The 288,358-nt window shown below is 36.8% G+C and overlaps 2 protein-coding genes across 3 annotated transcripts; one reads left to right on the top strand and one right to left on the bottom strand.

Annotated features, from left to right (window-relative positions):
* Positions 1 to 83,107: 83,107 nt before the first annotated feature.
* SPATA17 (spermatogenesis associated 17) lies at positions 83,108 to 171,640 on the bottom strand. 2 transcript variants are annotated; one of them, XM_063391058.1, is made up of 10 exons: positions 171,430 to 171,503; positions 167,650 to 167,739; positions 165,263 to 165,344; positions 159,693 to 159,743; positions 154,110 to 154,213; positions 136,464 to 136,587; positions 119,173 to 119,376; positions 113,880 to 114,031; positions 105,439 to 105,577; positions 83,108 to 85,741 (listed from the first exon to the last, which is right to left on the bottom strand). In XM_063391058.1, exons 1-10 carry the CDS (start codon positions 171,495 to 171,497, stop codon positions 85,661 to 85,663), a joined length of 1,095 nt encoding a protein of 364 aa, XP_063247128.1. In that variant the 5' UTR covers positions 171,498 to 171,503; the 3' UTR covers positions 83,108 to 85,660. The 2 variants fall into 2 exon arrangements, with proteins under 2 accessions (XP_063247128.1, XP_063247126.1); XM_063391056.1 differs by lacking the exon at positions 159,693 to 159,743 and having other exon boundaries at positions 171,430 to 171,640.
* Positions 171,641 to 171,763: 123 nt separating this feature from the next.
* On the top strand, positions 171,764 to 287,908 carry GPATCH2 (G-patch domain containing 2). The gene is made up of 10 exons (XM_063391055.1): positions 171,764 to 171,981; positions 181,438 to 182,151; positions 187,464 to 187,525; positions 195,339 to 195,521; positions 196,617 to 196,696; positions 253,809 to 253,873; positions 255,585 to 255,624; positions 258,390 to 258,460; positions 272,147 to 272,229; positions 284,206 to 287,908. Exons 1-10 carry the CDS (start codon positions 171,926 to 171,928, stop codon positions 284,373 to 284,375), a joined length of 1,524 nt encoding a protein of 507 aa, XP_063247125.1. The 5' UTR covers positions 171,764 to 171,925; the 3' UTR covers positions 284,376 to 287,908.
* Positions 287,909 to 288,358: the final 450 nt, after the last annotated feature.

The following is a 288,358-nucleotide window of genomic DNA, read 5'->3' as shown; positions in this document are numbered from 1 at the left end:
TAAAATTACACTGAAAGTCAATAGACATTTTTCTACTGATTTACCTGTGTTTTGGACTTGCTCCAAGATCTGTACATCACCATTTTAGAAAGGGCAGAGGCAGTGAATTTGTCTCAGGTTTGTAAACCCAGTAATGAGTTTCCAGATGTGACTTATATCCAGCTCACCTCTTAGAGAGAGGGCAGAAATCTGTGTGAGGAATGTGTGAGAGACTATGATTCTGGTTTCAAAAGCAATAAAAATCTTTTAGTTAACAATTTACAGATGAACCTTTATTCCTCCATCAGTCAATGGTTAGAAACCTAAAAAGAATACCACCTTAACTTCCCAGTTAAAAAAGGAGATGTAAATAAATTATGTGTAAAACAGAGAAGGAAGGGGTTCCCATACTTTTGGGTGAAATTACCTGTGCACATAACCCCACACAGGCTAAGAAAGTTGATTCTGCAACAGGTTAAACAAAGACAAAATATTCATGCAAACTCTGGTGCAGAAGGGAAATAGTATTTGTGTTAATAAACTCCTAAATCCACATCACACTTTCAAAGCCTGGTACTCCCTCATGGGGACCAGACATCATCTGGGCCTCAGTTATTTGCTCAGGACCCAGTTGTCTTGGTTCAGTTTTCATCCTTATGGCTGGGAAAGTTTCCTTAGTATGAAGAGCAGCAGGGCAAGGCTATCCTCCACCAGTGCTCTCTTGGCACATGATGTACAGGCACCACCACTACATCTGGTCGTGACCAAAGACAAAAGAAGTGGATGGAAGCCCCTCACTTTGTCTCCTGAGGTAAACTACAAAATGTTGCTGCCTATCCCAGAGGATGATGTTTAGTTACACATTACCATGTGCCAAGAGAAGAAAATAACTGTTCAAAAATGTAATTTTGGAAATGCTCCATTTGAGTGCTGCACTGTCACTGACACAAATAAGAAGATTTTCACATTTTGTTGCTTATCTGAACTATGGTCTTGATCCTGCTTCTAGTTCCTTCAGTGGGAGTTTTGTCATAAACTTGACCATGGTTCTGTGCATTAGAGCACACCACTTTTTTCTCTATTTAAAGACAAGCCTGGGTCCTGGGGTTAAATTATGATTATGCTTTCATTGAAATGTCTGAAATTAATTGCTAAAATAGGGCACATGTCCCTGCACATAAGAGCTCCATTCAAAGTCTTAAATTTCAGAGTTATTGACCATACAGTAAGAGCCAATACATGCAATGTGTGTGCTCAGCTCATACCTTCTGCCTCAAGTGCAGGTTTACATTTCTTCTGTCACCAGCAAATCAAGTCCAAGCTCCTGAGAAAACTTTGAAAGATGTATCTACACCTAGAATTCAGCTCCATTTTTTGAAGCCAAGTCAGAAGATTATCATATCACAAAGCAGTGTATTTCCAGAGGTGAGTTCTTTCATACTTAATGCATCCCAGTTGTCTTTTTTTAAAAGAGTAAGTATGTATTTTTATTTTTCAGAACTGGTGCTTGTTTGTTTTGTGCTGTCGGGGAGTTCAGCATGCTTGGAGAATTTCAGTGAAGAGGAAAAGCTGATCTTTCACTGTCCAGCAGACTTAAGACCAGTCACCAGTGCCAAGGTGAGTTCTTGTCTGTGAATAATCATTCTTGCCATTGCAGTAATGTGCTTTCCTACTCTGTCATCCAAAGTACTGTGGCTTTAAGAAAAAAGACATGGCAAACAACAGATCTGTTTAACTTTACTTTGACTTTGCCAGTTGTTCAGCTATGTCATTAAATTCAACACAATTGAAGGTAACAGAGGACCCAGAACTTTTTCAGTGGTAAAAAGATTTTTTAATATTATTTTTATGATTAAAATGTTAAAATGATATAAGATTATTCCTATCCACTTAAGATTATTCTCATTAGTTTTCATAATTTTTAGAGTCCACTTAAGTAATTTATGAGCGGGCCTTTAATGCAGATGTAGCAATAATTGAATCCTCTTTGGCCTTGCTGACCATAGTGCTTTCCACCTAAATTTCATAATTGATACTGAATACACTCAGATGTCACATCTGTGAGGTGCAAGAGCCTTGAAGACATCTGGTGCTGTGTTCCATTTTATTTTGTTTATACTCTACAGAGGTGATAAGTATTTAGGGAATCCGACTTGATTATACAAAAAAGTTGTGTGGAGGAGCTTACACCAGAAAATATTTTCAGCAGAAAAAGGTCTTTTAAGGACAATGCAGAGTACTCATATGGCAAGCTACCTGGGGACAGGAAAGCACTGCTATGTGTCCAGTGGCTGTCTCTTGTTGATGGTTTCAACAGGAGCTCTGTTTTAGATTGCTGAAATATATATATATATTTATATATAATCCATCTATATATGTAAACCACCCATATCTGTTTAGCTTGACGTGTTTACACCATTTGGGATACTTTCATTCTCTGAAGGGGGTTTAAGATATGGACAGTCATAGAAATGTATCATAGCCTAAGGCCGGGGCAACCAAATAAATATTAAAAGGGAATGACTGTAGTCTCCAAGCAGAAACCAACATTTCTGTATCTCAGACCTGGGAAATTCCCCAGGCTCTGTTTTACTGTTGAAGTGGGTCCAAATTCCAAGTAATATTTCTGGCTCCCTAAGGAATCTGGTGCTGATCCTCTGTTGCTTCACACCTTGTGCTATCACCCAACCTGTACAAAATGAGTGCAAAACACCACAGGCTCCAATTTGACATTTACTTCACTTCAGATATTTCAGTTCATACCACCAGAGATAATGATCCTACTTCTGATTTGGCAGGTTTTTAATCTCACTTTGTGCTGGAGAAATATGTGTACAGTCCACAATAATGGGAAAAAGTAGTACTTCAGATGTATTTGATGGTCAAATAATTTCATTTCAGTTCCCCACCTGTCAAAACCAGTGCAATAATATTTTCCTCACAGGAGTCCTGAGGAAAGTCTTGCCTTTCAGCTCAATTTCTAACTCATTTGAGAATAGCAAACTGTCTTGTCTTTGCTAGGATTTTGTCAACTGTTTATCCCAAGATAATGAACCCAAGATAAACCCACCTTCTACATTAACATGGCAAGGGAAAAGGACAACTGATTGCATTCCACATGTCTCTGCTATCCTGGTTTCTGAAGGCAGAGCTGCCGTAATTCATACTGCTGAAGCTGTACTTCTGGAGGAGATGAGGGAAGGACAAAGTAGAAAATAGTTTAAATACTTTGAGGATTTTTCTCTTGTGGGGTATTGAGGAGTGCCAAGATCAGCTATCCATTCATTTTGGCTGATAGCTTGTGAATCTGAGGAAAGCTTTCAGCAAACGTCTAGCATGCTGTGATATCCTTGTGAGAGTCACAGAGCTCAGCCAGCGTTTTCAGAGGACTGCACAAAGCTGTGGGTGACCATCCTCACACACCACCTCTCACTGGCCCCAGGGCTAGAAGAATTTGTGACCCGTTCATTCACAGTGTTCACCTTCCTCACTTCATTGGCCTGTTTTTTGGGGGAAGGACATTCAGTGAAAGGACCTTCCTGAAAGATGACTCCTGACCTCAGAGTGGATCCCAGCCTCCAGGCCAGCAGGCAGAGTCAAGACCTCTCTTGCCATGCTGCTCTATGATTCTGTACTGCTTCACTATGCTCTTGTTTAAAAAACTCAACCTTTTTACCACATCCTTTACCACCATGTACATCCTTTGTAACCAAAGCAATCAAGAGTTGTAGTAGATATTGTGCTCTGGACCATGGTGTTCACTGGAGGTTATCTGATTTAGATGAATTTAAATTAAGGCTCTTCTCCTCAAGCATAAACATGGTCTCCTACCTCTTTGGAAATAGGAGGCAGGACAAAACCAGGAATGATAACATCAGTCATTCTGAAAGCTAAGCTGTGGGTTGTTAGGTAAAAATGATCAGGACTCTCCCAAATTATTTACTCTCTTGTGAATCAAATTAGTGACTCCATAGCCTAGGTGCACATTTGAAATCAAATCTTCATTTGTTTTGAAACAGGTACCTGATTTCTTCACGTGGTGTCATCTTATTCTGCTGTGATGTAAAACCCTGTTACAGCATTTGCCCAGCACAGCCCATGTGGGTCTCTGCTGCAGCTCCCTCAGTAACCTTCCTTCCAGCCCAAGGAGTCCTGCTTGGTTCATCCATTCCTATTGCCAAACACACCACAAACCTTGTCCAGCCTTGTTACTGTCCTTTGTGGGTTCTTGGCCTTTAAGAGCCTGTTTTTCAGTACAATGGGACTAGAAATTCGTGCAATATACAGGATGAGTGAACAACAAGTTTTCAGACTAGGAACATTAATTGCACCTCATAAAGGTTGGCAAGTGTTCCCAAAGCTCAAAGATTAGTAGCTTCCAAAAACCTAAAATGATACTGCTCACTTTTTTGCTTTTAACAGTAAAGCTTTTGTGTCTAATCAGAGTTTCTCAGATCCAAGGGAATCTCTTGCCAGCCTTCATTTCTCTCCATTAAGACCTCTATGTATGAAACAAAAATCAAAACTAAACTGGCAGTTGACAGATTGACCAGTTTATCACTTCATCACAACAAGATTATGCATGCCAGTAAGAAAATGGTTCCAATGAAGCAATTTATGATTTTAAAATCATATAAAAAAGTGTAGTCATATATAAATAATCCTGGAGGTTCTGTCAAGAAATATAATGATAATGAATTATTTTATCATGGCACATAGTCTGATGTTCACACGGACATTGGAAGATTTACATTAAAATTATGAAACAGCTGATTTCAGTTGAAGGTTGAAAACAGAGAGGATCTGAGAAGTTTTGGTGCAGATTGGCATGCCCTTTACATTCAGTATTTTACATAGATTTGTCTCTTTAACCAGGGGCAATTTCTTTGGTGAGGAAATCATCTGCACTCTCTTGAGTGAGGAAATAGATATTACATTTTCAATCAGCACTTGGGATTTAAGTTCATCTAAGAATTCTAAAATGTGAATTTGGTCATAAACTGGCTGTTTAGAATGAATCTGCCTAAATCAAACCAAATGTGTTTGGGCTGATGTGCAAAATTTTCAATATTTACTGTAAATATGTAGGTTCAGAATGTAGAACTAACACACCCATATATGTATCATGGTATTAAGACAGAAGAGAACCAAACAATGGGTCTTGGAGGCAAGAAGATCTTGCATTGACATGCAAATTTATGTCAGTCTTATGTACTGAAGCCAGCAGCCCAACAGCTCGTTTCAAGAATGAGCCATAAAGGCTGACACTGTCAGTGGACACTGAGACAGGATTTATGGTGCCCAGCAGACACTGCCTTGGAAGATGATTCAGGAAAACCTGCCTTATTACTTATGTGGCCTTTCTGTTCAGTGTGAGTTTCCATAAGTGTGGTACAAAACACAGGGCTATGAAAGGCAAATAACCAGGTCAACCAAGTAATTGATGGGTATGAGTCCTGCACCATTATATAGCCAATACACCAAATTACTGAAGGTAAGCCTTATCCAGCCATCAAAAACAAGAACCTTGTCCTATAATACCAGGAAAGAAGACAAATTTTGGTTAGATTTCTATCAGGGAAAAGCATCTCCCAATTATTTTTTCTCCCACAAAATCAAAATTACAGATGAAGGTGTTCTGAAGTAGATATACTAAGATTAGTTATAATTAAACTCTGACATATTTGAATATTGCTATAGTTCTTATTTCAAAGCCAGGCGTGAAGGAGGAAGGATATAGATCCTATGAATATCTATCAATTGCCATAATTTAGTGTCAGTAAGTGACAGACAATTTTGTCCTTCTCTTGTCCCATTTCTATAACAATATACCACTCATGCTGGAGCTGTGGCATTGATACATCTCACACATGCAATGTTTTAGTAAATTCAGACTTCCTCAGTGCAACATGCTCCACTAAAGTAAAACACAAACAAACAAACAAACAAACCCCAACTATACATGGGCTCTGCTTCAAGAAAGTATTTACTCATTTTCCACATTTTATCCCTTTTCATGACAGCAAAAGGAGTTTAAGACTCTATTTACTTTAATGATACAGAGTTAGTTTCCTAATATTACAACAGAAATATCCTGCTGACATGACCTCTGAGGGAGCCTGCACTCATTGAGTCCTGTTTTGGGGAAAGTGAACAGTTAATACTTGTGGTTGTGCTAACAGTGTGGTGGTTCTGTGATGGAGTTATTTGCCTTCTAGGCATCGGCCAGAATTCACAAACTCATTTCATATGGTTTGAAATATGTTTCTGTTTCAAGAGAGTTTACTTGTAACTCTCTTGCAAGAGAGATAGACCAGATTTCAGCAAGTTTTTTTATAAGAAATTGTTCTTTAGTCTAATAGCACCTCACAGAACTGTCAAATTGAAATTTCTTTGGAAGAGGCTAATTCATTTTATATAAGTGACAACTTATCCTACAGAGGAAGAGGTTTCTATGCTATTGTTAATTATTGTGTTCTCCTTTATTTAACATTAATACATATTTATTGCTACTTAATAATACTATTTTGCCCTCACATTTTTAGAATACACTGATTAATCTACAACTAATAGAACTCAAGTAGACATAGAAAGGGGCTGATTGGCATATAGAATTGTATGTATTTTCTGATCTTTTGCTTTTCCTTTGTGCTTATTCTTTTGCATGTCAACTAGCATTTCTAGAATCCCAAGATTTTTCTGAAACTTTAGCATTCTTGCCATAAGCAAGAAAGCCACAAGCAATGTTTTGAAGATTATATTCTGGGTCAAAGAGAATCTGCTGACAATAGGAATTCTTTGTGAGCAGACCCTGCTGAATAAGGACTTTTGCTGGACTTTTGCTTTTATTTCACTTCAGTGTGCTCACAAAATGAGCATAGTGGTGTAGGATTGCTACTAGTTTGCCCTCAGAAAAGTTTCAAAATATGGCTCTTGCTTAGGACCTTAGTTAACAATACTTAACTAAGATGAATTTGTATTTATTCATAAAAATCTACATTTTTAACAATATTTATAGCCCATGATGATAGTTTTCAGAGAGGTTCATCTGATAACAATAATTCCTGTGAACAAGACATTGAGAATATCAGCCTCTGTTCTCCAAGCTCCCCGGCTGTTACTACAAGCAATCCTGTGGAGGTCAGTGTTACCTGGCACTCCTTGGTAGATCTGAGATATCTTGTAGATTTTGGTCCTGAGCGTCACCAAACAGGATAATTTCTCTTAGGCAAGGGACTTCCTATAGAGGTGACATGGAAATTCTATTTAAAATTTGTTCTCCTTATCTTGGGTTATATAACAAACAAACAAACAAACAAACAAACAAACAAGGTATTCTATTTCATCTGTAGAAAGCAGTTGGGAGATGGTTTCTTTTTTATCTCTTGTAATGACGGGGGGAGGAGGGTGGATGCCTTCTGATAATAGACCAGCTGTTAAAAGCAGTTGGGGCAGTGTTTCTTATTTCTTTCATCTGCTTTGTCCACCCTTCGGGGAATATCTTCTGTTAATGGGCCATTAAGGCTCACCACTGACATGATACACTAAATCATTCCATTGTGAGATGCTCCACCCAGTGGGAGGAGCCAACCATTCCCACCTGGATAAAACCTGAGATTCCGAACAGCAGAGCATCCTCTTTTGCACTGGATTCTCAGAGGAAGACCGGACTCATCTCACTGCCCCTTCAGGATCATCTCTACTCCAACAGAGCCACATCTGTCACTCCAGGAGGACTTATTTGGACTGCTTCCAACACCCTGACAACAGGGTGTCAGATTGTATTCCTGACTGTCAGGGTTTTCTAGGACTTTTGTTTGTTTGCTTGCTTGTATTTTGTATTACTGCATTTGTATTTTTAATATTCCTAGTAAAGAACTGCTATTCCTATGCCCATATTTTTGCCTGAAAGTTCCTAATTGCAAAATTATAATAATTTGGAGGGAGGGGATTTTACATTCTCCATTCCAAGGGAAACTCCAGTTTTCCCTGACAGATACCTTACCTGTCTTTCCAAACCAAGACAGGGACCACAACAGATGGGGTGATAATTTTCTTAGTCTTGACAGTGCCCGTGGTTTATTGTAAGCAATGGAGGATGTGCATTTGTCAGGATTTGCTTCTGTTTCTGAAATCTCTCTTTTATGCAGGAGTTAGATTCAACAAATTATTTGTGCTTTAGTAACAAAGAGAAATAACTTCAGCTGTCTCCAGACTTAGGCTATTGTTGCTGTAGTATTGGTTTTGGACACAAGATTCTTCTCCTCTGCCCCCACCCCAGCATGTTCATAACCATTTGCTCAGGCTGGTATAACATCCTGGGGTTATTCAAGGAAAATGGACTTCAGGGACCCATCAAAAATTAATGGTTTTAAACATCAGCAGAGTTTCCCAATCCAGTTCACTGTGGGGTTTTTGTGGTGGTTTGGGGGTTTTTGTTTGTTAATGTTATTTAAAATAGGAATGATCCAATTCCTCAAAACCACAAATTCACAGAGTAGTTCTGAGGACTTATTACTGCTGCACTTGTACCATGTTTTGTAAGTGGTGAGGCCAAAATGCAGCCTTGCTGGGCTACTGCAATTTCTTGACAGGTCCAAGCTTTCAGGTTATTATTAAATGTCATTGCTTTAAGCTTGCTGTGGGCAAAAGGTGTTGGGGTAAATTAAGTACAACAATCTCCGAGCTTCCTCTTCTAGACCTCTTCCTAGGTTGTTTTCTTCAACTTCCATGAGGCTTGCAGGTGCTCAGAATAAGGTCCTATCCAGCAAATCAGTCTACACCCTGCATCTGCCAAAGATGTGTAGATATGCATTAGATTTTGGCTGACATCTCTATCTTGACATGACAAATGCTAAAAAACACTAACCCTCCCCCAAAGTAAAAATGAAAAAAAAGGCAAGGAAAACCTTAATATTGGTTAAAATGTCAGCTGAATTAAATGAGAGTGCTGTGATTTGTACCCATGAGGGGAGAAAGAAAGAACAGCAGGTATGTTAGAAGTGCAAAAAAATATTGAGTTTCACACATAGCATGTACAAGCTGACAAGTCTGCTGTCAGCTGCCTGGTCACGGGGGGCTGCAGGGATAGCAGGAAAATACAGTCAGTGCTGTGGTCCTGAGAAATAGGAGAGGAAGAGACAGAACAGGGCAACAGATACATCTCTTGGCTTGCTAAAGCCCAAGTCACTTTGGACTCTTGGCTCACAGAATTTGGAAAGACCAAAACTCAATTCCTGAGAGAGATAAAACACAGTGAGAGGCCCTCTTCTCCATAGGTATTTCCTCTGACTGATCATCTGGCCCTTCCCATCCACTGTAGTGGATCTGTATGTCTAAACATACTGGGAACTGCTGAGACAAAAGGCAAAATATAAATAAAATTTTAAACGTGTGATCTCTACTTTTTCATTATTAGTATTAAGATTGAAAAAGAAAATAAAAATATGAAGTCTACAAAAATCAGAAAATTATCTTTCTGGTAATCAGAACTGCTAATTGGAGAAATGGATTGTTCTGGTTTCCATTTATTTCTAAGAAAATAAATTACATTTTAAGGAAAATCAAGTTGAAAGAAAAAAATGTTTAAACCTGTAACAAAAAGCTTTTTCATATCTTAATGCTGAAATAGATTGTTAAGCTATACAGTCAACAGCTTCCTTGTAGTGAAGGAAAATGGACAAAGATTAATTTCAGTTTTGAATTATTGCAATATTTTCTCTTAGTTTTATAAAAAGTAATTAGTTTAACCAAATTTCTATGTTCTCTACAAAATCAACTTTAAGAGAAAATAGTCTGACAATAAGATCTTACACTATATAAAGGTTTTAAACTTTTCCAAGTTTTGTTTTGTTCCAAATTAGACACATTCTCATCATATTCAAAGGATAATACTTTCCATAATTGCTTTAGATGGATTTCTGAATTTCAGGTGTGGTTGAGGAGATGATGCGGAGTTTGTTTTTTTAATGTGTTAAAGTGCCTATAATTTGAGATGGGCACTTAAGTACTTTTTATTTAAAACAAAACAAAACCCAGTTATAGTAACACCTACAACAGTTATGATCTGGAAGCTGTGGTCACGGTGTTGTCCCTACACACTTTTTACTGCAGTTGGCACAAGGAAAGTCTGGCATTACCAGCAGCAGATCTATTTTGTGGGTAATTAGGGGCATGAAAGACTCCATCACATCACTTAAGCAAGACCTTAGATCATTACACACTCAAGTTTAATTGACTTGGAGGTTTAAGCAGAGCACAGTCTATGGATAGGGCTGCATTGAACAGAGCCATGGTTGACTGCCAATCCACACAACCAAATGGAAAGTCCTGGAACCAGACCTGTGCCCAGGTTTTCCAGTGATTCCTAAGCCAGCCAAAGGCCTGTTAGGCTTGAGTATCCATGCCACATTCCAGCTCCAGCATCAGTGGTCCTGCAGTGGAACTCAAGATAGGTGTTGTATCTGCTTGCAGGTGTCATTTTTGAAAGAAATCAGAAAAGATGGGACCTAGGTAACAGGTTAAAATAACTCTCTGGTGGTTGTGGGGAGCCAGTCTTCCTCCTGCTCTTTTCAGTGCCAATGTTTTGTAAACCTCTTAAGAGCAAACCCTTGGAAAATGCAGGGTAAAGTCAGGGGCTCAGTTTGGGCAGCCTCCCAGCCACACCTGTCTTCACACGCACGGACACAGCATTGCTGTTTCAGCTAATGACCTCATACTTTAGATCACCGTGATATCACAGATAGGGGTTTTAGCAGATTTGAATTCTGCTGAAATCTTTACACTTATTCCACCTTTATACTGAACGCCAGAGAAGCTCCAGTTAATCTTCTTTAAGGCCCTATTCGCTTAATGGAAATGCTTAGCTGCATAATTGCTTTGAGCCTATTGCTATTCCAAAAGGAAAATATAATAATCTAATGGTATTGTCTCTATAAGCGAATGAGAATTTCAGGAGTGGATGTTGGTGCCACCCATGTGATCCGGAGAGGTTAATGCAGTTAAAGTTATTTCACAGTCCATTAAGGAGCTTACGGTGACCCGCCGACCTTTGAGCCAACAACACGGAATCCATTATCATCACAACGGAGGAGCCGGGGCTCCGCCGGCTCCGCAATGGGCCCGGGAAATCCCAAGTTAGTACTTAGTTTAAAAAAATGCACTTTTCTTTCTGCTTCTTGGGTATGGCTATTAATACACCCTCCCGTAATTTGTAACATTAACATTGCTGAAGGTACAGAAAAGGACATTGAAATGAAGACATCAAAACTGCTGACTTGGTTCGGGGTATGATAATATTGGCTACATATTGAAATGGTGGATATATATAACAGGAGAGATCAAGATGAAGAAAGTCAAGGAACTAGGGAAAATTGATGATAAATTATTGAAGGTTCTGGAACTCATTTGAGCAAATAACAGCTTTACTTCACATTTTCTGATACCACAAGGCTGGTGCTTTTTTGTTTTGTTTTGTTTAAAATTATTTATACAAAGTAGATATTTGGCAGGAAAAAGAAAAGGACATTGGGGGTTTACCATATGCAGCATAGATACATTTTAGTTCTGCAGATGTACTTAATTCATACTTCTTCCTCTAAACCTTTTTTTTTTAGTTAACTATTTTATTTACACATTAGTAACACTTTGCAGAAGTATTCACTAGTATATTTAATGATGTTAAAATAAACACATAATCTTCAATTTACAAAAGAACTTTCAGAATATTATGTCAGTTACACAAAAAGTATTGATATAGGGTGCTGTGGAAGAAAAGTTTAATTTTAAAATCCTGAAATTTAGCAAGAAAGTGTCACAGATTTTACTTTTAAAGTTAATGAGAATGCAATCTTGCAAGATGCTTAAGAGCATTAATAAGAATATTGAGATGATATGTGCATGTAATTGTGTCGCATTTTATAAAAAATACTGTTAAAATTCTAACATGGAAAAAACCTCATCCCAGAGTTCAATAAACATTAAGCAATTTAATAATACAGGCAGCAAGTTATGCAGTATTTTGGTATGGTTAGAGATGAAAAGAGAATGACAAATCTTCCTAAAAGCACTACAAGTTATTAAGGATCACAGCACTGGAAAGTTGACCAGTATCTCTGATAATTCAGGACCCATTTTAAACAAATAAAAATTGAGACTGTCACATGCAAAGCCCCTCATGTCTGTGGTATGGTAGTCCTGACAGAGAAAAAACATGTATAACTTCATCAGTTTCAAGAATGAAGACAAAAACATCTTTTCATAGCTGGTAGTCAGCTCAAATAATTGGAAAAAGGGTTGTATCTTCCTGATTACTTTAAAGGAAAATAATGTTCTGATGATACTTTTTACTGACAGCACTTATGGTAAACTTTGTGTCTTTACTATGGAAAACCTTGAGAAGGTAGTCTGGGTTGCTCTGCTAGAAAACATAATTAAAACTTGCTTGAATCTTAATTTTCTATATCATGTCTTTAGAGAGATTATGAAAACAATGTGTACTGAGAGTGGGTTATGTAGAAGTGGCTGCAAGAAATAGCAGGATATTTTGTGGAATTCCAGAATGTGTGTTAAATAACTGCATAGTGTCTCTCACCACTTTACTGAAAAATAAAATCAGCTGAATGACTCTATTAAATGACAGATATAATCTCTCTCTGACTCCTTAACAAACATGAAAGGAGGGGGGGCAAATCTGTGGAGTGCTGTGAAGCTGGTAGGGTTTACATCACTGCACATGTTAAAATTGCTCTTTTAAAAATATTGGGGTTTTAGCATAGCAAAGGGGCAGAGAGGCTGGACCTTCTTTTTTAAAGATCGTTGTGGTTGCCCTGCCATTAGCTAAATAATTAAGTAGTGATAGTGAGGGGAGAATAACAATTTTAGTACTAAATGATAGCTAACCTTAAAGATATTTCATGATATACGTTACTTTAGAAAACTGGTGAAATCATCATGAATTACTGTGAGAGCAATGCCATACTGGCAATTTTCTTTCTATTTCTAGTCCTTATTTTTAATAAAGAAGTGGTCATTTTGTTAATTCCTCCACTCACTTGCCAGAGCAGTGTGCAGCTTAACTGAGCCTCAGTTCTCTCTCACACACAGAGGCACTCTCAAATACATTTACAGAGCAGCAATTATTGAGAAAGTAGCCAGGGTAAATGTAGGTTGGTATAATAATATAATACAAGTAATTAATCATGGGGTGTAGGATTCATTATGTCAACAAACTAGATGAAACCTCCTTGGGAGTGTGATATAAAACAATATGTAAGAATGATTTCTTTAAAGTGACAGGCAGAGATAATCAATCAAAACTCTATCCAAAAAAGCAACATATCCATAAACCTGGAATATTTGGGACCAGGAATTGTACATACCATTACTGCAATATAGGATACCTTTCAGATACTCTCTTCTACATAACAGAGTTCTTATGCAAATGGAATTAGTAAATGGTACACCAAAACAATAGACATATTTTATCGCATCATGTAGAGGCATAATACAGAGTATTTTTTTAATATATATAATTTTTCCCAAGGGCTTGAACACTTTCCTGAAGATTATAGGAAAAAGCATTAAAAAAGTGAGCACTTCTAAAGGCTCTACATTTTCAAGTTGCATTGACAGAAATAAATAACATTATACACAGCTAGGAAGCCCCACCACTGCACATAGGCAGGAAGCAAAAGCTGATTTTTCTATGTAGAAATCACATCTAGGTCTACAAATTTCTGGCAAAAGTTAGTAATAACTTGTTAGTGAAATAGCAAGTGAGCAGTGAAAATCTTTAGGCATAAATGGAGCTCCAAAGTGAGTCTCAGCCTTCAGTAGCCAAAAATAAACCAGTTCTTGGCTGAAAGACATAAGTGTTATTGTGAAATTGATATCCCTCCTTGGCTTATTCCCAGACAATATGTTGCCTTTCTGGGGGCTGATCAATGTGATTGATGTGATGTGTGAAATCCAGGAGGGAGCTCCCCTTTAATCAAACCCACTGTCCTCCACTGATAGGCAGCTGTGGACTAACATGCTCTTCTGCCTTGCTCTCCCTGGCTCCCCTCAGAAATTGGTACAGGCACATCAAAAAGGACGAGAGGGGAGAGGAAAACGCACTGCAGCATAGGACGTGAGAGGGCAGCAATCGAGCGGTGGATTTAGTTCTTAAAAAACCAAAAGCCCGTGACTGTCCCAGGCAGCCCCTGGGACAGAGGAAGGGTTTGCTGCCAGGACAGACCGTGCCCTGGTGCTGGGTTACCCCCACATCCCTCCCCTGGCTTCCCCTCCCTGCTAGCATCGATCGGAGCTCTTTGTACTGCTTTGGGCTAGCACGAAGGTAAAATAATCAGGGTTAAAAATACCTTAAAAGGTTTTTGGGCATTGCTTTACTCATTTAGACATGATGTAAGTAGCTGTGCAAAGAATTTTAAATACTGGCCCATTGCAATTTTGCACATCACTGGCTTACAGTTCTCCACGTTTCTCTTCTGCTTGTACAGTGAAAGATGTGTGAGTCCGAAGGTTTCTGCTTTTCGACTTCAAGCAGCACAATCTTTTTAGCTAAACAACACTTAAATTGTTACTACGTCCCTAGCATGTGAAATACAATAAATTGGCCTATCTTAACAGTTAATTTTACAGCATGATTTTTTTAATATGTTTTTAGAGGTTTGTTTTCATAATTGTAAAGATTTCAGAGGTACAAATTGCATTTGGTTAACTTTTAAAAAAAATTTCTACATTATTTTAGTACTTGCATATCTGCTCTTGATGCCAAACTGTCAAATAATTATGTCATAGGCCTCCAGCTAGGAAAGTCCATCCAGGCCTTCAATGGAAAATTTAGATGGTTTTAAAGTTGAACCAATAAAAAAGAACTTCTTTTCCTTTCAGAAATGGAGCAAATAAGAGAGTTTTGCAACCTGAAGATTTTCCTGAATCTAAAGGTAGAGTAGCCAGAGCTAATGTATTTTAAATACCCATAATAGGTGGGTAAATAAAAGTCAATCTAGCAAAGAATATAAGTGCATGTTAACTTTAAGTATGTGACCAACCTTGCAGAATCTATGCCACCAGTCATAGACCACGTTTTAATGTCTTACAAAAATGAATTTACAGAGAGACTGATTTTTCACTGAATTTGAGCACTGACATTTGACATTTATTTTTACTGAATTTGAGTACTCTGACATTGAAAGTGCAGGCTTTGTATGGTCCAGCCATCCTACAGCCAAGAGTGCTACCTGACTGTCAGGTTTTATAGGTTTACCATTGCAGACGGGAGCTGAAAGCCTGAATAAGAACCCAGCACTGCCAAACCAGAGCATTAACCTGCTTTTTGTTTTTCCTGTCCCTTTGTGAGTAGCACCACACTGCTATTGGGGGACCCATGAACATGCAGATAGGCACCCTTGCAAGATCTACCTTGCTTCCTGTACTTTTCTGAGTACCAAAAATATATTTTTATTTGCATCAGCATAGATCTTTCCCCATTAGAGCAGACAACAATCATTTATGTATAAATGCCTCATAGAGAATTGAAAACTTTATTTTCCTTTCCTTATTTGGAGTTGCATAATAAACCCATTTCTTTCAGATTCAGGTAAGGCCGCACAGCAGCCTTGAATTGAACAGGAAGCAAAATCCCTCAGCTAATGCCATGGGGTAAATGTAAATATTGAGAAGGCAAAATTTTCCAAGGTACAGCCTTTTAAGCTGAAATGTTTAATATAGTACAATCATAAATGTACTATCATCACAGACATACACTTAGAAAAATATATATAGTGAATATAAAGAGCACCTTGCTAGACCTTGTCCATTCTATTGCTGTAAAAATGCACACATTTTCCAGATGTAGTCACACAGTATTTCAAAAATTCAAAGGTACTAGTTACACCAGTATTTTTCCAAATCCAAAGTATTTCAGGGTTTTTCTCAGCTCTAGAAAATAACTATTTCACAGGGGTTTTTTATTCATTATCATTTTTTTTTAATTATTTTAAGATCTTGTTTTGCAAAGGAAAATATAGGACAGTGTTCTTGGAGTTCTCTTTCATGTAGAAAAAAATAAAGAATTGTCTGACTACCAAAATGTATCTGCCAAAGCTTAGATCCTCATCTTGATTACTAAAAATGTCCCTTTCATAGGACAGATTCAATAAAACACTAAGAGGGATTAATGAGTGTAGCCCTACTTTACTCAATTCTCAGTCCTGCTCTACCTCACCAGGTTGGTCCTTGCCTTTGGAATTTCTGTGTCAAGGCCCAGTTCTTGTGGTGATGGACACTGATTATCTCAGAGAAGGAGAAGAAGCTGAAGGTGTCAAAGGAGTCCTCAGTCACACCAGAGACAACCATCTTTAGGATGTTGTGTGAAAATTATTTAGCTTGCAGCCAGCAGTTCCCATGGAAATTAACCCAGACTGGAATACTGCTGGTCTAAAACTCAACAATCTTTTAAAGAAAATTAAAAGAGAGAAAAATATATTTGTGTCTTCATTCCAAGTGAAATCCAGCATTTGGAAGTGATCCTTTCCATGAAAGAAAAGATGCATAAATATTGCCTCCAAATCATATTTTCTGTGCAAGAAAATTTATTTTTAAATCAGTGAACTACACAGTGTTAAACCCTTTACTTTTAATAGCATGCAACACGGTGATATCAGAAAGACATGCCACATGTAGTAAACATTTCAAATGTGCACCAGCTCACTAAAGCAAGTGTTTGTTGAATGTATGTTAGTAGCAGTGCTCCAAATAAGGCTACGACACATCCTTTGGCTGTGTCTCCATAACAAATATCCCTCCAAGTACATTTTCATGGGAGTCACACTGAAAGATTGCAAGCTCTGATCTCAGCTGGGCCACTGCAGTGAGTCCTGCAGATAATGTCTAATGCACAACGACCAAAGAGTGGGTAGACTGCCAAATTCTTATTTGTCCTTCACATGAAGACCATATTGACTGTTTCAAAAACTCTTTGTATGAGCCATTATTTTCAAATTGTTTCCCAACTTATACTGCAATTGAAAATTGGACAGCTCTTCAATTGCTCCAACATTTCAATTGATTACCAATACAGGTTTTCAGAATTAAGAATATTGCTCTATTCTTTTCCACAGCATCATGTTGACTTTGTGTTGTGGTCATTTAAATATTGCTTCACAGTTTGTGCCGGACTCGGGTGTTTAGATAACAGAAGGAGAATCAATTAGATTTATTATCTCTAAACTGTACAGTAAGTGACAAGACAACCCCTTCACATAATGTAGCACCCACTTTCAAGGACTTGTGTAGTTGTAGTTTTAGTAGTTTAAGTAACAGAGCAATTTATAGTGACACATACAATGATGGAAATTACACTGCTTAAATAGAACCAAAATTATCTCAAAGCAGGAAAATGAAGAAAGTAGGTGAAAGCCCTCATTCATGAAGGAAGTGACTATGGCTGATTACCAAAGTTGAACTTACAGCTCCAAGCCAGAAGCTAAACTAGAGCAGCCTTCTTGAGCTTTCCTGGCTTCTTTTTGTCCAGAAGTCTATTATTATTTGCCCCAACAGCAGGTTTAAAACTCTCCTTAAGCTTCTTTTGCTCTTACTGTTTTTAATAGGAGCTTTTGAGTAAAATTGACCAAAAGATGTAGTAGAAATGGATTTAAATGCTTTAGTTTTGCATCCTTTAACAAATGGTCTCCTGCAATTGTTCCAAAGTCAAGTGAAGACAAATTAAGTAATTTTCTGATATCAATAAACTTTAATTCATAATCTGCATGATTGTATTTTTGGTCAAACAAATGTGACGTGAAAAACTTTTTGTTTCTCCACTGAAAAGCAGAAATAGTACTTGTTTTTTCTCTAGTCAACACTAGGGATTTCCCTTCATTTGTTCCCAATGAGATATTCAAATTGATGGGATAGCTTTAAGGAGAAGGTCACATACACAAACACTAAAGAGCTTGATCCATCCCCCCAAAATCAATGGAAAGTTTCCTGTTGGTTTCAATGAGAGCAAGATTGGGCCTTTAATCTTTGCTAATAATTCTTCAGAGTCAAGTGTTTTGCCTTCAATGACTTTGAAAAAAAAGGAAGCCCATCCCTCTGAATAAATTATTCACAATCAACCTTGGAAATACCTCCCTGTATAAAATACACCCAGTGTTCTTCTGTCTGAAGATAAGGAGTAAGTTTCACAGGAGTCATTTCCATGTCTACTAACTTCCCCACTATGTCCCTCCATTAATTTTTCCACCATGATAAAACCTCACTTATTACTGGTTTGAGGTTTTCATGACTTTTGTGACACATGCAGCTCATTCAAAAGCCGATTGACTCGTATTCTGTTTGAACTGAATTTGCCAAATTGCCTTATGCCTGGGACATATGAAGAGCCAGTAAGTATCCAGTTTGCCAAAGTTAAGGCTCCCTCTGGATGTAATAGATCTATAGTTTCCTGAGTATTAAGTTCCCCAGTGAGTGTTGATCTGCTGCCCATTCATGACATGTGTTGTCTAAATAACAAGAATTATTTTACCGCTACAGATACGAGCAGTGCAAACTGGGAAATTATGAATGATATAAATTGGGCAAATATGGCAGTTTTCTGAAGCTGTAGCATCTGTGGATATTTTATTTGATTATATTTGGCAAGTTACGAATCTGAAAAGTTTAACACTTAGACTAGACACCTCTGCAAGAGTCCTTGGCTGACCCAGAAAATGGTCCCAGAAATTCAGATGCTGCTGCTTTTCCTCCATAGCTGTTACAATGATTGAAGGGAATGGCACTGTGCAGCTGAGGACATCAGTTTTTCCATGTGTTCATCAACCAAAGTCCTGATCAGCTTTAGCTCTTGAAGGCTCCAGCCTTCCCTAGAAGTGTTTGCCTTACCTGGGTAGCTACAGAGCTCTTCTTCAAGTCTGTTTATTATGTTCTTATTAATATTCTTATTATTCTGCACTATAATCAGATTGTAGTCTTTTTAATTTTCATTGTCTCTGCTGTTCTTCTGCGTTCTAAATGGGGACTTCCATTGATATTTCACTAATACAGAAATTTCTGATCATATACCATCCCACAGAGCACCCTTTAATAGCCCCAGAATCCACGGACAGGCCTATTGCAATACAAACAGAAAGTGAAACCTTTCTAAAATCTTACATTCTGATCAGTTTTCCTATTTACAACAAAAGGAAGTGTTCTCCATTTTTCATATATGGTTGTTCAGGTCCTACAGGCACAGTCCTGTAACCACCATCTAGTTGGATACACATTTACCAAGGTTCAGGATTTTCATCACTTTTGCTAAATTATAAACTTAAAGGTGCTACAATCCACCGTTTCTGCAATAGAGGGTAATTCACTATAAAATGTTGTGATGACAATGTTTATTTGAAGTATTTTCAGTTGAAAAGAGACTAGAAAAACTAGAATTATGGAAATAGATTATTCAGTGTGGTTTATATCACAGCAAAATCTAGTATCAACTCAGAGCTAAAAAAACTTCCCTCTTTAAAATATTCTGGCATATTGTAGAAATGTTATATTTCAAAAATCTGTTGTTTGCACTTTAAAAAATGGAAAAGAAGTAAAATGCATGAGTTCATTTAGAAGTCATTCTATTCTGGGAAATATCAGAGGCAGATTCATATTGAATATTTCCATTGATAATTATTGAATTTTATAATATTTATATAGTCTTAGAACATGGCAAGCCACCATACTTTCAGAACAGTCTGTGCTCAGAAAAGTGATTTGCTGTTCTTTTCGCCTGTTCACAAATCAGGCTCCAACTTTAAAAGACAGAAGAGCTGTGCTGCCTGGCAACCCCAGCTTTTCCTCCAGGGAGATGGCACTGTCACCTCGCACAGCGCGTGGGGAGGAGCTGTCCCTGAAAGGTAAGGCAGGCCTCAGAGAACAGGCAAGGGACAGGGATGGATGTGGAGGCAAAGAGCACAAAGTAACCTCAGCTAAAGTAGCTGCCAGGGAGTGCAAGATCTGCCAGAGCTATAGAAAGAAATCTCCCTCTTTAGCAGCTGGTATCACACCCACTCTCACCTAGTCCTGGGACTCCAGGCACAACTGCTGCAAGCAAAAATACAGCTTAACATTGAAACAGGAAAATCAAATCCAAGAACCTCTAGGACCGTAGCATGCGGACAGATATTTTGGAAAACTAAGTTTCAGATTTAGGTGCATAACATGGCAATAATGAAGTGGCACACCAGAGTTATATCCTTTTCCAGTTTAACATTGTCAATCCCGTTGGCTGTAGGCAGTCACACGGCAACATGATGCTGAACTCTTGGAGGTTAGTTCTTGATGGCCAATAGTAGTAATATTTAACATAACAAACTGAGTTAATTTGGAACTCATCAAGCACTGTGCTTTAAAAATATGTTTCTCAAAAGATTTTCAAACACTCCTTCAGAAATGTTGTACAGTGACACGTTGCACTGCTGCTCTTATCCCTCTAGATTTTAATAGCCTGAACAGTAAACTGTGTTTGCAGTTGTTGAAAGTCAGTTGGATCAAGACAGTTCTCAAATGATGAGATGTATCCAGATTTATACCACAGTTGATCTGATTAGTCCATAAAAGAAGCAGCAGCTCTAATAAAAGCCTCACTGGGAAAAGGTAGTGTACCTACTCATTGCTAACTTTAATATTTTGTGAAAACAAGAATGAGTTGAAGGTAAGCAGCTTTAATGAGCCATTGATTTCCTTTTTCAAAAATATTAATGAACTGGCTAAAATAAGTGATTTTTTTTAAAAAAAAATCAGATTTAAACAACATGCGTGATGTTTTCTACATGATCCCAAGTGTTTATATATTAAAAACCAAATTAAAACTGATTAGTTGATAATGACTGCAGATGCTGACCTTTGGAAAGATTTATTAGTCCTGCAAACTGTGAACTGGGCTACCTGCTCATTCTGACCTTGATACAAGAACAGAAACAGCAAATGGTAGATTTAACCCTTACTGATTCTAAAATAAATTCCTGATAAAAGAAACATCAGTTGTGTTTAAACAGCAGAACTTCAGCCTGTGAATATTAATACAAGTACTTTTTTTTTTTTTTAGTGAGACTATTAATGGGAAATAATTTAATGTCCTCTATCTCCCTGGTTGTTTACTAATAAATATCCTTTTAGGCCATACAGAAGACTTAGTGGAACATTTAATTATATAATCTGTACAGTCACACTTACTTTTCATTCACCAGCAAAGCAGGTTGAATGTGTATCATACAAAAAGATTGTTATTGCCTCCCTTTGGTCTCATGATTGGTCTCATTCAATGTCCACTGCAGACAGCACAAATATTCCCCTTCACTTTGTTCAAGTACAGGCACAGATACAGAGAAAACTGTAACTTAAAAGCAGACATTTATCAAGGTAAAACATCAATAAGTCTCGTAAATATCTGAGAAAATGATTTAATTGAAATTTGGGGTTAAATAATGATGATAACTGGAACTGCTTTAGCTTACTTTTTATTTATTTATTGTAACTTTTTTTCAGGAACCTGTTAATGACTCTTTTAAGCTCACAATTCATGTCTATTGACTTTAATACAATCCTTTGCAATCCTGATAGATCCTGCCTTCAGCAGCTGCTTTATACCTTATTAAATTAAAAGCTAAACATCAGTTCTTACTCCTGTAAGAACTGACTCCTTACTCCTGCTTTTAAGCACAAAGAAGACAAGTCTGGACTGCCTGGTAAATAGACTGTGATCAGGAACAACTAGTTACATGAGTTAATATTAAAAAAAATTGGGTGAGAAATAGGGAAAGGGGTAGAGGAGATGGGAATTTGGGGTTGGTATTTTGTAGGCTTTTTCTTTTCTTTTTTTTCTTTTCTTTTTTTTTTCTTTTCTTTTTTTCTTTTCTTTCCTTTTTTTTTTTTTTTTTTTTTTTTTTTGCCACCCCGTGATCTACACTGCAATCTGTTTTGTCTGTTGCTTCTGACAGTATCACGGGGAACCTCGCTTGGTGAGATTGATTGGTACCTCCAACTTAGCCATTTCCTTGCAGAATGGCTGCCTTTTTTTGCCTAATGATGTTACATTTGTCCTGCAGATGATGTAGAGCATGCTGCAGAGGATGAACAGCTCTGCTCTGATCACTCCTTACTTGGCAAGTACTCACGCTTCACACCAACACTCCTCAGCACCATTAATATTATATATAGATACCCTTGTCACAGATTTACATTCGGTGATCCGAAATCAGGACAGGAAGGGTGAAGTGTGCGGGGGGTGTGTGGGTGAGGAGGTGATCTGATTTATTGTGAGGAATGTTGGTGAATAAAAAGGAAGTGATCAAATTTATATTAATGTCTTGACCTATATTCTCAGTGCTGCTTTTTTCACTGCTCAACCCCGAAGTGTCTTTCCTTCTGCAACAGATTTCAAAAAGTCTTTAAAAACATGATGGTTCAGTGTCTTGATACACATTTACTGGCAATAAATTCTTTGAAATCACAATGTTGTGCATCAGTGACAGCCCCTGGGGAGATTAATTAGTCATGAAGTAGAGGCCAGGTTCCCAGTCTCTAAAATGGTTCATGCGTGATCTGCACATCCACAACTGGATGCACACAGAAAACCCAAGCACTGAACACAGTAAAACAGAGAGAATGTTGCAGAGTTACATTGAAATTACATACTCACCTGCAGATCCTGTGTGTAAGAATTGCTTGGAAGTTCATTAGAGAAAAAGAAGAGCTTTAGCATACGCCTTACACAGGAAGTGCAACACCAAGCCATACAGAAATGTAGCACGAAGCTGGTGAATCAAAGAACTCAGAAAATCAGAAATAAGATTTCTTGCAACCTAACTTTACTTGTCTTTTATTTAGGTGTTCTAATAATAAATTCTTTAGTGCAAAAAAGTTTTCATCCAATTCCTTTCATGGGGAATCTGCTCTGGGGATAAATCAGAGTGTCATTAAGTAAAACCTTTCCTGTAAGAGTGCCAGCTTTGTTTTTCAGAGGAGATAGACCACTGAAGGTTTCCTGAGGTTTCTTGTGTGGCATTTGCTAAGTTGCCTACATTTATATACTGATTTCCAACTAACTCCATTGAGGTTTGGAGGTCAGAGTGTTTTAGAGAGTGAAAAACCACAACTTTTTGAATGTTGGTGCCTCTCCTCTGCTGAGCATAGTGGAGATAATAAAACCACCTTAGGAGTTATGTGACATATAGTGGAAAAGCTCTTGTTTTCTGCATATCTTAATCCGAGAGTTAGGACTGTGTAAATAATCGTTTTGTGTTGTTTGCATAAATTGTCTCCCAAAAATAACAACTGTGAATCAAAAAGTGGGAAACTGTCATTTTATGATGAATAGACCACTTTATTTCTGACTGGTTTACTTTTTTTTTTCAAAGGAGGTTCAAGTTTGTTCCTATATGAAGCATTGGTTCAAACTGAATAGCTTCATATAGAAAGCATGGAAATAAAATTATGTGTTTTGAAACATCTGTGTCTGATATTGAAATGGACTATTTTGACCATTTTAAAGAGACTTTTTTATTCATCTTTAGTTTTTAGCAGTAGCAATGGTCAGAAATTGATAAAAATTGACTAAATGTTCCTAGAACCAAGAAGAGATGTTTTTCAGTATAGCAAATGTTCTGATTGTTGCTCTGCTTTATGTGAGCTTCCTTGGACCATGACAATCCTTGAGGAAAGGGTATTTCCACAGAAGCAAACCAAGTGGCTCTTCTTGTTCTCCAGCAGAAAAGACATGACTCAAGCACTATAGTGGAACATGAACCTGCAGTCAATGCAATATTGCAAAGAAGCACTAGGGCAAAAAACATCATTATGAGAACTGCCCAGTGACCCAGCAAGTCAAGATCTCTCTCCTACTCACCTCAGGTGGCTGGTCAGCAGTAAGTTAATGATATCTTTATACTTCTGAAAAGTATATGCAAATAGGTCATTTCCAGCCCATTAAATATGTGCTCTTGGTACTGGAAATGCACAGCTTTGTAATGACTTGAGATATACAATCTAAAATCAAATGTGTACAAAACTTTGTTCCACTTTTCTGCTTCTGCCAAATTGTGACTCCTCTGAAAGGCTTTGGCAGTAATGTCACCATGTTTTCTCAGTTTCAGTCAGTGAAGCCATGGTACTTAGCCAGTGACCTTGATTGGTTTGCTGCTGTCCTCTTCTGTCTGATTTCTAGCTCAGAAGGCCTATCAGTATTGCAAAATTTAATTTTTCAGATTTTTGGTACATAGGAAGAAAAGAATATTTATGCCTTAAATATGATTTTTGTGTGCATTCATTCACATTTAGATTTATTGGTGATATTCAGCCAACACATTAAGCATAAACTAATACCATAGCTGATTACCATCAATGCAACAAGGCATGAACTAATGCACCATAATGCCTCATTGCAGTTATAAAGTTTTCTTATAAAATGCTTTAAAATTACTTATGTTAATTTAGTTACAAGGCTAACATGTACTGAGCAGGAAATTATGTTGTATTAATTTCAACGTTCACCTCTCTTATTAGCCAATCATATCACTCTTCTTCTTTCCATTTTATAATTATCATTAATTACCAGTTTATAATAAGTTTATTCAGTTAATTCAGTGCTGTTCATGCCCTGAAGCATAAACCAATACTGATATCATTTGAACTTGCAACTAATTAGAAAATTGTGCTACCATTAGGTAACTTGTTCTGTAAATTATTTCATCCTTTCAGGTAACCTAAGCTTTTTTTTTTTTTTTTTTAATTATGAACAGAAAAGACAGGCATTCATGATTAATTCCTTTGAAGTTTGACACATCAAGGTTTTTCTTGGGCTTGTTTTGTAACCAAATTTTTACCAGCAATAGGAAAATAGATTCAGCTAGAATCTTTGAATCATAGAATTGGTTAGGTTGGAAAAGACCTTTACGATCATCAGGTCCAACCATTAACCTAACTCTGTCAAGTCCACCACTAAACCCTGTCCCAAATGCCCCTTCAAGATGTCTTTTAAATGCCTCTAAATGATGGTGACTGCCACTTCTCTAGGCAGCCTGTTCAAATGCTTGACAACCCTTTTGGTGAAGATATCTTTCTTAATATCCAATCTACACCTTCCACTGTGAAACTTGAGGCTTTTTCTTCTTGTCCTGTACTTACTACTTGAAAGAAGAGACTGATTCCCCACTTGCCTGCAACCTCCTGTCAGGCAGTTGTAGAGAGCAATAAGGTCACTCCTGAACCTCCTTTCTCCAGGCTGAACTACTCCAACTCTCCCAGACACTTTTCAAGAGACTTGTGCTCCAGACCCTTCACCATCTCCACTGTTCTTCTCCAGACACGCTCCAGAGCCTTAATCTAAAAAAACTACAAGTAGAAAGTAAGACCCAAATGTGGTAGCTACAAATTTGTATTGTCTGCTTCCATAGCAGAAAAACCCAAAGACACAGACACCTGCAGGTAAAATTTGGGAGTAGAACTTTCAGGTGACTAAACAGAGTGTTTTATTGAAAAATCTTTTCTTGTACACTTTTAAATGGGACTAGACAATGTCATTGATCAAGTACCATACAGGGTCATCTTGTACTGTACAGAAAAGATAGACTCTCTTCTGCCTGCAATTTCTTTATGGAATTTTTTAAGAGATTCCTTAAGAATGATTTACAGTAATTCTGCAATTTGAGCTGGAATTTTGATTATGATTTAACAGCTCAACCCTATGAAAGGATATTAACACAGTAATGCTACTAAATAATATCCCTTTCTGCAGGAACAATGGTTTAAATCCAGTGCACTTTAGATACAGTTACAGGTTTTCGTATAGATTAATTATACAGTACCTAACTAAAGAAGCAAGACCTGCAGTAGCAGTACATATACATTTTTCAGGTGATGGAGTGAAATATATTTTCCCTTTTATAAGGAATACTTGAGATTAATTGCCATCGGCTTAGTTAATTCCACAACCCTTCCTCACCAAGTTCACCCAAACATTGCACTTTTAACACTTCAGTTGCAAGCAGACCTTTTCCCAATGCTTGAATCCAAGACAGGTTTTTGCACTGACTATCCCCAGTCTCAAAGCACCCTTGTGGCACCACGTCTTAGCCAGGAGGCAGCAGGTCATTGAGTCACTTTCACTGTGACACTCACAAGAGGTGCACAGGGGATATTTAGATATCCCAGACAGTCCCTTGCAGTGTGACTCTTGATAATGTTATCAAAATGTATCTAGTGGGCTTCCAAAGAGTCATTGCTGCTTTGCAAGTAGACATGGCACAGGTAGGAACACTGGGAGTAACAAGATGAGGTGCTTGAAATGAGGTGCCTGAAATCACTAAGCTAGTCTTGCAGGACCTGTGGTTTAAATCTGGACCGACTCTTTTGCCATTTCTTATGAAGCCAGCTTGTGCCAGCTCTGCTGCTGCTTAATCACACTGCTGCTGGGAAAATTCCCTGGCAGAAAAACTACATAAGGAATGACAGACATCATCTTGGGCCTCATCATCTTTAGGTGGCATTCCACTATGTTCATACCCTGAACAGAATGCATACAGAAGTGTATTTTAATCGCAGCTTGAGTAACTGCAAATGACTTTCAAAGTGTCATTTGATGACCATGATGCCAGAGTCCTGAACTGTATCTAAGTTCACAGAATACCTGTGATCTCTGAGATTTAACCTGATTCTCTCAACCTTTCTGTTGTGTCCAGTTCCTCCTTTCATAGCTCCAGCTGTGACAGGATGATCACTCTCTATGTGCTCTTGACATCATAGAAACAGCCACACTCATTAGGAGCAGTAGTAATTTTAAGCCAATTTTCTGTGTTGCTAAGAAAAGACTTCAAAGAGAGTAGCAAAAAAGCTTCAGGTGTGCAATTATGGAGCAACTGATACTTCACAGTGATTCTGAGATTTAGATTTTATTTGTTAAATATTTCTTATGAAATAGATTTTTCAATCTTGTTCTTCATATTGCTACAACCCGTGCAGAGTGATTAAAAATTCTGATCTCACACGGATGGTTACAAAGCCCAGTTTTGATTAACTAGAAAATTGTTTTAATCATTTGTTGCTTGGAATAATAAATGAATGCAGATGAATTCCATACTGTTGTCTGTTGAAGTGTGAGTCTGATATCACAGACATTTCTGAAAATTCAGAGGAACTACTTATGTAAGTAAGAATATTCAGCTGTATGCTTGGTCTTTAAGTCCTTGCTGTTCTGTTTATAGTATTTGAGATGGTTTTCAGTTATAACTAACATTTAATTTCTTTTTGTATTAACAGACAGTAAGCAAATATTAGGAACTAATGTGGCGAGGCATATTAATATTATTAGCTGGCATTTTGAATAATGGAGCCATGATAAAATTCTACAGTGGAGTGGGACTCTGGACAAAGATAATCAATCGTCTACAAACTTTATTCCAATATATTATGACTTTCTTACCTAGATAATAACTCTGAAATCAGTGCTTTATTAATTATTTGAGAATTATATATTGGATGTCATCATGGCTAGGTTAGGCTGTGCTACTTCAAATACAAATATCAACAGAAAGCAGGATTGCACTGATGTTGCACTTTTTTAGAAGTATCATTATGCTCATATGCTTACAAGACCATAAAACACAGAACCTTTATTTACTGCATACCTAATAAAGCAGAAGACAGGCTGAAAAAATAAACACACACAGAGAGTACTCTGTCATGAGGGAAGGCTTTCAGGGATGAAGAGGCTTTTGCAGGCAGCAGTAATGGTGGTGCTTGGTAAGTCCTGAGGCCTTAATTTGGTGTGATTTGAAGAGTGTCCAACCGTTAATTAGATTTTGTGTGTGTCAAACATTTATTTTCTACAAATAGGAGAACTGGGAAGTGAAGCTGAAGTTGTGACAGATTGTGAATTGCACTGAAGATTCTCTTAGGGTCACTTTACTTTTCAGATCAAACTGATCACTGGCAGATCACACCTATAACCTATAGCCAGGTGAGCAGATCCTCCTCACTGCAGTGGTCCTGTAGCTTCATGTGAATACAAATGGCAAGCTTAGACTTACTCTTTAGATGTGTGTGCACTCTCACTTTTAATTAATGAGCCGTTATTTCAGTAACACAAGTACCACTGGGTTCTTTCTTATTTAAAACCAATAGGTTTACACACAGACATAAATACACAAGGTCCCTTTCAAACAGAAAACAGGTTTCTCAGTCTCAGCACAGTTCTCTGCAGACGGACTTCAGTTCTTCGGAAAATGAGGTATATTGAAGAAAGGAAACAACACACACAGCTCTTACCTAGATAAGAGTCAACTGTCAATATATGAGTACTGGTCTCAGAAAACTAATACCAGCTGTAGTCATATGTCATGTACCTTTATTCAGAGCTCTGCACTTCCTGTGATGGGTCAGCTCTGTAGAAAAAATAGTCAGAAAATCAATAAGTAGAGTAAGAAATGAAATAAAAAGTAGACCTTTTTTAGGCAGGGTGTTTTCTGTCTTCATCACTGACATATGTAAGCATTTTGTGACTTATACCTTTCTGCCTGCTGCTGAATATGTTTTCTGCATACAGTGTGAAGGCTTTTGATCCAAGAAGAGGAAGCAAAACACAGAATTCACTGCAAGGTTATTCTGAACCAAAATACTTCATAGAGGTTTTGTGTGCTTTTACATGTAAGATCTGTCACAACACGAGAATGATCTGAGCAAAACTTGCATTTACACATTACAGAGACTTGAGGGGTAACATGGTTCATGAATCTTCTATTAGTTTGTGACACAAACACTCTCTGATTTACTCACTTGAACTCTTTTTTTTAAGAGTTCTGTGCATCAACAGTGTTCAGCTGAAATCCCCCCAAAGCAGAGACAGAAAATCCACTGCCACAATTATCTCTGAAACTGTTACATGTATTCCTCCCTTCTATTAGTTGTCTCTTATATATACTGCATCCCAGCTGTCCTAATCCAAGTGATGATAACCAGGGTTATCCTTCAACTACTTGGAGTCACTGGTCCAGCACAGTAGTTTGCCAGTCCAGCTGAACTGAGCTCTCATCTCTCCCCTACAAACATGGATCTTCAACCCACACATCATCACATGCTTATCTGCAGCCCTGCTCCTTCAGTCTGTGCCTTTCTGTGGGCCCTCATACCTAAGAGATGTGTTGTGTGGAGGGAGTTGTGTGGAGTAGTCTAAGAACCACACAGGATTTAAACTTCATCTAACATTGAAGCAGTTATTCCCTTTGGGAAGATAACTCCCTCAACAGCAGTAGTATCTTTTAAAGTTCAAACACAAGACTGTTCACATCTGAAAAACGTGCATGTATACAAATAGTACTTTAGGAGAGTGTGGATACAGTTTATTGTGTGATTTAATTATTCTGGATTGATTGATAAACACAGTTTAGATTTTTATGGGGAATTTTGTTGCAATTTCTCAAAGTCCTTTACAAATAACAATGAGATAGAAAAATGTTATTTGTAAAGAAAAAAATATAAAGGATGAAAGTCAAATATAGGCTTAATTACTTAATTGAACTGAAATTCCCAGCAGAGTCAAGACTTGATGCTACATCACTACACCTCTTTTCTGATTATAATGACGTTAGTGCTCCTCGATTTCACTTGAACATTTATTCTATTCTGGCAAATTTGTCACTTTAACTTCTCTCTGTTTCTGGAACCTGAGCTTCTTTCTGCATCTGAAGTTTGTCAGTGTGGCTGAGAAATTCAGACATCTTGATGTATTCAGCAGCAGTTCATGGGTCTCATAAACTTTTTCAGTTTTCCAAACCAAGGAATAAGTGGTGCTAAAAACCCTATCAATGCTTAATGCCAAAAGGAAGAGATTTTACCATTCTTATACATTTTTTTTTCATCTGTCAGTGGTAGTGTGAACTTTTATGTTGTGGATTAAATAAAAAAAAAATTAGCTAAACTAGAGATTTTGTTTCATGGCCCAAGATTTTACAAAGTGTGCCAACTTCAGTGTGTCAGAGAGATGTGTTCCATCACATCCATTTGAAAATCAGTACTATAAAATTTGACAGGCACGAAAGTAATTAATTTCAGATTGTGGAAAATGGAGAAACATGAAGTGTCTTAGAATAAGCAGCAGGACAGTGATATCAATTTAATTTTTGTAGATAAAGAGAGAAGTGAGCTCAAATCCTAAGCAATGTGTCAAGAACTGAGACACTAGGGATAATTTATGAGAGTACAATCAAGCAAAAATAGCTAAATATTTTGATCTTCGATATCCTTCTATTAAAGAATGTTCATTTCCATGCACTATTTAGTTTACAAGTATTGATGCACTGATTGAGTTTTAAGAAACAGCAGGGGATTTATGGCCTTCTGATTTGTTATCTGGGTCATGAATATAAGAATTTCATTCTAATGTCCTGGAGCCATATCATGCCATTGATTTTTTTTAAGCAGATTTTACCATTGATTTAAATGGGGAGTTCTGCTTAAAAATCAATGGCACAATATGGCCCTGAGACATTAACACATTCAGAATATTGACAGAAAAGGAAAATAAAACCTTTTGTCAAAAGCTCTTTCTCTCAAAATATTATCCTTTCCCTTAAAGGTTTAGGCATTCTACTGGATGTTCTAAAATTGGGCATAAATGCTGTTGAATGCAAGTTAACAATTAGATTTTTTTCTTAAAAAAACATATGACTAGCATCCAACCTTTTAATCAAATAATTGACTAATCACTCGCTATGGTACAGCTTTACAATCAACCCTTCCAACTAAACTCCTCTCCCCTGACCCACTCCTCACCACTTTCCTCCACACTTCACTTCAGAAAATGTTCAGTACAGCCCATTAAGGAACACTTTAATTCAAGAGGGTCTGGCTGATCAAGAAAAATTAAGCTCCTAATAACAGCAAAATCGAAAGAAATTTGGACAAAATGACTCTCCGCATCACAGATTTTGTTTACTAGTGGGTAATTAATTCTCCACATATGTTGGGAACATCTGTCGCAGTGACCTGCCATCGTATCTGTGAAATGACTGCTGTGCAGCTCCTCTGCAGATCATTAGCAACGCTCGGAAAGGAATCCTCCTCTTCCTGCCCCAAACGGGCACTGCTCTCTGGGGTGTCCACACCCCAGGAGCGGCCCAGGTCTCTGCGACCCTGCTCCTCCCCTGCTTCCAGCACCTATGTCTGCTTCTGAATAGTGTCAGGGGAAGACCTGGTGCCTGGTAGAAGGATGCGCGAGAGAGGCATTACAAGAAAAATCAGATGGATTTTGTCGTCTGCTGCATCGCTTGAATTTTGTCACAGTTGCATGGTTAGCCACCTTCTCAGCTCAGAAATCATCCTAATTCAGTGTTCTAGGAGCAAAACCGCCTATTCTGTTTCTACTTGGCCAAAGGGCTTTGATGAATGGAGAAGAGAAAAGGAGCTTTTTTCTTTTTCTGTGCAAAATTTCCTTTTCTGTCTGCACAGGAACATCAAGACTGAATGAGGATGTGCCAAAGGAAGTAAAACAGAGGCCAAGTTTCCAGGCTTCATCTTCTACGTCTGTATTAAATTATTCTGTAATATCTAAGGGATGAGCTGGTATCAGAAACCCCCCTGATAAGAGAACGGAGATATCAGTGAATACTGACACATGCGCAAATCCCTTTTTTACCATAAGTAGAGCAAAAAGCATAAAAAATAAACACAAACACTAAAGGAAAAGTGCACTGTCTGCACTTGAAAACCACATTTAGGTCATATATTGGCCAAGTACTGCTCACATGCCAAGGCATAATCACATGCTTCAGAGCTTTACACATTATTTTCAAGGTCATGCAGAAAATATTTTTCTGGTGAGGCAAGTTCCCCTCCCACCCTCCCCCATACCCATAGGGACTAGAATAAGCTGAGGAGGGAGAACACCTGCAGCTCTCCCAAGACACCTGTGTTTACATTGAATGCCACAAACCCAACAAATCTTCTTTCACATGAGACAAAAAAAGATGCAGACATCAAAGAAAATTAATTTGAGATATCATTATACACAAAACAAAACACCTACTGTAAGAATCATGTATCTCTCTCCCTCATATTTTATTATATACAGGGATTTCAGATCCTGTCATTCTCAGATTTCCTTTAATTTTTAAATACCTTTTCTAACTTTCTCCAAATGTGCATTGTATCCCAAATCTAGGATTAACTGATGCCTTTAATTTCCTAATTTTATTTTTTCAAGGGACATTGCCACATTAAAATTCTGGGTAGGTCTGAACCAATGGTGTAGTTCCACTGGTATATGAGCAACAACATTGATTTACAGTGACTGAGATTGCCAAACTTCTCTATTTATTAAAAAACAACAACAAATCCTTCTCATTGTTTCAGATTATAACAGAAAGGAGAAATCCAAGTTTAAATATTTCTTCTGAAATTAAGAAGTAATTTCTATCTTCAATTTAAAGTTTGATCATGTGTAGGCTGAAATAAAGTATGAAGAAGTCAGTCTGTAAATCATAATACATATCTATAAATATAAAATAAATGTCTTGCTATTGAACACAATTGGTTGTACTCATTTTTCAAGATGCACAGTTTGTTCTGTGAATGCACAGTTTGTTGGGGTGTACAAATCACTCCAAAGAAATTGTAGCTAGAGCACAGGGCTGGGAATTGGGAAATGGGAACTACTCCTGACTCGGCTGAAAACTACCTGTGTGACCTTGGCAAACATCTTAGGACTCATAGGACTGATGGCTGCTTAATGAGATAATCTGCTCTTAAAAATGGGGGGTAGGAGTATCAGGTAAGAACATACATGTGCTCATGAGAAGAACAGGGGGCTTCTGAGGCAATTAATTTTTAATCGGGTCGGTGTTTTCAAAGGTTTTGAGACATCTTACATACAAAGCCTGAAATTACCAAGACTGCAGGAACAAGAGCAAATGGAAGAAGTGAGTCACTAGACTTGCCTTATGGAAAGTGACAGGGTCAGGAGACAGTTTGGGATGAAACCACATTTAATGCTGGATTTGGTCTTGCACAAGTGAAGAGAGCAGGCTGCCCGGGCAGCACAGAAGTGGCTTTGACAGCAGGGGAGAAAGCAAAGTTCAGACATTGATCCTTTACAATATCAGAAATACTGAAACAATTTTACGAAGAGATGCAAACTTATTGCTTTGGTTTTACCATGGGGATTCATTAGAGAGGAAATGTTCTTTGTTGCATTTCTAGCAGGAATAAGATAATGTGCCTGGGCTCCCCACAGGCCTCTGGGGCTCAAGAAGAGAAGTCAGAGAAACACTGAGAAACAGAAAATCTATTAGCAATGCAGGGTCTCTGACAAGCAATCTCAGAAATTGCAAGGCCTCCAAGAGACGGCATGCACATGTATTCATGTATATTCATATCCATTCAATTCTTATCTCATGTGGTTCTAGTGAGAGTTATATCAGACAGGTTATTGCAACATGGCAAGGCTCAGAGTTGTGTAAAGGACTACCTGCACTGCATATCCAGAATATTTCCAGTAATGAGTGTTCAGCAAATGCTTCAAATTTGATCTTCTCCTTGTGGATCACAAAAATAGCAATGAGAGGAAATTGCCTACCAGAATCAGCATGAGCAATTTTCGACCACTAATACAGGTGAGCATCATCCCCATCTCCTTCTGTCAGTCCAGTTCCATAAATTCAAGAGAATCAGGGCGGAAGGGAGAAAGTATAATCTCAATCTATATCTTTGAAGTTCACAACAAATCTACACACATCACTGCACACTGTACTGCCTTTAGTCCTCCTGTAACCCCTGACAGTGTAGATTCTTCAGCATTTTTCAACCTAAAGAGAAAGTCTAGAGAAAGTTGTCTGTGACAAGTCAGAACAGCTTTGGAAAGTAACAGTGCTCCAAAGATGCAGAGATGTCAAAATGGCTGTGGTCACCCATAGACAATGTCTCCAGACACCTTTTCAAATGTATTCCAGAACACCCATCAATTCTGCAAGAAATCTTGCCAGTTAGATTTTTGTGCAGAGACCTTCTTCATTCTTGCATTGCCCTCCTTTTCACTTCTCACCATGCACACTTCCCCCTTCCTTCAAGCTGCAAGAAGTTGGAAGGAATTCTTCCACAGGAGATTTTAAAGGGTTTTCTTCCCACAAATTCCTCACATGTAGCATTCCCTCACCCACTCCATGGCAGACCCTGCTCTCACCCAGTATGATTCACTGCTCCTTCTGCAGGCTGTAATCTTCAGGGGAGATTCCCAGGGGAGCAAAACCAGCAGCCAAATATCAACTTGCTTTGCATGTGTAAATCCATAACAACTTCATTGAAATCACCGGAATTAGTTTGGCTTGACACCAGTAAGAAGAAGAGCTGGATTTGACTCATTAGCACAATAACAGAGAAATTAGTTAGATTACACTAAGGATTTCTTTGATAAAAAACATTTAGTTTTCATTTAACCAGTGCAAAGGTAACAGCATAATTCCCCTAAGGAATGTTCAGAAACAGTGGCCTATATACAAAGAAGGAAAACCCTTAAAGAGGAGTATGCTGTCAGGGAGAGTGATACTGATGCCCAGGAGAGCTGTATATAATTAGCTGTCATCATTTACATGGTTAGTTTCTTCACCACATACAAAATATACATAATTACAGTTCACTTACAAAGGATTCATTTGCTGTTTTCCATATCTTATGAATTTTTATGGCATGTAAGTCAGTTACCATTAAGTTAAAATCTAGGCCAAATTTTGTAGAAAACTTCCAAGGACCAATCTGTCATAGACTGCAGGAGAATCAGCTATGACTGCTTGGTATTACAGTTGCTAATCCTTCTAAAACTCAGTGTTTAGTTATTTATAACTACATCAAATATTGAGATTGTTGCTCATTTGAGTTAGTTACAAACAACTAAAATTTGACACTTTGATAGATGCTAAAAGCTCAGAAAAGGCTTCAGAAAACCTTAGTCAAAATAATTCAGCTATTTCAATTCAAATTAATAGGGAAAAATATCTTTTATATCTTGGAAATTATTTAAAATCATGCCACTGAGAAACTGTACTGAACTGGAATTTTTAGGGTCAATCTTCTTGTCAGGAATGGGAATGTATCCACCTTTAAGAGAGCTATGAACTTCGGTCAAATTTTGATTCTTCTGTAATCTGCAGAGACTCTAGCAGGTAAATGGTCTGAGGACCAGAGCACAGTAAAAACCTTCTCAGGAATCAGATATGGAGAAAAAAAGTAAGAAAATATTCCCAGGTGTTACAACAGACCAAAATATTTCTGAGTCTGACCATGTCTTTGCTGCTAAAAAATTCATGTAATATTCACTGGTCATTTGGAATTTTCCTCTCCCCTCTTTCTATGGATTTGGAGTTGCTAACAACTTAATATGAGTATGAGGCAGTTTGATTTTTTAAAAATAAAGCAGCAAATGAAGGACCTGAACTAATTTCTATCTGTAACCTCTGTGAGAAAGGAGAAGTACATTATTTTTGTAAATAATATTAATCAAGGTCCTTGACTGTAGGGAGAAAACACTTCCTTGTTGGCCTATGTATCTCTACACTAATGAACATGAATTTGTAAATGAAATTCTGTAAAATAAGACTGACTCTAGAATGATTGACTAGAAATCAAACCCTCATTGTTAGCATGGCATAAAGTGCTGCCCTTGTAGAAGTATTCCCTGTTGGCTCAAATTTGTTTTAACAGCACTTTAGAGGGCTAATACTTTCTTATCAAAAGCTATACTGATTGTATATACTCTCTTATCTCACTGCCAGCACAAAAATAATTGTGCTTTATGAGTAATAGTGTTCTTTCTTCCTGAGTTTTTCAGATTCTTGAGCTACAAAATTCTCTCCTTCCTCAAAACTTAGGTTATTGGAGAAGTTGATCTTAAATGAAGGTTGAGAAGGTCCCAATACTACAGTATATCTTTGAAGAGAGGAGAAGGTGAAACCTGGGCAAAAGGTACAAGAAAATAGAAGTAGGAGCATGTTATTATTATGTCTAGAGTAAACAATGCAAATTTATGAAATATATACACATGCATCTATTTGTGGACAAAGTACTTTCTGGAGCTTGATCTGAAGTCCATTAAAAATGGCAGCTTAGAAACAGGAGTCAAGAAGCAGTGAACAATGAACGTGGAACTTTCCTGGGGAGCCCAGGCACATTATGTTATTCCTTCTAGAAATGCAACAAAGTACATTTCCTCTTTAATGAATCCCCATGGTAAAACCAAAACAATAAGTTTGCATCTCTTCATAAAATTGTTTCAATATTTCTGATATTGTAAAGGATCAATGACTGAACTTTGCTTTCTCCCCTGCTGTCAAAAAAATGTTTCCCAGCAATTTCCAGACAAAGGGAAAGGAAATAGTGCAAAACACACCAACCGTCTCTGGAAATAATGTTTAGGCTCAGCTTATAGTGGGTAAATGCCTCCAGGAAATGATTGAAGCTTCCAACATGTGTATGATGCAAAGGAAATGGTCTAGAATATTCAATTGGAGCTTCCTTTAAAGGAATTAACAAATATAAAACCCTCTGTGTACTCATGCAGAAGAATAAGACTGCAGACTGCTTGTTTGCCCCAGAATTTGACACTGGCCTGAGGGCAATATTCAAATACCACCCACTGTCATTTCTATGCTCAATGTCCTTCAGATTTCTCAAATCTCTTTCAGCTTTGCCCTACACAGTGACTGTGAGTGCCATTTCTGTAGATGTCTGTATGTGAACCACAATATTACTGTTATTAGGAAGCAAGTATCACTAATTAATATAGATGGATGATTTTTTTAAGTTCTGCTTGTATCTCCATTGGACTGGCATTTGGATACTGCTAACTGTGGTCTACCCAGTGAGCAACAGTGCTTTAACTAAGCTGGCTTTCTGCACCTTGGTTTGCTAAGCACCCCTGGAACATCTGGAGGCAGGTCTCTGCCTTGGGAAAGACAGGAAAATAGAGGAACTGGAACTGTGAGTTAATTATTTTAAAATCACAGTTAAATACTGGATTATTTTCTGAGACTTGTAACATCTTTGAAAGGTTTGATCACAGATTGCTACTACATTTCCCCATGTGGTCAAACACTGAAGCTTTAGCAGAGCTCCAACTTCTTCAAGCAAATGTTGTGAGAAACTAACATCTGCTCAAAAAACGTGACTCACATGGCACTTTAATAATGCATTGAAATTGCTGAGGGACGTGGTTGTGAAGACTTGCATGTACCACACCTTCCCACACACTGCGTGCAAGACTGCATTTAAAAATTTGCGAAGTCTAAGCAGATGCTGTTACCATGACAAATGACTTTTTAATCAGTCATAATTTTGCACTAAGTGCTGTATAAGTGCCCTTTGTTTCACTACTTAAACTGTCAATGCCTAACAATGGAAGTCACAGACTAGTGGCTGTCATTAAAAGCAATGGAAAAAATCAATACAATTTTTAATTAAAGCTGCCCAATGACTTGAGCTTTTAAGAAAGGAATTCTCCTTATCGTACATCTTGCCTTCAAGCCCTTTCTGGCACTTCAGAGGTTAACACACAGACAAATTATGATATTTCCAACATGCTCCTGGAAACAAGAAGTGACGGGAGGATGAAAGGAATTCAGGGAAAATATTTCTGTTTGATTGGTATTGGTAGGGTAAGGATAAAGTACATGATGCCTGTGGAAACCCTAAAGCATGCTTTTTATTAGACCTTTGAAAATATGGAATAATATAAAAAGAGATACTCCTGACAGTAAAAGTTGCAATATAGATTTTTCTGTATAGACTTGTGAAAAAGCAGCTTGAAAAAAACTTCCTATTGCTGTCATTATCATTGGAGTATTTGTGTTATTGACTGCCTCAAGCAACTTGTCTTTGTTTAGTCTTTTCTTACCCCCGAGTGCTGAGGTTTTTTTCTTGTTGCATTTTTTCTAATACCTTCTGTTTCTCTGTCACCTGCAAATGTGTTTCTGAAGAAGCAGATGTATTTTTCACTCATGGTAATGAAATCTTTCCTGGTGTACCTTTAATGGTAATAACAGACCACTGTAGAACTGAACTCTTAATTTCTCCATAGAAGAGGAATTTGACAGGAATAAGTAAAAGGGCTGGAACGAACAGATTATTTTTGGGGTACTTGCTGGATGGATAAAACTTCTAAATAAAATATTTATTTTGAAATTAAGAAAAAAATTTTTGGACTAGGTAGAATTATATTGAAAGGCATAGAATATGAGGCAAGAGGGCAGTTGGGTACTATAGTATATGTTCACTTGTGTTACTAAATTATCGAGCAATTTTGCAGCATGTGTGAACTTGGCACGACCAATGAAAACTTGTATTCCTTTTGCATTCTAGAGTAAGTTATAGTCTCAGTAAATAGAAATTATAAAGAGCATGACCACTTTATTCATGTAAACAGTACTTCTAGATTTTTATAGATTTAGACTGTGATCCTTTTGTTTGCAAACTGGAGACTGATAGATTATGAACCACAAAATGGAGTACTAAAAATTGTCTATTTCAGGGACAAATGGCTAGATGTTTTTGAATTTGATATTTGATTAAATATTGAAGCAATAATAAGAATAGAATTCAGGACTTCTGTAACATTTCACCAAGTGTATGGCAGTATGAGTAAGCTGATCCTGTCAGCATTGTGCAGTTGATAGTGCTTTTACTTCCTTACAAGATGTTTTCATAAGCAATACCTAGTTTCTAACATAAGTTGTATTTCCACTTTATATTCCTGATTTAATCACCTGTGTCTCTACTTCCTTTTGCCCTTTTATTTCCCTTATATGTAGAGGGTAGACTTTTTGTCATAGGAGTAGCATTTAGCATTCAGTATTTATTTTTCTTGCTTAAATTACAGAACTTCCATAAGGAGTAATGAAGAAGAAAATGGCAGTGGAAGAAAAAAACCACCAACTGTGTATAAGATATATGCACAATGCTAGCAAATGAAAAAGAATAAAAGTAATGCTTTGGGATTTGACAGTGCATCCAACATTATTGGATACAACCAGCATGGCCTACCTGCCCTGACTGAGCTCCAGGGACTTTACTCTGCTTTCGTCCAAGTCAGTCTTTCAAATTTGCTCTCTGATCAAGATTCAGATGTCTGGACTTTTTTAAAGGGAAGTTAGAGATGCAGAGTAGAAGTTGCTGAACATCACCTTCCCTGTTTTCTGCTGACAACAGCAACAACCCACAGTGGCTGTTCCCTCAGTGCAGCTCAGGAGCATGTTAAATTGTTTTACTGAGCACCTGGCCTTTCTTGTGCCAGGAGGTCCTACCCAGCCCACTTTCCACTGCCAGGCAAGGTGTGATATGAGTGAGATGGGAGTCTGGGCTTCACTCTCATGACTGAAGGAACAATGTCACACCTTGATTGTGTGGACTGAAGTAACTGAGGGCAGATGTAAGCTGCCTCTGTGGTCACTGTGTCCCCCAGTTCTGACTGGTAAAGGAAGACTGCTCCTGGAGGGTGTTGGACTGGACTAGGCTGTTACTGTTTTATGAGGCAAGTGACACATACTCCCTTGTGTTCCTTTCTCAGGTTATCCCTGCTGAAGCAGAGAACTCAGCTGAGCTATTGCCTCCTAGCTGAAAGGTGTCCAGAAAAAAACTGCCTATGGAAAAGATAATTGTGACTGAAGCATTAGAGCTCTGCAGGTAGGACCTGTCTGGTACTTAGAATACCGTGTCCCTCATGACTCTTTGGGTGTCCACTTGCTTACACTTGAACAAGTTGCTTAGTTTCCATCATGTCTCTGTTGGAATCTAGACTGGCCTTGTGAACAGCAAAAGCTCAATAGGCAAAGTTCAAAGAAAAAAATTACTGCCCTTCCAAAATGTGTGTGGTATCTACCGTGGGTCTGTGTCCTCCAATGGTGCACTTTTCCCATTGGTGTCTCAGACAACGAGCAGCAGAATTTCTGGGGAGTTTTTGCCTTTTGATCTCCTCTCTGATCTAATGCAATTGTCCACTGGCAGAAGCGCTGTGAGGTGCAGAATAAAGTAATGAAGCTAATCTGATTTCCAACCCCCAACCCCAGTATCTACATGCCCTTATTATATTAGATTCCTAATGAGATTCTCTGTCTGCACTCCAGAAACCAGGCTGGAAATGTATGTATATGTGGGGAGGGGGGGATGCTGTGGAAGGTTGCCTCCATTTACATCCCATCTTTAATGGATAAAATCTGCCCGTCCTTGAGTTGCAAGGAATCTGTCTCCAAGATTTCTTGAGGGAGAAGCTCCTAAATTTGCCAAGAAAAAAAAATTATATATTTAACACTGATATGTCTTTGGTATAGCAACAAAGGTAAGCATGGGAGAAATGCAAGGAGGAATCTTCTTGTGAAGGTCTTGTGCACATGACGGATGAAGATGGAAAATTTCCTGAAGTGAGAGGAGAGAGAGTTGGAGGAATGCCCCTGAGCTGAAATTGCCAGGAAGAACTTAATAAACTCTGGAAAGAACTCCGAACAAACTAATTTTGTGTTGTTGAGCAGCAGTCATAATTACTTCCTTGTGAGTAACGAACCTGTACACTTTTAAAGGTCCCATGAAGTATGGCCATGCAAGTCATGCCATAGTTAATCCTCTCTAAAAACCACAGTTCTTATCTTTCTCAGCTGTTCAGAGCCATTTCCAAGCAGTTTTTAATAAAGAAGGAGACAGCTGCTGAATGCTGCAGAGCTGGTCACTTATGAGGCCATCCCAGGCTAAAATTCACACACCAGAACCATGTTTCTTCAGCTTGGTCAAAATAAACCTCTCCTGCTGCACTGGATTCAATGCATCCTAGAAAACAAAGATTTGTGATCACCATACACTCTCTGAGTATTGCTTAGAGAGTATATGGTGATCATATGAGATTTTTACTTTCCTTAGAGGCCAAGTTGTAGCTTCAGTTATGTCACTGAAATGTACCTTCTGTAATGCAGTACACAGAATAACCATCACCTAACAGAGAAAAACCTCTGGCCTCCCCTCAGTTCTGTGGAAAGCACTGCCAGCAAGGCTGGAATCGAGCTTCATGCTTGCTGGGCCCAAACTTGGTCACTTCAAAACTGAGTTTGCCACTTTGTCTTGAGGCAGGAATTTTTTGTTAAAAAGGACCCTCATGACTGCCGTGTGTTTATGGATAAAATGCCTTTAAAAGCAGTTTAACAGCCTCATCTGGTTCCTTCATGGACAAAGGTCCATATCACAGAAGCACTATACATAATTCACCACAAGAGAGCCCCAGAACTAAGCAAGAAAGCTAAATTACCTGTCACTTCCAGAAGAAGTGTTCCCTTTGGGTCAAGGTTGAAATCATTGGTAAACCGATGTGAAGAAGATCACATTGGTCTCCGTATGGATTCCTTCCCTGTGTCAGGACTGCAGAGAAATAAGGGAGGCAGAATGAACGCCAGCTAAAATGTCCAAGTTATTCTCAATTCTTATTCACAAACCAGTGAGCCTGTCCCTGATCAAAGTTTGAGGGATGAAGCAGCATTGATTCTTCCACTAAAATAAAACAACACACGTGGCAGAGCCGTATTCTGCTCACAGGGGCGTCCTGTCAGAGGTGTGGGGCACTGTGTCTGTATCTGAATACAAAAAGCTCCTCATTATTACCCGGGATGGGAACTGCTGCTAGTTACAGGCAGCGAGTATGACTTCAGGAGTACAGTTCATGAGAAGTAGATGCCATCTGGCTGTCATTAAGTGGCTGATTGTGGCTTTCTGTGATTGACTGGTGATTGATTGACAGGTGGTAGAGAGGAAAGGGATATAGCGTGGCAGCCAGACCTGCCAGCCTTTTGTTTCAGTCCTCTAATTTTTGTGGTGTGTGTAGCTATCAGGGGGGCAATTTTTCCTTCAGCCCTACTCACATTGCAGCCTCCATGTCAAGTAGACCTGAAGCCTGTAGGAAGAGCAGGAGAGTGGGGAGAGTATTCCACCAAACACTCAGGCTCCTGCAAACTTTCACAGTTTCATTCTATGAAAAAGGAGTGATTTAAAGAAGATATTTGGTCCTATCTTCCCTTTCCCACATGCTCACATTTCCAAAGCCTGTAAGAAATAAATTTATGCTATGTCACATTAAGTTTATAACAACTTTAAACATTTCAACAGTTTAATAACACCTTTTCTATATGTTAATTTGAAAAACTGAAGCTTAACTGATCGGATACAGAAAAATATGGTCAAATTAAGCTTGCGGTAGTCCACAACCAAATATTTGGGACTGAAGTAATTGTTTCTCCCTGAAAATTAAAGCGACTTAGGCCTATGTTGTTCTGAGCAAGGTGGCATCCAGCTGACTGTTCCTCAATTTTCAGATATTAGCAATGTGTCTTTTCCTCTGCAAGGGGCTAAGTTCTGCCTCAGTGAAGGTTTTGGGCATGGGGCAGTCCATGCTTGCAAAGGGACTTGCCCATGCCCAAGTTAGGCCTTATCAGGTCTGCTTCATTACAGTTTGCACATTAGTCTGATGTGGTTCCTTGGCCAAAATCTTCTTTGCTTTCTGCACTAGGACTGTTGCTTCCAAATAAAGAATGAAAATAACTTGTAAAACCTCAACAAAGATACTGGACCAGAAAAGCTGATTGATATTAATGTTGATATGTCACTGTTGATACTAACGGGGATTTCTTCTTAAAACCTGGAGCTGCACCTCCTCATATTTATATACAGAGATTTTACTGAAATCCAGATTTCTTATATAGGTGAAAGAGCTTTCAGATGAAACATCATTTTTTAAGGAAGTTTTAAAATATGCTTAGTAATTTTGAGAAAGTGAGCAAAAGAAATAACTCCCTCTGTTCTGATTATCTGGAGTAGAAAAAAAAAGTAATATTATTTAGTCTGGAATAGATTTTCATCTAAAGCTCATTTCTTGGGAAATATGTGAAACAAAATAATAATTACAAATACAGTGCTTTTCAGGTGCAAAAACATCTATAATACATGCATAGTATCTTTATATATTTAATAAGCAACTGACTACATACATGGGAAATAACTAAATCCACACAAACAAGTTTTACTAGTTCCCATGGTAACTATTTAATGTATAAGAATCACCTAAATAGATAAAAAAATGAATTCATATTTAGAAGCCTTGATTCCTAAAGACCTGTTACTTTACTAATACAACTAAATAGGCTGAATTTTTTCAAAGGAAAGAAAAACATAAAATCCTTATTAGATTAAGTCTGAGTTAAAATTACTGTTTTGTGGGGTTTTTTTGCACTTGTTTTGCTTGTGCACTGATAGAGCAGCTCTAGAACACAGTGCAATCCTTTCAGCCAAAAAAACAAGCTTGCATTCCAGCACAGACCACCAAGAGTGTGCTCTTACAAGAAGGAAAAATGAAGTAGGCAGGATTTTGCAAGTTCACACACGCAACTCGGTATTTTATTCTGGGAGTCAACCAAGACTACTGCTGCTTTAAGAAAAGATGGGCTCCAAACGCTTTATGAAGTGATAGATCATATATAAATAGGTTGTTTGCTCTCAGTACAGATGCCATCATTACTAACTACTTTCAGGCTCTTTGAGAGCTAAATAATTTCGTAATGCATCATTGAACATTTAGTTGCTTCGATAGCAGATGGTTTCAGGGGTCCATCTGCTCACAGCAATGTTTTCAACAAGCCCCCTTCACCTTCACCAAAAGGTTCAGAAACATTAGAATATTCATTCCTCACCACAGGTGCCTTTCCCAGAGCCTCCCCATCCACAGGCATAGTGGGTCGCTCACTTGGAAAGACAGAGGTGCTTACTGAAATATGTGACTTAATCTGCTGTGTGTACATTACTTCTGTCAGCAAACGGAGACAGCAACAATATTGGGAAATACGAAGCATCAGGTTACCTGGAACAGAGCTTTCGTTTGTCAGGAGTAGGTTTTTAATAGGCTTGCATCTAAATATAAGGAGTTGAATAAATTTTAATAGTATTAATAATTTTAACTGTGCAAACACAGTTAACTGTAACTGTAGCAGCGTGTTCACAGAGTTATGAATGTTATTAAAATATATCTAACTCCTTACATTTAGATGCACTCACAGTTAAAAAAAGTGCACAGCATAAATATCCAGGTACCAGCTGCTGAAGAGAGAAATTTGATGTAGTGTAATACAAATATGTCAAGCATGTATTGCCTTGTATGCTTACAAGTGTCATAGCAAGAGAATAAGTTATAGTAATCTTTTTTGTAAATTGTCTATCTTGTATTAACTCTTAAACAAGAAGTGCAGTGGAGAAACTCAAGATTGATGTGTTAGCTCTGTTGCAAACAAAGAAAAATATTACAGGCCTCATAGGCTTATTTTGGCAGAGGAAATAAACGTATTTGATCTGTTGATTAACAGGAGATGCATTTCTCTAATATCTGTTTTTACAGTGGTTTACTCAAGCCAGACAAGAGGGCTCTCTGAGAAGGAGAGCACTTCACTCAGGCTGATCTGTTGAACACCACTGGGACACAGGAATTAGAAGAGCCTTTGTATCTGAATTACTCCTCTGTAATTCCCAGGAGAGCTATCCAGAGTTCTTGATTTTATCCTCTCCAAAGGCATATATTTCTACATAGATTTCCAATTTCATAATGTGTTTAGAAATAGAAATGACCCCTGAATTACCTGAAAATAGCTTTGAGCATTAAGCATCCTCCTAAGGGGAGCTAAAAGATGGGTTTTATACAAGTGACAGAGTTTATTAATGATCTGTAAGTAAGAAATAACACTTCCCAACTACATGGTGTACATTGGGATGGGGAATGGTTCAACTTCTGCACTTATATCAGGTTGCTAAATTTTTATGGGTATAATTTGGGGTACAAATATACAGTAGCCAAACAGTTGTTCCCTGCCTCAAAAACATGTAGTATGTTAGGTATATAAAGAATCTAGCACAGCAGTGTGCTCAGTAGCTTGAAGCTGTTTTGATATCTGCTCAGGAGTTCCTTTACCTGTATAAACCTAAAGAAATTCTCATTTCAAACCAATATGATAGGTTTGACATACCAAAGCAGAGAGTAAGGGTTAAATTACTGTTTTGGTGTGTCTGCCTCCTGCAGTTCTAAAGCTTCTGAAAATGTGCATTGCTAGGTTATCTCTGACCCCTGAAGAGTTGTTTCATGATTTTATTTTGGCCCATGGCACAGACTCCTAATCCAGAATATGTATGTTGGTGGAAGTGGCTACAAGCAAAGCACCTGAGCTGAAAACTTCAATTGTCATTTAGCCTCACTAACATCATTCTGTGATGGAGAGTTGAACAGACACTCCCATCAGTATTTAAGACACCCATTGCCTTCTGAGCATAAGCAGCAGACCACCCCTGGAATCTAAACAAGGTAAAATCTAAATAAAGTCAGGTCAGCTGTGCCTCCTTGGTTGAACACAGACCCAAAGTTCACTCTCCTGAAAGATTAACTCTGCATTTTGGAAGTAGTGGGATCATCTTGATGACCTCATCCTGGTCAGCCCCCAGAGAGGTCTTTCCTCCACTTTAAGTCAGTGAACCAATATAACAGGCCTTTTAATGTTTATAGTGAGTGGGTTCCAGATAAATCTAGGATGGGTTCCTCTTTCTTTCTCACCAAAACTTTCTTATTTACACAGAAAACTTTCCTATTTACCAGACAGGAAGCACAAGGGCTTGGTCTGGGAGTCAGAGAGTTCAGTCAAGGGGATGGGCTTCTGCAGCAATCTGGGGAAGAGAAGGTAACTGTGATTTTCTACTAATTACAGGACCAGTGAGCTGTACATCACCACTACCTTTCAACATTTGTCAGTGGCCCAAGTGGTTCTCTTATTTATCTGAACTCCTTCCATCCCTGCTGCTAAAACTCTGCTGAGTGAGCTGTTCCAACAAGACGTATTCATTTTGCCTATCCAGAGTTAGAATACAGAGCTGGATAAAATTAGATTTGAGGGGAATTGCTTATTTTGGTTAGCTGGACAATAAAGCTTTGGTCTCCCTATAACCAGCTTTCTGGCAAAAGGACCCATATTACATGCATGCAGATACATCAGTATTCAAATACCAGTTGAATCCCAACTGCATTTTGAGATAAAAATGCCTTTTTTCTGCATAAATATACAGTTGCTTTTTTTATTATTATTTTTAGCATGTACAATAAATCACAGTTGTAAACAGCACTTCTGATAAAATATCTGTCATGTAAAATTATTTTATGAAAGTACAGGTTTTATTACATTGTAGTTAGGACTTAACATGTCAATAAAAAATTACTTCTCCTTAACTATAGCTAACAGACTGCATGTGCCAGAGTAGGTGTCACACCCAAACTGGAATTTGTGGGTAGATATTTGTAAAAGTAAAAGTTCCAAACATTGAAAAAGCATTCAAATTGAAAAAGTAATACTTTAAAAATATAAAAGATCCTTCCATAGTGCTTATTAGCAAAGGTACTGTACACAGTACCTGCATATACATCCACAAAATAATAAAAGCAAACATTGATGCGTTCAAAAGGAAGATCAGTGAGAAAGTCAGTTTTATTCTCAGGAGTAAGGGATTGGATTTATACTGTGGCTGTCATTCCCATCTATACTGTCTACTTTGTTTTGTTATAGCATCACATTATTGCTTTAGATGGCTGTGTAAGGTTGTGATGCTGCAATCTTTCTCCAGTGAGTAGCATCACTGACATTTTATGGGACTGCTCATTTCATGAGACTGCTCTTTTTTGCAGCTGCAGAACCTCAGGCTTGATAGCAGATGATTATTTTTTGTCAGTTATCACATGTTCATCACAACAGGATTTCATGCTACGGTGGGTAAAAATCTGACAGTTACCAAATAATTAGTTCTAACTTCTCTATGCCCATTAAAAGTAAGAGGGTCAGGAGACCACAATCTAATCAAATATTTGCCCTTTACACCCTTAAAAGATCATGTCAAAAATCTGATTCAAAAGTGCTCATTGTACTTTTCCAAAACCATGGGGAGTTGTCAGCTCTCTCAAGTGTTTGTTCTGGTGCACAGTCCAAGCAAATTCAAAAGACTCTAAGAAAAGCAAAGCCTACAGACACCTTCTCTTATCTGTCACTGCATGTTACCAACTACTCTAAATTCAAATTTCATTCTCTGTTCTGGAGTCCTTGAGATGCCTTACATATATATTATCTAAATTACGTGGTTCTCACAAAAAAACCCCAATATAACTCATGTAAATTTTTGACACTGCAAGCCCAGAGGAACCCCTCTCTTTCCTCTTCTGCAGTCTCTTCCAGGATTAAGCCTCTCTCAGGCCCTGACTCATCAATGTAAAACATCACTGGTCTCATCCTATTGACACCTTTCAAGCAGTAGCCATGAACACCAACCAAAGCAGGAGAAAAAGTGGTTAAAGCCCAATAGTGTGATAAATTTGGTCTAAATATCACAAGGAACAATTAAGAAGCAGAAAGTTGAAAAAGTAGTCTAAATATGTAAAATTGAAGTGGTGGAAATAATATAATAGGTCTTTTAAAACCGTTCTGGAGAAAATGTTTTTAAGTTTGGTATTGTGACGGCAAAAGGATGGATTCAATAGTTTTTTTATAGCTCTTGAGTATCTCTTCACTTCTATGTATTGAACTTAGTGATTTATAACTCTATCACACTCGACTGGGTTGCTGCTGGATGGGTCACAAGATGTAACTTGCTTTAGGAAGGAGCTTAGAAGCTTGCAGTGTGAGTAGGGAAGGGCTCTGAAAGAGCAAAGGTGTCAATATGTGAACCTGGCATTTCCTTGGAATTAGGAGTCATTTACACTGAGGATCAGGTCAGATCAGATTGGTTAGTATTGGCTTCATAAGAATCTTTCATGCAGCGTAGGATGAAATAGTACCAAGTATACTCACATTACTGTATTTTCTGAGATTTACCAGTAATTTTCCTCTGGGCTGGAATTTTATAACACCACTGAAACAATCTGGCTGCTTTTAGATCAGGAGAGAATAAATAGGGGTTTTTTCCTCTCTCTAGAGAAGGAATGATGGCCAAAGCATTGATGTGATTCCAGATGCTGTTCTGCAAGCTCAGCTGCACTAAGTACTCCTAAATTTTCATCTTGCAATGTAGAACACTAAGAGGGTCATGGAAACCACAATTAAAAATAAAATCAACAGAGATTTTTCAATTTTGACCCAAAACTGACTTGGCCTGTAGTTTGGATGATAGCACAACTCCTAATCACCCCCGGATTAATGTGGTGTCAGGTTTAGTTAATCTTAATACCCATTCAAAAATGGGACAGCAAGTGCTATATTTCTAATTCTCTTTTAATTACATTTCTTGTTTTAAGGCTGGTACAAACCAATTGCAATTTAAAATACAATCATCAAAGGAAAAATTTTTTGGTGTTTTATAAAGACACTGCAGCTACTGACCAGCTGACCCCTGGTTTTAAAGTGTATAAATTCTAACGATTAAATCTAAGACGAAGCATTTCTTTAAGCATGATGGTCCATTCTGTTATCCACATGTGTTTTCTATCCACAGCTAGCTGAGCTTTCTTGCTTTCCTACTACCAGTCACAGTAGTCATAATTTCCCTAGGTTAGACTTCCATAAGCACTTTTTTAGTCAACACTAAAATATCTCACATTACTAAATTACGTTGAGAAGTGTATTTTCTTGTAGGAGATCTTTTAGCTATATTGCTAAAATTTAAACCAGAAATATAATTGGGTAAGAGTGTGATATTAAAAAATAGTATCAAGTAACTGAAATCATCAAATCTGAACAGGTAAAAGAGAAAGAGTGCTGAAGAATAGAAGGGAAATGCAGTTATTTATATAAACAGTGATTTATTTATATGCACATGCACATACATACCTCCATATATTCGTAGATATCCATACTTTTTTTAATAATTAGGCACCAAATTGATACATCTTCATTACAGAAACCTTACCACGAGGCTCTCCCCTATGCTTCAAATACAGAGTAAGATCTGTGTAATCACTTCTGAAACTTTACACCTGCTGTACTTGTTTCCTTTTAGTGGATGTCCAATAAGCCTTGACTGATAGCTTTTCCCTTCTGTTGCCTTCGTAACACTTCTAACATTATTTCACAAGGAATTTGAGCCGTTTCCCTTCCTCACTGCTATGCCTCTCCTGCTATCCCTGCTTGTGCATCTAACAGAGCGCAGCATTCTTCCTCTCTTTCTGGCCCCTGGGCTTTTCTTATAAAGAAAAAGCTAACAAACATGCCAAGTTGTATAAAAAAGTGGGATGTCAGTGCTCTGGTGAAATAATGACATTCCATGTCTGCAACCCCAATTTTTGAGGCAGTGTACAAGTTGGAAAACCACCAGTGGCAAGAGCAGTTGCCATTTTGAATTTCACTCTGACTCTCCCAGTAACGCTGTGGAAGAGACTATCAAGCTTTTAATTTCTGTTCACAAATGCAGGTAGACAGTGGCCTGTGTTGGAATGATACAAAGTATGCCAAATCAATTACTATGTTAAGTTTGGGGCTGCACATCTTTTATCTATATAATGAAGGCTATAAGCCAACCAGATATCTTCTTTAAAAAATGTTGTAAATAAAACCAGAAAAGATAGCAAATGACTAGAGGAAAAATTTAGCCTTTTATCAGTTAGTCAAGTTTTGTATTACAAGTGCTTAATTGAAAGTGTACATCAAGTGTGTGTTTTGTGAAATAGATTCTTGATGATGCAGTATTTAAATTCAGTCTTCAGTTTATCAATATGCAGCTGCTTTTTTACTAAAGAACAGTAAATAATAATAAGTAAATAATAGAAAACTAAACTCCTCCATTACTTGAAGTACAAAGATTTTTCTTATATTGTTGTGTGGATGAACACTCTTCACAACATCAGACTAGTAGGTATTTAGTTTGTTTCATAAGACTGGGAATGCTGATATCATATTTTAAACTAATTTATCTTCATGCTTTTATTCATGCGTGGGGCAAACCAGTTGTACATATTTATCTAGCTAAAGTACAAGTCCATTTTGGCACATTCATCTGCTCTGGCACATTAATGTCTTCAGTCTCTATCCTGAATTTTAAAATTAAAATTAAAATACTAAATCTAAAGTGACTTCTAAATGTAGTTACAAATCTGTATACAATTCTAAAAATAGAATGTTAATGTTAAAATGAAGGTTCAATTATGGGTCTGTAGATACAGAATTAGAGGATAATACCATTATTTCATTAGTAGGTCACTTATGATTAAAAGATAGTGAAACAGTCCATAAAAATAATTCATATAAATAGAGTAAGTTTTATTATTCTTACAGGAAATTTGTGGTGGCAATAACTTCCAATTATGTTCCTTTTGGTTTGTTCGGGTGTTGAAATTCTGTTCTCATTGACCATGGATTTATATTTGTGTGGTGGAATATATATCAACATTTAAAACCAAACAAGCAAACAAGCAAAACCCAAAGCCAACAATAGATAATTATTTTAACTTGATTAATCTATAATTTCAACTTATAGTTAGATTATGGCAGACTTATTTATTCAGGTCACCCCTGCAGTAAATGAATCTTTATAAATGTTTTCATCTGAAGATTTAGCCACGTTACATAATGTTTATTTTCTGGATAAGATTGATGAGATTCTTTGCATAGAACTAGGCACAAGGAGTGGGGATTTGTTGTGTTTTGGTTTTTTTTTGTTGTTTGTTTGGTGGTTTTTGTTTGGTGGTTTTTTGGTTGGTTGGGATTGTTTGTGGTTTTGTTTGTTTGTTCCTTTTTTTTTTTTTTTTTTTTGTAATATCAGCAGGTTTTTCTGAATAATCATTCAAGAAAATGTGTGACTTCTAAAATACAAGTTTACAGTGCAGTATTTGAGAGTATTCACTCTTCCCGTTGTTAGGAAAGCTGATATTCTGGGAAATAGTTTCCCTCCCTCTGATGTTTTTAAAACTTTTGTGCACATAAAATGGCTCTGGAGAGGAAAATATTATAGGGTGAAAAAAATGCACCTTGCAGAATGGTGCAGTACACTTAAATCCCTGATAAAGATTTTAGACTGACCATATCCAGGTAATTTTTTATAAGGACTATTCTTCGTGAAATCCTAAATGTGTCTTCCAGAGGTGTACACATTAATTTGATTTTTCATCTTTTCAATATAAGCTTGCCTGGAGATTTTTAGTTTACAGACAGCATTTTTGTCCAGTTCAGAACACAAATTGTAAAGTTTACATTTTTCCAGAAGAAATGTAGACTTTGTTTCTTTCCTTCTTACCTGGGAAAGCCATCTCACCTTTGAGAAAGATCATGGCATGCTGGAAATGTTACAGCAACCCTGCAAGCTCCATCTTTAATTGATGCAGTTTTCCTCATTTACATGCCCAATTATTTTCATCTTTTGGAGCTGAAATAATTCCTAGTGTTGGCCATGTGAGAGCAAGTTTAGTGCTATGTTTTAAGGAAAGATGCTCAATTTCACCTAAAATCTCTAAAATAATTTCATGTTATTCTAAGGAAGAGGAAGAAGGTGGCTGTTCAACAATTTAAACAAGTGTCCTGTGCTCATTTTGGAAAAAGACAGGGGCTCCCTGTACCCATTTCTGCTCCAATTTAATGAAGTTGTTAAAGTAGCAAGACTGACAGGTTAATTATCCTTTATAAAAGGGGGACAAATTGAACTGTGTCTTTCCATCATTTTTTGATATATCAAGAAGCTCCTGAGGTGCTCAGGTGCCACTCTGGTGAATAGAACAACTAATCCACTCTGCTATTCTTTGCTGACCCTGGTCCCCCCATCGGGGCCTTGCAGTATATTGCAGTTGCTTTTTGTTTCACATTCAACAGATTCCACTTTATTATAAATTCAGAAGGATTTTTTTCCTCCATATGTTGGCTGACAGCTCCCCTGAAATAACTGATGGCTAAATTTAAACTCTGATGAAAATTAACCCGAGTGTTAAATGCAAACAGGAGCTGCTTGGAAAGAAAAGAGTTATCATGGTAAATGCCAAACAGTGGAAAATGTGTGTAAATTAATGGAGTCTCACTGGTGACAAGCTGTCAGGCAGTTTGATGGCTCTCGCTAGTGCTTCAATCCCACTGAAGTTGGCCAGAGGGCAACATGGACAAGTCCTGCTTTTCAAAAAGACCGCGGGATGCTTGACAGTAACGCTAACTAGATCATCTAAAGTTCATGGTCAAATAAGATATTTTTTTTTTCCTTTTTGCAAAGCTTTGCACTAAACAGAGTTCCTGCACAGCTGGGCTATGAATGAGATATCAAATCACAGTTTCTGTGCAGCGGTCAAAACAGAATGAAGATTTTTAGAGACCACAGTTGTAGTGAAAGGAATTCAGAGAAATTTAATTAAAAATAAATATCCATATTGCTTTGTGACTGTATCTGCTGAACACAGAGTAGTGCTTGAGGGGGTTCTGGATGAAATCTTGTATTTCTAGATGTATTTTAAATGGTTTTAAAAATTGATATTAATTTTAGTCTTTTATTGAATCCTTCAACAGAATCATCCTTGATCTCTAAAGAAAAATTTGATACATCTGGTAAGATACACCTTATCTCCTATTCTTTATTTTTCTCTGTTATTTTATTTTTCAGCATTCGTATGCTGTACATTTGAGAAATTAATTAATGGTCTGCTGCTTTCAGGAGAAGAATAGTCTTGTTATTTACTTGTATAGAAGTAATGTCTAATCCTTACAGTGCCTAAATAGTCTCTTACAGTATATTCTGGCAAAATTTTACCATGCGATAAAGTAATTTAGTGGAAATTAAACTGAAACCACTGTAATGTATCTGAGTGTTTACTAAGCTCTGCAGACATGAAGGAGTCTGTTTCTGGCTATGTTTTTGTCAAAAATGGGAAAGCACAATCTTGCTTAAAGGAGCATCTTTAATATTCTAAAATTAATATTTTGAAGATACAGTCTTAGTCCAGTTAGAAAAATCATTATTTAAATCATCTGTATATTTGGCATAAAGTGTAAAATACAATAAAAAGTCACTCTAGTGGATAATTCACAATTGCCACTATTTACATGAGATTAGAATAACAATATGCCTTATGGAAATGCCTGTCCATATTGATCAGGATAATTTCATAATTTCTCCTAGGCTCATGCTCAAAAGGTAGACTCTTAAAATCTTAGCAAATGCCACACAATGTACAGAGGAATTATATTTGAATAATACCTTGGAGAGAACAAAGGACAAAGTGCAGATCTACTCTCCATGATCCATCTAACTCAAGTGACCTCACCATTTCACCTCCTGTGACTGATGTCACCCATCCATTCTCTCTTTTTCAGCATTTCAATGCCATTATCAGTTCAAACAGCACCAGGTTCTCAAAGTTCCTTCCCCTCTGCAGACCGTTGGCTTCTCTGCAAAAATGATCTCTGACGGGGGAGACAAAATTATGTCCAGAGTCAGTAACCTCTTTCCTCTGTAGGAAAGCATCCCTGTCTTGACTCTTGATGTGCTATGACTCTGGGCAGGTGCATGAATTCAGTGTGTATGCCTCGATACACAAAGTTTGCATCCAACATTGGGAATTCTTAGTTGCTTTAGGTGATAACCAACTAGTTTAACTTGTAAATTAAGATACTTGTCTTTCATTGTATTTTCCTTTCCTTGAGCCCCATGTGTGAGGAAGGGTAATAACTGATGTCTCATTATAACCAGGTATTAGAATATGGCTTAATGATCAGTATACCAGTGGTTTAATCACATTCTGTGGGGTTGCTCATATAGCTAAATTATCCACTCTTTGCTAGATGGTGTGTGCACTGCAGTGCACAGTTAGAGATGAAGGAGATTGTTCAAATAGTTTGAATTCTCTGCTGCCTTCACTGGGTTACTTGTACAAGTACGTGAGGAGCACACAGGAGCCTTGTGTAGGTAAGTCAATACCACACTGCATAAACCATTGCTCAGTATCACACCCTCTGTACAAAGCAGCTCAAAAGAAGTAATTAAAATAGAAATTAATATGCAATCTCTGCCCTAAATAAAAATATAAATGTCATGAAACTGAGAGCCAATGTAGCATTGTTTACTTTTTAGATTTCTCTCATGTGCGTGCAGTATATACACTCTAAACGGAGAAGATTTTCTTCTCTTTAGCTGGAAGCAATATCAGAACCTATTCTTCTAGCTGCTATTTAATAGCTAAGTACTTAAAGACCTTTTTCTCTGTTTTTCATAGATATCCTGTGACAGATAACACTGTGTGGTGCTGCTTTACACTTTTATCATTCAGTTTCAAAATTTAAATTATTATATAGAACATAACACTCTGGTCATGTTCATAACTTGAGCACTTTAACTAGAAATCTTTTTCTGTGATCTATACAATTTAATCTGTGGACTTCATCAGTTTCAATACGTCTTTTGATTACACACTACTATATCAGAGCCTGGAGTAATACTGCTTTCAATCAAGAGTATAGTGTTTTTATTTCTACTTCACTGACTAGAGGATTTCATCTGCAAAGTTTCCCAGTGTTTGGAGGCCAGAACTTTGAGCTAGACCTCACAGCGAACATGTGGCTACAACAATACAGTGTTTACTCTCCTGGTGTGCTTTCCCTGCTCCTCATATACCACTGGGCAGGCTGAGAACAGCCTTACCCACCTTTGAATACCCAACAAAGAGCAGAGTAATATGTGATGCATTAAATCCATTTCTTCCAGTTTCTGTCCAAGGGGCTGTGGCAATGACTGTATGGTGTATTTCCTTTCTTGTGCATCCCTTTCTTGTGCTGACATGAGTAAACTGCCATTTGGGCATTTCTGCTGCATATAGGGTTTGCAGACTCTTCTCTGAAGGTAGAGCTTATTGACAAAATAAATTATATTTAGAAATCATTATGCTATCCTGATCTTTGAAGGTTCAGGTGATATTCAAGTCCATGAATTTGCTAACAACGATTCTTGCCAACTGGAGTTGAGCCCAGGCTCAAGCAGGACTGACTGCTGCTGCTAAGAAACACCAGCAGATAGACAATCAGCCCGTCCCCTTTTCTAATTTTATGGCATGTGCTCCTGCTCCAAAACAGCAAGGCTGCCAGGCTTCGACCTTTGGGGACTTTGGCTACATATAGTGTCAAAGAAACTGAACCTTGGATTTGCTTGAAAGAGGAGAATCAGCTTTCCAGAGCCTGTGATTTCTACTGAGGCTCCAAGGAGACAGAAGAGCTGATCTGTGTATTAGTGCCTCTTTTCCCCTCTGTCTTCAAGCCAAAAGGCTCTTTGTATGGCAAACAGCATGTTTAGCACTGCCTTTGTCATATGTTGTAGGTTGCATGGAGCAGACATAGAGGGAAGGGACTGCAAGAAACATGATTTGAAACCAATTGTCAACAGCTCTGTGATTCAAGAGAAGGGCTGTTTTCTATTTCACAGATGGCACCCTTTATCAAAGACTCTGCCAGGATAGTTTGTTTCCTGACGTAAATTCAGGTCTGTGAAATCAGAAGGTGAAATGATGCACAGTGCTGGAGAAACTGGAGGAGCCAGCTCAGGGCTGGGTGAACATTTCAAGCCAGCCAAACAAGCTGGCTGTGCGGGCAGTGTGGGATTCAAGTGAATCAGGGCTTAGGCAGAGAGTTTTCCTAGAAGGGCCCGAAGCAGGGGGTCCAGCAGCAGCGATGTGGAGCTGCTGGCCCTGCAGGTGTGCCTCTTCAGGGTGTTAAACTGGCAGCAGGTGAATATAAATAAGGTGCACAGACGGTGTGTGGAGGAAAAGGGGAAATTAATGAAGGGTCTAACTGCTGAGCTCGGGAACACAGAATGAAAACATGTTGAACTTGACATGGCTGCGCTGCTGTTTTTGTAAATGCTGATGGCTAAACAGAGCGTCTCTGTGACTAAAAATAAAAACAAAACAAAAAAAAAAGCTTCTGTGTATCCTAGGAATGTTAATAGATAATATTTTTACTCAATCAATAAAATCCTGGTTGATTATCAAGTGTGACTTTGACCCTATTCCTGAACAAGGGCACTTAAAGAAAAAATATTTTGTAGCTATGGATTCTTTTGTTGGAAAAAAAATAAAAAATTCACAACTCCTTAGGGAGCTGTAATCTTCAGTGTCCAATATTATGCTACATCTTGCAATGCAGGGCTGTGCAGAGTCACAGCCAGTCTGTTAAGCTATCTCCAGAACAAGAAGCAGTGGAAATCTGTCAGCATGCTCCTGTGTGAGTGTTATTTGCACAGCTGGAAGTGTAGAGCAGATCAGATTAAAAAACTTTTAGTCCTCAGCTAACATCTCTTGCACAGGGCTTGGCTGTGCTATGCCCCAGCCTCACTGGGAGCTGGAAGAGAGATTGCTAATGCAGCTCCTTTCTGACATTCCCCTGGGTCTACGAGTAGAGTTCCTGCAGTATTTAACGCTCTGTTGATGGTCCTGCCCAAAACTCCTTCCAGTCTGGCAAGATTTAAACCCGTCAGTAACTATGAAATAACTTAGTTCTGTGAGATATAATCCTTAGACTGTTTGCTGGTCAGTCTCCCTCTTTTTTTAGTGACTGTGGAACTGAAATTCATAATTGCTCCTGGAAAGGGGACTCAAAGACGACCTTTATCTTTGAGATGGAGAATCCCACTCCTTTTCTCAGGCAGACTTTTAGTTGTTTCACGTTAAGGATTTGTCAGTAGGATGGTGGAGGGCGACCCACCCAGAAGACAAGGCTGATTCTGACATTTTACACACTTTCCTTCTATCAACAAGCAGATGCATGAGCAAAATTGCTTATTTCTGAATTCACCTTTTGGTGTTGATTTTTACATTAGCATAGCTTGTATGAGATGGTTTTACTTAGGAGCTGTGAATCCATTAATCCATGAAAGCATGGATTAAAACAGTCTTCTCCCAATTCTTGCACGTCAATCTCAATATAGGAAGCAGAGACAAAATGTGGATACAAAGAAAAATGGAAATACAGCCTGATAAAGAATGCATTTTTAACCCATAGGAGAGCTTATGGTGTACATACATCCAAAATCCATTCATTGTGTTTCTGTTCTTGCTGCAAATGAGAAATATATACACAGTGAAATATGAGTATGTAAGGAAAGATAGGAGTTCAGATCAGATGTGGGAATCAGCTTTCCACTTATCAGGAGATGATGGATAATTTATGGAGAGATTCTGGAAGTGAGCATAAGTGATAAATCTGGCACAACAGAGAAAATAATGTTGCAACAATCAGGATATGAAGTGTGCAGATATCATCCAAGATGGTATCTTTATATAGATTGATATGAAAATCTATATCATGGAGATGTTATGCAATAAATATCTCGCAGGCTTAGACACAGTCTTCCATTGATGCTGTGTAGAAGATAATGCCAAAGATATGCACTACAGCAACTGATAATAGCAAATGGGAGAAAGCAAGGAAGCCTGAGTAGGAGGTTATATGTCAGAAAACTTAGCAAAACTTGGGGGTTTTCTGTTATACTGGGCTAAGGGCCTGTGCGACAAACCACCTGCAAATATGAAAGGCAGACAGAAAATTTCTGTGGTGACTGAGAATCAACCTACATTTCTGCAAAGGTTAGGCAAGGATAAAGAGAACTCCCAAGTTCCCCTCCCAAGTCCCACTCTACGCTGGGGGAGGTGAGAGGAGAATACACGTGCAAATGAGAGGTGTTAAGACAGGGAAACACAGCTGCTGTTCAGCTGATCCTTCACCATGGATGCTGCAGTGTGAGCAGAAGAAAGATGGCAGGAGAAGAGAGAAGGGGCTGTCAGTCAGAATCAGAGAGCTAAGGGGAGGAACTGAATGGAACAACTGGGGACAGCAGACTTGGAGACTGAGGAGAGAAAGGTTTATTGCAGCCTTTTATGGAAAAAGAAAGGACTCAGTGGAAAGGTTGGAGAGGAATAGGAAAAGTCTTTTACATTCATGGGACACAGCAACTAAGAGGAAAAGAGTGTAGGCAGGGTCCTGGGGAGAAGCCCTTGTGTCTGTCAGCATGGTTGACCAAAAGGAAGGAAAGCTGGAAAAGTATGGGATAACCTTGTGTAGAAAGAGACAGAATAAGAAACTTGGAGGAGTGGAGGAGACACAAAACTCACAAAAATATTCACATGGGAGAGATGGACAAGTAATACAAATTAGGTGAGTGGAAAGCTGGCTGGCTTTGTATGGATGTCAGTGAGGGGTGGGGAACAGGGAAGAAGGGAGTTGCTCCACAGCAGCAGTCCCCAACAGCCTTTTGCACCCTGCACAGAATAGGATCTAAAACTTGTGTTCATCTGGATATCCCTGAACTGAGAGCCACAAGATTTACAGCAACAGTTTAACTTCAGATCTATATCTTAAAAGTATTGGGAATCAAGTCTCTTGAATCCTGTGTTATTAGTTGTGTTGGCAGACACCAGTTATTAGGTTTGTGAGGAGAGCATCAGTCATCTTCTCTGAAGTCTGCTTCAGTGATCACACTGACCCTCTGCTTACTCACCTAATGAAACAGTGACTCGCTTTTATAATCAACTGGTATTTTACTACAATTTCTAGCCAGATCTGAGTAATTATTGAACAGAGGAATCTGAGAGAACTCTGTTACAGATGTAGAGGTGGTTTGTAGTTGGGGAGGTTTATGACATAGGACACATTCCTAATGTCTTGGGATTTAATTTGTTTAAAAGTTTCAGAGGAAAGGAAAGAAAATATATGTTTAAGAAATTAGTTTTCTTGTCTGTTCTAGCTCCTTCATAATGCTTGAAAGTGCTGCTCATTCAACTTAACCTTTTCAAATCTATTTTTTCCTTTTATTCTTTTGTTGAAGAGATCTACCCATACCACTCAGAGAGAGAAAGGGAGAGGGAGAGATCTGCTCCCTGTAAAGCACTTACCTCTCCAATTAATGTATTAAAAATTTCTACACTTGCTATTTGCCTGCAGGTATGTCAAATGAAAGATTTCAGACCTCTCCAGAAACAACTTCACTAAGAATAAGAATAATAAAATAGCAATATAAAAACTCTTAGCAACTAAGATGCCCCTGGTGTCGTTACCTTTTTAGGTGTCAGGGAACATTTCTGTGGAATGAGTTGGTACAAGCTGGGCTGAACTGCTGAGAAACGCTGAGCTGCATTACTCTTGCAGGCCTCTTGTATAGGTGCTTTATCAGACAATGTTCTGATAGATTTTTTTACAGTCATGATTTTGTTTTCCCTTCCTTCTTCCATGAATAATTGGAGGAATTGATTTAAATTCTCTCTTTCTTGTGTATGGGGGAATATATCCTTTCTCTAAGTCTTTGCCTACTCTTGAAAAGAGATTTAAAAATCACCCTCTGAACCTGCTGGCTTTAGAGTGACGTGTTTTCAGGAGGAGTTAGCAGTCCATCGGCCAGGGTTAGGAGCAGGCTGAGTCCTTACTGGTTTAAAGCAGACCCTGAAACATCCTGAATCCAAGGCTGCTGTGCAACACCTGACCGGCGGCCACCTTTCATATCCCCACCGAATCACAAAGCACTCTGCCAGGCAGGGGAGGCTGCGAGCTGCCGAGCTGTCCTGAGAGGCTGCCCCAGCCCACAGGTGACTGACACTGCCTCTTCCTCCGCACGGCTCTGGCCCCTCTCGCTTCTCCATCTTCCCACCTTCCCTGCCATCTGTTCCCGCTGCTCCCGCAGCCTCCCCGCCCTCCTCCCGCCAGGGCCTGTCTGAGCAGACGGGTAGGAGAGCCTCTGATGAGGTAGGCCTCAGGCCCCTCCATCACTCCTCGCCACGAGGAAAGCACCAGCTGTCTGGCTTCATTTGCATTTTCTCTCCAAAATAATGAAATTAGCCACGAGTATCCTGAGGTGATGCGAGACGCAAATTTAGGCTGGATGTGTCAGCGTGTGCTGGGAAGGGAGAGGGAAGGTCACGGAGGATGCTCAGCATTGAAACGGAGGGCACTGCATCTCCTGCCGGCCGCCGGGGCCCCGCCACCCGGCGAGAGATGGGTCTGACGGCTCTGCCGGGCCCCCAGCCCACACCGCCACCGCCTCAGCGGCCGAGACGGCCGGCCTGTGTCCCTGCAGACACCCCGAGAGGACACGGGGGCGGCTCGGCTCCCCAGGGCCAGCAGCCAGCCCGGGGGGCAGCCAGGCGCTGCCGCAGGGCGCGGGAGCTGTGCCATGGCCGCGCCAGGCCTGGCCGCCCATTCGCCCTTGCCGCAGCGCGACTGGTCCTAATTATTCTGGAGTTTGCTCCGTCCTGGCTCGTCGCAGGTGCTGCTCAGCAATCCTCACCTCTGCTTCGCTGAGGATTCCTCATATTCTGTTTCAGAGTATTTGTTGAAGTGTTTCCCACAGTACAGAGAACGCACCTGAACAGGCTTCAGTTCCAGCCTCACAAGCTCTTGTTCCTCTGAGGCCAGTCACTGCTTCTTCTGTTTTTACTGTTGTTCATTCAGGTAAACAAATATTTACTGCATCTATGTTTATATAGAACACAATTATTTCTAAAGCATACAGGGAAGCTGGCTTTTCACACTCTACTGTTTTTTGTCTTAATTATTCTCCAGTGATAAAGGGTCTTTGGATCTTTAAGACAGCTCTTTAAGACAACTTAAATAGTTGCAAATAGAATAGCACTGCCTAGATGAAGAGTTAAAATATTTAGGAAAGAAAGGCATTTTGAAAAAAATTTGAAAGAGATTTACTTTATTCATGCACATATTTTCTAGGTTAAGATTAAGAATGAGCTTGTGTATGTGATATACAATTTGTGTATTTGTAAATACACAATTTATGAAGATGTAAACACCTTCTTTTGAGAGAATAGTGTGGAATATTCTTGGAAAGTAGAAATTTTTTTTCTAAAAATTTAGTGTTGTCATAACTGGACTCTATAACAGACTTACACCAAAACTAATCAGTGCACTCTGACTTTGCTATCATATGCTCTCATTAAACTCTTCAAGAAAACAATGGATAAGCTATGCAAAAAAAAAAAAAAAAAAAAAAAAGGAAGTCCCAGCTTCCAGAACAGACCTACTGGGACCTATAGACACCTATAAGACACAGATTTTTTAGCAGCCACCTGTTATGTGCTATCAGGTTGCATGCTCACAGTGTCCAAGAGACAGTGGGAAGGTCTGGTCACCCAAAGGACCAGCTGGAATAAGGGGGTACATTTCAGGAACTGGCAGGTTTGAGGCATTTTTCTAGGTTATTGAGGATGAAGGTGCTTCTGTCACTTTGTTCATCTGTAAATCTTACTTGTACTCTGTAGGCAATGGAGAAATCTATTAGAGTGGGGAGAAGATACTAATTTAGAATTTAAACATAGAAACATACTATGTGGTTTGAGTATAATTTCACTTGTTTTGCACTAATTACCAGGTTTTGGTGATATCTTCAGCTTTAACTAATTCCTTGCTTTCATCTTCAAGCATCTTGTACTATGTTATCTGTTCTGTCTTATCACTTTTCTCCACCTGTACTTAAAGAGTAAAACAAAGGCAGAATGAGCCAAAATGGTCTTGTCTAGATTTTTGTTGTCTTCCCTTTACTCTGAAGTCAAAACTGAGTTCAGACTGCCATAAGACTGGAACATGCCATAAAACTGGGACAAGATATTTTCAAGTTCATAGGAGTTTCCAGTGGTTAGCGCAAAGCAGATTTTGCTTTTGAAGTGCACCATAACTCTTGCCAAGAATTCATCTACAGTGGTTCTCAGACACACTCAAGACACAATTTTTTAATTTATTCATTAGACTGAATGTTTTATGAGGCTGGTAAACAGACAATGAGAAATCTCCATTAGGTCAGTCTTGTCCAAATCCAAGTAAAATTATCCTCCTTGATTTCTTATTTTATTGCAGTCTGGTTCTCACCTCTTCTTTCTCCCACTAGCTATTTTACCAAACACAGCAGTGGCTCAGATCTCTTCAGTGCTTGCTCACCACTTGGAATGATGTACCTTGCTGACAGCTCTTCATGTCAGTCAAAAGTCTGGGTCAGTCACTTATCAATTGACCCTGTGTTAAAGGCAGGCCCTCATTTCAGCACCCGTCAATAGCAGCTTTTGATGCATTTTCAGACGAGGCTGTTTCAGTGGAGCTATTTGTAAGTTAGCATGTATGGACTTCAAAGAAAGGAAAACATTGATAAAACTCTGAAAGCAGTTTGGTGTCAGGTTTGTTGGTATTTAATGCATAGATCTTCTTTTTGTCTTTGTCTGGAGGACAATTCTCGTTACACCAATACCGCTTGGAGATGTGCTGATAGTGAGAAATGCAGCAAGTCCTACCAATGTACACAGCTAAAGCCCTTGCTAATCTCACATCCCTTTCCTAATACAAATGAACACAAATAAAAGGCTGGTCTCTTGTACTTTGCTAATGTGGAAGGAGAACCTTTTGATTATTAGCTGCAGTTACCATGAGCTCCCAACCTGGGATGGTGTCTACGCTTCTCCTTCTGAGGTGTTAATCACAAATCTGCCAGTCCTGTCCCACTTACAAGACAAGGAAAGAAATGTGAACATGTAAAAATTCACAGAGGGGCCCAGGAAAATTTCCCTGACACACTCCTGCTGTGACACCACAGCAATTGAAGAAGGCCTGTCATTTGGTTGTCAACCTTTGACCTCAGCCAGACATATTTTGAAATGATGTGAAAAGAATTGCTGTGCTGTACGGCTGGCTCCTTACAGCTTTGCATGTCTGTCCTTGATGTCAGTCAAAAGTAGTTAACTGGCACCCATGGAGTCTAAAAAAAAAGCTCCTTTAAAATATCAGTAATGACTTCTGTTAGCAAGACTAGCTCTTGTCAAGTAATGACTTTATGACATAAGGTATTGTTTATCTAGGCATCGTTCTCTTACTTGCATTTTAATGAGCCTAATTAATAATAAGTTAGAAGTCCTCAGCTATTTCTTCACAGCTGGACCATATGCACTAATTACACTGAGTGTGCAAACTTAGGCTAATCCCTTCGTCAAAAGAAATATTTTAATTTAAAAAACCTCAATGTACTTTTTTTTCACCTGATTGCTATAGATGTAATCTTTTCATTCTGGCAAATTTGCACAGAATCAAAGTAAACCTGGGAGTGGGAGAATTCTATAATTTATAATTTTTCTGGTGGTAGACTTCATTCTTAAAATAATTGAGAAAGATCATTCAAGAGCAGAGAGGTGTCAGGTTCATTTCGGATGTGCGTTAGGTTCCATAAAAGTAAGGGATAATAATTTTTAAGTTGAAGGATAATCACCAGTCTCTATGAAGAGATCCTTCCTGAACAGCAGTATAAAGGATAAATATACTTTGGTGCAAACAATTTGGGAATGTATCTATTCTCAGAGTGCAACAGAATACATAATACCAGTCATTACAATTCCCCAAAAGTGACGAGACACTATTAGTTCCAGTCTAATAATATAATATCAGATCAAGTATTACTGTTTGAAAATAAGCAGGGTGGTTTTGCCATAAATGTGTACATTTGCAAACTAATGAAATACTTTTTTTTTTAGTAATAATAATAATTACTAGGTTTTTTTCTTATATGGTAACTTGCTTGACTGATATAGTATTGTTTGATTCTTTTTTCAACCAAAGAAAGACCATACAACACTTTTACAAACCTTGGATTACAAATATAACTATACAGCTGTCCACAGATCATCAGGGCAGATAAGGAGCCAGAATCAGAAATTATAGTTAACTTCAGACTGATTCAATCATTATGTCAGATCATAAAGTACCCTGATATCAAATTAGTAGTGGTATTAGGGATCCAGTTATTAAGATAGGGGTATTAAATAAAAAATTTAGTATTAAAATCCTGTTGGCAGATATGAAAATGGCCAGCGATCAGATATCTATGTTTCCCAGCTCCATACCAGTTCAAAGTCACATTTGTTTGTCTCCACAGGGAAGCAGAAATAAAAGAACCACCTTGGATGGTAGCACTGTTGCTCCCTTTTGACTTTTTTTGGGGTTTTTTTTCCAGTTCCAGGCTGTTGTTCGAATGGGGTTGGCCTGCTGACTGAAGAAAAATGCTGGTGACTCCTCTGCCTCATCTGCATTTTGCCTGTAAGGCTTCTTCTTGAGTAGGGCAGTGACAAGTTTTCCTTAGCAGCTTCCATAGCTGTGTGTGTAGATATGTGCCTTGGGAACATGTCCTTAGTATTAGATTCTGCTGATGGAACCAACAACTCTTAACCCAAAGAAAGCATTTCCCTCTTTGCCAAAGGAATAAAATGCTTCTGCACGTGATCATGCATGAAGCCACCACAGAGCTGAAAAATCATCCCTTAGGGTGTCACCCTTCCCTCTTCACATCTTCAGCTCTTATCACCGTGACAGGCCCAAACCAGTTTCAGTTCCTTCAATCAGCTCCCCAAAAACTGGAACCTCAGCATGCAGCTGAGTTCTTTCTTAGCAGCTATTCCGTGTGCCTGAGCCCAAATATCTGTTCTTAAAAGGTTGCACTGATATGCATGGCTGGCAGCACTATTAGCTGAGGTATTCACAGGTATCCCATTTATTGGCATACGGTTTTCAGTGGCAGAACTCCAGTGAGTAAATTGAAATGAGCAAATGTTGCTAGCAGAAGGAAAAATCTTTGGTCATAAAGTAAACTTACTATATACACACAATGAAGAGGTCTTTTCTAAAGTTTGGTTACAAAGGAATCCTACATTGACAAGACCTTTTTCCCACCAAATATGACATGAGGCTGTTCCCTCAGCCTGGGTGCACATAAAGAACGTGAGGCCTTTCAGGAAAGGAAAAATTGACCCGATGTCATGAAATTTGGTTTGCCAGACAGAGACCCAGTTTCAGCCCAGAAACTCACTGATGTGGAACTAAAAGCAGTTGTTTGTGGAATTTCTGCCCCCATGGGGTGGTCAGGGGCCCCATTTGTATAATGCACATATTGTTCAGAGGTCTATGAAGGCATTTCAATTTCGGGGCACAAAATACAGGCACAAAAACCTTATAAATTTGGAATTTTTTTTCTTTCATCTTCTCACTCTGTTCCTCCCACCTACATTTTGGGGCTTTCACTGCAGTGTCAGGACAATGCAGTGAAGTGATGTAAGCAGGTGACTGTAGGTTGACACCCTTTCCTCAGCACCAATCCTGACATTGTTCTTGCCACCATGGTCTGTTCTATTGTATGAAGGTTCATTTTAGCTATTTCAGAGAATTTCACCACTTCCAGTGTATCTCTTGGGAGGCTGTTTCATGTAACAGATTTTTCCAGGAAGAATTTTTTCCTGATGTGCTCAGTCTAAATTTTCCATTTCTTATTTTCATTACAGTAGTCCTTGCAGCACTTTATTGTACTTTTCTATAAATCTTTATTCCTTCTGGTTTATCTACCCCACAGACCACTGTAAACTGTTAGCTCGTCCTACCTTACTTGTTGTTTAGCCAAGCTTTCACTTTGTATCTTCGGACCTTTCCACCTTTGTTTCAGTGAAGTGCTGCTAACCTTTCAAATATTGACTTTGCAAATATAATAGTTCTTTCATAATGAGTTACTCCATGCATAGCAGTTTGCATAAAAATTTAATAATGATGCTTTATCTTCTATTTAGAAAAACAGTCACAGTCAAATAATATTTTTTACCAAACTATACAAGCTATTTTGTAATTTGGAACGGAGTGAAACTTTCCAGGAATACAATTAAATGAGTTTGAGGTTTTTATTCCTTGTTGTTCTCTTGGAAATCTGAATGCTATTGATTACTTGTCTGATTTGTAGTATTTCCTGGTTCTTAGCAGACAAACAGGGTTAGTACTGCAGACAATCTCCCCTCTTACAGTCTAATCCTTTGAGTCTGTCTCTCCATGCTCAGAAAACCCCTCTATGCAGCTGCTCTATGCAGCACCTTCCTCCATGAACAGACCCCACTGCCCTAAAAGGCAATGTGCTGCTGGTATAGACATTTTCAGAAAAGACAGTTCTCCCTTCCTGTGGGTATTGGCCTGTGTTCACCTTCTTTCTTGTGGAGATGCACATTTTGGAATATCTACAATACATCTAAGAGAAGTCCTTGGTGTCAGGGTGAGCTCCGGAGCCAGATGCTGTCAGCTCCACTGAACCAAATGAAACCTAGGGCTGAGCAGAGAGAAGAAGACAGAAATGACTCTGAGCTGAAGCTGAAGCTCAAGTGAAGTTCTTTCCTAAAGAACCTACGGTGTTCAGGGCCTGACTCAAAGCTTCTGGAAACCAGCCTGCTTTTCTTTTTGATGCTGTTATTATCTGTGGCAGCACAGGAACTCCAGCCCTGAACCAAGGCACAGGCAGAGAGACTAACTGTACCTAAATTACTTTCTCTGTACTTAATTTATGCTGATGCTAAAGTTTGTTCTCTCAGGACCTTCCAAATATAGACACGAACCCCTGTTTCCATTGAAAAGCTGAGAATGTCTCCCATCCAGAAGGTTAGTGCTCCAGTTTATAACCTTGATATATTGTCTGATCCTAACCTTGTTATTTAATTAAGTCTGGGCTCTGGAGCGGTGCAATTCCGAGGTGCTAATACCATGTTCAGTGAAGATGAGGACATTGCTGTTCTTTTTCAAGGGAAAGGAGCAGCATAAGGATGAGTGTTTGCACACAATGCTAATTATCAGCCACAGGAATTACTTTTAGTGTTATAAAGCCTTTTATTCTTCTTTGCTTCCCATAAAAAAAGATTCAGCTAATTTAGGTACCTACACAATTATTTTTAGCAGTGATTAATGGATTAATCTAACCATATGGAATTAGCGTATTAGTCTCAATATTGCATCAGATGTCAGATTATTTTTCTGGTTTAGGGCTTGAAGAGTTCGCAGAACTGTTCTGGGGAGCAGGGAGGGTATTTTTACCCTTTTTTTTCCCTATTTTTTTGTTGTTATTATTTTTGTTTAGGCTTTGGATTTTCTTTTTTGGTACAGAGTACTATTTTTGGCTCATGCTGCAAACCTTACCTCTAGTCTCAGTCCCATCACACAGATTTTTCCAGGAACAATAAGACCCCTGTAAAGAGCTATGGGATACATTTCTCATGTATTTTCCCACTCTTTTTTGCCATTTATGGCCCTTTAAAATGACACGAAATAGGTTAGCTGAAGGTTGCTGACATATCCAGCATTTACTATGGTTAGATAAACCTGCTTTATGTGTAGTGGCAAGTTGTTTTGTTTTTTTTTTTAAGGGAGCTATTTGATGTTGCTCAGATCTTTTAAATGATAGAAGCGGTCTCGATGGAGGTGGATTAGCAAGCAGAGAGTAGATGAGGCAGTCAAAAGCGCAAACTGCAATTTACCACATGGTCTGTGTAATTTATCACACAAACGTCTCTGACACATATGTGTGTATCCTACGAGTTTGATTGCGTTGTGCTTATCTACTTACTTAAGATGTTAGCCAGCCTTCTCCCAGTCCTGGAAAAAAGACTAAGTTGCACTGGAAGTTTGCTACTATTTGGTCTAAAAAGCACGGTGTATGAAAGTATTATAATATGTACTATATAATGAAAATATTTAAAGCAGAAATTCTTTGTGCTGAGGATCACCACAAAATTTATATTAAGACAGATGCTGAAAATAAGGCTGACCCTCAGGTTAGATACGAAGGCACAAGAAAGAAAAATATAACCTTAAGAACCTGACACAGGTTAATTTAATCAGAAAATACTCTGTGTATGTCTACACAACCTAAAGGCAGTACTGCATAGAGGTATCTGTGCTAGCTAATGCATAGAGATGTATTTTTCGTGGTCTGCAGATAACTGCATGGATATTAATGAGATTCAGTCATTTGTGCTAGAGGCAACGTTTCTCCTAGATCATTTTATTTGTTCCATATTGTTATCTAGTGCTGCATCAAAAGGGTTTAGTTTGCTGGAGTTTCTTCAAAAATTACATCGTGAAAACAGTGCAGGCATCACGCTGTGTGCACCTGATAATGTTCTGCACCATCAGTAATTCCTACAACACTATGTCCTATTATGAAAACACTGAACCAGAATCAATTCTCTCATAGAAAGAGCCAATTGTTTAAAAAAATAACATATATATGGGGGTTTTTTCTACTGGGACTATAGATCCCATATAGCTCCTTCAACAATGAGACTATTACCATTAAATTGTGAATAGTGACTGCTTCTTGCTTCCATTTTAAATGAAAAGTAAATTCTATATGTGTTAAGACAACAGTGTTTACATGAAGAAAAACATGAGAATAAGATACAAGTTAAAAAATATATTTTTAGTGATGACATAACTTAGAAAAGGATTAATAGTATTTTGATATTTGTTAACATTGCCCAATTATTGATTGTAAATGTTTTTCTGAGCAGCAAGGAGGAAATCCAAGTTCTAGGATGAAAAATATAAAAGACTTTTATTGTCTGAGGTTTGACTAAAGGGATAATATCCAAGATAGATCAAAATGAAATAGCTTGAAAAATGCATGAATTATTATAATTCTTCAAATACTTAAAAGTACAGTAGTCAAACAGAGGATGACTCCCAAAACTTCAATGGAGGTAGACAACAGGATTTGTTACTCCTACCTGTGTGTATGTGAGCAATAAGTTATTTATCATCTCAACAAAACTGCTGGTGAAAAATGTGTTAAACACTGCGCCTTGTTCTATTTTGAAGGAAGTACATTTCACATAATCCTCATATCAATGCTGCAAATCATGGGAAATTTGGATTTGAAGATGAATTTCAGAATTCAGATGAGTTTTGCTTTGTAGAGTGTCACAAAAACAATATATATCAGTAACCTTAACTGGATTCACCTCGAGGTCTCTGCATAAGCCAAAAGATAGATTCCTTTACAAAAGTGCTTTTTGTTAATATGGTACAGCTTGAGTTGAGTGCTTCTCCAGAGGGACCCTGAGAAAATAACACCCTGAGCAATTCAACCTTTACAATCCAAGTTCCTTGCCTCTCATGCAATAATTTGGATGAATGGTAACATTAAGGTCTGGCTGTATATTTCTTTCCTGTTTCGTCACTAAGCCGTTCTGGCTGGTTCTGTAGTTACCTATTCAGTTGCAGTATGGTTGCTGATGAACTGGTACTTAAGAAACCTACTAGAGTTGCCAGAGGAAGCTTGTGACATGCTGTAAGTTTAATTATGTTCAATTCATTAACACAATTAGAGCTGTGAACAAATCTATCGACACAGCCAGAATCACTTAGAAACAGCTAGTAAGTCATAGATTACAGGGACTTGTTCTCCATCCCTACATGTCGAGCATGATTCCCTGGCAAAATACATCAGTCAGTCATTTGGGAACATAGATTTGATGCCAGGGGTTTCCTCTTTTCCCTGCATTAAATTAGTCATGTTTCAGCAGAAGGGCCTAATAACAAAAAACTACCTGAAAGCAACGTCCTTAATGTGCACTGACATCGTGTAGTTGTGAAAGATTTCTCTGCTGGATTTACCTAATGATCTGTTTGTTGGTAAGGGGGAAATGCATTTCAGGTATAGAACTTGACCAAAATCAGAATTCATGCATATTTTGGAGGAGCTCCTCAGAGAGCTTTGGTTTTCTTCTCAGGATACATTTGTTACAAAGTCAGTGAAGTGACTGATAGGGGATTCAAGAAGAAATGTTTAGGAGAGGTCTAAGGAGGAAAAAAAAGCTTCCTGACATTTCTGTCCTGTATGTTTGCCACAGTACCAATCCACTTCCAAAACTCCTGAAAATTTCTGCAAGGTCAGAATACTCTTTGTGAAAGTCTTTTGATGCCATTGAAACTTCAGCTACTTCCCAGCAACCTGACTGCGCTTGGGCAGGAGTGCTTTTAAATCCCCTGGTTGTTTTCCCAGGCCCACTGAGATAAATGAATCAAGCAGATGGAAGGAACTTACATGAAGTATTTTTGGGCTGTCTTCCTCAATCTGTAACTTCGTTTCTCTGCTTTTCCTCCACTTCACAGATTAGGAAATTTAAGAAAGTGAGCTACAGTAAGTGTATCTTCACTTTTGACTGTGAGAAGGTTGTGTGAAGGGTCCCTTCTAATCACATGTTTGGGAAATATGTTCAGATCAAGTCTGTGTAGTGCCAAGTTATTCCTACAGATTGTTAAATGGTCCCAGTTTCGTGATTTACAGATGATGAAAGAATTGTGTGCTTATCGGTCTTTTTATTTTATTTTCTTTAATATAGTTTTAAAAGCTCTTCCACTTGAGCTTCAGTGCCTGGAATAGTCCAAGATAAAATAGTAAGTTTCACACAGGTTTGTTTTTATCAAGTAGCTAGAAACAGCCTAAAATTCATTGCCACTGGGAAGTCTACCTACAGAGGTGTGTAGTGAGGCATTGCAGGTGTAAAAATCTTATAAACCTTTTGTAGGCACTTACAATATGCTAATTGCAGAGATATATATAATAATATAGTAGAACTGCCTGATCTACCTTAATTGCACTATTAAAAAACATATATACTGTACATACACTATTTCACCAGCAATCTACGGAGCATCTAAGGGCTTTTAATAGCTATCATAAAAATAATAATAAAATATGTAAAGGATAAGCTACCATGAAAATTGCAGAGGAAAATGATGACCTGTGTATTTTGAGATGAACTATCTTACACGTATGTTATGGTGTTACATTCACTGAACAGGATGCATTCAAGGGCTGGGTAACCTAGTGGGTTAATGCACAGGCTTTCACACCAGAAGACTGAAGCCAAATTTCATTTTGGCTGTAAGTGATTTGGGTTTTGGTAGGTTCCACTTCTTAATGAATCTTTCAAGCAGCAAAACTATGGTGGAGTTTGGTATAATTCATCAGAATTAATCTTTCCTGCACAGGAGGAATCCAGGGTAAGTAGAGCTGAGGCCATGAAAGAGGTGGCAATGGAAAAGCTGAACTGCAATCTGACCAATTACGCCTATAATGTTATTAAGCAAATAAAAAATAATTCACTGAATTGCTGCTATGAGCACTATTCCAGAGCCAGTAATGGCCTGGTGATAACAGGCAGCCCTTTTTTTGCATTAACTGAGAGACTGGAGAGTGTGATTATCTGTAATTACACACACAGCTCACTGTGCAGCACCAGGAAGAGCTCCCAAGCCAACGCCAGGCTAGTTAGACCCAGCACTTTCAGGTACACGTACTCCAGTGTATGTTCACATGTCCAATCTGGGAAGCAAAGCCATATGCTGTCCAGGCCATCTCTGTTTGGCACTGCACTGGGCTTTGTTGGACACACATGCCTGATCTGTTCATCTTCAGGAATTTCTTCTACAGCGCTGAAATGCACCAGTGTAAATCAGTGGTGACTCCAGAAACTGATCTACCTGCTTTCTTTAAAGACCAGAAAGCTAAAAATGTGTCACATTTGTAAACAAACCAAAGCTTTCAATCTGAAACTATGCTTTTCAGTGTCTTTAGTCTAATATTTTTCTTCCTATTAGCTTTGTGCTTCAATCTGTCAGTGCATAGCAGCAGAAAGTCACTGTGGATCTCCCATTGCCTTAGCTGTGGTATGAAAGTTCCCTCTCATGATCAGGGATGCAGCTCTGCCCCTACTGCCCAAATTCAGCTAACCAGGCTCTTGCCTACAGCACAAGAGCTGTGTCCGCTTGGAGTTTGCATCAGCAGAGTGGCTGAGACCAACTCGCATGCACAGAAGCTGATTGATGAAGCATGATGCATCCCTTAATTAAGCAGAAGCTACTAATAAAAATGAACTTACTGGATGATTTGTGTGATTCTTGCAAGGCAGCCATATGTGCTGCACACTGGTAGTGGGAAAGGGTGGTATGCAGCTGATGCTGGGAAACTACAAAAGAGGAAACTTGTTAAGGGAGGCAGTTTGGGTGCTGTCACTACTCAGGGCAGTCCATAATTAATGCCCTCCTCTCTTATCCTTGTTTCTGTGATAAGTTGTCCTTTCCTCTCTCTCTGCACCCTCTCAGCATTAGTCCTTGCCATCACTGCTGCTCCCACAACTGCATCTATTTTTACTTCTTCTTTAGCTGTGACTGCAGCATTTGGGGGGATAAAATTCCTTGAATCTGCACATCTGTTCCCCTTCCTGTGAGCCATAAGCATGTGTGTGTTTGTCTCAGCAAACCTTCACAACAGTCGGGGTCCAGATGCCTCTCCCTGTGCTTCTCTACAATACTTCTCTACAGCATTTTCCAAGGGAGCTGCAACGGGAGCGCACTTGATGCGCAGGATCAGGAGGAGGTTCCTGGAAGTCCTTCTCTGTGCCATTGGCCACCTGCAGCTGCTTTTCCTGAGTATGCTGTTCACCTCTAAGATCCAGAATGGTTTCAGTAAGATGGTACAACTTTGTAGGATTGTACTGCCAACTAATCAACTAAGTAACAGCCTAGAGGTCAGGATGTTATAAAAACATGGCAACATTTTCTTGGTTACTGTCCACGATCCGCAAGAATTCCTGCTGCGCACCAGAGATACGAGCACAGAATTTAAAGGGAGAAGTGATGTGTGACGCTCATATCCTCAAGCTCCCCACTCCATATGTCTGAGAATTAAAACATTCCTTCCAGATGTGCGTTCCTTTAACAGGCTGAAGAAAACTGACTCTTTCACCTCATTTGCTTGGGGGACATGATAACATCTTGATGCGAATAAAAACTCTTTTTCTGCAAATGTCTGCAGTAAAAAACAGCAAAGAAATACCTTCTTCAGTATAGTCAATCAATTTTTATTAAGAGCAAGCTGGAAATTAGTGGCAAGAGCTGTGTAGGAAAAGAATCTGAATTTAGCACAAAATGAGAAATGTTGTCCTTAACATATGTGATAGCAGGCCTTTCATTCTCGCAGGGCACAGCTAAGAGTGCAGCTGCAATGTTAGTTTCCAATGCCATGTTTGAGAGAGATGTGGTCCTAACAAAGGGAAACCAAATGGTCAGAAGTCTCATGGCAACAAAATGAAACAACTGGGGTTCTTTTGTCTAAAAAAAAAAATAAAAATAAAAATAGCAGGGATACACAGGAGTCATCTTTCCATTTGTAAAAAGCACCTGACTAAAAAAAAAAAAAAAAAAAAAAAAAAAAAAAAAAAAAAAGTAGGAATAGACTTTACTCCATGTCCTTGGTCCATAGAACAAAAAAATAGCAAGATGACACTGGAGCAGTGTTGATTCAGAGTTAAGCATTAGGAAAAACTTTCAAACAACAAGGATAGTTAAATACCAGAATAGATTGCCTAGGGATGTTTTGGAATCTCTGTGATTGGAGCTTTATAAGAACAGGTTAGACAAACATCTGTCAGGAATGATTTAGGTATAGTTGATCTTGCCTTGGGGTAGGGGGATGAACTAGACGACCTCTAAAGGTTCCTTTCAGCCCTCTTATGATTCTATAAAAAAATACAGGAAATGATTGCATGTAGAATTGAGTTTGGCACCTTTTAGTAAATCTCATTGTTTCTGCTTTTCTGTTGTTCTCTTTGCAGCTCAGCCATGCTGAGGACTCCAGGTTCCAACAAGAATCTTAAAAGGCTGTTTGATGCCAAATAGTGCTCTGGTTCTTTTACACTGTTACATTTAATTAGGGTTTCTAATTAATCTTCTCTGTGTATTACACTATATCCAGCCATCAATGTTAATAAAATCTTTGCTTAGTTTAAAGATTTTCTGAAAGTTTTCATTTGGAAAGTGAGACCATCTGGCCTCTCTACCTCACTAGGATTAGATTCTGGGTAAGGCATACTCCATCTGTTTCTGAGATTCATGTGCATATTACACAGGAATGGGGAATGGGTGTTGGGGTGAGGCTAAGGAGGGATTTCATTGCAAAGATAACTGAGATACAATCAGATCTGTCTGGAGAATCTCTTTGATATTCTTGATGCAAAAAATAAGCAAACTTCCTTTTCAAAATGTTCTCAACATCTCTTCAGAGAAGGGTTATTTATTGTTTCCCATTGTGTGAGGTGAAGTTCTCCATTGAGGATATACTTCAGTCCTGAACATATGTAGCACAAAATATTGAAATGGTAAAGCTGTTTGGTAGTCACTGGGGGTCCCAGAAAAGCCTACCTGGCGTCTTTGAGGATTCCCTGGTATACTGGGAGCTCCTGGCCAACAGTACAGCGGTGCAGAACAAGCCCATATATTTAAACACAATTTGTGAGCTAGGATGAGCCTGACCCCACCTTCTTCTTCATTCCTTCAGATCCTCTGAACAACCACATATAGTGTCTGGAATTTTTAAATAGGCAAATCAAATGCCTCAGTTTACTAAACTAATTTTATATCTGGTTGGGTATTGAATCACAGACCACATTGAAGCACACTGATATGTAACAGGAGTATCACTTTTCCAGGTCTTTGTTATTCAAATTGATCTGCCACAGTCTATAGCCCATATTGTCAGAAAAAAAAAGCCACATCTGGTTGGATTCTCATCCTTCTTGACTGAAATGCACTGAGAGAAGAACTTTTCAAAATAAAACCACTTTGTTAAAAATTGCTGTGATTGTGTGGAATTTCTTCATCTTTTTTAGCATGTCCTGGCTTTCTTCATGTGCAGTTTAATAAAAAAACCACAGCCAAACAAGCAAACAAAAACTAACCAAGAAGCAGAAGAGTTTTGAAAGGGGAAAGTATGACAACTGAGCTCCTGGATGCAAAGAACCATTAGCTATGGCTCAGCTTCCTTAGCACGGCCATTTAGAACCTCAGTAGATAACAGTGACTTTCATTGATACTGGCAGATTTATGGGGCCATCATTAAAAAAGAGCAAAGTGGCCTTGATCAATGTTTTCAATGGATGAGGTACATACTTGCTTTCCATCAATATCAGACATGCATCACTACTTTTCCTGCCTGGTTTTTTTTTGAGAAAAGATATAAATTGTGGCCAAGGGAAGACGAGATCTTTTCTTGAGGCTCCCTGCTATAGTTTTTCAATGGAACAGACAGAGATCCACACAAAAATTTGCTCTGCTCTGCACATAACTCTTTTCTGATACGTTCCACTTCAGGTCCCCAAGTAAAGATTCAGATTATTTGGTCATCGTTACAGGTATTTTATATTTTGGAAAAAATCAACATGATTATTATCTTGCATGCATAAAAACAGAGAGGGTATCTGTCTTAGAATCCATCACTGACTAACAAATACAAGCAAGCTTCATTGTCAAAAGGGGTATCACTGGGATCTCAAGGATGAATAAAGTATTTTCATCTTCTGATTACAGGTGACATAGAAGCAACTTTTCCCTTTCTATAATGTTGGATTTTAGGTTTACTTTTTTAAAAGTCAGCTCTGTCAAAATTGCAAAGTGTTAAGAATATCCAATTTTGCAAACACTTTCATCATCCCATGATGGAGAGCCATAAAACACACACCTGCTCCCTCTGAGGTCAGAGAAATGATTCATGGCAAGGGGTGGCAAACAGTGTCTGAATAGCCCAGTAAACCAAGGCAACCACTGCACTGGGCCCACAGGCAGGACCCTGACCAGGGTTACCCCATCACCCTGACATCCTTTCTCACCTGGATTTTAAATCTCTCTTGTAAAGATATTTTTTTCTACTTACAAAATTTTAAGTAGAAAAAAAAAATAAATTTGGAGCAAAATCCTTTTGCCATCTTTAACTAATTTCTCTTGTTAGAGAATATTACTCAGTTGTTTCTAAGAATATTCATTTAAAAATTCTGCATAGCAAGTGCCAAGACTGATCCCTCTAGTCCTTGCTTCTAACTCCTAGATAGCAATAAAATACTTAATATTTGAATTGATTTGCTAATTCTATGTGACAATCTGAGTAACAGATGTATCAGCTAAATGTGTTCTTGCTGTGAAGAGACAGTTTATCAACATATTTTGAGAAAACAGCATGGCCAGACTCCTTTTATCAGTGTAAAAACTGGAGCAGCCTACTAGTTCTGAAGCTCAGCAGAAGGTTAGTAGTGACTTGTTCAAGGTGAATCTTCACTCCATCTATCTTTATGTACATATAATGAGGAGAAAATCTGAGTCTTCCAAATTTCAGCTGTTTATATGAGCTCTTCATATTTATAATAGAATTTGAGATTCCCCAGAAGAAAGGATTCTCAAGAATCATTGGCACAGACATTATTTTCTTCCCAAGTAGACATAAACCTACAATTATATAAAAAAAGTAAATTATTATTTCTGCCGAGCAGCTGGACTTTGAGAAAAATTTATGAATAACAAAACTATATCAAACATTCACAAGACTGAAACACAAATTTCACTTTTTCCTAATTTCTTAAATTATCAGAATAATTTTTTCACCCATTAATACAATCGGCTTTGTAAATAAATACTTGTACTTTCTTTACCAGTTCTGTATCTGCTCTCAAAAAAACCCCTATGATGTAAGAACACATTTTTACAGCTTAAATGCCCTCAGCAAGAAAAGCTGTGAAAATCTTTTACATATGTAGACCTTTACAAATTTGTCTATATCAGTCAGATCTCTGCAGAGCAGAAGGAAAGATGAGTGAGAGGTGAGCAGGTACGGTCAAAATTTTTTGGTATTTGAAGCTATCATTATTGAAGCAGAACCAAGCAAATGAAAGAAAATTACAGGGGTCAGAAATAGAGGTACTCAAAAGAGCCAGATTTCATATTTGTCATTTGTGGGGATCCCAAGATAGTATCATGGGAGAGATTTTAAAAAATTGTAATACTGTCTGAATTCGAGCAAATTGTTAATATTCAAACCCTCACATACACCTGCCCTTACTCGGAGCTTCTAAAACCTCCCACAAAAGGGCTATGCTTGCACAATGTTCTTCTTTATATTTTAGTTAATAGATAGGTAGGTAAGTAAACCTGCCAGTGGGGATACTCTCCCAGTCCAGACGTGGTCAACTACCGGGCTGCTACTGAACATCAAATGAACTTCTACATGCTATCCCTAACAAAGCTATGAATTTTTAAGTCCATGCATGTGGAACTACTGCAGCACAGCTAGTTCCCAGTTGGCCACAGATTTATAAATTTTCCTTTGTTATCATGACAAAGATTTAAATATGTTAAATTTTGATGCAGCAAAAGCATCTTGTCTCTTTTGGTACAATTATACTGGAGAAGGAATCATGCAGTTTCCACTGTAAAAATAAAATGTTGAACAAGAATACGCACAATTGGAAATCTTTCAAACATCTCAAAGATAATTATTAGATTGATTATTATTAGGAGGTTTCATCTCAACACATAGGAGCTGTGAGAAATTAAATGAGCATACTGATAGCTTTTATGAGAAATTAAATACACCATCACTGTTTTAACATTTCTAAAATGTGCTGGTAGATAAACAGAAATAAAAACTTCAGAGCAACAGGAGGAAGCTTTTTTTTTTTTTTAACAAGAATCATAACTTGTTATTGTAAATGATCAAATCTCACCGTTTGATGATGCATTTGTATAGAGTCATCAAAACCCTTTCCCGATTCTTGGTGTTCAGCAACAGCTGTGAGATATATGACCATGAATAGGAGTGAATGAGAGCTAAATCATGTGTTAATCATTGCCAGAAGTAGGTCAGACACGAGCTCTCTCTCGATGCTGACAGACACAGCTGTCTGTCACGGTCATCCTCCTCACCTGTCACTAGACTGCAAGTGACGAACTAACAAGTTGCAGGAGCTGTGGTACCAGGCAATGGAACGCGGTCTCAGTCACAATTCCTGCCTTCTCATGGGCAGCATGACAGTGAATTCCCGACCACAGAGACCTGGCTTTGAGTCACTGTGCATAGATAAGGAACTACTGCCATTATTGCCTTGCACCAAGCACTCAGTGACTCATACCATTGCCCAAAACAGTCCTTTCTCTTCCATTTTCCTGTTTAAAGCCTGGATAAAGTGTTCCCAATATTTCAAATAAATGTTATTAGCTGGTCTATGTAAGCAACATAGTTTCTACTGTTCTTCCAGTCACTACTTTCTTTGCTCCTTTGCAACAGCTCTCAAATTTCTACTCTCTTTTCCCTCTGAACTATTTCCCTTCTTCTTTTAACATCACAAACAGGAGCAGCAAACAAGAGGCTCTATTCTGAATAAGACACATGAACGTTTGTGAAACTGTAGCAATATCTATCCCTATAACAGACCCCTGCACAAATGTAACGGGCAGACAGCTGGACAAGTGTGTATGGATATAAATATATATACACACATACATGTAACACTAAACCAAACCACAACCTAAGCCCTAACTCCCAGCATTTCCCAGGTTTCTCTCAGCGTCCTCATTCCCAATCATCCCAATTGCCCCAGCATGATTCCTGTTGCCCCCAGTATGATCTCTTTCAGTCCCAGTATATCCCAGTTGCCTCCAATGCACATCTGCTATTCCCGGTTGCTCCCAGTAGCCCCCAGTATGGTCCCAGCATTACAAACAAGAGTTTGAGTTCAATTAAAGAATCACCAGCAAGGGGATCTGTAAAAAGCTGGTTCAATATTAAGTGAGAGCATGACAGAGTTCATTGGCAAAGGTTTGCTCTGCCACTTATGAGCTGGCTTAGGCACTCCAAGGGAAAAAAGCAACAAAAAAAAAAATTGAGTCAATCAAAACAGAAATAAACTAAGAACTCTGTGTGTGGGTGTGGTGGGGGGGGTGTGGTGGGTGCTCAGGTACATGTGACAAAAAAGCAAGGACAAAAAGGAATCTCTAAAGGCTTAAAGGCACTAAAAAGTACTTAAACTTGACTTTTAAATTTAACAGTTTAGCAAAGGAACAACACTAAACAGCATTTAACTTAATTTATAACTTAAATTTAACTTACAGGCCTAAGTTACTTAGATAACTAAGGTACTTGAAAAATGAAAGTAATCATCTGGACTAAGTAGGATTTGGTATTATTCTAAATTTTAGAAAATATAACGTGTTGATATATTCTGAGTGGGATTAAGATATAAACTTAGTCAGACTAAGAGCTCCATAATGATTATGTTTATGGCACTGTCAAAGGTTTTTTCAGGAGACTGGGGAAGTCAGAAAGCCCCTTCTGTTTCAAATAAATGTCCAGGTTTTGTTTAAGAGCCACACAGACTGTTTCAGAATACCCCATTTGCTCTGCTGTCTAGAGCAAAAGATTGATGGGAAACCAATTCTTCTCTCATCTGCAGATGGCAACACTTGGTGGTGGAGGAGATACAGGATCTTAAGAGGGAGAGAAATATTGCAAACACAAAATGTTTTAAAGATTTGAGCTTTTTACCCCCAACTGATCTTTAAGCAATTTCCACAGAACATTTTTTATGCCACTATTAGCATAGAGTAGAAGTAGCCTATGATGCAGGGGAAATGGATCCAGTGGAAGGATAAAAGCAAAGCTCAAACAAAGAAAGAAAACCATGGGGGTGAATGACTCCTAGCAGGTACCTATCTGACATGGATTTAAAAAATAGGAAAAATGAAGCCAGCAAATGCCTTCTGAAATAAAGAGAAACCCATGCTGGCGACTGTGTGGTCAGTGCCAAAACACAGGTGACTACTAGGCATGAGTGAAATTGCTATTGCTGCAAAAATATAAAGTATGAGTAGCCCATTTCATTTTTTTTTAACATGTTATGCCTATTTCCTTCTCTTACCAGTGATTCATTGGACCAGATTTTGGTGAAAATACAATGAGAAAAACCAAGAACAATCCTACTCAAGCACGAGAAACTACATTAAGGGCACATTCAAAGAAAATTTAGCACCTGTTTTGATAATGTATGAGTGATCACAGCTTCTTTCCTTCCTTCCTTCCTTCCTTCCTTCCTTCCTTCCTTCCTTCCTTCCTTCCTTCCTTCCTTCCTTCCTTCCTTCCTTCCTTCCTTCCTTCCTTCCTTCCTTCCTTCCTTCCTTCCTTCCTTCCTTCCTTCCTTCCTTCCTTCCTTCCTTCCTTCCTTCCTTCCTTCCTTCCTTCCTTCCTTCCTTCCTTCCTTCCTTCCTTCCTTCCTTCCTTCCTTCCTTCCTTCCTTCCTTCCTTCCTTTCTTTCCTTTCCTTTCCTTTCCTTTCCTTTCCTTTCCTTTCCTTTCCTTTCCTTTCCTTTCCTTTCCTTTCCTTTCCTTTCCTTTCCTTTCCTTTCCTTTCCTTTCCTTTCCTTTCCTTTCCTTTCCTTTCCTTTCCTTTCCTTTCCTTTCCTTTCCTTTCCTTTCCTTTCCTTTCCTTTCCTTTCCTTTCCTTTCCTTTCCTTTCCTTTCCTTTCCTTTCCTTTCCTTTCCTTTCCTTTCCTTTCCTTTCCTTTCCTTTCCTTTCCTTTCCTTTCCTTTCCTTTCCTTTCCTTTCCTTTCCTTTCCTTTCCTTTCCTTTCCTTTCCTTTCCTTTCCTTTCCTTTCCTTTCCTTTCCTTTCCTTTCCTTTCCTTTCCTTTCCTTTCCTTTCCTTTCCTTTCCTTTCCTTTCCTTTCTTTCCTTTCTTTCTCTCTCTTTCTTACCACTGAGAAGCTCAGACTATAAAGCTGAAAAAAGTCAATAAAAGTTGACAGTAGAAAATGATCTGATAGAATCAAGCGAAGCCTGTGGATGAGGAATCTCCACTACACCATGCTACAAACTTTGAATAAGTGAGGAGGTGGCTAAACGTGGCCTCACCTTCTCACAACAGTACACAAGATGTATGTATCTAAAATTTATGAGCACTGTCCCATCCTAAAAAGTGAGTAATTGAGAATGTCCAGACTGTAAGTGCCCCTTATTTGTACCATGACATACACCATGTAAAAGGCTGGGGTTTTGAGATTGTTGAGTGTCTCCAGCCAAAACAAGAACAACCTTAGCTTTCATTACACAGCAAAAATAAATTAAGAGTAAGAAAGAGTAAAAAAAAGGGTTCAGTTTGGGATAATTCTGTTCTAGTTTGTGCATGTTATTAGCTGCTAAAATAATTTAAACTTGCATTTGAGGATGAGACCATGTCACATGTACAATAGCACCAGTAAATGGATTTTTTTAAACTAAGTGTTATGTACATGAAATCTCAACATTTTTCTTGAAGTGACTGAGTGATTTATCTCAACAGATTTCTGCACTTGCGATTTTCTTCACTCAAAGGAAGCAGTTTAATGCAAACTCTCAATATGTCACATTTTGGCAGTGATTGCTTAATGCAGCAGTGCACAAATGAATTGCTCCACTGCATCCTCTGATCATGAATATGAATCGGAGTACTATAAACTGAACTCAATGTACTGATAAGTGACTGCATCTGATTGTGCCAGCAGCCAGATGATTTTCTCATTAATGAGCTGAACTATTAAAAGATGGAAGAATATGAAGCCAAGCCAGCATTGCCTGAGCCTCTTTGCTGACATTTTCCCAGGCCTACCAGAAAGCTTTGTCAACCAGTGAAAGAAAATTCATCCCAAAAAATATTTTATGAATGAAGACAAATAAAAGCTTCAAGGCTCAAACTCTGTTTTGGATTATATGGATGTGACTCCTTTATAGCTGTAGTGTTTCTGTTTCAGTATGGGACAACCCAGATTTTGATATTAAGGAATTATGCTCCTCTGCTTTTCAGTCTCTGCTATTCTGTGTATAGGAGAACATGGATTCCAGGAAAAGACAGAGAAACCCATTTAACTAAGCAGAACTTCTAAATTCACTAAACTGAGAGCCACGGATTTATGGAAGCCATGTGGCGAACACATCATCTGCAACAACAATAAGCTGTTAGAAATATTTTGAATTTGGATATTTTCAGTGTTATTAAAAGCCAAGCATTGGTGTGTCAAACTCCATTCTTGTTTTCAAGCATCACCACATTGCTTTGCAGTTTAAGTATGACCCCACCTCAGTTGGAAGCACCTGCAGTACAAGCCCAGAATGAGGCATGTGGATCAGTTGCAGAGCCCATAAAGGTTCTAGATCTCTGCTCCTACAGAAATGTGACATGTGGCTAAATTAAAAAAAAAAAAAAAAAAAAAAGAAAAGAAAAAACCTCCAAACCTATTTCTTGAAAGCTCCAGACCACACCACAAAAGTGAAGAGCTTATCTGCAGACACCACCACTACTATGGCAAATCTGCCTCTAGAGGGCATTGCAAGCTAAATGTTTTCCCTGACAACATTGAGAACATCTTGGATCAGCCCAGAAGGCAGTTCTTAAATTACCTAAATTAAGAGATTTTGCTGTATTTACAACATCAGCTATGTAGCAGTTAAACAAACTACTGGGCAGCAATACTGAAGGATCTTTAATGCTGAGTAATAGCAGATATTTTTGGTTACCAGACACTTTCTAATACACCTGAAGCATCTCAGGATGAGACAGGTTGTGAGCCAATTTTTGCTCATAGCTGTTCCTTTTTCATGCGTTTGCCTGCATTTTTCTACAAGCCCTGCCATCCCCACAGGTGGTTGAATCCAAGGATCATTGGTCATTAGCAAGGAGGTGCAAAGAGGCTTTGAATGCTTAGCACCTGGCATGTAGGCCAGTGCATCCCACACAAATCAAATAACATTTTGATTTGATTCTCTCAAGATCTATGATCTATAAAAATTGCTCAGATATAAGTGCCATCAAAGTATTGTGTTCCAGGATTTTGTATGTAAGACAAAATATCTAAGTGACACATCATGAGATGCTCTCAGAGTAAGCTGGTAGGACAGGCTCTTCCCAGTTTTCTGAAGGTCTTTTAAGCCTCTGCAGACATGCAGTAGGAAAAATCCAAACAGTTTTTTTTTCTCCTTTGTAGATGTGAACTAAATCAGTTCAAATTACAAAAACTACTTTTCTGCTGCTGAAATCAAGAAACATTCTTGTCTTGGTGCATGCTGAAGGCCATATTTTGTTACTGCAGAAAACAGCAATCACATCCTTTACTAGAGTTTGGCTATGGATGTTTTACTATGCACATTTATTCAACTACAAATAACTAAAATACATCCTTCTTTTTCCAAAGATTGATATTTATCTATTTCCTATCATCACAGTGATTGTTTTTGATTTTACTGCTGGGAGAGTTGTGGTAAATGTCATAGCCAACTACATTTCTAAGAGGCTACAAGTCTTACAGACTCTTTGAGGTCCAGGAGTCCCTTACAAATTTTCAGAGTGCTCAGGTCATTTCTTGGTGCCTTATTTCCCTGTGCCATTCTGTGTGTTAAGATTTTTGTACTGTGAGAATAGATTTTATTGTCTCCTACAAGACAGAAATGTCTTTTCTGAAGTACATAGCACAGTATAAAGCAACGATTTTATTAATGAGGAAAACCCAGAGTATATAAAATGTTAAAAATACAATAGTCAAATATACCAGAAAATGAAATCTGATAATTAAAGCAGAAGGATAAACTATATCAGGAAGAAAGTTATACAAGAGTAAAGTAAAACTACTTACACAATCAGTATTCATATTGACAGTTGGTTACACAATGATATAATCGAAATTCTTCCTGTCTTGTTCATTATATTACTGCAGTGAATAGAAATATCAAAGCTTTAGATTTAACTGGCTTTAGTTAAAATTGTAAGTTTGCCACATGCAAACATTTTCATTTAAGCAAGACAGAAAAACAAAATTGTCCTGCTAGAATAATTATCAAATGGTTTGTGTAAATGTAAATGAGTAAGTGCTGAATGTATTGAATGAGAAATAAAAGGATTTTGGGATTATACTGTGGCCACACAAAATAATTTGGATGCTATATGCCCATGAATGACATAAATTCTGTTTGAACTCCAGATAAAGAAAATTGGATTCCCTGTGAAATATAATTTGCAAAAGATGCCCAAAATCCAAACCTCACAGGTAATATGTTTGCTGCTTTATTAATTTTGTGGATATTTATTTATCTAATATAATAAACAGACCTGATTTTGTGTAAGAATGTTTCTGGTTATCCACTGAGAAACAGAAAAGTTTTGGGGGTTTTTTGGTAAGAGGAGGGAAGGTGTGTGTGTATGAAACAATTCCAGCTGGAAGTGTTGGGTTTAACCTCCCTCTGTTCTCTGGCCCCTCAGCCAGAGCACTCCCACCCTGCAGTACAGGCTGTGGGGGAGGCTTTGCTTTGTCCTGGGGTCAGAGATGCTGAAAGGAAGAAAGAGAAAGAAAGATTAATCTGATAAAGGCATTGCCGTTTCTAATCGGACTGATGGGAAACTGTGGTATGAAGTTAAAGAGGTAACACAGGGTGAATTACTGTGATGAACTACCTGAAAGATGAAGCAATCAAATAGATAGCTCCCACATATAAAAATTACTGTCCCATCTTTATTCATCAACAGTTTTGCAAAAATGTCTCATGTTCAATCCCTTCCAGGAACAACTAAAGCACTCTCATACATTGGATAATATTAAATCTTACCTGGGAAACTCAGCCACTAGCTGCGTCCTGCTTCCCAGACTTAATTTCTCCTAACAGAAATAAACTTTTTAAAGCTTGAAAATAACAAACTCCAAAAAGTAATACCAGTACAGCCCAGGGCCTGCTCTTGCAACCTGCTGGAATGGAGTTGGAAAGGTTTTCACTCTGGTGTGTGGTAGCAGTAAAATTTTTCACATGGCCTATCAGGTGAAAACCTACAGAAGGGAAATTTCTGACTGCTAGTTTATAGAATCAGAAAATGGCTAGGGTTGCAAGGGACCTTAAAAACTGTCCAGATCCAATGTCCATGCAATGAGCAGGCACACCTTCCACTAGACCAGGTACAGAAAGTATTCATACAAACTGACATTGAGGTTTTCTTCACATTTATAGGGGCCAGAAGAATCACATTAAAAAAAGCTAGTAATATAAAAGCCTACCACTGATTAACAGATAAGCAGATATATTTGATTCAAATATAGTCAAACAATAGGAAAAGCAAATACGGTATCATGGGAAATGCAGCATAAAACTCATGTAAAGATTCTCTCACATGATGTTAAGAACTAGCTTATAATCTGATCTTTAGATATGCTGAGATCTTCCCATAATGCTGAATTCTTTGAGCCTTTTGAAGTGGATGGGTTCTGAGGATAGTCAATATTTTGCAGGACTGCTTGCTAATGAACAGCATCAGTTCAGAGGAAACAAGCATCAGTTTTATGTCATCAAATATGTTCTTCTGACCAAGCATGACACAATTTTGTACTCACAGCACACGGGATAGGAATAAATGCACAGGTACTGATAAAGAAAATGAAATGGAAATAGAAAAACTGACCTAATAATAAGGTATATATGTTTTCAGAACTCTATTTTATTCACAACTGAAGTTCTTTCACCCACAGAAATGCAAACAGGATTTTAAATGCCTGTCCTGTACTTCTGAAGTCATGGGTCAATCAAGGATATCTAACACTGAAGATGATGAACAATAGTGAGGAACCAGATACATTTATAGTTTTGAGGGAAAAAAAGAGATATAAATTTTACACTTTTTTTCTTTTTTAGTGTTAATGTCACTTACAAAAGTGTAATAAATAAATGTGATTCTGAGGATTTTACTCGATGACTCTGGTTTTGTAACCTAAATTATTTGTACTAAATAAAATACAGCATTTCCAGAAATAACTTCCATAAGATAATACTTTTTTTAAAAATAATTAATTTTGATAAATCTTGGAAGTCATACTGCCTAAAGTTCAAGTGAAATCAATTAAAATTACTTCAGACACAGTATACATCAAAAAAAAGAGTATTTTATGGGACATTCAGTCAACATGCTGCTGTGTATTTGCTGAAATACACTTATTGACTACTTTTTATGTGTCTTATGGTTTGTAGTTTCCAGGACAATTACACCATTTGACCAGTGCTGGAATAAGTTTTTCCAAACTTTTCAAAGAGAACAATCGATGAAAACAGTGTTTCAAAGTCCTAAAGAAAAGAGAGACAAAAAAATTATGTTAGGCTTAAATGGGCTTGCCTTTTTTAATACTTTAGAGTTCTAAATATTGTCTTCTAGTTACATTTTATTATATAAGATAAAATTCAAATCTTGCAAAATAGTGAATATTAAATATACATTTTTATATTATATGAATATTACCTTGAAGACAAGCAAAAGAATACATTTAATTGAAAACAAACATGTATTTCAAACTGTCAGCAACTATAAGAACTGCAAAAATTTCCTGCTCTAGAAACTACATTTTATAGTCTTTGGCAAATCATGGTATACAGAAATTTATTTTCCTCCCTGGCAACCAGGCAGGTTAAAGAAAGCGCAATAGCCTTGCTATATTTCAACTTTTCTACCCTGGTTAACATTGAAATATAGGCACTGAAAAACCTCCATAAGAAATGATAAAAAAAAATTAATACATATTAAATAAGTACTACTGGCAAGAAATTGATTAAGAGAAGCAGGGTGATTCCTGAACATGTTTTTTTCCCTGGTTATAAGCAGTATCTTACTCATTATATTCAATTTTTTAAATGCAAATGCTTAAAAATCTAAATTGAATAAGAGAAACACAAGTGAAGCTGTGCCTTAAAAGTACAATGTTAATTCAGTCAACAAACAAGAAAGTAAAACAAACTAAGTGTTCTAAACCATATTTTGATTTGTCTACTTGTTACTAAATACTCATGATAAATGATTAGCAGGTCCATAATATTTAAGATCAAGGTTTTAAACCTTTCTTAATAATTTTTTTTAACCTGAAGTACTGAGGCTAGTATTACAATAGGAAATACTTAGTTTGCATTGAAATGGTTTTTGCTTTTAGACAGTAAAAAGCTTTCTAGGATCTGATGATTTTATTTTTAAGAAGTTGGTCTGAATACTTTGTACTGTTTTCTATTGCTAACAAGTAGCTCTGTGGAAGTGGACGAAACTGAAACATCTTCATGGAATGTGTAAGGCCATGACTGAATGAAAGCGAAAAGTTTTATCTTTTCAATGCATTTTCCAATTTGAAAGGTTTCATTTTCTCTTTAAAAGAGAATAAAAAACCTTTTTTTTTTTTTTTTAATGACATGAAAGAGAATTATCATTCCCTGGACAATTTGGATTTAGCTACTTCACAGACCACAGTTCACCTGTATCTTTATCAACAGAGCACCTCTGACTTCTAGTAAGCTTCATGCAAACACTCACTGGGTCCATCTGCATTTCATCTGCACTGCATGTTGCCAAACTGAGACCATAACATTTCTTATGTCTCAAACTTAAAATTGTTTACTAAGGTTCCTCCAAAACTGTGGTCCATAAATCTTAAAATTGTGAGGTAGGCATACATTCAAAATTAAATAATCCATGTATGATGTCAAAGTGAGCACTATCCCATTCCTAAATGATTCACAAGATTTACTTTTTAATGTTTTTCTATGCCTTGTAAGGGCCAATTTCTTATTCAACCGAAACAGCCTATTTGCATATTTTCATATTAAACTTTTAGAATGGCACAATATTCTAATTTTCAGTGTCTGTTCAGTATCACAAGCACCTTGTTACCATAGGAAAAGTTGTCCAAATAATTATTATAATAAATATTATAGTCTCTCCAACACAACTGCAAATGGTTTCTTTCTAAAGTGAAGCTAGTTATATTTAATTCAGTAAATTACCCAGACTGATTCCGTTCACGGGAACAGAAAAATCAACAAATGAGCTCTATTTGCTGAGAGAGCAAGCAGATAATCCAGGAGTAATTTGGGATTATGCAGTAATTCAGAGTAGAACCTGTTATCCATTATTTTTAAACAGAAAGTATGTTATTAATGAACATTCAGGACAGTTACGTACGGCTTAACAAACGTGAACAGTTTAACAAGGGGTAAATTTGGGTGAGGCAGGGAAATCGGTGAAACCTGTGCACCCCCCATACCAGGATAAAATCAGGAATGGGAAGGCTGGGCATTGCAGAGATCTTCATTTGCTGGAGCAGACGGCTTTTGCTATTAGGATTCCTGGCCAAACAAAAACAATTGGCTGCCAAAATTAGCTCCTTGGGACGATTTAGGAGTCTTTGAAGTGAACAGTGTTTTTGAGCTGGAACTAAGCCCAGGTCCAGCTTCAAACTCAAATCAAAATGACAAAGAGGAAATTTTTGTACCACACGCCCCCTCAGTGTAAGATTACTTTGGTTTGGCAGCTGTACTGTTTATCTTGTTATTTAAAACTATTCCACTAGATACTCACAATTGAGCATTTAAGCAACTGGCTCTGATTATGACGACAGCAGTTATGTTTGACCAGACTTAGGAAACATTACAGAGTCTGATGGATAAATAAAAGCATGCTGGCTTTAAAGTTACATTAATTAAAGAATTTTAGAATGTATAGTAGGTAAAAATTGCATACGTGTATATAAAATATAAATAACTTTTTGGGAAATAGATCTTGCTTCTATTTCTTCTGTATTTGAAGACAAAGATTTTTATCAGATTTCTACAGAGAGATAAAGTAAGGCCTGAAAACACCATCTGGCCTTGCAAGATCTACCTCACAGCATAAAGGGAGAGGAATTGGGAGCCAGGTTCTCACATCCATCTAATGTAATGGAGAAATGGCCACTCAAAACATGCAGGAAAGCACAATGATCTCATGATCATTGAGATCAATGATCTCAAAAAGCTCATTGACTCCGATAGGAATCATCTTGAATTTAAGATGCTTGCTACATAGCATAGAAGTTATGAAGTTATGTAAATAATCTTTTTGAAGAACATAGGTTGTGAGTGGAGAAAAACAGGCTTCTTCAAAATTATTTTCACCATCAGTTTCTCTCTGTTGGTAGCTAGAATGAATAGACTTACAAATATGAATTCACACATATTGGTGAGCTTGACCCTATAGTTTTGTACTCTCGGGACCACAGGAGCATGGAGCTGAGCTTTATGGAATTTTTCCACAATGCATTCTTAAATCATGCCATATAATTCTCAGCATCAGAGACCTGTAATTCTCAGCACTGAGACATACTTCGGAATTCCCAAACAAAGTTACTATAATGTTTCCCTTTCAAACTTGTCCGGCTTTGACTCCTTTAACTCTAGTAAACTGTAAGTGACTCAAGTTCGACTGACAGAGCTTAAGAAGACCTGTGGACCCTTTCAATATATCTGACTACTTGAGCTTGTGAGCTCATCAGTTTGAAACAATGGAGTCAAAAAAGGTGGCATAAAGCCACCAAAGATTTGTCTCAATCAGCACTCTGATGTCATAGATTGGACTTGCCAAATGGTAACATAGTCTATATTTGGAATGTTATTAAAGCAAATTCCAAAGACATTTTTCATCTGACTATGCAGACTTACATAAATACAGATCACGTACAAATGCTGGCAAGTGAACAAGACCTTGTAGACCTTCATATTGGTTTGGAGGCCTTTGAAAATGACTTCTGTGATATTCTAGAAACAAATTTGTACGAACAATATTCTTTCCAAGCAATTTTGAGAGTACTGTACAATATCCCCTAATATAAAAATGCAGTTCGAAATGAGATAGGAATTATAATCGAGTATCTTCTTGGAAATTTAATGAAGTAGAAAGTCAGCTGCCTCAGACCAAAGCAAGAACAGACAAACAGCAGTAGCATATCTGCTCTAAGATTTTAAGGCCAGAGAGCACTATTATTACCATTTATTCTCAGCTCCTGCATACACACTTCATGGTTATTTCATGTATCAAATCTCTCAAGTCCATAATAATTATGAAACTGTTAAGCATGCGATAAACCTGGAACAATAACTCACATTATCTGATTTACAGGATAGAACAGTCTTTCCTTTCTCTGTAATGACAAAACTTGAGTTTGCTGAATAAGTAGAGATTTGGTTGCATGAATTAATGCGAGAATAAATTTTTGTCAGGTTGTACCAATATAGATTTCCTTCATGGGTTTGTAGAAGCAACACGCACAGACCTTTCCAATATAAATTGTATAATGAAAAGCATTCTCTGAAATGTAAGGCGTTCCATCAATAGCAGATATTCAGAGCAGTGACTCCTCTTCTGAGTCAATCAAAAAATACCAAAGACAGTGAATAAATGCATTATGTCAACCATGGCACCATGTGCTGTGTAAAGGGTAAACCAATCCATGAAAAGTTTGTATCTCAGAAAAACTCTCTTGTAATGCTGGAATTGTATCTGTTGCTCCTATAGAGATTAGGCCTCTTCTGTTCTTCTCCTCCTATTGGGCCTCTTCTGTTCTTCTCTTTATAGAACACCTATTCTGAATGTAAATTCTGTTAGGAATTAATGGCAGAAGGAATAACTGAAAAATGAGCACAGCTGCTGGAATCATAATTCTATCTTCATGCCACTGAGTAGTAAAACCAGGAAACAATACTTTGAAACCAATATCCACAGATACCAAGACCTTAGAGGCTGCAGTGGGAAATTCTACACAAATGTCCCTGCAGCAGGTATGTTCTTAGTGTAGGGTGAGCCACTGAGCAACCTTGCTTTTCCACAAACCCAGGAGATATCCCATTTGCACAGCTCCTTTGGAAACCAGGCAGTACTGCCAAGTGTCACTACAGAGCTCTAACCCACAACCCCACCTGTTTAACACTAAGTGATCATATTTAAGTGTTTCCTATGACCCTAATGCTTGTAATAGTAAAATTAAAATTTTAAATTGGGCTGTCATAGTAAGTCTCCTGACCTGTTAATAGCCACCAAGGTCTCTAACAAGGAAGCAAACTAGAAACAGCAACTGTTAGACAAGTAAAATGTTGATCCAGCTAACTTTTATTCTCAGCAAATTTATCAATACTGGTTAACAATACTTCCAACTAGTACAGGGCCTTCTGACATGACAAAATGAGTGTAACAACCCATTCTGTCAATACAACACAAATGTCATTTCAAGTGCTCAAAACCCACTAAGCTACCCTAAAAAAGATTGATTTATCTGCTCCAGTGTTTCTTTGGGGCAAACTTTTCTCACAACTGAAACCAATTAGTGGGCCTGGCACTTGTAGTGCAAAATGTAGGTCAGCATCAAGTAATAAAAAAGTATTGACTTTTCTCTGTCTGTAAGCAGCATGAAAGGGGTGCCATGGCCTTGTCGTATATGAAAAGAGCTCCATTAATTTCACTTATTTCAACCAGGGCTGTCAAATACTAATGCTTCTATTGCACTTTTCACACAAAGTACATTGACACCAATCCTGGCCTCAGTGTAACAAGTTTACAATATTTCAGTCAGTGAAAGGGGTACTATAATTTTTAATTCCCTCTTGTACATTTAGTCTCTTTAAGCAGCACTGCTTATAAGACTTACTAAGAGATATGAGCTGGGATATTAATAATGGCTTCACACTTCCCATGGGCAAGAGAAGCTATTTCTTGGGCACAGCTTCAACAGCTAATTAGCCATAAAGTTCAGGACACAGTTGTTTGGCATAACTCTGTTTTTGTGGCTGGTGGGCACAGACTGCCAATTTTACTTTATACTGTGGAGAAAAAAAAAAAAAAAAAAGACAAAATCTAGGAAGAGGTCTTCCATGACTTAAGGCTATAAAATTGAAAAGCTAATGTGTTAACCAATTGGGTCAACCAGCCCCTTCAAATAAGAGATAATAACAAAAGCTTGGATCATGCCTTAGGGACTGGATCTCATTGTGTCAGCACAGAGGTATCGACTCCCAGGGAAAAGCGTGCCTAATCAGAGTTCCCTGACCCACAGCTGCCAAGTGACCACTGCTGTGATGAACGGGGTAGAATTGCACCTTTCTCTATTCAGCTTACCAACATATGCAGTGGAGGAGAAGGAGGAACTAATATTTACCTCCTCCTTCAAACTGTCTACTAGTGCTACCAATTTGAATACCTCTATATTTTGTTCTTTCTGGTAGAAGCAATAAAGTTCTCATGGAAGTACAGGATATTTTATGAGCTTCTCCATATTGTGGATAGACACAACAGAGGTCAAACTGACTCAAAATGTTATGATCCTGTTTCCCTCTATTCTCTGCAATTTGCCTTCTAAACTGACTTTTCTTTTTTCCAAGTGAAGTTTATGGTTCTTGTTGACAAGCTTGAGGGCTCTGAGTGTGATGTCTAACTCACTCCCTAATTACCTCCTCCAAATGCAAACATCACCACCAACAATAAAACTCTTTGATTTAAAAAGACTGTGTGACTATGGTAGAAGGCAATTTTCTACTTGCTTTAATGACTTTGTAAGTCTTACCCTTTGAATCAACTTGCTATTAGATCTTAAAATAAAATGATATTGTATAGCCATCATAAAAGGCAACTTTATAACCTTCTGTGTTACACTTACATCAGGCAAGTTTTTTTCTATTTGTTAGTTTTAGTCTTTTATTGACATTATGATAATGTGTTGTAAAAAAGAATCCGGAAATTATGTTCACAGTAGGAAATTTAACAACACTATTTTAATATCCTATCTTCCAAACAGAAAGAGAAAACATTAATTGCTACTTAATTTATGTAACAAATATTTCATTAATTTTACACTTAATTTTTCATGGATATTTATAGCTATCACTGACTCTTGCATGTTTTATCTTTTATGAATTAAAAAAGAGGAAGCCAAACTCAAACAGCGCTTGCTAGAAATTATGAAAGATTTCTAATGATGGCTCATGAGTTTGAAAAACCACTGACTTGAAAATCACATAGGTTTAGATACTTTCTGTGTGATGGGTCGAATATGAGCAGCACAGCCATGTGTGCTCCCCTGGGACAGCCTAACATGGAAATTATAACTCCAGTCCTCCCTTGCTAGAGTATTTGGAGAAGGAAATGTTCTGCTACTCATCTGTGCTCACTGAAGTTTCCTTTCATAGCTCAACAGCTACACTGTGCTAATTTGCGCTTTGGAGGTATTTGGAGCAAACTGACACAAAAATCAAGCTCTAAAACTTCTTGTCCTCATCTGTGCAAAATAGGAGAGGATGTGTTCTAGGCTTGAAAAGAGCCTATTTTAACTCCTGCTTGGTTAGAAGCAGTTTGGACAAAGGAACAAAAGCATATCCCCTTTCATAGCTGCACAGATTAAGCTATGACATGACAGAAAATAATGGTGCTCTTCAGAACACAATAGTTTGAGCCACTGTACAAGGAAAGCAAAACTATTCCTAAAAGAGTAAGATATTCTGGGATAGCTGTGTTCATTAAGGATTATGAATATGTCAATCCTTACTGCCCTTTCTCACAAACAAAGGCAAATTATCTCTGGGCTTCGATGAAAGTTTTGCAAGGAAGCACAAAGGAAAAAAGGGGAAGGATTTGGTCCAGTAAATTACTTTTTCCTGTATGTATTGCCTCTGCAAAATTAACCTGGGATTTGAAACTAGGCTGTATTTTTTGTCATGTGTAATATAACCAGCAATGGAGATTTGTGGTCCAAAATTTGCATTGGTTACATTTATGTACTACACTGCAGTCATTGTGGCTGCCCAAGGGGAAGGAAGTGTGGAATTCCCAACTGTACCCTCTACATTCATTTATTCCATTTATTAATGATCTGCAAGCCAAGGCACTGTCTGGTCCTTCTTCTCAAACATGGACTAGCTTTACAATGCTTTAGAAAGAAATACATTCTCCTGTATAAATAACTGTTCAGTTAATTAATTTCTTTATGTGTATAAAGCTAATCTATGGAAGAAGAATAAGTCACCTTGATGTAGACACTTTTTCAGGTACTTTTAGACCTGTTCAGAGTCAGTACCAATCTTACAAGTATAGTCTGCCACACAGAGTTACAGTGCATGCTGTACCATACTTTAGACAATGTTACGAAACATCACCCAAATTCTACTCTGAATGTCTGTATATGAACCAAAATTGCCAAATACTCTATTTTTTTCAACTACGTAGCCTTTTTTTTACAAGTAAATTAAATTAAGAAACCAATGTGAATTTCTCCGCAAGCTATTTCATACTTGGATACCCTTGAACTTTACTGAATCTGGGCTAAAAAACAAATGTGCCATTGAAATAGTTCAGTAAGTATTCAGAATCCCAAGAGGTGTTTATTTGCTATTGTCATGCAAATATCTACCTCTTACAGTATATTTTAACAACATATTTTTGAAGAGGGTAGTACAAGTTCATCTTAATCTATTTAAGATCTATAAATAACATTGTCAAGAATGAAAACACAATAATGGGAAATATATAACCCTTTAAAGGCATTATTAAATCTGAGGTGGAGCCTAATACTACATTCCTGTGTACAAAAAACACCACAGACTTAAAAAGAATCTGATAAAAAAAGTAAAGGACATATTTTTAGGATAGTACTTGTATTTTTAAACCAGCTTCTTGTCCTGTCCATCACACACACTCTGCTAGCAACTACTGCATGAGAAACTATTGCATTTAGGGATAAATATCTTGAATTTGGCCATTTGTAATCTGCCCCCTTCATTGTCTAATCTGTTCAACTACCACATTCTCTTTCCAGCTGAAAATAAACCAGTGCCAAGTGCTCACTGCCAAGACAAAGTCAGAACCACTTTTAACCTGCTAGACTAAAGCCAGAAAATGTTTAATCTGCCAAGATAAAGTTGTAACTAACTTGCCAAAACCATCCCACCAGGAGTTAAGGAGGAAAAATTCTGAGTTGAAATCCTCAACTGAAAATATTTTTTCTCTATTTTGGCTTCTGATATGCAGCAAAACCAGTACTCTAGTTAGATTTCATCTGGTTTTACATGGTTCTGGATGACACTTTCCAACTTGATTGTTTTCTGTGATGAAATTACTAGATATGCAGATCAAAGGAGAACAGTGGATGATGCTGTCTGGCTGAGCTTTAACAAGGCTTTCAACACATTTTCCCAGAGAATCCTTTTAACCAAGCTGTAAATTATAGTCTAGATGCACAGACTAAAAGATGTAATAGCTGCCTGGAATCTGAGGTTCAAAGGGTAGCAGTGAATGGTTTCTCCTCAACTGGAACTGGGTACCAATGTATTTCCTCAGGTGCTGTCTTGGGGCCTATCTTAATATCTTCCCCAATGACCTGGAGGTGGAGATGGAATGCCTTCTCCTCAGGTTCCTGGATTACACCAAAGTAATGGGTACCACGGAGACATTTCAGGGCTGTCACTCAGAGGGATGCAGACATGCTGGAGAAATGGCCTGACAGAACCTTACAAAACAAAGGATGGACGGATGCACCTGGCACAGGCTCACCCCAGAGCAAAGCAGGCTGGAGGCTGACAGGCTGGGCAGCAGCTCTGCAGAAGAGGACCTGATGATCCTTGTGGGCAACTGGCTAAACATGAGTCAGTGATGTGTCCTAGCACTGATGAAAGCTAAAGAGAAAACCAGCTTTCCTCTTCCAGAAATACTAGCTACCTTCCAAAGAGATGAAATGATCAAACAGGAATATTTTCCCATTTTACAGGCAGCTTACTTTGCAGATTGGCTAACATTAGAGAAACCACTCATCTCCCATCCAGTGTTTACAAATGCTCTCATTGATCAATAAAATGGGAACAAAAGCTTTTACACTAATACCTATTGTTATTTTTTCTGTCTCTCTACTCATATGTGTCATGTTTTCAGTGGCACTTTTTCTTCTGTGCAAATCCACCGGTTCTTTGACACAGTTCAGGAATAGCATCAGCTACAGTGATTACTCACTCAGGTGCCACAGATTTGTTTTGCACTGGCATGAAGTTAGTTCTGACAAACTTGCTGATTAGAAGCTTTGGGGAGAAGAACAGCTGGTATTTGTAGCCAAACATTGTTACAGATTCAACACTGTTCAGAAAAATTATATGGATTATACTTATTAGCACAAATTTTAAAAATAGATTGCTGAGCAATTCAAAAACTAAAACCATGCTGCATTGGTTCTGATATGAATATATGTTATGTGTATACTAAATGCAAAAACTTGTGCAGTGATATTCTATGTTAGTGCATAAACAAAAGTTTATTTCACTTTTTAGCTGGATAACTTGTGAACTAAATTCAACACTCCACTGGCACTTTGAGGAAAGAATTTAGCCTGAGACTTTAACATCTATGCCTTTAATGTCCATACAGACCTCTCAACCTACAGCTGAGTATGATTATATCTTATAAATGAAGAGGAACTGGGAATTTTTACAATGTTTTATATGCTAATTTATTCATTGACAGTGTCATAGCAATATAAGTCATACTGTAAAGTTTCCCATACTTCTCTGAGGACTTCAGATTTGAACTGAAGTGTGAAAATTCTTTAAATAGCAACACATTTTGGTCTTCCTTTTGCCAAAGGCTTGGGGCCCTGCAAGAACTACAAATCATGCCAAACTCCTGGAGTGATATATGGAGGACCACAATCCACTAGGAAATAAGCTAAGACGAAGCCATTCATTTCATTTAGGTCTTTCAGTGGGATTTGAACCATCCAACCCACAAACCATGTCTCATGAGATTGCAGTGTACATCCAGCCCACAGTAATCATGATTCATATACATATATGAGTATATGCTTTATTGCTACCTTTAGCTGGATTAAAAGCAATATATCAAATTTTATATTTCTTCTTTTATTAGCTTTCTAGCACTTGATCAGCTGATAGAGGCAATAGTGAAATGTTTTTTTATAAACTGGAGTTTTTAAGTCCTGTCCTGAGAATGCAATATTTCAAAAAATAGCCTAAGCTTTGGGGAAAAAACCAATTACAGAAACAGCATTAAAAATGCCAAGCACTGGGCAGAAGCAATTCTGGATCAGTTTAAAAAAGTGATTGATGAAACTCTAATCTGAGCTGAAGGAACAGTTTCACGACAAGCTGTGACCATTCCACACACTTCATTAGCTGCCATAATTAGCCTGGTGTTTCAATTTGTTAGAACTGGTGGGGACAATTTTACTCAGAATGCAAACATCAAAAAACAGGGTGCCTCAGACTTCAGAAGAGGCTGATGAGAAGCTTTTCTAGTCTCTGTTAACTAAAAGATTAATTACAGCTGATGGGAGGCTGTACTCTGATTGTCACTCTGTCTATGTGCATTACTTTTAGCATTAGAAGAAAGACGTGGTTGACACTACACTGCTCAATCAAGCAGCTTTGCATTAGTGCACAAGGTCTGTTAATATGCAATGTTTTTATTGTTTCTCTTTTTTCCCTTCCCCCCGCCCCCCCCAAGTTTGAGGCTCTCATACCTAACAAGTTATTCTTTAAAAGAGCAGGGTGTTTGGTTGGTAATGATAAGCACTTATCATATATGCTGCCATTCCTTCACATGACTACAGGTGAGAAACCTTGACATGTCTCAAAGCTACAAGCTGGGAATATTTTTAGTTCCCATTATCACAGTCAAGATGTAAATTCCTTCTCAAATATTCTCATCATGGAAAACAAAATCAATACAGTTGTGAAACTGGTACTGTGCTTCAATCTTTGTACCCTACTCCTCTATGTCAGGTGTGGTAATGCTCTACACATTAACTCACCAAAGCTTGTAAGGTTATTCATATGAAAGTGAAGTTTGAATTTGAAGTGTAAATGTGAGTACTGAATAATTCCATAATTTTCATTCTAGAACACTGACACACGGCAAATCACCTATTCATAAAAGCATTCCTTTTGTGGATATGCCTTTCACTTTCCCTACAAGTATTATGCTGAGATCAAAAACCTGTAAGAGAAGAAATAATATAGTTTATCGTGGTGGAACATCCTTTTAACCTGAGTTTTTAAAGGGCACGTTGAAAACAGCTCTTCATTGCATTAAATGAATAAACACCGACGTGTACTCCAAAGTGAATATCATATCGTGATTTAAAATGGGGCAAATGAGTCCAGAATTGATTAATATGAATTCTGAAGAAAGAAGAAGTAGAAACTTACATCAAACCATTAAGACAATAAGCAGTCTGTACTACTTTCCATCCCTCGTTCATTCCAACATAACTGCACAAAGCTTTTACTGTGGTTTTTCCTATTCAAGGAATGTAGGTTACTCTAAAATCTATTCTTCTACACTGAAGTCCTACTGCTCCGAGATTAATGTACTTTTGCTCTCTGGAGAGAGCATCAAAACAAACAAAAACCCCACAAACTTACAGCCTTTCTTTCAACTTGGGCTCATACCTGGCATAATATCTTAGAACACCTACATGTGCTATTAGCATTTAAATTAAAAAACTATACAATCGTAATGTGTCAGGGTAGCAAAATCTCTAATTCAGACATCATTTCAGGATGCAACAGTCTGCAGTCCTAAGTGAACCTGTTGCAAGAAAGTCATCAAAATATGTGTCTCTGATCTTAGACTTCAATTTTGCAAACTCATCAGCAATGTACATTTAAAGATGAGATTAAAAACGTCTATTTTTCTGAGAAAATAGGTAACACCATTTTTCCTAGAACATTCTGTCAGAATGCCATGTATTTACATATTGATTATATTCATGATGGGCTGGATCCTTACCTGATGCCAATTAGCCCAGCTCCATGTAAATATCTCAATTATGCTAGGGCTGAGCACCAGCTCTCAAACCTGCAGTTTTAAACAGTTGTATGGCCCATGTAATTCTCAGAGGATTTTGGAAAGCTTTCAGTTACTTTAATTTCAACTCTATTTAACAACCACAAACAAGGTCTTGGTGAGTATTATCAAATAATAAGTAGCATGCTTTTGCAGATAAGTTCCATAAAGAATTTTAAGTGACTTCAAAATACAGCCTTTTTAATTCAATATTGTGGCAAATTGAATTAGGTTGAAATACATTATGTTTGACATACATGTAAAAAAATCTACTTAATTCCAAGAATACTGAACAGTCTATCCAAAACTGCTATGAAAAGGCAAGGCCATTGATTTCCCAATTTAGGGTATGGATTTCAAATTTCAACAACCAAAATCATATCCAAATAGTCAACGCTTAAAACCAAGATAAACAAATTAAGTGTAACTCCAGTATCTACTATTTCTAGATTAGCTGATTTTTTTGCAATTTAAAGCTGTGCTACAAGTTACTGCAATGTACACTAAGCACATATTGAAGGAATTGGGCAAGATACTCTATTTCTAAAGTGTTTCTGATTAAAGAAGAGGCTTTAAAATGTTTAAGCAATGTGTACAATGGGAATTATTTAGAAAGCCTAAACATACATACATCTCACTCACAGAAACACTGGCTAAAGTTAACTCTTACTAGAAAAGCAAGGTTTTCTTTTATACTGCTAAGATGCAAGTTACATTATTAAATGAGGAAGGTAGGCAAAGCAAGACATTTATCATCCAACAGACAAATGACAGAGGATTGCTAGTTAGACAGTATAATAAGTGCCATCTAATTTTCTCTTGCGAATCAATTTATTCTTCAAAGCCTTGGATCATCATCAAGGGACTGCATTTTCCCGCTGAGAAATTACAGAAGTGAAAATCAGGTTTTATAAAATATTCAACTAGTTGCCCACAAACCCTTACAAATAACCAATAGAATGGATTTGATTAGACGAGTGGTGACAGTATCTCTTCTTACGCAAATAATTGGATGGTTTGACTCAGACACTACTTTGTAGCATTACTTCAAAATCAGACCCTGTGACTCACAAGTAACCACTAGAAAGTTTTTTCAGCCTCCAAGTTACCCACAGATTCTTTTCTGCATTTAGCTGAACATTAGCCAAGGGTAAATTTTGCATGTTTTAATTTTCTTCACATTGTTTACCATCTTTCTATGACCAAGAAAATAATTTGAAAGCTCAGTGATAGCTAATAATAATTATATATCAAACGTAGCATTTTTCAAAAGCAACTCAACAGTGGTGACCTTAAGGATTTTGTCAAAGGAAACAATCTACAGCTCAAGAATCTTTCCAGTGGGAGCACTGAAAGTTATCTTCATAACAAAATGTAATTCTGTAAAGAAAACACAGTCATAAGAAACCTGGAAAGATCATTATGTAAACTGTAAGAAGTGGGAACTGAAATTTTCTTTCCTGGAAAACAAAATGGGTGCATCTTACAATAAGAGATATTTCATTCTAGTCTTGTGAATGAGAGGTAATGTCTGGTGTTCCCATTTTTGGACATGTCACACTCCTGCTTTCCTTAATACCTTTCCTTCTCTACAGTACATTAAGATATATTTACAAAAAAAAAAAAAAGGAGAGAGAAAAAAAAGCGATCATAAGTAGAAGATGCAAAAGTGATTTAGGATACTTTTTGTTACCAATTTTCAGAGACCACTTGCTTTTTAAGTTGTTCTGTGATATTAAATTGGGCAACACTCCTTTTCTGTTCTATCTAATCAGGTAGCCAAACACCTGAGCTACAAGGATCTCACAGCTCTGAATAGTAATGCTCTTGAGGGAATCAACCTATGTGGAGGCAGGGAATCACTCAGCTTGATTTTCATGTGAAGATGCAGCAGCATCCTGACTCCAGGTGGTTCTTCTGAGAGTAGAAAATATATTTTACAGTGTAGAACAGACAGACTTTTCATAAATAGTGCAGTATATATTGTTGTTGGACCAGATCTTTGGATTCAAATGATTTGGTTTGGTGCAGGAGTCAGGATGACAAAAAAAAAAGTGAGAGAAAGCAGTGTTTTGTTGGAAGCAGATAGTTGATAACTCAGACTAAGGGTCCACTTGGAGCATCTGAATAGATACACCAAGTCATGCCAGCAGTAATAACCATGCAGGAGCCATGTCGTGGGCCGGGATTGCTGGAGTGCATCCCACTTTGGCAACAACCCGTATCATCCCTGACATGGCTCATGAGGAAACCAGGAATGGAATAAGCAAACTCTTTCAGCCCATCTAATAATTCCCTTCTGGCTGACACATTATGTAAGATCTGTATTGCCTAGGAAAAAACACTGAGGTGGGAATGGAGAACTAGGAATATGATATTCCAAATGTGTGCTAACAGTTCTCATGTACATCAGTAACTTCTGCCAGAAAGCACACTGCAAAATATGGCCTTTCAAGTTTTAATAGGTCATAAAGCTGACAGTTCCGATGCACATTCATTAGCCAGTATCACACCGTACTGGAAAATGTTCTTGGAGAATCTTTTTTCCTAAATGAAATGAAAACAAGCAAATTTCTTTGATAAAAATGAAGTCACAGTCTGAGCAAGAAAGAATTTAAAACTTCACACAGGTCATACCTATGCTCTCAAGACAAATCATGGGAAGGTTAGAAAAACGAAGTTAAGGTGGAATTTAAGTAAATTTCAGTATAGTCAGGGCTGGAAAAGCACATATAGTGTATCAAAAATTCTGCTTCATAATGACATCATCCACTAGGCATGACTGTTTTATGTGTTGGCCCAACAAGAGATAAAACTAATTTTCAAACAGAAAAAATCTCGTTCCCCTTCTACAAGAATTTTTTCTGTTTTCTCTGTTAACCCAGATTGAAAATCTGTCAGCTCTTGGACAAAGAAGCAAATCTATGTCTAGTGTAAAGCAGTGAAACTATACTTTTCAAAATACTTAAGCTGTAACATTCTTTATATAAATTCTGGCATGGAATATATACTCATACTTGTTTTTATCTGTTATGTATGTCATCATTTAATTAAATACTTCTGCAACTTTGTGCAATCACAGTTGAAGGCAATCACTGTTCAACAAAATTGACTGAAGCTGTTGATTGTGCCTTTATCTACACTGGCTGAATCTGAGCCTGTAATTCTCTGCCTCTGGTGACAAAGATGGAAGTGATATAATTTATATATGGAATAACTATTGCCTGCTCTAATGGCTACACAGTACAGTGAGAAAATGCCAGCAGTGTTGACTGCAGCCCTGCTTCCATTGCTCCACCAGAAGTAGAATTGTGTTGGTGGTGAATTATAAAGGCTATTTTTCCTAGCCCAGGCAAGGCCATCATAATCAGAATTATTTGAAGTTGATATTTGATTAACACTGGCATTACTCTGTAAGTGATTTCCACTAGACAACATCTAATTATTTAGTAATTTCCATTATTAATGGAATGAAAGAATTCAAAACAAACATCTAGAATTACTGTTTTGCAGGAAGCTCATAAACATCAATTCATAGATGTAGAAATCTTACTAAAATTATATCAAGCTGGCCTGTTGAACTCGCAAGGCATATTTTATCCCAATCAATGCATAAAAGTAAAATTATCTATAACTAAGGCATGTTTCTCTGCTGTACAGTTCAGCTGTAATGATCCCCACACTCGCACATCAATTATGATAATCATAATCACGGTCGTTAAGCTGAATGTTCATTATTATCAGGATGCTGGTGACAGCAGATTCAATCATCGGGTGCAATGGGCAGGCAGTCACAGTCCCACCCAAGTTTCTGCAGACAGCGTTGTGCCACATTAAATCTACGATGTGTTCCACATCCCACTCCATTCCAAAAGCTGTAGACGGTAAAGGTCAACTTTATGTTCTGTGCAATATGCTTAGTTTCTCTAAATTAATTCTTTGCAGTACTGGGTATTTTTATGCTTTGTAGATAATAAAATCCTGTTTAGGGCCAAAATGCCTGTGCAAATAACGAAACTGTGATTCAGTTGTACTGTAATTCACCTATAATAAGGCATCAGAGGGAAGAATCTATCAGAATGGAACATCTTTAACTATCACTTCCTGAATTTTACAAATAAGAAAACATTAAATGCTGTCATTAAAGTCAGTTTTGTAAAATGCATATGCAAACTAATTCCAATACCGATTAAAGACTGTAAGCTATCATTTCTGCCTCAGCAAATATGAACATATGTGAGTGTTTTGACAGCTGAAAGACTATAGTTAGCATATTTGATCCCTTGACTGTCCATCTACATTGGAACCTATCATTGTAGATTAAATTCCTAGAGACTAGTAAATTTTTTATATTGAAACTTCTCATATTAATTCTATCAAAGGTATTCCAATGTATTTAGATAGATAATGTAAAACTTAAAATATGTAAGCATTTTTATGTATTATACTGATACACTGAGTAAACAAACTAGATTCAGTTTCACCAAAGGTATAGTATTTCCATTCCTTGTTTATTTATAATGAAGAATTAGAACAGAACACTTTTTCCCTTAACTCAAACTTCTTTGAAATGTAAATGAAGTGAGATAAAAATTTTAAGATTATAACTAGATGAAAAAAAGAACTACTAACTTTTCCTCACATAGAAATGGTAATTATTATGTTTAGAGGAAGTCTATGCTAATACCCTTTCATTTTCCAGAAGAAATGTAACAAGGTAATATTTTTCATTGTTGTTCATTTTGCTTCAAAAGTAATTATATAATTTACATACTAATCTTTTTGTGACTTGAATTAAATTGCATAGTAATAAACACATGAAAACCTCAGGAAAATACAACTAGGACATGTTCGTGCACACACACACACACACACAAACACAAAGAAACTTTTTGTATTTAATATTTTAAAAAGCCTGCTAATATCAGCTAACATCAAACAATACCTCAGCAGCTCAGTTGGGTCACTGATCCACTGACCACTGACTTGACTCCTTGGAAGAACTTATACAGTCTTACCAGCAACAATACAAAAAACTTGTTAGACTGTCAGAAACTGAATAGAGATCATGGCAGTGTTATCAGCTATTCAGGTTGTAATAGAGGTTGCATCCACAAAAATATAACCTTGTAGTAAACTTAAAGGAGGGTTGTGTTCAGCAGACAAACTATTAAGCAAAAATTCATTTTGTTCTGAGTATTTTTACATGCCCTTTAGTCCTGTGAGTCATCAAAACAGGTAATTCTGTTCATAGGACTGATATATTTAAAGTTCTCATAAAGTTTAGAAATAAGAAAGTGACACAGAGTTCTATCAAATTTAACAGTTAGGAAAGTATGACCTCACACCTGCCTATAGGCCTTTTTCCATTAAATTGCCATGAGGAGCTTGAGGTTTTGTGGTTCTTATTGGGTTTTTTTCTGATAATAATGACCCATTAAAGCAGTAGGTATGTCATAAATAGCCCTTTTCTCCTCTTATCTCTCTGCTGGGGTAAGCGGCTCCTAATGGAAGCTTCATATTGATTTAGAATAGGGGTTGGAAGGCTCTGTGTCATGTTGGGTTAATGCATACAGCTATTCACCTCCTGAGATTTAGGTTGATATCTCTCCAAGATTACAAGTGAAGTGAGTTTTGTTAGCTAAGCCCATAGTTTGTATATGTGTGATATGATATACAGTATAAATACTTTAAGATTTTTGATATCATCATCTAAACCTGAGCAAGAACTGCTAAGAACTGGAAAACCATGTCTTTACAGGACAAGAGGAGTACCAGAAATAAGACATTTAGGTCCTTTTTATTTATTATACTTATGCTGTGGGACTTGAGCCAGTCATATCTTCCACTCCTTGCTTTTGAAAGACAAATTCAGATATCTTTGTTTGATTGTTGATGTTTTATTTGCAAGGTGATATAAATAATGCATGTTGAAATGCCAAAATTATAATCTGAGCTCATTTTTAAACCTCAAAGTTTTGAGGAAAAATACTTTTAAAATATTCCTTCTCAAACTAAGATTCCTTGGAATTTGCTGTATATTTATAAAGGTTAAACTGTTTTCACGGAAATAATTTATCATGTCTTACAAAATCCCAGAACTGTTTAGGTAGGAATAGACCTCTTGAGATCACCCTCTACAGCCATCCTACTCAGCTAGAGGAGAGTGCCTAGACCATGGATATATCCAAGCATAAAGATTCAACTACCTCTTTGGGCAACCTGTGCCAGTGCTCTGCCACCCTCACAGAAAAGGGAAAACGTATTTTCTTGTGTTCAGATGGAGTTTCATGCACTTCACTTGTGTTCATTGACTCTTATCCTGTCACTGGACACTATGGAGTCTGACAGAAGTTTGGGGTCCTTTCTTCCTTCACTCTTATCAGGTATTTATGCACTTTAATGAGATCTCCCCTGTGCCTTCTCCAGACACAAGTGTTCCAGCTGTCTCAGTCTCTCCTACAAAAGATGCTCCAGTCCCCTAACTACATTGGTAGAGAGTGCAGCACAGAGCCAAAGTCCATTATCCTTTTTGTACTCAGAAATTTTGAAGTGATTAAGGTACCTAATACAAATAGAAGTAATGCAGACACTGCACAAACTTGTGTTTGGAGAAAAATTACCTCTTGCAGCACAACAAAAGAAGACATATATGAGATGCTCCTGACAAAGCAGGCAATTTAACGAGGCCTTCTTAAAATAAAAAAACCAGCTATTCACTAGTTTTAAGATTTTTCCAGATAATATAAGCAGTAAAAGATTGTATTGTTTTAATCAGATTTTGCTACAATTTCCTGAAGGTTTATCTTAATGTGTAAGAGTAAATACACAACCTCTCTTAAATCAGAAAAGGCAATACAAACAGAATGAAACTTAGCAAAATGCATATAACCGAAGCTTTACCTAATCAGGGTCTTAATCTTGATCTTGTAGAACCAACAGGTGTTGAATTTCCTCAACCTGAATTTACCAGAGAGTCAAGGAAATCTCGCATCTTATCACAGCTCTATGTGATTTTATAACATGCTGGAAAGAATCCCATTGGATTGCATGATCTCTGGATCATACTGAAATTCACCTAGTTCTAACAAAACAGCAATCTAAAAAAGTAAATAAATCCTTGATTTTTGCAGTGACTTACCTTTTCTGCTATCCACTTCTTAGGATATACTTCTCTGAAATATTTAGTTCCATAAGCTTGTTGGCCATATTTGCCTGACTTACAAAGTGATGGTTCATACTTCTCATAATTTTTATGATATGAAGAAAATGGCAGAAATCTGAAATTCAAGAATATTTTAAAATCAGTTATGCTCTTCTCTAGATGCCACAGGACTGATGTAAATCAGTGCTGCAGGAGATGACATGGAGACATGTTCCTGATATTTTTCACCACCTTCTTAATGTTTCCCCTCAGTACTGTGAGAGGATTACTGCAACTTCTCCTGCAGCTTCTTTCAGATTAAATTTAGAGCAAAGAGATCTTGAGTTTCAACAGGATAAAATGAAGACTTTGTGCACAAGGATCTAACTTGGTTCTCTTGCATTAGTAGATTATTACTTTGTCTGCATCTGCACTAACAGTTGGTGGGATGTGCGGGACGATCAGGGTTCCCTTTGCTGGAGATGGATGCTGATACCTCAGGTCCTGGCAGTGCAGGCCTGAGCCAGCTGCCAGTGGCAGGCACTCCCCATGCCCGAGATCACCTCTGGAGACAGGCATCCTTTGGCATGCCACAACCAAAGCTAAATAAACCGTATTCTCATCAAACAGAACACAAACTTGCACATATTGGTAAACCACAAAACAGAGAAATTGCTTCTTCAGAATTCACAGACTGTGTACTGTACTCTTGAGTTATAATTATGTCCTAATTAGCAATCTTTTTGAGCCAGGTTCTTTCATTTTTGGTCATAATGATGATGGAGTTGCTGCTTACATAGCACCAGTGAGCAGTGAAGCTCCAGCTACCTGCTGGCAGGGTTTTTCAGACGGATGTCCCTAACTGTCATGGACAACCACAGGGTTTTTGGGTAGGTTCCACAGAAAACTGTGTGAAGGAAGGTGAAAAACATCTTGTATATAGAAGATCTGCAAGGCACACTACAAACACCTCTTAGTTCCACCTATTTCAGTTTGCAGGAGAATCATAAGAGCAAACAAGTACATTTGACTATAAAGTAAAACACTGGGAATTAAGTTTATCATCACTGGCATTCTGAAAAAATCAACTCATGTACTTAATTCTAGAAGTGCAGGAAAAAATATTACTCATTAAAATTAGAACAATATGCTTCAGAAGTCTAAAACATCACTTTTAAATAACATGACAAGAAGTGTAGTTAATTAGAACCCTTTCTTACCTGAAAGTTTTTCAGAACCCACAGTCCCTATAAGAGTTAGGTAAACTCCCCAAAATTTTGATAAAAAAGAGGATTAAAATACTCTTCTTTGTCTCTCAGCTGATACAGCTGTAGAAAATTATTTATTTTGACTGATTTATCATCAATTGTATAAGTGTATTTTTAAATTATTTTTCTTTCTTTCCATCTCATAAAAATAAATGGTTTTAGAATCTTTCCAGCTATATCAACTTCTATCATGTGCCACAAAAAAATGTCATGCAAAGCCAGTGAAAGGAAAACTCTGAGTTAGCAGACTTTTAAATAATAAAAAGCTATAGTAGCATGTGTATACCCATGGGAAAGGACACCCTCACACAAGACAGATTAGGGTACTTGTAATGCTAATTTGCACATGGGATGGACATCACACACACACAAAAATTAATGTGGCCCCAGTGTCCCAGAGAATACATCGAAGGTGCTGTGAGCCGGCTGCTCCACTTGCAGTTTTTATCACTTCTGAATTGCATTTTAATAGTACATTTTTCTTTTGTTCAGACATGAAAGAAAATTGGCTTTCTCAGGGGATTGGATAGCTGAGAAGACAAGGCTTGCATTTTTGGGATTTGCCCATATATGCACAGAATTTAGTTGAGCCTGAGCATTCATAATTTAATATGAACACCATGTCTGTAAAATTTATACACAAAATGATTTAAAAAATCTTGAGAAAAGAAGAGGTAAATTATTATAGTTTTCTTAAAAAAAATCTACATAGAGGTTTTGATTTTACTGTGGATCAGTTAATCTTTGTTTTTTTGGCAAACAAATTCTCAGAGTAATGTAGGTTCTACTATGATTCCAAAAGAAAAAAAACCCAAACAAACCAAAATAACACCTTGAGACACAACTAGCAGTATCTTCTTTTAAATTAAAGAACAGAATGATAATAGGGTATATAGGTATCAAGTAGAAGCTTTTTCTTCTGTTTACAGTTCTGCTCTCAGAGTCAGGGGGCAGATCCTTGAAGTGATGACACACTAGCTACAAGAAAGGATCACATGATTGTAAATTCATTGTCTGCTCAAAGTAAGTGAGAATTTTCATTATGTGAATAAGTAATTAAAAGAATTATAACAATTTTTCATGTTAAGTAGGGTAACCAAATTCATGGGAGTAAAACAAAAATCATTATATCTCTCCAATAATAATAGCAAGAAGTAATAGCACTGCAAAACACTTCAGTTATGCTATTATGTTCTGCAGCTCTTTGTATACACCTGACACAGCATTTCCCAAAATTAATAACTGTGCTCTGAAAGTGACAGAAGAGAGTGACAGAAGAAGAAAATTAAATTCAGACAATAGTAGGATACCATTACCAACTGTACAAGTTTAGATTTCAAAATATTCACTCATTTTCCCTACATCGAGGTTTCAATTTTTCCTTGTGATTTAAGTGTAAATTCAGAAATTCTTAAAGGTCTTCAGTAAACATGACAGAGACAGAAGTACCAATCAACGGAGAATTAAATTCTGTATTGATGTTTTATTGTGCTATAAGACAAAGTCATATAAGCTGAGACTTCCCAAAAGATGATTTAATGGAAGGTGAACTTTCCCTAAATAAATATATTGAAAAATGAAAAATTATTTAATATCAGCCTGAATGAGAGATATGCCAGAGAATACATTCAAAACGGGGTAAGGGTTGGAACCAAAAATGGGAAACTACAAATGGCAGTATTACTCATACATAACCTGAGAAGGACCAGGACCAAGGCTGGCTGTCTCACTGGAGTTGAAGGCCAGCTGCACTGCTGCCAGGGCCCTGCTTCATTGAAGCTAATTAGCCTAAAAAGACCTAGAAGCCTTTGCTTAGTAGCCAAACCAGGACCTGACAGCTGCTAGAAGTATTTAAGTTTCAAAGACACCACAGATATTTGTTGCTAACAAAAATAAAAATTGTTTTGTCTCTCATCCTGTCCTGGACCTTCCCTCTACTATTAATTTCATCTTTCTAATCCTTTTCCCCCTCACACATTTATACTCCTCCTCCATGATTTTTGTTCCTGCATTCCTCATCTACCATTTCTTGCCTTTAGTCTTTCCCTTTCATTGCAATCTCTCTCAGTATTTTGGCAGGAGATGGAAGAGACCTTTTAGATGCTGAAGGTTTTCCAGTTGGGGTGACAGACATGACAGAAGCAGGAGCAGGCACTGATTTCTGGTGTCTGGGGCAGTGTGAGAGGAGCACAGCAGCACAAGCAGGAAGGAGAATTTCCCAGGTCCATCACTGACTGCTGGGCAGCAGTGTCCCAATGCTATGTGGTACTTACCAATAGGACACAGGACAGAGGAAGTGACTTTTTATTGAGATTTAAATGACAATGAAAAACCAGAGTGGTCCCTCAGTGTGTTCTCCGAACCTGCCCAAGAAGCAAAATCCCAGCAGTCTAGTGGAGCAAGTGGGTAAACCTGATCCCAGAAATGCTCCAAAACATACCCAGGCTTCTGAGAAAGGACTGCCAGATCTGCTGCTGGACTGCCACATGTGCTGCACTGCCAGGGCACAGTAAGCAGTATAAAACCCCCAGTGCTGCTTATGTGGCTTTCCAAACTTTCATATTTGTATGTACTGTTCATTTTTGTAATTTAGTAGGAAAAATGCCAGCAAAATACTCTATGACATTGTTAAATTTTTATCTAAAGTGGTTTTATAGAATAGCAATTCAATTCCTTGTTGTCTTGATTTAATTCAAATAAGACAATTTTATCTCACTTTGAAGAACTCCATGAACAATTAGCTCCAAACAAGCTATGCTTCTCTATCAGGAATCTGTGAATATTTTATCTTCTTTTTATTTCTTTAATAAAACATGACATTAATTTTAAGCTTTCAAATTTGGATTATACCTGAAGTAATTTTTTCATCAAATCCAATCTTTTCACTTGGGGAACAAAGAAGGAAGGATAATAGTTTTCCATAGCAAAACAACTGCAGCAGGGCAGATATTATTTAGTTTATAATGCATGTATATTAAAATCAAAATGTTAGATACAAGAACAAAGATGGAATATTTTATTTAACACATCTAGTGACATCTTTAGTGCACTGTTTTTCACCATGAGAAGCGTACTTGGGTACATTAGTGAAAATATTGTTTCTGGTAATATATTAAACATATGATTTATTGAAAAAGTATCAATCACTTTGATTGTAACATCAGTAAATCTAAAAATCCTCTGGCCATTTTTATTTAACCCCTGTCTGCGATAATGTAAAGTGGCAAATAAAAGCACAGCCTAGTTCCTGTAGGAAGTAAAAGAGATCTCTTCTGCAGCAAATTCCGGAACTTCTTAATTATACACAGACTTATTATCTGCATCCCCAGTGTTATAAAGTACCAGAACTTCATTAGAAAAATTAAGATGGAAAAATGAAGGCGCTACTTTGTAAATTTCCAGTGGAAATTAGCTGGAAGAAGCAGAGGAATACTGGATCAAAAGAGGGTAATCATGCTTAACTGTGCCCTAGAGCACCCGCATGTATAATACGATTTGCACAGTAACTACCTCTCCTATTACTGCTTGTTTGGAGTATTCTGTGTTAATGGGGTTAGCTAATTTAGTATTTTAACTTAAAAAGACTCTGCTGATTAATAAATGTTGCACACTGTGCTAGTAATTAAAATAAATGGAAGAGTTACAAATAGAAGTTGAATTGTTAAGAAAACATTATCTGAAAATATATGATAATCCCTGTTTATCATAATACAATAACAGTCCGGAAAATATGCAAATTGCTGAAGTTGCAAAGCATATGACAAACTAAGTATAATTTGAAAAAGTTTTCAGATGTGTTGTGTGTATGACATAAAATGTAGTAGCCATTTTCACTGCAGCTAAGTCAGAAATACAGTAAAAGATTTTATAACTCTATAAATTAAAATATTTTCCTAAAATTCTAACTCTTAAAGTGACTTGCATTTTAAGTTTTTTTACCATTAATACCAGGCAGCTCACAACATCGACGCTCTCCAAGTACAGAGCTTATTTAGGGTCACTAATTTCTCTGCAAGTGTATGTGTCCTGCCCAGCACAGAGCAGCACAGCAGCACCTCAGCTCTTGCAAAGAAAAGCACAATCTTGCTGAAAATAAGCCCATGAGGAGCTGGGTGCTGCTGTATTCACACAGCACGGGAGAGGCAGGATGTGCAAACATTGCTGCACACGAGTGAGCCAGCGTGGCCAGGACCAGGCTGTGCATCTCCAGCACAGCACTAAGCACAGATCCAGCCAAAAGCTGAGATGATGTTTCTGATGTCACACCCAAAAACTACAGTAAATTAAGAAACCTAAGCCTTACACTACTGCTATCACCACACTGCATCTCGTTCTGATGTTTGTTGACTTCATAAAGATGTTTAATAGTACACTTTGAAGCATGAGGCATATTATATGAGACAGGTTTCATCAAAGTTAATGAAAATAATTTTCATTTTTGTTCTCTGGAAAATTAGGCCAGGATGCGGCTGCACGCAACTGAGGAAAGAACTTTTTATGCTTCATCTAAATCTGCTGGATCCAGCATTTGGTGTCTCAAACTAGACACTGTATTAAGCAGCCATCCCAGAGGAATGCAATTGTCATTCCTATCCAAGTGGAGGGGGAAATCACTTCATTTGTATGAAAAATAGCACAATAAGATAGTAACAGCTTCAATTACATGAGAAAAAGGAATCGTTCTTATTAGGCTGGATTACTTGGTTGCTTTTCCATTACAGAACAGGAAATTCCAGCAGTTGCTTTAAGTAAGCAGAGTACATTCTCCTTTGGTTTCATTTGTACTGCTTCTGCCTGCCTCAAACTCTCTCGCAGAGCTTCCAAATTTTTTCTGCATTTTATCAAAAGCAAGACCTTTCTCAGAGCTTGCAACACTCATCCAATCATCCTGTAAACAATCACTTTAAAGAACCCTGATAATTAGAGGTATGTGAGAGTTATGAATGTTGCTAAAAATTTCAGGTACATGCCAACAATCTTTCTTGTCTGAAGAGACCCCACACAATACTCACTCTGGAAATCTACATATCAAGGATTCAGTCTGTCATTTCATGCAAACACCAGCTTTCTCAACAAATGCCACATACTTCTGCTGCTCATTCTCTCCTTATTTTCTAAAACAGAAGAATAATCAGCATAGGAAGCTCTACCAGGAAGAAATAAAGTCCCAAAGTACACAATTACATAGCAAGAAACAGAAATTTGTCAAATCATAATAGACACTGCTGAGAAAAAACTACTGTAGAATCTGAGTAACCCTTTTCTGGCTCCTCCCTGGAGATCAACATCCCACACAGCAGCTGCAGCATTACTAGAGAGCATTAGTCCTGGTGATGACCTGCAGCTCTGTCATCACCTTTTCAAGGTTACAGATGTGACCTTTGCATGGTTGGTTGAATAAGAAGCACAAATGGAATGATCACAGCCTGAAAATGTATAATACACTTTGCATTTAGTGTGCATGAAGCTGAGAATCATTGATTGTTGGGACATTGCTTCTGTGCATTAAGGATGGCATTAAATGCTTCCTTACCCACAAGGTAAATAAAGACCCCACATCAAATAATATCTACCAAAGTTGGAGGCTCCAAGCTTAAACTGTTCAAGACCAAATCTTCCCAATTCCCTCACTGAAGAGTCAGTGAAACATTTATTGCAAGGTCTGACCTTCTGAAAGTGTTGACACAGTAATGTCTGGGGTAAACTTCATCAAATAAAGACTGGGCAATGTAGTCATGCCTATAAATGAAGAACATCATCTATTCTCAGTTAGAATGCATCAATCACAACTAATTCAGTGAAGAAAACACTTTAAAGAATATTAATTACTACCTAGTGATAGGGGTTCTTTTAAATTTCACCAGCAGAAATTAGATATAAAAATGAAAAGAAAGAAAAGCACAAATTTCAGCTGAGATGTGAAAGTGAAGCTGTTTGCCTCCTTACACCAATACATGAAAGGATACAGAGAGAAATAGAAAAGGGCAGTGTATTTGTACTTGTAACTGAACTCAGTTATGATTTTGGTATGAAAGGAATAAAAAGTGCTGTCTCCCACTACAATTTTTTTTTTTAATTTCAAAACTGTTTTTGAATGGAATTTTCATTCAAAGATACTATTAATATTAAACTGGGGGAAATAATCCAACAATAAAAACATGGAAGCTAAACCATGTAAACACAATTGATTCTGACACTCTTAGGTCCTAGTCCTGAAGCTGACACATAGCAATATGGAGCTGATAAAAAGGCATGAAACAGATCAAAGATAGCAAAACATCATGTGCCAGTGATCACAGGCTGCTCATGAGGAAAAGTGATTCCCTTCTGTCCTGAATTCTGGTATTGAAGGGCCAACAGAGAGCCAAGAGCAGTGAATTTAAGGGAAAGGTTGGCAAAACATAATTCTTTTTCTAGTTAACTACAAAGCCAGGGGAGGTGATGTAGCAGACTTTTATTATGATTGGATAAAACAGTGTTCAACAGTCCATCGTGCTAAAAAAAAATTAAAAAGAAAGGAAATATTTTGGCAACAGTCTTAAATCTTTTGGGATAGAAGCCTTAGTCTTTTGGGATGGATTATGGCTGTATTTGAGATTTTATGGAAAAGAACTGGCCTGTCTGACACTATTACAGCTGCTATGGCTTAGGAAATCAAACTGCTTCAAAGATGATTCCAGTTTTTGTATCATGTTCTAACGTGCAACATATGCTCCCTCCCCTTACAAGCAAGCTGTGGTACTCTTCTGGGACAGAAAACAAGTCTCATTGGCACACAACACCATTTTTCCTCCCATAACCAGTAAGCTCCCAGAATATAAACACTGAAACAGTATTTTTTTCCTTGGCAAGGTGCATGTGGCAAGACAGAATTTGCATTTGTTTCCTTATTTCCCATTAAAGCCATCTGTTGCATCAGATATTATTATTGTTACACGTACTTCTACAGATTCATAGATATAGATGGCACATGTCACACAATTACAAGATAGATTCTCTGCCCTGAGCAATTTATAATCTAAGGACACAGAATTTAAAAGTATATACATAAAATGCTTTCTAGTAAGCTGTCAGGTTTGACATTTATTTTGTCAGGCATGAAAGGTTTCTGAAAGCAATGGAATAAAGACAACATTCTCACAACAGTATAAGACAAACAGAAGAACTCACTCATTGTCATGTATGGGACTTCTCCATTCATCCCTTAGTGCTGCCTCCCTGGCCTTGGCTGGAGGTGAGTCCATGGATTCTCTCACTCGCAGGGTTGGCTCCAGAGGCTTGTAGCGCTGCCGCAGCACCTCGGCGGGGTCGCGGAAAGGCCCCTGAAAGGTGCAGGATAACACAGGCATTTTATTTCGGGGTCACAGCTCTTCCCTTTCCCTCTTCTGTTCATGGCACATCGCTGGTGAAACGTGACACAGAATGTTTGGGAAGTGTAGCAAGACTTTTCTTCCAATTAAAGCAGTTCATTTTGGTAGAGATTACATAAAGGTTGATAATACACTCTAAGCTTCAAACAGAGTGAGAAATGTGCACTCCAAATTTATTTAACTACTAATAAATACTTAGCATTTTAAACAAATAAATTGTTAGAACTGGTTAGAAAAACTTTGTTTTTACATACAAATAGAAAAGATGAAATAAAAAACAAGCATGAACTATATCTAAATTCTGCTTAAGCAGAAAACTTAAGTATTTTACTTTGCAAAGAGCAAACTTTAAAGAACGTGCTCCTTTCAGTGTAACTATAAACCTACCTGGAAGGGAACTTAATGCCTGGCTTAAGACACAATTTTTTGAATAGAATTCAAATGCATGACTTCACTACTATAGGCATATAGTCCATTTCTGAAAAGTCTAATTTTACATTAACTTTGTAATTCTTAAAAAATTCCCATATATGTATTTTTTTTCCAGAGTATTTTGTATAATAACTGATTGTATCAGTATCTACCATTTAGCAACATGGATAAATAGAAGCAGGAAGTCCTCTCCTGTGCTGCTGAAGTGACATATCCTATATGTCTCACTTTTAGTATTAACCCTTAAGAACTTACCTGGATTATAATTAGTGCCATGTGCCACTCAGGACAATTTAATGGCAACCCCAGACCTAGAAGTATTACCAATTAATTTTTATTTTTGTCATTGTTGATCTTGCAATGATCTAGTGAAACCTTTTGAAACTATGAACAGACAAAGCATACTAATCACAGCCTTTATTCTTAAAGATATCCTTCTTTAAATAGGTTATCACTAACAAGTCACAGCTGGAGTTACTGCAAGCACTGAGTGAAGACTGTGGGGCTAATAAAAAGAAATGATTCACGCCTCATTTATGTTCACTTATGTTTTACATTAATAGAAACCAATAATAGGAACCAGTTACCATAAAAGTCATGGACCGTAAATAACACAAATGGCAAATAAGTATCATCTAGTACTTTTCACAGCTGGACAGGAGGATTGCTATATTTGAAAGTAGTTAATGGATTTTTATTGGAACTTTACTTTTTAAAGGCGCAGCACCAAGATTTTGGAGATCTTTTCAAAAGTCCTAGTAAGCAAATTAGCATAGTATTTACACTTCTTGCAGGTACTTTCTTGCTTCTGTTTTCAAAGTGTGTGTAAAAAACTATGTTCATTTAAAAAGAACACAAAAGTCTTTAAAAACTAGAATGAAAAATAAGAGAATAATCAATATTAGAACAGGTCATTTAAACTGGTAAACAATGTTCTGTAATACATAACCTGATGATCAAGTCATAAAAAAGTTTAAGATTTATAATAAAAAAATAATCTTCTGTTTGCATTAAGTGGATATATGGAGGAAAGAAGAAGGAAAAATACTATGACCAAATAATACCAAGATAAATATGTTTGCTCTTAAAAGTAGTCTTTCAGAATATTTTATTATTTATTCACTGAAAAATATTGACTCATATTCCTCCAGGATAAGGGCCAAATCAGATATCCAAGCCAGGGGTTTTCTTCATCTTTAATTTCAGAAACCCAACTGGGAGTTAGATACATAAAAAGCCCCACGTCTGTAGTTCAAAAAAATTACCACTTCTAATAGGAGAGAGGAAAGTGATGTAATTAAGCAAAGGTCCCTCAAAACAAGTCTGTGCCATCACTAATGAAAGCAGGGTATATATAATATTAAATAATAAATAAAAACAATCCTAAACATACCCTGAAGATTTTTCTGTTCCTCTGAATAATGTATTTGAAGAAATTTACTTAGTAATAGGGACCTCAAGAATGTGTCTTAAATAAAGACCTCTAAAATGTCCATGTGTCTATTTCCATTTTGCAAGACTAAGACTTGTGGAAACTGTGGTAGAATGATGCCTAAAAATGTTTTCAAATAGACGGTTCTTGCAAGAACTTCAGACATCTTGCTTCAAAATGAAAATCTCTCGGGGGAGGTCAGGCTAGGAAAGGGAGGAAAAGAGTCAAACAACAATTTTTGCCCTGAAGGAAACTAACGCAGCTCTAAGCTCTATGTTTGGAATTTGTACTAAGTAGCATAAATCTTGATACCAACTAGCTTGGCTAATAAAGGTTATCAGATCAGCATTCCTACTACTTCATCATGCCATCAGAAACTCATGATAAAAAATACTGTCTGCATGAAATTATGCATTCCTCACTGTCCCCATTCCACAACAGATAACAGCATGCAAAAAATCTAAATGGTAATGTGCATTCTTTTATTAATGCCTTTTAATGAATAAATGACTAATTTTAGCATTATCCATGTTTCCATCAAACTATAATTCTAGTAACTCAGTAATAAAAATGATAGATCTAATTGATGTAGACGCATTGTTAAAACCTTTCTTTTAAAAATACTCTACCTTACACACACAGAACTTACCTATTAAACACTAAAAACCCATTTCCCTAAGAGAAAATTGAAAGATAGTTAATTTTTTTCTTTTAAACATATATAATTGACATCCTCATATAAAATATCCAAACCTATGGGCAATAAAAATATTAGATACCTGAAAGAAAGTAACAAGTGGCTCACAGTGAGCCAGACATATTGGAAAAAGAAGCTTGGTGCCAAGAAGTGTTACCACAAAGAACTAGGACACAAACATATCTAGTAATTAAATTTCTTATTGTCACACCATACAACTTTCAGGATGGGTTTTCATTTCCAGCTGTTTCATCAGCTCAAGCCAGTGTCCTTTTCTTAGACATACAACCCTAAATTGTCAAAGTGTTGTGCAGGGATTTAGCCGTGTGACTCCCATTAACATCAATAAGAGTCGGGCAGCTAAATCCACGCACTGTGCTTTGAAAATTTACCCCACAGTGTAGATCCCAGGGTGCTGAAAGGATTAAAGTATTATATAGTAAATTCCCTCTTTGAGGTGCAGAAAATAAACAGAACTCTTCTGGTTTGTTCTAAAAGGCTATCTGTGCATGACTGCTGTGCGTGCATCTGAACTTAGAAAGGTCTGTAAAATATTCCAAATCCAAGCAGAAGCTTGCAAGATACTTTGTATACAGTAAACCAGTTTTGCAAGAGCAGCTTAACAATGGAAGAACTGTGAGTTCCCTATTTATTTAAAAGCCTGATTCCTGTACCATGTCCACAAGGCAAAATCTTTCCTGAGAGACAATGCAAGCAGTCATATCCTGCTCAAGGACTGTCATAGCCCCCTTGGTCCCAGAAGGTAAAGCTATAATGTCATGTTTGTGTCAACTCCAAACTCCCTGATCACCCAAACCCCTTGTTGGCTCACACTTTGTCTCAATTCTAGTGTGAGTCAATGAGGTCATTCTATGAGGAAGATCAAGCAGTCAGGGTAGGGAGAACACAAGGAGGGAAGGAAGGACAAAGGTGGAGAATGGCCCTGAAGTTGATTCTTACTGTTATAAGCAGTGGGCTCGCCTCTGCCTCTCCAGAGGTATTCCCACAGGCCTGCACCTTAGAATCATAGAATCATAAACATTGGAAAAGACCTCCAAGATCACTGAGTCCAATCTTTGACCAAACACCACCTTGTCAACTAAACCACAGCATTAGGTGCCATGTACACTCATTTCTCAAACATTTCTGAGGATGGTGACTCCACCTTGGTCAGCCATTTCTAATGCCTGACCACCCTTTCAGTGAAAAAATTCTTCCTGATGTCCAGCCTCAATCTTCCCTGGCACAGTTTGATGTCATGTTCTCTTGTCCTGTGACTGGTTGCCTGGGAAAAGAGACCAACCCCCAGCTGGCTTGCAGCCTCCTTTCAAAGAGTCGTAGAGAACAATATTGATTCAGAGGAGTAAAACACCATTAAAGAGATATATATACACATTGCTTATTGTTCAAGTTGTTACATTTCTGCAGATAGGTGATAGTTTCACTGAAAGTTGTTAAGAAGGACTCATTTGGAAGCATTTTCTTTCTAAGCAAGATACAGATAAGTAGATTTGAATATAGAATGGAGTACAAAAAGGAAAAGTGCCAGATGTTCTGAAGATGTTATGTCATTCAAACAGAAACCAGCATGGAAAGTGTATATGTGAGCTAAATGGAAGATTCGGTGTATGGGGCAAACTGAAAAATCCTTCAGAATAGAGAGAAAGACAGAATATTTCTATCCCGAAAGCAATTTTATCAGGCACCTACTGGCAAAAGCTATATGTCATCATACTGTCATCAAGTGAGGAACACAAAGGTCTCAAAAGACTTTCTGCTGTATATATTGGTCACATTCCCAGCAGGTTTTGATAAGAAGGTGGCAAAAGCTGTTTTGCCATCCTGCAAGACATTCACTTCGATGCATTATCTCACAGATGATCATTACTTTACAGAAAAGGAAAAAATCTACCTGCAAGGCATAGTGACATCAACTGAAGTCAGATTGAGACCATGACAGTTAAGAATGGAAGCTGGGCAACTTGGCTGTGATGGGGCACAACATGTAGAAATCTTTGTTATTAAAGCTAACACACACCTAGGGGACACAAGAGCGCAGTCTGAGCCGAGAGGATGCCTCAGTCTTCATATGGCAAACAATTGCAAACTGAGGACAAAGTTATCACAACTGCTTAGTTTTCCTACCACCTTTCATTTCTCCCTTTTTTTTTTTTAATGATTTAAGATTGGAAATTAAGAATTCTAGCTCTAATGAATCATAATATTGATACTCAATTATATCAGGTCATATCTTTGAAATATCATAAATTACACTTTTCTTCCCAAGGACAAAAACAACATATAAAGAATATTTCCCTGTTCTTTTGTAACATCTAGATTTCTTTTTCTTTAAGTCAAATCTGTGTCAAAGACTTTATATCTTCAATGCAAGCGCTAGATTTATATTAAAAAAAAAAAAAAACAAACACAAAAGGAATTTTCAGACCTGGCAATAGAACTCGAGATATTCTGCGATAATCTATGATAAAACATGTGAGCAAAAGCTGCCTCGGAGTCACTGGAAAATGTTACCTGAGGTTTCTGTCTGTCAGCAGGCAGCAGAGGCAGTGCTGTGACAAAAGCTGGAGGCTTTTTACAAGTTGGCCATGCATAGAGCTCATCGGCAAAGGGACTCTTCCCTTGCTGCTTCCTGTGGGTCAGTGGCTTTGACTTCCGTAGCAGCAGTTCCATTGGATCTGGGCATTTTCTGAATGGAGAATTGTAGATGCCTGGAATCTGAACAGAAAATGAGATTATCTTTGACTTCAACTCATTTAAATTTTTACATACTCTAGGAACAAAATCAGACAGTGGCACCCACTGCACTTTTAAAAGTAAAACAGTCATTACTTAAGGAGAAATGGAAGAGAATTTATGGAATACCAAAACCCAGTAATTGCTTTTTTCCCCAACATAATGTCAACAACAAATTCCTGAATTACTATTACAATGTGTTTAGTCTTAACAGCACAAAACATATGAAAACCAAAAATTTAGCACAATGATTTCTAAATTGTGACTAAAATAGAAAGGTTCATTCATCACAGAATTTGATATTTCTTTTTTTTTTTTTTTTACATCACTAATTGTATGACTAGTGTGGTATAATATAACAATTACAATATAAAACACATATTTCAAATTCTGTTTAAATAATCTACATCATTAACAATCTGTGAATATCTGGCAAGTCAAAATTATGTGACAGATTAATCTCAAATCATATCTACATATGGAGGGATTTTTTTCAGTTGTATGTAAACAATTCCCAAACAGACACATGTGAGTTTACTGAATTAATTACAAACTGTTAAATATGAAAATTCATTTTCTATATTGCACAAGGCCACTAAATTTCCTATAAAATAGATAACATATGATTAAGATACCCCAAAAAATATTTAAAGATATTGAGTTGCTTTAAAGATAATTATATTTTTCACAAAAGCATACTAAAACTTTTAAAGTAGATTTGCTCAGTTAAAACATATTGTCCTTTGCTTTTATCATAATTCTAATTACTAATAAGCTTTGAATAAAAGTAGTAGGAAAAGAAATTGGTTTCAAGAGGCTGGGAAAGTTAAGGAAAAGAGCAAATGTTTAAAATCTTGTATTGCTCCTTTGGAACACTATTGAGGACTCATGAGAAAACTGTGTAATGCATCAGCTTCTTCATAAAGTTTTAAACTCTTGGGGCTGAGAGGACGGAACTCTCCTCAGTGAGCTCTAATGCATTTTTCATTAACATATGCTGCTGGGAACTTCCAGTTTCTTGTGCCCAAACAATTAAATACAACACATATAAAACATAGTGTCTAATAGACAAAAGTATTCAGAGATGCTAGCTTATTCAAAATAGTGTTGGGCTATTCAAAATTTTAAAGGCTACATTCTTCATCTCTAAGTTATATGAGTCTAATGACAATTTATTTTGGTCCTCTGTTATTTGTTTCCATCTTAGAGCAAACCTTACAAAGTATTTCACAAATGGGTGAAATGTACAGTCAGAAGGAGGACATGAATAGAGATAAGTGGCAGAAACATATGTATGCCAAACAACCACTGGTTGTTCCTTCAGCTCTTCAGGATGCCAAATTAGAATGGCAGGGATCCATGCTTCAAACAGCAGGCAAGCAGAATCATTGGAGTGAATGTGAAATTCCAGGTCCATCTCTATGATCTGTGAAGTCCAGCTGCAAGTTAATCTTTTGCTCTGCAGGTCTGGCTCTTACTCATATAAATATCTCACAAAGTTATAGATTCTCCTCATCTTGTTATTAATTTCATAGTACTTCATCATTGTTACATTGCAATTTTCTTATCAGCTCAGTAGAGTTTTGCCTGTAAACACTTAGTGACCTGTAAGTGCTACATAAAGACAAGTTCCATGTGTTGGAATTTATTGCATTCTCCCACAATTATTGAATGCAGTTACATCATACACTTTTTACACAAGTTTTCTCAAACATAAAATGCCAGAGTCAACACAAATTCCATACAAATGGAATACACTGGATTCACGCAAATTAGATCCCTTGGTGGAGATGCCATCGTCATTAAATCGTCTCGATGCCATGGTCATTATATCTCTTCACTCATTAGTCCTACCACAGCCTTTGGATCTGCATACATTATGACCAATTCATTTTTTGCCTTCACTATGTTGATGACAGTAAATAAAAAAGTAATAGCCTGCAACTACCTTTTTTTACATATTTCACTGAACTGCTCATTGTGTTGTTGCTTCATTTTTCCACCCCTTCCTACACCATCCACAGTCAGTTGTGAAGATTTTGTTCTAGACATGCCACGAGTGTGCAGAGCTTCCTAGCTAGGGGGAGAGATGCTGCTCTCATGGTATATGTGTGAAACACATATTTTATAGAAAGTGACAATGGCACTGAAAATTTAAATATTATCCAGAAGAGAAACATCTCCACGCTCATCACTGATAGTCTGGGTGATCTGGAAGAAAACACTACAACATAATAACAATTCTCTAAAGTTGTCAGGCATGGATTTGTTGATTAGTAGAAAATCCCAATGAAGACTGTGCCTTCCCAAAATTTACATCCCTTTTCAAGCTCTTTCTTAAAAAAAAAAAAAAAAAAAGTTGAAGAGCAAATTGAGGAGGAAGTATTTTAATTTTTTTTTACCAAAAAGAAATTAAAGATGAAAAAATTAAATTAGATTATTTAACTCTACATAACACAGGTTTGAGGTTTGGGGTTTGTTGCTCCAAAGTGTAAAAATACAATGTCTGAAATAATTTAAATGTTCTTCCTCTGAAGAATTAAATGCAAGAATAACTTTAAATTGATGTTCTGTCTAGGTCTTCTTTTAGTCACACTGAGAAATAGTGTAAGAGTCTCTGTGAGTAAAATGGCTTTCTGAAACTGCATTTTGCAATCTCTGCTAAAATACTGTGTATATTCTATTTTGTGCTTCTTTGATTAAATGTTTGGCAGTAATAAAAAACTATAGTTCATAAAGGGTTCAAACACTGTGAAATGCTACTGAATATCTCCAGGAGCACTAATAAAATTGACTTTTAGCACTTTTAATGAAACCAAAATTAGCCATAATAAATGTGAAAATCCATTGATTCAGTGTCTTTGGAATTATTATTGCTGAAAAGGTGTCTTAACAAAGAGTCATCTTTTGTTGCTCTTTTTTTACATACTCTCAGGTTAAATGCATATAGATATTATATCAACTATGAAAATGGATTTGTAGTTTAGAGAGGCCAGCCGGACACTTTAAAAGATTTTGCTTCTTCTACAGACAAAACTCTCTGTAAGATCTGGGTCAAAATTGATTACGAAATACATATTTAAATAATGATTTTTCAAGCAATCCTTTAATTACTTTACATTTTAATTATATATGTTCAAGTGTTCAACAAAATGCATAACAGAGCAATCAACAGAGTTAGTATCTAGACAGATAAAATTAATACTAATTTACTCTAAATTCCCCAAGGTTTGTGAGAAGGTTAGGCCTAGATTTAAAATTGTTAAAGTTTGGTAGGAGAGACAAGAGGATCAATTTGATTCTACTTTCCAGTTTAGATCAATCACTGAAAAAATTGCTTCCATTCTTTTTTAAAAATATCTCTGCAAGTGTTAGTCTTGTTTTTGGAATTTCTTGCACTGTGCAATGTGGTGATGAACACCCTATTCACTCTGCCCTTTGCAGGGAGCTGGCAGTCTGCAGAAATCTAAGAATTTGGGGGATCAAAGCCTTTGGTACTTAATACATTTGCATATCTTCTTGAGACAAATACAATGTATTAAAAGCATTATTTCATTTCTTCCCTATTTTAATAAAATATTCACTCATCTACAAAACCATTGTACTTAATTCTGCTTTTTCAATGGTAGAAAAGTATATGTGTTGGATATTACCCCATACTATGATTTCAATATTTTCCCCACCTTTAGTCCATAAGAAAATATATAAGGCTCCAAAATATTACCACAGATTACAAAAATGTACCTCTGGTCTGCAGGGAGAATGACACGTTTTTCTGTAGCCGTGCTCTTCAACACTAAGAAGGGACTCTGTCAAAGCCAGCTTTCAGGACCTCATTTCCAGGAACAATTTTCTAAAGTGACAAACACTATGGGGAAATCTGTGCTAACTGTTCAAAAACTTACCACTGAGTTATTTGCAGTACTGTCATGCTAACTTCCACCTCAATAAGACCAAAGAAATCTCAGGAGGGGACTCTGCTAATAGCTTCGTACTGACCTCCTTACATCAGGCCCTTCTGGTGAACAGTGGCCCAGTGGTGAATATGGCAAATGAGGTGTGAAAGCAGAGATACATTTTTTTAAGACTGTGGTTCTGACTCGTCAGGGCAAAGAAAAAAAAAAGGGTAAAAAAGTGAGAGAGAAATGAGTTATACAATAGATATATTTTCCTCTAGAATTCTCTGCCTCAGACCTTCCATCATGGAAACCCAAGCATGACCTGGAATATTAATTGTGTCAGGTCAAGCATACTGGCAAATGTACCATTTGTTACCCAGTCATCCTTAGCAATACATTAATATTTTGAATCATTTTGCATTTCTAACACTCAATCATTTAGTTTCCTCCCCATCATTTTCTTATCTTTATAATTAATGGTCAAATATAAAGGAAGAAAAAATCATAAAGAAACAAATAATAATTTAACAAACATTAGCAAGGAAAAGATTTGGGGATTTTATAGTCTGAATTGGTTCCACTGCTAATGCTGTGTTTATTCAATGCTAAAGAATATCCCTTTTTGTCTTTTCCTGTTTATCATTTCAATACAGAGAGAAAGAATTAACTTTCTTTCTGTCTAAATTATTTTTTTGCCAGAATAAAGGAAGAAAATTATTAAGGATTTCCCTTGAAAGCTAAACTGTGAAGTAAGGCAGCAGCAAAAGAAATAGAAAGGAAGGAAGAAAGGAAAGAGAAAGGTGCAGGTAGAAAGGGAAAGACAAGGCTGTGCTGACTAAACTGGACAGTTCCTCAGAAAAGACAGGTGACCCCAAGTGGCATAATAAATCCTGAGCAGTCTAAATTCTGCAATTTTTATTTATTTATTAATTATGTCTTAGTCTTCTTTCCTGCTTCTTGGCTGAGCTTTTAAAGTCTATGTAAAAAATTGCAAACCAAGTATGTCCTAAGATACAGCATAGCTAATGTGCTACAAAAAATAACATACATGCAACATTAAAAATTGACAAAGTTGAGCTGAAGATAAATTGTAAGCATTAAATCAATAGAAAGTGTATTTTGATATATTTACATATTTTACTGTAACTTAACTAAGCAATAATAAAGATATGCTCTATTTTAATTACTTTTTCATATGAAATCTGAAAGACTGAAATAATCAATATCTATCATATCATAAACAACAAAAAATGTGGGGTTTTTAATAGTAATTTAATCTTGAAAAACCCAGTTTTGAGGGCAGAAGCTTGTGCAAGTGGTTGTTACAGTTAGAACCAAAATAAAGTGCTACTTTCTCACTCTGGTCTTTTAATAAGGAGTTAAATGAGAAAGAAAAGACTTCAACAAAATAGAGACTTAACTTGAAAATTCTTTCTTGCTCTATTGTAATTTGTAAAAAAACCTAAGCAAGCTGAGAGGAGAGGTAAGAGATCTTTAAAAGCCATAAAAGTAAAAGCATGAAGGAGAGCTGTGAATGAAATATTTGCTAGAGATGGGATTGCTGAATCAACACTGACCAGTGCACTTCATCATAATTATCAGGACATACTACTGCCAGGGGATTTATAAAAATCCCACTCAGCAAATAATTGCCCTGCTGTTAGGAGATAGTCGGAGTGTTAACACACTGTCACAGTCCAGCGTTTAGTAAGATATTCAACATTCAATTACTCTTGCTGAGAACTAAAAGGAAACATGATCATTTCTCAGCTACTGCAGTTATGCTTCCACATGAATTCCAGTGAACAATCCTGTTAATCCCCAGATATAGTTTCTCTAGGAGGGAAAAGAAATACCTTAAAACATTAATGTTTCACAAGGAAATAAATGTTTATATAATGCTGCAAACATGTCCTTAAAAGAGAAGGAATTTTAAACTTCTAAAACTTTCAGAATATTTCCTGTTTAGTGAAAATAAAAGGACAAGATATGAGATTTATTTTAGAAAGAATATCTATAAAAAATCTATAAATACTGTTCTAGCAACAAGTATAAGACTATGTCCATGAACTCAAATTCCAAACATCAAAATATTTAAGCTACAATAGAATGTATTCTACTAGCAACAATCTGCGATCTTTTCACTAACGTGAACAGAGTTTTGTATTAACAATTAAGAAATACATTGTAAAGTTTATGCAGATGTTGGAAAAATACCATTTAACATTTTGTTTGAGATCAAACTTCTTTAGCATGCCTGACAATAGAAAAAAATGTCACCCAGCTTTATAAACATAGGTTCAGTTCTCACTAAGCTAATGCTACCTCTTAGGCCTGATCCTCTAATGCCTGAAAAATATACTTTCAGGAATTTCACCTAAACAAGAACCAGAGGATCTAGCCTGTTATTGCACCTAAGATATTTTACCTTTCTTTGAGATCCTGCTTTTATGGAGAGACTGAAGAACTCATAAGTGAGTGATGAGTAGTGTTTTTTCTTTCAAGTGGGATTAATTACCTGTCTTCTGCTTAATACATATTCTGTTTAAACAGAGTAATAGAAACATTAATTATTGTTATTCTGCCTTCAGACTGTAAAGCTTGGTTCAGTCCTTTTCATCTGTGAAATGCTTGCTTGTTATCAAAATAATAGTGCAATCACAGTTTAAATGCACTTGTATAAGTAAACCAAGCAGCAATTTTATGGACTATACAATGAGGTGCTAAGGAAATAGTCAAGTCCAGTATCCTGGCCACACACCATAAAACCAACCTCTAAACATGCAAGGCACTAAGTTCAATTGCAGGAAACAGCACTGTAATTGAGTGTCCAAAAAGGTACCATTTGCTCGGGCATTTAGGCACCAAGACAAAAGACAAACATAATCTTAGTTTACTGCATGAAATATTGTGGCACAATATCCAAAACACAGCAGCCCAGCAGATGCAGAGGCATCCCAAAAATGCATCCACCTTTCATTGATTGTCTCTCTGACTGAGGCTTACCCTGTCAAATCTAATTCTGACGCAGGCTCTTGATGACCTGACTAGATCAGGGATAATAACTTGAATGAGTGAGTGATGGCATGGGAAACAACACTCTTATGATGAAGACACCATGCAGGGACAGCACATTCAAAGTTCTCTTACTGTCTTACAATCTGACTTCTGATTTCAAAACAAGCAGAAAAATAAAACTTAATTGCTGAAAGGCTTTATTTTAGAAGTAGGAACAGGAAATTTCTGTTATACTGTTATCATTTTCTCTTTAAGAACTGCTAGGCTGAATATGGGATAATATACAAATTATACAAATCTCTGAAAAGAAACCTGTTTATATAACCACCTTGGGTAAGTGGTAATTAAAGACCTTAGTCTAAAAAGTAATCTCTGAAGGTGAATTTATTCTTCTCTGTCTCAATAACTAATAACTAATAACTAATGTAAACATACAGACCATATTTTCTTCCTTTACAGAGCTATTTTGAGGCTAAAATTATTTATCTTGTGAGTTTTCAGAGACTTAAAACACGTACCTACATATTTAATATTACTATATATTTAAAATTAAAATTCCATTCATTGTCATTGTCATAATGGAAAAGAGTAGCTTTGTACAAAAAATCTGCTTGAGAGTCACTCCTTTTCTAACTGGACTGAGAAAAATCCTTATAATTATACCACTTAGAATCTTCAACTTTGTAACACCAGAAGTTACCTGCAACAATACATCAGAAGAGAGGAGAAGCTCTTTATAACAGGTAGAGATAGAAATCATATTGAGGTTTCCTTTGTCAAAGATATAATTGCTAAATAGAGAATTGTTCTACTTCTCAAAATTGCATAGGTGCAACCTATGTATCATTTCATTGCTTTTCTTTGTGCCTTATGTCTGTTGCTTTGTGCTTACATGTGAGCATTCCCTCACAGACATAGGCTGATAGATTTATTAAACAGTTTGCTGCAGTAAACCTATAGGATTAGGCAATGAGTAAAAACTCAGAATGTGGCACAATGTTTAACAAAGCAGTCTGCAATCAGACCAATAAACAATGAGGGGAAGTTTTAATGAACAGTCATAATATTGTATAGGGAAAGAATAATGAGGCAACAGAACCATATTAATCAGATTAGTATATGTAGTCAGAAATTAGTAGAAAAGAGTGAAAAAATCAGAAAAAAAAACCAAAACAAAACAAAGATGAAGACTTTACTGAAAGATTGTTGAAGTGGAAAAACTGAAAGCAAAGCAAACAATAGACAGAGGGAGATGTACAGTGTTTGTCATGTCACTTGCAAGACAGACACAACTCCCAAATTAACAGTATATATTAGATACTAAACAAAAGCACTGAATATTGAATAAACAGTGCAAGTTAATGGAAGAGCTCTACTGTTACTTTACTATACTATTCTGTTGCCTAAGAGCTGAAAAACAAAAGAAGTGGTGTGTGCATCACTCATCTCGAAGTCTCATTAAAGCAAGGATACCATCAGTGCCATTTCTTAATCAACAGGAAGGTTTGCTGTTGAGACATGCATAGTATTTTATCTTCATGACTTCTCCCACACCATTCCCAAACTCTCTCTTATGCAATTACCTCTTACTTACCATGTACTTCTCCTAATATAACAGGAGAAAAAAATTACCTGAGCAAAACCATAGCTCACATCAACTTGGTTAAATACCAGATGGACTACCATCATCAACCAAATTTATACCAGTAACTATTTCAAGAATGTCCGTGGAGTTCTACTGTTACTGAATGTGGCTCTGTGAAGTATTTAGCTGATATTGTGCTGCATTGTGATTTCCTTGCAGTATAGATTCATCTTTAAATGCTTTTACCGTATCATACACACAGCTAGCATTCAATATATAACTCATTCTTACCCGTTTTCTGACTCTGCAGCAATCCAACCCTTTTGGCACCCCAACAGACAGTAATACATAAAATGTGGTCATGTTCTTCTAAGATCTCAGCATGTACACTTTTTGATAGATCACACAGCTTGTCCTTTAAACTCTGCCATTAATCCTACCCACAGGAATTGAGCATGAAGTTTGTTGCCTAGAAAAAAATCCACACAAATAGGGATTATGCAATTCAGATGCTGAAAAAGACAGTTTAAGTGCAAGGACCTTCTAGCTAGTGGTTTTTTAAATGACTAAGGCTGAAATGCTCAATGCTATAATACATGGCAGATACAGAGATGTCACTATGTTATAATATCAAGCTTTGTGTGATATGGCTAGTAATCAGGTATCTAGAAGAAACTGAGAAATATTGCCATGTCTACAAGGACATACCTTTAAAAACTAAGGTAGCATAGGATCAATCAGAAAACAGCACTCAAACTTTACATTTTATTCTGTGTTTAGCTCTTTGTAATGAGAGATTAATATTTTGTGTAAACTCTGACTTCTTTGAATAGTTAATCAGTTATCAGAAAAAATCTGAAATGATTTTATAGCAGGCAGCCTTTAGGAAAAACAGAGTTTACAATACTGTCACAGATAATGCTTAACAGGTCATTCACTGATTACCTTCAAGGAATAGGAAGTGAGTATCTTGTTTTCTGGAAAGTGGGACAAAAGGAGAAATCATTGATTTCTGTTGGAAACACTTTCATTTACCACTTGTGCTAGGCTGAGACTTAAGAGAAGAGTGAATGGGAGGGAAGTACTGTTCACTGACACCAGGAAGAAACATCTGAAATAATTCACATAGGTTATGGTGTCAGCAGACAGCACTTCATCTGTCCTCTAACTACACTTACCCATTTCTGGGCATGAAGATCACTATGTTTACAATCTTAGTTTTGGCTTTGACTGTACTCGTCCTCCCTAGGGAGATAACCACTATTTCCTAGAGAACAAAAATGTTTGATTGAAAAGAATACGAGCAAAATTGGAAAAGCTGTATGTTTTGTCACTAAATTATTTTGGCAGTAAAAGTGCACCAGATAGACTCTGGAGATACATTTCGGTTATCAGCTCTTTCCCTCTTTTTTACATCACCATGATATTGTGTCGAGTAGCAGAATTATAGTTCTGTGTCCTCAAGATTAGTTATCCCAAAGGGCAAGAGCTGGGCTCAGATCCTAAGAGAACTGGAGATTTTTGATTGTGTGTGCAAATCATTTAAAGGTCATTTTTGGAATGAGAGCTGGCCTTCAGGTACAATGTCTTTTAGAATCACAAACAGTTCTGTTACCAGCTTCTTCAGTTTACCTTACCTTGTCCTTCTTTCTGACAGGACATCAAGGAAAATGAACTGAGATCCCTTCCGAGTGAACTGAGATGATGTGGACAGTGCCCCATGAGGCACAAGATGGGAATGATTTTCCTAGGGTGAATACCTGTGAATAGACTGATACATCTGCCTTCCAATGGGAAGTGAATACACGAGGAAAGCTTGCTGATCAAATATACCTGTCACAAGTACTGTCAGAAGGATGTAATGTAAATTGTGAATCCTTTGGAAATAATATTTAATAGAAACAGAATGCTGCAGCATGAAGTGCTTCACATATAAGTGCAATTTAAATGCAGCTGCAAGCCTGCCTGAGAACTAAGAAAGCTCACTCTCTCCTCTTTAATTTAAATAGGATTTTTTACAGTACAAGCTTTGGAAAGTACTCAGAAACATCTGACTACTTGGCAGAGAAATGATGAGTGGATATTAAACACCCATGGATAGGTGGGGATGTTCATTGGGGCACCTAGAATAGAAAAAAAAATTGACTATTTTAGTTCATCTTCAGGAAGTATTAGTACTTACAATGAATGATAATTTCATCCCCTGAATGTTTTAGAGACAGGATAATAAAATTACAACAGTAAAGAGGGAGGAAATAAAATGTAAAAGGTAAGAGCTAATTCATTCTTCATGCTAGCTCAGTCCTTGGCCTTTCCTGAACAGACACTGCCAATAGCAACAAATTATGTATAATCATTTTGTGATGTGGACTGTTCACTCGGGACTAAGCTCAAATGACCAAACTTGCAGCCTTGTCTCTTAAACTGTGGATCTGAAGATCAAAGGCTAGGGCTTTATCCACTGAGTCTTCACCTTTATAAGAATAAAACTGCCAGCTGTCCAGAGACAGAGTGGATGTCAAACAGTGTCATTTTAGACCAATTGTTTTTCAAGTTCTTACAGGACAGCACATTAGGTTAGAAGCATATTAATCAGTTGTGTCTCCTGAATATTCATTAACCTGCTCCAGGAAGGATTTTGTGGCCTTTTTTCTTTCTCACTTAGAACATTAGACATTTAGACCCGAATAAGTGCAGTAACTTCAACAGAATTAACTCCTGATTTCCAGTAATGTAAAAAGGGGACAAAGGCAGTCAGTGTAATGTTTATGAATTGCCATCTCTGTTGACAGGAAAAATTCAATAAAAGAATACTTTAGCATTGAATAGAATTTGAATTCAATTTTTTTTACTCTAGGAACTGACAAATGCAAATAAATATGGAAAATAAATATGGAAAAATGCTAAACAAATATGGAAACAATTGACAGAAGTGATATTTTGATAGCTACAATAAATACAGAAAATCAAAATTAAACTGTTCTTAGAAACAAAAGAGGTTTTTACTTCCTTTATATTCAAAAGCCCTAATACAGAATCCAAAGAAGTTTGCTAAATGGTTCCTATTAACCTAAAATGGAATTGCTTATGGAGATTTACAGAGAGACTAAGAAAGGAAAAACTTGGTTCTTGCTGCTGACAGAACTTTTCACTGTTACTCACTTGAGAGTAACTCACAGCAAACATTTCCTTCCTCCTCACAGAGCATTATTCTTAAGGTGTGGTTTTTGGCCTTTTAAAAAATGTTTTTTATGGTGCTAATCTAAAAGCTAAAGGGTTATTTCTCACATGTTTATGTCTCCCTGGAAAGGATCATCTCAGTCAAGACTAGTTCCATTCAAAATACTTTCTTATTTTATAGCACCAGCTGTAATATCCTTACAAGTAATTCTTTACAAAGCATTATTTCAATGGGAATAAATGTGGGCCAAAATCAGCCACATACCTAAATGCATTAGCCTTGACTCAACAGAGAGATGGTGACATACTCAAGCATGCACTGAAAACTGAACTACTGTGATCCAAAAAGAGAACTCATGTCCTGCTAGTAAAAGGAATGTCATAGTTTCTAAAACTTCTACAATGAAAAAGCCTTCTTATTACACATGGACTTTATTTTTCTCTTGCAACTCTAATTACCAGGATTTTATGAGCAGTATCTGTTCACAAACTGTCCAAGGATATCAGGAAAAACTGTCCCTTGCTAAAGAAGGCTGAAAAGTGATGGAGTTCAGTGTTGCTTGGAGTGACAGTCAATCCCCAGAACCAGATGAAATTGTGGAGAAAGAATAAGGCACTTTGCAGTTGCATATTCTCCTGTGAGAGAATATCAGAGACAGCAAAGCTGTGAAATGAACATGCATGAGCAAAACAACACTGCAAGGAGAATGAACCTGGAGAGTCAACCAAAGCACAAAATGAGAACTGGTGTTAGTGCCAGATCTCTTAACCCACCCCTGTCTAGGTTATTCTTTCTCTGGGTATTAAGAGATGCAGGAATTGAAGGAATATAGAGTAAAAAAATGAACATCTAAATATTACAAAAATAGAAAGTTGTGCAACTAAGAACTACAAGTCCTTCAAGTTTTCTGGAAACTGAGAGAGTGTTCTTGACAGTAATTATATTGCCCCATTGCTCCACTTTATTCCTCTACCTTAGGCCATGCCATTGGCCTCTGTCAAAAATGCTTGGCAGAGGAGTCTTCTTCAGTCTGACTCAATCAGGTCTTCTAATTAGTCAGGGGCTAACAGAAAGAAGATGCTGTACACAAGTCAGGAGTAGACATACACACATAACAGCATGATTAATTTTTCTAAGGTCTCAATAGTTAAAGCATTCAGACAGAACCAAAGCTCCCAGAGAACAGAGGAGCAGTATTAGTTCATCTACTCTAAGCATGATTTATCACAGAGCAGGAGGTCCAGGTTTAGAAACGAGGCTGTGACTCAGTCCACCAGCCACAGCAATGATAAGCTTAAGTGATGCATGTATAACATCCCACTAATAAAAATGTACAAGTATGTTCTGCAATTGTGTGACAAAGCTCTCAAGATTTTGCAGATCAAAAGAAATTTGGCTTCCTGGACTAGTTGCACATTTATTTTGCCTGACAAAAAGTAATTGTGTTTATCTGTTTAGAAACAGAAGAAAGGGAGAAAAGAGAATTAAAATTCTCTTTTACCTCACCCAGTACTGTTTGCTATATAGAAAAAAACTATAAACTATAAAGCAACTAATCTGTTGCTCTTGTGATTCTCCAATCCTCACCTCAGTGACAGGAGAAACTGTAACAACAGAAGGCCTTTTCAGCTGTGACACTTGGAACGCTGCTTCCATAGGGCTCTTCTCCTGAACTCAGTATGTTACAGGACACCACTTCTGCTCTGTATTTCAGTTACCACTGGCTTCTGCTCCCCATCCCATTGTGGACTTGCAGGTGCTGATGCACCTGCTCCCCCTCACAGAATCACCTTAGCATTGCTGCTTGCTCTGTCAGCAGATACCTAAAACAACACAGGTCTGCATTCTAGCTCAGTACAGGATCTCTGGATTTAGATTGTCATACCCCTGACTCTCATCACCGTTGTAAGACAAAGATCAACTTTAAAATTTCTTGAAAGGCTGGAAAAACCAATGACAGGATATCATGCAACCACATATTTCAACACAAGCAAACTCTTCAGAAATTGCATGGTCATTTCTGCAAAGTGCCATGAATGTATTCAGTGCTTTTCTTTGTCGTTGACTTCAAAGGTCATTTGTCAGCACTTGGCAGGGGATGGCCCTTACTGCAAATGTTGGCCTTGAAAATATGACAAAGAGCAGAAGAACCTCTTCAAATATAGTGAAGGTTGTTAATACAGAAAGAGGAATTACAGGGATATAGAATAATAATCTGCATAGCTAAACATGTTTATAATGGAAAAAATGGAAAGTGTGAAAAACCACATTTAATAAGTAGTTCATTTATTAATGACGATTTTGGGAAAAAAAAAAAGAAGGATCATTACCACTGTAGTGGAAATAACATACTGTGATTCTGGACTAAGAAGAAAAACTTAATTACTGTAAGTTTCATGTCTCAATTAGAAATCACAATTCAGTTCATGATGAAACAGGTAAAATCGGTGAAAATAAATAGTGTTACCAATAGGAAATTACAAGAAATATTCTTAACAAGGACAAAACTTGTTAAATATATAATTTTTGCTATCTTCATAAAAAAGTCAAAATTTATCAGCCTGATAAGGCAAAACAACACATAAGAAAAGGATTGTTTTATATAAAAAATTTAAAACCTGAAATACAGGGACTCCTATTTTTAAAACTGAATTTGGTTTGGAAGTCCCATAGTTGCCACCTCATAGACTTATTTCTTGCTGGATTTTACATTGGAATCTCTTGCACGAAGCAACCAGAAAGTGGTCTTTCTTTTAAAGTAACAGTTCATGAAAGAAACAAATGCTTGAATAGCAAGTTAATTCATGAAAAGGACAAAACACTAAATTAATCATAGGCCATGCTATTACATCCATACCAGACAGCCCTGTACATTCCTGGCACTCACATTCTTCAGCTTTACTTCTTGAAAGTAAAACAATGTTAGCAATTAGGAATTGTATATAGATAAAGATACAGACAGGCCTTGTATATACATAAAGATATAGACATAGATGAAGATACAGATACAGATGTATTTATATATAAACACACTTCTGAGATGTGGGCTTCAGCTCAGGAGGGAAGAATGAAAATTGACATGTCTTTCTTAACAAAAATTGAGGAGCAACAACTCCTTAATTCTTTACTGTCAATAAGTAAACACCCTTTTTGCCTGTATTAAAACAAAAATATTCCATACTATAGGATATATTAAAAACAATTATTGAAAATACAGATTTTTCAATGCTCTCCATATAACCTGTCTGAACACCTGCAGCCTTGATGCATGAGGTGGCTCAGCTCCATCACTGAACCTCACTGGATATGGAAAGAAGGGGAGGAGAACCAAACTTTGGCAGGTCATCTCTGTAACTTACTGGGCTTTAGGTAACACTTGACTCCACAATAAATCCAGCTCACCAATGTCCTCTTTTCATTTGCTATGTGCCCTGCTTAAGAATATGTTTTCTTGACTCATTCAAAAGTGTTGACTTTGCTGCCAGTTTCTACTGAGAGATAAATGGTCCTTGTAATCCAGTTAACTGTTCTTTGAAAACAGCAAGACGTAGCTGTAGACAGATCAGAAGACTGGATATTCAGAGAGTAAAATGTTGGGCACAAAGCATCAAATCAGTAAATTCTGCATGGAAATAATTTGTCCTGTATCTTAGTGAGATACCAAATTCTACAACAATGTGGAGTTGTGGAATACAGACTTTGTAGTAAGTAGTTAATTTCAAATATATCTTTGCTGGTTTTCAAGTTGTCTGTAGGTTTTGAATTGATTTACATTTACCTACTGCAAAAGAAGACAGTTCTTGGAGTTCAGTTCTCTGACAAAGAAAAACTTTTGAGGGCTCTGAGTCTCAGTATTCACAAACCAACCCAAATTCAGCAGAACGTAACAGTTACTGCTGCCCTCTACCAGCAATCCTCCACAGCTGAAATGAGGCACTCCTTGCTATTCCTTATTAACTGTTTAAGCCTGCTAGGCCTGTATCATTGGAGGTGAACTGAGCTTACTAAAACCTTACTAGAACACAAGTCACTCAATGTCTCCAACCAGACAATTTTTGTACTTCAGGTACACATATTAATGTTTTTGCATGTGTTTATATAAATTGCACATTCAAAACAAGAACTTTCTACAATTTAAGAGACTGTAAAATACTTCTCAGATTATTCCTAATCTCCTAGCTCTACACATGGAAAAATAAATTATAGTGAGCTAATTTCAGTCATAGCTAGCTTCCTCGTATAACAGCCACTGAGAAAACTTTTAATGCTATTTTTTACTTATATTATCCTATGCTTTTAAAAAAAGGGGGGCTATTGATATGGCATGATAACATTTTTTGACTTAATCTATTAAATTTGGGAAAACAATGAAATATATCTATACATCATTAATTAAAAATTAAATTTACACATTGAGTTTTCATAACTGATATCCAGGTAATCAAACCACATTTCTGTCTACAGGATATATCACAGATAGTTACCAGACAGAAGAGAAGATTAAATATTTTGTCATTAAGTGTAATGGTATTTTTCCTGCATTCTTTAGGATTAGCAGTTCTTAAACACAGATTATAACTGACAACTTACAAAAAGCAAGCATTTAGTTCATAATAATATTTCACATTAATTCCATATCTGCATGAAGAATGGAGACAAAAGCCTCTTACTTATTATAAAAGTTTACAAGAGGCACTAAAAAAAAGGCAAACCCACAAGTTTTACCAATCGTTTCAAATTTCTGTAAGATATATTTACAGGCATATTTACCTGTCTGTTTAAAGCAGCTTGCAGAAGAAAGCTTGGAATAATATACCAGTAATTTTGATACAAAACAAAATAATAATAAATATTTAAAATTTATGAGGCATTTTTGAGTGAAAACAATCATGCTAAATAAGCTGATCCAAGAAGTTCTAAGAAAAGCTTTAGCTGAAAACTCACATTTACAATCTATCCTAAAAACAAGCAGAACACTGCACCAACGCAAGCATTAGCTCAATTAAAAAGAGGGGAAAAAAAATGAAATCCCTTCTCAGCTTAATAACTTGTTAGTTCTTGACAAGTGCAGCAACACAACAATAAGCCAGTCAAAATGAGTTTTTAAAGCGAGGTTATGCCCTTCATGTTGTGTTATCACAGTGGCAGATCAAACTGCTGACTTGGACTCTTTCTGCCAGCAGTGCTGATGCTGCCTCTATGAGCTACTGTCACAGAATAGTCATGGTACCTGCTCTTGCCTATAGAAAAGCACTAAATTGAACTCGAAGTAGTGTCTTTGTGATATCTTTTCAACAAGTCATGTCCCATTCAGCCTGCTAGTTTATCTCTGTCAGGCTGGGGGCCCAAGTGGTTTGCATGAGCTGTCAGGGACAGGTCTACCAACCTGCTCAGTGCTAAGGAGGTAATGCATCTTTCGGGCTTCGTATTTCTTTTTCTTTTCTTTCTTTTCGAGGTCTTTCCTTTTCTCCTCATTTTCCTTCATTTCTGCATACTCTTGAAGTTCACTCCTGTAATAAAATAAGTCTGATAACTATATTATAACAACAAACGACATGCTAGTCTTCTATTTTACTTTAACCCTTTCATAGCTTCACAGTGTTTTTTTCTTGTATATTAGCAGTATACTGACAGTGCTGGAATGTAAAATTACTGTTCTTTCAGTTCCACAGCTGTAGGATGCTACCTGGATATAACTATGAAAAAACAGGATTAAAGTGATCAAAAGTAGAAGCAGTATATAGGTTCACATTTTCAACAGCTCGATAAAATATATTCATGCAAGCCCTTTTATTTGCCTTTCAGTGTCATTTTACTTTGAATTTCTCTAAGTGGATGCTATTATAATATAAATAAAGTTTTTCACTCATGTTTCAGCATAAGTGCCTTGCAACACCTCCTGATCTGCAAACAGAGGAGATTTTATGGAATGAGAGAGGATAGCAGATATGGTATAAGAGATGATATTCACTCGTGGATGCTCGAGCCCTTTGTAAGGCTGAGAAAGTAGGCACAGAGGAAAAGTGGATGGGAACCTTTCATACACGCAGTCCTTAGGAGGAGTGTTGGTGGCATCGGGCTTCTTGCACAGGTCATTTCTGCTCTGGTTTGATGAGAGCTGGAGAGCTTTCCCCACGAGAACCAGGAACTGAACTGCTTCATGAAGCACTGCACAAGAGAGGAGTGCAAACGCACAGAGTCATCTAAATGCGTGAGTCTGTGCAGAAAAGCCTTTCACCATAAAAGAAATATGGAACTATACCTAATACCAGGTTTCAAAGAATGGAGAAGACTCATGCTTTCAGCTGAATCTTTAGAGGAAAACTTGAACAGAAAATGGGCATAGATTGCCTCCTCAACGTGTTTCATTTTTTTTTTTTTGTTTCACAGAGCCAGGCTTGCCATAAATTATGCAAACAGCAGAGTGAATTAATGTTGTAAAAGAAACAAAATTCTGTGCCATTGTGCACAGTGCACGTGTATAGAATTTTTTGACCCATTTAAAAAAGGTTAGTTTGATTAACATTTGTTATTTTTGTTATTACAAAATGGCTAGTTCAAATTAACCTGTGTGCCAAAGACACCAAGCATATTCATTCAAGCATTTAGATTGCTAAAAAGTTAATTAGGTGAGTAAATTCTGGTCTTTAAGTTTTTTAGTATGCGACTATATGATAAAATAAAAAGAAAAAAAATTATTCACATAACTGGATGATTCATATATTCCTGCAAAATAAGTTATTTAGAGCGGTCCACATTAATAGTCTCAGTTGTTTCAATGAGTACTAAATAAGACACTGTGAGGACGTGGGTCAAATCATGTCAAAATATGTACATGGGTAAGTTTGCTGATATGAATAATCCCATGGAAAAGTCATATTGTTCCCAAAAGTGTTTTTTAAGATTGTGACTAAGACTTACTCTTAATATTTTAATTATCATTAAATTAGTTCATCAAAATATGTGAAAGAGCAATAATTGCTTTATAAATTATGTAACACTATGAAATCATATTCTTAAATACAAGTTGCAGTGTAGAACTTTTATTTGTTCCATGCTATCTTTCAAGATTTTATCAATTAAAATAAGTAAAGTATTAAGTAATTAAACATTTTATTTTAACTGTAAAAGAAAAATAGAATTAAAAGGAAATACAGATCAGGAAAAATGCACAGGTATTTTTGAATCTCTGAAACTAGTTTTTGTTGCAGTTTACTGTTAAAGGCTGCTAATACGATATTTCATACAAGGTTACTTATGAAGCACACTGACGTTTAAAAATCACCATGCTATGCTTTTGCAGCAGTGTAATTTTTTTCCAACATAAGATTAAATTGCAAAATAAATGAATTACTTAGAGTGGCATGGCCCCCATTTTGCCACCCTTCTCTTGAAAATTGCTTATTAATATGAAAAAAGAAGTTGGAAAATAGCCTGTTTTACTTTATGCATAGCATTCTGGGGCCTCAAAGCCTGCAGAGCCGGAGTAGCGGCACATTTTAGATTGTGTTGGCAAGCGGGGACGATGACCTTTCTGACCTGCATCTCAAGGCTATTATTAATCGCTAAGTAACCTGGTAAAGCCAAACAAATTTGTTTCCATTGAAAGGATCTCTATCTGTGTCTGAGAATTTGTGCTGTACCAAACAAACCTCATTAACTGTGTCCATTTTTGACAAAGAACTAGGAGTTGGAGAGATTGGCGACCTTTCTTTGTTCTCAAGGTACAGATTTCAGAGTCACTACATGTAGGTACCTAAGCATTTTTTACTAGGAAATTCTTTGTTCTATATCCATCAATCACAAACAAATAAATAGACAATACATATAGTATCAAAGTTGTTCTTTTATTTTATGCCTCTTTACCTTCAATATCAGAGTGTATGATCCGTGGTTTACATATTTAAAACTATTCCTTTTTGATTACAGAGCCCTCTATTCAGCTTTAGTACCTCTATCTACAACTGATGAAACAATAAACATATTACTACAGTCTATTCATGTTCTTATATACTGAGGGTACTTCTTCCTAACAGTGAATATGGAAGCTTTTTGATTTAGAATATAACTGGTGGTAAAAACCCACAAATAATGTCAAAAACATAGATTTTTATTCCAGAAATAATGATAATGGGATGAAAAATTTTTCCTGCTGTCATCAATGAGAATTTATCAGATTGCTTTGAATGAATGATTAATATCATTACTTGCTGAAATTAAATGAAGTCTAAAATAACTTGTTGAAGTTTGATTTAATTCATGATCTTTTTAGACAGTGCTATCATCATGATCATTCCTGATCATCACATACCCTCAGTAATACTTGTACATAATCCAGGTAGAAGTTTGAGATTTTTTTAAGCAGTTACAAATAATTTTCAGCATAGTTTTGGGGCCAACACATTTTGTCTGTTGTTCTAAAATCTCTCTATCAGACATTATACTGCACTGTACTGTTGTACAGAACATGACAATTGTGTCACAGGGATAATAGCTCCCAGGATGATTATCTCCTGAGAGGCAGTACAAAATAAGTGGTATGTACCAGTCCAAACATTGCTTGACTGGAAACATAGATGTTTTAGCATAAATATAGATTTATTTTAAAGCTATTTGAACCTGAAGCTTTCATCTCTTTTACCATACTTTCAAGCATTTGAAAAAGAGCAACAAAAGCAGAGAATCTAAGGCAGTTAGATATGAATATACGATTTCACACATTAGTAGATTAATACTAACATGTCATGCACTGTGCAGGGGTTTCACTGTTACCTTACAGAATAATGTGTAAAAGGATAAGTGATACTAATGACATAACCTCCTAAATGCAGCTCGAGTTCCACATAGCTTACATGGAAATGTGTTCACTGGGAAGTTTCATGCTTGGGATCTTCTACATGTATGCCTTCCCAGAGAAAAGAAATTCAAGTTCCATTAAAGTCAATAGGAAATCAGCTGAAATTAAATGTTTTTTGGATTAAAGCAGTACACTTTCTGACAGTCTTCTCTTTGTTCACAAATATGACAGGTTCATTGATCAATCTTCTTGGGATATATGGGTGACATTATGAATACTAGCTGGGATACATGACACTCTGTGGATTCTGGACCAATTTTGCTTCAGGATAAACCTTTCCTGGTTCAGTGTGAAGTGGGAGAAAGCAAATTGTTTGGCCTGCTGTTTTAGAGCTTCAATAAATTTTGCGGGAGAAAAAGAGTTCTGTAAATGTAAAACATGTTTTAGGTTATTGGATAATGTCGTTCTATTTTTGTAACTGATCTGTCTGTTGCATGGTTCATAGCTGGAAAAGTACTGCTTATTGAAATGCTATAACTCAAAAATTGGGTAACTATTTTAGCACATAATCTTTTCTTTATCTTAAACCCTATCTCAGTATATTAACAACATCTATTGCATCTTCCTACAAACCTGGCTTCCCATATAAGTTTAGTCCAATCTGACTTTCTCCCACACACATTTTTATGGAATAGCTTTGTAGGGGAATTATGTGGACATCTTATCAAATGTAATGTCTTGTCGTGATCTGAAAATTATGAAACAAATTAGAAGAATATCAATGTTTACTACAGCAAGTTTAGATGTATTTCTTTTACTAAAAACATGAATATGCTGGCTAACACAAGGTGTGTCGTCCTTTTCATAGGGAATGTTTCATGCATTTGAAAATAGGTATAGGATTATCAATATATGTGCTCAAAACCCACAATTAAAAATGATCTTATGTAACAAATCTGTTAAGTAGCTACTGAATTGTTAATGATAAAATTACTAGCTCTATATAATTCGAAAATAAAAAAAAAATCATCTGACAAGGTAACTTATTGTTATTCTGATTCTTCATTATGCAGTAGGCAATGGTGTTGGTTCCTGCTATGAGATGCAAATTCAGTTGACAGTGCTCCTGCTGTCTGTATAAAGGTTAAAAATACACATATAATATTGTTCCTGGCACTTTTGGAAAGGTCTTCAAGTGATGATTTCAGTAATATACAGATTATAATAATTCTGCATAGAACTTCATCATTTTACAAATTCACACTGATCTATGTTTATTAAGTTTATCAAACTATTGCATTCTGTTCGCATTTCCACTGGCATTCTGTGGTCCTTTGGCAAATAATATTACAAAATTATTACATTAACTAAAGGAAAGGACATCCAATAAAAACAAATAATTAGTATAGTTGCCTAGAGTATCCAGAAAAAGTATTAACTTATTGTGATTTTTAACAGTTCAGACACCAAATCATAAAATTTCTGCAACAGAAGCAGTAGGCAACCTTAGCATACAAGGAGATAACCTAAATCTATTTAATCTTCCTGACTATATATCATTCTCCCTGCCCAAATACAGAATATGGAAGGTAAAATAAAATTTGTGAGACAATAATTTTTGGTATACCACTGCATGTCACTTGATTTTACATCACATTGGTGCAGGTGAGAATGGAATTTAACCTGCCATGATAACATTGTTTGACTTAATCTATTAAATTTGGGAAAACAATGAAATATATCTATACACCAGCCTAGGACGTAAAAATAGTTTAGAGAACTCTGTACTTTGAAGACAATGTTTTAACAGAACACACATACTACATACTCAAGTTAGCTATGTACCATCAGACATCTTGTTCATCCTCAACATTTTTCTCATTTTTTTAAATGAACCTCTTCAGATTTAGTAAGCAAAACAGGGCAGCTATGTAATTCTCTTTTCCTCTCTACCATGATATACAGTTGTGTGTGTATCTGACAGAATTCCTTGACCAAATTACTTGATCTCAAGTTGCAGTTAGATAAATGCTCAAAGCGGTAGTTAGTTATTAGTGGTACAAGGTAACTTACTGTCTATGAGATCTACCACAAATAGATGTCCAAAATTCTTACTAATTTTAAATGTGAATATTTACATTAATCCGTTCAACAAATCAATCATGACACTCTCTTCAAGATCTGGAGGAATACTATTGCACTGCAGTGGATGTCACTGCACTGCAGTGAACGGGAAATATGACTCCTTAATAAGAAAAAAATTAAAATAAATAAAGCCAACGTGTATTTACACCCTGTATTTCCTATTTTTATGAATTTTACAGAAAGAAATTCTTAACACCTTGAAATCCCATTATAATTTGTTCATGGTAGCACACAGTCTGTCCATCCCCCCTAATCACCAGTGTACCTTGCCAATGGAATTAAGGGACGCACCAGTTCCACTGTCAAGGTGCACAGTGTGATCAATACCCGACGCTGGAAATGTGATGAACGTGGTGGTGAAGGGCACGCGGTGAATGAATACCTCGTGCAGATCAGGAGATCAGGGCACAGCATGTACCAGACGATAGGGAGGAACAGACGGATGCATCCTTCTTATCCTTCCAATTTCCATTGCTGCACAGTTACTCAAGAGAGTGCAGCAGCCTTTTAAGCTACGGATTGCAGAGGCAGCTTAGAACTAAAACCAGAGTGTTTTCCTAATCCATTATGCAGAATCTTCTAATTAAGGTTTCAATACCAACTCATGCAGACTTTTCCCTCACATATACTAAAAACTTAATTTACTTCATATATAGTCTCTTAACATTATTCTATTTTCTCAAAATGTGCAAACTTTTTGGTCCAAATGTTTTTCCCTTGTGTAAATATAGCCATAGGCAAATGGATATATACACACAAGGGAAAAATATTTGGACCAAATGTGTATATAAATATACAAATATATATACATAGGCAAATGTACTTTATCCTCATTGGCAGCAGAAAATGCTATGAAGTTTTAAAAAAATTTGTAAAAGGTCCAATCTAAACAATGATTTTTCAGCTTAATAATTTTAATTAAACTGTAAACCCCACCTATTAAGGATGTGGCATAAGAGCAACTCCACACTAAAACTCCTGTTGGCAGAGGAAACAGATACAAGTATACTGGTTCAGCTTTATTTATGCCCAGGTCTATACTGAAAAAGCCAACAGGAAAAATGTTTGCACTCAATGGCTGTTTGTTATTGACCCCTTCATGAAAAATCAGCCTGATTGATTAGCTTTAATAGTGAAATTAGTATTTGGTGATTAGCTTAAACAGTGAAATTAGTATTTGAGGGTAACAAAGGCGATCTGGCCCAGAATTGATAACATAGCCCCAATACAATTTATTCTGACAGCAGTTTAGCAGCAGTGGTCATTTTTAGCACAGTGTCAGCTCTAAGCTGCTAAGAGAGCAGTCATGTTCCTAATTTTTCCTGCAACATATAAAAGAGGCTGTCTAACCACAGCCAAACACCATTGGAAGTTTTCTAGTGAATGTCATGTGAAAGTATCTGTTATCTTTTGGCACCGCAATTCCCAGAAGACTATACATGCTCCCATCTGCACAGTAATAACTAGAGGAAAGCTCACTGCTACGTTTTGCTACAGTTAAGCTGTTTCCAGTACTAGCATGAACTCATTTAAGCTGTTATCTTTCTGCTGCAGTGCAGTACAATGTAGACGTATCTGTACTTCTTGTACTTTAATATATGGTACTTGGCAACATTTACAATATTCAACATTATGTGATTTAGAAAGCAAACATGATGTTATAGCTTCTAAAGGTCATCAGTTAAGTTGATTTTCCTTCTCAGAGTATTATGAAACAATTTGACTGAAGTCTACTCACTAACTCACATCCTTCACTTACTTTCACATAAAAGTCTGCATACATTGATAAATAAAATGGTACACTTTGTCTACATTAAACAGGTTTTACAACAGCAAGGCAGGGAGAGCTTTTATGTAATGACCTATTACATATAGCAGAGCAGCAGTGCCAAGACTCACAACTTCATAGTGATTTTTGTGGTACCTCATGGTTTTCTCAATTTCATATTCATGGAATGGTGTTACCACTTGAGCACCTATGATGTCATTTTTATTCAAGCATAAAACATTATGAAAGACACAGTAAATGAATATTTTTATTACATAGCAATTGTAATTATTTTGGGAGAGATCTGACAAATTTTTTTAATATAGTAATGTTACTTGTAAGTATGTGATTTCACAGCAGTAGCTCATTGCCAAACTGAAAATATCAACTAGATCCCAATTTTCAGAAGTGTTAGGAAATCTTATCTCTGACTGTCTTGAAAACTCTGAAGTAATCAACACCAGAAAAAAAACCCATGGCATTTTCAGTATGCCATGCAAGAAATTACACTTCGAATTAAAGTCTATTCTCTGAAATTTTGCATCTACCTAATAACTGAAACTACCCTTAATTATAGATTTCAACATCCAATTACACATGTCTAAAGAGTATATCCAATATATTCTATTGTCTGTACTCAATCACATAATCTTCTGGTCAGAGCACTAGATCTTTCCTGAGGGGCCAAACACAGCGCTGTAGATGGTTGTGAGGCCTCTCAACACCAAGTGCAAGTAGGCAAATGAGTGCTGCATCGTTTGGGTGCCATGCAAGCTGAAAGACCAAATCAGTTTGTACATGAGGCTGCAAACATTTAGCAAACAGTTAATTGGAAAAGGGAAGGGAAGGGAAGGGAAGGGAAGGGAAGGGAAGGGAAGGGAAGGGAAGGGAAGGGAAGGGAAGGGAAGGGAAGGGAAGGGAAGGGAAGGGAAGGGAAGGGAAGGGAAGGGAAGGGAAGGGAAGGGAAGGGAAGGGAAGGGAAGGGAAGGGAAGGGAAGGGAAGGGAAGGGAAGGGAAGGGAAGGGAAGGGAAGGGAAGGGAAGGGAAGGGAAGGGAAGGGAAGGGAAGGGAAGGGAAGGGAAGGGAAGGGAAAAGAAAAGAAAAGAAAAGAAAAGAAAAGAAAAGAAAAGAAAAGAAAAGAAAAGAAAAGAAAAGAAAAGAAAAGAAAAGAAAAGAAAAGAAAAGAAAAGAAAAGAAAAGAAAAGAAAAGAAAAGAAAAGAAAAGAAAAGAAAAGAAAAGAAAAGAAAAAAGAAGCCTACTTGAAGAAGAGAGGTGGAAAATGTTGCTGCCTTGAGATGCCGATTTTGATTTGATTTGAAGGTAGCAGGAATTGTGGAGTTCAGGGTAAAACATTGGGATTAAGCTTCACTGTCAAGGATAACCCAGTTAATGGACTCCTGCAATTATCCCTACAAGATGAAGAGTCTGAGGAATTTGAAATGGGTATAATTATAAATAAAATTTTCTCACAGTTTAAGGAAAGTCATGATCACAATATGAAGAATTATTGCTTTTAAAGGCGGTATCCCAAGCAGGATTCATAGAAATGAAGAAGTTCTTTCACATGATAGAAAGCATTCATACCAATGAATGCATAAACTAGCAGAAGAAAAATGATTTTTTAAAAATTTTCTAGTCATCATAACTGTGCTGAGTTCTGATGCTGATCAGAAAGGACCTTTGAAGGTCTGTCTAAAATGGCAACAAAAATTATTTTAAGTGGCAACAACATCTTTTAATGATCTCCATTGTTTATGTCTAGCACAGTTTTCAGTCTAGCAGAGCTGAATATAGCAAGAAGTAATGGTTCAAAGATAAAATGAAACTGTTTCATGGGGGAACTATGGGATGTACTCTGAACACCAAAGGTAATTAACTCTTGGATTAAAATAAAAAGAGTATTTACTATATTTTGATGTTATTAAATCAAGATTAGATTGTTCAGTCAAAACTTAATGGGCTTTTTATAGATACTGCTATAAATTGTGTACTGTTAAACATCATATTGGTGATAGATCTGAAGTCAGACAAGACCACTTGATTCCAAATAACATTGTTTTCATTATTACTAGAACAAAAAAACAATACTTTTTTGTAACTACTCACTGCCGTTCTAGATTGTAAAAATAGAAGACAAGCAGTCTTTCTGTTTTCTTCTCTGAGTTAGCATTTCAGACACTTAGCTCTCATTAGATAACAGAAAATTCTATTTATAATGATTTAGAGAATCAAAAAATAATTAAATAAGACAATTTTTTGATCCCCTTTTTTCTCCATTTTGGACATTTTTTCATTTAAAACAGAACAAAAATATGTTCATAAGACACTGTATACTGTTTTTAATCTCATGCAACTCTATGCTATCTCATGGGACATTATAGGATGCACCAATATAAAGCAAAGGACTCTAATTTTCCACTGTCAAAAAATCTGAAATGCCAAATAAAGATCAGTAAGTCTTCATGTCCCCAGACAAAAAAAAAAAAAATCACAAATTTGGGAAAAAGCAGTGCATAGTCACCACACTTTCAATAACAAAATGAACTGTGATGTGGCTCATTTTAAAGGTCTTAACTGCTGTAGTTTCTATTTCTCTGACATCAATGGGAAATGATAAAAGGAGTTTAATCTCAAAAGCCTACTACTATACTACTGGGTAGAGTAGTGCCAAAGCACACTTTATTCTGTTTGGCCTTCCTCAACATTCTGCTATCTCTGAGCATTTTGCTGAATTGTGAGGAATGCCACTTGTTTGATAAAGAGTTATGAAGTATAGGAACAATAACTGGCAACTTTCTAGCAGCACTCAGACACAGTATCTTACATTATGATTAAAACAAAATACTGATGTTAGGTCAAATAGGCTGTTGTGTGCCAACCAAGAAAAATAACATTCACATCTTTGGGATTTTTTTTTTGTTTGTTTGTTTCTTTGGAGGTCTCAAAAATAAGCTACATTATAACATGTTCTGGAAAATCCATATGTGTAAATTAAGGACTCACTGATGTACCTGCAGATACACTCACATATGAGCAGTAATACTTTGGTAGCATAGAGGAAACTTAGTTATATAATTGTCTATAAAGTGCTCCTACAAATAAAAGAAATATCCAATTTTCTTATGTAACCCATAAATGAATGCATTTAAATTTTACGCTTCATAATTATACTGAAAATAGCACAACAAGAAGAACCATCACCTTATTTTAATAACAATAGAACTGCTTTAAGTGAGTTGAGTAAATGGCACATAATATTTGTCATACTTCTAATGACCTAAACAGCTGAAGTGACTATGGCACATGAAAAATATTTATATACTTCTTCAGTAGTCTTTAGTCTTCAAGTGGTACAGCCCTTTCCTGATAACCTCATACAGCCTGTATATAGATGGCCTGTCATGTCTCTACAATTAGATAAACCAGAACTGCTATAATGTAATCAGTTACAACCTGAAAATTATATTTTGAAAATCAAGTTTATTAATATGTAATCTTTAGGTAATCATATTTATCCTCCTAATTTACACAATATTTATGATAGTCTACATGTCCTTGAAATAGGGAACAGGGACACTACACTATGAAAAAGTGGTCTAGCTGCTGGAGTTCATAAATTTTGTTCAGCTTTGGATGAGTTCAAAGAATTGCCATGTAAGAAAAGCCTTACAGAGGGAATTTATCTGATTATGGCAGTAATAATTACCCAGCTGTTTATTGCAGATAGAGAAATAATTCATGTAGGCAATAGGCCGTGGTGGCAATGACACTCCGCATTTAGTAAATATGCAAACTGTTCATTTCTAATTAACCAAGCTAGAGGATGCCCTTATTAAATGTATAAACTAAAAGTGCCTTCCTGACAAGTGATGAATTGTTACATTGCACAAACTCTTGCCACAGAATTACTGGAGTGAACTTGGGGCTTAACTTCATTAAGAGATCTTGTGGGATAGTTAAATGAGGATGGACAGCATAACAAGACCTACCTGACAGTCAATGATATGTTAGAGCTTAATGAAAATGTACCTCTTCCCCTTTTCTACTTATTTTACAGTGAAGATCCTACTTTAGACAAAATAGAAGACTGTGAAATCTGTCTCTACGAGACAGCTTAAAAGGCCAAGATTAGCCAGTCTTTGTCCACAGACAATGTTTTATGACCTGTCACTAATTATAACAGACCTCTTAAAAAACAAAAAAATCTACCCAGACACTACAGCACCTTCAAAGCTCGCAGGTATAGAACTATTGTTATCCTACAACACTGTGTTGTCACACCTGTTTTATTCTACCTTCATCAAAACTAATCAGCTACACCAGAGACTATTTGGTCCAATGAGTGTACACACAGATCTCAGATTTCTTTCTACACATTCGGATTATAAAAATATTTTCTTTGGATACAAGTGAAATAAAGCTTATGTTTAATCTGTTGATCCTAATGGTACATTTAGTGCTATATAAAAATACATGAGAAAATATTGCCTTCATGTCATTGAAGACTTCAGTGTAAGCAGCTGCTTATGTTACTTATAGTGTTCATGTTTATTGCAAAACTTCAACTATTTACACAGAACTAGCTAAAAATGGTAAAGACTGCTTCCATTCCTTGCTCAAGAGAAACATGGACGGAATAAAGCTCATGAGGCATGTGAGCTGAATCTGTGTTGGAAATTCAGCTTACTGTGTAAACATAATAGTTCCTACCCAATCTCACTGTATTCAGGAAATGCTATCCCGTGGAGTTAAAACAGGCCATTGATTGCTCTATAACTTTAGACACTTCATTTCAGTTTCACCATCAGCCCCCAAAGCTCAGTTTTTATATCTAACCTATGCTAACAGCATCAGGTTTGTGGCTATGGAAGTAGTCTGGTAAATTACAGTTTCAAGATTCCTAGAAATCTAGCATTTATGCCTAAAATCCCCAGGAAAAGGCATAGATGTCTTAAATGATGTGACCTACCACTCCAAATTAACATTTACATATAAGAAAGCACACTTGGCACTTGTCTCTGTTTCTGAGGCTCACAGAGAAAGCTGACAGGGTAAGTTTACTTCCAGAAAATTCAAATTACAGGTAAGTTAAAAAGCATGATATATTTCCCCTCCATATCTTTGAAGACATGTAAAAAAAGATAGTTTGAAGATAAAGCAATTAATTAAACATCAAGTGAAAGACAACATTACAAAAATGAGGGGTTTATTGTTGCAAGAATTCCAAGGAGCTGTCCAAAAGGCTTTGGCACTAATTGAAAATAGACTACAGAATCAATTGCTTCTGCAGTCAATGATGAGGAACATTTTAATTTAATTATAAGACAACATATACATTCTTCAAAATACTTTGACACTTGAGAAACTGGCCAGCACCTGGACCTATCTTTATCAAAAAGGAACAGACAAGTGGAGGCTGAGCAAGTTCTCCTCATATTACTGTGACAAAGAATGATTTATTTCAAGCCCACTCCATGGAAAATAGCCATACCTCAAAAGTTTTAAGAAGCTAAGTACTTTCCATGTTAAAATACACTTCAGAAATGGTATAGTAATCTAGAATAAGATTGATAATCTTACCTTTTTTCCATACTGCATTCTCAGGCATATTTACAGAATAGCAAAACATTGGATTAGATCACCAGCAATATGTAAGTACTCTTTCATTTCATTCTTCATTAAGGTTATAAAAAATCAAGCTGCACAAATGATTTGTGAATATATATATTGCCAAGGAAGCAATTCTTATCTCTTTGTATTATCTATTTCCCTGACGTGTCTTGAAGACCTGGAAGTTTTCATGATGACTGTGAAACTAAATCTGCTAAGAGAACAGCTAGTCAAACTTGAATCAAAGCCGCACTCTCCAGGAAGAATTTGGTGTTGATCCTGCAAGTGTGTAAAATTCCCAATTTATAAATCAACAATGTTTACGTAAACTACAGTGCTTATTAAAGGTAGACTCAGGCCTTAGTTTTCTACCTTTAAGTTAGTGTTTGTTCAGTAGCCAAGAAAGCTGAACTACCTGCCTTGATTGCATAAGAACCCCAGTGTCAGTACTTTGCCACTGCTTTCTTAGTTTTCTGATAGTGCTATCTTTACCCAGTTCTGTGCCTAGGGAAAAATTTAAATGGTGCCATTCATCAGTAAATGGAGCAATACATCCCAAAATCTTATCTCTACTTGCACACCTGACATATAGCAAAGTTCCTTTACCATAGTTTAAAGGCCAGTGTGTAGATAACCTTAGGCAAAGAACTGCAAGTTAATCACACAGTTGGGCAACTGACATCATCCATAAATTCTTCGGATATAATGGCACCAGCATGCTAATTTATGTGAAGTGATGTCCATTTGCTTATCATGGACTGGAAACTGTTTCACATAAAACAAAATTCTAATGCATCATATGGAATTATAGCCTATGCTAATTGCTTTTGGCATATTTCCCCTTGTAACCATTTAGCCAGCTCTGGGAGATGGTAAATAAAGCTTTAAGAATGTTTCAAATGAAAGCATTTTCCCTTAAAATTAAATAGACTAACTACACTGAGATGTAATTAAATTTACTTTCGCATGAAAGTAAATTTATATATTTATAAATGAAACCATCCAACTAATCCATATTGAGATAGAAAACAGTATATATTGGTACTTAAATAAAAATGGATGCTACAGATGAAGATTTATTACTAAAATTTAAATAAAAAATACAGTAAAATAAGTATTTGAGAACAAGTTTCTTATTTGTTTCATTAAGAACTTCCTATATCTTTTAGGCAAAAGAGAACTCAGGACTAATGAACCCACTACACTGAAGCTAAACAGTACAAATGTTTAGAAAAATCTGAGTATGTCCTTATGTAGACAGAGTTTAGGGTTCAAATTTGTTCTTTTCCATCTCTGAAGGTATTTTTCCAAGCACTTCTCAGTGTAACTCCCAGGGACTCTACTGGGGACACCAGCAGCCATCAGACCTAGTGGTTCTGTAGCAGTGGGAAGTAACAGGAATGCTGGAGGAATTTAGCCAGTCTGGGAGGTAAAGCCCAGCATTATCTTCAGTTTGTACAAAGGCAGTGCCTTAAGTCTGTTACGTCTATGACTGCCATAACCAGTCTGTTAAGTGAGTGGAAACTCACACATAATATGACTATTATTATTTAATTATATTTTAGGTCAATTTCTGTTAAATCAATTTCTGTTAAACTTAATTACATTCCTCTATGGCTTTAAACTGGGGCAGCTTCTATTAAGTTTACTTTCTCCTGGGGTTTTCACACTAAAGACAAATGATAAAGGTCTGGCTACTAAATGAGGGCAGCTATTAAATAAGGACGGTTTGTATTAAAGCTGAATGGTAAAGATGTGGCTACTGGTTGAAAAAAACACTTAGTAAAACAAGTGTCCTTTAAAAAAAAATAGGGTAAAGAAGGAATGAGAAGGAAACAAACTTTGGTCAATCACTCTTTTAAGATATTCTAATAAGAAACTTAACAGAATGTGAAAAGTTTCATGAGAACTTCCTCTGAAGTTTCTCTTAGAAATGAGTGAGCAATGATTTGATGTAGGCTCCTCCTTAATGAAAAAGGAGAAAATTAGGCACAAATCCTGGCTCTGGTGTTCAAAAGATAGAAGGATTTGTAATGTGATTTTAGATAGGTGTTGACAAATAAAAATTCTGCCAGTGTTACTCTAGAATAGAAAAGACAAAGAACTGTACAGTGTAGTTCAATTCAGAATTACATCATAATTCTAGGAAGAACAAATTGTAAACAAATTTTTGAAATTAAAAATAACTTTTGCTTATTGAGGCAGGGACCGGTTTCAGGTATTCACATGTGTTATTTCATGTTCCATGTTGTGTTGCTTTATGGTGTTCTAGAGATGTGAAACACTCAAAGGCAGTCTAATCTGAGTGCACAGTGTATCAGTCTCTCTGTCCATCAACAAGTAAATTTCCATAATGTTGATGTTTTAATAAAACCCTGCCATTTCATAAATGCATTCATACTATTTCTGACAATACCTTGCGTTTTTTTACAGTGCACAGTGGCAATAATTTTTATAAGCAAAAATGTTTATGAACAGTGAGGTTATACTTGTCCAGAGCCAATGTGATGGCTAATGAAAATATGAGTAGAATCTTTCCTCCACCTGGCTCAATATTCCACATAAGAAACACAGTGGGCCACCGTGGGGCCAAAGTAGTTGGCAGCAGCTTAGCCCAGTGACAGGAAAAATCTGTTTGGCTGAGGGCCTACACCTAATCCTCACTAAACATCTGTTAGATTTCATAAGAAGAATGTTGAAGGTGATATACATATTAGTTTTCAAATGTACCCCAGGAAAAGGATTACTGCAGTGATTCTTGGTTGCACTTGGGAACGCATGCATTTTAGAAACTGAAACAATAAAATCTGTTTGTACAAATTAGCTCAAAAATTAGTTTTTAACTTTTTTTAACTGAAAAGATGGATTTTTTTTTTTTTTTTACCTTAAAGACATGCATTTCTGTGAACTCTGGAATGCAGAACTCAAATCAGCAAAATATCAATATATCAGTTGTCAGGTAAGAGCTCACACAGACCAACTTTGACACATTTTGGTGTACCTGAAGCCATACTGCTCATCTTACCTGTTAAAGAGCATTGAAGTGTTTGGTGGTTAAAATATTTATGCCATGCATAGATTTTATGGTTTTTAACAACCTAAATTAAATACTAGGGAATTTTATCAACATGTCAAGTACTGAAAACCAAATATTTTTGTAGTCTTCTGGAGTTAGTTATACCCAGTAGAGATCTATTGTGGGTGTGGTGGAAATAAAATACAAAGCTCCAGCCAATCCATGTTCACAGTGCAGCAGGAATACCACTTGCTATCTTGTTTTGTCAGTATACATCAAAGGACAATCTAAGCAACAAATTATGAGTCATGGTCTAGGTTTAGGCAGGGAATGGAGAAGAATGATAGAATGATTATGAACAGAGAAGCAGGTTATGTTTTTGCAGTTCATCCAGTGATATGGATTTTAAACCATAGAGAAGTTATGGCTTCACTTATTTTCCAAGATTTGGTCTAGTCTTCCTAGTCTTCTACCTTTTCAAGAAGAGAGAATATTTCAAGAATTTCAGATCAAGATGATATCATTGAAGCTATAACATAATATTCAAGTTTGGTTTTGCTGAGTTGTGACCTAACTTTCTGCACAGAATACACTTAAATGAATAATCATGAGAGATCAGAGGTAGCTGACTATCAGTATGGTTCATTATAGGTAACAATGTAATGCACAATAAATAATGTTATGACAAAGAGGATGTAGCACCAGCTGTACTGTGGAAGAATAATATCATTATAACCAGCATGCAAAGAAGTTTGATAATCCTGGGTTTTTTCATATATAACTTGCATAGGCTGCTTTACGTAACAGTCTCTGCCATGTGATTTGGACAAGATTTCTAGAAATACTGGTTTACTAGACTCCCTTATATTTCTGTGCTTGAGAAAGCAAAGATTTGTCTCAGATGTTCTGAATGGCATGGATTTTGTCCAACAGCTTTCATTTACACTGAGAGAGTAATGATCATGGTCACCCAGCATTTTGTCTGCTTGTTTCCACTGTTATCTGAGTAATGGTCATGGCTCAGGACATCAAATCCACTAGAGGAAATTATTACCTCTATTTTAGAGAGGTTTCAGCTTAAGTACAGGAAAGACAATGGATGGATAAGAGAAATAAAGTAAGAACATAGAGAAACAACAGTTCTAGATAGAAATCTGAGGGGCTATTGGTTATCTTCTGTAACTATGAAAAGAATCTGTTTCACTGTATCCACACTAGTATCTTTCCCAATTAATATTCATAGTATGGCTTATGCATGAAACTTAAATCCAAATCTGCCCTTGCATTCATTGTCAATAATCCATACTCAAAACAAATTCTAAAAAGAAAATTTTGGTTGTCTTGTGTATACTGGGAAAAAACATCTAGTTCAACAAACCCTGTTTAGGGCACAGTAACCTATGAGTTCTGAGCATAGGTGAAGAGGCAAATCCATTTTTATTAAACCAGTACAAACCCAGAGCATACCTAATTAATTCAAAGAAATTATTCTGAATTCATAACAGTGTAAATGAGAACAGAATGTGGTACAACATGAATAGGCATAGGATAAAGAGAATGATGTCTGAGATATATATATATTTGATAATGGAGGGGAACCTACACTCAAAGAAATAATTTAATTAGTGCCACTAACTTTCTACAAATAAAAGAAGAGCAAATGAATGCGTTACCACGTGGAGCTTTTATCCTTACCTGACAAGCTCGTTATTCAAAGAAACAGCTTTCAGGTATTTCTTCAGTGCATAAAAATTATGGATATACTTCCGAACGCAATAGCCTCGCCACGTTTTCTGGATCTGCAGGAAATAAAGATTTGCTTAGTATATTTCAAACCAAAAGTTTGCATGCATATCAAATATATGTACTATATCCCAAGTACCTCTTTCCTTAAAAGTGATACCAAGTAGAAGCACCGGTAAGTTTTGATGAAGAAAATTAGTGTAGGCTGTAACGTAATGTATCACTGAGTCACCACCTCACCTACATCTCCTGCTGCACTTTCACCTTTGTGCTCTACAAAGGGGAAAACTGAATAAAAGCCTTCCCAGGAACTCAATGAATCAGACCTTCTGGAAAGTTCATTTATAAATTGCGGTCCTTTCATCTCCAATGTAAATGATTCATGTCTATTTGTTCCACATTCTTCTCAAGAAATATTATTCTCTTGCATAATGTAGAAAGTCTAACCTAGAGAAAGCCTAACCTGGAGAAGAAGAGCTCTTTATCTGTAGCTAGTTACAAAGTTGTATTACAAAAAGAAATTAGATAGCATCCTCCATCAAAAAGGGTTAATATTTTGGTGCATTTTGAAAATCATCAGTTGGGGGGGAAAAAAAAAGGAGAAAGAAAAAAATAAAAGACAAGGAAAAATACTTAGTCTAGTCTAAGTCTAATACATAGTCTACCCAACTTTCCCCAAGAACTGATTTCAACAAATGTGTTTAACCCTTCTCTGATACTTGAAAATTCTAATCATGATGTTTCTGAAATCATTACCTGTTTACAAGCTATCTGCTTTTGGGCATGGAAAAGTAAGCATTAAGAATGGGCAATTATGCATTGGAATGGGCTGCTCAGGGAGGTGGTGGAATCACCATCCCTGGAAGAGTTTGAGAAACAAATGAACATGGCACTTAGTGCCCTGGTCTAGTTGATGAAGTGGTGATCAGTCAAAGATTGGTGAGTTATATTTATCCCTGTGCCATGACATGTGGAGGTGAAAGATGTAACTTGCTCTATTCAGTCATGCTGAGGGCTGTTCTTGCTCCTGATTTGCCTTCCATAAGAGGTCAGTGTATTCTGGATCTCTACATCTGGAAAACAGAGTAACCATCTATTCCTCTCTTTTCAGTGTCTAGTTCCTCCATCTAAAAATTCTTCCATCCTTGAACGTATTATTAATTTTCCTGCAAAATATTCTTTCCTTCCTTCATTGCATTTTGCCTCCTTTTTTCCTCAACATTTTCCTACTTTAATCTCCCAATTTCTATCTTCTAGTCTGCAGTAGCTTATTTGCTCCAACATCCATTTCTTTGACCTTTATAGCTTTGAAATCTTAAAAGATATAGCAGCCGAAATGCAGAATCTACATTTGAAAAGCAAGAAGTTAGAGGTTTTACTACCCAGAAGCTACTCCCCTTATCTAAATGCATAGAAGAGTAAAATTTGGCAATGTACTAAGAGCCCTCCTTTACCTGTGGGCCGCTAGCTACGAGACTTTTCAAGAACTTAAACACTTCAGTGTACCTATAAGGAACATTTGTTTTTCTTTACATCAACCTTTCTCTTCCTTCCAGAGCCAAGGGACGATTTTTTAAGTGGAGTGAAATCCATGCGTTTGTGCTATTGGGCTTTTTTTCTTAGCCTACCTCTTTCTAAATAAGCACCTTTTTAACAAAACGAGGGAGCTGGGGTGGGGAAAGAATGTCATGGGGTTTGTGTTTGATTCAGGAAGAAGGCAAATTTTAAAAAAACTGGCAATTGCCCACATTATCAGTAACCACTGCATTCAGCAATTTCAGAATCTTTATCATCAAGTCTTGGTGGTGCTCTTCAGTAACAGGCAAAATTCTCTCTAATCCTACCAGTTCCAGTTCAGTCAAATTCTGTACCACTGTGAAAACTGACAAAAGTTTTCGCAATTTTTCCACTTCCAGACTTTACTGGAGCCATCTAAAAGGAGACCAACTAAACAGGGCTGAATGTTTCACACTTTGGCACCATTTTGAATTCACAAACCCCCAAACATTACTCTTCAAAGTAAAAATCAACATTTGGCCTCAAGTGATGGCACCTTGGGGTACAGTTATGATTGTCTTTTTATGTGAAATTTAACAAGAGAATAAGAATCACAGAAAAGCTTTCAGTAATTCTTTGACGTATGTGTTAGTTATTAAGAATTAGAGGATATTAACTTCCAGTGCTAATATATTCTATTTGCCCTTTGTGCTTCAGCATGGATTTTCCTCCCTTCCCAAATAAGACTTGAAATGAATTTCAAAAGTTGTATTTTTTAATGTACTCTATGTAGATTTAATTTACTCTACTCTCTAATGTTGTTATTTGTTTGCAAATTTTTTGGTTTTTTGGTGTTATGTTGTTGGTGGTGGGTTTTGGTGGTGGTGGTGGTTTTTTGTTTTATTCTGTTTTGGGGGTTCTTTTTGTTTGGTTTTGGGGGTTTTTGTTTGTTTTCATTTGGGTTTTTTTGTTTTTATTTGTTTTTTTTTTAATGAAACGGGTTTGGACCTCTAGATACTGCTATAATATGAACAAATAAGAGTTCTGGGAACAAGAAGGGTTCTAGACACTGCACTAGGTGATAGTTAACGTCATACTCTTCGCAACACTACTTTCTCATATACAAGCTTATTGGGTTAAAACAGAACAGAGAAAGAGCAGAGAATGAGTATGCCTTCAGAGATCTGGGATTAAACAAAATCCTTTGCATGTGAATAAGGATCTTAGCCTTGTTTTTCTGTTTGGCTTCAAAATTTTTCAACAAGAGCAACTTGGCTCCTATGTAGCCATGTGCTCATTAATGCAGGATTATGGTCCCTTTGAAACTCTTCCTGACAGTCTTCACCTCACAGTTACAAATGCGGAACTGGATATTTCTGGGTTAAAGGATCAAAACTCAAACTGAAAGACAAAGGGCTCAAATAGTATAAAGCTGTAATTACCTCCAATGGGCTCAGCGTACCAATTAAATGCTGCACTCTACCTTTATTTACACCACTTTCTGTTCAGAATGAACTCACTGATTTCAACTGAATGAAACATAAGTAAGAAAAACTGCATTGTGTCTCAAATTATTTTATGCCCAATTTCTGTTTCCCTAATACTGTATATCAGAGATCCCAAAACTGAAGATTAATCTTTTTAGGAAAGAGCATTTTATAAAAAGCTTCTGATGATGCTGATATTTTCAATGTGAAAGTTCTAAATGCTTGCTTCTATAAAGTATAATGTTATGACTGCATTTCTTTTTAATTCCAAGGTGAATGTTTAAAAAATTCTTGAAAAAGAAGACACAAGTGTGTGTATGCCCTTCAAAGTAATTAGCAAGTTTCAACAGTGATTGGTACAAAACAATTATTGTCATTGATCAGCACTGAACAGATAATTTTAAACAAAGTCATTGTGTGCTCAGCAGATTACAGCTTGTTAACGGGCAAGTTCTAAATGACCTCTTAAGCTAGTCAAATCAATGATGCATATTCCTCATTAAGTAACATCAAAATGTAAGTGGTCTTATAAATAATGTTTATTTTAAGCACTAAAACAAATGGCAAAACCTTGATATATCAAAAGCCATCTGCTCGTGGAAATTTTTTTTTGCCATAGGATTACTTTTGTTGCTGAAAATTTACAGCAACCTTAAATATTTTAAGAGAGAGAATCATATTTTGCCTCGAAACTGAAACTGATTTAAATGAGATCTCTGATTCGTTTTTAAAAGGTAAAACTGATAGCTCTGATTGCAATCAAGTGCAATCCAGAAGGACAAGATATGTAGACTGGCTTCAAAACTACGAGCATGTGCATGCCCTCAGTGATACTTCAAATGCCATAATTGAAACTGCCTTTCTAGAGAGTGACTATGAACTGAAATAGATAGTTAATAATACCATGAGACAAAATGAAGTGGTTAAATAGAAAAACATAGACAGTTATTGTTATATTTTTAGAACACTGGGTTATATTAATCATGAATCAAGCCCATGATGTGTGAATATAAGGAACTGTTGGCTTAGGAAGCATAAAGTTTGAGCACACATCATCTATGCAGAAACTCAACATGCCTGATTTGCTATTGGACCTTGGTTAGTTCTTCAAGAAACACATGACAGAAAAAAAACCAAAATTCAGTGTTTCAGATTGGTAGCATTTCAAGTCTGCTCTGCAGATATGGCTGCAGAGAATCGGAGTCTGACATTTGCAACTAAATAAAGATCTGTTCTATTGTTTTCTACAGATTTAAATTTCCATTAAAGAAAAGGACATGACTGAAAAAATGGTACTTTGAAGATTTATATCACCTAATGATTCAACATTATATTTCCATTACAAATGAATGGGAACACATTCAATTTCTTTTAAAAATGAAAGACCAAATGCAAAACTCCATTTGACTAGAATACATAATTACCTCTGAAATTTGGTCTTCAAATGCCTTCTGGAAGTACAGAGGCAACTTTTAAGAGCTGGCTTACATCTTATGTTTTCTCACTGATCTCAGCTGCATGAGTAAACAGCATTTATCCACTGCAGAATACTTTCAAACAAAGTAAGGAATGAACTATAACAACAACAAAAAGGTACATTTGTGAGGTATTAAACTTTTGTCAAACACCTTCAGCTCTTTAACATGCACCAAACGTAAGGCTACTTTGTGCCTTTGAGGGAACCAGAACTAAGCAAAACATCTGATGAGTACAGATCTTTTGACCGAGTTATTCTGGACTCAGAGAGGCCACAAAATTAAAACCCATTCTGAGAATCTTCTTACACTACACGAGTTTCTCTGGGTTAATCCCTGTGTTAATCTCCATTGTCATCATATTCCTACATTTGGTAGAATTCAAAAGGTAAGGTGCCTGGCCTAAAAAGATACAGACCGTGAAGTACAGCAGTTTTATAACACAAAATGAAAGAAATAAGTAACATAGAAAGATGTATGTTTTGCAGTTTCACCCACAACAAACTTAATTTTCTGTAGATTCATTGAAGTTCAAGGTCAGTTTATACTCTTCTTCATCTAGTAAAATTCACTCATAATATCATCAATGAGATCAGTTCAGCTCCACCTCTATGTTTAAGCAATGAAATTGTCTTGTGTTCCCTAACTCTTGAGATCCAATACATCAAATGTCATCTACTAACAAGAGAAAAAGCACAGCCACATCAACAAGTTTAAAAGCCCTGCAGTTTGTCAGAATTTTAAATATATGTCTACATTTGCAGAAGAAATGTTCTTACATTTGTAAGAACATCGGCAGATAGGATGTTTGGGTGTTTTATTGGTATCATACATGATAAGGTCCAATGGATATTTAAATGCGGCAAGACATATTCCAGTACCTCAAATTCAGCTACAGTTTTAAAATACAACCCTGACTACTCAGTGTAACTTTAATTTTTAACTATGTAGCATTTCCTGCTATTGTCATCAGCATATCAATCAAATGTATATTATTCTGCTTTGCTCATTTTATTAAAAGCAAATTCGGAGCACAATTGACTTTTCATTTGTTTAACAAGTGAAGAAATATTTACCCTGACAGCCATTTCATTGTAGAATTTCAGCTTCTTAATAAAATATGCTCTCTGTGAATCAAGAAAAAAAAAAGATGGCATATATTTCAGTTACACAAAGACAGTCCTGCTATTTTTACATATAAAAGATAAGAATCTTTATACATAATACATAATAAGAGTTCTAGGCTTAGAGAGAATAAAATCAAACTTTGTACTGAAGAGATAGGCTTCCTAATACATAATGCAGGCTTAACCAGAAAAATCTATGGTAGTCAAACTAGGAGCTAATGGAGATATATGATCATAAAATGCTCTCCGCTGAGTTTGATAATCAATGGTGCTCTACTGAGAGTAGAATAACAAAGCAGAAATATTCACAAGTGCTGGTGACATGTAGTATTGTATGATTTATTCACTGGGGTTCTTTTAGCCAAAACTCACAGAAACATAAAAGGAATTCATATTTCAAGATGTCTGGTTTAATGAAAAATTCAGAGAAATGCTGTCTTCAGTCGAAATCGTTCAAGGATACGGATGCAGTGATGGAGCAAAATTGTGCCTTCCAACCATCTGTACTAAATGTTATGTACTTAGCTGCCTCCCAAGTAATCGTTGGGAATTTTGTTTCATTTAATATTCATTTTAACATCATAAAATCATAAATACAATGATACCATGTTACAGTGAATCCCCTGATAAAGAAAACATTTCCTGAAGTCCTGGTTTTCTTCCAATAAAGTAGAATTCCTCTCAGAGTGAACGAATCCCCCTATTATACTAAGCAATCACTTGGCAGCATAGGTTATTTTAATGGATACATCACTTTAAACTAAGCTTTCACATCTGTTCCGCCCTCTAATTACAAATGCAAAATGAACATAATTCACAATTGTATCATAAAAAGTAAAATATAAGTACTTTGAATGCAAGAGTATGTCCTTTATTTAGCACAACATGCAGCGTTTATGTGTTTCTCATGTTTTAGACACAAATCAAAGGCAAAAGTGCTTTCCCCTGATATAGTGATTTTCTCCCCCATGGCAAACAGGAATTCACTATAAAAGGGTTTCACTGTAATTAGTGTTATTTGAATTGCCTAGTCTGATCCAAAGCAAATTGTCTGTGGAGAGCAGCAGGACTGGATTATTTATCAACAGTCTGGGCAATTAAGAAACAGTTGGCTGCAATATGTTATTTACAAATGAACACAATGATGCTACTTCATTTTAAATTCTCTTTCTTCATTACATTAAGCAAGGCATAATTCCTGCAGTTTAATTAAGGTGCATTTTAAATGCTCACTTTAATATCATACCAATCTACTAATAATGGAAACAGTACAAAAGATATTTCTTATGTGAAAGAAAATTGCAGAATTGTTAAAGTTCAAAGAAGTTTCATTCGTATGTGTGGATGTATATGCATACACACAGATATATAGATATATATATTCAAGGAAAACATGGGATAAGAAAATCTACCCCAAATGTACAAATTAGAATAAATAATGGACTGTCTCTCTCCCCTTTATTGTCCATAAATACTTACTAACTGATGCTAACTGTAGATAGCTAATAATAGATTGAAATAATGGTTGCCTGACTTAAGCATATCCCTAAACTGCTCAATTAAATTGATAAAATTTTGGGTTTCAGCTCATCTTTTCTTTCCTTGGAAGGGAACATAAGAGTTACCACACCACCAAGTAGCTAAAATACATTTTAATGGAAGCTTAAAGTGTTCCTAAGCTTAAAAATATTAAACAGATTTCTGTCCATCAATGATTAAACTAAACAATTTTACACCTTTTTGCTTATGAAGACTATGAGCACTTAGGTCTAAACACATCCCATTTCATTGAAGAACATAAAGTGCAGACCTAACATCATTAATGCTCTTTATATCATCCATACTGAGAGACAATGTGGGACCACTTTGACTCTGAGCTTGGCCAAGTATTGAAGAACTCTGTCTACTATTTATAGAGACAGTCAATGGCAACTAAGGCCTGATCTTGCACACCCCACTAAGGTGTGAGGGTAAGGCCTGAGGTGTGTCAGGCCTTACCCTACCACCACTTAAGAGGGTCACTCAAAACAAGAAGGAAGTTACACATTCCTGCTTTTACTCAAATCTTGCTTTAAACCACAAGTCTCCCAGATACAGAATTTCTCATGCAACTGTCTTACAAATTTATTTTTGCACCAAAAGCCAAAGGCTGTGTCAACATCTAGGTTCTTTTGCAAATGTATTTGCCCTCTGTTTTCTGATACTGATTAGACAGTTCTGCTGTTACAAATGATGGAGAAGGTGTTCATTGCTATTCACAAAAGCAAAGTCATAGCTTAGTGCTTCAACCCAAGTCAACACTTACGTGCTCTCCTAATAAACAAAAGATTCTTTCCTGAACTGGGCCTTGCTTGTCCAGAAGACTCTTTTCTTATGCTTAAGTGGAATTTCATGCAGTTCAGCCCATTGGATTGCCCCTCATTTTTCACTAGGTGCTAATTCAAAGGTGACACTGCCAGGTTAACTCTCTGGAAAGAATCACTTTCCCATCTCATCCATATGCCACCTCTACTTTTGAGCCAAGATGTCCTTGTCATGAAGTCTGATGTTAATATACAGGCCTTCCTACCAGCTTACCTTAAATGTAGGTTTTCAAAATATATTTGAAGCCTTATATATATAAAGCCTTATATATATATATATGTATTATTTAGAAACACGCTTGGGGATCATCTAAAAATGTGCTCTAATCAGTGTCTTCATTTGCTTTAAAGAGCTAATACAAAATGACAAATTCAAAGAGAACCAGGAATCTGACTGAGTTTGAGAGTGAGATCAAGTTTGAGAGAAGGAAGCAACACAGTCTAAATCACGAATGGGGTCATGGTGTATTTTGGGGCACATTTGCCTAATTCCAGTTGGACTGGAACTATTTAAAACTGGTTGTTGACTTGAAGCTAGATCACTTAGGGTAGTGTCAAACTATATAAAAGAAAATATTCACTTTTCTCAACTGTATCTCCTTCCAAAGTAAATTGAAAAATGGCCATCATCCATACCAGCTTCATGTAATAGTGAAATGTTACAATTCCCCTTGCTTTAGCAAATGATTCCTTGGCTTTGAGAAAATAGTAATAAAAAAACAATGATGCATATTTTGTTTCATGTTCTGCTGTTTGCCTGGTTCTAAAATTTGTCCCTTCCTGCAGGTCATGCAAACTTTCAGAAACCAACACAATCAATGTAACCAAGTTATTAAGAAAACTGTAGCAGATCAGTTCTTAATTTTAGCTTGAGATTAATTAGGAAAGAAAGCTTTATACCAAACCACCTATATTTAGAATAGAAAGGCACATAACTTTAATCACATAAATGTCAACAATTGTTGTTAGGGTTTTCAGGGTTTTTTTACCAAATATATATCTTAACAATCAAAGAAAGAGGCACTAGAGGAGAAGCAAATGAAATACTAGTGGTGATGCACATATGGACAGCCAATCTGATGAGCCTCAGCCTTTGTTATTTTCCGCATCAGTACCATTCACATTTCACAATTTTGAATATAATCATTAAAATGATTTATTATCAAGCAATCATGGGCATTTTGTGCATATGCTTTGCCTTGTTTGCTGGCAGCAAATACCAATCCAATCATTATCAGCAGACAAATTTTAAAGTGACCAGTGTATTTAAGGAACTATGATGCTAAGTGTGTCATTGCATTTCATAGTCAGGAGTCATTACAACAGTTATTAGCAAGAGTCCATTGCAAACGTTGCCTGATCCTTTAACTTGAAAGTGATGTTAAGCTGCTGAGATTTTGCTTTTTACATATTCCAAGTTCAGCCATTAATTGAGTAAAGATAGTAAAACAACAACTCTAAGGTATTAACCCACACTTAATATATTTAAGTTCACCCCAAACACACAGAGTGCCACAGTCCAAAGGGAGTAGAATGTGCCTTTTTATCTGATACTTGAGTGGCACCCAGGTTGGCTTCCAATCAAGATGTCCTGTTTAGTCCTCCCCAATCAAAGAAATGGCAAGAACAAAATGTAGTGTTTGAAGGAAAAAGATAATTCCCTGTGCTGATTGCTGTAACATTTGTAAGCTTTCTAATGAGATTCTCTTCCTCTAGAGCCCTGGCTAGCACTGGATAAGTACTGCAATCCAGAAATTGGATGAATTCATGATCTGATTTGGAATGTATGTATTAAGTTGCAGAATTTTTTGTCCTACATTGTTCCACAGACTTCAGATTTGTCAAGCTTTTCAGTTAAATCTTTTTGAAGAACTAAATATGCACAATGTTTTACTGATTAGAGACTTTTTTACTTTATATTTCAGCATTATATTCAAGAACAGAAAGCTGAGGGGAGTTTATGATATTAGCTCTCTCAGGTTTGTGATTACAGGAAATCTGTTTGATCACACTGATTTCTTCCTCCCCTTGTCCCAGTGACTGCACAGATCCTTTCTTTTTATTAACAGATTTTAAGATAGATTGTCATGTCCCTCTTCTACAGAAGCTTTCCCACATTGAACAAATGTTGCTTAAACTCAGGAACAATATTCAGCTGAAGTCCTACTTTTTTCAAAGCAGGACCCAATGCAACAACACAGCTCTCTGCCCTGTATTCAAGAATTACTGTTAGAAGATGAGTGAAAACCACAGATTGAAAGGATGGCTCATCATTTATTAGTTAAGACAGTTATTAAGTTGGAAAAAGATAAAATCTTTACATAGATTACTGATAGACTTGGGGAAAAAACAACTGATCTTCCAGGTACACGAGTCCTGCTACTTGAAAATATAGTTTAGTAGGGGGATATGAACTTTGGTCTGTAATATATGCTTTATTATAGCTCTTTTTTTACATCTTGAATTGTGTGTTTTGACTTAAAAACCACAATTTAACAAAATTAATCAAGAATAAATGACTAACAAGTTTAACACTATTGTAAAACAGTAGCATAAATTGATAAATTAGTGAAGTAAACCATATATTTTTATGTTGCATTATTTTCTTCTTAGTCCCCTAAACCTGTTTACAGAGGTTTTAGATTGTGTGCTATCACACACTTTTGCTCTCTTCGGGTCCATGACAAGGAATCAGATTGACTGTGATCTACTGTGTGCCTTAAGGCAATACTTCAAATATTTCAAGGTTCATTAAGAACGAAATTTAAACCACTAAAACATAAAATAGCCACGTGTAGACACATTGGCTTATTTTATTTTCAAAATTAAAAGTTCTGCAGGAAAAAAAAAACGCATCTTGTAAAGGTCCAATCCAGCAATTAGCATTGTGTGGGCAGACTTCTGCATGAGCAGATCCCATTGCTGGTTTGGGGACCAATACTCCAGAGCTGCAAACACTTAAACACTGACTTAACTTCACTGTTATGAGTAGGCTTGCTGAAATTAATGGTGCTTTTCATTACCGTAAAGTTAAAAGTGTGTCTGTGTGTATAAAGGATCGAGTTTCAGTTTTTTAATTTCATGGTGAGTGAATGAATTATTCATATGTATTCTACATATAATAAACAAACAAAATTTTAAAAAGTACTTTTCTACCTCCACAATTTCTCTGAAGTGTTTTCTTCTTAGATAACCTCTCCACCACTTCTGTATCATAATCGTCATTTTGGTCAGATGTCTAAAATGAGACATATTAACAAAATAATTAGTACAAAATAATTACGCTTCAGACCTATTAACTTTTCTTTTCATAATAATACAAATAACATAGTGTATTATGCATACAAATGACCATGCAAGCATACTTTATACATATACATATATATATGCATATACATATATATACACATATACATACATACATACATACATACATACATACATATACATATATATATATATTTATACACACACACACATATATACATACACACACACACACAGACCATTATATACATATATTTATTCATACACACATACTTTTGTTTTTGGAAAACATGGGTTACTGCAAACTTACCTGTATACTATTAGAAAAGTTTAATGAAAAAAGCCTTACAAATTTATTTTGCTTAATAAATTGTTTTATTTTCATGGTTTTAACCTACAAATCTGATTAGTTCAGATTTTTTTCTGTCACGTGCAACATTTTCACTGCTGTACCATTTTTAACTATTTGACAAAATCTACTGATACTTGAATTTTTAGATACTTTAGACTACTTTTAGATGCCTTTTTGCTTTTATAAAATTACACTTAATTTAATTGTGAATATTTACTTTGTCCTTAATTAATTAATTAGTTAATAGACATATATGTTGCTACCAAAAATTTCATAATTGATGTCACATAAATTTTTGCAGACTATGACAGAATCATTACTTTGGGACTGCGTAGAAAAAGCTGTACAGGGGGTAATTTGTACCACCTAAATATGGACATCAAACTTATAAGCCTTGCACTGCACTCAATGAAGGCAGTCTTTGGGTAACTCAGAACATTGAGAATTGGCTACATTGAGCCTGTGCTCCCAAGTAAGACAGAGACAATCGCAGAATTATATGTTCAATCAAGGTTTGAAGGAAGAAACCTTCAAGATGATCTAGTCCAACTGTACACTCAGTAGTACCACAATCACCCCTAAATCATATTCCCAAGTGCCACATCCAGACATATCTTGAGATCCAGGAGATGGTGACTCTGCCATTGTCCCAGGCAACTCATTCCAATGCCTAATCCCTCTTTTATCAAAATTTCTTTTTTCTAATATCTCATCTGAACCTCCTGTGGTGCAGCTTAAGTACCTTTCTTCTAAGTGCACATAATGACTGCAGCCTATCTTCCTACGAGGGAAATATTGGCCATTAAGTAATAAATGTTATTTAAGGTAATAATTCTTTAGGTTTCATACAGTAGGTCTGGATGATATACAATTACTTGCAACAGGCAAGAGGTCAAACCAGAAGATGTAACAATCCTTCTTCCTCAACTGCCCTGTTTTATGAACATACAGAAGTTTGAGCAGGTGAGTTTGGCCAGTTGGGTTTATGACATAAAAAATGGAAGCGGGCTTTCTGGGAGAATGGACCAACCAGTTTCCAGGAAACTTGTAACAATGTTTTAAATCAAAGAATCAGTGAGGTTGGAAACTACCTCCAAGATCAAGTCCAGTGTTGATAGAGCATTTCCCAGAACAAAGCTGGTGAAGGGCCTTGAGGGGAAGCCACACAAGGCGTGGCTGAGGTCCCTTGGTCTGCTCAGCCTGAATGAGACTGAGGAGAGACTTCAGTGTAGTCTATGCCTTCCTCACAAGGGGAAGCAGAGAGGCAGGCACTGATCTCTTCCCTCTGGTGACCAGTGGCAGGACCCGAGGGAGTGGCCTGAAGCTGTGTTGGGAAGATTCATGTTGGATATCAGAGAAGGTTTTTCACTCAGAGGGTGGCTGGGCACTGGAACAGGCTTCCCAGAGAAGTGGTCACAGCCCAATCCTGGCAGAGTTCAAGAAGCATTTGGACACTGCTCTCATGCACATGGTGTGACTCTTGGGATTGTCCTGTGCAGGGCCAGGAGATGGACTTGGAAGATCCTTGTGGGCCCTTACAGTTCAGGCTATTCTACGATTCTATATGAAAAGTCTCTGAAACAACATATCCAAGAGACATCTAGTTGTTTCTTTTTCTTCTAGTCATAACAAGATTTCTTAAACAATACTGTGTATCTGTTCTGGAGGTAATTTCCATGCTTTCTAGCATCATGCCTTTTTAATTGTATACAGTTCTTAGAGTCAAAATTATTATTATTATATTATAAAAATTATTATTTCTTACAATGCCACAGCATATATCTATGTTGAAAAACTGAATAACAGTTATTGCCTGTTTTCTCCCCCAAATGCTCCAATTTTATTAAAATCAAGTAATACTATGAGAAATTTTGAGGAAAAATTCAATGCTGAAACATGGATTAAGATAGTCTTAATACACTACCTCAGATAGGCTCTGACTCTGCATGCTCGAAACCAGCGCTGGATCTTGACAGCAGCTTTGTACTTTGTTATTTTGTCTTCCTCTATAGCTCTGAAAATATAAAAGTAGCAGTACTTCTCAGCATGGTAATGTGGAACCAAAGCAAAAATATTATTCTAAATATGTTTTATTGTTGCAGCTTGGGATCCTTTTCACCTAGTTTTTCACTTTTAATTCTACATAATTCAGTGGTAGCGCAGAAAAATATAATTTACATTAGTTGCATAGTATGAGGGTAACAAAGAATAGAGGATTCAGCTCATAGAGGATGTAAGTTTTGGGAGTGGGTATTTCTTAATTCCCATACAATACTTAGATACAAGTCAGCATGTTACATGGACTTCTTCCATTGTAGGTAAAATATGTGGATAATGCTTTAATGATAATTAGGCCTGAGTTACAATAAAAATCACATAACTGTATAAAACTGTTAATCTACAGTGTTTGTGACAAAGCCAAAAGTCATGCGAGGAAAACCATGAATCTAAAAGAGATTAAAGAAATATATTATTAGTCTGGAGAAGACTTTTCAGAGAGTTCAGGAAGAAATCATTACCATAATGAGTTTCAATGCTGAGGGGTAGAACTCAGCTATGAGATCACCTCTAGCTTTTATTCTTCTGCTGTTTGTTTCAAAACATCAGTAACTGTCAAGTCTTTGAACTTAAAATTAAATTTTTATTTCCATAGATTTTTATTCTTTCCCATTTTATTAGGAACATACTCACCAAATTCTTTATTTTGTTACATCTGACAAAAAATAACAATTAGGTTACTATTAGTTTTCTTAATTAGCTCTCCTAACAAAGTTTCATGTCAACATTAATTGCCTCAGTAAATACCAACAAGATTATTGTTTATCTGATAAATTAGGATTATCCTCATTATATTTCTGAAAATGAAATGAATTGCAGATTTACTACCAGAGATCAAGAAACATTAGCTCCACTCATATCATCTGGTGCAGCATGTGCTCTCAAATCACATTAAATGGGCACAAATTTTCACTGTCTCATGTGCATCAGACATTCTCAGTGCCTGAAAGCTCTGGGAAACAGGCTTTTTTAACCTAAAACCACAAAGTGAATAGTTTTCAAAACTGCCTGGAGAGTTTTCTTGTTCCTTTCCTGTGCAGTTTCCTAGTCTTCACAGGAAGCAGACATCTCCAGAATACTTTTACTTAGAGGAAAATGATTTTGATCAAAAGGATATGAGTGATTTGGCCCTGGACAGGCAGCCACAATTACAGCCTGGAAATGAAGGAGATGTGGGACTGGCCATGTCAGAGGTGCCAGCTCCAAACCCAGTCCTACCCACTTAGCAATTACAAGTCTTCTGGAAGGACAGAAGCCTTCTCCTCTCTTATTCCCTGACAGGTTTTTTTTATAGTTGGCATTCAGTCTTGCCTGGCCTGGATGGGGTAGAAAACCTGGTGGAGTTTATTGAAGCAAACTAACAACAGGTTTGCTTTTCTGACAGGACAGTTTTCACAACAACTTCCAGCTGCCCTTGCCAGCAGAAGTGTTTTGAGGCATAAGTTTCTCAAGCAGGTATCTGCACTTTGGATCAGATTGCACAGCTGTCATACTGCTTGAATTAAGCTCTTGAAAGTCACAGATATTTCTCAAAGGCTGTACTGAAAGTTAAAAACACCTACTTAAGCACCTGATATAAGAGATACTACAGTGAATTAAAGTAGGTTCTTTAACGAGTTGAGTGATAAAATTGTGTAACACTTAGGAGAATGAATGAATGGATCTTGTATATTCTAATCCTCATGGTGAGGGTATTTCTCAAAATGCAAGCCTTATGATATTTTTGCATTGTGGCACCATTGGGCAAGTTCTTCCCTAGAAAGGTGCTTTCCCTAAAAAGCCAGTTTAGAACAATCCATACCTCTCCAGTAAACAGAGTTCTGCATAAAGCACAACAGGTATGTTATTAAGATCAGAAAAACATTATTAAGACTTGTTGCTGTGCTGAACTCTTTGAATCCTCTCATTTGCATTCTCAGCTGCAAATCTGAATTTTCTGAAACTGACAGATCATAGCCCATTCTTAAAAGGGAAACAATTCATTTTGGGAGAGCTCTGCCAAAAAACAAATCCCCAAACATCAAGCATGCTGCCCTCCAATGGATTTCCAAGTCTGGCTCACACTGCTCTTTCTAACCTGAAATATGTGAAATACAAGCACAGCCTCCTGTAGCTGATGTTTGTTTAGTGAACTGCTGTGTGCACAGCCACAAGAGTATGAGCAAAAGTTCAGGCAAAGAACAGAAAAACACAACACTTTACATGCAGGCAGGACTTGATCTCTGTAACTTTTAGTGATGTTCAGGAGCTTTGTTATTTATGCTAATGATGTTGTAATTAGATTCAAAAATAAATTATTCATTAATTAGTGAAGAAAAAATCACAACTATGCTAAATATGTTTGGTGGTTTTTTATGCTTGAGCTTTTGCATTACGCATACAGCCAATAGTGCAGCTGAATAAAAGGATTTATAAGAAAAATCTCAGCAGTAGTTAAGTAAGTCTTACAACTTTTAATTTCCTAAAATCTGGCCTGGAAAAAGTTGGCCACCACCATTCTGGGAGTCAGAAAACTGGGCACAAACCATCCCAATTGGTGATGACAAGGGTAATAGATCTGATCTCTTATCTTTCAATTAACTTCTAAAAACTTAAATAAAATTTTAAAAAAATAGAAAGAAGCCGTGTCCTTGCCAGAGGACAAACATCCGGGCGCAGCCACAGATGCGAGCCCCGAGGGCAGGGGCTCAGGGCTGGCGCCCCGCGCCCTGAGGGCTGCCGAGGGCAGAGCGGCGCCTCTGGGGCGGGGCAGGGCCGGGAGGCTCCAGAGGCGGGACCGGGGAAAGGAGGCCGCTCCCCAGGCGGGAGAGGGCGGAGCTTGCCAGGCTCAACCGCGTTCCAGGAGTTTCCAGAGGCTCCTTCCCCCTCAAAATTAGCCGGGGGGGGGTGTGCGAAGAGCGGGACACTCCGTATTATCAGTGCCTGAACGGGCCCCTTAAAGACGCTGCGCTGCAGCCACCAGATCTCCTCAGATCGCTGTGGAAATATTGGGGAACAAGGCGGTGGGTTGGTGCTCTCGGGACGGATTTTAAAGCGAAACAGTTTCCGAGAATCGTATAATCACAGAGTGTGTCAGCTTGGAAGGAACCACAGTGGGTCATCTGGTTCGGCCTCCCTGCTCAGGCAGGGTCATCCCAGAGCACAGGGCACAGCATCGTGTCCGGATGGGTCTTGAATATTTCCAGCGAGGGAGACTCCACACACTCTCTGGACAATCTGTTCAGTGTTCGGTCACTGCACAGTAAAGTTCTTACTCATATGATTGAACTTGCAGTGCATCCAGTTTCTATCCATTGCCATTTTGTCTTATTGCCTAGCATCACCGAGAAGAGTCTGGTCCATCCTCTCACACCCTCCCTTCAGACTCTCAGACACGGAGGAGGTTCTCTTTCACCCGTCTCTTTTCGAGGCTGAACAGGCCCAGCTCCCTCAGCCTTTCCTCGTACGAGGGATGCTCCAGTTCCTTAATCACCTTCATAGCCTTCCACTGGACCTTCTCCAGGAGCTCCCTTGTACTGAGGAGCCCAGACAGGACGCTTTTCAGGGACGCTGCCTCCATCTCATTGCCGGCGGAGAGCGGGGCCCGTCCGCCCCAGCCCAGCATAAGGCGGTGTATCCCGCCCCACCACCGGCACGGCCCAAGTACCTGTTCGAAAGGAAATACTCCTCCTGGAGCACCTCCAGCCTCTCCAGAAGCCGAGCCAGGGCGGCCATGCCTCCTCCCTCCTCCCGCCCTCAGGACGCTGCCGCCATGGCAACGGGACCGTTCCACTGCGCTCGTGCGCGGGGGTGTCGCTGCTCCCGGCGGCCCCGCAGCCCGGCACGGGCAGCGCTCCGGGGGCAGCGGGAGCTCCGCGCAGCTCTACCGAACCCGAGGCGGGGGTGCCGGAGGGGACGCGGCGTTTCTAGACAGCGGCGGGGCAAAGGAAGTGAAGAGGAGAGGTGGTCGCGTCCGGCTTCCTCCGGTGCCGCGGCTGCTTCCGGGCTCTCATCATGGGGGACTGAGGAGCAGCGCCGGCCGCCCCGCGCCCTCCCCGCCCGGCCCGAGCCCTCCCGCCTCGGTGCCCGCCGCCTCCCCTCGCCCAGTCTCTGCGAAGCGGCGCCAGCCTCCTCGGGGAGCGGCCGGGGGAGGCGCCGGGTTCATGTTCCGGGTCGCTGAACCTACCCCGACCCGAGCTCAGGCGGCGAGGAAGAGCTGGTAAGCCCGGAGGACACTCGGGTGCCCCGGCCCTGCCCGGGGCCGCGGGCTCCGGGAGGGGTCCGGACCCCGCCCCGCGCCACGGGCGGGCCGTGCGAGCGGGCCCCGCTGCGGCCCGGCCTCCCGCTGCGGCCCCTTTGGCTGGGGGAAGGCGATGGAGCCGCCCCAGGCCCCCGGGGACGAGCGGCTGCAGGTCCGAGAAGCGCCTCTGTCGTGTCTCGGCGGCTGGACGCGCTTGTGAGCGAGCAGTGGGCTGGAGGAAGAAACTTCCACGCCTTGTTGAACAAAAGGACAGCGGGAGCAAGATAAATCAAAACTGTTGTCCCAGGCTTAGTTAGGTTTTGCTGTGTTTGTGTTTTTCCAGTAGTGGTAGACTCTCCAAGCCCTAAAGCCCTTGCAGCGTGTGCTGCTGAGCAGTGCGGTGCGTGTTTCCTGCTGTAAAGCTTTTCTGCTGCAAACCAAGGATCAACAAGTGCTGCTGTAGCCATCGAGCAGGGAAAGCATGGGTAGTTCTCCTGCAAAAAAAAGTTCACAGATTTACTGTTTTATGTCATTCCTTGTGCTAGCATAGTGACCTCAAAGGCCATATTATTTTTACTGTAGCACTGTAAGGAAGGGAGGCTGAGGAACAGAACAGGACAGTTCTATTAGTAGGCCATGGAGATATAAAGACTGGTGGTGGAGAGAGTTGATGGAAGCAAGATGTTCCAAGCCACCAGCTGGGAAGCCTTTCATTTTCTTCCTGAAATGTTTGTTATCTTGTGATGTGTTTGATATCAACTGGTGTGTGTGGCTCCTTACATTTCACATATTAATGGAAGCAGGGAGGATTGTGATGGGTTTTGTTTTTGGTTTTTTTGTCAGAGGTTGATAAACATCCTATAGAGGGTATGTTTCATATACAGATACCTGTATATGGTAGATTTCCCAGCTGAAATAGATTTCCTTTCATCTTTTTCTTTGTTTCTTTTCTGAGAATAGGGAGGGAGAGAAATGGAAAGGTTTAGTGCTTCATTTTTCCTCCACTTTTGCTGATACCACCAGTTTTTTTCACCGGTGGATATTTTTTCTCTACGTTTTTCTAAATGAGAAAACTTTCAAAGAAAGAGAGATTTTATTTGCTGATGATAATTATTTGCTAGAACAAGTTTTCTGGTGTTGCTAGGCATCCAGATTTGCCTTGTGTAAATATAGCTTCCTTCTGTAATTCAGAATGTTTCAGAGAATAAGGTATACTCCAGTGGCACAAGTATTTTTATTTGAATATTAATGCTGCATACAGTAGAAACATTGCCCAAGACATTCCAAACATGTATCTGTGTTCTGTCCAAGTCTTCACTATTTATTTGACCTGTCATTTGTCTTTAACTTCTACTGTTTTGTGTCTACATAAAGTAATTTAGTTCTAGAGGCTTTTAGAGTAGCCTTCAGCAGCATGAGGTGTAGGATTATTTTCCTGTAATTGTCATCAGAAAATAATGATTTTGCTTATGCTAGTACACTGCTCAGAGGAACTCAGTACAGAGGAAAGTATTGAAATGTTGTTCATTAAAAATCTGACTGCTCCTCAGAGCTGCTGTCTTATTCTTCTACACAGGTTATTTCAGAAGCTGTCTGTTAAAGGAGGCCTGTTTGAGTGGGATGCAGGAAAATGCTCTTTTAATGTCTAATACTTGATGTAGAAAATTAAGAACTTATGCTTTCTAAAAAGATTAAGATCCTAAAGAGGTGAGTAGGTTTAGAACAGCTACAGAGTAAACTTTTTCACTTTGGGTGGTAAAGCTTCTCCAAAGCAGAATGTGTTTCATTTAAATTGTGAATCCATGTGACAATTCAAGAATAGTGGGCATTTTGGATACTTGCTGGGCACTCTTATTCTTTTGATAATGGCTGTGGTGCTTTAGCATATTAGCAGGATTTGACAGGTCATGTGATTCTGCACCTTGACAATTAATTAATGAAGTCATACTTCTGAAAAGGGCAAGCATATCAGTAAATGGCAGCAATGGGATTGCAAGAATTGCTCCCTCTCATGATAAATTGCTCCAAATCTCATTTCTGGCTGACCAATTCATTTGTGTTAGAGCCTTGTTAAATGTAGTTCATGTCAGCATCTTTGTGACTGTATGCCATTGCTCTGTACTGAGCACTTTTTCACTTTTAAATATGAGTAGACTGATAGTATTTATTGTTGTGCCTTCTTAGATTAGCAGCAGTTTTAGAAAAGTCAGATGTACTTACTGCAAGTTAGCCTTGTCCTAATTTTTAGGGGGATCAGCAGTATAATAGGTGTTAAAATTGCATCATTCCTGAAATACTTTTTATTGTAAAGGACAGAATTACAGAAGTGGTCAGGCTGGAAGGAACCAGAGTGGGTCATCTGGTCCAGCCTCCCTGCTCAAGCAGGCTCATCCCAGAGCACAGGGCACAGGGTTGCATCCAGATGGTTCTTGAATATCCCCGGTAAGGGAGACTCTGCGCTCTCTCTGGACAACCTGCTCCAGTGCATGGTCACCTGCACAGTAAGGAGGCTCTTCCTCATGTCAGGAAATTCCACAAATGCCAAAGACTTATGTCCAGCTGTATTCAAATAAAGACAGAGAGTCCACCAGGGCACACACCCGTGGTGTTTTCTCTCTTGAGGTTTTGGAGGGCGCAGCCTCTTTTCATCCTAAACTCGCAACCACACCTTGCCCTCTTCCTTTCCCCATTGGCCGAGGTACTGGGAAGGTACAGCCTTCCCAAACTGCCTACCACATATTCCCCCCTTGAACCCACTCTTTTACCCCAAAGTTCAGAAACTCAGGCTTGTGCAGCCCCCTGCTTGTTTGTCTCAGGAGCCCAGCTGTCTGGGCTTTGCAGCAGACCTGCTTGCTCAGACTTGGTAGAGACACTAAGCCGAATTTCAAGGATGGTAACACCCATACCTTCACCTGTCAAATTGTTTGTAAAGACATCAGTTTTCCTCGCAACCCCTCCTCTTCTTATTTCTAAATTTGTCCTTACAAACCCTAGTTATTATTAACTTAACCCTTTCTAACAACTATGGAACATTTGAAACGTGCCCTGCTGACTTTTCCACGTCTAGTCCCTGCACCAGATGTGGCAAGTAAAAACAGAGAATAAAGTAGACAACGACATTTCCTATTAGCCCATTACTCTCTAGAGGTCTTTGTCTGGGGCTGCTGATAGCCAGGTTCTCCCCTTGTTTTCCTCCAGCTGAGAAGTCCAAACCTCCTGGGCATAGAGACCTTGGCCAGAGTATGATGGGTCCACCTGTGTTCAGCTGTTCTGGCTGCTGTCTCTGCCATCCTGGTTGGAGGTTATGAACAGCAAAGTCCAAAGGCAGCATCCTGTTCAAGGAACCCCAAATGACCCAAAGTAACCCCTCCCAGGGATTCCAGTGACCTCAGCTAACCTCAAGTTACAATTTCATCCATTTCTGCCCATTGCCTCTTGTCCGATTGCTTGGAATCGTCGACAAGAGCCTGGCTCTGTCCTCGTGGCCTGCTCCCTTCAGATGCTGACAGACACTGAGGTCCCCTCTCAGTCATCTCTTCTCGAGGCAGAACAGGCCCAGCTCCCTCAGCCTTTCCCAGAAGGGAGAAGCTCCAGTCCTTTAAACACCTTCATAGCCCTCCACAGTCTGCTCCATGTCTTATGGTGAGGAGCCCAGAGCTGAACACAGCATTCCAAGCCTCCTCAGGGCTGAGCAGAGGGGCAGGATCACCGCCCCCCCTTGGCCTGCTGGCAATGCTCTTCCTGATGTACCTCAGGATACCTTTGGACTTCTTGGTCAAAAGGCCACTGGTGACTCAAGGACAGCTTGTTGTCCACCAGCACCCCTAGGGCCCTCGCTGCAGAGCTGCTTTTGAGCACGTCAGACCTGAGCCTGTGCTGGTGCACAAGGGTAAGGAAACTCCAGAACGTTCTAAAGAACTTTCTCAAATACAGAGTTGGTACCAAGAATTACTGTCTAGTATGTGATTGGAGGAATAAAATGTTGGATAATGAATGTATGCATTCAAATATATAGGAGCTACATATTTGATATAGAAGTTTGTGGATATTTCCAGCAAGTTTAGTAACTGTCTTTAATTGAGGAACAGTTACATCCACAAATTTTCATTTTTTTTCAAAATTCTCCTATACTTTTATTATTTTGTGAAACTTGTTACATACATAACAGATTACAGAAAAAGGGGAGTTGGCATACCTCGCAGATGAAAAATAGCCTGGGATCTGGGGGTTGGTTTTCTCTTTCCATATATAGATATGCTCTAGCATAGTATGCTGGTTTGTCTCAAGTCTTCATCTTTTATAACTGTCTGTCCTATCTCATGTGAAAGTCAAACTCATTTAATTTCTGTAAATGTCTGTTCTGATACTGTCATATGAAAACCACATTTTTATTAAGTTCCTTTGGTCTGCAGGTCAGATTTACTTTGAACGTGTTGCCAATGTGTTGGCATTTAGTCTTTAGAGGAATGAGGATCCTCAGAAGTTGGGAAGTATTGAGCTTTTTTGGTAGGTAACTCTGATGCCCTGCAGTGATGGTTGGTTTGGGATGGAAGGGATGGCTCGTGGTGTAGCTTTGCATACCTGGTGGTCCAGCAGATAGTGCCCAAGGACATAACTAAGTGTGGATGTGGAACTGGATGCTTTGTTCTCCTCTTTGCAACAGCTTTTTAAAGACAGGGAGTTAAATAGTCTAGGCACAACTTCAGTTTCTGCTCATAGAATTGTTAAGTTTGGAAAGACCTCTGAGCCAGGGTCTGACTGTTACCTCAGCACTGCCACGTTCACCACTAAACCATGTCCCCAGGTGCCACAGCCACATGTTTTTTGAACACTTTCACCAGCGCTTCCACCACTTCCCTGGGCACTTTGGTTCAATGCCTGACCATTCTTTCCTAAATTTTTTCTTCCTAATGAAGAAATTTTTCCTAAAATAAAACCTTTTTAAACCTATCTCGTGCAGCTTGAGGCCATTTCCTTATCTTGTTACTTGGGAAGAGGGGAAACATAAGCTTCTGTGTAACAGAGGTTTATCAGTGAGTTCCCAATCTACCATAGTGTCTTGCCAGCTTTTAATAACTTTTACTTGTGTTGCTTTGTTTTACTTCCCCTTTGTGTGTCCCAAGAACCATGGTAGTCCTTCCTGAATCTGTAAATTCTTCAAGTGAGGCAGTGAGATTTATCGTGTGCTGTTCTCTCCAAATACTTGCACCTCTTCAATCCAAATTCCAGTCACACTCATTAAAAAAGTAGAGCTCTCAAAACAAATGCTTCTAAGGCTTTGTGAAAATAACTTCTGAGCTGGAGAAATGGGATTCAAATTAGTACCTATCTGAAGATAAAGGTACTGTGTGGGTACAGCTGTGTACGAGACATCAGAAAATCCATATGGGAAAAGATTATAGGAAGTTAGGTTTTATAATCCCGATGTTGAAGGAACTATTTGATTTTTCTTGTGCTTTTAGCTGTGATCAAGGTGGTTTGTGAAGGAAGCAAAACTCGTGGTTCTTTTTGGAATTGGTGAAGCACAGATGCAGCATAAATTTAGCTGCAGGAAGCCCCAGTCCTGTTAAACAGGAAAAGGAATAGACCTAGAAAGTAAATGTAAATGCATCTGTTGATTTGGCAAGAGATAATGCCTCTTCTTAAGAGTTGTGCAGCTAAATTAACTTTTCCATCAGTGTGTGTTTGTTAAAATATTTTGTGAGCAGTCAGAGTTCTACATTGTTATGTGCTTTAGGTGAGAGGTGAACACAAATGATACTTAATTTTGACTGTAGAAGTGAGTGCCCATTATTTCCATTAGGATTTTCAATTTGAATATTAATACTGAAGTGGTGTGATCTGTTTTGGAGCAGGTGAAAGCAGTTCGGCTGTTCCCTGCAAACAGGACTTAGATGCTCTGTTCTGGTAAGAGTTAGAGAGGAAATGGGTCAGCCTTTGGTGAACTACATTAAAATTGCCTCAGATAAATGTAAAGGTCAGTGTAGGCAAACTAGATTTTTCTTGTAGTAAAGTAGGATCCTCTCCTAGTGAGGACATTACAGTTTATTGCTAGCTGTGGGCTGTTGCTGTAACAGCATTTTTATAGCCTTATGTGAGCCGTGCTAAACTGTGGCTCATCTTAATATTTTATGTACCTCAATATGTTGTTCTACATTCATTGTTACAACCTTTGAAATTTCTTGTCTTACTGAATACTGCTGATACTCACTGGTAGTGTCCTTAATACTTCTTGTAGTTATTTTTTGACTTGTTTCAAATGCAAATATTTTTGTTGCAGTTCCATCTGCAGCGATGATTAAAATTGCTTCATAGGTTTGGAATACAAGCTGGTTGACAGCTGGTTGGGAACAATAGAGAAAGTTTCAAAACTGAGTTTGTCTGATAAATAATGCTGTAATAGAAATATGCTCCTGGATTTTGGGGATAGAACAGGTCATATGACATCTGTCATACAGCTGCTGCTACCTTTGGGGTTTTTTTTCTTCAATTATAGCAGAAGAAATGAGAGCACCAATAAAATTAAGCGAAAGAGATTTTTTGGGTTTTCAGGAGGAGTCAATGTGGATCACTGGCATGTTGAAAGTAAAAAGTGAATAGAAAGCTGAAGTGGTTTGTGTTTGCATTCTCAATCTATTGCAAAGGAGCTTGTGCTGTCCCAAACTGATCAAGTAATTCTTGTAATCATCCTAAGGAAGCATGTTGAAATAATTGAAATATTAATTTGTCTGATCTGCATAGGAGTTGATGCTGTTGTGATACGTGTTGTGATTGGATCATGGCTTCAATTTTTAGGGCAAATAAGGTCACTACCCTGTACAAATCTTAATTCAATTCAGGAATCTTAATTCAGGAGTTGCAATTAAGAGACTTGATTTTTAGTAAAAAAGATTAATTGCATGAGTGCATAACATTCAAAGCCATAGTCTTCTGGAAATTAAGCCCTTTTACTGCTCAGAGTAATTTAAGAATCTTGATAGCCCTGTACTTCAAAAACACTTGAGGATGTTCACTGTTCTTGAGTTTCATCTTTTGATCTGTCACCACGTGTATTGCAGTATTTTGGAAGGAATTCAGGCCAAGTTTCATTTGGGTATAAAAATCAGAGCTGGATATGTTGTGTTTGATCTTGAAGTATTTTGGAAAGGCAATTTTACCACCGTACTGATGCCATTATCTGGAGTAAATTGGTATGACCACTCTAGGAGCTACATTGATTTTAGTGATATAGTTACCAGTACAGATTAGGGATACTGAATTGAAGGAATTAATCATAAACTATGGTGCAAGACATTAATGTCCCTATCTTCTCTTTCCGTTTTGCTTTATGCTGCAGGATCACTAAGAGAATGGGCTACAAGAGATCTGTATAAACTAGTTCATATTGTGGCAGGTTAGCAGAAATCTGTTCATTTGGAGAGCTAAATCTGGGTTTAAGCCTACAAGTTCACATTTGGGTGCACCTCTACCTCTGTCAGTTTGCCATAGGTGCAAAAGTGTGTGACAGGAAGGTTTGAGGGAATTGGTGTTTCAAATTAACCCAAATGTGCTGCAGTTTTGTCTGTTCAAGTGTTCTGGCTTCTGTTAAACGAGTGCAGAAAAGCCCCTTACCTCTCGAGGGCATCTCATTTCTGGTACGTGCACCTCTGGGTTTGCCTGTTCTCGTGGGGGTTTAACAGGAAGGCCAAAGGGGTGAGTGCCCTCCCACTGCAGCTGTAGCTATGGAGAAACAGGGGCTAATGCATCTGTTAAGCATCTTGTGAACCAAAGAGATCAAGGAGAAAGTGTAGCACTTTTCCAGAGCTGTCTCACCATTTACAAGACAATACAATTCTGCTGTACGAAGAGCCAAAGAAAACGTTCAGGGGGAGTAATATGACTGGAGGTTACATCAGGACAGAAAAAGAGGTATGGGAAATAAATGCAAGTGACACAGCAATTTCAAGAGTTCAAAATAAGCTTATATTTCTAACACTTTCTGTGCTTTTATTGTTCTTGCAATTGAAATGTTTAAAGTAAGTATTTCTGGAAATGGTTTAAAAGGGAAATAAATAACTTGTTTAGGTAAGATATTTCATGAGCATTTGGATTTCTTCCTAAACATGCTCTTCAGTTCCTCTCTTAATATTTAAGACTGCCCATTCAGCCATCACTCTTTGCTACCTTTGATGTTGGAGTTTGTGCTAAATGGCAGAGGGAAGCTGTCTGTGATCTGTCTAGGTTTTCTCCACATCTACAGCACTACTGAGTATGTGTAGAAAACCTGTTATTACAGGTTCCACCAGACATTTATATGTAAAACAAATTCTTGCTTTTAAATGTCCTCTATATAATTTACTGAATGTGCAATGTCTTCCATATATATCCGTTTGTGCAACGTAGTAGCAAGCATGAAAATGATTCTTTGCTTTACCTCAAGGAAAGGGGTCTTCTGATGTTTTGATACGAGAGTCTGATTATTCAGGTTCACAGCCTTCAGAGAAGGATTAAAGTTCAGCAGCAATCATTTAATGTTTTTGTAATTACATTCATGTAATGCATGGGTGAACTTACTGAAGCATACTGAGTTAAAGATGTGCTAAATGCTAGTGAAATTTGAAGAGGAAGGAGCACAACATTTAAAAGTGTAAGGCCTTAATTTGACACTGTGGGTTTAGGGGGTTTTTTCCTTATGCAAGCTTGGGATTCTATGGATGCAAGTACCTACATGTGGTAGGAAACTTTGCATTTAGTACTCTACAATTACCTGTACTTGAGTATTCTGTCAACCTAATATAACTTCACTGAATCAATATTTTTTTAAAAAGTCGAACAGATATCAGCCATTTGGAAAGACAGAATTAGTTGCTGTTAGGAAAAAAAGTTGTATTATCCAAGAATTGCTGTCTTAACTTCATTTTGGCATTTAGGCAGCATTAAGAGATAATCATCCTTAAAAATATTTTATCATAATGAAAGTCTTAAGCAGAACACATTGGTGTACATCAAAGAGAATATTATGTATTCCATTTCCCATTCCTAAATTTAAAATGTGCTTCTTACCTGCAGTTAGAGTGAATGCTCTTTGTTGATGCTCTTGCCGTGTGGAATCCCTGACAGTCATATAAGTGTGATGAGATTAATTAAAACCAAACAATCACAGTGAGGCCAGAAACAAATGGGGGAATCCCTGGCTGCCTCTTCTTTCCAAGACAGAAGTTTGTGAAGATGCCTTTTAAAAGGAATTTTTGCTGATGTGCTGCAAATATTGTAGGACTGGCTGGCAAGATTTTGTCTCTTGGCAGAAAGAGTCAATGGCCATCCTGTAAAGATTATTCTACCTTGTCTAAAGTGACTGAAATGATTCTGCCAAAGGAAGTTGTTGTAGTTGATGCTTAACACTTTTAATTAATTTGTTGTTTTCTTGTGTGTTTTTTTTTCCTTTGTAATCTATAGGCATTTCAGTAGGACTATGGAGGAGCTGGTTCACGATCTGGTCTCAGCACTGGAAGAAAGTTCAGAGCAAGCCAGAGGAGGTTTTGCTGATACTGGAGATCATTCTCGAAGCGTGTCTTGTCTTCTAAAGAGACAGGCAAGGAAAAGGAGGGGACGGAAAAGACGTTCATTTACCACCCACCATCCCTGGGAGACCGGCCACTGCCTGAGTGAAGGCTCCGATTCCAGTTTAGAGGAATCAAACAAAGACTACAGGGAGAATCATGCTACCAAGAAAGACCACAGTGATTCTGATGACCAGCTGCTGGTTGCTAAACGTAGGCCTTCCTCAAACTTAAATAACATTAGAGGCAAAAGACCTCTGTGGCACGAACCAGATTTGGCTGTGGACAGTTTGGGAAACAGAACTTTGCGCAGGAGGAGAAAGGTGAAACGCATGGCAATAGATCTGCCATCAGAAGTCTCTAATGCACTGACAGTAACTCAACAGCAGGATAACAACAGAGACCAAGAAATGGACAATAACAATAAATCATACCAGCACCAGGAGTTTTCCAAGAGCAAAGTGAAAAAAAGAAAAGTATCTGCAGCTCGACAGGGTCCAGAAATCTTGGATGAAGGAGTAGTTATAGAAAATGAAGAAGTGAACCAAGCAAATAAGGACAAAATGGAATATGAGGAGCAAAAAGGCTCAGATGAGAACATGAGTGACAGGTTATTCTTTCTTTTTCTTTTTACGGAAACTTTGGATTATATTTGTTTGCTTTTATTACTGTTGCTTGTATTGGGAATCTTCAGATTTTTTGTTGATTCCAGAATTAAAATTCTAGCATTAATAGTATCTGTTTTAACAAACTACTCTTAATTTATTTACATCTACTATTTTTTATGTATTAGTTGCTCAGGTTAAGGAATTCAGCATAAAATAGAAAGTGATGTAGCAGAGGAATAACCAAGAAAACACTTTTGTGAAATAATACATTCTAATTGTTTCAAGAGTAGGAATGACAAAATGCACATACAAATAACATGGACTTTTCTCGATTTTTCAAGTGGTAACAGTTGTCAGATAAGAATTTAGTGTTTTTCCAATATCTAGACATTGGTGCTTTGATTGTTATCTCTATTTGTCAGAAAGGTTGTCAGTGTTTAGAGTCACCATTTAAACAGTATGTTCTGGTGTGTCATGGGCATAAAAAGTCTGCAGGTTTCCAAGGATATAGATCATTTACGAAATGCAAAAACCAATTTACAGTTCAGAAACACCTGAGCTACCATTAGAAAAATGGAGGAATGATGACCCTTTGGCAGTACACCTCATCCATCCATTCCAGACAGCAGTCATACTACAGTGGTAATTGTTTCCAAAGTACTATTTTGACAACACAGTAAGGTGTAAGTCATTTTTCCACCGTACACAGGGGATGTTAACTGCAGGGCCTGGTAAGCCTGGTTTTGTTTATTCCACATGCCAGGTTCTGAATGCAGAAGTGTCAGCAAGACAGACACATCTTGAAAGATATAATTTTGATCAGTTCCTTGACGGCACTGGTGTCCCTGGGTTTTTTTTTGTAGGCATTTTATCTCTGAACTGTTAAGCCTTTTCCTTACTGAACAGGTAGAATAGAGATGCAGAGAATGGTTTTGACCAGAGCAGTCAGATTGTAACAACAGCAGCCTTGGTAAGTGGCTAACTCCAGTGATAGTCAGAAAATCCCACTCTTTTTGTTACATACTAGCTCTGTCCTTCACCTGCGAACAAGAAATAGCTGGAAGAGCTGAATAAATCCCAAGCCTTAAACATTTTTGTCTACATGTTAATTACTAGAGCAGAACTCATCCTTCAGGGCAGCCAGTGTAACTTCAGACGTCTCCCTTTGACATGCAGGTTAGGAGTCTGTGCTGTCAGGAAACTTTTAGAAAACTTCTCTTTTCTTTGATGATACTTGGGGTCTGTTCCTCCAAGACTGGCACTTAAAGACAGATGTGTAAAGATTTCCTTCAAACTAGGAACCGTTGCATAGTTTTTCATATCTCCATAGTCTTGTTGTGGTTTTTATTTATAAAAGTCTTTCTGTTATGCTACAAGGGTATCAGTTCTTCAACTCAAAAGTTCTATAGCTTATTTTTGGGTGGAGAGAAGAGTGATCAATAAGAATATTCTCTTGTAGACTCCCACAACTGAGCTAATCAGGTCAGTCTGAATCTTCTTTCTCAAAAGAAATTTTATTGTTATTGTTTGAAAAGTTAATCTTCCTCTTCAAAATGCCTGATGTTTTGTTACCCTAAATTCTGCTTTTGCTCAAGTTATACTCCAAATGCTTGTCCATGGCCCCAGTAAACAGTCTTTAAAACCATTCTCATCTTCTTAGGATTTTCTGCTCATGCACGTGGTAGAGTGATGGTCTGTCATTCTACTGAATTGCTTTCAATGGTCAGCTGTACCAGAAAGCTCTGAAGTCACTGAATTAGAAAACTGGCATTTCATAGTGTGGTTAGAATTCTGACGTGTTTAGGCCTCTCAGGTGGTACTCAGGTGATCAGAATATTTTGTATGTGCATAATTTTAACTTGTTTTAATAAAACTTTATTTAGATGCAGTAGTGCCTTTATTAGAGCTCGTTTAACTAGAAGAATTTGAAAGAGCCAGCAAACTCTTAAGAAGAGTATGTTCTGAAATAAAACCTGAGATTTTACAAGTGAAGGTGGGATTGTACAAGATACAAAGAGCTAACAAAGCATCTTGGATAACACTTGCACTTCAGCAACACTTGCTGGAAGAGGAAGAATAAAAAGTATACAAAATTGCTTTTGTTTTGTATGCAGTAATGTGTGCAGTAGTGTTCAGTGCAATAGTTCATTATTTCTTTAAAAAAGGACTAAATTTGTAGAAGTTTGTTTTTTAAAACCAAAACAAAGCTGATAATTTTTAATGGAAATTAAATTGCTTGGCTCTAAAACCAGTCAGAAGTTTTCAGTGTATACATGACATTATTTGAAAATAACGTGTTTTTGAAGTGCACATCAGAAATGTTAAGTGACACTTCTTTTGCAGTCTTTTATCTCTGTATGTGAGTGTTCAAACACCAGATAGCAGTAACCAGGTTTCAAGTGCATGATTCAGAAGTTGGAGAAGGAATCTTCAAACTCTTGAAATGTCAGCATCTAAATGATCCCAAAGATGACTTCCTGGGAGGATTGTTTTAAGCGCTGGAAATGAGATTTTTGTGATCAGAGCTTATCCATCCTTATCCTCAATGCACAGCTTTCAGTCATTTTCAGCCAGATTCAGCACTGTGTGAGGTTCTGGGTGCTATTTAATTCCCACAAGCTTTGGCACTTGTTGGTGTTTGAAGTGACTGAAGAGAGGTGAAATCCCAATTGCCTGGTTTGAAAGAGAAGCAGCAGTGAAGCTCAGAGACACCACTTGCTGTGGCCAGGGGGAAAAGAGGAGCTGCTCAGGTCCTGGGCAGCACAAAACTCCCACATCTCGTGTAAAACCAAGGCACCAGACAGCTTTTTAATCATAGGAACTGCAAATGACAAGTATTTCTTCTTTGTTTCCAGAAGTGTAGAAATAAAGATGCAAAAGCTTTTTGGATTGCTTAGCTGTTCCTTCGAAATTTTTGCTTTCCCACACTGTTTTATAGGACTAAAAGGAGTCTCTAGGTTTTTCTTTTTTCGTGGAAGTCTTGCTGGGAGGGGAATTCTCATTACAAAGCAAAGGAATTAGCAGTATACACTGCACTATTCTATTAAAACTGCAGATATATTCCATCATAGCAGGTTTCATGTACTTAGATATTAATGTATTAATTCCAGAGGTTTTGAATTTATTCAGTGAATTGACTGCCATGTAGCAATTATCTCAGCTGTAATCCCCGCCCAATGTGACTGTGGCCTGAGGACAGGGAATGCTGTGGCTGCCATGGTTAGTTTGAATTTTTTAATTTTTTTAAAATTTTTTCAGAAGTTTCAAGTGGTTATGTTTTCATGTGCTGACTATTCCTTCAGTTTCAGTCTTTCAGGGACACCTTCAGAGAATTATTTCACAATTGAAATATCTTACTTAAAACAAAGAAGGAGACTGTTCTCAAAATCAGAAATTTTGGTAGGGAAAGTGGCTGAAATATCAGGGTTGAAAGGATTTCCTGACTTTATTTTAAAACATGCAATTAATAAATGGACAAGAAGAATCTATGAAGAAGGGATGCTTTTTCCTTTGAAATGGATGATGTAAAATTGTGCACAATGAAATCTATGGACAGTAAAGCCACCTGTGTTATAATTAAAGTGAGGATGGGATGCTTGCTACAAGGGAATTACTGAGACTTGCAGTATTAGGAAGTTCAAGTCTTGCTTTCCCTCACGAAAGATGGTTCCATTCTCATTGCATGCACCTCGCCTTTCTTCTGCTTAGGGCAATTGTGTAAGTGCTTAAGTCTGTTCTGATTATTTTATGTATATTGTATTATGCATACAATATAGTGTAACTGTTGCTTGTGCATCGAGAATTTGGATAAGCATAAAATGCAGCAAAGATTAAGACAATTTAATCTTCAAACACAGAGATATGTCTATACATATCTATATACAGATATGTTGTAGAAAAATCAATCACTGCTTTGTGCCATCCGCTACCATATTGTGTTTCAAATCCTGTTGGGATGCCTCCCAAAGGAAGATACTAAAAACATATATATGCTTATAATTAAATAAAAATTAGATTAATTTTATATAATTCATATATCCATATGAATAATTTACATAGTCACATATTAAAAAACCCAAGACTTGCTTTTGTGAGAAATGAGAATTTAAAAGGAAATAAGTTTCTTAAGTGTACTAGGTATTTGATAGAAAAATAAAAATAATCCATTATTAAAATATAAAAATAATTGAAAACAGTTGATTTCAAGTATAGGACAGCATGCAAATTGTAATTTGAATAAGTGTACAAAAGATAAACAGACATAAAGTTCTTGTGGGTGGCTTGTCTGGGCACATCAAGAGTAGCCACAGTATTTATGAAATGTACTTGAATTTGTGTGCTGAACTGAAGTGTTTGGTTTTTTTTTTTTCAAATTGTTCTACATCTCAAAATAAGTAAAATGTGATAAAATTTTGGTGAGAATATTACCTCCTTAACATAGCTACTGTCTTGATAAAAAGTGAAATAAAAGGTTTACAAAAATGCCCTTTCATGTGAAACTCAACAAAGTGCAATCTGTGTTATTAAAAGACCAGTCTGATTTACTGTTTAGAGATATGTGGATTATTGTATGTAATAATGTGCATACACCAAAATCCCAAATATCTGCTCATGCCTTTGAATTTAGAGAGGCATGTGCATGTTGTATACACACATTCTAATTTGAAGGCCATGCTGGAAGTCATAGAAAAGTAAACTGTACCTTGTGTTTTTGCTGTTGTTGATGTTATGATCATGAATCATACTTATTTTCTTCAGGGTGACCTTTATTTTGATTTAATTGGTTACCTTTATTATAAACTTTTTCGGTTCTCCCTGAGCAGTCATGAAACCCTAAGCAGTATCTTTTCCAGAATATTTGCAAATGATGTTCAGAAAGGTAATTCGATTTTCAGACTCTTATATTTCATGTGCTGAAGGAAGGCTTAGGCTGGTTTTGATTGAGACTTTTCCTATTTTATTGAGCAGTGGTGTTCCAGGATCAAGCTGAATTGCACAGCATAAGAAGGGAGCAGTGAGCATTTGATGGAAGCAGATAATAAAATGCATCAATTGTGTCAGCACCTCGTTGCAGTCACATCTGGCTTACTGTCAGGGTACCATTAGATTCCTATGGTTTTATGTGCCAAAAATAATACGCTCTGTAGTTAATGGAACTGGGATATTTGCAGTTTGATTAAAAAAAATCATCCTATTTTCTCTCCGATCTCCGTTGGGCTTAAGATCAATCTGAGCACAGCCTTGTCTCCTTAAAATTTTACAACTGAAAGATCAATTGTTCTTTTGATCTGTTTCTTTCTTTCTCTTATTACAGTGAATCCAGCAGTCTGAGCAGCAGTGATGCTGGTTTGTTTACCAATGATGAGGGAAGACAAGGTATTGAAACAATCTTTCCCTTCTCCACCCCTCAAACCACATCAGTTGAAATTCTGTAAGCGTTACAAGTTATTTCATAGGTTAATTATTTTATTTCAGTTTCTATTACCGTTTTACTGAGTGGAAGTATAGCTTGCTTTCTGTTGTTTTTTGGTTTTTTTTAAATATTATCAGAGGGTGTCTTGAATGCATGAGTTAGTCAAAAGCTATATTGAGAAACAGTCTCTGTAAAATGATAAAGTTACTTGAGACTTGAGCATCTCCTAAAAATCATCTATATTAATTGCTCAGTGTCTCCAATTTTCTGACAGGACTCTGATTGTAGTAGTGCTTCTTGTGCTATTCTTGAGGTGGCTTTTTTCTTTCTTTTCGTCCAAATTGACAGGGCAGGATTTTCTAGTTCTTTTTCATTCACTAGTTTGTTTGAAAAGTAATTTCAAACAAACTACTTTTTCTGCAGTCAGAGTCTGAGATTAGAGCTGTTTAACATCTCCCCTCTGAAAAAAATTTCTTTAATCTGAAATGCAGTGAAGATTGAAACTTTTCCTGTAGTATGCATATTGTTCTCTCATGTTTTTCTGTGATAAAACTATTGAGGATGGATGTAAAAGGTTGGTGTTTTCATCTACTTTAGTTTTTATTGTAACACATTTACCTATACTATGCTATGATGGAGTAGTAGCTCACTATCTTTGACAGGGTACAAAAATGAGACAAAAATAGTCTTTCAAGTATTTAAGATTTGCTTTTTCTGTTGGAAATTTTAAGTTAATGGTAATGGAGGGTATTTTCTTACACAGTTTGCCAAAGACTGCTTGAATGTGTGCAAGAGAACAAATCCTGACCCATTCCACAAAACGAGGTTAAAGGAATATTTGGAGTTTTTTCTTTTTCTAAATTTTTAATGCCATCTGGTTTTGTGGGGGTTGGGGTTATCTTCAGGAGGGGGAGGATTTTTCCTACTTATAACAGAAGTGTTACCTTCTTTGTTCAGTGGTATCTTGTGCTACACAGACTGCATCTCCCAGCCTGAGTATCTGTTTTCAGTTGTGCTAACTCATGTTTTTTTAAGAGTTTGGGTTCTCTTTGAAAATTTAGATCGATTTAGATTGATTTGAGTTCAGTGCTGCAATGCATTAGGTCTTAAGTATAAAGTGAATCAAAAAGATTTGCTTTTACTTCCCTATTTGAATTTTTCTTCTAACTTGGAATTTTTAAAGCATTTGTTCTCTACATATATGTGTAAGATAACCTATCACACTTCCTAACTGCATAGGTTTTCTGGTGCGCTTCTGATATATTTCTATCAATATTTCCATCCTTAAATCCTGAATTCTGTAGTATTTAAATCTTTGAATAATATGACTGAAAGTATCTGAGTTGCTTTCTAGTTTTCTTATATATTCTGTAGGAAGAGAAAACAGGAGAGATCAGTGACCAACAGTGTTTTTTCAGTGGTGTGGTGTTACCATTTTTAGTGTTGGTTTTTACAGTAAAGTTGTAGTTCTAGTTTTGTCTGATATTTGAATCTTTTTTCAGTTTTCAAGCAGAAAGCATTGGACCTGAAATAGTGTTCTGAAACACAAATAAAAAGAACAACAATAATTAAACCTGAAAAGGCTATTGTCATGGCAAAACATTATTTTTTTCAATCTCTCCTTTGAACTAATAATTTTGTGGGTATGATCAGACTGTTAACTTCACACTGGAACTCAGATGCTTTTAAATCTGCATTATAGCTTTGATTTTCTGACACTTTTCTATGAAAGTGCTATCAGAGATCCTACTTCAAAACCAAAAATGTTGATTTTCTAATAATGCTTATTCCCCTCCAATGGTACATACTAGTAATTTGTACTCTCCTTAAGTAAGGTGAGTTTTTTTTATCTCTGTGAGTTAACTTGTAGCTGAACTGAGAACACACACAAAATTGACTAGAATGAAGGAAGGAGAAAGTCAATCTGATAGAAGCAAAGGAAAAGCCTAGATGTGATAAAGCTGGAAGAGAACAGGAGGAAAATGTATTAAGGGAAGAAATGGCTGGTTTTGTTTTGTAGTTTTAAAGCTAAACTCTAATTCCTTTTTTACTAGTGTCTCTCCTCCAGGATATCTATCTATATCTATATCTTTATCATCTGTATATATCTGTATCCATGTTCAGAGCATCAGTGTCTTGATCTCATTTGTAGTTCAAATTTTCTGCACTTCTGACTTCAGATTTCTGCTAAGTCAAGTGGAGAACCAGAGACTGATTAAAGTTACCTGGTGAATTACTTGGTTTAAATGATGTGCCTGCCATCACTTAGAAGTTTGGGTGGCAGAGGACAAGAGGTTCCTGTTCTGGGTAATACTTGTTCATTTTGTGTTTCTGAGATCAAGAACAAAATCTCATTTATTGCAGACAAATAGTATTTATAAAACTTTAATTAATTCCCAATGCATATTATTCATCCTTTGGGACATGCATTCTAGACAGGACAGTGACTAAAGCAGCAATTTCTTGGAGCATTTGGTCAGTTAATTAAATAGTTGGGTACTTAATTATAAACTTTGGAGTGCCTGATCTTGTAACCTTTAATATTTTACAAATTTTTTCAGAAAGGATATGGAAATAAATTCTGTTACAGTACCTACTCTTCCATGGACAGAATCTCAGAATTTTATCATTTTAATTAAAGAAAACCAAGTATAGCTTTAATTGGGATAGTTATAGATATATTTAAATTCTCATCAATTGCTATGATAAGAGAAAATTGTTGAGACTTGAAAATCCTCTGTTCAAATTCTAAAATGTGCTGTACCATGTAACATTTTTTAAAACTCCTGTACTCTTTTCCTTTCTCTGTTCCAGTCTTACAGCTTTGTTTGATTTGTTTGGTTCCCATGAGGTCCTCAGCTGAGCCCAGCCTTGTTTGCCCATCTTTTCCAAGTTATCCGAGTGCTTACATTAGGTCATGTGAGAGGACACAAGCAGCTCTCTTGCTGTGCTCTGTCCCACTGTGGTTGATCCCTTTGATGCTTAATTTCAGCAGGCCCAATGTGGCAAATGTTTTCCTTCTATGAAACATTGCAAAGCCTGAAGAGTTAGTCAGCAAAAGCTTAAACATCATTAGAAATTAGAAACATGAGAAAATGTTTAGTGACCGTACAGTCGGGGAAGAAGGTAGCTGCTGAACTGTTACCAAACCTCAAGTGACTTTTTGTGGGTTGTATTTTCTGCAGAGGTTTTCAATTTGTGCAGTTTAGGGGTAAGATTTAATAGTTAGGAAAAACCCAAAATACTGTGATTCTATCAATCACTTATGTATGTAAGTAGGAGAGACTACCAACAAAGTAATTGAAAGACCTGAACAGCAGCTGAAGCTTATGGATGAGAAATCCTCATGACTTCCCTTTTTCTTCCTCTTTTTTCCTTTTGTCCCAAGTAGTATTTTCTTGGCTGTTTTACAATTACTAAAAACTTTAATGATAAGCAGTGTTATGCCTGGTATAGGAAAATTTTACAAGAATTTTGAACCAAAATGTCTAGTTTTGCATTGCAGCATAAAATAACTCCGTGATAGACCTAACTAGTAGGATCTCCTGCAGTTTCAAGGCACTTCACAGGTCAAAGGCACTTTACAAGTTAAGCTTTCAATACAATGTTAACAAAACTATTGTTACTCAGACACTAGTGGATAATACCCTGTTTTGGGGGAAGAAATAGTTAAATTGCAAGGATGTTCTTTAATTAGCTTTATAGCTTGAGTATAGCAAATAAAACATACTGTGTGTTCCTGGTTCATCTATACTTGTACACTTGGAGAAATTCAAAGTTGACTTAAGACTTCATAAATCATGGTATGCAGCACTTGAAATGTCCTTTAAGATCTAAGCAAGTAGGAAGGAATATTATGTTAATAAAGTGTTAAACAGTTAAAATTGGAGAAGGTCAGGGAATGTCAGTTCCACTGTGGATGTGGCTAAGCGTTTAAAGATAGCTGTTCATTATTTTACGATTAAACATATATTCATTACTGTGTCCTTTATGAAGATGACCCAGTACTGATTCCCTAGAAGAATTCTAGTGAGGAACTAATTTGGATCTTGCACAGCGTGTCAGTAGCTGCAGGTGACAGGGTGTGTTTCTCCATAAAGAAAAGAAATGGAGTGTGCAATGCAAAGTGAAATCACACCAGGTTTGAACTGTTGTGCCACATAAGTTTATAGTCTTTGCAAATTAAAAAGAAATAATGTGAAGTTGTTCTATATGACCTAAGTAGTTGAAATCCTAAATATTTATATAGTGTATCTTTTATATGAGTATCTTTTGTCAAGTTAGCTGTAAAGCACAAAGAGCAAGATGCAGTGTTCTGTGAATGGATAACTTCAGCTTTGCTTTCCTGGAACTCCTGGGATGTGTTACAGTGATTATCCTGATATCTCCCAATGATTATTACAGCTGTTAGCAGTGAGGGATTTTTTTACCTAGAAAGAAGTACACTGGTCCTGGAAATGCAACTAAATCCTGGGGTATTCAAAGACCCTGTGCTCTTGCTCTCTGTGTGCAGGTTGGTGGATAACAGAGCAGTGGTGTTTGTAGGACTCTGATGCCAAACTTTTCACAGTAACTTCTCCAAGTATGTTAAGTATATTGAGGTTGTTAGAGGAAAGCACATGTATTGGCTGCTTTGAGCCTGATCTGGTCATTTTGTAATAAAACAGGAAGAGAGGCAAAACTCTCTCTCATTGCAGTGGAAAGTTTGTTGTAAAACTGCACTGCTTTAGCTAAAGTAAGATTCAAGTGAAGTTTTTCTGAACATGAAACTGATGGGGATGCAGAAAGTGTCTGTGTCCATAGAGAAACCACCAGAAGCTCAATAAATCCTTTTCTAAACTTCTTGAAGAAGGCAAGGAATGTAACATGGAGCAGTAGTTAGATAAACATGGAGACATAATGATATAGAGTGAAATTTAGGGAAACAGTAATTGGAGGGAGGGGATGGCCTAAAAATAACTAAAAAAAAAAAAATAAATTAAGCCAGAAACTGGCCTCGAGATTTTAGGATTGAAGATGACATTTTTGAGCCTTAAATTGACTCTGTTGTGCTGATCAGTGCAGTTGTAATTCAATGTAAATTACTATGAAGTAATTCTTTGAAGCATTAACCTTACACACAAACAAGTGTGATGTATTTTAAAAATGCATTTAGGATGATGCATGGGCTCTATTTTTGGAGATCTGGAGGGTTTTCTACCTCTCCTGTACCTTGGAAAAATATCACAATTTACTGTAGTCCTGTGCTGAATCAGCATTCTAGGAGGAAAGGACAGTGTAGTGGATTTTTGGAAGTCAAAAATGTTGCTTTGGGCTTTTAGTATTCCTGAGATCACAGTTGCTATGAACACTATGCTGCCTTTTGAGAGCTGCAAATTAAGTAGGATAAAATCCAAGTGTTTGGTTACCAAACTCGAGTGGGGAGGCCTCTGTGTTTTATTGCCTATATGTGTGAGGTAGGGAATGAATTAAATGCAGTGGTCTTCCCTGGCTCTGAAAGTGGCATCCCTTCAGGGTGGAGCAACTGGTAAGCAAAATGCCTGTGGGTGCTCTCACCTGGGTAAGAGTGGTAGTAATAGGCTTACACTTGCCTCAAGGTGATAATGATTTAAAATATTCAGAGGATTCAGAGTTGTTTAATTTCACAGACAAGGAAGCTAAAACCCAAGTATATCTGGATCCTGCTGTCATGTGGAGAAAGACTAAGAGGTTCAGATCTGAAGTCTGCCTTTGGCTGTAAGCAAAATAAGTGCTTAGGGAAGTGTATAATAGCATAAAAATTATCTTAACAGATAATTGCTTAACATACTAATATTCCTGTTGGTAGTATTTTTTTTCCCAAAGAAGTGCTATTGGGTATATAGCAAAGATAACAGTTTCCTTCCATAGCTCTTTTTCTTTGCCTTATTGCACATTCCACCAACCCAGTCTTAAATTGTAGCTTTCTTCCAAGACTGCACTGCCTGCCTCTTACAGCTTCTGTTCCTGAACTCATCATGGAACCCCATTTCAGAATTCAGTGCTTACCTCCGTGGATGAATTATGTGTATGAAGACTACTTTTGAGCTCCTGACAGTATTTCTTGTTAGTGAAGGTGTCTGGAGCTCTCATGACAAAATATAGAGACAAAGTTTAACAAACATAAAATTTTGGAAAATCAAAACAAAGGATTTCAAGCTTAACTCTGAACCACAGAAACCACAGACCAATCTAATTAAAAGGTGTGATTCTCCTTCCAGCACATCAGTGTCCCTGTTAAGTATTCGTGGAGTTCCTCCAAAAAGCCCATCCCTGGCTGTGACAAAAAAAAGATAGAATTAATGGGGAATGCCTTTGTGAAATGTCATAGCTATAAATGAGGATTAGAGTGAATAGGGAGAGCAGGCTGAAATGCTTCAGGAATGCAAAGAAATTTAAACCTTATTTTGACCTGTGTATCTCTTTTCACCTTTGTTTTTCCCTTCCTCCATCTAAATGTTCCTGTTCCGTAGCCTCTGCTAATTTTGCTTTTAGTAATGATCATTAAAGGTGTAAGGATCTCGCTTATCTTGCAAGTGACCAGTGAGGGGCTTTAATTATTCTATATTTTCTAGAAGTACTTGTCTTGATGGAATGTTTACAGACATTTTCACTTGTGCTTGATCTCAAATATTCTTTACATTGCAACAGTTTTTGTGGAGTAAGTGTGTTGGACTTTATTTTTCACGAAATTTTGACTTTGCATTTTCATAATTTGTGTTTCTCACTATGGCATTGAGTGACAATGAAATTTTGCACAGGTGCTTTTTTATTCTTGCAGTCTGTGTCTCACAAATCTTATGTTTCTTTCTTGCTTAATTTATTTCCAAATAAAATGGAAATGTCAAATAATTTATGTTGAGAAATAATGAAACATGATGTGGGTAGTTGATAGTAGAATAAAATGTACAACACGTACCTAATCTAAGTTTTGGGTGGACGAAAGGAACTTTGCCATGTCTTTTGAAGATATTTTCTGTTCTGCTGAAAGTAGATGGTGTGTATGGAAGAACATGTTTTAAAACAAACATAAAAAATTATTTTTAGTTGCCAGCGTGTTTATGAGCTAATTTTAAGATTAGATTTTCTCTTGGTATTTTCAGTCTTGTCTTATTTCTTAATTTAAATCAAAGTATTTAAATTCTGCATAGATAAATATTGTCAGTAAAAATGACCAGTTTTGTATTATAATGGAGTATAATCCTCAATCATGTGATACTGTCAGTTTTCATTTAAAATCAACTTTTTCAAAACTTATTTCTAAATGAACTTAATCAGATTAACTTCATTTACTCACATCTGTTCATGATTGTTTTTGCCTTTTACTAGCCATACAAATCATGAAATTAAGCTAATTATATACCATTATCAGCTGCAAAGAACCAGTTTCAGTTTTATACCTTTTAATTCCCTGCAGGAGATTAAGGCTTGTTTTTTTGTTAATATGTAAAGTGCAGTAACTTAAATGGATTTCCCCACAGTTATTGCCAAAAGGATTAACTAGTTTATTATTGTTTTCACTATTGTAAATTGGTTTTAAAACATTACATTTTATGATGTTTCATTGATGGCAGTGCTTGTCATGCTATTGAGAAACATTTTCCAAATAAAACTGCTATATAGGAGTAATTGTTATACAGCTATAAAGCAAAAGAAATAATAATCCTGTCAGAGTATTTGTTGATGGTAACATCTGATTTTTGTCTTGTCTGCTCCTCCCTCTTCTCTGGGGGCTTTGGGCGTCCTGCCCTCACACAGGTGATGATGAGCAGAGCGATTGGTTCCATGAAAATGAGCCAGGTGGAGCGTGTGGAATCACGGGGGTCATTCCATGGTGGGAACAAGAAGACTCCACAGAGCTGGAGAGAGAATTGCCTGACCCCGTCTTTGAGAGTATCTTAACCGGTACCTTCCCTCTTATGTCCCGCGCAGGGAGGAGAGGTGGGTAGCAATCAAGCAAATGCAAGCTGTAGAATCACTTGGGTACTGTAGAACGATATCTGTGGATTATATGAAATAGATGAGATGTGGACAAGATCTTGGACTTACCCGTTTGTTTCCTGGAACTGTTTTATTTTTAAGAAATCATTAGAGAGAAATAACTCAAAGTCAATTATTAGAAAAGTCAGAAAGTGGAAAACAGCTCATTTTGGCGGCCTCCTCTTTTATTTGTCTCAATGTTTGCATTGAGAATTTTTCAACCTGATTTAAAATGAAACGATGTTCCGTTTTGTTCCTGACTTCTGCTGTAATGTATAGAATTCTATAGAAGTTCAATTATTGAAAGGCTGGAAAGACTAATGTTTTTTTTTGGTCAGGCCAGATTGTTTGTATATAAGAGGAAAGGATTCCTTTAGAGCATGGATTGAGACTGTAACTTAGAAAGTACCTTTTTATTTCTAAAATACTTTCAACTACTGTGGATCCAGTGTAACCAATGGTAAGCTCTACCAGTGTTGGATTGCATTTACAGCCAGGAACCCACTCTTGTCCAAAGGTTGAAGTTGTCAGACCTCAGCTTGCTGCCAGAGAACTTTGCTGTACCTTCCTCTGCCACAATGATCTCCTTTCCCATTCAAATATAAGTCTTTCATGTGAGCAGGGAAATCACTTTTAAACTACTCTTCACACTGAATTTATTGAATCTTTTCGTGAGGCTTATTCTCTAGATGCTTGGAATTGCTTCAGAGGACTTGGTCTCTGCAGATTAGCCAGATTCAACATTTCCTAGTGATCAGGAAGTTGTAAGTGATGCAAAAATCACTTTCATACTGTAGTTCAGTATGTTCTGCTTGTGCTGCTGACCTTAGATCCTGGATGGCAGTAAGAATACCTGCCAAAATAATAATTTTCATCACAATTTATTCTTTCTCCCACTTTTCCCATTCCGTGCTCTGTGTTTTCACCAGTACAATGTTTGCCAATAAGATGGTTTTGTTAAACAGAGTTCATTTTGATAGATTGGTATGTGATGGTGAATTTTATTGGTTCTATGGTAGGAAAAATATTCTTAAATCAATTTGTACTTTTTTGTAGGTTTCCAGAGTAGATGCAGTCATCTTCATGGAATGCCAGCAAGAAACATAAAAAAGGCTTCAGGAAACCAGAATGCACTGGTAGGTGTTTTCATTTTTGTGGGCTCATGTGCACTGTTCTGAGAGGTTTTTAAAAAGGCATATCCCTCTCGTGCTTTTCCCTGATATTATAGATGGGTAAAGGAAGACTCAGTGTCACTGAGTGTGGCACTGCCTGTGTGTTTGCTCTTTTTAAATACTTTGACTCATTCCTCTGCAAAAGAAAGAGCCTAACACTGTTTCTCAGTACTTGTGTGAAGTGATCAAAGAAAAAAGTTTTCAGTGCCGATGTGTGTATATAAATTACCATTTTCAGTATATATTTTATGTCTGTATGAAAACATTTTTCACTTGTATGATGGAAATCAAACCAATTTAATTTCTGATAATAAAGGAATTCCAGGATGCATTGTTGTACAATTCAGGTATTTTTTTATCCCAAAAGTGTGCTTTGAAAAGTACACCCTTGGTCTCTTTCATTTGGTTTACACCCGTGTGGTCAGGTGAAAAGGGTACATACAAAAAAACAATTAAAGCAGGTTGTCCATGCACCTGCCGTAGATATCATGCATTTCTTTGGACTGAGCCTGTTCTAAGGCTGGAACTACAAATGGGATGTTTGGGGTTTTTTAGTACTTATAGTCCTAGGAGCACTGTTTATAAGTGGAGGAAAAAATTCACCTGTCTTTGCATTTCTATGCAGTCGAATATTTGGATTTTCCCGCAGTTTTTGTCTAAAATTTCCAATAATTTTTGTGCGGAATTTTTCTTTGGACAGAGGCATGATGAGAAAAGAAATTTGACCTTTTAAATTTAAATGCTAAAATGTGTTAATTATAGCCCAGTCTATTCCTTTCTTATAAGAAAAATGTTTGGAAAAGGAAGAGATTGTGGGAGATGAGTAATCAGGTGTTATAAACATAGGCCAGGGCAATAAATACTGCAATATGGATATTCTTTATTATTCGACAGCATTAAATGTTTTCAAATATAAGTTGCCTAAACAACATAAGTTGCTTCTGAGAATTATGAGTTATTATATGTGGAGAGAATAGAAAGGAACTGCTAATAATTTAACTCATTTTGAAGAGGCAAGGTTTTTGTAATTGAAGTTCCTGTCCAATAATTGCCATTTGGAGCTGAATAAGATGCTTTAAAACCTTGGCCTGTGATCTCTGCTTTTGTGGTCATGAATTAGATGAATGCTGTCTAGTTCTTGGTTTCCTATCTACCTACCTATTTTTATTTTTGGTTCAGTGCTTGCTTGAGCATATCTGGGATTTGTAGCCCATTTTCTAGGCTTATTGCAATTTCACTCTGGTATTTTATAGGAGCTATTATAACTGATAGGTTAGCTTCATGGTACTGATGATACATGGCTTAACTACCCTAAAACCTGCCTTTTCCTCTAAATTGTAAAAAGGTGATTAAATTTCAATTGATGAAGATATACTGTGAATGCATATATATAATAAAAAATCCTAATGTTTATTTTCTGCTATGCTTTCTGGATTGTCCGTAGGAGCCCATTTTGTCTTCCAGTCATGATGTCCCTTATATAATGATGGTGCTGTAGTTCCCTTTATAACAAAAATCCAGGCCAATCTACTAATTGTACTGATAATACAGTTACCCCCAGTTATTAAATACATCATTTTGCCTGATGCCGTGGAAGAAGGTTGGCATGTGAATGTAGCTTTGGAGTCACTGTGTTTAGGCAGGGATGTGCTGTTAGCTCTGCAGATGCAGTTTTCTGACCTCCTTAATGACTATTTATGTTTGTGGGCACATCTGCAGCATCTGTCTTTGCTAACATGTCTATATAAACCAGAGCTCATGTGCTTCCTTTTGTCAGTGATTGCTTCTTAGAGAAAATCTTCTTTAGGTACTTCAATCCAATGACAAAAAAAAGTCATTTAATACCTGTGACATCTGATAACACAGAACAAGAAGTAATTACTGCTATTATTAGATGGTAGCAGTGAAGAAGAGCAAGAATGCTTTTAGAAAGATTAATATCCTGAGAAAAGAACACTGCAGACTCAAGTTATTGAACAGAATTGTGGTGTGAATGAATTCTTTTTTAGCAGCAAGGAGTCTGATGTCTGTATCACTGCTTTTACACAGACCTGAAAGGGAGACAACCTTAAAAAATATATACCCTGTGTAAAAGCCACGCATTGTATCTTGTGTTCAGTCTGAGGATGGGTCATTTGTGTCTAAGGAATGTGAGCATACAGTTGGCCTCTTCCATACAGTCAAGGCTTAAAGCTTTTTTGAGAAGCTTGGTTGAAGGTTCACAATTACAGCAGCCAGCAAAGCCTGGGTGAGGTCACAGGTTTGGGGAAGGCAGAATGAAGAGCCGTGATAATGCCTTGATACGCCCTCATCTGAGCAAGTGTTTAATGCTCAACTGTTTGGGTGTTTTCTTGTAAGAGAAATAACAGGCTAAGTGTGTGACTATTGCTTGCTGTGGACCAAGGAAACTGCCTGCTCATGTCATGTTCACAGCACCGTGGGAGCTGAGGATTGGAAAAAGAATGCTGCTCTTTGTGGACCAGGTAGTAAACTTGAATGTGAGGTAGCCACAGGCGGCACTTAGATTCTCTCCAGAAACTCTTCATGTATTTCATGGATGAGTTGCTTAATTTGGACAAAGTCATGGGTCTTTCCTTTATCAGGTGTACTGCCTTTGAGTCAAAACACTTTTTTGATAATCACACAACACTAGACAAGAAAGAGCAAAGTAAAAACCTAGCGTTGCACATACTTTGAAAATCCTTACCTGATCCAATGTGAAGGTTGAGTGAGTTATCATGCAGCAGATGACAACTGAAAAGGCTGAGCAAAACAATGAAAAAAAGACAATATTCAATACAACTAGCTTATAGCCTTTCAATTGTCCAGTTCACTTAAGATACCCACATTTTTAATAGAATCTGTAATTAACTAGTTCATTACTGTAATGGTGGTTTTCATGTCTTCATTAGTTTGTTTTGTCACAGCATCAGCTGTAACTATATTTGAAAAGAAATAGAAAAGCATGTGGTTTCTCTAATACCATGCCAAGCTGATAGTAGTGCTTTGTAGTTAAAATGAGGGAAAATATACATTTGCTTTCATATTTAATGTGCTCTTATAATAAGGTATATATTGCACAAAGTCTTACTGTAGTTGGTTGAATTCTGAAGTTATGTATGACCTGATCAAGTTGTCCCAAGTCTTATATTGCTTAATGTTAGGCAAAGGCAAAAGTCCTGCAATGTAGAGGTAATGTTCTGTGAGTGAAACACTGATTTTTTAGAAGGAATGCTTTTTTGTTCTGATCTTCGTGTGTTTATATACTTGGCACTTACCTAGTGACATTTAGTTAGTATACATGTCACTTTTCTAGTACTGTATCTGTGTTCTTTCTAGCAAATTGCAGTTGAAGCTTTGGTATTTCATAGAATAAAATCTGAAATCTAACATTTTAGATATGTTGGCACTGTAAAGGTTTATTTCTATGATGTAGAATCCTAAATTATCTCTTTAACTAAAATGATTAAGGTTGTCACTTTTTTCTAAGGTGGATTCCTGGGGAGAGCATAAAACCCTTATTAAACAAAATAAGAGTTAATTATAGCTAGTGAAAACATAATATGACTATTTTCTCCTGTTCTTCAAAATGTTTTGCCCAACATAGTAATTGAAAATTTTGACTTTCATTCACAACTCCTCCCTACAAGTAAGTGAAAATAGTTTTAATAAGTTTTAAAAATGAGTGCTGTTGTTTCATCTCTTCCTGCCTGTATTCCCTGTCTTGGCTGGAAGCTGGTGATTTCACTGAGTTAAAGTGCAAAAACCATGACCAATAAAAAAGATGCTTTCTTTTTACTCTGCCAGTTTTTCCATCCAAGTTTTTTTGTGTCGTGGGGCACTCCTAGATTTTTTTTTTTTTCTTGCACAGCTCTACTACTGAGCTTGACTATACACAGTTATAATTATTCAAAATGTGCTTAAAGGGTGAAAGCTACATTTCCAGGACTAGTTATCTGAAGGTGACTGGGTATTTCTGTCAAATCCCGTGACTTTTCCTCAGAAGTTCAAAAAAGCTTTTCTCAAAAAAATTGTTGACAGATTAACAGTCTCTTGCCATTAGGAGAAAAGACGCACTGAGCACTTGTGCTCTTTTAAACAGCTTTCAAAATGTAAAATCAATTCAAACATTTCTGCTTCTAAGGTCTTTCGATCTGAAAAAACAGGTTTTCTGGAGCTTTTTTCTTGTCAAAATATTTTGTAAATAAAATGAAATGTTACTGGGTAGGAAACCTTGGTATAGATTCAAGGAATATTTCCTTAAAGAATAATTTGGCCACTCTTTGTGGATGCTCTGCAACTTGTGGAAGAACACTCAAAGTGTGTTTGGTGGTGTGGAGAATTTGTTTACATTGGATGAGTGGTATATAGTCAGATAAAACAATACAGTATCAGTGAGGTGACTGAAAGAATTTATCTGTGGTGTATTAATTATTTTCTTCAGTTAATGATTTTCTGTCATTTGGAGTGATAGTTTGTATATCAAATTCTGTGGAAATGTGATGGTATTAGATTATAACAAACTAAACTCTGTTGGATTTCATACTTTGATTCATTCATGATGAGGAATATTAGGCCTCTGAGGGTAACATTTTGAAACCTTACACTGCTAAAACTGTAAATGAATTTAAACAAGTAGGAGGGTACGGTTTTTTTGACTTTGTAATGGTTTTATTAAAAATTCCTGTCATCAAAAATACTCAGCTACTGAAAGCATTTCTCTGTATGCTTTTCCTTTTTTTTTTTGTTTTGTTTGTAATTACATTTAATGGATATCTACCTATGCAAAATGTAGTGAATGTTGTGCTCTTTTAATCCTCTCTTTAACTCAATACCTTATTTTTACAATGTAGAAGGATAAAACTTCCTTACAGAGTGGGTGATTTCCTGCACCTATGTGCTTCCTGCAGATATGTTTTTTCAGGCAGAAAAATTCAAGTTGTTAGGAGAGGAAATGCTGCTGTGATGTCAGTGTAAGCCCCACCTTTGATTCTTCCAGTGTTCAATAACTATGGGCAAAAATGTGACAGATTTCCTGAGGAGTGAGTCAAGTGGTGTACTTCAAGACTTCAAAATTTAATCACATTGAAATAGCTTTATTGTATGGGGAAACAACAATTTCACATCTAGCAGAAGGTGTGCCTTCCCATGGCAGGGGGATTGGACTAGATGGTTTAAGGTCCCTTCCAACCCAAGCCCATGAACCAAAGGGGAGGAAAAAAAAGCTTCAGTCAAATTTCAAAACCTAATTGTAAATAATGTAGGTTTCAAAATGAAGGGTAAATCATGTGGATGATGTTGAGGTATCTGTGATGTTTAACTTAACATATTTATACATTTCTCTAGGAACTACTCACTGTTCTTACACCTTTTAATCCTCACTATGTGTTCCACATAGCAAGGGCTTTTTTTTTTCCTACAAATCAATCTTCCAGTGCATTTTTGCTAAAGCTTTCACTTACACCGATGCAAGCCTAATGTAACTTCCATCTGCCATGGGAAGCACCTGATGGAGGACTAAAGCTGCTTAGTGACTTTCATAATAGCCTAGCATACTTCCTCACTGAAAGGATCCTAATTACTCCTGTATCATTTTTCATGGTAGGTCAGTTCTCAAAGTAGTTCTCGTCACTAATGGCACCAGCAGTGGTATCCATACGTAAGACACAGTTTGCATTTTGATTGTTCAAGGCAGAGCACTGCAATTAATAGGTCAGGTTTGTCAGTGTTGATGTCATCGTTATGAAGGGTTGTGATTTCTGCCTATCACTTACGAGATTTACGGTTGAACGAAGTCTGCCTTACAAACTCTTTGCCTCAAGTGACAGTGATTTTTGTGTCACCTGGAATTGTCTAATGAAAATCTTCAATTACTGTGGTGTCATCAAATCAGCAGAGGCACAAATAATACCACAGCATTTGTCTCATTTGAAGCTGCAGTTCATTAGCCAGAAAAGAGTTACTGGTGAAGGTGAACCACATGTGTTTTTTATTCGTTCTTCTGTACCACTTACCTTGTAAATTAGAGTGCAGAGTCTTGAGTTCTGTCCTACCTTGATTCCTGCAAAATCTTTGACTATCAAGAAAAAGAAAATACTTTAGATGCATCAGCCAATTAGTAGCTTGTGGAGATAACAATTGTAGTTTATTAACAAAATGTAAGTATCTTTTAGGTGTAACCAGTAAAAGAGAGAGTCTGTGTCACAAAGGTCACAATGGTTATTTCTTGGTATAGTTGACCTGCAGTGACAAGCAGAGCATACCCTTAAACTATCAAAGATTAACTTCTGTCTCACTGAAATGAATGTGATGACTTGGTCTCTTCTTGGACTCTCAAGTAGAGTGTCAAAACCAGCATGCCACTTCAGCAAAATAGTTGCCCTCCAGCATTAGTCTCAGAAATGCCAAATGTGTTGCTTAGTTTTTCAGAGGCGGTCTGTGGTTTATTCGTGGTGACAAGTGCTATGAACTGTTAGGCTAAGCAGTATTTCTTGTAATTCACCTCAACCCAACCTCTCCAATGATTGTCATCTACAATTTCACTTAAGTTTATTTTTAAAGAGGACAGATAGCATTATGATATCCCTTTCATTCTTCAGTTAGTGTCTGTCTGGAAAACACATTTAATACAGTTTACAGCAGTCTTTACAGATAATAACGATTTTTAAAGCCTCTGACCTCAAAATATGAAGTAACGTGCTTATTCCTCTTGTTTTCTGCAGCTTTAAAAGAAATCTCACTTTCTAGTGTGTGGCTGAAATGTTTCTTCTGTAGACATTTGGAATTGGCTTATTTTGACTTCCCAAGTGCCTATGGGTTCTTTGATGTTTTATGTTTTAGTGCAATTCTCATGGAAAAGATAAATCCTTTAAATGTAATTGCACTTAGTATCTTTTCTGCAGGAGTTTCACTCAGTTGTGTCTCTTTTAGAAATTTCATAATGCCTCAGGAGCAGCATTTTGAACAATTAATGGTAGGACAGCATCTTGTACCCAGAGTCAAGTTAGGAGTTGGTTTTCCTTGTATTGAGCTTGATGGGGGAGTTGATCCTTTAATGCTGAGAACAGAAAAACATGTGTAATAGGCAAGGAACACTTGCACAGATACTATGATTTACCTGATAAGCATCATCTAATTTATGCTGTAATAACATCATAAATGTTAAGTAAATAATGAAAATCATGCCAGTGATTTCAGCTAACACATTGTTTAACATTTTTTAACCAAAAGCAAATACAAGGTCAACTACAGCTCCTAAACACTTGGAAGTTTCTTGCTAATTCAACCCATAGTAACTCATTCACATGAATAGGGTTTTCCATCAGGGCTGCTGATAGGTGGAACAACTTTGAAATAGTCCCATATCTTTTTTGTGTTGCCTTTCATGTGGTGGTCATCTGTAATGAATACAGCCACTTTAGATGTCTAGAGATAAGCAGTGTTTCCATTAGATATCTAGATTAAGCCTATTAAGTGACCTTCTAGATTTGTTCTAAGATAAGCAGTTTATATTCAGGTGCATTCATTTATTCTGAGATAAGCAGTTTATATTCAGGTGCACTCATTTGTTTTGTTCACTGGTGCTGTTAGAATTAGTTTGTGTAATACATATTCCAAAAATCTTGTGTGAAGTGATGGATAGCATTAGCAGCTTATCTTTCTAATCATTACTATAAGGCAGTGATGAGGAATTGGAATAGTTTAATCTTGTTTGACATTAAACAAAAGCAAAAATACAAACCCCAATTTAAAATTCGTGTAGCTTGTACCCAGAGTAAGAAGTACTGCAAAAGTAGTGAATTAAACTGGATCTGTAGTTCTCTGTCCAGGAATTCATCATGGCAGTGCGTAGATCAAATTACTTCAAAATACAGGACAGAAAATAAAGTAGGAAACATTCATGATGTATTGTGTTGAAGTTGAGTCAACCAAGAAAATTACTCTGCTTCTTTTCTGATGTGAGAGATTATACAGGAATGGAGAGGTCCTCCTCTGCCATTCTTTTTGATTGCTCTGACTTCAGTTAGATATAAGTACAGTGTTGAACACAACCAGAAAGGAATGGAGCAAACCACTGTTGTTGTACCTGCCTTACTTCTGACTCAGCTGCAAAAGTGACAGGCTTGCTACTGTTTGGTTTCTTGAAATAAGAAAATCGAATGTGCGTATTGAGAGCATAGTTTTAAAAAGGCAAAAATTACTCAAAGCTTCTCAGGATTTCCTCTTCCAACCACATGGTACTTACAGCAAGTAAGCACATAACTGAATACAGAACCTTTTCTTTACAGAGATGTAGGCTTTGTTTATGTTTCTGTAACATGTTCAATTTGAAGAGCTGTTGGAAGCGAACACTTTGTAAAACACGTTTATCCAGCATCAGAAACAGCAGTGCTAACTTGAAATAAAATGGCGGTAAGCAATCCTAGAATGTAAAGGTCATTCCCCAAAGATAATCGGTACTTTAAAAAACCTCTGAATTGTCAGGTGAGTCACAGAAAAACTCAAAGCTCCTCAGTTTTGTGGGTTCTTGGTGTTGTGGGAAAGCCCTACATAAAACATTGGTATGGTTTTTTCCAAAGCATAATAATTACTGTTTTTATGTACTTAAACCGTTTCTCCAGTTGCTGATCTACATAGAGTATCTAGGAATAAAGAGGACAAGAAGAAAAGGTTTATTAATGTTAGCACTTGCAGCTGGAGTGCTTCAAGAGTGTATTGGCCTGTACTTGTTACTGTCCCTTCAGCTGCAACATAGCAGGTGGTTTTATAGCTTCTTTTTGAAGTGAAGTGTAAATGCGTGTAACTGATCAAGTGAACCCATCCAGTCCAACAGTTTTGATAACAGCTCAAAATCTGTTTCATTCAGCCCCTTGCAATTAGACTCAGCAGACTCTTCTACTTGCTCCTGGTCTGATTTTTGCTGTGGATAGTTTTTCCTTTTCTCACTACTAACTTCGGATGGGTGGTTTTGACAGGTGCTTTTAAACAGCTGCATTCACATGTAGGACTTTGTCATTCTGTTTTTTCTGAGCTTTGACTTAGCATTCCTGCAGATGATGATTTTTTAGGTTAAGGAAGAAACTTCTCAGTTCAGAGAACTGAAAGTTGTTTATTTAGGAAGTCATCTTTCCTTACTGTTAGCTGATGAGCAAGCTCTGTTGCAACTGTCCTGCTTTAGAGGTGTATTTCTTTCAACACTTGTGTAGTCCACTTTAAAGGGCTTTTTAGAGAAAATGTGCCCCATTTTCCCTTTACTCTGACCTGTTTGCTTTGCACAAGGCTTCTAAAAGCCTTATTTTACAAACACCTAAACTGATACATACAGTATGTTCACAATAGGTTGCATTTTTATTCCCTGTAGAATATGGTCAAACTGGAGAAAACCCTTTTTTGCTGTTTTCTGTCACACTGTCATGTTAGGGGAAAAAGGCATTGTACATGTGACAATTGAGATTTTGTTGCCATACTGCAACTCTCATTTGTGTTTTTTAAAAATCTGGAATCTACGTGTTTGTGTAGGTCTAAGGCAATTTAAGACTATTTGCAGTACTTAGAAGAACTCTAAGACCATTGTCTCTTGAAAATTATTCTAAGCTCATTTTTTCATGTAGCAAAATGTAGCATTTAAGCAAAACATAGGCAATGACTGCATAAAAAACAGGAGGAGGGTTTGCATAAATAGAACTACCATTTCATTGTTAAGTTGGGTATAAATATTATAAAATATATTGTGATGTCTTGTTCAAGAGAACATTTAAGTGTATTTTTTTCTGATTGAGAGTAAGTATGAGATATTATGTGACTATCAAGTTTAAAAACTCTGAAGGTTTTACTGAAGTTTTTGTACACAAAGCAGTACCATTGTAAAATTAATTCCCCTAAAACAGTGATGCAGATGCATATTTTCTTTAGTATTTAATGTGGAGCATTTTTTATTTCAGGAAGAGAACCAACTTCATTTATATAGGATATTTTACTGAATCTTATATTAAATATTACTAGAATGTGGAAAATATTTTTAAAATATTTGGGACTTGATGGATTGGTACTCTTCAAAGGGAAACAAAACACTAAATATTTCTAATCCTGCATTATTTACCGCATGGGTGGTTAAATGCTACTTTAAGCCCCATAAAATTAAAAGGGAGAAATCTGCCAACTGTAGCAGGAATTGGATTTAGGAAGAGTGGTACAGAGCCAAAATATTGCTACAGAATTAAATGTCAAAAATCTTCTTTAATAGTAGATATATAGTTCACAGTGTCTGGTTATGATTAATACATTTAATCTAAATCACTGAAAGTTGCTCTCTCCTTTTCCATAAAATACAATAGGACACAAATCAGTTTTACTGTAGGTGGATAACAATTGGAAAATAATGCATCTTCCCGCCCAATAAATTGTCAGTTATACCTTTTAACTAAAATCGATTCATCTTTCCAAAATTTATTACAATTTCTAATAATAAATCTTTTCAAATGTTTATTCATTTGCTTTTTGATACATTTGTGCCACTTTTGCTATGGTCTAATGTTTTTTCTTTTGATTCATTGTAAATTAGAAAATCTATTTTGAGTCAATTTTCTAGTTAAGAAGTTAAAATCTATAACCCAGCCATTTTTTCATAGTCTCCTTTGCACATTTTAATACCCTTGAACTTAGATCCAATCCAGTAAATTCTGATCAGAAGGTGATTAAAAGACTTTTCACTGCAACTTCTTGACTGAGGGCCAGATTGGTAAAACAAGTACTTATGAGATTGTTAGCTGGGTTTTTCCTGCACATCTCCAGGAGTTGAAGAGGAGGATTGAAACAATTATAGCAGATGAACAGATACATGGGTTTTGGTCAAAGACTTTTAATATGGGCAATCAGAATTCTCCTTGTGAGTGAGAACCCAAAGATGGTGTGGTAGAAGCCTCCTTTTTTTGTCCCTTTGGGGCAGCAATACAATGGCTGTAATCACCACAGTAGTGGTGATTGCTGAAGCATACCCTGTGCCCCCTTATTTGGGGTGTCTGTAATTATCCAGTGCTAACCTCTTCCAGTGTGGTCACCTGCCATGTAATGTTCTTAGAAGTAACACTTTTTTAAGAAGAAAATATTTTAAAAGAAATTTCTCTAATGATTGATACTCTAATCTGTGTTGTGAAATTGTGTTCACTCTTCAGCAGTTTCCTGCTCTGTATATAATAAAATGTGTCAGAGGGGGATAGTCTTATTTTTTTAATCTCCCAATAAGCATATTTCCTGTTATGATCCAGTTAAAAATGTGATCTTAATCTTAATTCTCTGACAAAAATTATGTATGAGAAGGTTAATCTAGTATGTAGTCATCTCAAATTTCTTAAAGACACAGATATGTTTTGTTTATAATAAAAGTGTGAACATTGGCAGAGTAGAGGAAGAAGGCTGGAAAATGTTTGAAACACAACAGGAAGAAAATTACAGTCTGAATTTGAACTTGATCTACAGTATTACTTTTTGGCAGATTTGTGTAGCTGAAAGCATCTTGGGCTTTAAAGTGATTGATTTCAAAGTTAAAAAAATCATTTGTGTGGATGGATTGGAATTCATTAATTTTACTAATTACACAGTGAAGAAAACAGATGTTTTCTTAGGCAAAGATCAGGCTTTAATTACAGGTCTTACCTGCTTGTCTAAAAATAGTGTCAATATGTGCATCTCTCTCTCAAAGTTAATTTCTTATTTTGATACAGAAGTATGATTTTTTTGCACATTTTAGGCTTTACTCTAATTATGTACAAATACAAATCTAATACTCAGAGTACATATTGACAATTGCATATGTCATAATCATGTATTAACATTGTTCAAGAGTAAGTTGGGTGAAAAATGCCTCTTTAAATTGTCAAAATCAGAAGCACCCAGTGTTACTCTATTTCTAATTGTAATAATCCATTTCAAAAGCAGTCAAAAACATTTGCAACAAAGCTGAGTTTCCAGCAGTGATATAAATCTGTGTGACCTCCCCTCAGGACTTATTCTGAGGTATGTAGTGGGTAGGACTACAGCCTTCAAGAGAAAGGCAGAGAAAGCTGCCATAGAATTAGAGAAACAGCAGAGGGTTTGTGTATGCTTGTTTTGTGCTTTAGCCAATCACTATAAATGTTGTCTGTTTTAATTGCTTTAAATATGTGTTTGTCACTGCCTGGGGGAAGCAGAAATTACTTAACTAGTGCTAATAACTGGCAAGATCCAGAAGAACATGGTCTTTGAAAGGAACATTTGCAACTGAAGATACATAATCTGTTACAAGAATAATTATTTTCTTGCCACATTTTTCTGTGGTTGGAAGAAGCACATGAGCAAACAAGCATCAGTAAATGTAACTGGTATAATGAATATTTAATGGTGTAAACTGATGCAAGGCTGTAAATTAACTCTGATATGTAACAATTGTCAAATTAGTATCATGTGATCATTTTAACTTAGTGTAAACTCTTTCAAACTTCAAAACATAATTTTCTCAGAACTACATTAATACTGTCATTTCTCAGGGTTTATAGTTGCCAGGATGCTTTTGTTATTTCAGAAAGTGTGTATGTTGCATGGAAGAGAATTCTCATGTCTTTTTAGAAGAAATGTGTTTCCTTCTGAATTAGAGCAGTGAGCACAACTTCTAAAAAAATAATATTGAGATGTGTGTACTGTAAAGCAACACAAAATAACAATACATAGGCAGAGTCAATAATAACCCGTTACTAGCAAGCTCTAGTGGTTGTCCAGATGTTCCATGACAATCTTCTCTTCCTTTTAAATGTTATGGGGTGAGAAGAGGTGCTTTGTAAAAAGCAGTCTGCTTAGGTGTTCTTTCAAGGTTTTGGTCAGGGGGATTATTTTTTTTTCTTTTATTCTTTTTCTGTGGAGGGAGGTTTGTACCTCATTTGCTTATTTCAGGGGAGTTACTACTGCCGGTGGTATAATCAGAGCTCTTCAGCAGTCTTAGAGGGCAGCAGGCCCAAAATCTGTCATGAGCATGGAAAACTTCATTATGACTACCTGTGTCTGGTTGTGGTGAGGTATTGAGTGGTTGTGGGACCTTGGAGAAATAGGTCCTTAATTATTTAGTGATCTTTTGATTCTAGGTTAATAGATGTGAAACTGCTGTATTTTGGTAGATTGCATCCATTGTATCTGTAGTCTGCTGGTTTATCATGTAGTGATGAGGGAGTAGAAAATGTTTTGCAAGAGAGCTTTCAGTAAAATTATCCAATATTGTGGCTGACAATTTATACACTCTTTGTTGCTGGTTCTTTGAGAGAAATTGGTGACCTTTCAGTTAGTGTTATTGTGTGTTTTTTCTGCTCAAAAACTTTGGATTCCTATTGGATGTGTTTCTTCTCCAGTTTTTCCATTAAATTAGTAAAGCAAAGAAACTTTATCTCAAAGTAATTGAAATGGGAGCATAACAATGTGGAGAATGTGCTTGAATGAGTAGCCACAAATAGTATTTGTTGTACCTAACTATTTTGATGGGATACTGAATGTTATTATACCAATCGTTTTTAAGTTTCGCCTTTTGTTGCCATGGAGATCAACTGTACAAGTATTATTCATGAAAGGAGATTAATTCTTGCCTCCTGTGCATAGAAGTGTTTAGGGAACAGGTGAATGTTTAGACACTCTTACTTTAGAAGGTAAATAATATCCTTGAGGTATTGTGTGGCTTTCAAAGTGTGTTACCAAGCACAACTATTTCTTTTGCCTTCAGAAGAAAATAAACAGGCTCTTGTGTCTACCTTAACCTAAAGGGAGACAGAAGAGTGCCTGGAGATTCAGGTACATCTGGTGTCCCCTTTACTCTTGCTGGAGGAGCTGGAAGTGGCCAGCCATGCTGTCAGCCTCCACATAGCCCAGAGGTCTCAAATGGCCTTGACTTGCGCAAAGTAGATTATTCCAGTAGGGTGACAGAGCTGCTCGGCCGTTAAGAGAGCTAATCAAAGCAGACACAAGCCCAAGTACAATACTGGTTATTAGAAACTCTGCTGGCATCAGACTAATTAAATGTAAACACCTAAAGCATTCATTTATTTCATTATCAAAATTATCAAACTGGTGAAATGCCCACAGCTGGGGAGAGGTGGGACTTTTTGACCTCACTTAACCTCTCTAGTATAACTAAGAGGATTTGTCTTGGCAGCCCCCTCTCCAAGGGGAGATCATCAAAACCATTAATGATCTATCCTTTGGCAAAATGCCTGGCACAAATTATCTCAGAGCAGACTTTTTAAAGCTTTGTGTGCTTTCCTTAGCATACATCTTCTAACTGGGCATTCTGAGGAAGCTGGTGGTACTTGTCCAGGTTTGTGCATCAATCTTATTAAAGTTTTGATGGTTGTATGCTTTATAGAGATCAATCTTCTTGATCCATGCGCCCAGTGTTGTTAAGTATGATCTAGATGTTGTGTGGCCTGGAAAACTGTATTGCTTGTTGTTTGAGCAGTGGCACCTGTTGAGTTTTCTCTCATGAAAGTGATAAACCAAACCAGCAATCCTCATCAATTAACCCAAAACAGGAATGCTCAGCAATTCTCTCAGTTCTGATTATTCCTGATCAAGGATGTCCTGATGTTTGGCGGGGTCTCACCTACTAAGCAACAATGGTTAATCTGAAAGGTGTCAAAGAAAAGAGGTGAGATAAGAAGGGGGTTTTGGTAGGTGTTGCCATGAATTTTTGTCATGTACAGTAGGATGGTAGGTTGTGAAAGGTTGAGACGGGGGAGAACCTCTTTGAGATTTTCCCATGTCTTGCCATATAATTTGTTTAGCCTCTTTAAAGTGGAGCAAGTTTGCCTAAGAACTATGGATTATACCAGTCCTTGGCTTGTTATGTTTGTGTTTCTTTTTCGTCCAAGAGATGTTCTGGCTAGGCATAGATAATTTGTGTGCTCTTCTGGCTGTGGATGTCTCTGAATTCCATATGTATTCTTGTTTATATTGGGAGGCACTGGGAGGCACCCAAATACTCTTTTGATAGAAGAACCAGGGACTCCTGGTTCCATTTTGGTGTATGGCGAGTTGATTTTTTTCCTTCACAGAGCCCACTGGTACCAAATGTGACTAGCACAGGCCAGTCCCTGACCACCACCTACACTATTGAGACTGTTAACCAGATGCATAGAAGCTAAATTTATTTTTTTTCATCCAGTCAAAGCCCAGTAATGTCTAACAGTTAGGTATTGCTGAGTAATTAAAGCTAATAAAGTCTAAGGAACAGAGACTTGGGTGAGTTCACACTACATAATCTGGATTTATCTCTGTGTGGGTTTTTCATGTATCTGTCTTAACAGCTAATAACACCCTCCCTTCTGTTTGATAGGAATGCAAGTAGAAAATACATAGCAAGTTGAAATGAATGTGTATTAGGGTACGAATTATAAACATGAAATAACGTAACTTCTTTTATTAATTTTATCTATTTCTATTAATATAGAAACTAATAGAAATAGAAATAGATAGTAGGACCAACTACTTAGTATTGTTTGCATGGATAGCAACAAGCTTTACTGAAGTTCTTGATGAAATGTCTATGCTTTTTAGCTTTGATTTGTGGTAGTTTGTGGATTTTCTAAAAAGGATTCAAGTAGTATCTTGGAAAAAAAAAGTGTGATACTGGAATACTGTCAGAAGAACCTTGAAATTGAATTACAGCTTTAATATTCAAACTGGGGCATGTATTGTTATTTGTAGTATATGTAAAATGACTTTTATAGATTAAATTTAAAATCGGTGGCGCAGAATAGGGTTTATAGTGCATGGTCTTTAGGAAGAACAAGGAAGGATCTTTGATGTAGAGCATGTAGCAGAAAGATGCATATTTATTAAATAAAGGAATTTTTAAGTGGGGGTATGGTAAAAGAAAAGGTTGTTCTTGCTGATGTGTTAGTCAGATTATATTTTTCATTGCCAAAAATAAATACAAAGAGTTTCTCTGTGCTTAAGTATTTATTAAATAAGTATTATGTACATTTACTAAAAAAAATAAAATTGTAAAAGATATATTTTGAAAAGCAATGAGAAAGAGCTCTTTCAAATCTTAGTGCCCGAGTCTCTTATTTCTGGCAGTCTAGTTGTTCGTGCTGCACCATCAGTCTCACCTGCATTTCTAGCAAGGTGCCATGCTTTCTTGCCACCCTTGGCATTCTGTCTGAGTTGCCAGACTTGGCCAGTTAGGCCTCCCTCTATCTGACTTAGATGTGTGAATTCCAGATACCCCAGGAAATCTGTGTAGTATTCCTTAGGCCTCGGGGGACACAGGCATGAGTAGAAGCAAGCATTGGGAGAGGCACTGCATGAAGTGGCAGCTTGCCGACTCCATTGTGCTCTGTCTGGTTCCTGTCCTGTAACCCACTGCATGCATTGATCACCCCAGAACATTAAGCTTCATGTATTTAATTAGAATGTTAAGACTTCTGTGTTGTCCAAATATTAGCTAAAAATGTCTTGCATAATTGTCTTATTTAAGGCAAAAAATAAACCAGAACCTCCCTTCTCTCTTGCATCAGTCCTGCCTGGGATTGCCGCTTAGTGTCGCTGCAAGGGCAGGTCTGGAAGAGAATACAGGGAAAATCACCTGCTGTATTGTCATATATATTGTTTCTTGGACTCTCATTTCCCAGAAATGTTTCATGGCATTTTCTCTTTGTGTTTTTTCCTTTGGCATTTTCATGGCATTTTCTCTTTGGGTCTTTTTGACAGTATTCTTTATTCGTTATTTCCTTCCTTACCATATTGTTTGTGCTGGTTTTGGTAGTCATTTTAAATAAATTTATTTGTCACAGTAAGCCTAATGCTTAATTCTGGATTGCCATTGAAGAGTGGTGACAGCAGAGACTGAAAAGCAGCAACAGGCCTTGCTTGGCAGTGCATCAATGCTGAAAACAACACCACAGCTGCTTAGGAGCGTTATGAACTCTGGCCTTGCAGAGACTGAGTCAAGGCAGTCATCCCAGCAGAAGGAATTCACTATAATTGCAAGGGATAGAGTATTGTAACCAGCAACCCTCTTTCATTCAAAGGGGAAAATTCTTAATACTTTGATGAAAATCCTTGGCAGTTTACCAGGAAAAGTCAGGTTTTGTTTCAACTACTCAAATTACTTCCAAAACTTTGTTATGGGATGGGTATGTAGACTGAGAGTGGAATGTGGTTTTGAAGATAGAACCCAAATAATCAGGAAAACAGTGCAATTATTTTCAATATACTTCTGATATTTTGCATTTTTTACTTCAAGTGGTAAGAATAAAATAAATGTTCTTTCTGAATTATTTAATCCTCTATTCAACCTAAAATGTCATGAGAAACCTTTTTAAAGAACAATCATGATATATTAAATACACTCCTCACTGTCTTGCTCAGGGATATCAAACTGGCTTGCTGGGGAGTTATAACAATCTGAATTCTAGTATTTAACAGCAATATTTGGGGGTTTTCACATTCTAGTAGAATTAAGAGGTATTCTAAAAACACCTTTTCATTTTGTTATCCACAACCATTTCCCAGAAGCAATTTATGAATTTAGATTTTACTTTGAATAGGGGTTAGCTATTAGACATTAACGTATTGCTGGTTGATGTTTATAGGAAATGGGGAGGAAGAGAAATGAGAAATATTTTCTCATTCTTTTTAAGATCCTAATTGTTGAAATTCACTTTGAATGATTTGTGCTGGCTCTTGCTTCTAATGTTCTCTGACTGTAGTTACAAGTAAAATAATAATCAGTCTTTTACCATTCATCACAAATCTAGCATAGCACCATGGTGAATGAACAGTTGGCCTTATTAGCACTAATTTGTTATGATCAAAGTTGTAGTCCAATTTCAAATTACTACAAACTTGATGAATTAATTTGCAGGAACAGCTGAAACTTTGATTATATTCTAGGCTATAGCAAGTAGGGCAAATACAAAGAAGAGTGATAGCACTGCCAAGAAAATTTCTGGTCCATCAAAGTGTATGCAATGAAGGTGATATCATTGTTTCTAACATAGGCAATTATAACTTTATAAATTTAGGACTATTCTGAAATAATCTCTACATATTTTTTTTCCTTTTTTTAAGACTGGTTTGTCTGCTTTTATCATTATCATTCCATCATGATGAACAAAAAATCATAAATAACTATTATAAAAGACATTAATTAACTCTAATTTAACTTGAGAAACTTGAGACTGTCCCAGTTTGCCTGCTTCTTCTCAAATAATTACTCTGTTGATACATAGTTAATAGAATCCTACCTCATCCCCTTTTAGTAAGAATTTCCTACCAGACTTTTATTTTGAAATTTGATACACGTGTATTTTTCAGACTTGAAAAAAACCTCCTATTTTAGTGTAGTATATTTTTTATAATATTAATGATGATGATAACAATTATAACACTAATAATAATAATACCTGGGGCTTTTTCACATTATGGCATACTTAAGTCCATGTTAAAATGGGGAAATGAGTAATGAGGTTTATATTTGTATATTTTTATTGAAAGTTTTTTTAACTTGGTACATCTAAGAGACAATGATTAGGAAAGGTGGCGATGCAATTTTGAAGTAGCATAGGGAGAAGGTTTAGGGGCAGTATTATACCATGGGGAAGAAATGAGGAGTCTTTATTTACACTTGGGACTTCTCATTTTTTTTTTTATAACTCTTTTCTCATTCTGAGTTTCATTTTGCTGAGAGCTGCCTGAGTCTGAACTTTATGACAGTAACAAGTAGTTGGAATATATTGCAAAACAGAAAACTGAGAGTTTTTCCGTGGTGTCTTTTCCTTGACTTCATTAGGTAAATTCAAGCCAATGGTAATAGAGTTTGTTTCAACACGTTCCTACTTTTAGCTAGTCTATTTTTAAAAATGTTTGTGATGTTACTTGCATCTGGGCTTTGCATACCATCTTGTCAAAAGTACCCAACAAGCAAACCCCTCTGATTTGTATGTGCTAAGTGCATAGATTTACTCCTGCAGTTTGAACATTTTTAAATTAAAATATATTGCTTGTTCCAAATGTATTGATTTACACATCTCTTTGTCAATATTAAGTAGAGCAACTTTTCCAATAAGTTAAAAAAGATCTGGCAAGACAGGTTATATTTAGTGGATTGGTTGAAGTTTATATTTCTGCATTTTACTTGTTTGTGTGTTCTTGCTCTTTTGCCCTTTATTCTCAATCACTGTTACAGCTATTTGTAATGTCCCTTAACTGAGAAGAGTTGCTGCCAGATGCACTCCGAATTCATACAAAGTTGCATTAATTTAAATGTGACCCCTCTTAAGCTTTCAACTCCTAACAAGTGTTTAAATACAAAGGTTCTACCTGAGGTTGGGATTTTTTTAATGCCTAAGAGATCCTAACTCGGGATCAAAGCTCTTAAGATTAATGGTGGTGTAATAGTAGTGAATTGTCAGAATGACTGTTTTTACTCTAGGTGTTCTTCAGTGCAATGTTTGAGTTGTATCTCTTTTGAGAAGGCTGTGTAATCACCTTTTTGGTCCACTTCTAGTCATCAGCCAGCTGCTTGTGCAATAGTCATTTTTATTTAGAATATGTGAACAAGTTACCAATGCAAACAATCTTACTGCTGCTCTCTCATCTCAGTTCTCTTGCACCTGAATGTGAAACTACTCATTTGTCCTAAGTAAGCAAATCAACAGTGTCTGCTCAGCCTATTCTGCCAATTGCTGATCTGAAAAGGAGCCTGAGATGTAAAGCTGGACAATAATATCTAGTGAGCATAAGCTTGCCAGTGGAACATCAGTCTGGTGCAGATCAAGGAAACATTATAAATTTGAGTGGTTGTTTTTCTGTAGATTGAGGTCACACTTAAGTTCATAAAAATGCCATGTAGATCCACCTGGGGACTGACCAATTCCCTAAAAACTGTTGTGATGTTTTTTGGTTTTAAGTACTATCATTCCAGTTGCTTGACCCCTAGAAGGTCACTAAGAGATTGTTTTTGGGAATGATGGGTGCTGAAAATAAAATAGGAAGTCATTTTCTTCTCACTTCTAAAAAAGGTCAAAAATCTCTCTGTGTGGTCTGACTAGTGTGTATCTATCAGTATTAAACATGCATGTAATTCAGAAAGCAAAATATCTATTTAAATACAGTACTAATTTTTAATCTGAATACTTGCAGCAAATTGAAAGAAAGGATTATGATAGCAGATGGTTTAAGTGGAAATAGTAGATTAAGGAAGAAAAGAAAAATTGTAGAAACATTTTCATGTACTGGTAAGAAAATCTTCGTTTGAGTGACATTGGACACCCACATTGTAGACACAGGGAAATTTGGTATATAATTCCTGTGTTTAGGGATAAGTTGAGAGTGACTCCAGAGTCTCATAGCAGTGGAACATGTGAGGTCTGTGCTGTGAGGACTCCGGTGTTTGTTCTGTACTCAGGCAAAAAAAAAAAAAAAAAAGTTTGTCCAGAGCTGCTGTACATCAGTACAGTTAATGTAACTTGGAAAAAAAAAGCAACTTTCTTTGTCTCTCTAAATGACATTACTTTGAACTTCTAGGCATCTTATCCTAGATTTTCTATAATAATTGAAATGTACATCTAGATTTGTATAACCTCTGTTGTTGATGATACGTTCTGTGGAGTTGGTACCTCTGTTTTTTCCAGTGTAATAAATCTGTTTTGTCAAGAAGAGAGAGAGAGGTGTGTTACCCGTTGTCATTCTCTAGTAGAAAGCCAATTCTTTATTGCCTTATTTTACCTGGGTTTTCTATGGAGGTGATGTGAGCTGTCATCATGTTTCTTTCTTCTTTCTTGCTGCATTCCAATACCTTCAGGAAATTCCAAGTTAATTTGACAATCCAGTTAAATGTGACAGTTGTTCAGATGTAAATGATTATTAAATACCTCAAGTTTTGTGAAAAGATGGATCCAGCTTAAGTGACAAACCTAAATTTATTAACTCCCTTGAGGAAAGGCTTTTGGCATAAACTTAGTTATTAGCATGAGAGAAACCCATGTGGGAGTAACCTTATAAATGCTTCAACATTTGATCAGTGTTTGTGCCTTTGTTAGCCCTCAAAGTCACTTAAATGTCAGGTGTAAAGCTATAAGAAACCAGGTAGAGTTGCTTGAATTTTTTTTTTTTTCCAGTTTGCTTTGTCTCCCTTCAGAATGCATCATGAACAGGTAGAGACAGTTAGAATAGAAACTCAAAAGCACTGATTTTATTGATTTGTTGGCCAGGTCATTTATGTTTAGTAATTAGTATCCTCTGTTATCCTTAATTATTTTAGACAATGTTATTTATATTTCAGTTAATTATACTTGAAACCTTTTTCTGAACAGAAACCATGCTGATTTTTTGATTTTTTTTTTAATGTCTAAATCTATGGCTGTAGTGACCTCTAAGACTTACTTTAACTTTTGTCTGAATATTCTAAAAATGTTGTGTTTTCCTGTTCTAATAGTGTCTAAGGTTAAATTTCCCTGAGGTACTGATAAAAGATCATGCCAAGAAAATTCTTGGCAAATTTTCAAGAAGGGCAGATCCCTTGAGTTCCAAGAATGATGGGTCAAGGTGGAAGCAGACATTTGCTTTCTGGTAGCCCAGAATAAGAATTGGGTCTCTGCTAGGTTTAGTCAGGTGAAGCACGAACAGAGATGACAGCAGACTGATTCTTTGAATTTGAACTCTGTATAAAGTATATTTATATCCAAGAGCACTAATAACCAATAAAATAATAACTACTGTGCATGCATCTCCTCGCTACCTATTTTTATGTGTCACTTGGAATTTTTATCTCCAGACGTTTGGTCATTTCATTCTTTTCCAATTCCTTGATTTCCTCTTCCCTTGTGCGATGTCAGCTGCCAATCTTGATGTTTATTTGGGCCAAATAAGCAACCTGATCATTACAATGCTAAAAAGTTGCTTGAATATGGTAAGTTTCTTCCTTTGGTTTGCACAGAGAAAGAGTTCATGGTTCAGTACTTCTGATTGTGAAGGAAAACTGTATTATAGCAGTGTAATTCTGCAGGCATTTAACACTTTTGCTGGAAATAAATGTTTTTTATTATTTAAAAATAATGACATTCAGAGATAATAAGGGTTTTACTCAAAAGAAAATTTGACACCATATGTCTGAGGATTTTTTCCCTATATTTTTCAGTGTTATTAGCATCCTCAGTAAGAATTGCAAACAATTAGAATTTATATTACTTTCACAGAGCTTCAGTATCATTCATTCACACTGGTTGACCTATGTCCTTCATATTACACTAGAGAAGTTGAGTGTCTGGGCAGTCTAAACCACAGGAGGAAATTGTTTGCTAAGTTTTTGAGTAATATTTGTTCCATGTAGAAATACACTCTTTATATATGAATCTGTGTTTAAAAAGAAAATAATGGGAACTGTAGCCAATGCCAAAGCCAGATTGCAGCCTGATAGATGTATCAGCCAAAATAAATAATCAGTAAGAATTTCAGGTCTGCCCTTTCTCCCATTACTTGGAGTATTTAAAAAGATTTACAAAATAGCTGTGAAGTTAGCTTGTTAAATGTCAGAAGTCCACTGACTTCATGAAGACTGTTTCATTTAACTGAGAAATTTTTATGGTTTCATTTATTACATTGAAACAGTTCTTAAGAACTAAGAAAAATACCTCTAACATAATTTAATTGCATTACTTTGTGGCATTCAGATAATTGAGGTTGAAGTCAGTTGTCAAGTTAATGTCATGTCAAACTCTTGCCTTAGTGGACTCCAATACTGAATTTGGGGTTTGGCCTGATTTTGTGATTGGCTGGAAGGCTAATGTATATAACTGCTACTTCAGGACATGATCAGAGTTACAACACTGGATTCTGTATAGTATATTCCTTTCCCATCTGAGGGTTTTTTAAGGCTTTCTGTAGGGGGAAAAAAAAAACAAACCAACAAACCAGAACAGCAGTGCTAACTGTATGCTCTGTCATCTGCTTAATCCTTATCCCCTTCACATTGTCAATACTCATCTAATTCCACTTTAACAACAGTAATTGGCTGATGGAGTAGCAGATATAGATTTATTTTCCTGATGACTCCTTGACTTTTTTCCTCTGGTAATACTAATAGAATTCCAAATCCTTACTGGTGTGATCATGTCATGAGTAGGTCAACAGTCATGTCAAGGTCCTATTGGAAACTTCATAGCCAACATCTTAATTTAGACTTAGCTATCTTTTTCTCTTGTATGTGCAATTGTAAGCAATTCTTTCAAGTATCACACTCATTCCATTATAGCACAATTCGTTTGATGCAAAGGGAGGCAGTTCTGCATGTGAATTGTTTACTGAACGGTAGTGGGTCACACCCGCTCAGTAAAGCCTCTTCCAGGTGTGATGCATTATCTGAATTATGTGGGAAGCTTGAAGGAAACAAAATATTGCTTGCTTGTTTTCAGAGTTATTTCAGTCTTTCGGTTAATGAGAATTGAAATGGATACTGTGGCTTTCTAATATTTAAGGAAAACATGTCTGAAGATTTGAAATGTCAGATCGCCAGGGTAACTGAGTTGATCCAGTCGTTTCCTGCCACTGGAAGGCAAAGGCTTGCTTAGTTTCTTGATTTCTTAAATTCTATCTTAGCTCTTAACCTACCTGCTCTAGGCCATGTGGTTCCTATCCTACATTTTACCAGAGCTCTGAATTATAACTGACCTCTGAGTTGCCTCTATCCACTATAGCAAATGGTAAAAAACCACAGACTTTTTTTTGAGGTTAATTTTGTAATCATCATAGTGAGCTGGAAGTGATCTGGAGAAGGGGAGGAACATCATCTTTGACACGTGGATGTGGAAGAGGGTGTGCAGGACAGTCCATTTTAAGAGTAATGAGTTATTTAGGACAAACTGTTTCCTGGTGGGATTTTACGTTTAGTTTTTGATTAAGTTACATTTGAGAAATAAGATCATCAAGTTGTTTGGAAACCTGTCTAGGTTTGATGGACTAATGACCGTCTTTCACATCACCATCCAATTTTACTTTGTCTTTCCTATTTATCTGAACCTTCATGTTTATTTCTGGCCTTTGTTAGTGTGTATCCAGTCTAGAAATGGGAGGTATGCTGTGTTGTCTTAATTGGACTTGAAGTAATATTGCAGAAGTTTTGGGGATTGACTCGAGTAAGAACAGAGTGCATATACTCAAGCTGTCAGAAAAATCCGTAACAACTGATTAAACACCTTTTGTCTCTTAAAACATGTCAGACTTAATTGAGTGGTTAAGAACCAGTTTTGGCAGAGACTTAATCTCACTTAGTCTTTTGGCTAACTGAATAGTACTCAATATTGAAAGGGTGCATGCAGTCTCTTGATAGAGATTTATGCACTTGACCAAGTGCTTAAATTTTACAGGGAAACATTTAAATTCAAGTGCTTTGGTAGTCCTACATCAGAAGCAATGCCTATCTTGGGAATTACCACTATTAAATCAGCAAGGAATATTAACCACAGTCTACAGCCTGGCTTGACTGCCTTATCAAAGCTTCTCTTTCTATCCTCTGTCCAAAATGTCTATTCTGTGAGTCTGTTGACCAATTATAGGGAGGTCATCCATTAACAGTGTCTCTGTCTAGTGTATTCGCTTGGCCTCTTAAGGTTTCTGTATGAGTGATAGGCAGAAAGCAGAAAGAAGAAGAGATGAGAAGAAAAACTCCCAAACAGAGCATTTCTTGTTTAGCAGGGAAGTTATCTTCAGTATAAGGCTTCTTGTTGCCAAGCCATGCAGGTGTTTGACTTCCACTGTAAAGGAAGGGAAGGTCCCAAAATGTTAACACTTTCTAAAGAAACTGGTCTAATATATGAAATGTGCTTACTGAAATACTTCTTTAGTCTAAAAAAAAAAAAAATGGACTGCTTTACTGGCTTTACTGTAGATAAAAATGTGTATTATTTTTTGAATTTTTGATTATATCAATTTCTGATTCTGGGAAAAAAGCCCAGAAAGCATAAAAATAGTAATCTATACTTAACTCCATGTTTTATTAAGTATTCCCCTAATCTGTAAGTGAAGCAAAACCCAGTAGTTTAGGATGTTAATCTGTAGTTTTAGAAACATGAATTGCTTCAATAGGTAAATTCATAATAACAGTGGTATTCTTATGCTAAATTCTTATACTGAAATACTTCCATTTCATAATGTCATATATGTAATAACATATATTCGTAATGTATGAGCAAGTGGAACTTCAAAAATTTTTGGAACTACTGGCAAGTGCCACATCCTTGCTCTGTTCTCTTTTTTATATACATTCAGCTCCCTTGTTAAATGAATTTCATCCAGCCAGGTGTCAGATGAACAAGAGAATATAGCTGGGGCTTCAATAAAGTGACCAAACATGTCATTTATTTGTATTTCCTGATTGCAAGTAAGCCAAAAATTAATACTTTTTAAAGTTTAGCTTTGTTTTCCCTTAAAATTACTATCTTTCTGTCAGTATATTCTATAAAAGTATTTAATATGCATGAGGTTCTTTAAAAATTAATTTTAAATATAATTTCAGATTTATAATGCCAATGGTGTAAAAGAATTGAAAACTTTCATTAAAATAATTAATCTAAACTGATTTATAATGTCATTCTTAAAGGAAATGGTTTTTTGGATTTTTTCCCCTAATATATATTAGGTTTTCTTGTGGTTAAGCTTGTTGGCTTTTAGATTTTATTCCCATATTTTTTTTCAAGGTAGAATAGGTTAAGTTAGCAGCATAGGATTTGTTTCATTAAAGAATTTGAAACATTATTCTGTTGTAATCTCCCTCTCCCAGCACCTGAAGGTAACAATTTATTCAGTATCCTAAATTAAATTGAACAGCCAAACTGGCTTAAAACAGCTTGCAGTCCCTAAAGAAGGGGAGGGCAAGAGGATGCACATCCTTGGTTGATCCTGCTCTTTTCCACCTAATGAAATAGTTGAGCATTTCACTGAAATTTCTCAACTTGAGTTTGCCTGCACTATCCCATCCCACTTGTCAGCATTTGGGTGGGTTGAATCATCTCTCTAAAAAAAAAGAACTGAAAATTTCAAAGCAAAGCTAGACCTAGCACAGCCTATAAAAGATAACAAAGACATTGTCAGATTTAATCTTTATTATTTTAATTGGAGTTTTTGAGTCATTATAAACAACTTGGGATTTTTGTTCTTTCTGGAGTCAAGTCTCACATACTTACACTTGTTTTCTGTTATTCTCACAAAGTAGTACAAACTTTCCGAGTGTAAAAAGAACACTGGTCCTGCCACAAGGAGATAAAAACATACATGCAAAGGAGATGGAGGGAAATAGTTTGGCAGGATATGTGACTGTTGGCTGGTAAATAAGAGTAAGCTGTTCTGTTGAGGTTTTTAATTAACTTGTCAGTATAAATCAGCTGGATTTCCCATGGGCAGCATGGCAGATGAGGGTCTTCCAAAGGGAATTAACTGGAGGAAGGGTGAAAGCTGTACAGATGAGTTTGTGAAAAATGTTCTGTGCACAAGAGACAGGAACAAGTCAGAGAACTGCTAATGCCAGAGACATTAAAAATAGTAAAAAATAAATTGTGGAATCCGGTTTCTCTAAAAAGGGAGGAGGAGATGGCATGAAATGAAATGGATAAAAATGTCTGAGGGGTGTGAAAAATGATGGAAGGCTCGAATTAGATTTCTTGATACTGATGGTAGAATTCAACTAACACTGCAGTCTTCAAATCTGAAACATGAACTTGTGTCCAAGATGAGAGTATGAGGCAAGGGAGGAAGTCTGGACCATCAATATCACTGCTACTCAGTTCTGTAGGGTTATTAAAACAGGAACAAGAAACAGGTGATTTGGGGTTTGGTTTGTTCTCTTAGAACTGTATTAAACTGACACTGAGACATCAGTGTGAGGTTTCAGGAAAGGAGTTGGGATCCATGTTAGATGAAAGCTAACAGCTGGAAGAGGAGCACACTTGAGAACCATCAGCCTGGATGCTCTGTGCTGCAGAACTTCAGCTTCCTCTTTTTTCAGGCTGCAGAGCTAAACATCCTCCAGCGTGCAGGCCTAGCTTGATGTAAACCCAGATACTTAGAGTAATTCTCCATTTTTATTACACTGCAACAGAGAGTACCTGAAGCTCTGTTGAGAGAGAATTTTGATTGTGTCGTTGAAATTACCTCCCACTTCAATCAGGCAGAGCACAGGACCAGTCATGGGAATACAGTGGTTCTCCCAGACTTTCTGCCTTCGAGGAAGTTCAAGGACAAAGGTTGTGTTTTTGAAACAATGCTATTTGGTTTACAGTAGTAAGATACTACCATGACCAGTTTCACTTTTCATGTATTTTTCAGTTATTCTATTAAAACCAACTTAAGTTTCTGTGAAGCTGAGTCTTACAATCAAGTCTGGGAGTTCAGGAGCTCACTTATTTATTTGCTTGAGCCTGAATTTGGTATTTCCTTCAGAATTCTCTTTATGGGCTTTCATACTGTCACAACATTATTCGGATTTCAAGCCTGATTTTTATGGTGGTATAATTAACAGACAGAGTATGTTGATACAAAAAAAAGACATCTACTGGTTTTGACACTGAGAATTAATTATGAAATAAAAGACAGATTTGTGCTCAGGCTAGCATTAGCCTAGCAGTTCAAAATATAAGCAGTCACCTTGGAATCATGTAACAAAAAGTGACACCCTTTCTTTTACTATAGGCTAAATATATCTTGTGAACTTTAGTTAGATAAATCATCTGTGTGTCAGTTCTATTTGTTATTCTATTTAATTAATTTGGAAAATAGTTGTTGCTTTCCTTTGACAAGCAGAGACTTCATGTTTTTTAAATACTTTAAAAAATGGGTATGCTTTTTGTAGTGCTTTAGATTATTATCAGAGTTCATTCTTACTAGAAAAAGGTGACATTCAGCATATCATTGGTAGCCAATTTTAAATGAAGTTTCAAAAGACTACCTATAATACTGGTTTTCAACCCCTTTAATTAGTTTTTGCATGGAATATGTTGCACAAAGTGCTGGCATCGTCTTTTACTCTTGTTGCCTGCAAGTGAATACAATTTGGATGCCTTTTAATGCAACTTGCCTTATTTTATGGCAACAAAGACTCCTCCAAATATTTCATTCTGGTTAATACAGAAGAAACATTGTGTTAGTGTGTTAATCTTGAGCTCACAAAGAACCACTGGAGGATAAGAGGAGGGCATCTGTTGGATAAGCTTTCAATATGATGGGAATGATAACAAACCAACAACTGGTGCAAAAACCAGCTAATCTTTTACAGTATGTGATTAACACCAGTGCATATCTCCTCACAATTTGTTTATTGATGCAGAGGGGAATAGTAGACAAAGAAGGACCTTACTTTTGAGAAACCTGGCTGTTCCAAGCTGCCATAATTTGTACTGGCTACAGTGGCCATTTCAAGTTTTTAGGCCTATATGTTCTGGGTGGGTTGTTTTTGTGATGGATTGTCACTGTGATGGACGATCCTCTACTACCTCCTCTATGTATTTGTCAGTACAATTGTAGTTGGAGTAGGTTTTAGGCTTTTATTGTAAGAATTCTTGGGAAGATCGGGAAGTTATAAACCATCTTGGAGTTTTGCATAACTAATTAAAAAGCTTCTTTGATTGCGATGGAGGTATGGTTATGAGGAAGAAAATGAAGAGAAGAAAATGAAGATGCTGCAAAATCGGCTTTGGAAATCTGTAATTAATTTCTTCATTTTCTTCTGAATAACAGGACAGACTGCCCTTTGTGCATTTTCTAGTTCCAGTGTAATTCACATTCTGATGCCAATTGGACCTGTTCTTGAAAAGAGTTAGAAAAGATTTTAAACTATTCATGTTGCTTTCAGAAAAGAGTTTAGCAATTGTGTCCCTTCTAAAGATGATTAGCAATTGCAGTATTTACAAAATGGTATGTAATAGTATGTAAACACCTTCCTAGGCCACGAAGTATGGCAATTTTCAGACGCTTATGCTACCTTCTGCTTAGTTGGCAGTGAAGCCACCAGCAGGTGATTGTTGATTATTCTCCAGACATACAGAAACCACGTGTAGAGCTAACTGATTGCTGCCAGGAAGAGTGTTCTTAGGTTTTGTATGTGAGTGTTTAACACATGCCCTAAGGAGCTCTTCAGAGCTTTATTCAAATGTTATCTCTTCCTATAGTTAGGCAATAATTAAGGTAAGTCTAATAATTAGGTTAATGCACATCCAAGTTGGTGGGAAGTTAGTTCTGGCCCCCACATCCTTTCTTAGATGTCGTTTAAGAAGTTGCATGCATTAAAAAAAATTCTTGTGTGTAGATGATTTCTGAATAACCAAAGATAGATAAGACAATCTGGGTTGAAGTGTTTGGGTCTCAGTTTTGTGCACAAACTTGTGATAGTTAATAACACTTCCATTTAACAATATGTAACATTTTAGCTACCAGTGCTGCTGAAGTTTCACTTGAACTTAACAGATACATGTGAATTGAATATATTTTTCATAAAACGAAGGAAATCGGTGCTTCTGGTGTCAACCACAGTAATGAAATGAACACGGAAAGGAATCAGGTCTCTGCTCATTAAATTCAAAAGCACCTGCTATATTATTATTTGGCTGTAAACCAAAAAAAGAATGGTATAGTTAAAGCAGAGGGGAGGAGGGAAATCACTTAATCAAATTTATACAGCTTTCAGAAAGTTACTGGAACTAAAGTAGTTGGTGATGTAATGTATGAAGTCAAAGAGTGTTTTGCTATGCTGGAGAAAACTAATGGAAACATTCACTTGGGGTAAGACAAATGGTATTAAATGAGAAAACACACCATGAATTGCAAATGGAGCTGAGTTAATTTGTTGCTACAGTAGTGTTGCCCTACTGTTAAATGAAGGCTGTGTAATTATCTTGCTGGCAGAGATAATGTCAAAACCTCATTTCTCCTTACATGCCTCATTTTTACATGAGGGCTAATTGAGCTGCAAGGTGACAACTGATTATATATAGCTATCATCAGGTCCTCTTGCTCAATTTGCAAATAATGTTATCTTTTTTAAGTGATGATTTTTATCACATGTCAAATTAAGGCATTAAAAAAACTTTTTAAAGCTATTTTAGTTATTTGTAGCATTGCATTTCTGTCACCTTTTTATTTATATTTTTCAGTATTAATTAATTCTTCTTCCAAGATTCTTGACATCCATTTACTTACTATCCCTTTATTTAAAGCAGAGAGACATGTGCTAGTCATTTCTTCATGCCTCTTGATCATAATTGAAAGGGTCCTTCCGAATCCCAAATAGATTAAGTTTTCTTAAACTTTTTGGTTGTGTTTCCTTGTTTATTGGAAATGCTGCTGAATAATTTTTGTGAATAAATTTCAGATGTAACAAATATCTTTTGGTTATGCCCAAAGAAGTCCAATGATACTGTGTTAAATATCAGCACCATTACCTGTCTTGATACCAAATCACAGTGTGTTGGGTTGGAAGGGATCACAGTGGGTCCTCTGGTTCAGCCTTCCTGCTTAAGCAGGATCATCCTGGAGCACAGGGCACTGGATTGTGTCCAGCTGGTTCTTGAATGTCTCCAGTGGGAGAGAGTCTACACAGCCTCTCTGGACAACCTGTTCCAGTGCTCAGTCCCCCACTGTAAAGAAGTTCTTCTTCATATGCAAAGGGAACTTCCTGTACATCAGTTTCTGCCCATTGCCTCTTGTTCTATTGCTTGGCACTGTCAACAAGAGCCTGACTCCTCCTCCTTGATACCCTCCCTTCAGATACGGACAGACACTGGTGACGTCCCCTCTTGGTCATCTCTTCCTAAGGATGAACAGGGCCAGCTCCCTCAGCCTTTCAGAAGCATCCTTGTAAGAGAGACGCTCCAGTCCCTTAATCATCTTTGTACCCTCCGCTGGACTCGCTCCATGTTTGTCTTGTTGAGGAGCCCTGAACTGGACACAGCATTCCAGGCCTTCTCAGGGCTAGTAGAGGGGCAGGATCATCTCCCTTGACCTGCTGGCAGTCCTGTTCCTGATGCACCCCAGGACCCACTGGCCATCTTGGAGATGGGCCCTGCTGGCTCAGGGACAGCATTTCCACCAGGACCCCCAGGTCCCTCTTTGCAGAGTTGCTTTCCAACAGATCAGCCCCCAGCCTGTGCTGGTGCCTGGGGCTGTTCCTCCCCAGGTGCAAAACTCTAAAGATGATGTGAGAGACAATGTCAAAAGCCTTGAGGTCAGTGTAGACAATATCCATTGCTCTCCCCTCATCCATCCAGGAAGTTTTCATTATAGAAGACAATCAGATTGGTCAAGGCTCATGATGATTAAGGGGCCTCTTCACTTTGTCAGTGCAGAACTAAAGCCTAACATCATTTGCCCTGTTTTCTCGTGGTCTGTTTAGTCTCTGCTTTACCCGTAGGTGCAGTGCAGTCTCTTTCCAAGATCTTGAAGATTTTTGGCTTTAGCTACATTCTCAAGAGCTAAAATAGAAACAGTTAATTTTGCATTCCACAAATATAAAGGAGCCAACCTGGATTTCCATGTTCTTGCCTAACAGTGCTGAGCTACAGAAGCAATATGTGAAACAAGCCTTAAGACCATGTTTAGAAAAAGAGAATTCCAAAATCTGGCACTATAGCTGAAAAATAAACAATTTTTGCAACCCTTCATAAACTTCTTGCATTTTTTGTAAATACTGTTCATAAAGTATTTACGACATATCTGAAAAACAGGTGAGTCTGAAATCATCTCATTATATTTGCTCACTTTCCCCTTGCACATACAATTTGTATTGAAGTGGGACCTGGAAAGTTTGATATCCTTGCTATGACTGTCTTGTGTTTCAGAGTAGCCACACTCCTACCAGGGGGTTGATTGTAGTCTAAATAGTATTTAAGAACAAATTTAAAACAGGAAAATATTTTCATTTGCAAAATATAAAAATAGGCTCAGTTTCTGTTGCATTAAATACATCTCAAAAATAAAGCATCCTAACTTCTAGCTGGTCGAAGCTTAATAATGTGTAAGGCCCTGTACTTACTCAGTATTCTCAGATCTTTTATTAAACTTAAATATGTGGGTTTATATTTGAAGTAGATATACTTCTCCGTTGGACATGAAGTTCAGCCATAACATGGCTTTTAAAGAAATTACATAATTATGCAAATTTATCTAAAATCATTTATTTTACTATATACTAGACAGCAAGAGAATAAAACTTGGCTTTGAGATGAAAAAAATATTTGCTTATACTTTTCCAGATTATTTGTATCTTGTAGGGTAGGAAAGATACCCGTCTTTATTGGAAACCTCATGACTTAGACCTTAAATCATTTTACTTTATTAGATCGTTCTGCATTTGGAAATTAAATGATGCTGCTTAAAAAAAGAAATTAGTCCAAGACAATTCTGTCTCTTGCTTGTCTGACATCAGGGGAAGGGAGGAAAAAGAAATCAAGAGAGCTTCTCCTGGATGAAAGGAGTTACTTGAAAGTGAAATGTGCAAATCCATCAGTGATATTTTAATAATGCTGGGTCATGTTGAGTTCTGAATAATTTAATCATTTGGTGTATGTTTGCATTTCTGTATGAGACTTTGTCAGAAAATACCTTTTTAATGACTGACTTGGATCCTGAACCATTTTTTTAATAACCTCAATGTTCATGTGATAGTTTTATAAATCTGAGTGTATAGTAAATTTATTCTTATTAAATTCTTCATAAATATAGCACAGTTCTCCCTCATTCAGTATAGCTATCACAGGAACTGAAGGATACTGCTGCTCTAACAATACCAGAAAAGTTAGGTTTTTATTTGGTGTAGGCAACATATGTAACCATTTACCAAGTCAGAGTGACATTTTATTTTTTTGAAAGTTGCACTTTTTTAATGACTTCTAGGTAGAAACGTTTCTGCTGTGTTCCTGTAGTACTTAATGTGAGGTTATGGTTAACTCTGTTGATGACCTTCAGCCCAGTTTAAGCCTGAAGAGAATTTTTTGGTTTTTTTCTTCATCAAGCCCCTTGACTAAAAGCTTGAATTTTTCTTTCCTGCCTGTAATGAACAGCAGAAGAATTGCTCTTGGTTTCCATATATTGAATTCTAGGGGTTTTAAAATACTGTGGACATCAGACAAATCGTCAGATTTTCTTAATAAATATATATTCATGATTGCAAATAGAAAATACATCCATGCTTCACAAGATTTTCACTTTAGATAAAGGTAATTATTTTAATAATGGAAAAGGAATATTGAGAGTATTGTAGTTAAATCAGGAAGTATTTTAGACAGCATTTTTCTACTTGAGTATTTACCAATACTAAAGAAAACATCAGCAGTGAGTAACCAGTTTCCCCCCTTAAAATGTTTATGTAATAAGGAGTCTGTGGTAAAAGTACATGATTCTTTGCATGGCTTTATTTTCTTAAGCCACTTATTTTCTATTTGCTTAACATTAGCGCATTGCTCATCATGTTCTTTTGCAGCCTGTCTGAAAGGTACACTCCCACTGTACTTAGGATAAAATTGTTTCTTTAAGGATACATAAAGTAAATATTAGTTTACAAATACAGACGAGTTCCAGCACAGACTCATTGGATTCTAAAGTAGGTGTAAGGTTCTGCTATGCTGATAAAGAATTAGAACTTCATGGGTGCCCTGAGGCACATGTATTCCATAACCACAAACGATGTCTGCCGTTCCAAAACATCCAGGATAGCTCCTGATATTCCAGGATAACACTGGTGGTGTTCTCTGCAGGTGCTCGTGGGGACTTGCAGAGCTCTGAGGATGTGAGGCTGCCCTCACTGCTGACCTCATAATTTCAGAAGCAGGTGGAGGTGGCAATTATAGCTATGGCCACTATCTTGAACCTTCTGTAGTAGGTGATGAATTGTAAATGGCTAGACCCGGTGCACAACAATAAACTCAAATAAATCTTCAATGTGTAATAATGACAAGACTGAAAGACTGGCAGTTATAACAAGGCTGCTGTTGTCACCCACTTTACTGTAGCCTTGATATCCATCATTATCAGCTGGAGCTAGCTCAAGAGTCGGACAAGAAGGTCTGAAGAAGGATGAGTTGTTTGCGCTGAAGCGTCCAGTAGGTCCCATCTGGCAGAGAGTAAATGGGATTTTTTTGCCTGTTCACTGGGCCAGAGCTGTCCATCATTTTGGGCAGATATCTGATCACTTCATGCTGTGGGACAATATGGCTTTGTGCTGTTTGGTACAGCAATGGCAATTAAAATAACTAAATTTTTCATTCATTTCAAGCTTTTGTTTTATGTTAGCCGAAGGTGATCATAAGAAGGCATCTTCACATTAGAAGAGATTTTTATTTCTTTGATTCAGAATGTCAAGTGAGACCAGTCAATGCCAAGTTACTGAAAACTTTAAGGTGGCAATGCAAAACGATTTATAAATGCATGCACAATGGACCTGTATGTCTGTGTTTTCGCAGTCACATGTTTAAGAGTACCTGAAAATACCAAAATACAACACAGAAACTGTCAGAAATGCCAAATCATCTTAAATGCTTGTACAGAAGTAGCAGGGTTGCTTAGCCCCTGGCAAGTTTCTTGTAATTACTAGAAATCCTAATTGTCTTAATGCGTCTTAACTTGATACTTTTCTCTGCTAAGTACAACTCTGCCGGGTTTACATCACATGAGTAGCTTTCAAATGAATTTATCGGACAAGCATGAAGGATTATTCCCAAAAATGTTGTAGACAAAAAATAAAATGTGAAAACTGAATACTGCTTAGTTTAACATGGCAGCTTATCTAATATTCGTTTGATCTTTAGACTTTTCAATCAGATCATAGGATTAATCAACATAACATGTTAATCAGCAAATCCCAGATTGATTCGCCCTGCCTTAGAGGTATAACACGTCTTCAACAGAAGACAATTTAGTTTATTGAATATTAATTTATGAAGTCAATATAATTGTGCTTTGTAAATTTGTTTTGTACTTTTGTTTTAAGATACTTAGTTGCAAGAAAAAAATCAGATGTTGTAATTCTAAAATGAAGGTGATTTTACTAGAGGTTAAAATTTTATAGCATCAAGATTGCAAGCTGCTTAACAGCAGTTTGTTCTGTAAAGCTGTCTTATTTTGCATTCAGGGTAGTTCTTACAAAGCTTAATCCGGGCTTTAAAAGATTCAGAGTTGTGAAGTGATGCATTATAGATATGTAGATTGGGTGTTCTTTTAATTTTAAAAGTATTAAGAGTCATGGGAAAGTGTTTTTCAAGTTGTATGTTTTTTGTTTCTATTTCATAAGTGTTAAATTTTATATTATGCAGCCTCAGCTGCATGATACTCGTTATTTTACAAACATTTTAATGTCTGTAATGATTAAAAGTCTATAATGCAGGTTCAGTAACTGATGGCCAGTCCAATTGACATACCATCATTCATTTTTTCTTTATTTCATAATAAATCTTGAAGCCTGAAGGCATTAGACCCATGCAGATTTTTCTGCATTTTAGTGTCTTGACAGAATAACAACTTCCAAATTTGCAGTAGTGGCATATTGTATTCCATCTCTATAGACTTAGCTCAAAACAGCGGTAGCCACATGAAAATATATGTCAAGAACACTGTTTTCTCATATTGGAATTTAGGCAATTTGTTTTCAGTCAGAGAGCTGTTTCTAACCTATTTTTGGAGCCCCTCTGTGGCCTGACCATACGTTCTAACATAATTTATGGTGGCACTGTAACATATGGACTTTTCATCATTGTCCAGCTGAAATCCTCTGTTGGACATGGATGCAACCCCATACACAGGCTCTCAAGGCAGATATTTGAGAGTACTATTTAGTTTTGTGCAAGCTGAATTCATCAGTGTGTCTAGCATGCTGTCAGGGTTGTTTTGTGCTCTTTCTTTTTAACAGTAGTAAGAATATTTCTTGTGTGTATTTTATCTACAAATTGTCAATTAAATTGGGAAATTTTAGCAAATAAGGTAATTCCTGATGAGCATAAGCATCATGAGACCCCATAACCTCAGATTCTTATTGGGCTGGGCAATACACAAATAGAAAGCAAAAACAGTCCTAGGCCCAGGAAGCTTTGCAGTTTTAAATACCCAGAACAGTAGAAGCAGGAAGCAAAAATATTAACTCCAAATGCTGATACCTTGTGACTGAAACAAAATTGTGTTTGTAATGGGTATGGGGTTTTTCAATTGTGTTTTGGATGGGAGAGCATAAATTAAAGGGGGAGGAAAGACAGTAAGGGACTAGTGTGGGAAAGACAAAGGACAGTAAAATAAAATGGCAGGAATTTGGAGACAAGTCACAGAATATAAATAAATTGAAAGACAGAAGGGAAGGTCATGCTTTTGTTATTCTTGCATGTAGGAACTGATACAGCTGATACTAAGACTTGACAGTAACTGGGAACTGTAAAGTGATATAGATACTACTAATAAAGTAATACTTACCATTGTTGTCTAATAGTCATCTTTTAAAAATTGTTTAAAAATCTTTCTCCATATACATTTGCTTCTTAAAGTCTGTGTTCAACCAAACAGAAGAACTGAGATTAAAAATAACTTATAAATGCAGAAGGGTAGTTCTCTTAATTCCATTTTTTTTGTTTGTTTTTAGTGTCGTCTTTGTTTTCCATATCTAATAAACCTTAATTGTGCTAATTAGAAGATGAATTATGGGTTTGTTTTGGGTTTTTTTTCAATAGTGTGTCTCAAAAAGATGAGTTTATTTTTCTTTTGAGTAAAGACAGACATATTTACCAAGAGGATATCAAGCCAAAGATGTCAACACCTACAAACTACACTTCAGTAAAAACTTAGGTACCTTCTGCTTGCTATAGGAAAACAGATATTTTTTCTTTTAAATAATTTTTTCTTTTCTGTTGTATCATATTCAGTGCATGTGTTGACCACTGGGCATTTCATTGCCAGGTCAAAAAGAAATCACACAGGGCAATGTACAGAATTAGCAAATGTGCAGGTATGACTGAAACCCAGTGTTTGGTACTGAGCTTAGACATTTGAGTCAGGATTGTAGGCAAGTTCTCTTTCTTGCTGTTGATGTGTCACCGAGCAGAATGGAAAGTAGGACCTGTGGGCAAGAACCAAAGCAAGCAATGATGTAAACTTTAAACTCTTAGATTTCCTTTCTTGAAATACCTCAGGTTTTGTTTCCAGTCACTCTTTGTTGTAATGTGCACCAACTGTTTGTACAGTTATATACATAAATTTGTACTGAATTCATCCTTTGGCAAAAGAAATATATTCTTACAAATATTGCAGTTTTGCACACATTCAAGAGTTGAAAAGGGTCTATGTAGCTGCAGGAGATCTGACTTATGATCACGGAGGTGTGAAAATTCATGATAGGAAGAAATTCCCAAGTTCTTTTCCAACTCTACTTTGAGCACACTTCATATCAAATTTGAGAAATAAAAGTCATCTGCATTAATACCCTTAAAGGAGTTGCAAGCTTTCCTGTAGCTAGTGCTCTGATAACCCTGCACCTTTTTGTTATCTGGCTAGATTTTCTCTTTTAAGAAAATGAAACAAAAAAACCCAAAAGCTTACAGACAGAGAAAGCACCTCTAAAACACTGTAATTAATTTGTCATCAGAGCACTGAACTGTAGTACTGTTTATTAATTGAATCAGAGAGTGTGTTTAGTTTGTAGTGAAGTTGTCTTGTTAACACAGTGGAATTGAGATACTGGAGGGATGGATTTGAAAACCTGTGTGTAAAGAGTTAGTTTTTTCAGGATCAGCCCAATACTGGTGGCCATAGTAATGTGTTTATCACATGTGGTACTAGAATTCCAGTTTTCCTCTGCAGCTGCAGTTACCTGGCTTTTTACACAGCATTGTGTAAATTTTATTGTGTAAAGAATTAGTACAAGGAAACTTCATCATTTTGTTCATAGAAAACTACTGTGTAACAGAAGTTGCAGTGGAAGCAAAAGTCTTTTTAGTCTGTTCTTGGTGGTATAAGATACACACTTAAACACTCGTAAAGTGTTTAGTCACTTTATTTGTAAAGTCAAGCTTGTAGCAATTGCCTCAATTTTTTTCAACTGTTCCCTGCTTGATCATCATACTGTAAAAAAAATTACTCACGGTTTTGAAATGTGATAACCATCACAACAATCCAACAATCTTTAAACAGATGTACTCTTGCTTTGTTTGTTTACTTTGTTCCAGTAGTGTTTGTCTTTAGAAAGCTAATAATTCTAACCAAAGAATATAAAGAAAGAGTACTTTGTTTGGCCCAATTTGTACAGATGTATTACAGCTCAGCTTAGTTTTTCTATAATATGGTAGAGCAATATCTCTACACTGGGAGCTGTCTTGAAAATCTGAGCTTGTTTTGTTATAAAGCTCAGATTCCTTACTCACATATAATTGCTGATATTTTTAATTTCATAACTGCTCTGCCATTTCTAATGTTTGCATTTGCAGACTGTTTATTCTAGAGAAAAAGCATTCTATCATTTAAATCTGTGATATGAGCTGATTATTTGGATGTAATCCACAAGATAAATTCTGAAAGACTCTGGAATCTCTTCAAATGGTCATTCATCTTTTTGAGGAAAAAAATTAGAAAGCCTGTGTAATTACAGGATAATTGTATATTGGCACATCTTAATTATTATATTTCTTACTTAACAAGTTATATATATTTGCACTAATTATGCTACCAAAATGTTTAATTACTAAATTATAGTTGCATGTGAGGGAGACTCTAGTATGCCAGCTGAAAACAAGTTTATAGCTTGTATTTTGCAAGCAAACTTTTGCTAAAAATAAATATCTTACCAAAAAAAGGGTTGTATTCTATTGTGGTATTCTCAGGTTGAACAGAAATAAGAAATGGTTGTCTGAGAGAAGTATTCATAATGCTATAGCTGAAGACAGAATAGGGATAAATCAGCAGATGGAATAATAAAATAATTCAGTATGCTGAATTGATGTTTAATTATTATAGCAGAGAACAAACAAAACCAGGTTTGCAACAAGACATTGTCTATAACTATTGTCGATACCCACATCACACAGTCCTTCACTCTCACCTCTAGTATTTCAGTATCCCATCTGGACTGTCATTATTTTATTTTATTTTATTTAATATATATGGCTCTGGCTTATTTAATCACTGTGGAGAATGCTCCCAGCCTTTGTCGTATCAGTCAATAGTGAGTGTCAGCTTTGACTTAGCTTTCTTTCTAAATCGTGTTATTTGGCTGTCTTGCTAAAGAAACAACCTTTCTTTTTCTGTCTTTCTACACAATTTTAATCTTTTGCACAGGCTTCCATCTTTCTGTATTTTCTGTTACAGTTTCTTGTCTAGCCTTGACAAAATAATTTTTGCCTGTTTGTATCCATTTAGAATGTGGTGACAAAGATGGTTTTCTTTGCTGAATATCTTTTAACATTATCCTTCCACTGCTTTCTGTTTCCCAATTTTTTTTTCCAAATTTAAGGTGATTTTCTTTTTCATAAGATACTTTCAGGTTTGTTTATTGCAGGTAACACTCCAGTACATACAGGTTTCTGAGTTTAAAATGTTTAAGATTCATACCTTACTTTTAGGGCTTTCATATGGGGTTGGTTTCTTTTGTTGTTCTCTTACCAATTGTGCCATGTAGCTCAGTGTACAAGGTACTAAGATTATAATTTCATTTTCCTGCTTTTTTTTCATCAGTTCACCTCCAATAGCAAATATAGTCAAACTGACACCTTAAAGCAAAAGCAAAACCAGTTCCTCCAATATGATGATATATCAGTCATACTTCCTTGTATTGTTGCTTTACCTTCAGTATCAAAACAAAAGGGTTAGTTCTTGCGTGTTTTTCCGTAGAGCTGAAAAACCTCTGTCATTGCAGTCTCCCTATGCATTTTGCCACGTGGTACATGATCTTATTCTGGGAAAGTTGTCTTTGATGTATCTAAATCTACCTTCTTGCAATCCTGAATGTATGATGTTAATAGTCAGAGATTAAAATTTACATGGTTTCTTACTGTCTTTGAAGGCCCGTATGTCATTCTTTCCCTTGGTTTTCTTCACACTGAGCCACCAAAATGGGGTGTGAGGAGGTGGTGATATGAGGAACCAAAGTCCTTTCAGCACAGTTCGGTCAGGTTGGAAGGGACCACAGTGGGTCATCTAGTCCAACCTCCCTGTTCAAGGAGGATCATCCTAGAATGGTGTCCTCTTCATGAATTTATCAATTGTTTGATAGCACACGGCTTCCACTGCTTTTTGTAAGAAACAACGGTGAAAGGCTAGAGAAAGCTTTCAAGGGGGAAGTTGTATAAATGTCAGTCCATACCCTTGAACAGGGTTATGATAAACCAATATTCTCTCAGGAGGGGAGATGGGAGTTTAACAAAATAATTTGGAGTCACCAAAACCCAGCAGCCTCTTTCAAAAGGTGGCTTTAGAGCTTTGAGGGCTTGGTTTGTCTGCACTTGCCACAGTTAGATTGCCTGTGTGCTACTTGCTGTAACTTACTGGGGTTTTTTCAAAGCTTTGCATTCTTAGCTTTTTGCTGTTCAGTATCGTAATCAGGCTCTTTATGGAGTGCTGCTAGGAATATGTCTATTGGAAAAAGATTCCCCATCTGTAATTATTGCTGAAGATGATCAGCTGTGATTTTAATCCATTACATATACTATGTGGTGTATTGATTTTTGACTAATGATAACTTTTAATAGACCTGTCATGGAGTATCAAGTCAGATTCTTTAGAGAATTCTTTAGGCTTAGCTGTACTTCATAACCTCTATATGATGCAGCAAGTGTAGTCACCTTAAAACAGTTGCGTTATCTCAGTTGATGAGACTTAAGACATTCTTCCATGCATGTCAGGAGGATCAGTGTCACAGCTCTGTTTGTTACCTAAGAGATGGTGTCTTGCACCAAAACCAAACAATAAGCCTCTTTTTTTTTTTTTTTTTTTTTTCACAAACACCATTTAGCATCAGTAATGCTGTCTGATGGTGTGTTTGCCTAATTAGTTTAATTAACACCTAAGAGAATTTGGTGTCAGATAAAGAAGAGTTTTGTTTTTTCCAGAGTGATGTATATGTGTTCTGTGAGAATAGGAAACTTCTGAGTAGGGGAAGTAAACAAATGATCAGTTTTATTTATCTCTCAGCTTCACTGAATGGATGTAGACAAGTGATATGTCTGATAGGGAGATCCTTGGTCACAGTTTCCATGGGTGAGTTCTTGGTCCTTCCTGTACAGTCATTCCCGAGAGCTGCTTAGTCTTAGTTTCTCTGAAAAAATATTCTTCTTTCAGTTCCTAAACTAAAGCCTACTTTCACTCTGCTACATAATTGTATGTTTATGGAAGGTGTTCTCTGACATCAATTCTTAAATGTCTCAGTTTATGAATACTGTAAAGGAAGAGGTCTTTACAGCTTTGAGTGGTTAGGCTGATATCTGGTAATTATTATGAAGAAAACTTTAAGGGACTTGAAAAAAAAGATATCCTTTTGTTCTTAAGTATTTCCTCTTATGACTGCTGACATTTTAGTCTGTTTCTATGATTACATGTTCCAGTTTTCAACTGATATATTTTTTCTCTAATAATGATCTTTTGTTCATAAGAAATAATGACATACTTTGCATCTAAATACATACTTTCAGAAAAAGAACTCTTCCTTTTTAGAGAAAAGATACCAAGATGTATATACATACTTTGGGCACAAACATTTTAATTTCTTTTTCTTTTTTTTTTTTTTTACAGTTAACTGAGGTAACATCCTAGTATATGAAACAAAAAAAAAATCTCAATATATGAGATTGTTGTTAGATTCACAAGTTTTTATATCAAGGCCATATTTTGTGGGGGATACAAATCTGAAATAGAATGTTAGAAAAACATTGGGAAACTCTTCAGATATATTGTGCTTTAATTTATAATGTATAATCTATACATACTGTATAAACTATATAAAGAATCAAGCAATCATGTCTTTCAGTGTTATCTATTGCCATCATTCCCCATGCATTGAGGCTCTCACTATAGCTATTACTATAAAACGTTCCCTAAGTACATAAAGGCTCTAATCGTTAAGATTTTTATTACCAGCCACACATACAGAGCTGCAAATTGCCTTGTTTCAGATTTATTATGTATTACTCTAGAAATTCTATAAAGATCAAAAGAACTGATTACAATGTTGACCTTTGCATTAACTCATCTGAATTTAAATTCAAGTGTTTGATTTGGGAAAATAAGTCCATTTATCATAGGTCTGCTACTGAGGGGATTGTGCAGCCCTGATTGGGAGTGCTGAGACCAAATTTATTTATTGAGCATGGGCTTGAAAATTGTTTGTAGGACAAGAGGAATGAAAGTTTGACCTGCCATTGTGTTGCACCCAGGGAACAATGTGGCAGCTGCCCTTTTCAAATATCTAGCAGTTTGTTTTTGCTGAAGAGCAAACACATATATCTAGTTTAAATGCATTTAACTACTTCAAAAAAGGAAGCCAATAAACCTTTTCTCCTCGTGAAATAATTAACTCTTAAGTACAAATATTACAGTCTAGCAATGTGGAAGGAAATGTGGCATTCTAGACATCTAGCATTTCCTTTTTCAAGTCCCTTTGAAGTTTGCTGTCCTGGAAGTATAAATATTTATGAGTATACATTTTAGAACTGACTCCTCAGCTAGTAGAAGGATGGTAGCTTTATCAATTAATTGTAGCTCATTTATTGTGCATATCTATATCAGCGGAAAGGCCAGTCCCTTCTGAAAAGTCAATAAGCGAAAGAAATTGGAACTAATAAAGCTGGAAATCATGTATCCGTACTGCTCTCTGTAGTGATGTTCACTTTCTGAAGTGAACTGCTAAATGTGGGGATTTTGTCAAAGAATTGCAACTTACACATTAAAATGTTGGAGTTGGCAGGTTTGTGGGCTTAGTCTGAGGTGGTAGTGTGTGAGAAACGTAATTTACTACTTTCGAAAAAGCAGTAAATGACATAGTTTCAAAAACTATGTTACTACACATACACCTAGAGAGTCAAAACAGAATCCCTTGGTCCTTCCAACCCTTGCTTCCAACCTTTAGTCTTTCAAATTGAAAAATGGTAACCCTGTTGGCATGATAAGGAAAACATACTCCAGTTGCCTGAGGACGTTCTGGAAGGATGTCATGTGTCAGTCTTTGTGTAATGAAGGGTTTTTCCCCTGCTATTCTCTGCTTCTGTGTTTACTATTTGGCTTCAAATGCTAAACCTTGAAAATAGAATTCTTCCTAAATATTTCTAACTGCAGAAATAGCACAAATATTCCGGTTTAACAAGCCACAATGTCACAGAATTCTTGAGTCAATCCTGAGCACCGCATTGTGTTGTTTATTTATTATGCCTTTCAGTAAATATGTTTTTCACATGGTAGACTATGATCTTACCTAAAGATGAATAAAGCCTATTTAAAAGAATTCCAGGGGCGTGGAAGAATCCCATAATAAAAAAGATGATTATTTTCATCACAATAAAATGGCGCTAAAATGGTGGATCATACAAAATTATAGGAAAAAACTTCAGAGATTTAAGGTAAGATACAAATGGAAAGTGTACGGTTGCTAATTTAGCCACATATATCTCTTCAGTAGTATCATATGAAAGCTTCTGTAGCTGATAGGCTTTCACTTTGAATCAATTGAAACAGTTGTGCAATCCCCATATCTTATGATAGAAGTGAGCAGATATTTGGTTAGAGCAGAAGTTCCAGAGGTGATCTCTCAGATCTGCAAGTAAAAGCAGAAAATAACTCTAAATTCCTGTAGTAGACTGAAGACAAATACATTTCTGAAAAGGTTTCATGGAAATAGTGGTTTATCCTGTACCAGAGATAAACTGTTTAGATGTGTAAGGAGATAAAGCAAATATTTTTAATGGTGTCTTTAAAAAGAAGACAAAGGATTTCTTTATGTATCAAGTTAGATGAATATGAAATTTTTAGGGTTCGGGGCACTTCATCATGTCTGAACCTCGTTTAGTTGGTGTTATGGATGATAAGCTAGGCAAAAGGTGTATGTCTGCATCCCTCAATTTCAGAATTGGAAAGATTTAAAAATTTTTTCCCTAAAGATTATTGTGTGTGAATGTTGCTTTTCCAGAAAGGTGCCTTGAACCATGCAGTTAATGCCATATTTTCCCCCACCCTATGTAAGAGGCACTCCCTCACTTGCACCATTTTGATGGGCAGATGATCTCTAATTTAGTAGTAAGATGTTTCATTCTTTATGAATATGAACAGCTTTGATAACTTTCCAGAATTTTCTGTAAGTTTTCTTTTTTCCATTCAATATTTTCCTCAGTACATGGCTATATGCCGGAAGAACTTGAAAATGTTCCCAAATATTTCATGGCACTTATGGCACCTTTTCAGTGAACATCTATTTCTTGCCAGCAGCATTCTGCTTAATTAATATATCCCTGTATTTTTATTGTTTTTAAAATAGTTTATAAAATGTCAAAGTTTATTTTTTTTTTGTGCTACTCAAATATTTGTGGGTCATAATGCCAAACTCAAATGACTGCTTCCCTAAACTTTTCTTCTTGGCAGCCTACACAAGCTAACACTATTGGGCATATGATACATACAACAGAGATTTTTTCCAATATATACAATTTATTGAATGCTGCCATCAAATGTAATTTCATAAGAGATCCAGCCAAAGTTGTGGATGTGCCTGGGTTTTTTCCCCATAAATTGAGCTGTTTATAAATTCTTCTTAAACTCAGAGTTCTTCTAACTCTTCATAAGTGTTACGGTTCAGCTTCCAGTTAATTTTGTGGAATGCAGTATTTATGCTGTTGGTGTCCAGTTAGTAAGTGAATAGATGAGCTTTATCTTGACCAGCAATTTTGATTTTTTTTTGGAGAAATCTAAGCAGCATATCAATAGTTTGGAGCATACCAGTTTTTCTAGTGTTTAGCCTGCCTGCAAAGTAAACCAGGCTTAATAATGTGGCAAGCCACTTCAATTCAGCTGCTATTCTGCTGTTTAAACATTTAGGTATTTGGTAGGAAATGGAGTAGTCTATCAACATAGCATTGCTTCAGTAGCTAAATTGAAGGTACTGATGCTGAAAGGTGCTTTGGCAGCAAATGAAATGAAAACTTCATAACTCACTTCAAAAACTTTATACCTCAACCAACTCCAATGGCAAGCAGTGGGTTTTCTACCATTTTGGAGGTGGTAGAAAACATGAATCTGATTTTATTTACCTGATGTCTTTGACGCTTGAACAAAGCAGAGCTATTCAAAGAATTCCTCAAGCATCACTTATAAAGAGATAGTTATTGTTGTCTTTCGACAGTCTGTTAGTTTCTTTCTTACTGAGGATTTCTGTGAAGGTCTTCTTTTCCAAGTACTGTCATTTTTGTAGTAATATTTGCACACAAATTCCATTCTGACTAGTTTTCCTATTCCTTCCCTCCCAAACTGAAATCAAATATGTATTCCAACATCCCATAGGATGAATGCTTATTTTTTGTATTGATAGTAAAAATACTTCTCTTGACTGAAAGTGAATTTTGCATCATGGAGATCATGAGATTATACCACGAATAGTCTATAAAAGCCTCTGGACATGTATAAATTTTAAGCAGCAGGGCTGTTGCTCATAAATAGCTGCTGAACACAATGTACTTCCATTTCCCTGTCTTGGATATTGTTTTGGAGAGTCATGTCGTACTGTCATACAAATTGTAAGTTTTAAGGACAATTTACCTTTATTAGGGCCTAAGCTCCAGGTGTCTCTGTAATAACATGCTCATAAAAATGTAAAATGTTGGGGTTTGGTTTAAGATCTTCTCTGTGTCAAAGACTCTTTGTGTGACTTCTCTGATTTTTTTCATCCCTTAATTGTAGAGAATATAATCTTCTAACTCCTCAAACTTAGGTTTTCCTTGAAGTTTTGCTAGCAGTTGCTGATAACCAAAGGCCAGAATTCTGTGATGTATGAGGTCTGCCCTGAGGTGGGTAGAAAGTCAGTACTCTTCAGCTTTGTGTCTGAAAAATAGTGCTGTTCTCAGTGCCCTGCAACACATGAAACACTTGCAACAGAGAGAAAAAATATTCTTTACTTGATCCTCTATATGATCAGGACCCAAAAAACCAGGTACTCCTTTTCTTGTTTCTGCAGTGATGCTTTGTAAGTAGAAGATATGGTTTTGATAGGAAAACATTTCCTCTACATAGTTTTATCAGGAGTTTCAGAAGCCTAAGGCAACTAATGTGTTGTAGAGTCACCCAAACCTGTTTTCATGGATCTGGCCAGAGAAGGAAAATTGATGCTGCTGGAGTCATCGGGGAGAGAGAATCGTCTTTCCCCCATGTAATTCCCAGGAGAACAGTGCCCTGATTTCTGTCCTGCAACAGAGGCAGACACTGTCCTCACTCACACAGACACACGTCTAGGGAGTAGTTAAACTCTGTTTTCTGTACATTGTTTTAAATTTCCTGAGAGCAAAAGTTTTTCACATACTGAACACAATTTTATGACAGAAACACGGTAAAACTCCATTTACTTGACAGCACAAAACCAGCAATGCTGCTTCATCTTATTGGATGAGACGATAGCAAATTAAAGCAGAATTCTGCTCCTGGAACACAGGCTTCCCATCCTTTATGAATTAAAGTTTTGGGATAGTTATCACTGTAATGCATTACAAGTTTAAATTACTGTAAGGAGCTCTATGCTCTCTTGATGTTTTCTGTCACATAGGGCTTGATACCATACAAAGAGAACTTCAGAGCACTCTTACTGATAAGGAGGGATTTGAGAGTAAGATAAAACAATTCAGTCTTCAAATCAAAGTTGATGATGTCTTTGCACAATCCCTTCATGAGCTTTTAGCCATCAATAGGATACATCATTGGGATCTGCATTATGGTAGAAATAAGGAAATACAGTGCAACCTTATTCAAGTGTTGATATCCCAGTGTGGCACTGCTATTAAACCAAAAAAGATGGAGAGTTTATTCTAAAATTCCAGAAGTGGAATTCCTACTTTTGATTTTTTTTTCCTATTTTAACCTCCTTGTTTCCATTTCTTCTATAGTAGAAGTTATGAATTTTTTATATTTGAAGACAAGGTGATGGAAAACCTAGAGAATGTCTTGCTAAGAAAAATCTTTATTGTAACATGTTTTAAGATATGTTTCAGTTCTGTGTCACTTTGCTTGGGGAGAAAATTTGAAAATGTATCTTAAGCCTGAATTTAGCTTGACCTTAAAAATGCCCAATGAAAAGTTGATTTCTGAGCTTCTGCATGCTTCTTTTGTTCGTCTTTACTGGCATTTACAATCTGAAACGATTGTTATAGTTGTATATTAGAAGTTCAGATGGCAGAAAAAGTGGCAAATACAGGATTTCTAAAATCCGTTAGTCATGTAAGCTTGTAGTGTGAAACATTTATGTACAGATGAGTTCAAAATAATGAGAAATGCCATCCACATACGGACTGTGAGCAGAGAAACTGTCCAAGTTTGTGACTGAGGCTCCACTACAGCCTTTTTCCTGTTGTTTTACCACTGTTGGTGAGTCCTTCTGGTGAGAATTTCACTTGAAATGAAGAGAAATTGTTTTGAGGGCACTTGTTATTTAGATGTTATCTAACATCTGAAGGGCAAAAGGTCATGCTTTTATTTTAGCAGTTCAAATGGGTGACTTTCTTAACATCTGTTATTGATCATACTGTATGGATTTTGAAAGGTATTTTATTCCAAATCTTAGCAAAATGTAACCTTTTAATCCATAATCTTCTGATAACTGTTTTCATCGCATAGGACATTTTTAGGTACACTGCTATCAGCATTCTCATGGGCTCAGTCTTCCTGTCATCTCCTTTTCCTGATACTAGTTCAGGTGCTGTGTGGTTTTTGTTGTCCATGCTGTAATACAGCTCATTGGGTGCCCCTTGGAAAAACCAAAAAGGATGAAGTTTTTCATGCAAATGAAACTCAAACAGTTCAAGACTTTAAACCCATGTAAGACCGTAGATGTTACAATAGGAAACCATTTGGTGACTGAGGGGAAGAGGAGAATTATCCTAGCAGATCTGTCAGGGGTTATTAATCCTCACCTGTTTGTCACTGGAAGTATGGTGTGGAAAAGATGGGATCTCACTGTTCTTCTGTAAGTCCTTTTTCTGAAAGACTCCAGGCTTCAGTGTAAAACAGGTAGTGGGGCATTCTGTGTAACTGTGGTAGTTGGCCATTTGATTTTCATTTCATTCATCAACTAAAATCCTTCGTCTTTTTTGTAAATAAAAAGGCATTACTTTCAGGCTGCACTCTTGTCAGTATTTTTCATCTGTTTTCTGATGGTAGAATTTAACATTAATGTATCTATGTCTAAATACGTTCATGAGTGTATAGATTAATGGAACCCATGTCAGCATGTTTAAAGTGAATTTTAATGTGTAAGTAAAATGGAAAGACTTTAAAGCAAATTATTTGTCTCAGAGCTCCATTTATGTGGTGTATGTTTCAAGCTAATAATCAGGGCTTACTGTGGGTCAGCATGTCATATCCCAGTGGTGTCTGGTGAGATGGAGGGTTATCTTCTATGTCAGCTAGATAACCCTGTGAACAATTTGGAGCAGTGGAGATAATGGGACTGAATTCTGAAATGAGGTGGAACTCTGAGATGGGGCAGAATTCAGAACAGGAGCTGAAAATATATCAGGAAATACAGGGCTGCACGCAAGCACCATGTGGCTGCTCGTGAAGGCAATCATCTTTTGGCATCAGTAGTCACTTGTGTTTGACAATAATCCTTCTTGATAAGCTGCAATTAAAAAGCGAGAGAATGGCAAATCAGGTACATATTCCTAGAAAAAAGAAAAGTGAAGTTAAAAAAACCCACTTCCTTGCTACTGGCCCTATTTTTATTTATCTATTTTTTTTTTCTAATTTTGACACAGACATTGCAAAACAATCTAATAAGTATTTTTTACCATGTTTTGGACAGCTTTTCTCTAAGCTGTGTTGTCCACAATTATATGGGTTTTTTTTAAAAAAATTATAGTTTATTTTCCTTTTTTCCTTCACAAAGTTTAATTTTTATGTACTTGAAGGAAATTGTAGGTCATCTTTGTGTCAACAGACACACTTTCATCCTTCAGGTTTTTATTTTTTTTTATTACTCTTTATTTTACTGATTTTAATTTTATCTATAAGGAAATGGCCAAATCTGTTTCACATTTATGAAGAGAATAGTTATGTGGTCTCTGGTTTCATGTATCTCAGATGATGCAGCAAGCTTTTTGTTTGTGCATCTAAATCAAACTACTGATACTGCAATTGAAGTAATTTGCTCTTCATACAAAATATGTAACTGACATGAACAGATTATACACTACTTGAGTTTCAGGTTTTTGTCCACCTTTAGAGCTGGCACAGTACATCCTGCTCAATTCCACTGTCACTTTGGAAACTGGAGTACTGCATGGATCTGTTTGTAGCATGTATTTGGACAAATCTCAGGAGCGCCGGCATTAAAGGCGTTTTTCCCACTGTTTGTTGTATCACTCGCCTTGTGTTTCCTGTTCATTTTTAGCCACAACCTAAGTGAATAGTGTGGCACAGATGAGCATATTTTTTCTGTTCCTTTTCTCCCCACACTGGATAACCTCAGCTGAGACTGGGAGCAGAGGCTTGGTGACTCCTGTAGCCTTTGGTCAGCCAGTAGAGGCCACTCACAGCTTGCGGCTGAAGCTGGGCGCGTCTGGGAGCCGGGGGTTTTGTTGTGAGCTTGGGGTTTGATCCACACCGAGCCAGCTCAAGCTGCCATGGGCTGGAACTGTACAACTGCTACCTGCAAAGGGCTCTGCTAGGAGGAATTCTGCTCAGATACGTAAATCCATTTAATATTGATGTTTTTCTGTTTCCGCTAATAAGTCCCACGGCAGCAGGATTAAAAATCACCTTCTGTACTTCAAGCAGACTCAAAGCAAATGTTTTGATGACATCCTTTGTTGCTGGTACAGTCTTTGCTGTCATTATGTTATATTACTTTAACAAAGTAAGGGAATACCATTACAGATCGCTTTTGGGAAAGGCAAAGGAGGGTCTTGTTTAAGGGTTTCTTCCTGTTTTTCCCGAATGGAACCAGCATCTCCCAGATCAAGGCTCGTAGCTTAATCACTGCTCTGCTACTTCCTCCTCCCTATATTACTGTGTGGGTGACTTAGTGATGATAATTTTACAAGATAAAACATTATTTCAGCATTTTAGATTATTCTTAACCAATAAGAGTACAGTCCTAACACTACTGAAATCAAAATCTTGTTGATTTAGTGAGGATTTTACCAAAGAATAAGTTTATATCTAAACAGACAGCTAGAATATCATCATAAAGATTATATATATGTATTTATGCATATATTTATGCAGCATATTATTGCAGCATTTAATTAGTATCTCCATTTCCCAAATATGGTAAATCTGGTTTAGTTAAAATTAAATTTGTTAAATACTAGCTATTTACAGAGTATTGAAGTGACAAACTTTTGACCATTGTTTTGTTTTATAGCTGCCCTGAGTGTTTCCCCATTCCTTATATAAAATACTGAAACAGTGGTGCTGTCTGGTGTGTTTTTGCAGTCAGGAGAATCTTACATTTGCCTTTTTACAAGGAACTGATTTAATTGAAATATAAAAACTAAGAATTTCTGGTTTATATTTTCTTCTTGAGGCTTTTAAGTCAGTCCCTTTTTTGCAGTGTTGAGCTGTTATTGGAGGCATAGTGCCACACAGTACTATTTCATATTAAATCATGAGAATCTCAGAAGAAATTCTTGTACTGACTTCCCCCCAGATGGGAGACTTAAAATTCTCAGTTTACCTGATGCTTTCTCCACAGACCAGTTTTTTGTTACATTATATATTAGTATTATTTCATATAATTCCCATCATAGCTCCTCCAGTGTTACTTACTGTATTACACACCTAAAGACAGCAGGAGTGCACTAATATAGATTATTACATCATTAAACTTACTCTGCCTATTCTACAGTGTGTAAAAGCTGGTCTCTTTGACAAAGATTTAGGTCAAAACATGATGTGTGATATTTTCTGTTAATGTTACAATTTAAAACAAACGGAAAATGTTACATCCAGGCCAGTGTATTTTCAAAAAAGTACTTTTTTGTTTTAATCTTGTATTTGTTTAACTTCAAATTCAGATTTTGTCTTAAAAGTAGCAGAGGAAAACTGTGAAATAGGAAAAGTTTACAAAGGAATTCCATTCTTTGTTTTTATACATGGGATTTAAGTTTTCCATTTTTCTCTGAAGCAGCTAGGTAGTAGAGTTTTCTTCTTTTGGTCTATGGTATTCTCATGGTATTCCTTTTCCATCTGTTAATCATTCAGTTGCAAGCTCTATATCAAAAGACAGAGGCAGTTTGATCAGTTGTGTGAAAAGAAATGTAGAGAAAACTCTTCAACAGTGTGTGAAATCACTGGAGAGATTGAGGAGCTGGGACATATTCTGTCATGCCAAGAAACTTACTGGTTCTTATTTTCTTTTTTTTTTTTTTTTTAATACTTAAAGACAAAATGGTAAAACATCTACAGGGAGGTGCCTGTTTGCTTTAGGATTAAAATCCATGTCTTTTGACCTTTTTTATTCTTTTTTTTTCCAGTTTTTTTCTTTCCCTATCACTTGCATGTATTTTGCAAGCAGAATGGCAATGATCCATTGGTTTTTGCAATACTGTGTTAGTAAAAGGTTGATTTTAAAGAAATATGACTAGAGTAGCAAGAAACTGGTACAGAACTATTCTGCCAGTGAGCCATGTCTTCACGGAGACTTTGTAGAGTTTGACTGAGCATCACTTAAAGGTAATGTGTGCATTAAAGAGATGCTTCTCTGGAATGGTCAGTTTGGGCCCTTCAGCAAGAGTGTGCTTTCAGAGGGAATAAAAATGTAATGGTAATGTCAAGCAAGGACTATGGCAATGTTCCAGTAATGGATACTGTGAAGGCTATTTTTGTTTTCATAGTTTTCTATATTGCTCCAAGTCAAAATGCATCTGTATTTTTTTCAAAGATGTATTTTAAATCCAGAACTGTGTTTCATGCATGTACTTTCCAAGGTTCCTAGTGGAGAAGGGGTATAAAATGAGTAATACTAAATAGCTGCTGGAAATAATAAGGTATTGCTTTTAATCAGTGCAATAAAATGTGGAGAATTGATTTTTCTCTATTTCTTCCCTTGATATAGTTTGATTTAATTTCCTATAAATTGACAATTGCAGATCTGTGAATTATGAATTTGACATTGTCATGCTGTAATTTCCTGCAAAACCCTGTTCTTTGGGATTTGATTTTAGTTGCATTTCATTTTGGAAAACAACTTCTTTGCAGAAAATCCTGTCTGAGAAAATTGGATTTGCTGTGGAACTTTTTAAGCTGTAGTTGATCATGGCAGTTAATTTACAGAGCAGAAAAAGGAACCTGTTCTTTCATTTAGGAAAGCAGCTTGCTTATTTGTATAATTAGTGTCCAGCAAAAGTTTACTGAAATTTTACTGGCTTTGCCTGCTGTGAATATGACATATTGTAATGACCAAGCTAAGCTTTCAAGTCAAATACTTCCGTAATTATTTACGTGGCTTTTTAAAGCACATCATAGAATCATTAAGATTAGAAAAGAGCTGTAAGAAAGATCGAGTCCAGCCATAAAGCCAGCACTGCCAAGTCCACCAAATCGTAGCAAGGAAATAACTTCCTGTAAAAACTGAGCTCAGTAGTATCTTTTCATTGCACATGCTATGGAGTGCTTGGCATAAAATCTAATTCAAAAGGCAAAAATACCACTTTCAGGGTTTAAAAACTACTTAATCTGTAAGAAACTTACCTCTTCAGTAATGGAAAATATATTTGAGGAACAGTTATGAATAGGACATAGTCCATGTTTTTTCAAAAATATTATGCCCTGAGATAAACCTAAGTTGTGGACAGGGAATGTATTTGCTCACTTGATTGTGTGATAACATGGTAAAAAAATGAGGGACAAGAAGTATGGATGAGTATGCATATTAGGGTTGTTTGTTATTTAAAATATTAACAAAATATTGAATCTTGAACACATCCACACTTGGGAGCTTTGTATCATAGGTGTCTTTAAAAAATAATTCATGATTTTTCATGGGCTATTCAGTAATTGAACATTAAAATATACTTCAAATGAGAAGTAAGCAGAATTGGTAACAGTGTAGCATATTTTTGTTTTACATTGATGTGTTGTTGGTTTTTCTTGGCACAGTAGTAGCTTTTCTTTAAACTATAGCACATGAAAATTTAAATATCGCTAGCATGTTTAATTAGAAGATACATAAATCGATCCACTAAGTTTATTCTTTATTTCTGCAGTCTTGTACACCCCTTAGCCTGTTTGTATAAAGTGGTGGTGTTCAAGCACCCCGTGACTGAGCTGTGGGTGCTTTGCTGCTGTCCCTCCTGGTGTGAGCCTCTCAAAAGGGGTGATGGTCCCGCAGTATCCACGCTGGTGCAGCTCCCCTCCAGTGCTGTGTGCAGTTCTGGGCTCCACGGCTGAAGAAGGATGTGAAGGTCCTTGGCCGTGTCCAGAGGAGAGAACAAGGCTGTTGACAGCCCTGGAAGGCATGTCCTGTGAGCTGTGGCTGAGGGCTCCAGGCTTGTCTGGGTTGGAGGAAAGGAGACTGAGGGATGACCTCTTACATCTTCCTGAGGAGGGGAAATAGTGATGGCCTGATCTCTTATCCCTGGAACACAGTGATGCAACGTGTGGGAATGGAGCAAAGCTGCACCAGGGGAGGTTCAGACTGGACATCAGGAGGCATTTCTTTACCAAGGGCGTGTTCAAACACTAAAGCAGGATTCTGAGAGACATGGCTGATGTCCCAAACTAGTCGGTGTTTTTGGACAATGCCCTTAACAACACACTGTAAATTGGTCAGCCTTGAATTGGTCAGTCATTTGGTCAGGAGAGTCACTGTAGGTTCCTTCTAGCCAAAACAGTCTATTCTCTATAACTGGCATTTTAAAATGACAGTTGAGGTGCTCAATATTATTTTTGGAGAGTGAAATCCTCTGACTTTCTTGTCCTTTTTCTGTTTAATCCCACCATCCTTCTTTATATCACTTCTGAAGTTTGTCACATGTAGTATCTTGCACAGGAGGATCAGGTTGGATATTAGGAAAAATTTCTTAACTGAGAGTGATTAAGAATTAGAATAGGCTGCCCAGGCAAATGGGCACCTATTTCCACCAGGAAAATGGTAGAATTGCCATCCAGGTGTTCAAAGAATGAATGAACAGACGTGTCACTTTTTGATATAAATAAGTGGGCGTGCTGGTACTCAGTTGAAGGTTGGACTTGATGATTCTGGCAGTCTTTTCCAACTGTGATTTTGGGCAGCAGTATATGGTGTTGTGTATTCTGAGGCAAACCCCCTTAGTGTTGAATACTTTTCCATTTTTCTGTGTCCATTAGTTTAGGTCATAATTTCTTAGGCAAAGCAATCTTTGCAAATCAGGACCACTTTGTCTCTGACTTGGAATACCTGTGTCTCAGAGATTCTGTGAACAGGATGTAGCCATCACCTTGCCATCTTATTCAAGCAGTGGTGAAAGGACTTGTAGCCAGAGGAGACTAAAAGTTCCAAAAAAGACCCTAAATTTTATTAATATTGGAGATTTTTGTAACAGTGAGGTAGCAGATGAAGGTGAGCAGTGAGGTTTGGTTTAGCTTATGACACCCTAGGTAAGTTTTGCCAACAGGAATTAACTTGCATTCACACATTGGGAATCTCACAGTAATCAGTAGCAAGTTCTATGCAAAGGTCTGTATGTCTGTGTGTACCCTGTGAGTTCAGTTTTATAAACATTCTGTGGCTGTCTGGTAGCTGAAACCATCTGGGGTGTGCAGGAGAAACCTGAACACTGTACTTTGTGATCAGTTGTAACTGTATTCCAAGCAAGTTCATATTCTCATATAAATTCGTGGAAAAACCTACTTCTGTGGTTTTTATATTATTTTAAAACTAGCAGTTTATCAAGTGAATTTTCTTGAAATTTCCATGCTTATTAAATTTCAGATTATGTATTTTGAGTAAGCTGGAAACTTAAACTTGTTTCCATAAGCATGGCTGCAGGTAAACAACCAATTTTACTCCAGAAAATAGCTTTTGCTTCTGTCAACATGTTGTTTATTTTCTCCCTGAGATAAAAAGTTCGGTTTTCTGATATTTGTACCAAGATAAAGTCTGTAAACAAGATTAATATAGTGTGGAAAAGGTTGTCAGCAGCCCTGGCAAAGGAAATAAGTTGCCTGTACACAGAACATACTGTAAACTGAATAAAAGTGTCAGGTCCACCATGAGATAATGTGATCATGAACCTCTAACAAAGCATGACATAGGCACAGTCCGCTTTTCTTATAGCCACAGTGTAGAAAATGGATTACTATATTCCAGGGATACCCACTGGAGTAGCATGAAAACCTCATTTTGAGATTAATGCAGGATATAACTCTCAAGAGCTGAGCTGCATGCTTACCTGTAGTTTTAAAGTAAAGGTTTAGTTATTAATCTTAGAATTTGGAAATTGCATATTAAAATACTGGCTTATGTTTCCAGGCCTGTCTTTGTGAATGGCCATTTCTCAGTTTTATTATTAGATGAACTATGACATTGAAACTAGCATTTGGTCAGTGTTTTATTATCATCCTATGGCTGTGCAAGGCCTTGATTCGTCTAGTAAAGCAGTAAATTCCAACTGGGAATAAAGCAGTAGGTGCTGTTTTCCCACATAGCTGTCGTGATTTCCTCAGCTATGATTTGTATTTTTTGCATAGATTTTTCAGAGGTAAGATATTACCAATTCTTTTTTATCCCCATCAGCCAAAAAAGTGACAGCACTTTATTGTTTCTCAATTGAGCCCAGAGTGACATCATTCTTCAGGTCAGAGAAGCAGATTTTGGTCAAATACTTTAACCATGTGGAGCTCTCAAATTATTCAGTGAGCATCCTTTGAAAGTCTTCCAGACTGGAAGCTCTGGCTGCCCTGCCTTTTCTCCATTACACCAGATTAATAGGGAAGATTTTCTTCAAGAGTTGAGCTCATTGTTCTTCTAATACTGAGTAGGCTGCTTTTATCCATGAATCTCCAGCTTATGTACTTTGGGCAAGCCTGAGCCATATAAATGTATTACCATTAAGTTTTTGTGTTCTCTTGTCAAAACTGGAAGAACATGTGGCTTCATTCCCACCTCTGGTTATCTCCTGACTGTAAAATTATCTTCAAGGAATAAAAAGTTTGTTTCTTCATTCTTTCCATCAGGAATAGTTTGCCTGCTGTTCTAGTTCCTTGAGCATAGATGTCATGAGTTCTGTCTCATTCTTCTGCTTTTGCATATGCACATGAATTAAGCATTTTGCAAAAATAAAATCAAAGTTGTTTGAATCCATTCTTGAGCAATATCAGAATGCCATCCTCTGCAAAAATCTGCACATGCTCTCGTGCATTCTGAAGATCATTCTTCAGCTGAGGATATCACAACTGAAGGTTGTGACAGATTTCAGTATATATAAAGCACTAGACTAGACTATTTAAAGGACTATGGTATAGTTTGGTAAAAATTATTTTACCTTTCTTTTCTATGCCGTGTCAACTTAAATTTCAAAAGCTTTGTGTTGGGAGGGGTTTCTTTAATAAATGTATTGCTGTATGAGCCAAAAATAAAGACAGTAAATTGCCTATGATTTTCAAAACATCTAACTTTCCTTTTTTGGAGGTAATGTACTTTGTGGACTTCACAGAAAATTAACTTAGGTCCTTGAAATCTGTAAATGTCTTTGTCTGACATCCAGTCAGAACTGCACATAAAGGATTTTCCTTAATCTCATATGGCACTTTCTGCACTCAGACTTTACTTTAAAATTGCAGATATTGCTAATTGCATTAATTGTATTTAATGTTTGTGATGTATTTTCTTAATAAGCAATCATTTTGTGCATATGCTGCCCCATTATTCAAAGGCTTCTTTTTTCCTTCATGTTTCCATTAGATAACTCCAGGACCAGGCAGTAGCAGGAAAACAGTTCACTTGTCCCAGGATTCTCTTCACCATGAGTGAGTATCAGTGGTGAGAGTTACAACTTTTTTGTTATTGTTTGCTTTAAAATGGTACCTCTGCCCCAAAGCCACATTTTACAACTGCACAACACGTGATGAGAGTCTCAGCTCAGTTACATGATGGTCTTTATTTGATAAGAGTACTTAAAATCCTTTTTATTTCATTTTTTGTTTCTTTAGGAAACATGAAATTCAGTGCTTTGTAAGTGTGTTTTTATTACTTTCTAAGTATCCTTTCCAAAAATACAAACTTGTTCAAGGCTAGCAAAAATGGGATGTATGAAAATACATAAATATCACATCTTCGAGTCTTTCATTGATGTATCATATGAGGAAGAAGCTTATCATAATTTTCACAAAAATATATTGAATTCATTATATAAGCACCTCTAAATAGGGAGCATAATTCACTTGTTTAGTTTTCTAGTGTGCCATTATTGTAAACTCTTATTCTCTTCAGCTGACAACACTTAACAGCATTATTTATTGGTTACATCTTTTGAATACTTAGAGGATTACATTTTCCCTTATTTTTTAAATCAAAGCTCTAAAACACAAACACAGATGATGAGGAAATCTGTGTTCTAAATGCTACTAGATACGTCACCCATAGATTAAAACAAAACTTGCCAAAGCACAGATACTACAGACATTGGTTCCTCAGCACCAACTGTTTTACACCACTAATCCACCTCTGTTTCATCTCATAACTTGATCATGTGTGTAAATTCAATAGATTTTGATTTCATAGGTTATTTCTACCATTAAGTAATTCAGCTGTTACTTTATGGGCTTTACTTTTGCTTATTTTAAAAGAAACAAGCAAACAAATAATACTGTAACTAAGGGAATGGACAAAAAGGTAAAAATCAGTGTGATGTATCACTTTCCTATTAAAAAAGGTCTTACTCTTTTTGAAGGGTTTTTAATATCTAAATACAAGATGCATTCAAATTACTTTGATGTACTTTTTCACTAGAAATATGCTCTTTTTCTCTTCTTTTCCTTTTGCAAGTGTGCAGGTTTGTATGATGCTTGCTGCAGCTGCATTCAGATGGTAATTCAGTTCCTTGTGACCACAGTGTGTGTGTGAACCAGTCTTGCCATGCTTTTACTGCTGGTGAGAGAAGAGGCACATTGTGACATCCCTGTGTGTCAAAACCTCACTCCAGATTTCCATCTCTGTGAAATAAGGCTGCCAATAGTCACAGTTTTGCAGTTGTGTGGAAATACAAAGCCACTGGGTTTTCAGAGTTGGCATTTTACTTAGGATTTAAACTCAGACCTCAGTTTGTGAAATAATACGTTAGCAGCTATCAGGTAGTCCAAACTACTTTAAAGTCTTTCCAGCTATAATCATTAATAAGTACCACTTCAGTACTAAATGTGGAATTACTCTAATTTATGGCATATGCCTTGTAGTATATTAAAATACCATCATTTACGTATTATTTTAGCTTGTTTGACAAAATATAATTACCTATAAAGCCAGCAGCTACTCAGAAGTGAAACCTGTGGTGCATTCTTTCAGAGCTGTTACCAACTTAGAGAGTTCAGTAAAAACACCCCATTAAAACAAACGCATCGCCAAAGGCTGTATTTTCCTGGCAGGCAATAAAATACCCAAAAGCACGCACAGACTGGTCATATGACAGCATGTGCTTTGTTAGTTAGATTGTTAAATCTGTCTTTTCTTTTTCTCCCACAGCCACTGGTTTAGTCCTGGGGCTAGAAAGGAACATAGCCAGGTAAGAACTGCTTTGATCAAGAACAGTTTACTTGCAATGTGTAAAGAACTTTTAACTACCTCTGCTCCAGAGGTAGTAGGCTAATATTTTAAGAAATTGTAAACAAAGCAGGTATAATTTCATATCTTCTTGTAAGCAAATATATTAACAGCAGTGCATTTCCAGAATTCTCTTAATTAAAACTCTTTAATTAGTCACTTAATTTCACTCAAGTATTCTTGAGGTTTTAATGTGCAAATGAAAATTCAGATTTTTTGTTTAATCATTTTGTCAAATGTGGCATTTCCAAATGTTACCTTTCTCAAAATGCTGGAAAGCAAAACATTTTGCTCCCAAAATCAAGAAATACAGAACCAGTTATACAACGGGGAGACTTCTGCAGGAAGATCTTCAATTCCATTTTTCTGCATTTCATTGGTTACAATGACTACAGCAGTAAAAAAGCTGTTAAATCTCCAGCGTGGTGCAGACATTGGTGAAAATATCTTGCTAGTTTGTCTGCTGAGCCCCTGCAGTGCAGCCCCTGGGACATCCAAGCCTAGAGATGTGGTTGCAGGAATGTGAAGCCATATTTAATATTTGATTAGCAGCCTGGCACAGTTCTTCTGCTTGTCTTCAGACATGGGGGAATACCTGTGTTTATAGATGGTAGTAGGGTATAAGGAGAACTTACTGTCCAAGACTATGAAATGTGAAAATAAATCTGGCCTCCTTTCATAAATGCATAGTTAACTTGAACTATTCAGTAAAAGTAGCTGAATATATCATCAATGCCTTGAAATTTAACACAAACGTTCTATTTCTTTAAGTTGGACAAAATCAATATAACAGTTGATTTCCTTCGATCTGTGCACTTTGCTGGTACTTTTGCAAATGTAAATAGATTTGAAACTTCAAAAGGAAATAAATCTGAAGAGTCTTTGGAAGGTTCATTCTAGGATCCATCATGGATACTTGTAGCTCCAGTGAGTCATAGTTTAAATCTTTCTTATTCCCTCCCCTATCTTTTGAACTCCAGAGCAAGCAATATTGTTTACCCAAAATTGCCAGAGTAGATAAAACATAGTAGTTTTAGCTGTAAATTGTGAGATTCCAGCATGTTACAATAAGATGACACTTAACCTCTAAGTAGACAGCTTTATATAATTCATATTTAACAGTCATTATTTTGAAATAAATTTCCTAGTGGAAGAAACACCTAAAAAAGAATTAGATTACTATGAGTTCGAGTAATTTTTTTAGATTTTTTTTTAAAATATTGATCATCTCATGTAACTGGGTTAGTTAAGTTGTACCATTTACTTCCTTAAAAGATTCTAAGCCAGAAAATCAGGAAATTTCCACAGTGAGAAGTACCTTAATGTACATCATACATGCCAGCAGTGTTTTTCAGCCTAGAAGGTGAGAAATGTCTGCTTAGCTTGTATAGAATGAATTAATCAATTTTTCTCAGATCATAGTAAATTTGAGTTAATTTTGTATTTTACATTGTTTTTTTCATCTTTCCTAAGAGCTGTGTTTTCAGAGCTTGTCGAAAGTTAACTGAATTTGTAATTTAGAGATTACTAAGGAATTGTGAAGTAAAGCTAATGTCACAAATTATAGATTTTACTGGTGCATAATGGGTTTGAGCTTTTTTTAAGACAGAAGAAGAAAAGAAAGGAGTTTAATGATATAATGTAGTTTTGACAACCAATGAAATTCTCACTAAATTTATTTAGATAATAAACTGTTTTACTGCATGTAAGAACTAGATAGTTGAAATAACAAGAAGCATTCCTTGTACAAGAGGGAAGCTGTAGAGAGTTGGGTAAAAATTGTTCAGTTTTTCACACTGGTGGCATTTTTTGGAATCTGTGCTCATTTACTGCATTAAGGTGTGGTTGGCTGATCATTTCCTAATTTCAATGTGATTTTTAAGTGTTTTTGCTGTGTATATTATTAAATTATATTAAACCTCTATTTTGTTTCTAAACTGTCTTTCATTCTATTTTTTTCTTCAATATATGAGACATTTCAAGCAACATTTGTGGGGGTTTTATACTGTCCAGTTTTAATTTCTTTAGTATAGCATTCTGCTGGTTGCTTTTTACTTAGTGCACCTTGACTCATCTGACAAACTTCAAAATGCTGGAAATAGTCTTTTGAGTGTTGGAGATAATCTGAATGAAAAGTCTTACTTGTCTAAAAATAAAAATAAATGACAGCTTGTTTCAGAAGCTGAGGCACCATTTCAGTTAAACAAATCCTTCACTACTCCTACTTCCCCACCATTACAGGAAGCTTTAATACTGTGCTTTTGTTGATTCTGCAGCTTGCAAATTACTAAAGCTCCTGGGGCTTAGAAGAGTTTATAACTGTTTCATAACTGCTTAGACACAAGTGCTAACCTGAATAGTTTTTTGTAAATTATGTGTCCTCCACTTGTAATGATACAACTTCAAAAATTTAAATTGAAATGGTGAAAATTATAAAATTTTACACATGCATTAATTGTGAAATTGTGAATTGCATGGCTTTCTTTTATGAAAATGCTTTAATTCTTACATTCAATTGTTTAGCCATTTTAAATTGGTGAATATATACATTTACATGTTAACTACTACTGTAAAATTGTATTCATAATTATCTCAAAAGTCATGAGTGAAAGCTATTGACAGATTACTCAAGAGAGGAAATAACTGCATTGTCTGGATAGAAATTCTAAAAAGCAGATAAAGGCATTGTTTGTAAGACTCTTCTGAAGTTTTGTGGTTTTTTAACAGCTTCAGCTCCTGCGAGACAACCGCTCAGAGAGGGGACACAAGAAGAACAGCTCTGTAAAAACAGCCAGCAGGTAGGGTAATGTGGCATTTGCCTTTAGTACAGTTTATGAATTTGTTGATTCATCAAATCTTTATATAAAAATTACACTATTCCTTTGGGGTATTTTCAAAGGTCTTCTGGGGTTTTTTGTTACTTATTTTCAAGAATTTTTTTGCATGCCATAATCTTTGCCTTATATATGAGTATTAGACCTTTTCTGGTGTATGTGCAACTGCACTTACCAGATTCAATCTCTTTAAACATCAGAATTAAGTGGATGCCAAAGTAAGGTTTGTGCTTCTGGCATGTAAGTTAAGCACTGAAAACACCTAAAATTATACTGTGCATATCTGAAATCAAGAAGATAACTCAAATACTATAACATTTAAATTGTTCTTATATTTTGACAATAAACATTTCATTGTGAAGACCTAATAAAAACAAATCTAAATTCTATTTTCCATCTTCTTTCCTTCCCCTCAAAAGACAAAAAATTCAAGACTGAACCTACTGATCTAGGAGTCTGTTTCTAGAGGGGGTTTTTTTATGTACAAAGCACCTGCTGAATCTACTCTACCAAATAATTATTTTAATTCTAACTTTTTTCAAATGAGAAACTACAGAAATGTTTCTCTTGCTGTGCACAACACCCTACACAATTTTTATGCTGTCATGTAAAGATGGTAATGTGCTATCAAATTACTTTCTTCAAAAAGTTGTAATAAATTTATATCAGCATGCAATTCTATGGTACCACTTGAGACAATTTTCTGTCAGGCAGTTGACTTGTAGTATATATGTGGTCACCCAGGCCAAAGTTTTTAATATTCTTAGGTACTTTCCTGGCTGATTACCTATAAAAGGAAACCTTTTTTTTTAAAATATGCATATTAAATAAGAATCTATTTTATTGTATATTAGTTCTGGTTACATGCTCTCAAACATAGGTTACAAAGTGTCAGTCATTAATCTATAGAAATTTTGATTATCTTTGTCTATCAAACCTTTTATATTAAAATTCCAGAAAAAATGTGCATAGATTTTCTGGTAAGTTTACTTGTTAAATGATATTTTTACTCTGAATTTTAGAATGAGTTAGCTTTGGCTAGAATTTTCACCATAAATGCACTCTTACTATCAGACTGCTCACAACAAACTGAGTGTTTAAAGTGGGTATAAGTAAGCAGTAAGAAACATTATATTCAGAGTCATTTTAGGATCTTTTTTATGCTGTAACAAAGTAAAACGGAGCTTGAGGAATTCAGAATCATAACTTATGTGTCTGTTATCCTCACTAGTGAAGCTCTTGGGAACTGATGTTTACCCACACAAGCAGTTAGAATAGAAATTTGTAAAATGGCATTGAAAACCCGAAGTGATCTTCAACCTCTCTTCATATGCAGTCAACAGTATCTTAGTAGACTCTTACCCCAATAAACATGCCAGGTTTATGTAGAAGTAATAGGTGGCAAATCCATGACTAAAGATTAGTATTTTCCAAAAAATATCTGTATTGTTCAAGTAGAGTTTACATAAACTAATATTACAATATATTACAATGTACGTAAAGCCACAGTCCAAATTCATCCAAATGAGTCAGGTTATTTCAAAATAATTATTTGTGCTCTTTCAGAAAACCACTATTCTCTCTGTCTACCAGAGAAACTTGAAGTGACTTTAAAAAAAATTTCAAGCTACAACAAAAATCATAGTTTTAATAGGCTATCTACTGTCCTAGAATCTCAAAGCATGCAGTCTTGCTTACAAGATATGTAATAAAAATACATGGACACTTCAAGCTAATTCAGATGAGTAATCCCTTTAAACAGATGCATACAAAAAGTAGTGGCTGTTACCTTACATTGCCTTACTCTTTGTTGCTAAATGCATGAGAGAACAGCAGCAGTGGACAAGTTTTGGACATTCTATAAAATTTTTGTACTTATCCAGAATACAGTCTAATCTGGGTTTTTTTTTTGCAAGACTGACTTTCTCTGGGTCTTTTCTGTATAGTTTTCAGGTATCCGTATTGTTTCTTTGCCATTTTGGAAGAGCTTGTTCCTGGTTTTCGTGTGTGTATTGAGATGTATACCTACACACATTTTTCTGTACTTGCCTTGACTTTTCTCACTCCTTTTGGATGACTGAACACAGTTCTTTTCTCAGCATGTAGACAATATGTAAATACCCTTATTACATTAGATCAGTGACTTGTGGAATAATTTACTCTGTAAATGCATCAAAAAGGTGTGGAGCTCTAAGCATGGCAGTGGGCTGCAGCTGTTTCATTGTGGTGGAGTCATACTCTCTGGGATGAACTTTACTGTACTGGGTTTAATGTCTCGGGTTTCTTCTGTCAAAATTAATGATAATTGTCTAATCCCGTACAAATGAACGTGAACTTTCGCTAGTGGAAAGATAATCAGATTTTAGGGAGCTGTTGATATGGCTACTGATGGACCAGATGTTAAGGAGGGGGACAGTCCTGCACTACAAAATTTAGAACCAGGATAGATTATATTACACTCATACAGTTCAATATATCTGTCTATTTATGTTACCTATACAGGTAAGATCAAATCTGCAAATACATAGTTTTCCTGTTCATTATTTAAATTATTAATAGTACTAAAAAATATTCTTTTAAAAGCTGCATTTCCTTCTCCTATGGAGAAGGAAAAGTTCTCTGTTTACGTAATCTCTCTGCATTAGGATGGGAACAGTCTCCTCCCCAAATCAGCTACACTGCTTAAAGGTGATAGATAATTCTTCCAGCTGCTTGTTTTCACCCCCTATTCTTTTGCCAGTGAAGAGGTTTTTCTGAATTTTTTAATACGCTTTGGGCAAAACCAGCCTGGTTAGCTCAACTCACCTATTTAAATTAAATTGGCTGGTTTTGTACAAAACATATTAAGGCATGCTCACATGATTTCTTCCTCCAGCAGAGCCGTGGAGATGATAATCTCCAGCAGATGTGTGATAACAAATAGCTTGGGATAGTAATGTCTTCATCTGGCGCAGTTGTTAGCAGACCAAATGTCTGTCTGTAGCCCGAGGCTGTGGGCAAACAATTGCACATGATTGAGTTATGGGGAGGTAACAAGTTGCTGCTTGGCAGCTGAACTGCCAGAGCTGATCGTGGGCTCTTTGCCTGCTTCCCTCATGAAGTAAAATACATTTTCTGAAGTCACTTCCTTAAAATTTTAGAAAAAAAAATACCTAAAGGAGATTCCCCATGGCTAAGAGATTCCTTTGATCAGCAATGGGGACAGTGTTGAAGGATATTTTGCTGAACTGCTGTAACATGATTTTGAACATGTGGTTGCATTGTTAACTGTGGAGGAGGGACCTCCATCACACAACTGTCTCCCTGTCTTTAAATACATAATGTACTTATCCTCACAATGCCCTTATGAAGAGGAGAGTATCTTTGTCCTCATTTGACAGAATAACTAGAATACTTAACCAATTTAATATTTTGCCTTCAGTCCTACAGTCGATGCCATAACTAGGTAATTCAGGCTGTAACCTGGAAGCAAGAGAATTGCAGGTTGGGATAATCTCGGACTTTGAATAAGTTATTCTTGTGTAATTATTTCCTTTACATGTGTCATATGTCTTTTGTAGTGTGCTTCTCTTAAATACCATGAGTTATTTCATCTACGTATTTATTTTTTCTTACTGTATTGGAGCTATAATTTGAGACATGCCTGAATTGAGAAACTGAAAGGAAAATAGCACCCACTTTTTTTAGCACTTAGTAATTTTGGGGGGTTGAATCTTGATAATTTTGTATTGGCTTTCCATGTGCCAGTGTTCCCCCAGAGACCTCTAAAAGAGGAAAAAAAAATCTACTCTTAGTTCCTACGCAGTTCCATCCTGGCTTAAGAGAAGGCTAAGTCATACTCGTGAAAGTGGCTTCAGGGTGGAGTAGAATTTTACATCTCAGGTATCAGCTACCTAACTGAGGCTGTGTTAACAATTTAATCAATGTGTTCCAGTCCTCCAGTGATCACCTGAGCTGGCCAGAAGTCTTTGAAGTCTTCTCCTGCCGTGGTGAACACCACAGACTGAAATTCCCCGTGTTTTTCACAACACTTGCTTTCCCTTCTTTCCCTAATTGTTCTCAGTCCAGTTTAAATTTGTGCCTTGGGCTAATACAAAAGAAAGACTCTCACATGTTTTCACTTCTTATAACTGTCTTCTCTGTGAATTAGTATTTAAAGAAAGCTTGTAAGAGAAAAAATGACAGCAAACCTGAGGAAAGCTTTTTACAAATGTGTCATTGTTTTGGTTGAATTTGCAACTTCCTGTCTTTCCCAGTTTTAAAGTATAAACCTTATTTGTGCATTTGTACAGCACTAGTTCGTCTCCATCTGATGATACGGAACATGGTACGTTTTTACACAGATGTGACAAATAACATTACAGCTGCTCTTTATTTGATCTTCTAAAGAGACAAAGATGTGCAAGGATTCTGCCTGCTCCCTCTTTCCCATCGTGTCATCTGTTGTTTGGGAAAGAGTCCTAATTTGCAACAGATACAAAACTATTTGTCGAGGTGCAGGTTTGCCAAAAATAAATGAAACCATTAATTACTACATTTTTTGAGCAGCTGTTAATGGATTGGGATAAGAAAACTGTACATTAGACTACTGGTTAATTACAAGAACTGTAATTGTTTAATGTGGCTTTTGCGGAATGAAATTACAATACCAGAGGAGGTAAATTCAGCCAGTTTTTGGAAATTATACACGAACACGTGCACATACTTACACTGCAGAAAAACAAAGGAATGCATGGTGGTTTTATTAGGTGATTTGCTTCTGCCATCACATGAACACATTCTCAACAAAAATACTTTAAAATAAAGTCATATTTAAACATGCCTTTTAATTCAAGTGTAAAATTATTAAAGGTAGTGAGTTAATGTCTTGTAACCCCAAAGCTAATAATGCAGGAGATTCAGATACAGCATTAAAATCCAAATGTGTTTACATCATTAGAAATTAACAACTAAGCAGTTTTATCTCCTCTTTGGAGTGCCATGAAGCAGTAACTGTGCTGTTATGATTGCTGCTTAATAATATTTGCAGTTCCAGATTAAATTATGTGAATGTTTGAGGACACATTGCTTCCCTCCCTCGCTGTCACCCTCAGGGACAACATTATTCCATCAGTTTGGTATTTTTCTTCTCTGGAAAGGATAAAAGATGGTGCTGTTTTGGGAGAGGGCAATTCCTGGTTGAGTTTTTCTCTTCCATGGCATTATTTTTAAGGTGCTGAGAAGATTTGCACTTTGGAGAGGAGGGCAGGGCAATGAGAGTTTACTTGTTTCAAAATATAGCTAGTATGCTTTAATTTTATGGAAATCTTCTAGCCTGAGTAGTGGTTCATGGATAGATTTAAATTATCTATTGAATAAATGCTGATTAGTTACCTAATGCCTTAAAAGTATCACCTTATAACTCAAATAATGAGAACCTTTTTAAAAAATAGCAGAAATTTTGAACTGTGCTCTGTTTTACAAATACATTTTTCCATGTGATCTGAATAGATTTTTTCCATCTTCAATGTAAAACTACAAGCTGAATTTTGTTGTTCTTGCACTAGAATCTAATATACTTTATAATAAGGTACATAAACAAGCATGCAAAATGGTACTGAATAATTGTCATTTAAAATTGAATTCCAGGTACATGAGAGTATGTTAACTAACGGAAAGTTATTTTTTCCTGATTTTAAAAACATGTAAAATAAAAAGAAAATCAGATAACCTCTAGAAATTATGTACCTCTGGATCTTCCTGATGTACTGGCTGGATTGAATTTTTGACCTGAATGAACTGATAGCAAATTTCTCACTTTCAAGTAACCAAATTTTAGCACATGGTGTGCTTGTTTCTCAAGTTCAGCTGCATTAGATGCTGTGTGTTGTTCTCTTTTTGCACAAGTTTGTGCTCCACAGTGCAAATTTAGTTTGTCTCATCTTACTAATGCCATAAGGATAAAGTTAATTTGTGCTTCAGAGGTCTGAGGACCCTTCCTGCTGTGTAAGGTGTGAGGAGGAGCTGTGCACAGGGGCTTGCTCTGTCATTCCACAAACTGATTACATGTGGTTAAGCAGTGAAGGAGGTTCTTTTCTTTTGCACTCTGGTTTGTCACCACTCCTGTCCCATCATTCTCCCCCACCATGAGAAATTTGGTTTTGTCTCTCTGCTTTTCTCCACAAAAGCACATGAAAGCTGGATATTGTAAGGATGAATAGCCACGCATGAAGGAGGGTTGCCCTCTTTCTGGTTTTATTGCACATTGAATTGTGCAGTTTTCAGGTTCCTACTAATCTCCAAAGTATCTCTGAATATCATGTGTAAATCACTATCCCCTGGTGCACCTTAACTAAAAGTCTGAGGCATGAGCGCACTGACTTCTATTTAGATTGTGATTTTGTGTAGTGAGAGAAGGAGCTAAGAAGAAAATCTGGATAGTTTGCTTCAAATTACATGGAACTTTCATGTTTTGTCTTCCATTTTTGAGCTACTGTATTACATACTTGGATTTTTAGTGGTGTTTCTTATTGCTTACCTATTTTAAAGATTTTGGACACAACACTAATGCTTGCAACAATTTAACCTAATTGTATATGACTGTAATCCAGAACTGTAATATGTGATTTTTTAAAACTTTTCAAAAAAATACATTTATTCCATACTGAGCTTATTTAGTGAATGTCATTCTTGGTAAATCAATATGTATGCAGAAATATCTGGAAGAAATAGTGTAGCTGAGTATATTAATAAGTTCTTCCATTAAAGTATCTGTTCAGATCCATGTTTACTGTTCAAGTCATAAAGATATTTTTCTAAATCACTTCAGAGCTGGATTGAGGTCCATATCTCTCAAATAGCAATGTTGTTGCAAGATGAAAAAAAAAACAAAATAATATTTGTGAAACAATATTGTCCTCTAACAGGATGACATTCTATTACTGCTATCTATTTTCAAACTACATTGCAGCATTGCACAATTGTGAGCATTACTGTTATCATACATTTCTTCACATAAAACAATAATGGAACTTGGCATCAAAAATATTTAGAGATACTCTAAATTAATATGAAATTTATATTCTGAGTTAGTATAAATATTAATTTTCTTTATTGAAAATGCAAAATCATGTCATTTGTTGAAGAAAACTGAAAGGTTTTGCTATCTAATTCTTGATAGAAGTGTATTTTTGGGGTTTATTCCCTCATAGTTCCTTGGTGACTTGTTTGTACACCAAGATATTGGTTTGGATTTGCCTTTGTGTAATTCATATACTTTTGATCAATTCCAACTCATGCCCAATTATATTACACTAAATTAACATAATTCAACAGATGTTGATATTTAAATGTTTTCTGGCATTCACATCTTGGACAGCTGTCTTAGAGCTTGGGGAAAAGGCAAACATTTAGAGTTAAATGCTGAACATATGCTTAAATTACTAATTAGAACCAAGAAAAAACAATGCATTATCCTTTCTGAGGGCAGTAGGCCTCTACTACAGAACTATTTTTAGGGTCTCTTTTCACAAATAAAGCATAAGTGACTTGAGTGTGGGTGTCAAATCATATGTAGTGATGCAGGTTTTTATTTTCCATCATGTACACTGAAATTACACCAGTGTGGAGTTGAATGTGTCCATTTTGTGGTGTCTAGGTAAATTTTGGACAACTCCTGTGTCTGAATGACAGAAGTGCTGCTAAAGATAACAGCGAGGAGTGTGTTAGGATATAGTATTTCTTAAGTGATGAGGTAATCTCATGGGCCAGGGAAAGATTGTATTCTTGTCATAATGGGATTGCACCAGGACCTTCAGTAATACAGGTGTGTCATCCTGATGCTTGAAGTTACATTGTGAACAGATTGGCATTGTATGAAAGGAGTTTGACAGAGTTGCATGGGTTTATCACATCTTTTTAAGATGTAATAAAAGAGAAAAATAAAGTGCAAAGCTCTTCTGGTTAATGTGGTAGTTTTCACACTTGCAGAAGTAGGTGAAGCAATCTATTATATAGATGATGTCATTCTTTAGACAAGTTTGAAGAAAAGCTTTACTGTTTGTAAAGGATGTGGAGGAATCAAGCATGGTGCTGAATTCACCTGAATGTTGTCTGAGAAAAGTGCCAAGAAAGCAAAAGAGCAAAAGAAGGCAGGTGGACCAGGAACCATCCCTGTCTACCTGTCCATGGGACTCCTGCATTGCTGCACATGCCACCCTTCTCTGGGTGTTCCAGGAGACACCAGGGGCTGCATTCATGTTTTGACAAGCTGTGTACCACAAAGGAAAGAGGAAATCTTTCTTTATAAATTTCCTTAGCCATTGTTTTCTGTATATTTTTCCTCAGAAACAAAAATGCCTTGCATATTTCAGTGTAATATTATGCAATCATCATGCATCTGTTCTGTAGTTATGTTGATACCCATGCCAGAGGCAAAGATTAAGTATTTGTTATACCTAGATAATACAGAATAGATATAGATACAGATATACAGAATAGTCTTCCCAAATTTACAGCCCCAGTTGCTTAGTACGTGTGTTTGGAGTGATGCATTTTGATTTAATCCGTTGTTCTGGGGACTCAATCAAAGGGAAACGTAGAATTTTGTGTTTGCCTTAATTTAATTAGCTATTAGTGTTATGAGATGTTTAGAAAGACGTTTATAATACGGTTTTAATGGTGTTTACCTCTAAACTTATCAGAAACTCTTCCATTGACTCCAATGCTCTTGAAGCCATTGCCTACCACTTTTGGTAATTTAGGAATGATCAGTAAAAGTTCAAGTTCCTTCAAACTCCCTTATTTAAGCAGCACTAATGGATGTTTTCCACTGGCCACCAGATACAGCAATGTCTGCATTTTAAGCCATGTGAAAACAAGATAGGCTGTACCACAGGTCTGTTCTGTGTAAAGAGAATCATTTATGTGATATTTTTGTGTAAAAGGTACTTAAATAATGGGAGGTTTGCTCAGAGTATTCTTTGATTTTTATCAAGTTGAGCTGTTGCACACATTCCATTTTTTAATCATTTTATTAACTTGTTTCTCTGGGTTCCACAATGGAGTTCTGTTTTCTCCATCCTTAACTGCTGCTGTGAACATTGCTTCTCACTCTCCCTGCTGTGTTTCAGTTTGTTAGAAATTGTCCAGTAATTTCAAGTTTAAAGTGAGTTAAGTCGTCCTTACTGCATTCTCATCGCAATCACATTCATATGAATATCTATTTTTTATCCATATTTTAATAGAATTGACAGTTTTAGTTAGATTTTGCCTTCAAAATAATTCTCTCAAGTCCCTTCTCAAATACAAACCAGTTAACTTTTTCCTTTTTGTGATGTCTTGTGAAAGAAGTTTACTTAAAAACTTTTGTCAAGCCTCTCCGCTAGCTGCAGCATTCAGTGGTGATAAACTTGCAGAGTTCTACAGCCATCTGCAGGAATGCTCTGATACTGTGGCAGAACGGGGTGTCACTGTTTACTGTGTTTCTTCCTCAGGTGAGAGATGTTAATAGCACTATAATGGATAGGCACATATTGATCATTACCAATTCATCTAACTATGGAATAGAAATCACTCTTCTTGAAAACATTATTACATCATAATAATGTGCTGTATCAGATTTTCCAAGTTAGTGTACAGAAAACTGATAATTACTGTTAAACACAAAAACCTTCCTCCATACCTGCCTTCATTAGTAAATTTTGATTTGTTTCTTTACTCCTGGGATCATAGTGAGTACAGAAGCAGGTGATAAACCAGAGAACTAGAACACGTGTTCAGGAGTATCTGCTGTCCTACAGCCGTTTTACTGTGTTGTTCTTCTCAGTGACTGTGAACTTTTAACTCTGATAGTGGCAAGGGTGAAAACTACCAGTGAAAGAGTGAAGAGCCCCATTGGGTCCTCCATTGCTCAGTAGGTTTATTGCATTTAAAGCAGCTTAGCTCTAGGTTCCCCCACAGAACAAGATGTTTATTTGGAGAATGTAACCACATGGTCTGTGGACTACAGAGGTCAGGGTAGATAAAAATCTGACGTGGTCTGTCACAAATGTGTTGGAGAGGTGAATGTGTGTAACTGCTGAAAAGGCATTTGTCAAAAATATTTGCCTGTGGAGCTATGAAAATTATGGATAAAGAGATTGTGTTGTGTAGGCACGGATATAGATGTTTGGGGAGCTTAAAGAGAAAATTCTAGACATGTTACCATGGTAAGGGCAATTACCTTAATTACCTTCAGAAAAAGAAATTATAAAGAGAGTGCCACTATTTAAGGAGGAAATCGCAATATTTCCATCAGAGGGAACGTTTCACAAAAATGTGTAGATGCTTGTGAATTTCTTTGCATGTCATTGCTTCTGTGAAAGTGTTTACTGTATCAAATCTGTGGGGTTTATTTATGGGATTTGATAATGAAACTTTGTGGGGTTTATTTATTATTTCAATAGGTTTTTTCTCTTATTTTTGTTATTGCTGCCTTCCCAGGCTTGTCTTGATTTTTGAGACTCTTATTTACCATGTAGAAAGGAGAATCCAAACACTGTGTGCAAGATGAAAAATGAATAAAAATTGACAGCAGCTTTTCCAGTGTTTTGTTTAATATGTTGAGGCATGACACAACAACAACAACAACAATTTCTTGGCGTGCTAGTGTAAGTTCACACCAGCCTGGCTTTTGCAGCCCTCTTATTTCCCTCTGCCACAACTTTGCCGCTGCTGTGACACTTGCAGGCCCGCTCGGCCGTGGTGCAGCTGATGCCCTGTCCATGCTCATATTTTTCTTATTGACAGTGAGTGTTCTTGCCAAACGCCAGGGACCATAGTCACATCTGTTTGTCTCCCAAGCTTGTCTGAGGCTGCTTGGGAACACTTTTTATCCAGAGGGCAGCTTTAACTAGGCCTAATACTCTGAAAAGCCTCTATTTGTAAATGCATACAATGAGGCGACAAGTTCCTGTTGTCTTTCCTTAAAAATTATTCCATTTGACACTGCTTGCTCCAGTCCCTGTCACCAGCATGTCAAAAGCCAGGTTTTCAGGCAAGGTGGTCTTAACAAGTTTTATTTTTTCCCTAATAAAATGCCTAGCTTCCCTCCAGAGCACTATTTATAAATGATAGCTGGAAGCAAGCTAGGGGTAAGTAGAGAGAAGGCAGGCAAATAGCTTTCTTCCTTTCTGTAATCCACGCTCTTCTGATTTAATGCTAAGAAACATAATGCTGAACCTAGCCTGATTGGGGGTCAGAGTTTTCCCTACTTTATAATATCCCCGTTACAGACATTTCAAAATGTACTGTGCAGCTTCACAACTCTGCTTCTTTTTGTCTAACCTGCCAGTTCCAGAGCAGTAATAGTTCTTGTCTGATCCTCTCTAAATAAATAAATAAGTAAGAGCTTTTTTGTTTTGCTGTGATTTACCCTGGCAGAGCATATCAAATGTTAAGCCCTGGTGAAGGCAAGTGCAGCTTTACAATCGCAAGTTGGCTGAACATTTGGTGGTAGTGGCCATCAAACTGGGTTTGACAAAGCTTAATTGGTGCTCCAGCATATTGTCATTTATTTGCAGTGCAGGGAATTTTTGACGACTACAAAGAAATACCCACCCTCACCTTGGCTGGTGATGGGGTTGTTGTGATCGGCAAAGGCAAATGATTCATTTATGCTGAAGGAACAAGGCTGCCTTTCAGACATTCATCGATTTTAAATTAAAAAGTAACTGCTGTGTTCTACATGAAGGGTGACAACAATAACAAAGTAGTCCTTACTTAGTGTTATTTGTTGCAGCTCCATTCCCTGTGCCTGGAGGAAAAGTGGGGAGACCCCAGTACCATAATCTTACAGATCAATAATCTAGATATCTCAATGTAGTGTAACAGATAATCAATTCTGGTAAAATAACTCAAATGCTACTCACTGCTACTGCTGTGGCTCAGGTCCTCAGGTTCAATTGCCTGACTTTATTAATTTTTATCTTTCATCCTGCTTGTGTTCCTGGATACTTTCTCCCTCTTTCATTCAGAAAACAAGAGTTTCAGACTTTAAAACATATTATTTATCCCACGATTATTCTGGATGTTTGATACCAGTGTTAAAGACTGAGTTGTTCGTGATCAAACATCTCAAATGTCTTCTCGCTAATTACTGTTTCCCCAAATTGTATTTAAATATTCATTTTCTTCATCATACAAACAGTTTTGAAAAGTTTGCACTTCTTGATTTCTTTCTGATTTCAGAACTGACAATTGTCATCCTGTTAGTTTACTAGTTCAACTGTGTTGAGTTTCTGGATATTATAATAGGATAATAAATCCAAATTTCATGTTGGAATTGCATGGAAAATGTGTCTTAAAACAAAGGGAAGAGGTGTTGAAATAAGGGTTCACTAGGTGAAGCTAGAGTGCACTTCTCTGTGAAACGTAAGTTTCTTGGAATATTTTATTATTTAAATATAAGCACTGCGGTACTTGTTAATCTACTGTATCTTTTTAGAAGAAATATGCAGAGGATTGTCATCTTACTCATCAAGGCATTGTTGTCATTCTTTTACATTATTGAGTAGATGTGAGGTCTCTCAGCAGTATATGACCATTTGTTATTCATTTAGAAGTAGCCCAGCTTTAAAAAGTTTATAAATGCTGTAAAGGGTAAGTCATATATGCACACTGAAACCAGATCCCATGAGTGACAGTGTTACTATGATGCAGTGGATTGTCAGATGCAATTGTCAGCTTGTAACTTTACCAAAAATCACTACATTTATGTGGTAAGGAACACATTTCTCAGTTACATTTATAGATACATATTAAAATTGTGCAGTTCAGAAATTACTGCTTTTTTTCCCCCTTCTGTTCTGATTCTTTCAAAAAAATATTTCAGGTACATATATTCAATTCTGCAGGCATTGTATATTACTTTAAGAAAAATAATAACTGTAATTATCCTTTGAGATTCTATTCCATAAGTCAACACTTGAAAATTCTGAATTTACCGTTTTCTGTGGTACTGACTTCCAATAGCTGGGTTTCATGCAATAATTTGCTTGTTTGCCATCTTCTGCATCTCCATCAATTTTCCAGTCTCCTAGTGCAAGCTCATAATCGTTCAAGAAGCCTGCCAGGTACTGTGTTTCTCTGGTATTCTCACAGCTTGCCAGTGAATTAGAAGAGGATAAATTGTTATGCTAAAGTTTATTTCATGCACCTTTGAAGAGTTTACTGATTCGTGTTTTCTCATTCATTTTTCATCTTACTAAAAAAATTGATAATATTTTCCATGTAATAAATACTGCTCTGACAGTCAAGCATTACCAGCCAATTGATAACCTACAAACAGTATTGTGATCTCTTTAGATAATTAATCTTCGCTATTTTCCTGTCAGGAGCAACAGTGTTTTTGTTTTATGTTGAGCTAGAAAGATTGCCAGTTTTGAAAATTAAAAAGCATTCCCTTTATATTTATATTTATTCATTCCAGTAACAATTTATGATGCTGCTTTTAGATACTGAGCACTTGTCAACAAACATAATTATGTTTCGATATAAACAAGATTGGTGGCTTGACTGTGCAGCTTCATCTTGGTTGAGAATGTTTTGATATAGGTTCAGATTATACAAGCTGTGTATTTATGTGGCAGTTTTCTTCCTTTGTTAATAGTTTTCTCCTATAATTACTTGCAGGCAAACCAGTGTACATTTAGGATCGTTGTGCATGGGAGACATCAAGCGGAGAAGGAAAGCTGCTCCCCTGCCAGGACCCACAGGTAACCAATTTCCCTGGGACAGAGCACAAACCACAAGATGTTAAATCTCTAAATACAAAGCAGTAGGTCAGTGACCTGGGGAAAAGCTTGATAAATTCAGTAACTTCCCGTATAACTTCAGATATCTTCTATCCTTATTTATTATAAAGATTAAGAAATAGATAGGTTCCCTCCATTCTTCCACAATCATTGCCAATTTCCAGTCCTTTGTCGCACAGCACTTCTTTAAAGATAATAAATTATTTTTCATATACTGAGACAGAAAAGATTACTGCTTATGTCTCTTCAAACATTACAAAAAAGAGACCTGAGACATCTTGTTTTCTGTACATGAATGCTCTAAATACCCTGCACAATAAAGTTAGGATGTGAATTCTTAGGTAAACAATTGAGAATGTGGTGATAAAGCTGTGAAACACAGCTTTAAAATTAGTACTCTAGATTAAACAGGAAGCACTTGCAAACACATTTCTGAAAGATTTTTACAGATGCGAGGTCACAACCATTGGTTGCATTTTGCTGATGTCACAGCTGTGAAATGACTTTTTCAATAGTTAGCAGTGATTTATAGGACTCCCATCAGTTTGTTGTATTAATTATATATGTCCATACTGGAAGGATTATGTTGTATGTGTGCCCATGTGAGCCTTTATATATATTTCTAATACAGAAATCGGATTGCATGTCCTAGTCATACATAAATTACTGCAGCAACATTTGCAACACAGAATTTTCAAATATATTTCAAGTAGATGTCTTTAGAGAAGCCTAATGCTTGTATTCTAACTGAATTCCCCCTCCTGAAACTTCTTTGTTTCAAACCTCAGTGGTAGAAACAGACCAGAAATACTATTAAAAATGCTATAAAAGCACCTTAGTGGCAGCAGTATGAAAAAAAGAGATTCTATGGGTCAGCTTCTAAGACTCTGAACATATGTGAACCGAGAAGGAAAAATACTTAATGGCTGAAGAGAGAATAATGTAATTATTTCTACAAGGTGATTTTCACTTCACAACTTTCAAGTACTAGAGGATGTCATTTTGTTCTGAGAGGTTATCAAGTATCGTGAAATTAATTTTATTATTCGCTTTACCTTGGACTTCCAGCGTTCAGAATTTTATTTTACAAGCTGGCTCCTCTGTATAACTTTGCAAAGCCAATATTTTGATACTAAGGCAAATATGTGGTCATTCAATGTTATGTGTCCATGAACTCACGGTTTTAGAAATTGTTTTGCCCCAAAGTTTGTCTTTATATGAAGAACAACAGAGCATAATGGTGGATAAAGGTATCATATGGGGTACCTTTTAACTGATGTGCCTTCTTTGCTTTTCAAGTTCAAGGTAATTTTTTAATTTCGTTGTGATCAGGAGGATTGAGAAATTTTTTTGTGGAAAAAACTTGAAAAATTTAGAAAAGTTGTTTATCTACACTTCATCCTTGTGAGTTTTTAAGCAAATAGAACCTTTGGTGAACATTGAATAAGCTTGTACCTATGTGTAGGTAATGTATAGCATTCTAGAGGTTAATGCAGTTTTCTCCAGGGCTGACCTTCCTACAGCTAAATTATTGTTTATCCATCACAGGCCTTTTTTTTGTCAGTGTTCCATATGATTTTATGAAAGAAACAGGGTTTTCTTTTAGAATGAACGTACATTTGGAAATTTGGATTAAAATAAGAGATCGCTTATCTGATTGTTCTTCTTTTGGTAGTTTACTCAGCTAAGATATGGGACTAGATGGGCTTGATTTTATGTAGAAGAATTTATGAACTTCTTTCTTGAAAGAAAAAAAGGACAGAAGTTGTTTACATGAACAGAAGCTGGAAATGAAAAAAGCATTCTCCTAATAATTGCTCATATTTAATATCATGGTGAAACCTAAAAGGCTGTCCATAAATGACTTATTTACTGCAAGTGTTTTCTTTATATGGACTGCAAATTTGCAAAGTTTCGTCTGACTCAATGTGTTAGTATTTTCTAAATTCTCATCTGCATTTGGAAAAAAGTACATTGGTAAATTAACTCTTGTGAAAATGTGCACGGTGCTGAAAATGGTCATTTATGCCTTTATGTCTGGTAGCACTGATGAGAACGACTGGGGATCCTAAGGAGGTATCGAAACACGTTCCCTGCGTTTGAGTCTCACAAGGGTAGCACCTGCTACTTTCAGACACCTTACAAAGCCACAGACTTCTGTAGCAAGCAGTGTGATTGGTTAAACATTTATTAATTGTGACAAGAACACCCAATTTATTTCAGTACTCCAGCTTATTTACTGCTCTTTCACCTTTGTATTTTGTATTGAAAAAGTAAAATGAATATTGATAGAGTTGGATATTGATTTCTAAATTTATAGCCCGTTCTCAGCCTGCAGTCAAAGTCACATACCAATAGGTTTGTGTATATTAGTAACAAAGGATGTAGCTTTACTTGTACAGCATTGAGAAACTATTGAAGCAAGAAACTTTGAGCAGCACAGAGCATTTTATAGTTTCAAAAATGTCATTTGTAAAGGTGAAGAAAAGATGTGTTGAATAGCGGTGAAGAAAATGGGAGATAATATAGGCATGGATGGTTAGGAACTGACATTACTGATACAAGAGTGTCATATTCTGTCTTTTTTCCTAGGATAAATTTTCTATTTTGTGGATATTTCATATATCCCATATGTGTATTGTTGAACCTAGGTAGTTAATTAATCAACAAAAAACTACTAGTAAAAACGTGTTACTTTCCACAATTGAAGTATGAGGTGTGGTACATTTTAAATACTCTTTTGCATGACTTCTTCCATGAAACCAGTATTATTCCAATCATTCTGTTCTCATGTGAGAACCGGTCATTCTCAGTGACCTTCTGCTCCCTCTGACTACCTGAGTGGTAGAGCTATTTCATGTGACACCCTGACATATTTCACTGCAGCAATACAGTGCTCTCAAGTTTCTATAAGGACCTCTTAGACAAGCTAATCCATTGTCATGGAAATAGCCCTACCAATACTGGATCCAGTTTAATAAAAATTATAATAAAATAGCAACAATAATAAAAAATGTGCTAGAGAAAGCTTAGTCTTTGCAAGGTAATGTTACTACTTGAAACACATGTACTGGGAATTTTTGCAGTAATTTCAGTCTTAGATTATCTAGTTCAAGTCTCATATCAAACCAGTAGGTGCTACAGAATTTTAGATACCATACATTGAATATGCATTTATCGCAGTTCCTTTCTAATTGAGTCTTCTGTACAAGATTTTTGATTTTTATCATCTCCTGTTAAATCCCTGAGATATTTTAGATTTTTTTTAATAACAAATCTGAGTCTTAACTGTTGGGAAAAAAAATCATCAAATTCTGCTTCACATCTCATATTTGTATGCCTTGTAAATAGTCATTTATATCTATTTCAAAACAGTCTTTTTACTCTTGTATTGGATAGTGTGGTTTACAGTTTGGAGCAGTGTTAAAACCAATTAAAAGAAAGCTATTTTGTATTTAAAATTTAGAAAATGTTTATATAAAATAGATAAATTACTATGCATGTAATGGGCACTTTAATACTTACCTTTTGCAAAAACAAATTTCAGGTGTCATATTCTTTACCTAGTTGCATGTTGCATGCACATGCTACACTTCAGGCTGGTCCTGATTGAAATGACTAAGTTAAAAGTCTCATTTTAAAGAATGTGTTTTAATGAAAAATATGACAGTTTCTTAATTACAGCAGAAATACTGAGCACTGCTATAATGCCATCATGACTCACTTTAACAAGGTAATCAAAAGGGTACATGTTTTCATTCCTTTTTAAAAATTGCCAATGGAACAGCTAAGCAAACTATTTTGCTGATGCTTAATATGTCAGTGATTAAAAATCAGACCTGAATATCTGCAGAACCAAAATGATGATTTGAAAAAGATTGTGATTACAGTGTGATAGCAGAGGTGGCTGAGGCTAAGTTTGTGGTGAAGGTCAACTTAGCGCGATAGTTTCAGAGGAAAGGTAAACTTTGGGTACTTGGATTAACTGACCGTAAATTTCCAAAACTCTAGGTAAACTCTTATAAGCCTGTTTTCTTTTTAACTTGATTCACTGTTTTTCTGTCTACCAAATGTACAACTCTATAGGCAGAAATCCCTTGTCATAGGGCAGTACAACATTGGCATGTTGTGAATCCTTTCTGTTACTGCATTGCACCATTTCTTACCCTTAGTCTGCCAAAGTCCTTCCTGGCACACACTTCATGCCTGCTTGGTTGTCCAGCCCAAGGACACTCGTTTTTCTTTGGTTGGTATCTGCAGCAAGTTAAATTTTAGGGACTTCTTTCTGTTTCTTTGTTTCTTCTACCATATTGTCTCACTAAACTGAAAGTTGAAAGATTGCAGAGTGCCATCTAGTATTGAAAGCTGCTGTCCCTTCATAGCAAAAGGCTTCCTGCATTGAGCTCAAGGTGGCTGATTCAGGGAAGGCATCTTAGATATAAGCACCAGAGTTCAGAAAGTTCAGCAACAAACTTCAGAAGACCTGCAATTCAACCAGAACAAGCTTGTCTTGGAAAATCGCTGATGGGTTTCTTGTGATCTGGAGAGAAGACAATATTCTACAGGCTGTACACACAGCCACTATAAAGTCAAGAGGAAACATTCAGATTGATCAAGATGGCTGTACCTGTCTTTCCTAAGTGCTGCTGTCTTCTGAAATGTGGAACCTGCAAAAATAATTCCCTGAATTATTCTGGGAGTCTTTCCTAAGATAGCTGTTTCTGGTTATGGAAACCATTCAAATTGCCTCTACTGGGAGCTGAACTTCATGGTCCTTACGGGTCCCTTCCAACCTGAGATGTTCTATGGTTCTATGGATTTTTTGGCTTCACTTTCAAGAACCATGAACCAGCTTACCAGAGAGTATAACCAGTGAGAGCACCCTTAATACAGTGGAAATTTGGGGAGGAAATGGCTAAACCAGGGATTATTTTCAAGTTTCAAAGGTATGGACTTGAGGACTAGCTTTGAGTGAAGCAGAGATGTCAGTAGGGAGACTCATCCTCAAGGGCAGTTATGTGTTCTGCAAGTACTGCACATTGTCTGCCAGATATTATAAATAAAGTGGTTCCCCATAGAGAGGGGCCACCTCCTTTTTATGTGCAGTTTGCTAGAACCATCTCCTTCCTCAGATGGGCAAATGGATGTCCTGTAGTTTCCCTAGAACTCAGCAATAAAAGAAGTACTTGATATTTCTGTCAGTCAGTTTTAGGCTGGTAATTCCCAAAGATTTTGGTTAAAACACAGATGGTTTAGCAGTTAAAATGTGTAGTTTTTCCTCAGTCAGCATAACTTCTTATCCCAGTTGTCCACAACAACCTCTTAGTTGCTGGAGACTAGTTTTTCTTTCTCTTGAGGGAATAGGAAGCACTGCTGCAAACAGTCCCTGGTAGAGGTTATGCAAAAACCACTTTTCTTAAAGGTTCTTCAGTATATGATTCACTTTTTGAATAAGAAAGGAGGTCTGTGCATAAACCTGATAGCCTTATGCAGAAGGTTTTGGCACTTCAGAGGAATAAAAATACCTGTTTACCATGTGAGAAAATAAAATTCATTGATCAGGTTTCCAGTGCAGGCAAGATTTCTGTCTTTATGTAAAAGTTTTGCAATTGGTGTGAAAACTCCCAATTCTAGTTGTACCTACTCTGGATTTCACAAAGAAAATTTTTGCTTTGGATTTCCCCTGGGTTTTGTTGTAAGACTGCAAGCCTTTCTGTAAAAGTGAGGGAATGTGTATCAGATAAAATTCCTTTTGCTGAATTTTGAGGGGTTTAAACAGAACTTTAAAATGCTTTTTCTAAAGTGCCATCCTGTGACAATGTTTCTGTCATCAAGGACAAGGTGTAAAACAAAGACCTTCTTTGGGCTGAAGTGAAAACAGTCTTGAGTATTCAAGTGAGGTGTACAGAGAGAGACAGATTTATCCCTTACAGAGGGATAAGTGGCAATCTAAAAATACCAACTCCTCCAACCAATTTTATAGCAGCAGACTGAATGGGCATGAAGTTTCACTCCACACATAGTGTAATCCAATAAAGAATGGAAGGAGCAGAGCACCTGCAAATCCAATTCCAGGTGATCTGTATTTCTGGATAACCAGTTGTACCCAGAATTCAGTGTCATGATCTTCATTGGTGTGTGAATTTATGTTTATATATTCAGGAGAGTTGAAAATAGATTTAAATCTAGAGTCTGTGGTTCAAGATAGGGTGTGTTTACCCAGGCCACATTTAATACCCCTTGGATTGGGTAGTAGGAATGAAACTATGGCAGTGCAGACATCAACGAAACTCTGCTATGGATACAGGGTAAATACAGAGGCTTCCAGCACCTGCTGAAGTCATAGCTGTGTCCTCTCTGCTATTCTTACCTCTGTTAGCTAGAATGAAATTCAATGCAAGCAGACTCACCTGAATATAATAGTTCTAAGGTTATTCTTTTAACAGTCTTAGATAGCTCAGTATGAGGGATGTAAAATGCTGGTGAAATAATCCAGTCTCAAATATTAGCTAAATAATTTTCATAGCATTCTCATAGCTGAGTTGTTTTAGTTTTGATTTGGTGTTTTGTGTTTTTTAAGTAGATACACAGCCATATGTACTGAATTTTGAAAACCACTGTGGGTACTGAGTTATAAAATCACCATACAGCTGTTGGCTGTGCTTCTGAAGCTGTGTCTGTGCAATTACCCAAAACAATTTTAAGAACATAAACATCTAGGCAGTCTGATTCCCTTTTTGCTAGTGAGAGAGAGCTGACATAAAAAAATAGACTACAGCAATGTGTTATTCTGATTACTTTCCTTGTGTATCGGGATCCATCCCTACGGGTCTGAGCTCATCTGTCTGGTGAGGAGTCAGAAAAGAAAAAGAATAGATGAAATATTAAATGCTTTCAGAAAATGAGGGGGAAAGTGCACCAGCTTTTAAAGAGAATCAGCATGTATCATTTCTGCTTCCATTGGCTGTTTATCCAACATCAATACAACACTTTAGGAGCCAAATTACTAAACAAGCTGCCAATTAGGCTTGCAGTCAGCTGGATAGATTAGTGGCTAAGAGAGGCAGATATAAGATTTTCATCTCTTGAGCCAATTACGCAAGTGAATTACCATCCACAATGCTTCTTGGAAGATTTGAGGTAGAAAGACTGACTCTGCTGTGATAGACATAAGTGAGATCCAGGGTAGGGGGTAAGGGTTAGCAGGCCATGTATTGCAAAAATTACCCAAGCAAAAAGAGATCCTTCTAGGAAAGGATTTAAAGGATTTAAGGCTGCTGGGAGCGATAGAAGAGGAAATAATAGTTGTGGTATGCTCTGCGAAGGCATTGCTGTTCTGCTCACAACTCTTAATCATACAAAAGAAAGATGAAAGGGCAAGACTGTATTTATGTACAGTGTCATTTTCTCAGAACTGTTTAAAACCCCACTTTTTTAACATCAGAAATAGTTCGGTGGCCAGAGATGAAATTACTTTGCTATGCCTTCATTTGTTTCTTACAGCTTGAGGCGGTTGAGAGGGGAAAAAAAGAAACACAACAAAAAACCCACACATTTTCTTAAACAAGGGTTATCTGAGAGCTTGATCCCAGCTGTATTCTGGTTTTATTCAGCCCAATATTAGCCAAACATGCTTGATGTTAGTCTTAGCCAGCAATTGGACCATAGAAATAAATATTGTCACAATAGTGGTTTATGAGGTCACAGCTCCTTTATTATTCTATAATAAATGATAACTTCAATGGTGAGCTTTGAATTTGTAGTAGCATTTTGCAAATGAAATGGGTCTGTCAGATCAAAACTGTTCATAGGCTCATTTGTTTCCTGCTGACAATGTTGTACACTGGTGTAACATTGTTTCTTAAATATGAAGCAAATTTAAAAGCTGAACTTTTGCAAGCTGCTGTATCCAAAAATGATTAAACAGATGTGGAGCCTGCAGCAGCATTAGACCTCTGATCTGATTTTAGCTTACAGATGGAATTAAATTAATTCATGGCAATCACTGTAAAATCAAGGGTATGGCACTGAATGCTAGTGTACTGTTTAACCAGGACATACCTGTCTCAACAGCTGTTAAGACAAAATTACATACTTTTATTTTTCACTGAAACCTGCCTTTAATGCCATCATAAGTATTATACCAAAATTAAACAAATGTGATGAGATTTTTGCTTTCCACTTTCCAGTTTTGTCGCTTACTACTCACAGATTTCATATTCCATGTATGTAAGGTCATATGCATAAAAAATGTAGACTTTGAAGTGTGTCTATTCATATACACAAAGATTTGAGGATTGGCCTTTTTTCTTTCAGCTGGCAGCATTGCAGGGAGAAGGAACATAAGCTGAGGGTATTTTACAGTGCTGTCTTTTCAAACAAGTTACTGTACCTTAATGTTTGCTCCTCCCTCCCATAATGGCAGCCACTTCTACATGCAGACTACTCATCTGGTAGATCAGCAACCAATTGTTAGGACTGCTAAAAACATTTTCAGTCTGTAGGAAAGAAAGGTGTACTGCACAGGAGAGTCCTACAAATTATTAGTGCAGAGACATCCTTGTAACTTCTGGAAACCTCATACAGCAATAAAATTAGAAAAACATATCTCTACCCTTTTTTTTGTTTTGGTTTTTTGTGTGGGTGTTTTGGGTTTTTTTTTTTTTTTGTAATCTGATTCTGCGTAGTTATTTTTTGTGGGACAGCACAATGGGTTGGTTTTGCTCTTGCTCCTGGGTGGGTCAAGACTGAACACATCCCAGAGGTAGCACAGCCCTTTTCAAGGCCACGTGCTTGGACCATTCTCTCTAACAGGCCCTACTGGCTAGTCCAAGAAGTGCCAGAGGCATGAATTAAAAACTGAACTTGAAGATGAATATTGCAAGGACAATTACTGCTTTTAATTAGAAAATAAAAGCCCAAAGCACAGGAATGGGGGTCAGGGGAATAGCACACAGTGTAACATGATTTTTAAGAGCTCTCTCCCGTCATGCAGTCTATCAGCAATGCAAATGTTGGGGTTTTTTTCCAAACTGCTGATTGCACATGAAATGGAGGAAGAGGGCAGTGCCGGTATCTGTATTCTTTGGAGTCAAGTAAAATATGTTGCATTACAGGTAAATTTTTCAAGTGATGGGTAAAATATTGCAGGACTGTTAAAGGCAGATATAGATAGTATTCATATAAAAACTGACTATACTACAGTAGAATGGCTTGGGTATATTTAATATATTTGACATTTCAAATAAAAGCAATCTGTATTCACCTCATTTACGAGAAGGAGTAACTAGTCAATTAGTAATATAAGCAAGATGGGCGGGGGTTTGGTTTCGCTGTATTCTTGCTGCAGTACAAAGATTCCAAACATATTATCCTTTGGACAGTGTATCTTGTTTGATTGTTTGCCCAAAAGTGGGTTGGGAAACCAAGTTTATGGTGGCTTCTCTTTTCTTTCTTTTTCTCTTTTCTCCTTGTTTTTTTAATCTGATGATATACAAGAGTAAAACAGGGCTCTTACGGAAAGCTTGTGTTTTAATAGGAGATAGGAAAGTATACAGTGGAGGGAAAAATAGTTATCATATACACATTCTAGAAGTACTTATATGTCTTTAAAAATAAATTATTCCAATTATCCTATCATGGAAAAATAACACTGAACTGCTTCAAAAGGTATCAAAAATAGAAGCATCAGTTTACTAAATAATGTGTGAGGGTACAGAGTGTTCTTTCATGTATCTTCTTTATGAGGTTCATCTGGCTGTCTCAGCAATGGAAATCCATGTAGAAAGGTGCATCTGTTACAGGAAGAGGTCTGTGGGTTTTTCCCCTGAATAGACTAAAACAAAAAAGCTGTTTACATTGTCTCAGGCTATGCCTTGCATACTGTTCCAGCAGCACTGCTGCCTCTGCCTAGGCAGCATTTTGAATGGTTTCATGTTTTCAGTTTTTAGGTGTCATAAAATAGACTTGTGCCTGCTCTTTCCTGCTTGGCAAGTCTGTTGGATTTCTCTCCCCCTTGGAGTTTTCCCCTTAATTGTTCCACAAACATTTACTGGAATGATTCTTCGTTTCTTACCATCGCTTTTTACAAAAAGTGGACCAAAACACACGTCCAGGGTTTTACCTGTGAGGCTTACCAGAACTTCTGTTGAACAGTACCCTTTTTTCTTTCCCCTTTTTTTTTTTTGAGATAGAAAATATAACTGAGAAGGTTGTAAAGCCTGTGTTGTGTATGCCAGTCAGTGCCAGGGACTCATTTGTATGAAAATTGCCTCTGCCTGTGGGGGCCTGAAAAGAAAGGAAGTTGTGGACGTTGAATTTTGTGCTGGTCAGTTCAAGAGGAATCCTCTTGGGGACTGGAGGCTGCTGACTTAAAAGCCTTTATTTTAAGCCTAGCATTAAGCATAGCTTCAAACCAGTATTAAAGGATGCCTTCCCTCAGTGCCCTCCTTTTTTCCTTTGACTCAGGAACTGAGAGACTAAAAAGCAGTCTGTCTTTTTTGTAGCCAGTGATTTACTGAATATGAACAGATCTATAGTGGATAATGCTGGAGTACTGTAAGTTCATCATCACAATCATCATGAGGTTTTTAATGTGTGCCTCTCATTTTGAATTTCTGTCTGTATGCAGTTCCCACTATGGGACCTTGCTTTTTGTGGGTGTGATAAATGAGGCTTTTTAGAAGCTCATGTTCAACTTTTTTGTGTTCTTATTTAGTAAGTTAATGTAATGATAAGACAGCTGCTTGTCAATGGTAAATTCTTGGCTGAAGATACTATGGTCTCCAAAAACTCAAACTCAAAGTCTTCTACTACAGTATTTTTCAAAAGTAGCAGGCAGAATAAATAAGTAGAAAATTAAACAGATAGTTTTGCAGCTATCTGTTGGCAGATTGAGGGGATTTTTTATTCTGTTGTTGAGGCAGGGAGATGTTGAATAATACTGAAAACAAAATCCAGCCACGTGCAACTGTCTGTGTTCAAAAATATCATCCCTTTTTAAAATTGTTTGTGTGGTGGAAGTTGATAATTTTAACGCAGATTCTTGAAATAAATATCCCTTCTGCAAGATACTTATATTTAGAGGGCTTACCCATGCACTGTCTCCAAACTCTGACTTGGGAAGTTTGGTTGATGAAAGGGAAAAAAGCAGCTTTGTTATTTTGACTTCATTTTTTTTTAATGATGCATTCATGAAAAAAAAACACCCTTTCTTATAAAAAAATTAATCTGTTATCCTAATATATACTAACACTTGCAATGTTGGTGCTCTTTTCTGTGGTATGTATGCAGCTTTTCTCAAAGACCTCAATGCTAAGAAGAGAGTGTAAACAACACTTAGTAAATTTGAAAACACCAAAAATAACCTTGGACATATCAAACATCACAATGTTCAATAAAAGAGAAACTGAGTAAAGGTGTTGCTGAATGTCAGAGTGGTTGACCACCTGCCTGTACTGTTTCTGTAACAGCTATAATTGCTTAATCAGAACTTATTCATTGCTTTTCTTGAAGGAGATCATTGATAAATATTACTAAGAAGAGCGTGGTGGTGATGTTACTATGATGTGTCTCTTCTTAGTAACTGTATAGGACTAGAAATTTATGTGATCTTGACAATGTACTGGTAGACATCTGCTGGTGATTTATATTCTTTGAGGCTGATGTGAAATCCACTGTATTGGAATATAATATGACAATATGTGTCACATGTGAAAACTGAATGAATTTTCAAAAGCATTAAAAATAAAAGCATAAGACTGCGTTATTTAGAATCATATGCAGTCAAGAGGTCAACATGTGCAAAGACAGCCTGTTCTAGAAACCTGTTAGATGAATTAGGAGAATAAGAAGGTTTAAAGCTTTAGGAGAGATTATCCTGCTCTTCTCCACATGGCAGGCAGTGCTGATTGATGCTGTGTATTTCTTTAATCTCAGGGTTTGTAGGTGAAAACACCCAACCAATCCCAGAAAACAACATTGGAAACAGAATGCTTCAGAGCATGGGCTGGACCCCAGGCACGGGCCTCGGACCGGACGGCAAAGGGATAGCAGAGCCCATCCGAGCCATCCAGAGACCCAAAGGACTTGGACTTGGATTTAGCTGACAGAGATGAAAATAAAGCTCAAAATTACTAAAAAAAAAAAAGAAAAAAAAAAAAGGAAAAATGGCAAACATGTTGTTGTGATTGGCAAATCCAGTTTTTCTTCTCTAGAAAGATGGCTGAAGCTTCACACGAGCTCCACCAGCTGCAAGGTACAGCCGCAGTGACGGAACCGGCATTCGAGTCTAACTTCATAATGGTGCTAAAATGTACAAAAACTTATCCTTTTTTATTTTCAGTGGTCTTAAGGTTTGTATTAAGCATAAAATTCAGTATACTCACTTTTTTGTAAGAGCTTCTGACACAGCAGGTTTTAGTATGTAAGTAAACTTTTGTTTTGTAAGTATAATTTCATCTCAAGAGCCTTGATAAGATTTGTTGAGGAAAATAGAACTTTTTACAGCTATTGTGGCTTCCCCCTTTTCAGGCAAAGTTTCCAAACCTGATTTTTATAGTGTTTAATAATATTTGAGTATAAGCTGTCATTATGGCCATAATGCATACATGTTTGCCACTGGAAGGTGATACAGTATGCAATTTTATCTAAGAGCATGAAAAACAGCTTTGTTGTCATAGGAATGCTGTTCCAATGCCATTTTCTGGCAATGTATTACTGTCTTCCACATTCAAGCTGAAAAATAATGCTTTTATATTTGGTTTTACATATATAAAATTATCCTTCCTGAGCAAATATTTTTCAAAGTTAAAGTTTAATATGACTTTGGCTTTCCCTTCATATTAATAATCCTGAGTGTTGCCACATTTAAGAACAGTTTGAGCTTTGAAACAGGAAATTGTATTTTAGGAATGGCTGTGTTTCAGTGTTTATTCTGGGGTTTGGCACATTTTAAACAATGCAGTGTTCAACATGGTGTTAACGTTTGGGTTGTGACCGTGCTGTTGCCAATGAGCCACAACCTTTAAGGATCATGAACAGAGAAAAAGGGCAACGAGAAGCAGGATTAGGATGGAGGAAAGGAAGGAAAAAGATACTTTGATGGCATCTCACAAATCTAAGCTAGCAATTTAAAATCAAGAGGGATCATTAAGTGTTTTAATCAGTATCCTAATGTATCTAATGTCAGCAGAAGCAATTTCATTAAGCACCAACCAATCAAGCTCCTAGGGTACTTATTAGTCTGCAGGATAAAACAAATTCCACTTTAAAATTAAATGATATGGCTGAAGGAAACTGTTTTTCAGATGGACTAAGGAGAAAATCCTGCCCCTCTCACCACCCATGCCTGTAGTAGCTGGCAATATTTACCCTCGCTGCAGAGGGAACAGGATTTGATGCTCCAGTCTTTTTTTCTTCAAGAGGAGGATCTCCCTTCCACAGCTCCCAAGTTGCAGAGAAAAATACTTAGTTCCAGATGCTTGCAAAAATATTTCTTTAGGATAAAAAGAGCACAGCTTTTTCCATGCGACTGTGAAATAAAGTGATTAATTTTAAGATGTGTTTTTATTACTTTCCTTTTTCTCTCAGCTTCACCCATTTTTCCAGGAAAATAGTAACAGGAAGAGGAAAACCAGCAGCATTATAGCATTAAATTTGCTTAAAAGGAATGTTCATACTTTCCAGTGGGATTACTGTCAGTTTGGGGACGTTGTTTCACCGTACCACCATAGTGTAGAGATTACAGATTAGTACCTGCAGTTGTTTTTGTTATAGTTGAATGCACTTGTTCTCTGAGTTTCAGGAAGACTGTTTGTTGTTGAACTACTTTATATGACTGTGTGGTTTGACTTTTTAAAATTATAAGAAATTTTAAACAGAATTGGGATTTATACAGCAAAACATACACTTTTTATTGTAAGATTCTGCGGCATAACATAATGTGAGTTTGCTACTTCAAATATCTCTTGCACAACTGAACTTGGTTAAATACATTCCATATCCAAAGAATTTCAAGGCCGCATACTTGCAAAGGGCCAAGAGCTTGGAATTCTGCAGCTGGCAGAGGTGCCCACTTGTGTGTTACTCCAAATAATGCATTTCTGTGGCCTGCACCTGTTCTGTCAGTGCCATGTGCTCCTGCGAGTGAGTGAACTCTGACAACCTCCTTGTTTTGTACACCGCAATCAGAAATCCCTTTAAATCATTTTCAGCATGTGATTTACAAAAGTGAATCTATTAAGATCTGTTTGTTGTAGCTCTCTCTGCAAAACTGTGGAGGAATACTCAGTCTGTTAAAATTCCTCAGTTTGCTTTAGCTCCAACACCTGCACGTCTTGGACTGGAAGTACAGCACCTATAACACTTCCTTGAAGCATTTCTGTGCAATTTACCGTAGCAGGAGTTTTTCAAGAAATAAGTGTAGAGCTCCAAAAGTACTTGAAAGTGTTTCCTGTTTTTAAAAGGTAGGAGGAAAATAATGAATACATGTTGAGGGAAAACATCTTTAGGTCATTCAGCTCTTTTTTCATGCATTCCTACAGGCGCAGTAAAGCAGCCAGCCTAGTAGACAGTCATAATGGAAGAACTATGTAATCAGATTGAAAATCTTACCATTTTTTGTTTTAAATCAGCCTTTTAGTGAGAATCTATTAGACATTAAGATTAGTTAAAGTGGTTTTGAGATAGAGATAGATACACTTTGTTTTCCCCAGGTATTATCAATAGATGCCACAGCTGACAGTACTCTTTATCTGTTAGAAGCTGTAGAACAAAGTGATTTATTAGGATATTTTAATGTAGTGTTTTGAGATATTTTTTGTGCAGTAAAATTTCGATTCAGACTCACACTGTGATTTCATTTTCATTTTTCCACATCTCACAAGAGTGGTTTTAAAGATACTCCAGTAGTGTGAGTAGTCCACACAGTTAAATCTAGCATTAAAAAACAAAACAAAAATTAATTACAGGGTTTTTTCTTTTTTTGAAGCCATTGCGATGTTATTTGGCTTTGAAACAGGTCAAAATACTTGGATTTACTGTTTGTTTTTCAGATCCTTCCTATGTCTAACCTGCAATCATATTATGATACCTGCTATAAAGCTGGCACACATTATTTTAAAATACATATACAAGTTTTTTCAGATAATAATTCTTTATGCCTGTGACACTGAAGTTTTTTGCCTACATAAATAAATATGGGATCATCTTGTATCTAGAAGTTGTCACCCATCACATGGTTTTTTGCCAGATTCTTTCCATTTGAGTATTTGAATCAGTAGCTCAGCTGTTACCATAATATTCTTCCTCTGAAGAATGTTTAGTGAAGAGACGTTGCCTGTTATCAGCACTGCGTTTTGCTACGTGTTCCATGGTGTCTCAAAGTTCTGTGAATTGAGCCATTAACTGTTAATAAATGAAACCCATGAGCAGTATCTTATTTCTAAATAAATATTTGTCAAAGTCAGAGAAGCGTTATCGATATGCTTGTTTTAACAAGTTTGTCCCTGCATTTGTCTTTCTGCAATTAGGTCAATAATGGGTGTAGAACAGCAGTAAATAGCTAAATAATATGTATAGAGCGCTTTGCTTTAACAACACAAGTGCAAGATGAAATAAAATAAATAGACTCAATTCTTCATGGGCTTTGTATGTTCTTTTCTTTAAACTGCCCTTTTCAGTAGTGTTGTTACTGCACAGGTGAGTACAAAAATGTGCTGCTTCTGGAAATATAATTAAAGTGGCTAATGTCATGTACCAAACAAATGCCTATTATGTTAAGCTATTACAGTGCCTTTTATGTACCTTTTTACTAGTACTTCTTTCCTAGGTTATTATTATCCTGCTGGCGAGGTTACACCACAGCGTCAGGAAATGCCTCGTTTATGATGTTTGCAGTACTTCTGTTATCATATTCTTCTAAGACTTCTAAATACGAGTTCCCTTCACTCCTTAGGTATGTGTGTAGTTTGATAACTGTGACAGGGCCTTGTGCTTTCTCTTCAAACAATTCTCCAGAATTGTTCCTCCAAGGAAAACTCACACAACCTTTGTTTTATTTTCCTTCTCCCCTTGTTCCCAAGGCACTTTC

Source organism: Prinia subflava, chromosome 2, assembly GCF_021018805.1.
Source record: "Prinia subflava isolate CZ2003 ecotype Zambia chromosome 2, Cam_Psub_1.2, whole genome shotgun sequence".
In the NCBI taxonomy this organism is placed as follows: domain Eukaryota; kingdom Metazoa; phylum Chordata; class Aves; order Passeriformes; family Cisticolidae; genus Prinia; species Prinia subflava.
Note: the sequence above shows the minus strand (reverse complement) of the source record. Positions and strands in the feature narration are given on the sequence as shown.

Bases quoted from the DNA above. Each gene is read 5' to 3' on its own strand.
- SPATA17 (XM_063391058.1), bottom strand. From the start codon at position 171,497: ATGGCCGCCCTGGCTCGGCTTCTGGAGAGGCTGGAGGTGCTCCAGGAG. The intron at 154,214-159,692 runs GTAAATATTTCT...TATTTCCTGCAG, and splicing joins ACAATGAAATGGCTGTCAGG to ATCCAGAAAACGTGGCGAGG. The intron at 119,377-136,463 runs GTTGGTAGACCT...TTTTCTGTTCAG, and splicing joins ACCTCCTTAGCACTGAGCAG to ATTCCAGGCATCTACAATTC.
- GPATCH2 (XM_063391055.1), top strand. From the start codon at position 171,926: ATGTTCCGGGTCGCTGAACCTACCCCGACCCGAGCTCAGGCGGCGAGG. The intron at 255,625-258,389 runs GTAAGAACTGCT...GTTTTTTAACAG, and splicing joins CTAGAAAGGAACATAGCCAG to CTTCAGCTCCTGCGAGACAA. The intron at 258,461-272,146 runs GTAGGGTAATGT...AATTACTTGCAG, and splicing joins TCTGTAAAAACAGCCAGCAG to GCAAACCAGTGTACATTTAG.